Source organism: Lepisma saccharinum, chromosome 6, assembly GCF_977018435.1.
Source record: "Lepisma saccharinum chromosome 6, izLepSacc3.1, whole genome shotgun sequence".
NCBI lineage: Eukaryota > Metazoa > Arthropoda > Insecta > Zygentoma > Lepismatidae > Lepisma > Lepisma saccharinum.
Genome location: NC_139234.1, coordinates 26616049 through 26842397, shown reverse-complemented (window position 1 = coordinate 26842397; position 226349 = coordinate 26616049). Strand labels below are relative to the sequence as shown.

General features: G+C 38.2%; 1 protein-coding gene across 1 annotated transcript; it reads right to left on the bottom strand.

Annotated features, from left to right (window-relative positions):
- Window positions 1–9076: 9076 nt before the first annotated feature.
- Window positions 9077–213392, bottom strand: LOC145989028 (uncharacterized). Its single transcript, XM_083124326.1, has 6 exons — window positions 213361–213392; window positions 206888–206936; window positions 84459–84509; window positions 31774–32554; window positions 15132–15256; window positions 9077–12623 (listed from the first exon to the last, which is right to left on the bottom strand). Exons 1-6 carry the CDS (start codon window positions 213390–213392, stop codon window positions 12507–12509), a joined length of 1155 nt encoding a protein of 384 aa, XP_082980452.1. The 3' UTR covers window positions 9077–12506.
- Between the last annotated feature and the right edge of the window lie 12957 nt (window positions 213393–226349).

The following is a 226349-nucleotide window of genomic DNA, read 5'->3' as shown; positions in this document are numbered from 1 at the left end:
CAGCACGGAGAAAAGCCAGCGACCAGCTAGCGCGGGAACCGGGACAGGTTGTAACAAACGCGGTATAATTGGAACACACTTTGGGAACCACTGTCTAAATGTATTGATGATGATGATGTTGAGAATTTGAGGACTATGAAGGTTAGATGCTGGAAAAGCCAAAGAGAAAGCCAAGGTTCACAAAAAGTACCAGTGTTAAGCCAATGTAAGCATGTCCAGTCTTAGTAAAATTACTAAAACTGTCCTACATAGTTCTTGGAAGCGAACGGCGAATTATCTCTAACGTAAGTTATCACAACACTTGGCAGGATTTATGGCACCTTAAAATAATATTTATTGCATAGGCGGAGGATATCATGTATTGCGTTTATAATTAGGGTATATAACCGATATAAATTATAGGTTTATTACCAGTATGTAAGAACTAAATGACGTGTATTGACATTTGGGTTTAGATACTGGTAGTAATCTCACTAATCTTATGGAATAAAAGGTTGCTGTTATGCCATCATAGCATTTGTTATTGCATGTCCGAAAGTTATGTTCTTAGCGACAGGAACGAATCAATAATAAAAAGAGGAAAAGGAAGATTTACTTTATCGCAAGTAACATGCAGAGGCTTTGTGTATGTGTGTCATATCCTAGTTAATATTTAACCACAGAATAAGCTGGTGCAAGTAGCGGTTTATGTCAATAAAAATCTGAGTATTATGAAATTAGAATAAGCAATGTGTTCGAATTGTGAGTTTCTAGCTCATATTGTTTTATTGTAGGATAGACAAACTGGTGTGTGTGTGTGTCACTAGTTTAATTGAGACAATATGATGAATCAATTGAACACTAACAAACCCCATGCCTTTCACATTATTTGAACTCGCAAGTTTTGTCTTCACGGCGTTACAATGCAAGCTACACACCAACTGGGTGTACAGAATTCTAGTATTCATTCCAAATGTTTAGAAACTGCAATAACTATACAAGATAAAAGTTGGTGTGAAGAAAGGTTAACTCATTAATACCATTTCTATTTTGGTTAATGTGCGTCACTTTTCTTCATCACGATGACGAGGATGAATAAACTGATGAAATGGATGATAGGACATACACAAATCCATACGTGATGAAAAGGTTTTCTCGGGCTATCGACCAGGTGAGCTGTGGAAAAGTTTCCAAACGTTCGAGAGCTAACGTCACTCTCATCTTCAGGGTCACTTCTATAAGTGGAACCACCAAGCAAAACAACCTGCGCAGACCCGCGACTCCTGTGCACCGTACTCCCGCGAGGAGGAGAGTGGACCATGCTTCCTTATGGCCCGAGCTGAACGGAAGAAGAGAAAGCTGCGCGGCGACTTTTCGTCTAAGGTTTTTTTCCTTGTGGTCGCTCTATACCCTCAAGATAAGAGTGACATTAGCTCTCGAAAGCTTGGAATCTCTTCCACCTGGTCGATAACCTGAGAAAATCTTTCATCATTCATCGCCAGGAAAGCTTCAAGACTTACAACAAATCTATACCTTTCCCTAGGTTCGAACCTGGGCACACTGGCTGAGTAGAATGCTATTCTAACCACTCCGCCACACAGCGACATCTAATATACAAGGTTGGACAAATTATGGAAACACCTGGTAAAAGCTTGACTTCCTGATCTAACACAGTGGAGGACCATCCTGGTCATCCTAAATTTGCCTTGGAATGGACAAATATACGTTCTGGACGGAGGTAATGTCCAAACAACTAGACCTAATACAAGCTGCTGACAATTCGCCGAACATACTGGTTCATCGCACTGTATTAAAAATTTACAAAAAGTAGTTCCGAACGAAATTAGGCAACAATAAATGTCACTGTTTTCCACAAAATATCCCTTCAAGTATTATTTTCTTCACGTTCCTGCTGGTGAGATTACTGTTTCCTTGTAGTGTCTCATCCAAATATTTTGTAACTATCTCAAACAAGTAAGCTTGGTTCCCATGATAAAAACAAATCTTGGAAAATACACACACGCTGCAATATGTCACATAAGCAATCGTGTGCAGTGAATGCCTGCTTTCCTTTTTTTTTTAAATAAAAGTTTATGGAACCTTTAAAAACATTCCTTGCGTTCAGTGACGTCGGCAGCTTCAGAGGCAAGTGGTTATCAATGTGACACTTGAATTGTCTCACGTACTCGAATTTTACGCTAGTGGAAAAGTTGCTTTACCCTTGATCGTCGAAATGCTCTTGAACCGGAAGTTCTGAAAGAGATTTGGCCTTCTGTCGTAAAAACTGTAGTCGTAAAAGCTCCTACAACAGAATTCAGCATGCTGCTTTGCTCTCAGGCCTAAAGTAGTCAAATGAACGTTGTACCGGATCTCGTATGGTTATTTTATTTCCTTTCATTAATTTAAGGATAATCCGAGCCAAGAGTTTGTGTTTGCAGTTGGATGTTGACTGAAGCAAACTTTTTCGAGTCATCTCTTATGAAGAAATGCAATGCGGAAAGGAGAAAGTGGAAACAAATCAGGAAGAAAAAGATACTGCTCTTGCACTGTGATGCAAAAACAAGTTAGAGCTTCAATTACTGGCCAATCGTGAATGCGCCATGAGTACTAATCAGAAACTCGCAAGTTGTTATTTTATTCGTTGGTGAAATATTCTTCAACATGGTGGATAACGTTCGTTTATTTTGCAATCAACTTTTATGATATGTGTATATCAAATTTAGTCTTTCTTGGTATTTGTTAGAACTTTGAAGAATCATTATGTATAATTTGTGGACTTGTTAAGCGGTGACGTTACTAGCAGCCTATGTCCCGGATGTGGATATCTTTCCAAACATAACTTTGAACCGGCTTGCTCCTATCTTTTTGAATTGAAAATGTATCGGAAATGAATAATAATAATACATTTCTTTATTAAGAGGGCGAGGTTCAGCCTATAGGTTGGTCTGCCACCTAACCCTTGTCAATGTAATGTTACATGTAGTGACTTCATACCTTGAATATATGACGCAACTCGGGCATTCTTCCATTAACAGTAAATATTCTACTTTACCTATGAAACTTACGAGGTTGTTTATGCATGCGATGTTTGCAGGCAATGCATTCCATGCTTTAGGAGCCGAAAAGGAGAAAGATGATTTGTAGGCAGTGGTTGAATGATGGGATAAATCGAAATTGTTCCGCTTGCGGGTAGCATATTCATGGATAACCCTACTAGAGTCGACGAGCGATATGACAGCGGCTGACCTTGACAAGTCCGCGCAGAGAGAGAGGGAGATACATTTCCGCTGTTGCCACCTACTCATTATTCGGGGTTCTCGCCAGCTCTTTCAAAATAAAAAACAATGGCTTACATTCGAACAATTGTAAATTGCCGCTGCACGGCTATTATTGCAACAATCGATACCAATCCTGCACGAGTATTACCAGAAAGCTTTAGACAATCGTATTGTGCTGTACATTAAACGTGTAGAATCTTGAAAGTAAGTGAAAGAAATTAAATATTTTATTGACCATTATTGTATAGAGAAAAAGTTCTCTTGCGAGCCGATTTTTATGAAATTAGATTTGAAATAACTTCCAGTCAGAAAGTTACAAAGAAAACTCCAAATTTTAACTTCGTATAATATTTACAGCGATATGTTATTTGGTTACTGAAAAAACGAGAGAAGAACTTGATTCATTCTTTCGCGGCACAAAGCCTGTAGCAGCTGAACCCGCATGACAAACTATAAGACGAGCACCTTTTCCTAATGGCACCTTTAACCCACCAGAACCATCACTCATTCTCCAGCAGCTCGTCTTCGTGTGATTCTGGTTGACCCAGGTTTCATCTAAATAGTATATATTTGCAGTACCAGCTTTCCTGATTTCGTGCATGGTTCTGAGGAACATCACTCTCGCAGCTACAACATCACCCCTCTCCATTAAAAATTTCCTCCCGTCGTTGCCTTTCCTATATCCGAACCCCATGTTTTTTTCAAAATGTTTAAGACTGACCACGTACTGCCTGCAAACCCAATAGCTTCCTTCAATTTAACCCTAAGTTTCACTGCAGTAGGAAATTTGCCATTTCCGTACATATCAAATATAATATTACGCAATACCCCCTTATTAAAATCGTCCAAGTGCGTAACATTCTTTCGCCGATTACGACGTTTGCTAGGCGAACGAAAAGAAACCGACCCTGTATCACCAATCGACGACCTGGCTTCCTTCGCAATCGTCTGAACTGTACGCAGACCTATCCCACATGCAGCCGCTGTACGCCCCTGACATTTGGCAACACTGCTCCCTGACGAACACGAGGCACTGTCTGCACTGCGAGATTCACTTTGGAAGAACTGATACACTTTGTACACCATATCTCGCGCTTGTTTGTGTAGAACACGACTCTTAGGTGTTTCTGTAGCCATCTTGCACACGTATATTGACAAATTTTTGTGGTCACACTGAAGAAACACGAACAGTCACAACGAAAACCAAACCGATTCTTGCCGCTCGAAAAACAAAAGAACGACATCGCGCGTTTTCCACGGCAGTCTGTACTTCCTCCTTTTGCTACTGCGCATCGAGGCTTGTTCAAGGTCAGCCGCTTTCATATAGCATTTTTTCGAACAGATACTGCGGTTTGCCTTCTGCTAATGTACCGCGGACGATACAGAAATAGTGCAGTTTCCTTCTGTTTACCATAGTAAGAACCTGATTCATATTTAAGATCGGAAGAATATGATCGGATGTTTTTAGTTGAAAAATGTATCTGAAGCACGCATTTTGTACCATTTGTATTTTTTACTGAGCTTTTGCGAGAGTTGAGGGCCGTAAACATTATCACAATAGTCAAAGAATGGGTAGATTAATGCTTGGATGAGTCTTAGCTTGCATTCAACAGGGAGGAAGTCACGGAAACGATTTAGACTTCTGCTTTCATACATTGCGTCTTTACATGTTCTGACCAGTCCATTGTTTCGTCAAAGACCAGACCAAGATTTTTGGCAGTATTATTCCTGACAATAGACAAATTGTTTATTTTGAGATTGTTAATGTTTTTCATTAAGGACCTGCTACGTCCCGCGTAGCGGTGCACTTCACAAGTACACTTACCTTATAAGCTCAGCAGAGCATGCTGGATAATCCCAGGGTTCGGGTTGAGATACTGCGTTCCTTCCCCTTGGATCCACAGGTGAAGTCCAATGACAACCCACGACGTTGTCCTCTTGATGCACGTATCCACAAGTACGAAATACACTTTCGAAATAAAGAAAAACGGCAATATGTTCAACTTTACGTTTATTATAGACACGCACGTATATCATGTAAGACTAAAAATTACAATTCAAATACTTTTGAACGGTACAGCACGAGATGCGTAAGCCTATCTTTCCCGTAACGCGAAGCACCTCTTGCTACTTCAAATCTCTCCGCGCGACTACTAACCGTTTTTCTGGAAGGCGAAAACACCTCCTCAGTTACACAGTGTTACCAGACACAATAACCTTTTAATACTAGGAATTTGATAAAAGCAAACAGTAATATATTAGAAATGTACAGTAATCTGGCACAGTGAATTTAGGTATGTGGTGGCAACAATGCAATGAAAAGCGCGTGATCTTCTCACACCACAAGAGTTTAAATAAATCAACAATGGCTTTCAAAATATAAGAGAAACGAACGGCGTTTGCCAGAAACATGAAACAACAAATAGATATAAGGAATTTAACTCAGAAATTATTAACTTAGGCTTCACTAACTTGATTAAAATGAAACTTACAACAATCTTTAGAATATTTAGAAGCAAATCAAACGATTAATGTTGAAACTATGTAAATTGCTTAAATTTGCCGCTATTCATACTTGTATATATGTGTATTGATTATAAAGGCGGCCATATTTATGAATATATATATATGAATTATTAACTGTATAATACTAATAATAATAATATAAAATATAATAATAATAATATAAAACCACGAAGTAATGGAAAACTCGGGGTCATTACAGACCTTAAATAATTAGATCCAATGATCATGAAAGGGGTTTTTCCGGATTGATTTTAAGACCGTTAGATCCACACCAGTTATTGACGATGTTAAGTCGGAGTTCAGTGACCGCAGGTTATGTTCCAATGAAGCGTGATGACCTGAAAAGTTGAATGGGTATCATCTGTGTAAAAATGTGGAGTGAAGAATTTTATAGCTTACTGCAAATCTGTAGTATAAAGGGTAAACAGGAGGGGCCTACACTCTGTAAAGAAAAAATAGCTCGTATATGGTTTTCACAAGATTATGAAGGGAATTAAAACAAATAGAAAATCAGGATTTGTCCACCATATCTGTGAAGGAGCGTTCTCGAATGCATTAGTAAACTGTAGAACGAGTAGGGGTGCTGAAGCGTTGCAAGGGAGCGGATAGGAGGGAGTGAGAAGAGGCAGGAGGCATCGTCGGTCGTGTTCGTTCGATAGAAAACCTCTTGTCGCCTCTCTCACTCCGTCCTATCATCGCAGAAGAAACGGGAGGTGGTTTTGCGAAAACGATAACATTTATCTCCAACACCACCAGTTCTTTTCTATTTTCATTTATTTTTTATGTTGCAATGCAAGAGGCTCCGTCTGGTGCTAGCTACTCTGTTGCTTTTGAGGTGCATTGTGCAGGCGGGAAGTTTGCATCGCACGAAGCACTCATCGGCCTCCATGCAACAGAGTAGTACCAGAGGGAGACTCTTGCATTGAAACAAAAAAATAAATGAAAATAGAAGAGAACTGGGGGTGTTGGTTAATGAATCTTGTGAAAACCATATCCGAGAAAGTGTTGCTATTTTTTCTTTACAGAGTGTAGTATCAATCCCTGTAGCACACCTGCTTTTAGCATTATAGGCTGAGATACGTGAGATGGTGATTTATGCAATATGACCCTTTGACGCGTTAGACAGATATGATCGAAATCAGCTTAAAGTTGTACGAGAAAATTTGTAATATTTAATTTTAGCTAATAATAAATCATGCTGCACCGTGTCAAAGGCCTTACTGAGCAAGGTTATTAGAAGTATAGGTTGGGCCAATCCGTTGTTTACTCGTAATGACGAAACGACGGTAAGAGGTGAATTTATCCATGAAATGAATTGCAAATCTATGCGCTAGTGTTGCACTATGCACATAGGAAACCATGCCAGAAACTGAACACACGAAATCGAGTACACAAATGAGCATTTCCACCCATTTACATTTTGTGGCTTCAGACAAATTGAAAATAAATATAAATAGGTACTTATTGTTATGCGGGACAGAATATTTTTGATCGGAACGGGAATTTTTTTTAAATCCCGACATTCGGGACGGGAAATTTTCGCAATTTCTCGACTAGTCGGAAAATCTCAAACTCTCATTTTCACCTTAACTGATTTTCTTTGCATTTCTGGAATGAAAACTAACAATTTCCGATAAGTTCCACACACTTGCAATGTAGAAAATGTCAAGAATTGATACCGTTTTAAAATGACCATTCGGTATTTCCCGACTGCTCGGGATCCAGAAATTTAGGGAAGTCATTTGCTCAAGTCGTGATAGGGACGGCATTTTTCTTTCCTATCCCGGTCCCGACTTTCCGAGATACCGCACACCACTTGTTATTATTATTTATTTTAGTTCAGCACAAGATACATCTTCCAAGTACGTTGAACATAATATATACGTTATATACGTTTTTCAAAAGGATTCTTCGGTCACCGAGCTTTGGATTCGTGTGGAAACGCTAACGTGAATCATGCTAATGCTAGAATCTGCAGTGCGCATTTCCGCCCAGAAGATTATGTACGTAATCTGAAAAGTCAACTTTTAGGATTACATCGAAGAAAGATCCTTAAGCAAGATACCTTCGACTCCTTATTATGAGCAGGAATGTAGGGAGTATAATCCTGGTAAATACTTCGCCTACCATTTCTTTGCCATTGGTGTACAATTCACTCTCGCTTTTTCCCTACATATTCACATAAAGCAATAAAAATACAAACTGCTAACTTTTCATTCCATTTTGGTTATTTATTAAACGGTACGTGTTTGTATTTATATTTGATAAATTTACTTTGCTCTTCCGGCCATTTAAGTCAATTGAGATTATGAAGAAGTGATAAAATAGATAAATGGCCAATCACAGTTCCCCTTACTTACAAGAGCGACCACAAGAAAAAGAACCTTCCTCCTCTTCCGTTCAACTCGGACTATAAGAGAGCATGCTCCACTCTCCCCCTCCCCTCCACACTGGAGTACGGTGCACAGGAGTCGCGAGTCTGCGCAGGTTTCTTTGCTTGTGGTTCCACTATAATAGTAATATAAAATTGTACACTCACCTCACTTAGTTCTCCGGCAGTTTGTTTCTTTATACATCATATTTGGAGAAGATACAATTCAATCTATAGTTGTACGTACACTGTATATAACACACCTTATTACTGACTTCCTTGACCCTGGATGTACAGGGTCAAGGAAAACAAAGAAATGAGCATAATTTCCTCTACGGTGAAGATGTTGTACCTAAACAAAGAAAAACAAAAAAAACCTCAAATTATGAATTCGACAATGTAAATTGATGAGATTTAGTAAATCATTTGATGAAGTGAACCAATTCTGAGTGGACTAATCGCAAAGGACATAATCAGCTCAGATCCTATTACTTCTTCATGGTATGTGACGTAAAGTTCCCGCCCAACCGTTTATATTTATATAAATGTCTGCATATGTCTATAAAAATAAGCGGGCATTACAGGCCGCAAATGTCGGCATCTCCGTCAGCGCCGCCCGCCACGCTTCTCCCGATCTCTCGGCTGCAGATCGAAATGAACGCACGGTATATGTGTATATATATACTTATATGAGAAATTTAGGTCCAGAAAATGCCTTGCCCTTCCAAAGTTGGCTCCAAAGGAAGCGGCTTACACAAAGAAATCCCGTTGCCCAGATCAGGACATCTCGAAACCTGCATTGGCGAGACTGTGAGTCGACCACTCAACAATTCGGCCACAAAAAATATTACAAGTATAACTGAAAATATCAATACTGAAATACATTTTTCTTGGGTATACAAAATGATTATGAAACAACATATCTTATTAATAATTATTTAATAATATTGTTAACTTTTTTTACACGAACTACTTACTACAGCCACTGCATAAGAAAATGCACTATATCTATTTTACAACTAACAGTTACATTAAGGAAGATGTTGTCAGAAAAATAATCATCTGTAAGTAGAAGCTTTTTTTTATATAAAAAAAGATTTTTAACTTCTTAATACTGCTATTTACATATCCTTGCAAGCATATCGCATAAATTATTATAACAACTCCAGGACACTCGTACTAAAATGGAGTACAATTAGCTTAAGTTAAATTTACAGGCATAATCAGCATGTATCCAAAGAAGAAAGTACAAGAATTTATATTTTTATAGAGTATAAAATGTGGAGATAGAGATACGCATGGAAGCACAAGAGTACAGTCACGCACATAGATGTACAGTGTTGCTCTAAACCAGTTTTAATACTCGTTAAAAATATGCTTTAAAGTTTTTCACTGCGGTGTATGGAACTATAAAGGCACATTGCAGCCACTAATGGACACTATGTCATTACAACGTAGATTCATTTCTTTCCCACTGAACACTATGCACTGCCATTCAACATGCTTCATATCGTTTCCTTCACTATTAAGGAAGACAAAGCTATGAGTGGCATATTATATCATAGTGACAACATACTTCTTTCTAAACTCATGTTTATCTAAGAGTTGTATTGGCCCCGTCTAGTTCGCTGCAGATCTACCTGAACTCAGCAACTTTGGCTAGAAACTGCAAACGCGGTGTGAGCCATAAAATAAAGAAGAAGAAGATCTAGACGTGGTCGTTAAAAGACTAATGGATTTCCTTCTGCGATTGTGTCAATAGCTTGCCAGTTTTAAGAGATAGAGAAACAATAATGATCGAATTTGATCTAAGAGATGTACAGTGTGAGATACACGTATTGTATTTTTCTCTTGTAATGTGTTTTTAAGGAATGGATTTTTACATATTCTTACATATAAACATGGTGATTGACAATTTGCTTGGTAACATTTGTCCATCCAACTCTAAGTTATGTAGCGACATGTCCGTTAACATACATATGAGGAACGGTACCTATTTGTTAACATGCTTCACTGGATAGGAACTCTAGCTTTAGAAATTGGGTCTTTTAGTTGCTTGCGAGGGTCGAGGAGAAATACAGATTCTTGGATTCTTAATTACAATCTAAAGATTTTACAAAGGTAACTACAGAAACAATTCATATTTACACATTTATCAACTCGATAACATAAACAGTTAGCTTTTCCTATGCAGATATTCAGTTATGATTAATTAATTAATTGTTACAGCTTCATATTCTAACCTGGCTAACAAAGAACAGGTCTGAAACACGGAATCAAAAATATACTTTTACATGAACAACAACAGTGGAAAATAGACAAAAAGTATTTCAACTACATTTTTACCATGCTACATGAACACCGAAAGTAAAATAAAACACAACAATGCAAGTAATTTTGCATTATTACATGTCTGGATCACACTCATGTGTATAATAGTACCTGTGCCATAAATATACACCACAACTAATAAAACCAATATGATTTCTTTTAGCAATTACATCAAATAATCGTGTATAAATTTACCCTAAACTCATCACCTTTACTTCTAATTTTCATTATCAATTATCGAGATCAGTAATAAAAATGGCAACAATAAATTTTATCACAGATTCTACTTGTCATTTCGGCACTGACTACCTAAAAATAATTTTACAGCTCATTAAGTTCTTATTATTTTGACCAGTTCCATTTCAGCAAAAATCACATCTATTCTAGTTGGCATTATTAACTCAATGTGCAGGTACTTTACAATATTAATTGTCTTTTACATTAATCACTAATGAAATTACACAATTAGGTAATCAACAAACAATAATTGGGAAAATTCACAAAACTGCAGAAGGAGAGGTGTAATATGTTGGAAGTGCGTACCAACTCAACATTAACTTCTAAAATGGTACATGTTAGATTTTAAAGACGGTTCACAGTACATAAAAGGACAGAAAATTTCTAAACTCGTATATCTCACTAGCTGATTTTTTATCTACCCTGATTAGGTGATTGAAGGCCATAGGGTTAAAATTTAAAGTTGTTGCTAAACCTCTGGAGCGCAAACGTCTGATCTCCGACCCATTAAACAGAGAGGACTTCTACTTCATCTGTGAACTTACGTTCAGTTTCATGCATAGATGTATTACGCAACCTGAGCTCTTTCAAATGTGTACTGTGTTGTGTTCCGTCAAGTTTCGACTTAAGCTATATGTTTATTCTGATGTCCTTCAACTTTTCACATGCGGAACGAGTAGATTTTGTAGAGGCTCTTCGCAGAAAACTAAAATCTGTCCCCATCTTTTCCATGATCATTTAATAATTAAGAGATTTGTATCGGCAGTGCGCAACAATCTCACTGTAAATCAACCCAGAAATTAAAGTGGACGCCCAGATATTTATCAAATGTTGGATTAAGGTGTTTTATTTTCGCCAGTTCAAACTCTAGACTTCAGTTATGCAAACACCTCTCAATTCTTGATACAGTAGGCTGTTTCTATATCTAAGAGTTCCTTTTTGTGGGAAGGGAACACAAGTGTATATTGATGATACTGCAAGCAAACACAAAGGTGGAATTTATACAGATGAATCCGTCAGTATAATAATGGAAAGAGACTGGATGACGTCACGTGAACGTGATGGAAACACTTGAATTTTCTGAAGAATAATAGTGTTATTATTATAATACTTTTATGCCATTAAGTTCCAACATTTGCGTTGGTTTCTATTTAATTATCTTTAAAAAGATATCATTTAAAAACCTTGGAATTGTTATGTGCCAATTTACAAGAGCCTCCGAGGTACATCACACGAGACAAACACAAAAAGTGTCTTAGGGGCCCCCCACATGTTTGTAATTCACCTCGATAATCAGCAAGTTGTGAATATGAAGGAAAAAGAGAGAGAAAAGTCCGAAATATTCCTCATTGGGATAAAAGTTGAATTACGATTTTTTTCTACATGCACCTCCCTACCGTTATCACTGATACAAATGTAGTTTTTTCGTAATGAATAAATACTGTTGTTAACGAATTCAAATTTAGAATTATAAACACACATCAGAAAAAATTCCAAAACGGAAAATAGAAGTATGGTTGCTATATGTGTATAATGGACATTTTGCTATTTCTATTCCTATGCAGCTTAATAAAGCAACAGTGGCACATATTACAATTATTAAAAATTGCACTGTCTTTGTCACAAAGCGAACTACTTTGTAAAAATTAAGTCTATCATAAAATAAATTACTGCTATAAAGCATCCAGTGACAGTTGTCCTGTGTTGATTTAATTTATATTTATACTTATCACTGATCATATTTCCTTTCACATAAAGTTCTCGTCTTTTTTTCGCCGCAGAAATTACACCTCACGGAGCGTGTTAAGAGCAGTTCTTTCGCCAGCACTGTCTTGTTCCTCGCTTGAACACCAGGTGTCTCTGGCTTCTTCAAGCAAAGTCTCTTCTTGCGGCGTTTTCTCCTGCAAAGTTGAGAGAAACAGGGTTATAAATGCTGTTACTTACTAGTTACTGAAAAATTAAATAAAGAATTACAATTTCTTTACTATTTGAGCATATAAACAGTGAAAAAACACTTGACTTATCACAAACTTCTGGATAGTAGGATCGATCTACTGGAATGGAGTGATATAAAGACTGCGTCACGTGCTGCGAAGTCAGGGGTGCCAGATTCGAACTTTGTCCCATCATCCATTGCATCTGTTCATCTTCATCCTCAGAGTCGCGATTAATCCAAGAGGTAGAAAATGGAAAATAATTCACAACAATTACGCTAGACTTACAACATACCCACAGTCACTTCGAGAATACATTACATCTACCTGAATAAGGTATTTCATAGTATACATAACAAATCATCTCCATTGTATCATAGGATTAAGCTCCGCTCTGAGTTCAGCACCCGAAACACCAGATCGTTTGTAACCCTATTGAGATAATAATAAAAATAGTCAAACTGAAGTATAACTCCCATTAAAATTAAAAATTAACTGATTACCCGGCGTTGCCCGGGTATTTATTTATCCAAATCTTGTATTAGACAGGAAAATAATTAATTGTAACTATAGTGTAAAATGTAACTAATTTTGAATGTGATCGTGAATGTCACCAATTAGCTTACCGACTCCGAAAACTATTGATTCGGCACTAATCTAAGTCATTCGTGGCATTTTATTTTTCACCCCCTCTCACCCCCCATGCCGATAGGTGATAAACTTGGAGTTGAACCACATTGGGAGTGTCACGAAAACTATGGATTCCATTCGCAACACAGCCTGAATGTTAGACAACACGAGAAACACTATGGTTGTGCAGATTGCATAGAGTCACGGATGTCTGTTATTGCGGAATTTAATTATTTTTACATGTCTCCCCCTTCCCACCCCAGCCCTAGAGGTTTCAGGGGTGTCTTACCCCCACAGTATTTCTTTCCAGCTTGCAAGTGATACGCGTACCAAGTTTGGTTGAAATCGCTCCACGCGTTCGAGAGTTATTGCTGAACAAACAAACATACCTATACACACATATATACATCCATTTTTATATATATAAAGAGATTATCAACTTGTCACGAAGTTTGTTTTGAGAGATACTCAGACTCAAATGTGCCTCCACGAAGGATCAAACTTGAGATCCCTAGATTACAGGCGGCCACGTAACCACTACAACATATGAGAGCCGAAGTATCGACTTGAATAATAGTACATTTTTGGAAAAAAAGTATATCAAGGGTAGAGAAGATAAACTGCATGCTATCATAAAAGAAAGGAAGTTAAACACACAATTTCAGTCTACATCAATGGACAATACAGTAAAACCTCGTTAATCCGGACGCCGATAAGCCGGACTTCGCTTAATCCGGACAGGCAAAAGGAAAAATAATAAAAAAAGAAGCAGAATGCAATGTTTTTAATGTGGCTAGAAGTCAACAAGAGAACTTTCCAAAGAAAAGGCAGTCAACCACTGATGAAATTCTGTTTCCCGCAGACTTTGTACTGTACTGTATAGTGTATTTAGGCCTATGCCATTTAAATACACCATAATAAACGTGTTTTGTTGCTATAAACGGAGTTTTAATGCACTTTCTAGTGTTCTTTTAAGTTATTTCAGTTAATCCGGACTTTCGTTAAACCGGTCAACTTATCCCCCACATTAGTCCGGATTAACGAGGCTTTACTGTATATTCAAATGCATGCAATATTTGTTGTATACATAGAAACATATAAACAAAATTCAGGAGTCGTAAAATAACGAAAGAACTTTATAGATTCTTAATTGATAACGTCAGGCCATATGCTGCTGCCATCGCAAATAAAAAATTAATGGACTTTGATTGGGATGTTTTACTTCACTCGCCCTATTCTCCTGACTTTGCCCCTACAGACTACCACCTGCTTTTCGCGTTGCAGAATTCCTTCTCTCGGAAAATCCTTGATTATGTGGAGGCTATGAAAACTGTCTTATAACAGTTCTTCGACTTCGAACCTCAGGAATTTTATCGGTGCGGAATTAATCTCCTACCAGCAACATGTCAAGAGGTTATCGATTGCGATGGCAATTGTGCACAATCCTAGGTGAGTTACAGTTTGTGTTGTTTGCACTTCTATCTGCACACCAAAAACTAGTAGAACTTTTGCACTTACCTAATATAATATTAGTGTATACACGCTTATATCGTGCAATCTAATAACTAAAAGGTCCACCATCATTTCATCGCAAAGATGGACTAAGATCCACAAAGCGTTGTGACTTTTGAATCTCTCACCAGGTGGCTCTAGCCAACGTCAAGTTGATGCGCACAAGATGCATGTGCAATATCGGAAGTATACCGTCCAATTCGCCATATTCCTTACGGCACATCAGCATTAACTGATTTCGCTAGCGAACGTGATGTCATCCCTTACCTCAACGATAATGGCGTTACCGAAGTGCTTTTATGTAGGATAGTAATGTAAACATTTTATATTTACCTTCTCTTCCACAAGGCACGTCTTCATTCGACGGGCGAAGAACCAAATTCCTCCAATAGTAATGACTAGCAGGAACATTTGAAGGCCAACTATGGAAATCACTTCCCACGTTACTCCGGCGGTACCTGAAAGAAAAATACGTTAATAGGCTTTTTTGTATACATTGGGTGGTGGAAAAACAACTTCAACAACTGTTGGATGCTAGTAGATATCATAAAGACAAGTAACTTTTCCTCATTATCACTACCTCGAAAGCGCTTAGTTTCTACATTACAAGCGCTGAAAATCTAACCTGTGTGTATGCAACCCAACACAGCGAATGATTGCTCTAACGCAACTTCTAGTCTGACGTGGCAGGGTTGTCAGTCACTACAAGACTTGAAAACAACAACTTCGGAGCTTTTCTTGAACAAAATATTAATGATAACTTGTGATGTAAGAAGACAGCATATTTACAAACTTGCCAAGGCAGAGAATTTCCAATAATTGCAAACTGAAATTGAAGACTGTACATTCTACAATGACCCCATCATGTTTCGAGTGTCATACAATATCAATAATTACAAGAGCCACGTGTGACAGATGTTTATGAAATCGACGAACGAACAAATGCAAACATACTGTTCACCGTCTCGTTTCGAACACGCTGATTGTAATGTTACAGCAATTTGAAACCCCCTTAATGGGAAAAAAAATAATGGTAACGGGTATTGCCACAAAATGAAAAACGACGCTAATTTACACAAACTATTAACTCCCAAACTATGAAACATACCACCTCCTTCGGTCAGAGCACTACATCACCTTAAATGACCTGGCAGATGCGGTATCAGCAGCTGAGTTGCGAAGATCAGCAAGGTTGCAGAACCAGACACGTCTCCGATCACCAGACCAACCGACACCGGACCAGTGACACAAAACCTTTCGCTAAACAATCTAAACCCCCCTTTCCATTCAAGCCATCCTGATACATCCCAGGCAACCCCCTGTTCCCTGAAGTTCCCAGGACTGTACTTAGGCTACAGCAGTACTACCAATTCCTTATCCACTAAAACTTCACTCCCTATCCTTACCCAATCAAGGCTGTCCCGTAGTCCCTTTCCGGAACAATAACCTACCTAACCATAAACAAAAAGGAAGAAAGAGAAATCTCACATTTCACGCCTCATGTAAATCAAGCCTGTACTGGTTACCAGAACAGACTTGGTACTTGATTACAAAAAAAAAAGTATTGTAACAAACATATTGTAAACCATATTAAGAGTTAATAAATAAAAAGTTGATAAAAATAAACGGGGGAACCGTACAACATTCGCGGGACAGACGTCCTGGTCTAAACTTAAGACACCAGGACAATAAGCGCACACCCCCGAATGTATTTATTTCAAAATTATAACTAGGTATGTTAGTACAATTGCTAATCGAGTCTGTCATATAATACGGGAAGAAACCCCTTAATGGAAAGAAAATAATATTAAGGGCTATTGTCATAAATGAAAAACGACGTTAATTTACACATTATCAAACCCCTAATTAAGAATTCAAACCAAATTATTGAAATGCTGAGCTGTATGGGAACTCGGAATGTACGATGGCAAAATCCAAGATAACACAAAACTCTGCAGAGGATTCTTCGTGTGCCGTTTCAGTAACCGAGTATCCTTAGTGATTGACACATGATCTCACTACCGAAGGTTTCGGATATGAGTTCCGGCTGGACAATTTCAAGGATAATTCCTTGTGCATTTGCATTTTCCTCATATTACGCCACTCTTCTGCCTCTTCAGGCAAATCCAACCACGAGGACTAATAAGGCAGTAATTGTAAAAGTAGTCATTAACTTTGTTACTGGTTATCTGTAAAACGTAACTGAATTAAAGTTCCTCGTTTCAAAAAATATATAGTTACAGTTATCGTTATCCGAAACTTAACTGTTTCTATTTACTTTCAAGTAATGGAGTACATGTTGAGTTGCTACAAGTCTAACATCGGACAAGACTTCACCAGACACATTGGAATACCAAATTGAAATCCCAAGTCTTAAATGTGTCCGAATGAAACAGACATACATCTGGGTGCCGACTATCAAATCATCTCACGTTGAAGAAGCTCGGTTGCCACGGAAACGTTGACGTCATAATAGCTGGGTAGTTAAATGTCAAACAAAACAGACCCATCGGGTGGGACCTTAATTAGAATGGAAAGCAAACTTCCAAAATGCGGAAAATTAGATTAGTCTTTAACGGGCGCTGCCGTAATTTCTCCTGTTAATTTTGCATCCGAGTCGGTCTCTCTCGTTTTCTTGGAGGGAAAAATAATTGGAAAGTGTTTATCTTTCGCAAAATAACCGCCAAGTAGAAAGACTGAGCTGTAATTATTTTTGTTTCATTTACGAAATAGTTTCTGCCTCATTTTAAGGTTTTCTTGAACGTTTCATTTTCTCATCTCTCTCTTCTCTTTCGAACAAGATGTTAACCCAACGAGTTAGAATATATGCATAGAAGGGTGGAAGCGTCTTCTAACTGAAGGAAATATTGTTTACGCCGGAAGTAACCAAAAACTTATAACAGAGCATATACACTGAGCTTGGAATAAGGCAAATACACATATAACTGTGTTGCAGCGAAGATCGATGGTATCTAAAGTTTGTTTACGGTCCACTTTTTATGTTCAGATAGGCTAATCGGGATTGGAACTACAGGTTAACGTGGGATCCAAACCACTGTGCAATCTGCTCCCACCGGAATTCGAAGCCGGAACTCCTTGATTACAATGCGACCGTTACCACGATGCTATCAGAAGGTGAATTTTTGTGATATCCGAATCGGATTGGAAATATTATATTGGTGTAATAGGTCGATTTTCTATCTACACTACTCGGTTTTATACTACAACACGATAAGAGCTTCGGAATGTTAATTTGACTATTATATTTGCAAATTATTGTGATAAAGTGAATATATACCGTGCAATGCAAATTTTCGGTGAATTCCGAGTCCTTTCGCTTCAAACGCTATATTTCCTTGGTGTGGGATCTTTTTCTCTTTTTTTCTTTTCAGGCTTGTACGAAAATCAAAATTTTGCTTCATGTTTGAATTGAATATTTAACCTAGTGTCTTGACATAAGATCTGCCCAAACGTGAACAAAATGACGAGTACGTTCAATGTTCCATGAAAGTGAAATCTGAAGAACGAAATGTGCTTCTGTTCGTGTGAAAATTCTTCAGGTTTTACCCCCAAGGTGAATACATACAGATGGGTACCACCAGGCGCAGCATTTTTTTCGAATTAAAAAGCGGTATCTCTGGAATGTCTTTTTAATTGCTGGTTATCAAGAGGCAATTGAAACTAAATACACCTGTGAGAAATGTATTGCATAACACTGTTAAAACTTATAAAATTACTAGCTTTTAAATACAATGTAGTAAATAGCGTTACACGTAATTACTTGTTTAAAGGATATAATTCTAAGCTTACTGTGTTGCAGACATGCAGTTCATTAGTTTTATTTTATTTCGATTTCTAGTTCTTGGCATGTACTTGCAAAAAAAAGACTAACGTGTATAAGATTGTTATTCATCTTTCGATGTATAGAACTTAGTGCTTTCACACAGTAGCGGCTTCTTCCTATTCGCACGTGCACACCCAAATAAATCTGTAATGCAATAATTTCTTATTATACGTACTTATTCACTGGATACTATCTCCTTCAAAACATCAAACGTTTCCACAAGTCGCCGTGTGCTCGTCTGTTGAATTATCTATAACCAATAACATCGCTCTTCTCATGATCGACGGAAAATTCACAGATATTCCATTAATATTTTTTTTATATTTTTCATGAAAAAAACTCTCCCATAGCCGCATTTTCAGTTAAAGGTGCTCATAACGTGGGTTGCCAACACATTTAGCATCATTTTGTACGCAAGAAAGGGAGCAAGTATTTGAGAGCGGTGATAAAATATCTCTTCTGGACGCGAGGCTCAAGTGCACACCCATAAAGTCAGACCACCAGCCGCCACTGCTTTCACATACTCATGGAACCAGGGCGAGCAACCGGAATATGCGCCAGCTTGTACGGATCCAGATCCACTGTTATATTTGCATATCTGGACTGGGAGCAGTGGCGCTAGTGTCGCTTGCTTAAAGAAATTGGAAGAATGTGTAGTTCGCGTATTTTCCAATGCGCAGATATCGTGACGCTGCAGTAAAAGGGCGCTAATTCAAATCTTCAGCTTTTCGGAAGCAACCAGCAGTGTACGCACATCGTTGTCACATGCATTGCTAGAAATAGGCCTGTTAAAATTTGAATTGAAAGACACATTCATAGTAATGCAGGAAAATGCTTCCAAAACATATATACTTCGTATCAACTTACGAAGTTTAGAAGTGAATCTTTTAATAGATAAGAAAGAAGAGATTATTATTTTCTTTTTAACTTTTCTTACTTTGAGTCCCTTTTTTCTTGCACGTTTGGCTGGCTAATCGCGACGATGAAAATGAATGGTATGTAGATTACATTGATCAAGGAACACTTAAAGTGGCCATGGCAAGGCCGGGGCTGGTTTTTGGAACTTTCGGGTGCGAGAGAGAACAGAAAATATTGTCTCGATTCTCGAGGTAAGTATACGTACAATCTCCCGCAATATAAGTGAGACACGTACGATACTCAATTCCTAGCAATGTGTTATGTGTGCTGCCTAAGTCTACGGCGATCAGCGAACTTGCTATTGAAGCTCGGCCGCCGCCATCCAGTTATGCAAGACGCATAACACATTGAAAGGAACCGAGTATTTCAAGATTTAGGTTTCTCCCTTTTATTCAGGTTACTGTATATGCAAGTTAAACTTAGATGTGAATGTTTCGAGAATGAGAAAGAAGAAAAAGAGAGACTAGGAAAAAGAAACAAAGTTGAGAGAGAATTAAAGAGAGAGGAAATAACAAGAAAAAAAGCAAATTTGAAAATTACAGCGATAATTAGAGAAGGGAGCAAGCAATTGACGTGTGTGTGTTTGAAAAGAGAGAGAGATAAATAATAAAGAGATAAATAAATTGGAACATGAAAAGAACAAAGATTAAGAAAATTAAAAACAGCAAGAGAAAATAAACTATTTCGAGTGAAAAAGCAAAAAGATTGTCAAAGCCTAGACACTGTTTCACTGTCGTTTTATTGCTTCGTATTGATCCTCGTATTGCGCATGGAAAAAAGTACTTGGTAGTGGACAGTTTGCCTTTCCAAGCCGACTGTACGTGCTTGAGGAATCACAATTGTCAGTTGGTATACTTTTTCACTATTGCTTTGCAACACTGCAGAGGCTCTTTCACGATGCCTCTCATTGCTACTCCTTGCAAACCCACAAGCACTGCAGGAAAATTTACTTTTCACGCCGAAAAATCTTGGAGGTAAAAAAAAAAGATCCAGCTTGCCTTACAAAAATATTGACCAAGGATAAGCAAAGTGAAGACTCAAACAACTAAAGATTTCTTTCTCAGTTCAGACATTAAATAATCCAGGCCTGGACAAATACCGACCGAAACAATTATGTCAGTTTGCAAAAGATGGATTTTTGAACTTGTACTGAAGCATGAAAGAGCTCTTTACTTTGCAATCAAAACTCTTGTCGAAGAGTGTCCTCTTGCACAAAAAGCGAGTACCGCAAGGGGAGGGAGTTAGAAGCACAGAAAGTTCGAATGAAGTCAAATGTTTTATATATTTGAGGCTGTAGATTGGGAGAACTTTAGAATAATCTTGCCATAACTTCTACTTCAAACTTTATCTTCATTCTCTGTGTGTACAAGGGCAAAACAGAGAAAGAGGACGCTTCTTATAAACCTATACAACCCGAGAGCGTAGTTAATTTGAACACGAAAAAAAGCTTACGTAATTGACTCGGGGCACTTTAAATCGAGTACACCAACTCGACACACTCCATGGAAAGACACAATGTTACTTTTTACTCTCAATTTCTTACCTTCCCGCGCTTGCATATTATAATTTATCGGTCAGCGCTTCTAGGCCTGGGAAAGCTCTTGTGTAGTTCACACGTTGTTGTATATGTAACGAGTACTGAGAAATTACTCTAGGGGGCACTGAAGCACGCATGTTTCACAGGAAACGTGGATCTTCCTCCCCTTGTACAGTTTTTCTAAACTTCATAAAACCGGACACAGCTCACAGCTCCATTGACCTAGACCTTCACACAGAGAGACCTTTTCGCTGACCACTGGCCAGTAACAGGAAGGGCGTAGGGAGCAAGAACAATCATGCTTCATCCTGGCCGTAATTCTTTAGCTCTTCTTTTTGCTGTATTCCCTGCTATCGCTTCTTCCTTTGGCTCTGGGCAATCGGAAACACCCCCAGCGGAAGATACCTGCAACAGCTTGCAAACGGAGCCATCTACGCGTGCAAAGATGGTTTGGTGAAAAAATTCGCAAGGAGTTGAAAGAAAATCTTCTGCTAAATTTCCACCAGCTTCTTGAGCAAGGATGTAAAGTACAGTCGAATGCGAGATTTCACAATTGAAACTGTGCTAGCATCGGTACACTGTCAGGGATTTAGGTGTTTTACTGAACAAGGTACGTGGGATCCATGAGTATTACCGTGCAAATTGTCCATTACTATTTTCATTAATTTTTTCCTTACATCCTATGTGTTTTTATGCGATGGATTTTTATGTATGCTGGTGCCGAAGTTATCAACATCTTGTTTTGAGTTTTCTTTTAATTCTTGAAGCTCTTATTGGGTCAAATAAAGAGCACGAACATGGTGATGGACAATTTGCACGATAATACTCATGGATCCCACTGTACTAGATTTTAAAGATCATGTTTACGAAATTGGGAAAAACAATTGTGCGATTTGGTTTTACTAATAAATGGTTCCAGTCACACACTTTGTTACTGGTAATTAATTACCAATATAGGAATAAAACTACGAAGTTTTACATGAAACAAAACCATGAATAATACGATCCAGAATGTGCAGAGAACATTCACATAATTCCTTTACTGCAAATTCAGACTTTTTAGAGTGTGTTACGAATACCATAATATATTAGAAAAGCATGTTAGAAAGTAGGAACTCATGATTAAAAATGTATTTCTAAATTATCGAGTGCACAATAAGACATTCTATAACTTTTACCTAAGGTTACACACCTATTATAGGAGCTCAACATTATACGGTATGAACCAACAACACACTATTTGATTGTATGTACAATAGGTATTTAAATTTTCATTTAACTCAATACAATGATTATGTGAAGGTTCTAAGTGTTGGCATTGTTATTTTTAAGCGTGGGGTTTTGTGTAACTTTTAATTATCTTACCTTTAAATAAAACGTAATAATCTTACAGGCTCCTTTCAGCAGTTAAATAAATTTAAATTGCTAAATTGTACATGACTGTACAGTGGGATCCATGAGTATTACCGTGCAAATTGTCCATGACTATTTTCATTAAAATTTATCTTACATCCTATATGTTTTTAAGCGATGGATTTTTATGTATGCTGGTGCAGAAGTTGTCACCAGCTTGTTTTGAGTTTTCTTTTAATTCTTGAAGCTCTTATTAGGTCAAATAAAGTGGATAAACATGGTGATGGACAATTTGCAGGGTAATACTCATAGATCCCACTGTACAATTACTGACAAAGAAAAGAAATGTAGTTTTGTTGTTGTGTGTGCAAGATCAATAAAGATGGCTCAACAAAGTTTGTTATTGAACCACTTTAAGCAAGAGATTAGCTAGTAGAGATTGGGATTCAAGTTTGTGAGATTAGAACTTCTGAAATGAACCCTAGTAGTGGGAGTCGAGTATGGAATCCATCGATTGCAAAGCAATAGCGACAAACAACATCACCTACTAAAAAAATACATCTACTCAGGACTTAACATATAGTGTTAGAAGTTAGGTACCCTATCGCCTCAAACAAAACATGACAAAAAAGAAGTGGGAGCGCATACAAGATTATTTTTTCTTGAAAGGAAAACGGTGTCTTAATATGTACTTTGACGTAATAGTCTCTCAACTCCATTATTTTCTCATTATCCAAACACAGAGACCTCACGCGTACTAACTCGGTGAAAACGGGTTGAACGCTCTACTGATGCAACACTAATGCCTCTCAAAAATATCTCGTTTCGAAAAACAATGCTCGAACATTAGATGTTTAGATTGGAAATCCTGTTGGAGTATTAAGGAAAATCATGAATATATTTAGATATTTCTAATAGTTTTGTGATACGGTTAGCCAATTGTGTCTCATATATTCTATCCCATACACTAATTTAACCTAAACTTGACAACAGGGTGTGGACTTCACAGGAAGATTTTACTGTCTCTCTAGGAGGGGTCCACATAAGCCTTTTCCCCCCTTCAGAATTGAGGGGAAAAACATTTTTGAAAAATTTGTTGCCAAGACAGGCCAAGAAAGTTCTATTTCAAGACCACTATGTAGAATTTTGAATGTAAATATGAGTACCCTAGAAAATGTAAGGCCACGGAAAAACAATCTTATGAAAATATAAAGTAGTGTAACGTGAAGTGGGAACGTGCTGAAATTCGAATGATGCCATGTTTGCAGGTAACCATAAATTAAATTGTAAGGGAAAAAGAGAGAGAGAAGCGTAAAAAGAAATAAAATAAGTGATTGAGTGAGAGAAAGAAAAAAAGAGTAATGAAAGAAGACAAGAAGACGAGAGAGGGAGAAAAGGTAGGTGAAACGAAATGATTGATAAGAAAAGGAGTAAGAATGATAAGATTCTAAGCCTGGAAAAGGGAAGGCGAAAATCTAGTAAAGAAAATGCAATAAGGAGAAAAAAACACGAAAAGGATGAGTGACACCAATGAAAGAAAGAAGGAAGAGTCAAGTGACCATCTCCGACTTGACCCTTCTGGTGAGCGCCCAATAATATTGATTAATCTGGTATATTTTACTTCGCTTTTCAGCAACTTTTGGATAATCGTGAAGATTAAGACATAATGAAGGAACACTCACAAACAACACTCATGCCCAGGACGAGATTCAAACCCGTCGTAGCGCGCTGTGCTAACCACTCCGCCATGGGGTGGGGCGGGGGGCTGCTACGCCCAATGATATAGAGCAGTGGTTCTCAAACTGTGGTACGCGTACCACCAGGGGTACATGAATGACTTGAAAGAGGTACGCGATCAGAGAAATGTCGAGGATACCCACACGACAACATTTCTGCTGCAGATGCATAGAGCATACTTCATTGCATTAACACTCAACAAGAAAATAAGGCTTTATTTTGTCACTGACACTTATCCTTTCTTCATAGGTTTTGAAATAAAATACTAATTAGAAATCTATAATAGACTAAATTTGGAGCCGAATCTCGGCTTGAGAGTTTCAAGCGCACAACTAGACACCAAGAAACTGTGTCAGGCTATGCAAGCACACTCTTCTCACTAGAAACTCTGAGGATTTACAATTAGAACTCCAAAATTGTGCTTGACTGTTTGTTCACAAACTTAATTTTGTTCATTACTTTTTCTTTCAATAACTTTTGGAAAATATATGAAAATGAATGTGTTTTGTATACTTCTTAGCATACATGTGTTCCACATTTCTAATTCTTTAATTAATCATAAAGGTTGTAAACGTAGAAACGGCCAATAAAATAATAAACATAGGACTTTAATGCTAATTTGTCTACCATCTTTCCACATACAGCCCGAATGCCACGAATCAGGCAGGAAAAAAAATAAAAATAAAAAAAATCCCTCAAACCTACTAGTCGGAGAAATCCTATGGGGGGAGGGGGTACATTAGACGTTTAGTTACGACTAAAGGGTACAATGAGAAAAAGTTTGAGAACCGCTGATATACGCGTACCATTTGCAATGTAAATACGAAGAATCACACAGAGAGCAACTACTTTTCAGTGAAGAGAACTAATTTCAAAAGAAGAAGCATTTCATATTTGGAAACAAGTTACTGCACTCGGGCACCATCATATTTTAAGCGGGAGGAACAGGTATATACTGATAAACAGTGGCGGCGACTGAGTGCTGAAACTGGGGGGAAGAAAAGTTTACTTTCTCTAGGTAGACGAGGCTTACCATTAAGAGGCAAAAACTGGAGGGTCTACTGCACCTTAATCTCCTAATCGCCGCAACTGCTGATAAATTTGGGTGGAACTATAAATGTAAGTTTCTTTACCTGTTTAAATTTTCCTCTTCCTGCCTTTTCTCCATCTTTTACTTTCTTGGCTTGCTATCATATCTCTCCTTTTGTGTTATGTCCTTGTCTGTCTCTCTCTCTCGCACACCTTATTTCATTCTCGTTTCACACTCTTCCAGTCTTCCTAGAGCCTCCAAACTATTTTCTATTCTTCCGTACTCTATTTCTCTTTCACGTCTTATTTTCTGTTCTAGATTCCCTCTTTTGCCGCTTCCACGTTTCTGTTCGTATTTTCTTTCTTTTTTGGTCTCCCTGTTTCTACTTGCAATACATTGTTCTCAACTACTCAGTTTCAATAACTCCCTTCCTTCTCTCTCTTCATCTCTAACATAGCAATCGACTGGTGTTCCACACAAGATACTTAACGATTACTTAATACATTTAAAGATCGTCAGCGAGATCAAGTCTAGGTAATGAAAAATTCAAACATTTCTAGTATCAACAATATGCAGAAGAAAATGTACACAAGTGCAGTCAAATATATAATTATGGAAGAATACCTTTTTAAAATCGTAAATATTTATTTCTTGAATTTGCTAGGGCGGGCCTGTTAGATATGTGTGATGTAGACTCTGAACAAGAACATATTTAGGGGGGACGGTCCAGGGGTCCAGAAAGATTTACCAAGTACAAAAATTAAATAATGAAAATAATGGAATAATAAAATTAAATAATGAAAATATAATTGTTGTTTAATCGAGAGCTATTTATTTCCCTCCAAACTTATTGGAACAAAAGGATTATATTGTGATCATACGACTTTAAATGACAGTAAGTTAGAAGATTTATGCAAGATTTATTACTACTTGCAATGTAACATTCATAAAATATTACCATGAACTTTACTTTTCGTCAACTGTATCTAATATCCTTTTTTGATATTCAATAGATTTTCAATCCTTTATCCATTTGACACTAATTTCCTTGCCAGGGCAGTTCCTTTTTTATAAAGTTTGCCGACCTATACTACACGTAAGCTAGATAATGAATAAAGAATATCATTATTCTTATACCGTCCATCTGCCTATTCCTGTAATAAAAATATTATTTATTATTATTTTGAGACACTTGGTTCGAACCCCCCCCCCCCCCCCGATACGTGCCTGACTCTGAACACAAGAAGATCATCGCAATTTTCTACAATTCTAGAACGGTTGTTTGGCCTAAATTAAGTCTACGCATATGCGGTTAATTAGATACATAAAGGTGCATCACAATATCAAAGGCTTCCATATGACAACATCTATAGTTCTCGTTTAATATCCCGGAAGGATCCCACTTGACTTTCAACTGTACCTGTCAAACGACATCGACATTTAGGTACTAGTCTATCTGGAGATTTGATGTATACAGAATGTTTATGCAAAAAGCAATGAAACAGACTTATCAGATTAAACTTCGACAGAAGAAAAAACTAGAGTTGACGACCTTGAAGATTTGCATAAACCGACTTGTCATACTGAATTTATGCATGCCTTGGACGTTATCAGATGAGCAACGTATCAGACGTGAGCAACCTTTGATATTGTGGTCAAATATGATCAATATCTCTGAATATAGTCCAGCCTCTAAAACAGGACAAAAAACTCTCCAGTAGCTCATATTTTCGGTAGCTGAAGGCTTCGATTACGAACACTGATTATGTTTACTAAGAATATGTCAGATGAAATGACATAACAACGTAAAGCTGCCAGGAGTACAGTTAGTAATTATGTATTAATATTGCATACAATGAATGTCAAAATTTGCATAGAATGCTATTTAAGAGGATTTATGCGGCAATCAGTTGACCGTGGTGAGGAGGTCAGTGACTTTTTCTCCCCTGGACTCTTAAAATATTCCTCAGAGGCCATTAGCTTCTTGGAAGGAAGACCACTCGCTGAGAGCTCGTCGAGGGCGTGGTTCTCTAACGACTTCCCAGACACGGGTGGCAACCCTTTTCTTTGGTGGTCGGCCACTGTGGGTTTTGGGAAGGTAGAGGATAAGTAAAAATTGATAACGTTAGGGTATTATCCAGAATTTTTAATTTGGGGGATGGTTCATATGGCCATAAATTAGACCCCAGGAAGAAATCCTACAGTTTGGAGGGGAGTGTTAGGAAGGCGTTGGAAAGGGTGTGGAGAAATCTTACACCTGACAATGTACATACCTGTTCAAATGAAGGAGAATCTGTCAATTAATAACGCAGTCAGCAGAAGGGTTAATAAGGTTCAGAAGGGTTAATAGGATTCAGTAGGGTTAATAGAATTCAGTGTCAATTTTTGTTATTTTACGTCACTTTTCTGCTAAACGCGACGATTATGAATCATTATTAGATGAAATTCATGCAAGGACACTCGCAAAGAACACCATGTCCAGGCCGTGACTCGAACCCGGGAACTTGCTTTTGAATGATGCCATATTCAAAAACGATACTCTAACTGGAGGTACACATGCGCAGTTTGAAGTTGGATTCGAACCACTGCAAAATATGCCTCCAACTTATTCTAGAACGCTTTTACCTTTCCTCACGACAAGGTTACGTGTCAAATAAATTCTCATATTCACATTGTTTCATGTGGGTGTAAGGGTAGGGAAATGTGGAGTACATGAAGTAATATGACTCGTCATGATTATAATTACACTATACGATATTATGGAAATGTTAGGGGGCTGTGCTGGGAAATCATGATTATATCTGTTTTTTATTAAGAGAAAAGAAAATGTTTCATTTATCTAGCACATTTAAATCTCTACATATGTGTATTAATAATTAACTGGAAGAGTGCAATTCAAGGACATTCGACAGTGAAGTTGGGAATATTTTCTGCAAGCAGCCTTTACGGTTGTACAGTATACAGTGACCAACAATAATAATGGGAAACTTAAATTCTGAAATACGCGCATTACGTGTTTTGCCTAAAGCCGGTTTTAGACGAAAGCATTTCCATTAACATTTTTGCTAGCATAAATGCTATGTAAATGCTTCCAAAAATCTTATAACAGATCGTACTTTACACCAAAGCATTTTATGGAACATTTCCGTTATCTGTTGCAATTACAATGTATAATACATGCAGCACGACAGGTACGTCGAGTTACACCGTCTATGGTGAGTGCACGATATTTACAATTGAAAAGCTAAAATATTCTTCCATACGTGTACAGTAAAAGTTGTAAAGTATGTATTTAATCAGCGCAATTCTTCTCTACCTAACACAATTTAATACGAAGCGATATTCCTCTCGATTGAATAGTTATCGTCGTTTAAAAGTGTGAAGTGATACGTTGTTTACATCTCACGCGGCCGCCATTACAACTGCACTCGTGACCTAGAGGCCGCTTCTCATTGGTTACGCTACGAAAAATGCTACGGACCGAGCCTATCCTTGAGAAATGCCATGAAATATGCCATGGCATCTGAAATGCCATAACATTTCTCACTTTACACGGTGGATTTTTGGTCATGGCATAAACGTTAAAGAAAATGTTTTCGTCTAAAGCGGGCCTAACTCTGCGGTGATAAGCTGATTTTAATAGCAAATGTTCAATGTCAACTTCTACCATCGCCGTAGAGTTAGGCAACACACATAACGGCTTGCAGGGAAGCGAGTATTTCAGGATCTAGGTGTCGCCATTTTTATTGAGGGTGACTGTACATTAGGGTGGAACGATTTTTTTTTTAAAAAAAAAAAATCTAATGGTGCGGAAAAGTTGCCATTTGATTTAAAAACGACAGAAATAAATTTTGATGCTAATCGGAACATGTCTTGAGTACGATAAAGTATCATAAATTTGAATTTTTTTTTTCTCTATATCAACCTTTCTCTCCAGTTTCTTATATGCGCTATAAAAGTCCAAATCAAAAAGTTCGTACTTTTTATGCCTTTTATTAATAGAACAAACGTTTTTTGGGGGTTTTAAATGTAATATTTTAATAATAATTTTTCTTATCCTCACCATAAATTTAAAACCACCAAAAACGTTTGTTCAATTAATAAAAAGGCATAAAAAGTACGAACTTTTTGATTTGGGCTTTTATAGCGCAAATAAGAAACTGGAGAAAAAGGTTGAAATAGAGGAAAAAAAAATCAAATTTATGAAACTTTATCGTACTCAAGACATGTTCCGATTACCATCAAAATTTCTGTCGTTTTTACATCAAATGGCAACTTTTCCGCACTATTAGAATTTCTTTTCCTTCCACTCTACTGTACATACTTCCCCGTTCCTTTTACAGATGTTAGGTCGCTACATCTGAAAGGCTAATATAAAAGTTCGTGGATTGATTGATTGAATTGTCATTCCTAATCGCTACAAAAGTGAAAGATAATAGTTTTGTCTTTCACATTGGCGTTTGTAAGATTGAGGTAAGCTTGCCGACTGAGTTTTCAACTTTGGCGACTATCTTCAATTCATTAGCAGCCAATTGGCAGCTGAATGTTAAGTTCCACTTTCGAGCACTGCTGCACATCCAGTCTGCTATGACCCCTCCCATTCCCGTTTCCCAAATCCATCCAGACACGGGTGGCAACCCTTATCTTTGGTGGTCGGCCACTGTGGGTTTTGGGAAGGTAGAGGATAAAGTAAAAATTGATAACGTTACGGGATTATCCAGAAGCCAACAACTGGGATTATTTTCAGAGTTTGCGAAGTATCGTGGAGCAACTGGAACGCTAATCTACTTGAATATGAACGCGTGACTTAGCTATTCCTCGCGCATGCAGGCCTCTACGGGATGACCTGGTTCCATCAGCAACTGTGTTGTCTTCCAATTCATACATTATACTGATAAAACAATGTAACAAATACATGCATAAAACATGACGTCACATGACATTCCAGTCCATCGTTATCTCCCGACCTCACCAAACCTCTTCCCTACCTAATTAGTTGATGATTAGATGTAACTGATGAAAGAACAAACACTGGAACATCCGCAACCGGCAATTGAGTCCAGAATATTCATAAGTGAGTTAGGTAACCTAGCACTTAGTCATTGAGGCAGTGTTATCTTTAATATTTCAAAAAAAAAATGTTCATTCTTACAGCCTTACAAGTAGTAAGACTACAGAAACAACTTCTGATTTTCTTCTGCTTGTAACAAGAAAGGCGGAAAACACAATATATACTAAATTTCTATGAAACTTTGCTATTTTGGACAGTAGTATGAGTTGGCAACAATGTGCCATCACTTTTAATTGTCAAAATGATGCAAAAAGCTGCCACCTAGGAGCCTGTTTGTTTCGCTTACTTGTTAGTGACAAGAACTTACTGCAGTGATAAACATCCTCTGGGCTGCATGTTACAAGTGACTAGAAAATCCACTCGGCTCTTAAACAAATGATTCCCTAGGCTTGACTGAGCGTAAAGAAGCTGTGGCGTCACAGAAGCCTTTCTTCCGCACTAGCGCATGACCTTTCATAGATCAAAGAACAAGATTTGTTTTTCAAGGGAGCAGAATTCGACCTCTGTCGCCATTTCATCAAAAGATGTGGTACAGACCACGAGCAATGTTTAGGTTCCCTATCCCTCTTTTGCGAGTTGCTTTGAGGTTGCACACTGATGAAAATCGAATTGGGACAGAGAGGCTTTTGTATCCTTAGCGTGGCAGAGAATTCTGTTGAAAGAGAATGTAAAAGAGGTGGTCGAATGAGCATAGGATGGACTTTGCTGTTGGGCATGTTGTAGTACAATTATTAACACTTGCCTAAGCTCTCAGATTTTTTATTTGTATTGACTGAAAAGCTAATTTGTATTGTCTGAAAATCTGTCATGTAGATAACCGGACTATTGATGGATTTCTCATTCTTCTCCTCCTCTAGTGATGACGCCAGTGGCGGCGATTGGGTGGGATTGGGGTGGGGGGTTTGGAGCAACGATAGCTGAGGCGGGCCTAAGGAGGTTGGTGTGAGTCATAATTCCCCCGTTAACCAGTATTCTTAAAAAAAGAAAGTCATAGGCAGGAAAAGATGACAAAATGAGGGCTGACTACTAAAAAAATATACCCCCCCCCCCTCCATGGCAGGCCACTCAGTCCATGCTGCGAACTGGCACTGATGGAGACTCGCGTTAGCAGTCGTTTGAATACCACATCAAATCGTGGGCACGTAAGCCTATTAAACTATTGCCAACATCTAGATTACAACCAAACCAAACGTAGATTCACGTGAATGCTCTAGACCAAATTCTGAGCATATATATATACTTTTCCTTTTTTTTTAGAATTTGGAATACCATAGCGGTTTTTCGAAAGGGGACAAAATTACGAAATGGCATCTCGGGCGCCGGCCGAATACGTATCCATCCGAGCCTTAAAATGTCTTCATGAACTGTGTCTCTCTACAGAACGACCACATCGTCTACTGATATATCTAATCGATTCTGGCAACTTCTGAAAAAAGTACCTTGTGCTACTTTTGTTATGGATAAACTATAGCTACAGACACTTACCTCTGCTCCCATCATCTCCAAGATACTTTGGGCTATAGTATCCGGAAGACTTTGCAACATCTTTCAGAGGGTTTTTGGAACTATGAGGAACAGCCATCACAACACTGCGATTAGAAATCCGCCCACTGGAGTTCGTTTTCCTTTCTGGTGCTTCGGCAGCATGAGAACTGGCTACACTGTCTCTCTCAATGTCACCGACATTGCCTGCAAGTCTCTGAAGTTCTGCAGCGTCCTGCACTTGATATTTGGCACTAGAGTTCGCGTTAGTGTCTGGCACTACTGCACCAGAAGGGAGCAGGGATTTGGCCTGTTCCTCGAACGACTTTGTACTTTCAACACGATGGCTTGAACTTAGTATTAGAGACCGCGACGCTGGGGACGCCGGACCCGTAGCGGCGGCATCTGGCACTTCTAGGAGGTTGAGTAGCAATGAAGAAGGCACACTGGTGATTTTGGCAGGGCCCAACATGGCGGGCACGAAGTTCGAGCACTTCCTAAGGTAGTCCTCATTGTGGGGACCCTCGTACGTGTGGCACGAGTCACATATGGTGTCCGAGCTCGGCGTGCACGAGTGGGCCTCGTAGAGACCTTCGCCGCAGCGGGAGCACAGCCAGCAAGGGTTCTGGTAGGAGTGGTGTGGTGAGTACCACCCGGGCGGACACTTCTCGCACACGGTGTCGTTGGACGGCGTGCAATGAACCTGGACGCCGTAGCCGGGAGGACATTTCGAACATCTGAATTTCCGGTGGTTGTGTCGCAGTCGATGTCGGCCATGTAGGCTCTGCAAAGAAAGAAGACACTATTTAATCACATGGGTTTACAAGAACTTCCAAATACACACTCAACCGCCTACTTGCGCTGCTAAGATTCACATATAAGAAAACAAATAAACAGGCACATGGGAAGTATTTTGTGAAGTTAATTTTACATTTAATACACACAGAACCCAAAATGTGCCAATTGACAAAGATATGCTGATAAATTTTTATGCTGCACTTCGGATGCATCGAAATACACAGAGAAACGCATGAAAGGGTACTTTCATTAGCTGTTGTTCCGTGAGATGCACTAAAAATGCATAAGTTGAGAAGATCGGACAAGATCACTTCAAAGAAACCAAAATTATACGTCTGCATCAACTGATGCAGAAAAACTCAATATGCTGACCAAGGCAGAATTATTTTATTATAAAACATAAACTAAACGTAACGTTTCAACCTTCTAGCAAGGTCTTCTTCAGACTCTGCACCAAGTACAAATGTAACAAGGTACAAAACAGGGCGATATGTTTATATAACGTCCTGTTTTGTACCTTGTTACATTTGTACCACATATCGTCCTGTTTGTACCTTGTTACATTTGTACTTGGTGCAGAGTCTGAAAAAGCCCTTGCTAGAAGGTTGAAACGTTACGTTTAGTTTATGTTTTATAATAAAATAAATTTCTGCCTTGGTCAGCATATTGAGTTTTTCATATAATGGAAACAAGGCTTAATGGTGTTACAACTGATGCAAAAGTACATCATTGCGTCCTCGCTGTTGACGGCCGAGTGATATGAAGGAATATATAATCTGTGTTATAAGGAAGCATTTAATTTTCCAACCAAACTAAAGGGCCGATATCAATTGTGTAATTGTATAATGTTAGAGATATATTTATAAACGTAGGAACTTGATCAGATAAACTTATTAGATAAATAGGGTAAAGTTAATTATTTTATTATATACGTAGTTTTGATGGCACTTTTTCAGTAAAAACTGATAATCTTACATAATTGTGTCTCGTTTGTGCTGCAATTTTACCTTTTCTTCATTCTGTAACACTGACAAGCAGTAGTAATTCGTTCGTGATTACTTTTTGTTTATTTGTATATCTGAATAATTTTGGTGTATATGAAACCTCAATCATCTAATGACAAGGGTTAGACAGTGGCTGGGCCTGACCTGCTAATAAAGATTATTATTATTATTATTATTATTGTCTTTCAGAAGCACCTCCCCTCCCTGAAGACTTCTTTCTGACTTCCGAGATATCCCACCACAGAAATCGAACTCGAATACCCTTCGTGGTAGACACGAATGCATTATTGTGCACTGTTTAAGTTCGAACGGCAATGAGATATGTATATACTGTACGTATGCGAGAGAAAATTTGAATTGAACAACTTTTGACACGTGGAAAGATTAAATGTTTTCGTTTCTTTTATTATTGGTTCTCTCTGATCGACTGGGAAAATTTAAAGAGGAAGAAAATTGAGAGTTCCAGATCTTTCGAAAACAAAACTCTGGGAGAAACAATCATAGGGAAGGTTTGATGTACGAAATTACGCACACACACACACATTTGTACAACTGTAGTCAATCTGTATGATAACAGAAACAGAAGTGGGGAAAATTTCATTCGCAGTTTCATGAAATTTACGCTTACTCTACATTGCCTCTGAACACTTGACGCAGATTCCATTCAAAGTAAAGATGAAAGGTGTGCACCTTCTTTTTTTTTAATTTCTCCATGACAGAACTCTCGTTTCGCTACGAAAACGATCAGATAACAAACGTCGACCCAACTCGCTTGGTTTTTCGACATCTATCTTTTTATCTTCCAGATAGACAGTTCTGATATGACTGCTACTGGAATTTCATCTCTGGTTTTGTATATTAACGTGGGAAACCACGGCGTGATCAGCACAAATTTAAATGCGACGAAGATTTCTTTTTTATTTCGGAAATTTAAGTTTTTCCCTCGTTAGCTCACAGCGCCTCCCTTTGTACGACGGAAGACGCAGGAAGTATATCACCCATAATTCTTACCAGGCTTATTGTGAGCACTGTTGCCAACCGCTTGCAAATAAACATTAGATCAACGTCTTAAACGTACAGTGAGATCCATGAGTATTGCCGTGCAAATTGTCTATCACCATGTTCGTGCACTTTATTTGACCCAATAAGAGCTTCAAGAATTAAACGAAAACTCAAAACAAGCTGCAGACAACTTCTGCACCAGCATACATAAAAATCCATCGCTTAAAAACACATAGGATACAAGAGAAAAATAATTATAAATAATACTCATGGATCCCACTGTACAATCAAAGACTTAGACTTTCGTAAAGTTCTCAAAAGGAATTTAATTGTGCAGCACCATACCTCACATTCATTTTTGTAAAATAAAAATATAGATACTCGAAATGTGGAGGAAAATCGTACATAATTGGTTAACCTGAACACTTGAACGAAAATATAGTAATGTAGTTATTATATTGCGGTTTGCAGTAACACATTCACCGGATATGAGAGTATATAATCTGTGATCTTGCAGGAGCGATAGTAATCTGTGCAAGCACACATGGTTGGATGGACTTTCACTTTCAGAGGCCTCATTAGACGTTGTGAGCTTAAAATATATTACGGTATGAAGCATGATATGTATGGAACCTTTCCTTATCATTCTATAAATTCAATCATTAAAATGAATGAGTTAAGTAAATGCCGGTAATGCTTCGGCTAGAGTTATCTAAGACATGTCGAGATTAGAATGAAAGCAGTCATACTTGTTGCATCTGTTGACATCATTATACTTGTAATTCCCCAAAATTGGTAGGTAGGTCTTTGCTTTTCGAGTTATATCTAGCCCTTGCACACACGTATCTTGCTCTTACAAACCACAATATGCTCCAAGGAGCTATCAACTCCAAGGGGGGATAATTCTAGTAAAGGTAAAGGTAAAGTGTTCCCCTGTGCATAGCACCACGCCATGAAGGCGTATAGGGGGGTAACGCCCCACACTTTCTTGATCCGGTCGTGAGTGGGGGTGATGTGATCAGCATCACGCCCCTGACCGCCTTTACCCCCCAGGGTTTCCCCCAGGTACCCATGTTATTCGACGCTGGGTAGGCGCCGGGGCCGCTTCCACCGTTAGAAAAGTTCCCGGATTTGAACCGGCCGGGGATCGAACCCGGGACCTTGAGTATGGTAGTCAGACGCGTTACCGACTGATCCACCGCGGCCACTAGTGCAAAATCTATCCCTTGTATTAGAGTTTAGTAATGGATAGTGGACCCCAGACTCATTCTAAACTTGAAGTTAATTTTTTATTCACTATCTTAATAAAAAAAATGAATTCTATTTGAATTTTTCAATTATTTTGCTAGCTGTTAGTCAGGTAATGGTTTGCATAGGTATATCCTATATGCTCTACTCATACAGTCAGACTAATACTGCAAATAAAACAAAATACATGTACGAGGATTAGCGTTACTAATTTTCATTTTTTTTTAGAAGAATCGAGTTGTTCTGTACAAAAGTACCATTTTCAAATACAGAAATCACGAAATCACAGTCCCGATTGGATGTAACAATAACAAAAATTTAGTGAGGCAATTTTAGTGTGTTAAAAATAGAAATCCTATTATTATTATTATTATTATTATTTTATCTATCACTAGCACCATTGTGAATAGTGAATATAGATAACATCATCTATGTAGCTTGGTTTCCTACATGTCACCTCCTCACTCTAAACAGTAATTCGGATTCGAAACGTAGCACAAATACATACGTTACATCATCATCTCTTTCCACCACATTCGCTAGCCTAATGGAACGCTTGTGCAGCATTTGTACCCAGAATCACTGGTTTATGAGTTAACATTATCATCTTAGGCTATATTTTAGGCGTGGTTTGGCACTTTTCTGCTACTCAGATTTGGCAACATTGATTACGAGCCTCCACTTGTCCTGTAAGAAAAAAGTAATGTCGTTAACTCGCAATTAAAAGTTACAGGATCAAAGCAAGCGGAAGCATGGGACTGATATTAAAATTAGCTTCTTTACGCACGCACGCATTTACTTGCTCATTCAAAGGCAGCACTCGCATCAGATGTTACGCACAGGATTAAAATCATTTGAATCGCACAGGGAAATGCGTTTTGTGGGTAATCATGAGTTGGAATTAAAGTTCAAACTTCGAGGTTATTGTCAGTACTGCAATGAGATTAAAGGGTTACATCTGATATATGTATGTTAGCATTAAAACCTAATTTTAGGTAAAATTGGTTGCAATTAAACATCATATATTTATGGAATAACCGTGTGTGAAATTAGTTTTAACAATAATTTCAGACCTACATTTAATGTTATTTTTTCTAAATACTACATTTGGTTTGGGCATATGTGATTTTCAAAAAGTACAAATGGAAGCTATTTTTGGCTGTAGTTAACAATGTATCTAAACAGAGTGATTTCATACGAGTAAAAATAACCAAATCGATTTTCATCGTCTACTTAAGGCTAAAAAAAATATTAAACGTGAAAGAGTTAAAACCGTTTTAATGTAACGTTTCTTAGTTAACCCTACACACCAACATAGAGGAGGGTGGGGCAAGTGAGACAGGTTGGGCAAGTGCGTTGACCCTGGCTGAAGTGTAGACCACGATAGGAAAATACCCCGCGAGAAGCTAGTTGGTGTCATGGCACCTGGATAGGCTGTGTGTGAAGCAGTTGTACGCTCGCATGAAAATTGAGGATTTTATAGGTATGTATTTGTTTTCGGTGCTATCGTTATAAGGATTATGGTACGTACATACAGAAGCCTGCATTACATATCACCAATACATTTTAACATTCGTAATATATATTATTGCACAATATATCTCTTTACGAACCTTATGCTGACATATGGTGAATGTAGTATTATTAGACTCGTATACAGGGGTCGAGTATATAAAACATGTGGGGTGGGGTAAAACTGGTCACACTTGCTCCAGGTTCACTGATTCACTAGTAGGTTATTTTACATTGCTTTACTACCGTTAGGTTAATCTCGACGACAATGCCTCCATGTGTATTGGGCAGTATGCGTGTTACATCAAGTTCACATATATCACTACTTGACACGAGAAAGGATGTCAATATTGCGGCAATTTTGGGGGATGCCCATTTATTCTTTTGCCAGGGTTGCTGTGGGAAGCAGTGTTGCCACAATCTGGGGGGACAATTTCCCTTTCTAAGGATCAAAATTTCCCTTTTTGGACCATTTTTTCCCTTCACCTATAATAATAATAACTGGCAGCAGACCCAGTAGCAGTAATAATAATAATAATAATAATAATAATTATTATTATTATTATTATTATTATTATTATTATTATTGGTGGTGATAGTAGTAGTAGTCCATGTTCGTATGAATAAAAAATGTTCAACAATTTTTTTCACATGTCAGCTCATTGCTTCCTGGCCAGGCCAGATGTCAGGTTTAAATCGTGGAAAGGAATCCATTAAATCGTTAATGGTCATCATCTCATCCAAAGATGCAGAAAAGCAACGTACAATACACTTAACAAAAATACAGTGTGTCCGAAAAGTCACGCAACCCGGTGTTTACGACCGTATAACGGAATAGCAAAACGGATTGAGAAGAAACGCTTTCTGCCAAGAGAATGCCCTGTATATTGGGAAAATTTAGAGAGACAAACATATGTAAGAACATGCATGTTTTAATAACAAATAAGCAAAGTGTTGCCAAAGGCGGAAAAAAAATATTTGCAAATCGTGTATATTGATGCACAGAACTCACTGAGGTAAATTATTGCAACATTTCACAATACCAACGAACAATTTGGATGGCCATCTAATGAATTTGACAGAAAAAGAACTTTGGCGAAGTTTCAAAAACATTGCAGAAGGGAATAAATGGGCTGTTTCAAAAATCGATGTTTTCACAATATTACGACGGACACTGGCAACACTGTTGGTGTCACGTGTCACTAATAGACGTGTTTCATCTCAGGCTATCACACTAAGGCACTTTTAACGACAAAGGAGAAAGTTGGTTATTCCCGAACATATGCAATAAATTACATACACCTTACAACCCTGAAATGTGGTTTCAATTGGATAGGTATGTCAACAGCCAGAATTTCCAGGCATTGGTCGACAGAAAACCCTCATCAGTTGCATGAACTACCCTTGCACTCTCCGAAAATTGGTGTATGGTGTGGAATATCGCGACGTCGTATTGTAGGACCGTTATTCTTTGAGACAACAGTGGATACTGCTGTGTACGAGGATCTCATAATGCAATTCGTTGCTCTCCTGGAAGAAGACGAACGTGATGTTTGGCTACAACAAGATGGAGCAACTTGCCATACATCTGATGAATCTCTTCGTATGCTGAGAGAATTTTTTGGTGATCGTCTAATATCCAAGGATTTATGGCCCAGTCGCTCGCCCGATTTAACATGTGGAGATTTTTTTCTGTGGGGTTACTTAAAGGGGAAAGTATACCAAACGGGACCCAGAACATTGGAGGAGCTGAAACGAAACATTACACAGGAAATTAATAATATCGGTGCTGCAAACCTCAGGAAGGTATCTGAGAACATGATCAAGCGAACCAACTTATGTATCCAAGAAAATGGTGGACACTTCGAACATTTGCTTTAATTTGTAGTGATACCCACATTTCAGGGTTACAAGGTGTATGTAATTTATTGCATATGTTCGAGAATAACCAACTTTCTCCTTTGTCCTTAAAAGTGCCTTAGTGTGATAGCCTGAGATGAAACACGTCTATTAGTGACACGTGACACCAACAGTGTTGCCAGTGTCCGTCGTAATATTGTGAAAACATCGATTTTTGGAACAGCCCATTTATTCCCTTCTGCAATGTTTTTGAAACTTCGCCAAAGTTCTTTTTCTGTCAAATTCATTAGATGGCCATCCAAATTGTTCGTTGGTATTGTGAAATGTTGCAATAATTTACCTCAGTGAGTTCTGTGCATCAATATACACGATTTGCAAATATTTTTTTTCCGCCTTTGGCAACACTTTGCTTATTTGTTATTAAAACATGCATGTTCTTACATATGTTTGTCTCTCTAAATTTTCCCAATATACAGGGCATTCTCTTGGCAGAAAGCGTTTCTTCTCATTCCGTTTCGCTATTCCGTTATACGGTCGTAAACACCGGGTTGCGTGACTTTTCGGACACTCTGTATAAATAGATTCAAAGAACCAGCAATAAGAAAGAACACCAAATAAAAAAATAATTAATAAAATAATATGGATATGCAACTGTAAACTAAACTGCAATATTGTAAAGTAAGATGTCTTAAAATTTCCCTTAAATTGTGGTATTTTTAATCGAAATTCCATTTTCCCTTTTGGCTAAAAATTCGGTAAGAATTTCCCTGCAAAAGGGAAATTTTCCTTCATGTGGCAACACTGGTGGGAAGGACTATGCGGAACTCCCTTCTCCTCCGCAGTTAAATTCACATCGATTTAGGGTTTTATATCTTGTAATGAAAATCCAATATCGCTTATTTACAGTTGTCGTGATGGTAAAAACTTATATTCCTGTGCCTTCATTCAGATATGGTTAGTCTCTGCGTCCGAAAGACAGAGCCTGGACAACCCTCATCTCAGGAATAAATCGAGGCACTGTTGGAAGGGTACAAAATATGGGAAGGTTTGAACCCACATTCACAGCTGAAATGGTAAAGGGGTTATGTGACCACTTGCTGTCCTTGGAAAACTGGACAAGGCAATTTTGTGCATGATAGTTGTCGATAAAATCAGCTTCCCATAAGGGTTACCTGACAGTTATGTTTCCATTAATCTGGACACATGATTTAAGAAATTTAGGACTTTGTCTGGTGAAAGTTATTTGCCAAGTTTCAGTGTTCAATTTCTGTATCTGGCTAATCTCATTTGCGTCCCCCGATGGGGCAAGTACGTCCACATGCAGACTTGATTTATTTAATTTTATAACAAAGTAGTTTTATTTTTTTGTGTTTGAACTAGATAAAAATGTTTATAACTGTTCTACGTGTAGCCTGGTAAAACTGTTTCTTCTCAAATAAACGACATGCACACTATAACCTTTCTTTCCTTAATTAAGGGGTCTCACTTGCCCCAATCCCCCCTACTAGCTTAAACTGAACTGTTGTATGTTGGCCTATGCTACTTTCGGCACTGCAAAATAACTAAATAGCCTATATTTATGTATGTACTTCCGACTAAACCACGAATTGAATTAAGGTAGCATTATAAATTAAATCGCAATTTCCTAACTATGAAGAGGGTCCTAACAGGAAGTTAACCTACGAACCGTGACGTAAAAAAAAAGAGTCACATGGTGCAGGCTGTCAAAGGATAATAATTGTATTTGACACAAGAAGATTATGTTTCGCAAAGGGCAGATGATCAGAGGTTGGAAGTAGGATGGTGCAGGTGGCTGGTGGATGTATATGGGTAGATTATTTCTCATACATCACATCACCTGTCCCTTGCGTGGAAAGGGTGGAAGGAATGTAAATATCCTGGATCGTGGTAAGCGACAGCTGCTGATGTATCATCTGCTCTTGATGATCATTTGTGTAGCATGGCATGTGCTCCGGTCCACAAGCGATCATAGTGTAGCAACTGTGCATGATTTGGATCCAGCTTTCATTTTTTCCCTCGGACATCGAAGTCTCCTGTACTGGAATTATTATTTAGCGAAGGTGGTTCAGCAAATGGATTTTCAAGGACACATATTATTGTAGATGTGATGAAATTAAGGCGATAGCTTTAAATTTACAGTTGCTGAACGCACGGGGAAGTTTCTTTAATAAGTTAATTTTAGTGGTGAATCCGTTATTGAGTGTTCGGAAACATGGACCTAACTTTAGTGGCGGGTGGGGATAGGGGGGGAGACGAACTTGAGGTTTAACTTTTGGGGGCACAGTAGAACTTGGGGGGGGGGGGGAATTTTTTATGTCCCATATGTATAGCAAAACGATAGTTTTGTAGCATCTATCTTTCACTTAAGGCTATCCAAGGGTAATTAAAAAAAATTAATGCACAATAGAAAATTATCCTCATAAAACTTAAAATTATGTTGTCATATTATTTATATTGATATTATGCCAATAATGAAGAAAATATGCCAATATCAAGCTCAAACTGACCTCAATTTACTAGAATAGTGTTAATTTCATGGACACAACTACTTCCTAAAGAAATCATGATTATTAAGACAGCATATTTCAAAATTACCACGCATAGAAAGGGACCTTCTAGTACACCAGAGCATAATAGGCATGATGAATGCAAAATGTCCTGTTGATCCTCATATGATTCTTTCACACAAAAATGCAATGAAACTGGAGTAAAGTACTTGATACGCCTGACACCGTTAATTATAATGCTGAGAGTGATGATTTTCTTTAATTTTAAATAAAATCCTAGCATCAGTTCAATAAGAAATATGGGTCCTTCCGACACCCCTGTGTAACAGGATTGAATATGGACTATGGCATGGTTTATATTACACCGGCATAGACTGAATAATTACTGCAAAATGTCCAAGTTTGGAACCATTTAATAAGGGTTTGACTCATATAAGAACTTAATATACCTATTGCTTTCTTACATAACTCGTAGTGAATGCCGATACTAAAATAATCATGTTTTATTTCAAATGACAATAATTCATGGGTTGAACTGAAATATAAAACAACAATCCATCAAACCACTTACCAGATCATACAGTGACAACTTTCATTACCCGGCAGAATCTATGAGTCACGATGTAGATATTACAAGCAGGAATTATCCAATTAAAGGAAAGAAAATGTCGTGTTCGAGGCGCACATTGAGACTATAATAGATGTTACGTGGAGAACGAGACAAGACAAAATCATTAACGCCATCTGCAATGTGAAATATCAAGACGAATGTGCTTTACGAGATTATCTTCGCTGAATGTATTTTACCTACAACAGAAACGAGTCCGTCACACTAAGGAAGTACAAGACTAGATAGAGCGGCGGAAAGCCTGAAACCGATTGCCTTTTGTTTAGGTGAATTGAATATGGCGTCTTACCTATCTGCTTCTGCTGGGAAGTCGGTCTCATGCATAGCTTTCCATGGAAACCTCTGCATATTACAAATTTTGGAGCCATCTTGCAAACGGAAAAGCTAAATTATAAATATGAATGCTGATGGAGTGATGAAATTACGAATACGCTGCAACCTATCCAGATGACGCAGTTCCTTTCTCGCCAATAGATGGTTCCTTCCTTTCGATAATCACTCAATTGTACAACCGTGAAACCGCTACAGCTACTCTAGATACGTCTACCTCATTGACTCAACTTGATGCTCCAATCTTGGGATTCTCTCGCGCCATTATGGTGGACTAAGTGAACATAGAAATAAGTATTGTTTGATGCACGAAAATTCTGCATCTAACGTGACGTAACAGCTCGCAAAAGTCAGCCCCAAACAGAGCATATAATTTTTAATGCAATGTGTGCTATTCAGCGTGCATATAATGGCTGTTTTTCTACATGTCCAAAACAACATTTCGTATAATTCCAAGTTGTAAAAGTTAATGTCTCAAAATTTCAAGGCTAAACACCTTATGGTAACAATACCATACACGCACGATAAGGAGAAATACGTGGCACTTCGTATCAGGTCCATGTCGTAAGATTTAATTCTTTAATTCTATCGCAGCATTTAGTGATTTTTCTTCCAAGCAGTAGGTACCACTGAGCATTAGAAATGATGCTCACAACAATGGCACGAGGTGTGACAGACCTTTCACCTGCCTTTGCATAGGGGAGGATCCAATGATGATATCTTCGTCAAATTAAGCTGAGCCGCTCTGATCAATAGTGGAAGTGTTAACATTAACGCAACGGGAATCATTTATTTCGTTTGGTCGTCGCACACGCCTGGGAAAATTCGACGAACCACCCGCTGCCACTGCAAGCATCCGCATAATGTTACCGCGATATTGAATCAGTCGAGCGGAAAGGAAGACCATAACATGCATGCAGTGGCGGCGTTTGGGTTCCAAAACCAGGCCGGCGAAGATGCCAAAACTGGGTGGGGCAAAGACAGTATATTTCCCTTTATATATAAGATTTAGCATAGTGCGGGGGCAATAGTGTCGGGGGGCAACTGCCATCCCGTAATCGCCGCCACTGCATGCATACAATCATGTAATTGCTCTAAAACTGAAATATGTAACAAAAGAACGAACGAATTTCCTGTATTTTGACCAGGGTGGAGAAAATCATGATTTTTATTTTAAGAAATCATTTCCGTTGTGTTTTTTTAAAATTTAAATCCGATTTTTCTTTATTTGAATCGATTTTTTATTCTTTTTTTTTTTAAAAAAAAACGTGCTTAAAATTGCTTGCATGGTTTTTGGCAGAAATACTTTTTCTAGTAAATGTCCCTGTAAAATATTTGAACAGTTTGATTAAAGCAACTACAAAATATACGTAAACATACATTTTTGTGTTTCTGATACTGAAACTACCACGGAAATGTTTGTTGAGTTTGTTAATGAAACTAATAATAATTTCAGTAACTTTTTTCTGCAGTAAACTAAAACATTCTTCTCGATGTACTCTATAATTGTAACTTAAAATATTAACTTAAATATTTTTATAGTCTTTGTACCTGAATTTTGGAGATTTTTTTTAATGATAGTTCGAAAAATATCAGATGCCATGTTTATTTACAGTATAATAATATTGTCACTATTTATGGTTTAACATGATTAGTATTTTGTATATTTTTCTACACAAAATGTTTGCAATTTTTGCCCATAAAATTATTGAATTTTAAATCAAGAGAAATCCTGTGTTTACATTTCTTTCCGTATGAGCTTCACACCATCAGTACGTATATTTTATTTACTCTATTTTCCTATCTTAGAACCTAATAATCACCATTAAATGATTACGAGAGTAATGTACTTTCACCAAAAGTAATTCTGATATCTACAAAATCCTTATGTACATTATTCTATAAATTTTTTATGTAGAGTGATTTAAATCAACCTGATTTAAATCAAACCACCCTGATTTTGACTCTATGTTAAGTTTGCCAAAGTTCGGCCTATTTCAACCTCGTAGTATGTAATGTATTAATCTGCATTTGGCAAGTACTGACCTATGCAGCAGTTATTTAGGGTGTGCAGCTACAACTCCCTAAACAGGGTAGACTATGACAATTAGTATAAAATTTTTATGTGAGAAACCAGCACATTTTTAGTTTGATTACAATAAGTCTAAGGACTTCGTATAAAAACAATTGAGCTTGTGAGCAATATCTTAGACAGCAAGCATTTCCTTCCACATATTCATTGGCACCTTTACATTCCTCAAAGGGAAGATTTTCTTGTAAATTACAAGTTTACAACAGTTTACTGCGGATATGATCAATGTACGAGTATCTCAAATTCCAATTAATTGCTATAAAAAGGTTTTACAAACATGTTTTAGAATAGGGTACAATATGCGGTACAATTTGACTGTAGCAGACCTTCGTGGCGGAGTATTATCACAACGAGATACGACACCAGGGTTCCCCGGTTCGAAACCCAGTATGGGCATGGGTCCCTTCATCAATTTCATCATATCATCACTCATCCCCATCTTCGCAAATTAGCCAAAGGGGGACAAAAAGCGAAGTAAAATAAAGTAAATCAATCAATCATTTTCATGTTTTATTTTATCTTCCTTCTATTTCTTGATCTTTTGTTTTTCTTCTATCTCTCGGAGTCTTGTTTTTCTTCCATCCATTTCTTGGACTTTTGTTTATCTTCCTTCTATTTCTTGGACTTTTATTTATCTTCCTTCTATTTCTCGGACTTTTGATTTTCTTCCTTCTATTTCTCGGACTTTTGATTTTCTTCCTTCTATTTCTCGGACTTTTGTTCTTCTTCCTTCTATTTCTCGGACTCTTGTTTATCTTCCTTATATTTCTCGGACTCTTTTTTTTCTTCCTTCTATTTCTCGGAGTTTTGTTTTTCTTCCTTCTAGGACTTTTGTTTATCTTCCTTCTATTTCTTGGACTTTTGTTTTTCTTCCATCTATTTCTTGGACTTTTGATTATCTTCCTTCTATTTCTTGGACTTTTGTTTTTCTTCCTTCTATTTCTCGGACTCTTGGTTTTTCTTCCTTCTATTTCTCGGACTCTTGTTTTTCTTCCTTCTATTTCTCGGACTCTTGTTTTTCTTCCTTCTATTTCTCGGACTTTTGTTTTTATTCCTTCTAGGACTTTTGTTTATCTTCCTTCTATTTCTTGGACTTTTGTTTTTCTTCTATCTCTCGGACTCTTGTTTTTCTGCCTTCTGTTTCATATACTTTTGTTTATCTTCCTTCTATTTCTCGGACTCTTGTTTTTCTTCCTTCTATTTCTTGGACTTTTGTTTATCTTTCTTCTATTTCTCGGACTCTTGTTTTTCTTCCTTCTATTTCTCGGACTTTTGTGTTTCTTCCTTTTTGGACTTTTGTTTATCTTCCTTCTATTTCTTGGACTTTTGTTTTTTCTTCCTTCTATTTCTCGGAATCTTGTTTTTCTTCCTTCTATTTCTCGGACTCTTGTTTTTCTTCCTTCTATTTCTCGGACTTTTGTTTTTATTCCTTCTAGGACTTTTGTTTATCTTCCTTCTATTTCTCGGACTTTTGATTTTCTTCCTTCTATTTCTCGGACTTTTGTTCTTCTTCCTTCTATTTCTCGGACTCTTGTTTATCTTCCTTATATTTCTCGGACTCTTTTTTTTCTTCCTTCTATTTCTCGGAGTTTTGTTTTTCTTCCTTCTAGGACTTTTGTTTATCTTCCTTCTATTTCTTGGACTTTTGTTTTTCTTCCATCTATTTCTTGGACTTTTGATTATCTTCCTTCTATTTCTTGGACTTTTGTTTTTCTTCCTTCTATTTCTCGGACTCTTGGTTTTTCTTCCTTCTATTTCTCGGACTCTTGTTTTTCTTCCTTCTATTTCTCGGACTCTTGTTTTTCTTCCTTCTATTTCTCGGACTTTTGTTTTTATTCCTTCTAGGACTTTTGTTTATCTTCCTTCTATTTCTTGGACTTTTGTTTTTCTTCCATCTATTTCTTGGACTTTTGATTATCTTCCTTCTATTTCTTGGACTTTTGTTTATCTTCCTTCTATTTCTCGGACTTTTGTTTTTCTTCCTTCTAGGAATTTTGTTTATCTTCCTTCTATTTCTTGGACTTTTGTTTTTCTTCTATCTCTCGGACTCTTGTTTTTCTGCCTTCTGTTTCATATACTTTTGTTTATCTTCCTTCTATTTCTCGGACTCTTGTTTTTCTTCCTTCTATTTCTTGGACTTTTGTTTATCTTTCTTCTATTTCTCGGACTCTTGTTTTTCTTCCTTCTATTTCTCGGACTTTTGTGTTTCTTCCTTTTTGGACTTTTGTTTATCTTCCTTCTATTTCTTGGACTTTTGTTTTTTCTTCCTTCTATTTCTCGGAATCTTGTTTTTCTGCCTTCTATTTTTTGGACTTTTGTTTCTCTTCCTTCTATTTCTTGGACTTTTGTTTTTCTTCCTTCTATTTCTCTGTTCTGTTCTATTTCGATGTTATTGGGTATAGATAATTCAACATTCGATAATTCAACAAACGAGCACACGACGACTTGTGCGAAGTGAACGTATCTCAGCGGCAGGGGCTGGTAAAGCGAAGCCGATGGTTCGTGGGAACGTTTGATGTTTTGAAGGAGATAGTGTCCAGTGAATAAGTATACGTAGTAAAATTGATTGCATTACAGATTTATTTGGGTGTGCACGTGCGAATAGGCAGAAGCCGCTGCTGGCTATATGTCCAGCTTTAACGTTTCCTCAAACTTGTGAACGAGTTGTGTGTTGTTACAATGCGACAGTTCACAGGACATTCTCTCCCCATTTTACACCAGTCCCTGGTTGAAAAGGAGGGGAAAGAAACTGAATTCGGGACAAGCAAGTGGAAGGGTAAATGTTTTCTTTGAAGAGGGAAAGAAGAAATCACAAAACACATCTCTTGGCGCTATCACTGTGCGTGAACCAAAATACCGCCCATTCTAAAATGGCTTATGCTTTAAGAATATTCCCTTTTGTGGGTCAATGAATGTTATCCAAAGTAAACAGTAATAAATGAAGCACGCTTGGCGTGAAGTTAATTACCGAAGTGCGACCGCCGAGATAGGAACTCTGCTTCGGTGGGTTTTCTTCCGTTGCCCTCTTTTTCTTTCTACTTGTTTTATAATACCTTTTTCGCGTAAACAGTGAAGGGATGAATGACATGGAATTACATGGACAAAGAACCAAGTAGGTTGGACGAGAAAACAGCCATTTTTGGAAAGAAAAAATTAAGTTCAAATAAGTTATGAAAAGTATTAAATTAAACTGTGAATCTACATAAGAATTCTAATATATATATATATATATATATATATATATATATATATATATATATATATATAATTCCTACATAGTACAGGGTGTCTGACACGCGACAACCCTGAGATGGCTGATTCTAGTGAGAAATTTATCAGCGATGTCCTTGCATAGAACGAATCTTCTTCAGTTCACCCAACCTTCAATGTATTGTTACCTGAGGTACGTATTACCTCTACAAATGACAGAGTTTGTGAATATATACATCCCCTATATGCCTTCATAACATGTTGCAGTGTGTGCTTTGATTGATTGATTGATTGAGTTGGTGTTTTAAGTCCACTTTATGCACAGCAAGGCTAATCGGGACTGCACCTACAGCCTAAAGTGGGATCCGAATCACTATGCGCCTCCACCGGGAATCGTACCCGTGCAGAATGTGCATATGTGTTTACATACATTTGAGTGTGAGGTGAGTGCGAGAGTAGTATACAAATGACTGTCCACTTTAGTTTCAGAGTTTGTCGCGGCCTTTCTCTTCTTGGTTGGACTGCAGTGGCAATTTTGAGCTTGAGCTGAATGGTTGCATACATTCAGGATAAAAGTAAGTCTTTTTCGAGGGTTCGTAGCATCGAAACGAGGCGTCGGTGGTGACATGACGTATAGCTTATGCCTACAATATATCTGTAGGGTCGAGAAGAAACCGAGGCTCGACCAAGTCTCATCTATCCCTATCTCGGTTGGAATTTGTCTTCCAGGGAAGTGAGAATCTTGCATTATAGAACGACACAAGTGTAGGCATTCTCCCACACGATGCTTGACCTTTTGCGATTCCATGAAGCAAGGGGGCCGTGCCGACGGAGTTATCCAACTGCCACAACAAATTGCTCGCCTAACAATGAGAAAGAGGAGCAGGTGGCGAAGGCTTCCAAGAACCTTCGTTTGGCGGAAGTTACGCTCCGTTAAGTTTACGGAGATTTACAACTCGAAAACTCCCCCTTCCCCTTTCAGAGATATTGTACACCGATAATTAGACGTGTTTTATTTATCGAAATTACGGTAGCAACTTTCTTCTGCTATTGAAATTCAATTGCAAAAATATTTTTCTTACATATAGGTATGTCTGGTCTGTTGAGGGGCAAAGTCCCTGCCAAGCGGTTTTTTTTGTTGGGTGACGCGGGGTCAGCGCATCGAGTCCCATCGCCGCTGTTTTCTGGCTTTCGAGATCGGAGTCCGCTACTTCTTCTTTACAAGTAGCTCCTCAGTTGTCCTCACGATTCTGGGCCAACTTCAACACTGAAATCTTCTAGCTCGCACTGAACCAGACACCGCTCGCAACAAAGGCGTTTGGAGTTTGGCTACGCGGGAGCTTCTATGCATGTGTGTGTGCATACATAAGTATTCAAGGACGCCTATTTTGTGATGTCCGCTGGACCAATATTCGTTCCATATTACATTCGCCGACCAACGTGGTGGAGTGGTTAGAAGAGCGCGTCACGTCGCAAGGAGTCTATGGGTCAAATTCCGGCCTGGACATGGGTATTCTTTGTGAATGTCTCTTCATCAATTTCATCATATCACTCATCCTCAGCGCCGCGATTACCTAAAGTTGCAGAAAAGCGACGCTAAGTGTTTTTAAGTCCACTTTGTGAACAGATAGGGTAATCAAGACTGGATTATAGTGTATAGTGGGATTCGAACCACTATGTGCTTCCACCGGGTATCGAACCCGGGATCCTTTGATTACAAGGCGACGACGTTATCACTATATATTCGTTTATGATACATACTTACTTTTCATTACAATGGAGAATATATTTGTTGCAAAGTTATCGACAATGTTCGACTCTTTAACTGAAATATTTATCGTTAGTCAATATTTCCATCGTTACACCTTTAGAGAAGCAGCGTCCGACTGGTAATCTGGCAGTTCTGGCATAAGGTTCGGTCCAAAATAGGTACATTTGGGACGGTCCTTCCACATGTAGACTAATACATTTACCATTTTTTTCTGTATTTCGACAAAAAGTGGTTATAAAAGTGAAGATAACTCGAGCAGAATTGGAACCTTGAGTTACATTTGAGTGAAACCGGTCAAAGCGTTTTTACCTGTAAAACTTCGGAAAATTCACTTTGCGCGGTGGATATTCTTCCAATTTTACGGCAGGAAAACCATTCCTTCGCTGTGTAACAACTGGAGCGAAGAGAGAATAAACATTGCACAGAGGAAACTGCAAATTCTTCCTGATTCTCTTCCCACTACTTTTCCCGATGAAAGAGACGATCAGAAAAAGGCACGCAGGACCGAACAAAGGCCCTGTTCACGCATGTTCACTCCACCGTGACATTCCATTGTGAGTTCCCTCCCCCACCCCCTTTTCAAAGCAAAAAATCTATTTCCTACTCCATTTACTGCTGATGCATTTGGGAAGTGTTGGTTAAAGCCGGAGACAGAGGTATGTCCTCCCGTTTATATCTGCTTATTTATGTTCCGTGACTTATACACGTGAGAATGTGTCCACACAATGCTGCTGTCTTTTTATGGTGATGCCTCTATGGGAACGCCTGTCCTGCGTATCCGTTTAAAAATGTCCACCGTCAAGGAAAAGGAACATTTCTGCTTCTAGGGACAGAGACGACATGAGGTTGCTGGTTCGATTCCAGGCGAAGTCCCATCCATGAACAGTTGTTCGTATTCAACATTAAACTGTAAGTCCAATCCCGCTTAGCCTATTTAAGCATAAGTTGACGAAAGCTAGGGTGAGATTTCTTTTCGTTACATCTCTGGCTGTACTGCATTGGCAGCTTGGAAGCGAGTCGCAACTCCCGAAGCCCAGCAATCAAGAAGCGATCCGCTGACGTCCCCTCAGGCCAACACCTATTACTAAAACTCTAGCTCATGCTCTCCGCTATGGTTAGGCTCGCCAGCTACATTCGTTCATTTAGCTGAAGATGTTCCAAAAGTAATGTTACACTACAGTTTCTTTCACGAAGCGAACAGAGCCGAAATAAAGAGAGGGAAGCTGGAATTTTGAATGGGAGCTTATGCAAGTATTACTTTTTCACTTACTCTATGAACGTGTTTACACATGAACGGAATGAAAGGTTAAAGAGGAACTGGCCGTTACAACAAATTCCAAAACATTAAGTTAAAGACCAAACTTTTACTCTCTCCGTGACATTCAAAACACCTACTACATTAATGCTATTTTTAAATATTCTTTATCTACCTTAATAATCGACTTGGACATACGATTACAACTGCAATGCGAGAAGAAATCCGTAACCTAGAGCTCGACATCTTGTTTTGCTTTCAATACTCGCACATCTTTTGACGGAAGTGAAATAAATCAGCAAGCACTTAAGTAAAATTGTACCTCAACAAACTTTGTACAATCTCGTCTCGTCTAATGAATGAAGAAGCTTGTCTTGTTCGAGTTACAAAAACTATCAAGCTAATAAGAAATCTGGCGAGTCGAAAGAACTGAATTATCAACTTGATTCTATGTATATATTCTCATTTTCATGTTCCATTCAACAATTAAACCTAATAGATTACCCAAATCGCTAGAGATGCAGAGGTATAATTTCGTGGACTGAAACAACTACCTTAGTAATTACCTCGCTACGACATAAATAACAAGTATATCAGTTTTCAGGTGGAATAAAAAGTCTACAACCGACCCTTTGACACCTCAGAAGAAAACAAGTCTACAAATTTGTCTTTTGGGTGACCGAAAGACATGAGAAATAGCAAATTCGTATTCTTGACCCATCCATTTGCCTGTATCATTAATTGAAAGAATGATTACTCAATAACTATTGCAGACAAAGGCAAACTTTGGTGCACCGATAGGCTTACAATATACAAGTTTACTATGATGTGAGGAAACCTGAGATTGACCAGCTGATTGACGAGGAGTGGAGAGGTGTGTGGTTAACACATTTTTTCCTCCGCTGTTCCCAAGTCTTGTCAGGACATCGACGTTGAAAGGGTGTTCGATGAAGAGTTCACTTTTTCACGGAAGTTCAGAAAAGGGGGAGGGGGCAGCTGAAACACAGAAATGTAGGAACACCGAAAACCTAACCCAGAGCTATGTTCCCCTGTCCATCTATTGGGAGTAGTAGGGAAGGTATTTGGGTATATTGGTATCTTTTCCAGGAAAAAACACTTACTTTTGAGTTCGGCCTAAACTTTACTTGACAAGTGAAATATCAATTTGCGAATTTTTTATTAGATCTGGTTACACAGTCAAGGAAACACCAACTTCTTTCTTATGAACATTTACATGAAAGATAAATACAGACGAGCTAACAAAAAGCATAATAATAATGAGTGAAGTTCCTTTATCTTCACATTGAGTCAGTTTGACATTGACAGTGAAAGGGCATTATACTATACAACTGACTCTGTTCTTGGAACTGGAGTCTGATGGCCAATAATTACAAGTCCCATAATGCACTTTGTGTGAGACAACAACCGATGAAGCACTTTTAATGGCATACATTAGGCTGTGCATTGGCGTGAGTAATGTATGAATACATGGAAAAATCGTGGAATTGCTGCTGATAATGCAATGCGATTTTTTAGCTGAATATTATGAGCGAAATGCACGTTGAAGAATTAGGTCTAATCTCTTCACTGAATCTTTGCTAAATGCAATTAGCACACTAATTGCATTTTTACAACTCTATTGTGCTAATGTATAAGAGCTAAAACCGAATAGGAATTGACAACTTCAGTTTCTTGCAATAAATACAGTAATAATTACTTGGCGGGGCACATGGTTTATCCTTTTACTCATAGATACGTTAAGGAAGATTGTAGAATTCCATTGCTTCAACGTGAATTTCTTATTTTAAGTTTTCACTGCATCAGGTATGCTGTAACGCCACTGAAATACTCTAGATTACGTGTTCTTACCATTTTTAGGTAGTTACTATGCACATATCTGCTTTGACAACACAACAGTCAGATATCACAGGACGAGTGGTTGTCAACACCGTTCTTTAAACAACCAGCTATTCAAATTATAATCATTACATTTTCCAGCAGTAGGTCCCTTATTAAAACAGGAAATAATATTTTTTCGATGATCACTACTACACCCACTCGAACGAAACGACATCATTTTAAAAGATGACTAGGTGAAATGTACGATTAATACTTTTTTGTTGTTGTTGTTGTTGTGAAAAACTCCGATTTCCCAAGGCGGAGAAGTAACCACAAAACAGGAATTCGCATTTTTTCCATGCCCTGGAATTGTTTTCAACTAGATATCGCCGAGACATCAAAGTCAACGAATAACTGAAAAGTCGAAACGGCGTCATTACTGTTGGGTAGCAGGGGTCGTTGCTCTTCGGGAGTGAAGGTAAGCGGGGCAAAGGCTACGTAGATGTAATGAAGATAAAGCAAAGGTTCTGTAGATTTGTTAACTCTGACTTGCACCATTTGCATTGCTTGCTGGTCTTAGGACGGACGTAAAAATGGCGACTTGAAGAGAAACCTACCCTGTGAGTATTTCACAACAGTGTCTCGCACGTGAAAATCTCCATGCCGGTGGTTATTGCTGAAATATGCAAATGAACCTAACAGTAACAATGGGCTGTACATTAAGTCCTTCTTGTTTTTCATGTTTTTCTCTCCGTTTCCCCCCATCTTTTACCTTTTTTCTACTCGGCCAGCTTTCCCACGTGCAATTAGTAGATCACTTGAGCACAATACTAATCGTAATATGGTACGTATTACACAATGGAGATACCTTATTTTTTTGCAAGGTAAGCGGAATGTTAACAGCGATGAGTCCATTATTTTGTTGGTCCTGACTGATCATGCTATTGTTCAATACATCACGAGTTTGAAACTTCGAGCAAATTGTGGGAAAAGCAGAGTGTGGGTTAGTGATGGATTTTTAGTAAAATTATGAAAAATCCCGTTCGTTTTACAGTGATTGAAAATGCAACTAATTCTTTTACCCAAAATAGTCAAAACCTTGACGGTGTATAAAATACGACAACTGTACTATATACATTATGCGATACATCTTACATACTTACTAATTACAATTGCAGAGTAATTGGGACAAGCAAGTATACAAATATTTTTTTATGTAGTTGATATCCAGTGGTATGCTCGAAAGACTGCAAGATATAAAATTTATATTGATTTCTCACACAAATATGTTTCCCATACATTTTTAAAATATCTTATAATTATTTTACATAGCAATAATATTTAAAATTGTGTTTAGTAATCTTTGGTAACTGTTAGTTTTACGGCAGCCTTTATGATATGGTAAAGTACGAAGCAATACATGCTTCATGACAAAGTTATGGTTGAAGTCCACTTTGTGCACAAATAGGCTAATCGGGATTGGACCAACAGTTTAAAATGGGTCCCGAGCCACTAATGTGATTCCCCTGGATTACAAGGCGAATGCGTTTTATCAACACACCATCGGAGAGATCGCATGCTTCTTGAACAAGTTTACAAGTTTGAAGATGTAATGGAAGCATTTGAGTTATGCAAATGTTACTGATATAGTGTTATTGGGAGAAGGGGGAAGGGTTGTAAATCATTCCTGGCAGAAATGAAAAGTTACCTTTGTCCTGGCTAGATATGGGTGGAAATTCTTGCACTCTTCTCAAACCTCTGGAGACAAATAACTGGAAATACAATGCCATTTGTTAGAGGAAATTCGAGGCGAATCCCTGCATACGTATTTCTGCTAGCAGGCAGCGTTGGTTTGTGTAAGTTCCACTCGAGTATTTCCGACACACTTTTGCCCGTCGCTATGACGCTAAAGGGTGGGAAAACGAAGTAATTACACCAATTTAATATTTTGAAATCCTATTTAGATATTACAAAACATTGTAAATAAACTTGTGACGCAAGGATGTTCACCATACGTTATTTTGTTTGTAATTGGTGAAGATTTCAATCACAATTTACATTTTACACTCATTCCTTACGGAGTTTTGCTTGTTTATTTCTGCTGGGTAAGACTCAATTTGTTTCACGTGCATAGGGTACTTGTGAAAGTTTGATATAAGTCCACATGATCCACATACAGGCTAAGAGGGACTGGACCTACGCCATCACACACGGATTCTACACGATGGACAAATTGACTGGTAATATTTACGCATCGCACTGTGTCGAGTGCGAGGAACGTTCACCTCGACATTGGCGTGCCTCGCTTCCATTTCGTAACGCCTTGCTCACAAAATGCTGCAATGAAGGCTACGATATGTTGATGAATAACGGAAAAATAACAACTCAAAAGCCTCCTCAGCAAATTATTATGGTTGCTCGCATTGCGGTTATCGCGGACGAAATCAAACGCTGTTTCCGTTCGCTCTTCTTTGCTTGCCATTCGTTGTTTTCACTTTTACACGAAGGCTTTTCGTTTCGTTCATTCATTTTCTTCCTGCCCGCATAAAGCCGTTGTAATTAGTTTGGCCATAGCTGGCTTAGAGTTCGACCATTAGGAAATTTGTTTCACTGAGATTTCAAAATAAGGAGACCCCTTTCGGAGACGACACTACTACAAATGCACACTTTCGAGAATGTCCTAAAGGCGTAACGAAAGCAAGTCATAACATGACTATAGATCGCGACTCCGGAAAATATAATCAGTCAAATCCCTGGTGATTGGTTAAGAATTGTATAATCTCTGGAACAGGGTTGCCAACGATAGAGGCCTTGAGATTTTCGAAGTTATGTTGTCAACTATAGTGAATTATCCAACATGCAGGGATATGCTGATATCGAACATATAGTAAAATTTGCTTATAAAACGTTTGCAATAACATATTATACACACGAACATTACTTGTACAGTCACAGACACTTCTGGGTTGTAACAACTCCATTAATTTCAATGGGATTATTACAATCCAGAAGTGTCCGTGACTGTACGACTTTAACTTCACTATTAACGTAACATTGCAATTTACACATCGATGATTCACCACCAGATTATTCTAATATTGTCCTGTGACGTTGTTTTGACACGTCTTACAATTATTCAAACAGAATTGCTCATTTTCATTACATTATGCTCTAAAAGGATTAACTATTCATGCTCGATCTTCCGTCACACTCGAGTGATTATATTTTGAGTTTTCCAAACACGAATATGGTGTATGGAGTTAGTAATCTATGTGAACAAAGTCTTGTACTAATTTTATATCATTCCTGACCCCTTAACTAGGAAATTAAATTGTTTTGTTTCTTCCTACGCGTTTATCCAGCAATGGATACAATGGATCAGGACGTGATGATGGTATATACAGCAGGATGTTTACAAGAAAAAACACAACTTATTTTAAAAGTTAAAAAATAAGATGTTGAAGTGATTAAGACACATACATGTTTCTTTTACAAATTTATGAAAATTTTATGAATGCCTTCTCATAAAAAGTAGTATTATCTCAATCTATAAAAATACATTTTCTTTTAACTTCGTTTTGGCCATTTTTATGTAATAACCTTTTTCGTGTTTAACATATTGAAGAAACAAGCTACCAACTTTGGTTACGGCATGCGGTGCTAACTGTTACACCACGTCTGTACATGGGTGCATGAAGTCACCATTTTCATGTTTATCTTTCTTCTCGCTTATTTTACAATCTCTCGCCCACCTTCGCATGTCGAAACGCATGGTAGACCTCGATCTCATGTGTGATAGTTTCGTACACCTGTCTGGACTGCCATTGTTACATTGTACCTTCGCTGATCGTATTATCCTTTACAGAGTCGAAGCATGTGCTCTATGAAGAAATGTTTAACTTTTGTACGGAATACATGCACGGCATGATCCTCTATGTCAACTCATTACCGTTGTGATTCCGAAGAATACTTAAATTCCAACCATGCATATTTGGCAACAAGACAAAGTCTGCCAGAATATATTTTTCAAGTTCACTTTACGAATAGGTAAGCTAATCGAGACTTGATCTACAATTTAAAGTGGTATCCAAACCTTTTGCCAACAAGAGAACGTTGCTACATCAGCACATTTTATTTGAAAATCAAGTTTTATACTGCCGAAAAAACATGCCGTTACAACGCTCATTAAAGTTTGTTACTTTCTTTTAACTTTTCCACCTATTCAGTTGACCACTTGATATTTTTTTTTCTATCTTTTTTTTTTTTTTTACGTAAGTGTACAATTGGAAGCATAACTTCTACCAAGAAAATCGTTCATCACCTGTGCTTATTTTATTTGGTTTACGCAATGAGAGACTCAAGAATTGAAACAAAACGCCATACAGGCTGCTGACAACATTTGCGCCAGTATACGTAAATATCTACTCCTAAAATCACCTAGGATGCAAGAGATATAGTAATGAAAATAGTCATGGACTATTGCCGAGCAATACTTGCGGGTTCCACTGTACGATGTCATGGTTCATATAAATTCATAGTCAAGCTAAGGACTCCACCAATTGTTGAACGCTGAACCTGGGAGAGTCTCACATCCATCACACTTGGTGCTTCCAAGTATACGGGACAAACGTCCCCTAGCTCCACCCTACAAGAGGTCCGCTGATAATGTGTTTGTAGAATAGATCTCCCACCTTAAAAACACTTTTCAATTTCCCCCCACAGGTTTCGATGGAAGGGGATTGTCCCAACGTATCAGGTAGAAATCCTTCAGGAGGGATCTCACCCATGAGAGGTACAGGTAAGCCCTTAGCCCTTTGTGAAGGGCAATGGGGTAACGGTTGTGCCCCTTGCGGACTGTTCGCAATCTACGAGCCTTTCATTGTTCCAAATCTGAGTACAACGTTCAGCATCCTGGCCGTGGGAATCAGACGTATGAAAGCTTGAAACGTTTCTGAAACCGGAAGTAGAATAATAACATGTGAATTTCAACATATTTTGAAACCGTCAGTTCGAATTATAAAAGAACATTCACTGAGCAGTATCCAACTAACGGTTGAATAATATTTGCGAATTACTCAAAGTATCTCCAGAGTTATTTTATTGTACATATTTATGAAACAAAAGTCATGAAGTCCTCCATATATACAGTGCTATCAAAATATCTCGGATTTGTATGTAATTACGTATTCTATTCCTTTCTAGATACATACTTTGAACTGGAAAATGTCAACGTTTTATATAACTGACATGATTTTGCATAAGTTTTATGTTACATATTTTTACATATTTGCCAGGATATTACATATTTTACATATTTGCTAATTTACTTTACGTAAAACAATATATTTCGGTATTTTTTTCTTATCTTGATCCTTTTTCCTGTTTTCGATATCTGAAACATGATGAAGAAAATTTGTACCTCATATGATGTCATATTTTCGAATCAATGAGATGCATAGTGCTTACGGTCACCTAAAATTGACTGCAAATTCGAAAGACAAGCTGAAGACCAAAAAATACGGAAACTATCGAAATATGCTGAAGTTCCCCCCTCTTTTCTGTTTATATATTTTCGTTTCGTTTTTAGGTTTAGGCAAAGAACATATAAACTTGGCATCGGTGGACAAGAAAGCTACTTTCCTGTACGTACCGAGTTATACAATAAGTAGGTGCCCTTCACTTGTACAAAAAGTACAAAAGTAGCTATGTATTTTCATCCGATTGTTCTTTCTGGGGATGCTTCTTTTTACAATTTGTTTCGAAAGTTACAAAGAGCTCTCTTTTATATTTACATATTATACACTAATTTGCGATGTGAAAAGTAATTAATAGTTGACAAAATTGGTTTCATAAATATCTACTCGTTGCTGTGTTTCTTGACTATAAATTTGCCTAAAAATTATGTTGAATATGTTTAAATAAAATAAATATCTAGCAGAATTCTTGAAATTCCTTGGATACTCGATTGTTATTAATATTACATATTCTTTGATACTACATATTTAGTTACATATCCTTTTGATAATACATATTTAGGTACATATGTTATCAATTGTTGTTACATATTTATGTACATATTTTGTACTTTGATATTACGTGTACATAAAAATCCGAGGTCTAGCTATCACCATTCGTGCAAGGGCAAAACATATACCACAAATAAGTGTATATATATATTTATCTGTGCATATACCAAGGATAAAAATGTTCAAGAGCAACACGAATTTTCATTCCGTCCAATTGTTTTGTACATTGATGCGCACTATTTGCAAGTAGTAACAAAGACTGATACACTTCACTCAAAACGAAAAGGTTACGTGGTTCAAACTTTAACTTTGTAGGGAGTACCCTTAAGAAAGTGTAAAAATGTGTGAAGAAACATTTAATGTTGGTTCGTTAAAAAGAGAAAGTGAACTTATCAATTATCATAATAACAGAAGCAAGACGCAAGTTCAAGGTCTGAGCTTTACACGATTCAACCATGACTGATAAAAGCGTACCGCAGGAAAATAAAATCCATAAATCAGGAACAGTAACTATGGGCGTGTGGGGGTGAATTTTTCTCCCTTTTGATGTGGTAGCGTAGCATGACGAAGAACACTGCTGTGCGTTCGAGGCAGTTAAATGCTTCCCAAAGATTAAGCAAGAATGATCTAACACTAACGCACAATATCTTTGGACTTGTAAAGTACATTGAAATCGCTCGGGATTTCCTAAATGAATTTAAGAAAGGTCCACCTAAGTGTATCGATGTAATGTACTTATTTGAGAGGGGTTAGCGTTTGATGTTTACGATTGTCAATTTACTGGGTTAACTTTGAACCACCGAAAATAATATACATAGTCCCACAGTTACTGCATCAATTATAGCGTGAGAGTTACCGGATAGTTAATTTCTTTATTGCAACGAAAAGAATAGACGTCTGAACTAAACGATGGAAGTTTCCTTGATAACCGTAGCTCGTGACGACGGTGGGAGAGAGAGACAATTCGCCTGGATATGTATGCGTCTCAGTATACGAATGAGGAGAAACAATTCCTAGAGATCACAAGAAGATTGACTACAGACACTTGTAACAAATAGTGTAAGCATAACGTTTGGCGCAAGACCTTATAATAGCTTACTATTCCTCAGCATCTAATGAACGATAAGAAACATCAACTGAACGAGCCCCAAGAGGTTTTCTAGAAACACACGACATTTGAGCACTTGTACTAATACTTTATAATCTTGAATGATACTGCTGACAAAAGAGAAATTTCAAAATAAGTTGTATGAAACACCAAATTCAACACCAGCCGAATTAATGGATATTAGTATTAAGCAAGTAAGAGTCGCTTTAATCGACTGACCTGTCATCTGGCGGAGCGTTCCAAGTAAGAGACTTTATGCCGCCAAATAGCTTTGAGATTTCAATCCATAATACATACAACCTGTCAATCGCAATAATCATTCGTGTTGTTTTTTGCATTGACGATGCAAACATGGACAATTTACATAGCATCATTTATGTTACTAGAACATTGGGGAATGTGTGCTTGATGATCCTTCATGGCCGGTAAATTACTAACAAAAAAAATCACTTCCTTTAGTCCCGCGGCTACAAAATGGCTATCTAGTTCAACCACAGAGCTTCGTCGTGTCGTCTGCTTCGGACACCTTGCTTGTCTTTGTTTTAAAAATACACCAGGCTATCAGAGTGCAGATGTTTTGTAGCTTTTTGCATCTGCTGGATGGACGGAGAAAGCCTTGTTCATCTTTCAACGTTCTTGTCCTCTGGGACGATCAGTCCTCCCAGCTGGTGAACGAGATCTGCCGGTGTGCAACTGTTGCTCGCACGCGACCCGGCACACGGGCAATCCAGGCCAGTGACAATATGCAGCAGGTGGATGAAGTGCATGTTGTATTCGACATCAGCGTTGCCAGAAACTCAGTTCGGCAGACAAAATATTTCTTTTTCTTTTCTGATCCAACAATTTTCCCTCCAATGAAGGAAGGAATGACAAGGAAAAAACAGTCAGGATTAAAGAAAAAATCATTTCGTTTGAAGTTATTTGATTTTGATAAACGAGAGTGACGTTTTAAAAACAAACTTGTTTTTGTTCGATAATACCATGAAATTGTTCAATGTCTTTATTAATGCTTTTGTATGAAGTTCAAATTGATAATTATGTAGCCTATGCTTTGATGATTCAAAGGAATAATGACAAGTAGTAGGCACGCATCTGGAAATCTATTTATGAAAGTGTCCTTACCGACTAGCAATGGAGTAAAACGATTGTGTCATTTGTAAAATTATATTAATAATTATCACATACCTATTTAGCTAATATATTATTTTAGTATTTTTATAATGCAAAAAAGTGTGCGGGAGATAAGTGTGGAACTCCTCTTAGAATAGGGATATTTCACATCATGTGGCAACACTGTCTCTCACTAGATTTGAAAGTGAATGCTACTTGATGCTACAGCTCTTACACGACCATCAACATACATGATCCCAGCCAGGTCAGTCCTTTTTTTTTCGCTGGAAACTGCACCGATATTTCCTAACATCTGCTGCAGGAGCAGAGACGGGCCCTGCTGCTGCCAGGGGGAAGTTTTTCTACGTCTATGTCTGGGGAAACTAGAAGAGCAAAACGCAACCTGCACATCGTGCAGATGCCGTCGAGGCATATCCTCCATCTGGACATATGACTAAGGTATTTTCCTACTGGCGGCTGCTTTTCCGAGAAAAGGTTTCTCCTGTCCTACAGCCATGAAAATCCCTTCAATGTGAAGCCATTTACACGTGCTAAATTCAGTCTGTAGTACCTTTGCCACTCATTCTGGAATTCCTTACAATTTTCACTTCAAAGGACAATTATATTTCCCAACACCTTACATTTTTTTTTAATATTCTGTGTATTTGAGATTCAACGAATCTACAATGACTGTAGGAGTAAATGGCGCATCTTGATGCTTAAAATTGGATTACTGATTTTTGTTATTTAGAGTCGCTTTCCTTCCACTTTTGGCTAATCGCGACGATGAGGATGAGTGATGTGAATGGTGAGATTGACGAAAGGACTCACAAAGGAAGAACATCCATGCACAGGCTGGGATTCGAACTGTGTTAATCAAACCAAGGAGGCAGACTAGAAATTAGACCGTTCTACTTTAACGTCTAAAATTAAGGATCGTCTTCAATGATCATCCCCACGTAAAATGTTTCGCCACTAAGTTTGGAAATAGCGGTAACCGTAACAGAGTTACTCTTTAAACGAGTAACTGTAGCTTTCAACCTATCGTGATGGGCAATTTGCCTATTGCGGGAGAATGCAGATAATTGTGATAATTGATTGTGCTGTTAACATCATTGTATTTATTAGAATAGACACCTTGGTATCTAACCCGTCACTATAAGAACTAATTTTGATCATTTAGTGTGAACTAGGGTATTTGGTTTCAACATTAAACTGTATGCATAGATTACCCACGATGTCAGTCAGCCAAACTGGAACGTTTGTCTCCAGAACACTTACAGGCAACTAGGACACCGAAGGGCAAAATAAATGGTATACAAATTGTCCGTCACAATTTTTTTCCAATCTGTTGTTAAAAATATTATGATCATAAATTGAAATAAACACGTCAATAAGCAGAGGATAACATCTCCTTCGCATCAACAGAATTCCATTATTTAAAACAACACAGGATGTAGAATAGGAAAGAATGAAAATAGCGATGGACAATGCCTATTATCATCTTTGCCGTTGGCTGTATAGTACGGGTTCCATTAGCATTATCGTGCAAATTGCCCATCACCATGTTCGTGCACTTTATTTGACCTAATAAGAACTTAAAGAATTAAAAGAAAACTCAAAACAAGCTGCAGACAACTTCTGCACCAGCATACATAAAAATCCATCGCTTAAAAACACATAGCATGCAAGAGGAAAACTAATGAAAATAGTCATGGACAATTTGCACGGTAATACTCATGGATCTCACTGTACCAGACAGCATATTTTGCTTCCGCTTGGGAGGGGAGAAAAGATGCGCATACACAAGTATAACTTCTTTCACTTCATGATAACTGCTTTAATTTTTATTGTTTGCATTTACAACACCTTCAATAATAAGAGAACATTACGTAGGTCATGTTAGAATTACCCTGGCCCGTGGATATCAAGCGAATAGTTACGGTGATGGGCAAATTGCACTCACTATGTTTGTGGATGATCGTGCAAGGGCAAGACACTTAATCTCAACGACGAATCGCCATTCCCACGACTGCAGAACAAAGCTTAAGTTGAGTCACTATACTCATTCCACTTTCACGAAAGCATTCGGAATGTTAATATATGATGTCAAAATGTTAATCTTATCCAAGCGGCGCTCACTTATCAAGTGGTTTCAACTTCTGTCGCTGAGAACAAAAAAGACTTCCGCTTATGTACACGTGGAAAACTTCGTCTGGGATAAAACACTCTTTCAACTCCATCATCTCTTAATGAGTTGGCAAACATGCATTTGGAACGAGCACACTTTCGTTTAATAGAAGTGGGAAAAGACCGTCGAAAAACGTTGAAGATCTTCTTTACAAGATAACTGTGGAGGATAAAAAGCTCCAAATTTCAGGTTTTAAAGCAGCTTGTCAAACATGCACCTCAGAATATGAGATACTGCAACATGATTCGCACCGTTGCCAACTTGGTTATTTTAGAACCAGTTTTTAGTAGTTTTGAACTTAGCTCTCGAACACAAAATGCACACAAGGCATAGTTAAACAAGTATAAAATGGATCTCTGAACATAGACTTTCTTTATGTTGTTTACAATGTACACATCACATTAAATTATTACTATTTTACTATTTGTTGGGTTACAAGCAGTGATGTGCCGTAGACTATAAGTTTACGTCTACATGCGTTGTCTACACGTAATCTACGCGTAGATTACATTGGGTTGTAGTTTACATAGACTACGTAGACAATCTAAAGTGCATTAAAATTAATTTTCAAGGGTTTCATGAAAGGAAAGTGACATTTTCAACTATATTGGTTCCTAACGAAATAAAAAGAATCCTATTTACAACAAATTTCTCTTCTCATCTATTATCAACTATGGAAGAAGATAAATAGTATGCAAAAAACAACAACAGATGGCAGTCGTGAGGCAAAAGTGGTATTTTCCCCATAAAACACTAGAATATTTCCTATATTAGGTTTTTTCCATAGGTGAGAAATTGTTCGAATTTGGAAGAAAGAGTATGATTCTTCTCACACATCAGCAACTGATACGCAGTATAATTTTCTTCTAATTCCACGGCGCCCTTTGCTAAGTTATCACCTTTCGCCATGTTGTTTACATAGATTACGTAATCTACGTATATAAAATAGTCTACGTGTAGAATGTAGACTATCGTTGTTTACGCGTAGACGCACATCACTGGTTACAAGTTAAACTTTTCACCACTTATTTCTGTATGCTACAAGAACCTCAATCAATACCGTTCAAATGCAGTTCCCGGGGCTGTTAGAAAAAATGGGGAATATTGCTCTTTTTGTTCGTCATTGTTGAAGTGACTTATTTCACTCGCTCGTAATACCAGCCTAGTCCTTTAAAGTATCTAGCCGCTATTTCTGATCAAAGGTTCTAACTTTAGGGCATTTATCGTGATTGTAAAATGTATGACTTGCCACCTTTAAGAAGACTAAATTGCCAAGTTTTAGACCAAGTGATGCCATTGAGTTTCGTTTTTAAGCATCAAATATCAGGATCGGGTCAAGATAAAATTTCAACCCGAGTGTGGAGGATTTTGCGCCCCCCCCCCCCCCCCCACTGTCCACCCTTCCACCAGCCGCACTTTCTATTCCGGTCCATTTATTTTCCACCTTCCTTCAACAATAACATAATACTGTTTTAGTGACGCTAAATAACAGCCTTATTTTTTTACATACTTTTAGTGTTACTGTTATAGAACGCGTTTATTGTTAATACCTACATAATTACATCAAAATAAGATAAATATCAGCTAATAATTGCTACATGTTTTGCAATATACAGGGTGGTCCATAAGTATGGAAACACGCGTCTAAAACATTGACGAGACGGTGAAACAGGAATAAAACAGGATCCAAACATGACATAGGGAAGATGGGACACCGGATAAGGTTATGGGACCAGAATGGCGGGTATCTTAAAATCCCCATCTTAGATTCACCTTCAGTATTTTAAATGGGAAGGTTGGCATGCGATATATGAAAATGGGCTGGAATTTCAAGATCAACACATTTCTATGATTAATTTTTTGTGTAACTTTAATTTTAAACCTGTTTACGACCTAACATTATTGGTATTAGCTCTGAAGGGCATTTGTTTGAACACAATTTCTTAGTTCAAGGTGACTTGCGAGACCATGAAATTAAAGCTAGAAGAACATGTCGAGATTGTCTTGATGATGTCTGGTGGGCGATCCTGTCATGCTGTTGCAGACCATTTCAACCAACGTCACCCTGACAAGAAACTGATTACACACAGCGCTGTGCTGTGGCAAAGTCGATGACTAAATTTCAGGAAACCGACACAGTTGCAGATAAACCGATAGATGTTCCTCCTTCCCTGGGTCTGTTCTATTCCTGTTTCACTGTCCGTTAATGTTTTAGACGGATGTTTCCGTACTTATGGACCACCCTGTACTTATTAATGAATTCTTGTCTACACAAATCCAACACTATTTAAAACAAATAGTTACGCTTATATAACCAGAAATATGGTTCTTGCGCCCCTGCCAAAAATGTAGCCTGTGCAATTTTGTAAATAATCGTTCGTTACTGAGGGCATTTGGAATGACTCCGTTCAACATGAAGGGCAGCTGGATGCCTGGCAGGCGATAGCTAGTCAAGGATAAACAGTGTGGGATTGACGGCAGGTAATTTACTAACCAGGAAGAACAGCGGGGTCGTTATCTGAAGACAGCGACATTATAGCTGCTCTGTTTTCCCCAAGAGCCGCCAAAAGCTTCCTCAATCCCGACTCCATTAGGCTCCCTTCGACTGCCTCTGCTCCTTGAAATGTTCCAATTCTTCACGATGGATCAGCAAGAGGTCTCGACCGAAATAGAAGCTTTTAGACTGTCGCAACCTAAAACACTGTAGCAGGTTTCGCTTGTCACAAAGTTCGCCGTAACTGCATATAACCAGATTTGAAATTATGTGTGTTCGAAAATAAATGCTCACGGTTGTTGATGTAAATCTAGGGTATATCAACGACGCCTTGTAATCAAGGGGTCCTGGGTTCGATAACCGGTGAAGGTACATAGGGGTTCGGATCCAACTTTAAATTGTAGGTCCAGTCCAGATTAGGTTTTCTGTGCATAAAGAGAACTTAAAAATAAACGCAAAGAAATCTGTATTTGTAGAGGTATGTGGGGGAATTCCCCAGCCATTCTGGTTACTTTCATAGGGCATAAACTAAAATTAAATGTGTAGCGTGGCAAGGGTGTTGATGAGGATCATGTCCTTCCTTTGGCCCAAAATTCTGTAAGAAGAAAATGGTCGCATGCATTAAAAAGATAGCAAAATAAAGGTCTGGCATACCCTTGAGACATTTGAAACTTGTGGATTGTGGCGTTATTTTTACTTTTTTTATGTTTCACTTAGCCCCATTGAAAGGCCCTTCACTTTAGGAAGCACCATAAAACTTTTCACAGACTACAGTGAGTTCTCTCAGAGGTAGTAAAATAAGAAATACAAAAAACGATTCTAATCCTACACGTAATATAGCTCTGTAGTTTACTAAAATAACGAGATTTATATCACAATTCACAATTGAACCATTCATATTTTTTTTACAAAACTCTCAAATTAAACTTTTCCTTATCAGATTAATATATACAGGTAGCTCCATTTCAGCACCAAATACAATGATTGGCTTAATATGAATATTCAGTAAGGTACACATCAACTATGACAATCCCTTTTAAAGCAATAAAAAGTACACATTAAGGGAAAGAGGGACAATTTTGCACCAGTTGTGCTTTTTTCTTTTCAATATCGTCGGAATGGACAGTGGTACGAAGAAAAACCCTTGACTATACAAAATAGTATGAATTTATCTCCATGTTGCAAGAGGAAGCGGTTTTTTAATGTGATTATTAAGCTAGACAAGATGTTTGAAAAATATGACCAATAAGTATTTCGAGTGCCATGTATTCCTTATGGGAAATGAACTTCAACTACAAGTTACGGTTAATCAAATGGGAGTTTCGACTTTTCCGAAATAGTGGTGAACGTGTCCTTTTTCCGTCAGTGAATGTTTGATAATCCCGAGAGAACGAATAAAATAATGCTCCCATAAGCGTAATGCAATTCTCCTTGCCTCCTACGGCCATCCTGGCCGTGTTGGCAAACCTGATGCACATAAAAGAGCTAAATTTCACCTTAAATGGAGCTAAGGTTGACCTTCAAGGAGCTAGATTAACGAAGGCTGGATAAAGTGCTCCCTAGGGTAATTTTAGGTGTCAGAGGGTTGGGGGTGATGCTATTACCGTTAACATTAAAGTGATGACAATTCATTCTTAGTTTTCACCGTCTAGATCTGGCGGCATCACCAATCTCAATAATCCACTGATGGTCGTATGAAATCTAAAATAAAGGATTCCCGGATAAAAATATAATATATTATATAGTCACGGCGCTACATAAAAGTAGCCGGAGTGGTAAGAGGGGGGGGGGGGCGACGCAGCCAATATAACAATATCACGTCACTTGCAAAAGTTGGTGTATGTGAGCCGGAGCCAGTGATGGCATCATAGTGGGGCAGGGGGCGGGTGCCACAGTTCACAACCAAACGAGTGCACGGAAGAGCCAAATCTGGCACGAAAAGAGCTAAGCTGACAACAGTGCTCCCCAGCCGCCTCAGAGAGGACGACCTCGGGAAAATTGTCACTTTTCGTCTTAAGCAATTATTAAAGATCTTACATAATTCTTGCTGGTCGTCACAGAATGTGCGACTTTTGCATTGATTTTAAATAGCAGTACCCGCCTATGACGCAATTCACATTTTTGTACAGCATTTTTGTCCAATGTGTAGTTAGACAGACATTATTCGATATTTTTTAAAGTATTTACTTCGTGTAATTGGTCATTAATTCTACTTAATGAAAATGACAACTTTTCTAACTAATTTTACTAAGCATTACAATGCATCTATAATTTTGCAATTTGCAATATAGTGCAAAACTACACTGTTTAAATTACACAACTACTAAATTCGTTGACTGTACGTACGTCCTTGCATCAAAGCAGCTACTACACGTCCACTGGAAGGCCGTCGCAGTAGAAGTTAAACTGCGTCAGAGGCGCAATGGGCTTCCGAATGAAGCCCCGAAAGGGCAACACCCGATAGGAAAAGGCTTAACGTCAGAGTACGAGGCTGATTGCTTTCAGAGAGAAATTGGATCAACGAAGGACAAATTCCGGAAGAAACAGTGACTGGCTTGCTAAGGTGGAAGAATAGAGTAGTATTCTGTGCATCCCTTTCTTACAGAGTTGAACATCACTGACAAAGCTGCCTTGCAAGACAAAGGACATATTTGAACTTTATTATACGCCGCTTTCCCCTCTCTTTAGGCTAATCGCGACGATGAAGATGAATTATGATGTGATGAAGGGATACTCAAATAGGAACACTTCCCGCCACTAAAGTTGCCGGGTTCGAGTCCCGGCCTGGGCATGACTGACCCTTCTATCAATTTCATCTAATGACTCATTCTCATCGTTGCGATTAGCAAAAAGTGAAATAAACGACGTAAAATAAGAAACACTCACGGCAAAACTTGGACTCGAACACAGTTCGCTTGCAAGATCGTCCCACGGAGGAAGTTGCAATTAGTATATTCTCTGGAACCCTAGAACTTTCTCTGCTCAAGTGTACATTTTTTTTAAAAAAAAGATCTTCGACACAGAAGAATAGATATCTTGAGTCCAATAATTCTGTGTTCGTAAACACTTGACCAAACCTCGACACCGAAGGACCAAAAAAATACAAGAAAGGATACACACCTTAAGGCATCGTTTCTCAACCTATGGGGCGCGACCCACTGCTGGGTCCCGAGAGGGCGTTTGGTGGGTCGTGAAGTCGGGCTCGAAAATTGATTTACTGTGTCTTAAAAACCTATTACATTAAAATTACTACGATATATTGTCTTAACAATTTATATTCAACCCGTGTTGTACGTATCCTAGTCTAAACTCTACATTTCTGTTATTGGTGCTCTACCATTGCTTTTTACGGGCATCTCTCAATTTCAGAATATGTGTTTAGTTAGATGTTAGACTAGAATAAATTAGTTTTCTAAAGTACATATTTACGTTCCTAGAATGAAGTATGTGCAATTTGTTTAAGCAAGCGTAAAAGAGGACTTCTTAAAGTACTCGGTGTTAACAAAAATATGATTATAAACTGGGTGCACACCCCTGCAAGTAATTCTGCCGGCGCCCATGCTTTGGGTCCCATGAAGTGTAATATTCTTCAAGGTGGGTTCCGGACTGTAAAAAGGTTGAGAACCACTCCCTTAAGGTGATCTTATAGCCCGGCGAAAAACAGAATTTTCCTCGTCAAGTCTTTGTAAGCTTACAGGCTTCGGCCACTATTACCTTCAGAACCAGTTGACAGAGCATTTTCAAATTCTGCTTGAGCACTGAGGAAATGCATTTCTAGAGAATCACTTTATGATGTTTTCATTTTCAACGATCCAAGTTATGTCGTAGCAAAAGACTTATTAGTTCTCTGTTTAATGTATCTACATGTTTCGTTTCAACCAATGTTATTCTGTCATTGTACAACACGGCCTGTATGGTCAAAGAAGATTTCTAGTGTTATCACACGTTTAGGTATGATAATTTTCTGTGCGGGTTGGCAACTCCGCAAAAATAAGCAGGTTGGTAACGATGGGAAAAATAGGACATTTCTTTGGGTTATAAATAAAATGACATTAATGTAAGTCCAAGTTTGTGTTATTTCAAGTCTTTTTGTGAGTAATCTTGTGATTACTGTTTCTAATCTGTTATAAATAGCAGAGCTGAAATTTAATTGAAAGATTTTTCTCTGCAAGGCTTGTGTAATTTAAGTATCTCAGTGGAAGCATCTTTTAAACGTGTTGAGACACGTATGTTAACTTGTTTCTAGTTAAATCAATTACTGTTAAAGAACCTTAATTATGCGGTATTAAGACTGTTACTTATACCCAACAAGCCCTGGGTGTAAAAGAGTTCCATACCCGGAGACGTAACACATTTACTTCATCCACGTTCCGAGTATTAATTAATTAATTTTACTCTTGAAATAGCATATAGCTCTAGCTCACCTCCTGCTCACCCAAATAGCCTACTTCAGAAATTTTGAGGATACATTTAGAGTAGAGAAAGAATATCAAACAGGTTAAAGAGAGACAGTGAGAGAATGGTAGAAAGAGAAATCAGTTGAGAGGAAGGTATAGAGAAATACAGGAAGAAAGAAGGACAAAGGGATAGAAACGGAAAGTTGGTGAAAAGGGAAGAAGAAAGATAAAAGGAGGAAAGCAGGGAGGGAAGAAAGAAAAGGATTTAAAAGGCAAAGAAAAAGAGAAAGACAATAAAATAAAGAGAAAAGTAGGAAGCACAAAAAAGGGGGAAATAAAAAGGAAGAAGAAAGAGGAAAGCAGGAAGAGAAGAAAAATAAGGAATTAAAAGCCAGAGAAAAAGAGAAAGAAAAGAAAATACGAGAGATAGAAAATAAAGAGAAAAGTAAGAAAGACAATAGAAGGGAGAATGAAAAAAGAATACAAAAGGAGATAGAGAAAGAAGTAAGAAAGATAAACGAAGAGATAGAAACATATTAGTGGCCACGACGACCGACACTGAGTCCCCCATTTCATCCACCCTAGAGCGCAACTCCCAGAACTTCTCGAGGCGACCACTTCAAGCACGAAGATGTCCCCGCAAATGCCGACTCTTGTCGGAAAGAACGTGCGTGATAATGCCCGAGACACTGCCGACGTGTAAACACAAAGCAAAGGGGGCGTTGCCGTGCCATTGTCTTCTGAAGGGTTGCTCAAAGTGCAGATAAAAAGCCCCGCGCGATCACGACTTTCGGTGACGCCTTAGCAAAAATCGTCGTGATACGAAGTCACGATATTTCATGAACAATCTTCAGGTTCCACGGACCTTCAAATGTGACCACTTGACTGGGCTGTTCGAATCCTACAGAATCGACACGTGCTTCTCTTCAACTCAATGTAATGCATTTGAAATGTATTGTTCAGAACTAAGCAGTATTGAGAACATCCGAACCTGTAGAAAATAATTCTCAACCACTCCTTGTTCTTTAAAGAAAACTTGAACAGTTTGTAAACTGAATTTCTCTAAAAAAGTGTTTAAAGAAAATAGTGTTTTAAGGGTTCAGTCCGTATAAATTTAAATAATATCTTTTAGCAAAAGTTTTTTTATTCGAGAAATATTAATGCCTTAAACGAACATTATTCTCTTAAAATTTTATAAAAAGTGATCTTCTGCAAAACTAGAGTCCGAGAGAAAGAAGGAAGAAAAGCAAAAGTTCGAAGAGTCAGAAGGAAGAAAAACAAAGGACGTTGAAATAGAAGGAAGAAAAACAAAAGACAGAACAATAAAAGTCCAAGAAATAGAAGGAAGAAAAACAAAAGATCAAGAAATAGAAGAAAGATAAAATAAAACAAGACAATGAATTAGTATTTAAAAATAAATAATTAACAAGAAAGGGAGTAAACAAGAATGGTTACCATGGCAAAAATTGAGAAAGATGATACAAGAAAACAAAGGGAGAAACAATCTAAGTACCTAGAAAAGGACCAGACGTCATTTGAAAATATTTCTTCCATCTTTGAGTCCACCCGAAGGAAATTCTTTGGCGATGCCACTGCTGACACAGGCCCAAGACGTGCCGAAGGAAACTAAGAAACTTCAGAAACAGCAGGAACGAAGGCAAACGAGTCAATAAAACAAGATAAACATTATTTGGTTTGAATTTTGTTATTTAGCGTCGCATTTCTTCCAGTTTTGGCTAATCCCGATGATGAGGATGAGTGATGGTATCATGAAATTGACGAAGAAACACTCACAAATACCACCCACACCCAGAGGCGCCGAAACCGGAGGGCCCGGGCCCCTCAGTTCTCGTTTGGGCCCCCTATAACGAGCCCAATGTATAACTTTCAACACGATTTCGTTTTGTAACAAAATATTATTTGTGTGATGAAAATTTTATAAATTATTTAAGGGCACTGTGGTAAATTACGCAGGATTCTCCTCTGAAATGGGTACTTTACTCTTATCTCAGTATACTTCATTTTCCAAATACACAGTTAGTGAAAACATATGGTATATTAAGATTATGTGCGAGAATAGAGGAAGAAGCATGAAAATACTGTAGTCCTCGTGTTCTTGAGTGAGTCAATCCATCGAAAAATAGGTGCATTTGTTTTCCACACGAATGTAAGCCACTTTTAACTTCCATTGTTGATTTATCGGTTGACGGAAATAAATTCTACGGGGGAAAACATTGAAGTTAACAAAGCAAGGCTAGCAGAATCTAAGATTAGCAGGGCAAGAGGATACTTAGGCTCTGCCCGAAAGGTACAAAGTACGTACTTGAAGTATGGTCTTGGCGGAAGTGACGTCACCTAGTACAGTTAGAAAGCGCCAAGAACAGAAGTACGTAAGTGCACAGCTCGCAGTACAGATGAGAGCTGACTAGGGCCGTGTCCGGATTGGCAAGTGCTCCCTCCCGTTCTCTCCCGTTGCTCTCGCGTGCCGTCGAAGTGACGTTCAAGTCGTCCGAATCTACATGTCCCCTTGTAGTACGGTTGTCACTTTTCCCGCTAGGTGTCAGTCCGAACTTCACCCACCGCGCTCTGGGGCGCAGGCGCATCGCACGGAAGCAGAAGGCAGACGCCAAACAAACATGACAATGATTTCCACCTATTTACTACTCATATTAAAAATGTAACACGCTATTTCATCATTTACAATTTTTCTACACTTAGTATTATTGATAAAATGTTAAAGTAAAACTGAGTTTTACATCCTCTAATCAGTATATGTTGCCTGTACAAAGTGAAAGTTAGAATATGGCTGCCAAGCGCAGCGTCACAGCGAGTTCAAGCGTGCATCTGTCGCGCCTCTCTGCTCTTCCCTCCGACTCCACGTCTGCCGCGAATTCGGACAACGGAGTTTGGCTGAGTGCCCGGATGGAACGGTGCTCTAGGTGACATCTGCTGCCGATTCGGACGCGGCCTAGGTCACGTGATTTCCACACTCGTTGTTCATTTGTTTAAAATCACGAAGGTAGAGAGCCAGCAGGTTAAATATACGTTATGGGCGAGCACGTTGTTGGTTAAAGTTCTTATAATGTGTATAAATGTATGTGTACGAACATTTGAAAATGCTATGTGATTTCTATGGTGAAAAACAAGTGTTTTAAACGCGATGAAAACAGCGAGTCCTCAGTTTGATCTTCTGATCGTATTTGGCGCTGCAGTCAAAGTGCAATTCGAAAAACTTTCACTTCCAGTCCACGACTTGAAGACAGCACTGCAAGACCATTCTCGGACGATGCTCGCTTCAAGTACGGTCTTGTAAGTTTCGGACACGGCCTGAAGATGGTATTAGTTTTCAGGTATTTCTTGTATTTTATTTTCCAGACTGCCAAGGTGCACCTGCAAGGGGGAGTTACACAGAGGTACAATTGTTATCCTTGATGTCAAATTTTGTACAAATAAAAATACGTTTCATAAAATGTTCTTGCTCCCTTCGCTCGCAATGCCTCCTTTCCTTGTTATTTTCTTAGTCTCATCAAGTTCAGAGCCCTACCAAAGGCTCTGTGCGCCGAACAATCTTTATGAAAAAAGTTGTAAAAGAGAGAAAGCCATGGCGCCCTATTAATTCAATATTGTTTTTAGATTGCAATAATTTGGATCTAAGAATTTTTTACTCGCTTCGCTTGCAATATCATTGTTTTCTACTACTATTAATAATAATAATATTCGCACGTTAATCCTGGCATTTACCACTGTTTTATTTATTCAGGATTAGTATTTCTTTACTTATATCTGTAAACATACTTACATGTGCTACTTCGTACTGCATAACTGTGGCTAATGTTGCATTTTTATACAATGCGTAACCAACGTTAAAAAAAACCTGTGTCTGTATATGTGTGAGTATGTGTGCAGATATTAAACTCCCATAAAGGATTGTGCGAAAAAGTACAATATGTAAACAGAATATGATAATCAAATTCTCAATCAAAAGTTACATGTTTGGTTTGAGTTGGTGTTTTAAGTCCACTTTATGCACAGTAAGGCTAATCGGGACTGGACCTACGGTTTAAAGTGGGATCCGAACCACTGTGCCATGTACCTCCACCGGGTATCGAACCAGGGATAAGGCGACGAAGAAAAGTTACATGTAAAGTATTATGTTACATAATTATATATAATGATTTTTTGTCCAGCTCATCAAGTTTGATGTACTTTACATGCAAATTTTTGTTGTCAGAGCTAGTAATAGTAATTACAATTTTTCAAAGGTTAACTCAAATGTGCGTACTCTTAGGTCTCTACCATTGTTTATATTTTTAAAAAACTTGCTCCCCCCCACACACAAACGGAAAGAAATAGGTCTTTATGCTTTGCTTAGGTTTGCCCAACCAAATATCTGAAGAAATGGGCACCTATGTCTACACCCAGGCCGGAATACGGAAATACTATAAACGTTTATTCATATAAGGTAAAGAGTATTCTGCTCATCTGGAATAACTTGAAGTACATTCAATAGAGTCGCTGATCAAACAACTTGCAAGGTGATCGGAAAGAGTCAGCACAATTGAGTAGCGGAAGACTCCTCTTTTACAAAGGACCTCATCCTGAGGATGGGCGGGGCGAAAGAAAGAGAATTTTCGGCATGAAATTCGCTGATTCACTCTTCCGTGGTTCACTGAAGACTGTCGCAAGGTTGGGGGAAGTTAATGAACCCTTGTTGATTTTTCCTGTACACGTGGAAAACAAAAACAATCATCCCATCCCAGGATGACCACGTTGGTAAAATCTTCCTATTCTCCATCCTCTGGAAGAAGGAAGTTACTGTAAACAAAGCCAGCGGTTTTGAGAAATAGTTCATTTTCTTGTGTTGTTATTTTGCTCACGAAGACATAGGTCGTAGCTGTATTGCTCATAATACAAGGTCTCACAGCATATGCCAGGAAATCCGCTCTCTGTTTAGTGCACTAAATGCGCCACATTATTATTATAAGGGAGTTACCGAGATGGACTTCCAAGAAAATCGAGTCGAGAACGAGTCCAAGTCCTTTGAGACTTGTCGACACGAGAACGATAGCGAGACGGACCTTTGTAACATTGATACAATGTCCGAGACCGTCGTTCTCCTACGAGACTTTTGTATGATACTGAAAAATTTGCCTAATCCAAATTTGCTTTACTGTACTTCAGACATACCAAGAGTACTTCTTCGACCTTCAGCGCAGACGAATCCAAGTCCATTAATACTGGTTTGGACAAACACTTGACCAATCTTCATCAACATCAGGAAGACGCAAAAACCAAAACGATTTCCGTGAAGATCCTCCTCCAAGTTTCTCCAAGGACAGGACAGCAATACCAGCCTACCAATTGCAGCTGGACACAAAGATATGTCTACGCCTCCTCCCAAGCCACCCACACATCGGGATCACCCTATACGACGATGGATGCTTCTGGGGTAAGTAAAAAAAAGGAAAAGCAAACGAGCTTGTCCACTGATGTTTCGTCATAGTCGACGCAAAAAAATGCCAAACTCACAGGAAATTCACACTCTGTACACGTTCATCTTTCCATGGACACAGAGTCCTTCCGTCACGAAGACTGCCCACGATTATGTGACGAACATGAAGTGGCCACAATTATTCTTGCAGTGGAATGTGTACAACCGCTTTTTGTTGGTACAACAAATATGGCGGTTGTAAATGTGCTTACGATGTTTAGAAAGAGAGGGATTCGATAAATGATCCCGAGGAGGCTTCTACACTGAATGAAGATGATTAGAACACTCGAAGAACTTAGAGGGATTCAAAAAGTATTACAAACTTATTCCTCGACAAAAAATGAATCTGGATAATTAGTGCACAATGTTGACACAATAGTAAATGAACAGTAGATAGTATTAGAATCTTAAAAACATTAATTAAAGCAATTCAAATCTAAGTATATATAACACAGATGTTAACCTGACCTACGCACTTGACTAAACTAATCTAACATAACTTTCCATCTTTCTTAAAGCATTCCAACCTAACCTGACACTCTAAGGTTGTACATAGAGCAAAAGAGTACCGTGGTGGATTAATTGTCTTCAAAATTTTTGCGACTTTGACCATACCAGGATTTTGTACACACTCACATAGGAAGTTGCAAAACAAGATTCGCTTGGAGCAAGTGTTGAACAGATAGAATGAATATGTTATGGGTGAGGCAGATTCCACTTCATAACTGACATTTCTGCACCTGTCCCTGTCCAGTTTCGTGAATCTTGAGGCAGGTGCAGATACCAAGTCCACCCAGATGTAAGGTGATTGCACCATTTATTGGCGCAGGAGCGAGGGACTACAGTACCCATCTTTAAGGCGTCCGTTCATCCAAACTGCATCATCTATATCTCTGCTTGAATCATTTCATAGATGCCATAAACTACACCTCGCAGAATTTCATTCTAGTAACGCAAAGCCACACATTATCAAAGAACGAGAAACACATACCACATTCTCGTACTGAGTTTGGATAAGTTGATCTGCGATTTTAGGTAAATTTTGGGGCAAATACATATTTTTACAAGAAACAACTGTCCGATTACAACCTCCCGAGAAACAGCTTATAAACAGAAGATAACTAAGTAAAGTTACAAACCATGTACGGACAACAAAGTTAGTAATAAGGTGTGCTTTATACAGCGTATATTGACACACTTGTAGGCAAGGTAACTTGTAGGTTTACTGCAAATATGCTGTAAAGAAACAAACTACCGGAGTACTTAGTGAGGTGAGTGTATAAGAGCCACTTTCCGGAAAGGAGCAAAGCTTTTCAATATTAACAAATTAACATACAATAAGAATTAGTAAGTTATTATTAAATCTAAAACATGGCACTAACATTGCTATTTATAATAAACATAACAATAAAGAGTATATACTGTAATTACATCCAGAAAATGTATTAGCCTTATAAACACATTAAAGTGAACACTCTTCTTATTGAACACGACTTGCTTATTATAGTCATAATTAATCGGATTTTACAGCTTTTTTTTTTCTTCAAAATACTGATTTTGAAGATGGAGTTTTTGAATAAAATAGAAATTTCAGAGGAGTAAATTTAAAAAACAGAAATGGGAAATCAGAAGGGAGGTGGAAAATTTGGAACATTCAAGTTTGAGTATTCAACACTTAAATCTGAAAAACTCAACTCCTCAATTTGATTTGATCAAATTTCGATGTTACTAACTATGTATAAGAAGTTGAAGGAAGTTTAACTCGATATTATTTTCATGCTAGAACGCTGTTTTCATGATATATTAAAGCTTTAGGAGGCAACACACACTGAAAGATCAAGACTTTAATTAAAAACTACTAAGACTGCAGTTAAATAGGCAGGAAATTGAGTTGTTCTTTTGCTTGATCTTGGAAGCCTTAGCCAATACTCACGTCTTAAAAGAACAAGAAGCAGATAACGAAAGCATATTATCCGTTCTACATGTATGTTTATCTGCTGGGAATCTTTTGGTTTCTTTTTAACCTTCTAGGTGCATGCTGGGAATGGCTTATTTTTGCTTGATTTAATCACTTCTGCAACAGGTTGCTCGGGAAAATTCAAACATCGGACGCACCTGGAATCTTTGAAATGCATGTCACAACAGTGGCAGATGTTTAATAATAAAGACGATGCAATTAACATTCGTTCCTTGCTTCTCGCACTTCAGAGATTATATGATTACTGTAAGCCAAAATTTGGAAAGTAAATCGGATAGCCTTACATAATTTATTTTCTCACATCATTGTGTATGGAGTCTAGTCACAATAAGAATGTCTAAAGTAGTGTAAAGGAGTACACTAACCAATTACAGAAACTATACGAAGACGTGTGTTCGAGTGTAGAGGTACAGGATGTGGCCGTTCAACACGGAACTTCACATTGTGTAGAGGACAAAAAAAATGAACAATTTTTCTTGCTGACTTGTTGGGGTTTCGTTTCGATGCCGTACAAGCCCTCAAATACGTTTTGACCCTGTACGTCTGCAAATTAGTCAGCACACATTCAGCGTTGCCACTGATATTTATTTTTCTGATCGACAATGTACTAAAAGCTTTAGAACACAATGAACAAATAGTCGAGCGTTTTTGTCTTTGGATAAAACTTGCAAAAATAAAATTTAAAAAATATTAATTCTTATGATAAAGAAAATATGTAACGTGTGTATGATGACTTCTCAGCAGGTATGATGCTGCATCCCAAGGTACAGCGAGCCGGCTCCCGTGGCGGAGTGGTTTGCACATCGCGCTAGGACGCTAGGGTTCCCGGCTACGAATCCCGGCCTGGGCAAGGATGTTTGCGAGTTTCATCACGCCATCACTCATCCCAATCTTTGTAAATTAGCCAAATTTGGCACAAAAAGCAAATCAATCAACCAAGGTGTAGTGGTAACGGTGTCGCCTTGTAATCAAGGAAGACTCGTGTAGATTGTTAGAGGCGCATTGCATAGTGGTTCGGATCTTACTTTAAATCGAGGGTTCTTTCCCGATTAGCTCCACTGTGCGTAAAGTGGACTTGAAACAAACTTGAATAAGTACGTTTTCGAACTGAAAAAATAAGCCACCGGCAACCCGCCTTGATGTCCTGCACATGTTTCGAAAATGCATCGATTTTGCACAGTTGACACTGTCATTGTTACCAGGTAAACTTATTTCAATTCCTCTTACATAAAATCTACTGGATCTCTCCGATGACGAAGTGGTAACGCTGTTGTCTTGTAATCGCGAGGTCCGGGGTTCGATCTCCATGGAAGTGGAAGCACATTACACATAGATTCGATCACATTTTAAATTATGGATCCAGTACTATCTGAACAGAACTTGAACTTTAAACAAATACTGACTGACTTTGTATTAAGTATTGCATAATACTCTATATGGATGATACCGAGACGAGAAAGCTCTTTGAAAATGAAGACGAGAAGGAAAGCAGGCCCTCTCAGGTTTGTCGAGACGAGAGGAGATACTCGGTCTCGTTCCAGACTTTTATATGATTTTTTAAATAAATTACCCAAACCAACCTTACTTTACTATAAATAAATAAAAATCCGATTCAGACATTTCAAGCACATATATACCTGATTATACATTGTTATGTCATATACTTTGTTTACAGTAGCAAAGTTGATCAATTTGTGGCAACAGCGAACCTTGTTAAGCATGGTTGCATAGATTCAGGATCAAATGTCATGTTTCGAGTGTTCGTAGTGTCGAAACGAGGCGTCAAGCAGAATAACATTAACACCCTTGTCACTTTGTGTGGTGACACCCTGTACGTGATGCTTGTGGTATCTTTTCCGACACGAGACTTACACTTGCCTTCCGAGTCCGAGACGAGAACGATAACACGTCCTCAAAAACGAGACGAGACTGTGCCGAAGTCTCATCTCGCCTCAATATATTATTCCTAGTGCTACATTGCTGAACATTGAGCAACGTATGCGTCAGAACTTAATGCAATTAATCAAACTTCCCCAGGATTGTATATAAGAAAACTGCACTGGTTTAGTTCAAGTGCAATTTGCATGTAATAAATCTAGATTCAGAAAAAGATACTCAAACAATGAATAGTATGCGTAGGAAAAACTAAAGACGAGCCACAAGTGTCCTGGGAATTTCTTCTTCCCCTTTCCAATAAAACAATCAGAATCCATCGCCTCTTCGAGGGTGAGAAAGGAGAAAGCTTTTCACACCTCTAGATAACTTCTGGCTCTTTGTGTTGCGTGTGTACGCAAGCATGCCAGCGTAATTACGTCATTTGTAGCAGAGCTTCTGTTGGTAAACGAGAAACAAAAAAGAAGTATATAAAAAGTTAGAGAAAAGAAAATTCCCGGCGAAAATCTTACAAGTAGTGTGTTTCGACAAATTTCGAACTGATATCGGACCTGACCTAAAGGAATTCCACTTTGGTGAAGGAAACATATCTACAGTAAAACCTCGTTAATCCGGACAGGCAAAAAAAAAAAGCAGAATGCAAGGTTTTTAAATGTGGCTAGAAGTCAACAAGAGAACTTCCCAAATAAAAGGCAGTCAACCACTGATGAAATTCTGTTTCTCGCACTTTGTATTGTACTGTATAGTGTATTTAGGCCTATGCCCTTTAAATACACTATAATAAACGTGTTTTGTTGCTATAAACGGAGTTTTAATGCACTTTCTACTGTTCTTTTAGGTTATTTCAGTTAATCCGGACTTTCGTTAAACCGGTCAACTTATACTCCCATTAGTCCGGATTTACGAGGTTTTACTGTATTTTAATGAACCTTGTTTCTAAATTTTATACTAGCATATTAGTGTAAGTCAATAACGAACAGCAGTAGATATATATTTTAACAAATCTAGGTGAGGATTTGAAAAAAAATTGTAAAAATATAACTAACCATTTGATATAACTTGGCCTAAAGCTATAACTAACCTCAAAATGTTGTTTAGCCACGGGCTTCGTTGTTATTGTTGGCCTCTTCAGCTAGGAAGCCAGATGTTCACGTTCAAACCAAAGCTAAGGCATTGAGGTAGCTATAATAATGTTTTTTCCCTTATCCATTTCTTCAGTTCATCATCATTCATTCTCATCATTGTGATTAACCCAAGGGGAAAAAGTGACTTAAAAACTGGAGTAGAAAGAAAGAAAGGAGCTATTACGTTAACAAAAGAGAAAATTTAACCGTTAAAACATTGAAAGTTCTATGGGCTTTCTTCATGGTGAATTACATTAAATTTCTGAAGAATAAGTACAATAACAAACTATAAACACGTCCATCGTGGTGTAGGGTCAATTACCTCAGGATGTGCACATTTGAATACAGATAAACAAAAATCAAGGAAGTCTCCGATTCCCACCTGGTCCTTCTTGTAGTATGCAAATCCCAAAGTGTAATTGGTTTGACACTAGCGACAAACATGGCGCTCGCGCCTCAAGAATAAGCAGGTGTTGCGCAGATGAGGGGTCTCGAAGAAAATGCACACGTCTTTGGAGCGTTGTCGACGGAAGTCTTCTACAGCAGCTGCCACAGACGATGCTAGGTCCGTCTTGAAGAAGTAGGGAACGTATTCTTTTACTTTGGGTTACCTGCTGCGATGCCTTTGAGTACAACATCCAAACAACGCACATTGCGCTGGCCAGGAGCAGATGTGTGGACAAAAAGAAATCCTTGAGGTAAAGCATACCCACGTGCCTCTTTCTTCAGTTCTTTCTTTAAGCGATTCTTTATCTTCAAATACCCCCCCCCCTTCCTACTTGGAAAAGCTTACTTAGGTTTCATACAATGAGTAATTCCAGTGGCGTTATGTAACTGTAACAAAATGGGTCAATTTTAGGATAAGTGGAATTTCCTATTGAAGATGTCAAAATGTCCCTTTCGATACTTTTTTTTTTTTTTTTTACAAAACAACGGTAATAACTTTAGTAACAAAGCATTTCCAAGCAATCCCCCCACTTCTTTGTTGCTACATTTTCTTCTTGAAATCGTAACGAGTACCAAAAAAAAAATGTTTATCTTAAATACGTGCATACTTATTACATTGCTTCTAGTTGGATTCAAACACAAAACTTAAATGTAAAACTTACAATAACACTGCACCATTCCATTCCTACGAACAGAAACAGCACACAACAATAAAAACGTCTCTCCCTCATTGAAGTTGTGACGTAATTCTACCAGAAATCACGTTTTCCTGACGACCACTGAATAAGCATGAATGAGAATGATTCAACCTTATTCTGTAAATCTTGGATGTCTACGTATTGAAATCACGAATTGTCCCGCACCGGAGTCTATGCAAGAGACATGCTGAGTGGATGACTAAACAAAGGATCAATTTGTGGTAGGTAATTCGAGAAACCTTCGTTGTAACACTTCAATTTCACAGCCAGATGATCTTTCTGATGGGGTCGGGATGAATGCAAATTGTAATGGGCGTGGTGATACTAATGCATGCAGTGAATGGTGTCGACAGGGTTATTGTTTCGTGCAGATGCTATAATTTGCTGCTGTAAGCATAAAAATGTTGATTTGAATGTTACGGAAATGTAATTTGACGGTTGCAATAACACCTGTCGGGACCACGAACCATCCAGGAATCAAAGCTTGTGCCGAAGGAATGAAGTTCGACTAGTATACGATTCAGACTGTGAAATGTATATATGGACTGTGGTTGCATGACATTGCTTTTACTTCTTGCTAGGGATGTCACCAAGACTGATACGGTCTTGTCCAAAACAAGGCTAGAACGAGAACACTCTTCAAAACGAGACCGAATCTTAGTATGTAACACTCTCAGTTTCATGTGATGAAAACACATACACAAACCAAACATACACACAGAGATCAAATTTACTTTACGACTATGACACTTCTTCAGACATACTATGCGGGTATCTACATTATTAAGAGTTAAGTCATGTATTTTATTTATATTAATTACAATTAATCATTTAATGGAAATCATGACCCTGTGCTGCGCAGTTGCATATATTATGGATAAAATCCAGCTTTCGAAGGCTTGCAGCGTCGAAACGAACCTTTATCAGAAAGACGTTATTGAGAAATGTCAGTTCCCTTGATGCGTTGTGAGTGTTCTGTGGTAATCCGCTAACATGTTTAAACTATATATTTCAAGGCTTAACACGAGAACGAGACGAGACAGGCATTTACAATTCAGGACGAAACCGATACTCTCGTCTTGATATCATCTCTCCATTCAGAACTATCGTCTCGCACCCACCAGCTTGATTTAGGCCACGAAACTGTTTTCTGTTCACCCGACTGAAGATCAAGTTGAAAGGCCGCCGGTTTGGCACGATTGAGAATCTAAACACGTGAAGTGCCGGACACCCTCACAAAACGACTTCCAGAATAAATTTTTAAAATGTAGAATCGCTAGGATCGGTGTGTAGATGCGGAAGTCAACTACTGCGAGGGTGATGACGGCTAGTAGGGCCAGGGTGAGTTTTTGAGCAGATGGTAGCACCAGTCCAGAAAAATTTGGACACCAACTCGTATATCTATCATTCCATGGAATTGAAAGAATAGAATTAATTACAATACCTCGTCGACTTTTGCATCGTAAATACCGTAACGGCGCTAGCAATATTTTAAGTACCTTGCATTACAAACATCACAATAGCAGAGTATTTTGTTCAAGTGAACATCCGCCAACTAACGACCGACGCGCCGCAGGAGACGCGAGCACCATCTGGTGGTGCAGAGTATAAATATACGAGCTGTGAAACGGAAGGTACCTAATAAAGAAGCATAGCGCCGTAATTTTTTTTCAAATCAACAACTCCTCCTCCGTCATGGTTCTCTAGAATACACAGTACTTTCTCATGTATATAAAACCCATCCTCCTTTTCATTTATATAAATTTCCACGTCCCTGTTTTTTGTCATTCCATCTGTTTCTTCATGGATGGTGTGTAGGCATAGGACGTGTGGACGAGTAGAAGAGTCCAACCGAATTTCAACAATTTGATGTATCCTCTAATTATATACGTCAGGGGATATTCTGTGCATGACATATGGCAACTGTGATATAGTGTGTCAGGAAGTATGTGAACTGTTTACGAAACTAATCGGACATTTTACAAGTAAATGGCTTTGCATAGGGAATGCTACAGTTTCAATTATATTCTGAATACAAATATATATATATATATATATACATATATATATATATATATATATATTGCTATTATTAATCAGACTGAAGTAAAATAAAATATTTTCTAAACGTTTTGAACGTGTGAATTGCAATCACCATAAAATACTTGTTTTTTACATTGTTAAGGTTTTATTTATATTATCAATATGTCAATGTTTATGCGTTTATTTACGAAAAACCATGGATTAATTATTGCATGATTTCACAGTTTATCTTTCTCATAATATTTTTTGGTGAAAAATAGGTACAGATAACAAATGATGGCATAAGCCTACTCATGATTAAGATTACGTACAATGAAGAAGCTGTATCTATATTCTAAGTTATAACTAAATCATCCAAACACTTTGAACCAATGTCCGAATTCTTTTATTTCGTTTGTACATTACATAATTAATACAAAATGTACATGACCATAACCCCCCCTTCCTAAGATAAGGTTTTTGAGCCACATCCCATGTGATAATTACGATCGTTGATAAATCAAATGGCGTGGTACGTTATTCACATTCCGAAAGGGAGAATAGGCTATGTAAACAAGTTTTGATTCTAATCTGTGTAAAATTTGTTACCTTTCTATTTCGTAAACACTTACCCTTTTTTGAAAGAAGACCGTCAACTTCACCCCACACTTATGGACACTTACCTACAAGAGAAGAAACAAGGATTAATTAGAAAGAGATAGTTAATTAAGTTTAAAATGTGGACACGACTGGCTCACCGGACAAGATACCGGTACGCCCTCTGGTCATGGTGCTCTGTCTCGCCAAAAATATGAATACACCCTGGTCATATAAGATCAGCCTACTGGTTCGAAGTATAATCACTAAATAGCACGCCTAAGTTTTAGACATTTCTTTCTTCCTTAAATTAATCTGCTGTTAACATTAATATTACGCTCCAAAAATTAAAGCTTGTATTCTTCGTTCTAAAGATAAACTTATCTATTATTTTATACCTTTTTAAACATCGTAATTTAACCATAAATTAACTGAGAAAATTATAATACATTATTAACAGATGAAACCCTTCTCCATGCATTGATGAGAGTTCTGAGGCATTATACATTGCAGGAAGCCGATTAGTCGACCAGTAGCTACATATTCAGGAGTAGGAAAAGGCATCAGTAACATAATTCCATTTGAAAGTAATTGCTAGATGCCTGAGCTTGCCCAGAGCAAAATTAACTCTACAGCTAATGTTGTTGTAAGATCCTATCTGAAGTTGTCGCATGTAATGTAATGCAACGTAATCTAGCGTACCTAGAACATATATATGCAATTTGTAATTGTATTCTGCACTAACGTTATTGGCAATGGAAGTTATAAAGCCGATCGTTTCGAGGACACTAGTAAGCAAAGCAAACTGGACAGTAAACATTCAGTTTTATGAAATATAATGCTGTAATATCCTGTCCTGGGACATATACCCCCCCCCCCTGAAATCGCTTCACAATTACTATGCATTTGCTCCTATACCCTAGGAGCAGAGGGCATATTAAATATAGGCTACGTGATGGTACAAAACTTAAGCGGTCGGGTTCATTTCCAGTGGAGCGATTCTTGTAGACACTTTCCACATCTTAGTTACAGTTTGATTTCATTTAGCTTTGCGCAGAGAGGAAAGAGTGTATTGTTTTATTTACACAATTCTCTGCACATCGGACGATATTTATATCGGATCTTTTCTTTAAGAAAAAGTTTGGCTCCAACCACGTTATTTTCTCCCGCCAGTTCAAGCATGTTCTGCACTGTTGCTAAAGATAAACTACCAATGTAAGGAACATAATGGGGGAACAAATGTATGAATAAAATGCATACTCAATTACCTTTAATCAATTAGAGCCACGTTGATAGCTAATGATAATTAATAAACAACAGGGAGAGTCGAGAAAGAACGTAGTTTTGCTCTGTTATGAAAGAAAAACACAAACTTCCAACCTCTCGCCTCATAGTTAGGAACCGACCAATCTGAGCTCAGTATGAAACTTGTGGCTGAAATTAATGACCATTGAATGGACGAAGAAGAGAGGCACAATGGATCTGATACGATCACCCTTTCAAGTCTTCAGAACAGGATGTTTAGAACGAAACTGGCACGATGTCGGTAATGAGTATGAGAACTGAAAACTCAAGCTTATTAGGGGGTGCAAGTAAGCTTATCTGAACATCTTAAATAAATTATGACAAACACTCTTATCCCGTTTCTTCAAATCTCCCCCTGGGCCAAAGCTTCGGGTTTGCTAAAAAATCTCCTTCACTTTCAAAGACGTTAAACGTCAAGACTACAACATGTAGTCTGTGCAGTGAGTGTACAAATGAAAGTTGACTACAGCCACCTGGCGGAACGTTCGAAACTTCTCTGCCGTTATATGTTGCAATCTGCCATACACGAACTGCAAAGGGAGAAAATTTTAATCGACCAAATATAAACTTAATAAATATGAGTCATTTAATCGACTGCAATGCCATCTGACTTACTATTCGAAACAGTGATCTTTAATCTTCCGATAGGGTCCAGTGAAGCATGGATCACAAGGAACGATAATGTCTTTGGTAGCAGAAATCTAAACGTCCTTCCTTATTCACTTCGGTCTGATAAGAAAAAAACTGCGGTTCATTAATGAAGTTTCTTTGCTTTCAGATAAGCATCAACGTTGTGATTTGACCCACCCTCTTATTTCCAGCGTAAATCATTAATAATCGTTGCTTTAAGTGCCAGAGGCAAGAGATATATCTATGGTCGGGAGGTTTAATTTGTAACTATGAAGACCATCTTAATAAAAATAACTTGGTCTATTCGATTCAGGCATTGAACTTTGATTCTTATTCTGTTGCTACGCTCGTGTTTGTGAAGGTTCAGCTCACCCCGCCCCCCCCACGAAATACCTTCGAAATAATAATACTAATAATGAAGTATGAAAAATTAATTACCGGTAGTTACAGCTTGTTTTAACAAAGCCTATTGTGAAAACTAGAGTTAAGTCGTGTATCTCGTAGTTAAAACTAGTTTCAATTACCTTAACTAAATAGAGACTAATTTCTACTAATCACACTCCATTTCAAACTATTTAAAAGTATCTTCTCTTATCCCAAGAACGATGAAAATATTTGTCTAGGATTTTATTTAGAAAATAACATGTTGGTTCTGCTAGGTTAGGCTTCAATTGGAATGCGGCTAGGTTAGGCTTCAATTGGAATGCGGCCAGTTAAAATAGTTTCAATGTCATGTTATGTTAGTTAAAATAAGTTTTAAGTAGAAACTCGACTTAATTATTTCACTAGTAAAAACTAGATTTCACTAAAAGCATTACTGTCATAGTACTAAACACTAAAAAATGTAAATAATTCCAGTAGTTTCTTTACTGAATTAAGAAACACAGAGAATATGAGCTAAATTCCCATCGTGGAAATCCTTATGAGAGAGAGGTAAAAAATAGACCGTTAGCCACGAAACCCTTTCGTTTTTATTGCACTGTTAAATCGAATTACGTCATAATAAATCACTCAACCAAACGCCGGCTTCCAGCTGTAACAATGTTCATCGACTGACAGGTACTACAACTGTTTCCTTGCTCACTCTGTTTCCAACAGAAGCAGCAGCTCTCATGCTAGTCTACTCGAAACGAAACCTCTTTGGCGATTATATATTCCCAACTAGCCACCTTCCCCCCACACACCCTTCAAAGATTTTCCGTAACTAAACCATTTAGTAAATAACTTGACAATATGGATGACCAACGTTAAGGCTTTTCTCGCTACTTGAATTACACAACTTGAAATACTGAATACAACAATATCCAGCATATATCATGTAGATATAAATTTTGGCAAGCCGGTTTTTACAGTATCCCACGCTAGAGGAATGTCCAGTCCTAGGAAACATAAAAGTCATTTGACACAACGAATTATTCTTAAAATGCAAAGGGAAATTTGGGACACTTATTAATAACATTCAAAAGACGAGGATTATATTGATACTGGATTCATATATTTCACTGAATCTTCAACTGTATACGTAAAGAGAATACGAATATAGACAAACAGTCTGTACTGCTGTTCGAGCCACATGTGATAAGCTTGACAATGAATTGAGTAGTATACATAATGATTCATTAGACAGTTAAGAGGAAGTGTGAAAAAAGCTAACACATTATGAGGCAGTAATTATAAGAAATGGCAATCAATGCTTGTTGTTCTATCATTATCTGTATTGTAACATCATTGGCATACTAAATACTTAACGTCACGAGTGAACCTTGAATATTGTTAAAGAAATGAGAAAATAATGGGGACATGTTAAAAGGAAAACCTTAAAGTATCATTAATTTCAACCTTAAAGTGCTCAATTCCAGCTATTTAAATAAGGAGAGAGCAGTTTTATTCACCATCTGCCATGCTGTGTTAATTAGATACAAGATACACTTCTGTTTCCTGTTTAAATGAATAAATATTGACAGGATAACATATAATTTCCTCATTAACAAATTGTTACAACTTGTTTTAGAAGGTTTCAAGTATTTTAATTACATAGAAAAACTATGCGAGTCATTTAAGATTTTTGACATCCAGATCTTATGAAATCAATTCAGTATTACTAAAACTGTACACACATAAGGTAATGGGAACGAACAAGTCAGTGGAGTAGCTTAGGGGCCACACAGTGTTCTCTCTCTACGTTCCTGAAATGTTGTATAATTCCAGAAATTTAACAGATAGTGTTGCTTATATATGTGCAAAAAAATCGATTTAAGAAACAGAAATCTGGTTTTCAGACGAAGTCTGTGATAACATGCAGACAGGACATTTAAATTAAATGCAAGAAATCAGTACTATTACAGACTATGATACGCTGAAAGCCATCAACCAATCAGAAATGAATGACTCGAGGTAATAACCAGGCAGAAAAAATCGAAACCTATATGTAGAAAGAATACAAAAAACGAACTGGATTCAACATACACGAGAAAGATAATGAACTGTTCTCAGAGTTGCAATGCATCTATCTTTTAAGAAGAACCAGATGCAAATCATTGGTTTACAGCATCTGACCAGCTGTCTGAATTTGACCTTCTATTCAAGGAAACTTGTTCCTGAGTGTTTTCCCTTGTTCCATAGACTGTGCATCAATCAGATCCTGATGGCAGTTCCGTCTCAAGAGAAAGTAGCACAACGTTGATTAATGAGTAATAAAATAAAAGGAAAGAAGCTGATACACTTCTATAAAACACTTCACAAATGTAAATCATAGTTACTTCAGTTACAAGTTTCAAGTGTAACAAGAGACTTAGTTGAAAAATGACTGACACACCCATGTATTTCACTTTGATCATCTTCATTATTTTCTCGACGACCAAAACTGTGCCAAAGTTTTAAATCTCGGGAATTGGCGTGTGTTCTATATTGGTTACTTCTATCTTTAGAAATATGGAAACCTAAGGATTCTATTTCCAACATACTTTACATAGCATTATTATTCAATATACTTATTTTACGGTATGGATCCTTCCAAGATCAAGTGACACAAACCATTAATGCATTCAGAAATTATATAGCGATAAAACTCTTCACTGACCTTCATAGTCAAAGTTCTATTAGTTATTTATAATCGTATTCAACTTCAAGGTTGGGAAATGATTTAAAAATACTCCTAGGTACTCAAAGCAGTTATGATCAATTTTTGTGTGGTTTTGTATTTGAGGCTATATGGGGTAGGATTTGTACACAATCTAGAGACCAGAAAGTTTAACCTGGTTCGACTCCCGCCAAGAAATATATGTATATTAGTGTTTTTAAGGGCAAGAATCACATCCTCTATTTCTTGATGCAGCAGTAATCACGTGCTCATTCGAATAGATGTAACAATAACAACACTGTGCTTTGGCCAAAGTAACATTCTTTATGTGAGAAATTCTGCATCTACAAACAGCTTGGGCACCCATCCATTCCTCTAACCAATAAATTCACTTCTCTGACGAGAACAAAAGCTCTAATGACATGTAATAACGAATGGCAACGCTCACAATACTCCCTTCGTTATCTACTCAACGTCAGACGACCACACGGAGTTCATGCTCTGTCTTATAATCAACACTAAATTGTACACCACGATACACCTATTAAACAGTCCCTTTTAGTTTCCCTTAATTGCGTTTTTTCCCACGAATCATCTCGGTAGTTACAGTCTGGTGTGTTTCCGGGTCACCCCCTTTTTCTTTTTAGTTTTTGTTTTTGAATTTAAAACAAGAGCCCATGCTTAATATATCAAAGTTCCCACCGGCGAGCCTATTCCACGAAAATGTTCTTTCTCCGGAACGGATTCGGGAGCGAGTGGGTCCAAGAAAAGTTCAACGGAAGCTTCCTATGTAAATTTTAAGAAGGACGCTCCGATAACGAAACGTGCACAAAAGGATAAGGGGGATTGCTTAGAATAATTTACAGCTTGGGTGAGCTTAGGTCAGATGTATGAGTGGACCACACACTGAACTAAGTCGATTGATTTATTTGGTGTGACTGTTTCCTGTCTTCCAATGTTGAACTTTTATGGAGTCAACACTATAGATGATGGAAGTAGTTAAGTTAGTCTGTGCAGTAGTTAGTAAATTGGGTACTAAGGGCACTTAGCCATTTTACACTCAAACCCCAAGGATAAAAACTACACAAAAAAAATAAACGTTTTTAAGGAAAGGGTCAACGCGATTTAAACACCCCCCACCCATTGACGTACAGTAAACATTTTGCATTTGCAGCAATTGCACAATCAAATCAATAATTGGTTGTAACTATATAAGATGGCGGATTATGAAAATTTCACTCATGGTCCAGGAAGAGATGGACATGTTATATATATTCAGTTCCAGAGACTTTCTTCATAATCCAACCATATACATTTCATGTGATTAATTATTTTTCCACAATATGTATTGATTATTAGAACATTAAATTCAATAATGACATAAATAATTTGTAAAAAATCTAACTGTAACATAAAAATTTGATTGATTGATATGGTGTTTTAAATCCACTTTATGCACAGTAAGGCTAATCAAGACTGGAGCTACAGTTTAAAGTAGAATCCGAACCACCATGTGCCTCCACGGGTATCGAACTGTAACATAAAAGTAAATAGGATATTGGCATGGATAATGTAGTGTGCGTTTTGTTGCTTACGAGAATGCATTCAATGGTTGTCAAATTAGCCATACTTATAACTAGGGAAAGGATTTTCAGGTGCAAAATTATGGTCGGGAAAGGGTAAGAAAAGGTTCTGAAAATGTTTTAAGAAAGGTGCAAAAAAGGTGCTGATAAAATAAATGCTTTTATTCAATGTTCTCTTTTTCTGCGCGGACCGCATAGAGAACTGTGATTCTGTCGAATGGGTTTTGTTAAAGTTTGTGTTTTCTCTCGCGGGTTTTGCTGCATTATCTTGCGAACTATTGGCGCTGCAATACCATTTTTTAGCTCTCGTTCTGCTCTACAAAATGAGACTATAGGATTTTATGTATCTGCTCAAGAAGAGTGAAAATCAATCATTTATTTATCTGTCCAATTTTTTAACAAAAGATGAAAGAAAAGGAAGGAAAAAGGTGCTGAAGCATCAAAGACGAGGTAAAAAGGGGATACATGTGCTAATCTCACGAAAAGGTACAAAAGGGTGCAACAAAGTGTGTTTATTTTACTTGATTTCATGTCGTAAAATATATATCTCAAACGATCGGCATGAAAACAGCTATATTTTTGGAAAGGTACTGCACCTTAAAATCCACTCCTACTTATAACCAAAACATTTCAGAGCTATACTGGTCCATAAAGCAGCAATGGAATCAATGTTCACTCCACCCGTTTCACGGCGCTAGTGTAGCTTTCGAGACGTAAAGGATCTCATCTCTGTTATATAATCTGTGGCATCAAGCATTTCTGCCACAACTGTTGAGAGTTCTTGAATATACACGAATATTCGGACACACTAGACTTATCCAAGTCTTCTTAGCCCATATTAGACGATTAGATTATTACTGATCGTAAAATGTGTTGTTTAAATTTTATCTTATCTACCTTAATGACAGTATCAGTTGTATTTTGACTTTATGATGATTTCGTGAATATTTACAAGATCTTTTTTTATCATCTGAAAACACTACAGGAAACATGTCAAAGTAGATTCCCTCCTGTGTAAGTCTTGTTCGCAATTTCAGCTTCAGAGAATCACAGTGATGGTAGGTGTGTGTGACAAGTTACCTTATGGAAGCAAAGATGGTATCACACTTAAGAAAATCTTACTTGTATTGCCAGCAAAGAAGAAACATTGAACATTTTAGGTCACTTGATATAATTTAACCGCTAGTATTAAGAAAACTTTTCTACAAACATCGCTTGGTGCAGCAAACATCTTACTTCCCATCCATTTGTTGCAGTTAGCGTCAAGCATGGCAACCTTTGAGAGCGAAACGCGTTTCCTGCTTGCTTGTTTAATTTCCGCAAGTTCAAATGACCACGACGGGAGATAACGTCTATCAACCTAATCAAATTAGCATTGCGCAGGCATGGCTAATATTTGCTTTTTCCACTTGACCTCTAATTAATTCTTGGGCTGTGAAACATTTTTTTATTTTATGGCGAACAACTGCGGCATCTTTGGTTGTTCGTTTCTAATCACAAATGGACAACGGAAAGGATAATATCTGTTTGTGGACTACCAAAGAATTTCTTAAGGAGATTTTTATGACTTATTTTTTGGTGTTTAGTGTGCTACAGTAAGGCTAATCGGGACTGGACCTACAGTTTAAAGTGGGATCCGAACAACTGTGTGTCTCCACCGGGTATAGAAACCCAGGACCCCTTGATTACAAGGCGACGACGCTACTACTGCGCTTAGACACATGTATACCCACATTAACTCTCTCCGAAGGTTCGAGTTCTACTTATACAGGGTGTATTTTTTTTTCTTTTTAAGTTATTGGGGTCTCCTTGATGGTGTAGTGGTAATGAGGTCACCTTGTAATCACTGGGTATCGGATTCGATACTCGATTGAGGCACACAGTGGTTCTAGTGGAGATCTAGTTCCGATTAGCCTCTCTGTGCATAAAGTGAATCCATTCTCTACAAGGATAGCAACGACGAAAATGCCATGATGACAATGGAAATGTGACAAATGCACTGACTGAGACAGCTTTGTTCGAAAGTGAAATTCGCACCCATCTTGCCATCGCAAGCGTGACGATTCGTGTGACGTAAAAACAAATCAACCCTGCTCCTTTCCTCCCCCGCTGGTTACGCCTCGAAGACCTCGAGAGGGAATAATCGCCATCTCGAATTACGATCTTCCATTTCAACGTGCGCCGTTAGGAAGTGACGTCTCCTGGCGGAAAAAAATCAAGTTGAAGCTCAAAGCAGCGAGCATTTCAGGGGTGAGTGAGTACTCTTTTCACCACTCACTGGGCTCGCCCCTTCTGCAGCAGGAGCTCCACCGCAATTTGACCTCCATTGCCAGAGGGGATGAAGTTTTTCCGGCAGGCAGGAATCTCATAGAGGGTTGGATAAGGCTGTGATAACACGTGAAAGGGAACAAGTCTCTCTTCATACAAAAGTTTTGGCCGAAATTAAAATGCGAACGTCAAAATACTGGCAAGTTTTAACAATCAGCTAAGAGTACTCAATTGATAGGCATAACTACAGGGTGTAAAAAAAAACCTTTTCTTTATTGTAGTTTGCTCATTGTAAGTCCATTTCCCTATCTCTTTAGGCCAATGATGACCATTAAAAGTTATCTCCTGTGCACTGCAAAGTATTCAAGTTTGTAGTAGACCACTATTTAATTGATATTTTAAATACGTATATGACTGAATGTGCCTATTATCTCCTGTTCCGTCAAGTATTCAATTTTGTACAAATGTTTGCCAGTCCGGACGATAGTTCGGACTTCTTAGAATCAGTAATGTGCGTACTGATTGCCATTCACATTTTGCATCATATAGGCCTCCGCTAGAATTACTTGAACGTAAATATTGCGCACTTGAATCAACCGTCCGTTAAGTGGCGCCTCCACAGACGAAAAACAAAAGTAACAATTTCAAGAATTCGACAAGAAAGGTCTCAATAATTTATATTGCCGAGGTGAATTTTTTTGTTGAATGAGTGACGTTAGTGGAGGTTAATAAAGATTATAATTATATTCCTCAGAAAGATTTTCATTCAAGTGTGAAAAAGATTAAGTGCTCACCTGAATTGTTGCGTTTAATTCGTATCGTGCTTTGTTGTTCGTCCTTCCGTTCGGCTAGTTCCGATGCAGTAGATTGCTTTGGTACCAATCAGTTTCGCGGGCACTTCTTTAGCGCTTTCTTTCGCAGTTGCTTGACAACCCTTCGCAGGGTCTACACGGACAATGCCATAGTGCCAACTTCAAAAGTAATATTAAATTTTCCGTCTTGTCGCTGAAACCTCTTTTGTTCTCGGGCGATTCGTGAAGCACAAGGCGTTCCCGAGCAATACATCAATCTTATCATCTGCCGTCAGAGGAAAAGAACAGTAAGTACCAACAGCAGAAACCCCCCTGGGAGCAAGCTTTTCAGAATGTCGTCACGTTTTCATCTTTGGCCCCTCGTCGAGAGGGAAACAATCTTCCTCCAAACAGGCATTTCCATATCACCAGGGGCCGTTTCTGTTGGAGCACCGTGAATAATGTCTAATGAGACTCGTGACCTCACGTTTCTCCAATAAAATGACATTTCGAGGGAGGAACAATGCCCTGTGCCCTTGCATTTCAAAACAACAGGATTTCAGAGAGGTCATTGGAATACCTCTCCTATGTTTGCTTGTCCGAGAATGCAAGGTATAAGAAAGGACAATTCTTCTGTCTTCGTGTTTAGTCAGTTGTAAGCATTTTGCATCGCACATCTACTAATGGAATATTTTTTTGTTTCGAATAATTCTTTACCAGCCTTTCAAAGTACTGCGTTATTACATTTTTATCATAATAGCTAGAAAGAAATTAGGTTACTTCCCCCTAATATAAGGTTAGCTCTGCGAAGAAGTAATACAAGAAGAGAAGGTAAATTTGTTAACTTTGTTTTGTTAGTTTCCTGTGGACGAAGGGGTAACGGAAATTTCATTGTAGTAATCTTGATCAAGCAGCGGAATTAACAACGTTGTCTCCAGATTGTAAGAGAAGGGATAATACTTGCCAACTACAATTATAGATACTACATGGATAACTTATAAGCAGTGCTCGAAGTGAGGGGGTAGGGTATCCCTCAGCTAACAAAATTTTTGCAAAGTATATTTCCAGCTGCTTCGTTGTCACCATGTTTATCAATAGGAGCATCCGCCACACTTACTCCTGCCTCACGAAGATCTTTCGCCCTACGTAGCACTGCAGATCTGTCTTTGTAATGAGCGAACCTTGCGATTAATGGCCGCGGCTTAGTTTTGTCCCTTCTCGTACCCAGCCTGTGCACCCGTTCGAATATCCTGTCTTCTGCGGCCGTTTCTACCTTGTCACCCAATACTCTCTTCAGCGCTGCTTCAGAGTCCTCCCAGGTTTCATGTTCACTTTCCGGCACGTTGTAGAACACTAGATTTGATCTTCTGGACTGGTTCTCCAGAGCATCCACTTTCGCTTCAAGTTCATGCACTTTATCAAATAACCACTCAGTTTGCCTATTCGCCACTGCTAACGACTCCTCCAGCTCCCTATTTTTGTTCATGAGAATTTGCATATTTTCTCCCAGTTTCTGAATCTCTCCCTTGAGACTCTCCTGCCCTGTTTCCACCAAAGAATAAAGTTCATCCAGCGATCTTGGTCCTGGGTTGGGTTCTACCCCTTCCCGTAGAAGTAGCACCAACACCACCACACCGTATGCGAAGAAGCCGTTCATCTCGGGTTCCTTTTCTTTCAGCCTCCTCTTTCCTCCTCTGAAGCCGCACCTCCCGATTCGTACCCGCCATGTGACGAGATCTGGGGCAGCAAGTGGGGAAATACCTGGGGGAAGTAAGAGAACGGCGGGGGAAAGCTATTAGAGAAGGCAACGAAATGAGTGATCATGCTCCATACGAGCCATCTTTATAGTGTAAGTGTGTGTAGTGTGTGTAAAGCAAAATGTATGCGTGTTTTGGTGAGAGTGCAGGAAAAGAGAAGTGAGGAGAAAGACTGGAAGAAGAACTGTCGAGGGAGGGGAAGAATGTGTATATAGGGAACAAAGTAAGAGACAGCTTAAACGAAAACTAAATGTAACAAAATAGTGTAGAAAAATCAAAAATATGTAGTGCGTACAGCCTATGGCTCGCACAAAAAGAAAATAAATCTAATCTAATAGGAGCATCCTCCAGCTAACCTCCACTTCAGGTGCTGCTTGTAAGTGGCAGTGGCGGCGATTGGCTTCCAAAACCGGAGGGGGTGGGGGGGGGGGCAAGGTGCCAAAACTAGGGGGCAAAGACAGTTTATTTCCCTTTGCAGATAAGGTTTATCATAATGCGGGGTTAAAAGTGACAAGTGTGGGGCAACTGCCCCCTCGCTCCCCTAACCACCGCCACTGGTAAGTGGTAAAATTAGCCACTTTGGTCGACAAGTGCAGTGTTCCTTCCACGATCATCACCAAAAGGTTTGCATGCCGAGTCCCAACCTGGGTATAGTTTTTTTTGTCTCTCCTTATCAATTCATCTAATAATTAGAGACAGGATTTTTTAGGGAAAAATGTTCCTCTAAAAAGGACAAAAAAGGGCAAATTATTGCAAAAAAAAAATTAAAAAAGAACCAGTTTTTTTGCACTCCACTAAAAATTCTATTTAAAATGAAAGCGCAATATATATTGTGCTTTCATTTAAAATAATATTTTTGGTGGAGTGCAAAAATAAACTATAGTCCTTTTTCATTTAATTTTTTTTGAAGATAGAGTACCATCCGTTTCGATGAAATGTTCCTTGCAACAGCTTACCGCATCCCATAGCTTCCTACCACTTGTACCTGGCGTCGCCATTTCACAGACACTCAATGCTGTCGTCACTGTCACACAGCTAAGTCAAAACTATTCTAAAAAAAACTCACAATATAAGTCTAAATCTAGCAGATAAGTACACTTTCAACCCAACAGGCGTGCTGCTTACAATGCATTTGTTGCTGCATAAGCCCAGATTTCATTGTTTCAACAATCGCTGCAACGTACTCCTAAACACTCATGGAGGGAAGGTAAGGTAGGCGGCGCTTGTTCTTCTTTTCCTCTAAGCTGCACCAAATAGACAATTGTTGAACGTCTAGTTTATGGAAAATACCTACAGTCGTACAAAATATTTGATATCTTGTCAATAAAGATACCAAGGAAGATGTTTTTTTTTTAAAAAAAAAGGGGGGAAAGGGAAATGTAGGCTGAAAAGGTAATCAATAAAGGGATCAGAAAGGAAAATGTTTTTAAAAAGGGAAAAAAAGGGAATATGGGCTGAAAAAGGAAAAAAAGGGAAGTCAAAACCATGTAATCTTATTGGTGGAAGATAATTATCAACACTGTTATTTATTCCATGATCCGTGTTGAAAAATAAAAAAAGGACTTCCCTTTAAAATCCGGTCTCTACTAATCATCATTCATTCTCATAGTCGCGATTAGCCTAGAAGGCAAGAAAGTAACGTAAAATACAAAAATGTGGTAACATTTACAGCAACAAGCAATAGTTCTTTGTATACTAATTTCAGATTTGTTGTTTGCACATCACGGGGTAGCAGTTTGACTAAGAGAAAGTTGCCTCATCTTGTTGATTGCTAAATTCACAAGATATGCTCTTTAATCCATTTGTTGCAAAACAAAAATATATAGTGTTAAATTTGTTTTGGCTTTTAGCAATGTTCACTTAGTGCTTTTATTTTGGAGGGGGGAGGGGGATCTTGTCAAGCGGACCGTGTTTGGAAGTCAGAAAGTTTCTCGAACTGATCTTGAAATGAGCATGTTCCAATTGCACTAACTTCGAAAATTCGTATTACTTCGACTCATCTTACGGAGTGGAAAATAAAATATGAATTCATGAACCCAACAAGGTGGACGAAAACATGCCAGTTGCTTCTTTCGAAGCCACCTTGTGCTCTGAAAGAAGCTCCGTGACACCTGTTGCTCTCCCACCAACCCCCCTTTCTGGCTCCCAACCTTTGCACATGTAACCCCCGGCCCACTTCCGGCTCGTAGATTAGGTTGGTCGTTGCACATCTGTCCTCGGTTTTTTCTTTTTTTTTTTTAAAGCCTCAGTATACGAATCATGGAATATACAAACTTCAAACTTGCTGGTCTGTCGGTTGTGGAACCTTCAACGGTTGTTAAACCAAATATTACTTTTATGGTAATGCGATCGCACATCCTGGGCGAAGGGTTCTTCAACCGAAAGGGTGCATAAGCCTATCCACGAAAGGAACTGGACTTTCATTGCACAGACAATGACTTATAAATATTTCTTAAGTTAAATCTATCATCCTAAATCGTAGAACAACGACATAAATACATAAAAGAAACTGCTGTAAAACAATTTCAATCGTAGTAAAACAAAACTTATTAAAAAAATATTGATTGGACAGCTAGCGTTTTCTCCTGCATATGTTTCCCCCCTCTTGGAAGCCATCTGACGGTGGGTAGTCAATTCAATTGACAAGTGCAACTGACACTGGTGAAAGTACACGATAATAGAAGCAAAAAAGTCTCAGTAAACATGGGTCTGCAAACGAGCAGTTTTCGAGATAATTGCGAACGTGTGGTTACAAGCCGCCACTGACTTCATTGTCTGTAAACGTCGTCCTAGTTGGTAAAATACCAATAATACAGTATGAAAAATCAGGAGATCTCATTGTTTTATTGAACGTTGTACTTACTTTAACAAGGAATACAGCACTATTTTAGTATGTTCTACGTTACAATTACTGTACACTCGAACCTGTTAAAGGAGGTGGTCAAAGTGTCGTCCTTCCATCTGGATGCAATACTGTACGTGATTCCCTGTTTGATTACAACGCCACCTGTAGAAAATGTTCTGTTTTGTAAACAAAGATCAAACCTCAGACCGCGCAAGGAGTAAAGCACTCGTTGATTACAAAATGCAATCAATGACGGTTTGTAACCACACATTCGCACACATTATTAGCATTTTAACAACTAGAACGACGTTTACAAACAATGAAGTCAGTGGCGGCTTGTAATCACACATTCGGAATTATTTCGAAAACGGCTCGTTTGCAGACCCATGTTTACTGAGACTTTTTTTGCTTCTATTATCGTGTACTTTCACCTGTCTCAGTTTGCGCTATTACTTATGAGACACCCTGTATAGATAGAGACCTCAGCACTATCGTAACTAACATGCTCTGCGCCACCCGCAACGGTGCGCCCGTACTCGTTTATAAAAAAGAGCTTTCTGAAATATTAATTCACGCCTACAAATGTCAAAATACATGCATGTAATTCGAATCACTGTAAAAACTGGTACGAAAGGTTAAGACAATAGACAAACTGTAAAAAATATTATTAAAATTGTGTATGAAAATACACTGTTACTACAAAAATGACAATATTGTTAAATGCCCATTACCAGTCCTCTGCGTTTTTTGATGGAAGCAAATTTTTGTACTAGTTTGATCATGTGCACGTTTTCGAGCCCGATAGCTTTCGATTCTTGACAGCGCCAGTCCACTCAATCTCAGTCTTGTCGTTGTGCTTTTCAAGTATTTTTTTTTTTTTTGTCAATTTTAGCTTGGGAAAAGACTTCTCATCTGATGAAGGCGTCACAGGTAGGGTCAAATACAGCATATAAGCAGTGCATACGTCAGGAATGCTACTGGTCAGAATTTTGTTTTCTATCAGGAGGAATTCTGCAAGTTCGCTGATGTTTGACATGTTTCTTCTTTTCATTTCAGTTGACACTACATTCCGAAAACAAACAATTTCTGTAACTATAGTGCAAGATACATCTTTTTTCATATTTCTCCAGAAATTAGGACCGGATCCCACTGTCCAACCGCGGGGGTTGCAGGGGTATTATTTACGCCCCTGTACCTCAGCCCATTACTCAAGGTTTCACTGGTCCCATGTTGTAAAACAAAATACAGTAAAGTAGGGTAACTTCGGTGAATAACGCCAGGCGGGAAACAACGCCATTTCAAAGTTTCAACTCTGAAAGCATGGACGCATGTAAAGTTAAGGGATGACTCAACGTTTTGCGATAAACATTGGTGCCTGGTAGCATTGCTGATAAGAACGGTTGCCATTGTCGAGCCTTCGTTTAAGAGAAACACTTTGAACAGTGTAGACGTTTGAGTTGCGTTTCGAGGAAAAAGGGTCCACATTTTCATCGCGCCGACAAAGATGAGTGTTTTTCTATTGTAGGATTAGATTTTAAATGTTAACAATGTTGTACGTACACAATACGTTTATTACGTAAGAGAATTATGTGTGTACGGTTTTCATGGTCGGTGTCGTAAGTTTAGAACAGTTGGTTAAACTGCAATCTGTTGTTTCGGGAAATAACGCCATCATCGTGTCGGGGAATAAGGCCACTCAATTTAAACTCAAATTTAAGGAAATGTTGATTTCGAAAATAGGTTTATCCTTGCTGAGTTACTTTCGAGGCGTACAGATATTTATTCTCGGTTAATTTCCTCTTTCAGATGGCGAGGAAATGTAGAAATATACAGGTCAAATGGTCAGTAGATGACTTTAGGCTAGCTATGGAAGCCGTCAAACAAGGAATGAAGATAGCATGTGCTGCACGTTTGTTCCAAATTCCTCGCAGAACTTTGAGGGACTTGGTATAGCGAAAAGACAAAAAAAGACATGCTTTTTCTAATAACTTACTACAGTAATTATTTTTCCTAGTACAGTTTAGTAAATAAAATGTGAATGTTTTATTTGTAATTAAGATAATGTGAATATTTTACTTGTAATTAAGAGCATGGCGTTATTACCCGACAGGTCTGGAAATAACGCCATTTTGCATTAACACAGAATTTCATATTTTATTGCTTTCATTATAACAGTGCAATCAATATTTTATTATTACACAATAGAGGAAAGTTCATTCTCCTAAACATGTAAGTTTCATGTTCCTAACAATAAAAATGTATGAGTTATAGAACAAAATGACCAATTGGTGGCGTTATTCACCGAAGTTACCCTAATTACATTCTTTCTTTAACAGGAATTCTGAATCTAACACACCAGACTGATCGCTATCACATATAATGTAAGACGAATCAAATAAATGTAAATTCTTACGAATTGTGTGCACGTCATGGACTAACTGTAAGACCTGCCTACCCAAGGAAGGACCTACTAATTGCCCAAGGTTTCTTTAAGTGAACTTTTCCTTCCACCCTCTTGGAGGTGGTCATGAGTTCCTCATTCACCTACTCAGATAGCAGTGGCACATCCACACTATTATTAAATAAGGCAGTTTAAAACAAAGATTTGATGTCAGTTGTAGATATCACTAGATGGCAGCTTACCTAAAAGAAAGTTTTCTTCTTAGTTGATTGTTCAATTTAGCACATTTACAATATTTATGCAAAGATGTTAGGTTTATTTTGTTTTGACTTTTAGCAATTTTAAACAGATACTTGGATAACCTGTATCCACCTTTTCTTATTCTCCTATCCTTACTTATCTATCTAACCGGATACAGCTAAAAATAGAACACTTTCGTTAAAACATGAAATGTACGAGTGGAAGAATACCACTGAAGCGTGTAATAAGAAAAATATTAATATTCTGCCTTCGTAATAAGAACACGCAGCAGTATGCATAAAACATTTTAAAAAATAGGGTTACTTGATTTAGATGAAAATTTTAACGGTTGTTCAGTGAGCCTACACGATGAATGCCTATTAGTGACGGTCTATGAATTTTTTCCTTGCATTTTCTAACGAAAGCCAAGGAGTGTGGCGACTTGGTAATATCAATATACTATTTGAAAATATAGGGAGATATATTCATAGTAACCCATGGAAACTATCATACTAAGCGACAGCTTAAGTGAATCGGAGGAGTGTCTAATTCAGAAAGTCTTGCTCCACTGGACTGCTAGGTCTGTGGAAGTTTAGCATCACAAGGAATTGCTAACATGAACCAGCACGAACAACATACTTGAAGAAGGAAGATATCACGCGAAGATGTTTCAGTGGACGGGTTTAGCTCTTCACACTGGTTGGTTTTGCCCTGTCTACGATGGGGTCGGAGTGTGGGGTGAGTAAAGCAGGACTGGAAGTAAAACAAGAGCTTCTTTTACACGCAAGAAACCGAACATGGACGTGGAAGCGCTGAGTAAGATGTTGACGTGGAGAACATATGTTGAAAGGGGTAGTGTAAAGATACAATGAGGCTAACAGACCCATTGTAAAGATTAAATACGGAAAGATCTGAATTTTCGTTAAGTAGACTGTTCCTCAGCGAATTGTGTATAGGTATGCGATTCCCTGCACGTTTACCATCAGTAACTGTGTTGCGACATGACAAAAATACATGGAAACAATGCTCACTTCACAGCATCGGTGCATCGGTACGGTCAGGTATACTTATAAAGCACACTTAAATTCCGACAACTTGAACCCTATTCTGAAAGAGAACCTTACACTGTTCTTTACATTGATATTTGTGCACCTAATTGTACAGACAGGAGAATACTACTGTTGTCATAGAAACAGTAATACACATCCTAAAATTCAAATCATACGATTTTAGGATCTTGTTTAAAATTCAAATTATAGCCATTAGCCACAGTGTCATAACTAACTCGCGATGTACATTTTTGATTAACATAATTATATTAGTTAAGTACATAATTAGGAAATGCCAGCCTTTTTGGCGGAATAGTAAGTGTGACGCGCTACGAAACCAGAGGTCTCAGGTTCAAACCATCATTGTGCTTGTCCTTTAATCCATTTCATCAGTTCGTCATTCATTCCTATCGTACGATCAACCATATGGGAAAAAAAAGCCACGTAAACTAGCCGATATAGAAAGAGAGAAAAGTATTTTAAATACAAGAGCATTTACCTAGGAACAAACGCCCTCCAAGTGACCTCTCGTATCCTACGATGCCCTAGAAAAAGCCGTAAAGCAGATAGCGTAAAGGAAGTGGGTCAAGCCACTCTGTGGACACATATTGTTGAAGGTCAGTTGGCAATTTACGAGCACATACGAGATATGGAAAACACAGTATTAACAGCGAAGACGAAAGTATTTTTTTATCGTCTTCATAATTATTAAAGCAAGTTTTTTTCCTGGTAAAAGAGACCGTAAATGCTAAACAGAGAAATGCCAAGGGCAACTGAAGAACTTTTTTATTTCTTAATTTACTTATCATTGTCGGGTGGCGCTGGGCCTAAATTGGTAACTGGATTACAATTTTTTAAAATATCAAATTACCTCATATATAATAATAGCAAAATGTACAATTCTATATGGTATCTGTGATACAAAAAGGAAAGTTTAATATACAAATTTGACAAAAATGGTGCACATAAATTGAAAGCAAGGGTAATATATTAATACTACAATTTATTAAAGAGTATACTTAAATAGTAAGTATTTGCGATTTATATAAATTCAATGGTTCTTACTTTAAAAACAACATCATATTAAACTACAAAGCCGTGTTCATTCAACATCTGAGCATATTAAACAATTGTTAATATTTTGTCTTCAGCTTACAGTTCATAAAGATCCCGAAAAGTTGTGTTTATAGTAACTGAAACGTGTAAATTAAAATTAAAAGTTCCAATTAAGAACATATGGAGGAAATGAATGCTCTTACACTTGGAAAAGTCCTGGCACCTCGAAGGTAATTTATATTAATCTAATCATTCCAACCGAACTCTTGTATCTTGACTGACAAAACTAATAAAACTTAACGTACTGCACCTACCATTTCTAAAATAACTACACATTCAGAAGCCGCTATTGTTGACGTCAGTTTGTATTAACAGGACTAGTTTATAATAAGGATCAACTATGCGTAGGATTTCATAAGAATGGGAGTAGAATTTTAAGCAGAACAGGTCAGAAACTCATCACGATTTCCAGATCATGTTCAAGGACATGTACTCACAATTCCACATAAGATTAATCTGGATAAAAGACACGCGTACTGTTATAGGGAAGTCCGCTGCCCTTCCCTGATGTTCTTAAGCCAAGGAGATGAGAGGCCGATAGTTTTTGTACCATCGCCAACGCAGTGGAATAAATATATAACGTGTTTCCATTTGCCATACTTCCAGGACCAGTATTCTGATTAAGTATCGTTAAAACCTACACGTGCTCATGTCCTTACCTTATTTAACAACCCCGCTCCTCCCATACCAATTGGAAGCTTAGCTTTCACGTCACATAACTATCCTGGATTTCATTTAAGTAAGATTTACGAGGAGCTAATTTCATGGTTGATTTGTTGAGAGATAACTTCAGTACTTTGCTGAACAAAACGGTTCATAAAAATCGGGAGATGATTGGCAGAAATGATTCAGTGTGGTTACTCTACATGAACCAAAGTAAAATTCATTATATACAATTAAGAATTTACCAAGTACTATACAAATGTGGCGGCTGATAATACTCGCTTCCAATACAAGTTGCTGCAACACATCAATAATATATTCTGATAGTCTTACGCGCGTAAATATGAATGCATGTTCATTATGTAACCATTTCCTGACTTGAGGGGGCATGTCTTGTGCAGACTAGACGGTATATTTATACCTATCGCCGATAATATCACTATCAGTTCGCCATGAGAGAATCATTGGTGCAAAAATACTCTATAATTATAAAAAATGTCTACTTTAAACCCCAAACACATACTAATATTGTAACAAGTAGGATATTTAGGAAATATACAGTCGACCTACTGATGTGGAGTTCTTAGTACATAATTACATAATATGTTCCCTTATTTTTTTCTTTTTATTTACAACATACTGAATCACGTGAAGACATTTACTACATATTACTACAAGAAAATGAAGTTCCAAAACTCCACACATAATCTCCATGAAAATGTAGATACATTTCTAATTTGACACACGTAGACACTAATTTTACCATTTTAACATCGTCGCCTTCAAATCAAGGAATTCCGGGTTCGTTACACGGTGGAGGCACCTGGTGGTTCGGATTACACATTAAACTGTAGGCCCAGTCCCGATTAGCCTATCTTTGCATAAAGTGGACTTAAACTTCAAACTAATTTTACCGTTTCCATTTGGCATTACCGAATATTAGCATTTAGTAACATTGTGATTCGCTTCATAGACTTATCTGCCATCTGTCGGAGCGTTCGAACTGGCAGACTTCTTGTGTGGCTCTTCGCCCTGTTCACCAGGCTCTCTGCTACTAGATGTCTGTGGCGCACATTAAATATTCACAAATTCTATTCGCTTTTCTTTCTACTAAGAGCAGTTATGCTCGTCAATCACTACGCCATGTTGTCGTGAAATGAAAACGTTGATCGCCCGTCTTACCTTTTCTGTCTCTCCTTAAAAGTCCTGACAGACATGATACATAAAAGTCAGGGTGTTCACAGTGAGCAGTCCGACCACTGATCGCCCACGCAATAACGGTGAAGACTAATGTACAGCGAACCATCTCTTACTTTACATGCAAAAGCCCACATCACATCTACACCCACGCAAAGCATGTGTCAAGTTCTAAAGCAGTCCTAGTTTATTTATGTTGTTTACATTCAAGAAAGATAGCAATCTCTGGCATGATTCCATGAATCACAACAAACTTACCCAGTTGTACTACATATGAACTCTTAGTAACACAACAAGACATTCACACACATAAACCTGTGCAGTGGAATGCATAGGTATTACAAGGCAAATTGTCCATCGTTAGTTGAAGTCAATTTCTTCTTACAACTTGCATGTTTTTAAGGAATGAATTTGTTATATGCTTGGTCGAAGTTTTGCAGCAATTCCCGAACCTTGCAATGTTTAAAATTTATTTTGCATTCCTCGTACCTTGTCCCTGTTATGGTAATTTCTTGGTATTTCTGAGAGGTTTTTAACACATTTAACAGAATTTTGGCAGTTTTTTATTGAAACGTTTTTCTTACGCATTTTGCTACACACACACAAAACTTTTGCTTCCGGTCAAATGCAAAGACAGATAGAGAGAGAGAGAGAGAGAGAGAGAGAGAAGGGATCTTTTTGGCGGGTGAATAAATATACAGTAGAATCCCATTGAATAATATCAATAAACGCACTGAAATAATATATTTTCTTTAAATGGAGTCCTTAAATATTACATTGTCATCCCTTCAGGCATTCATTTGATAGATGGCTACACTGAGAGAATTTACGATATCTGCCCAGTGATATGTAACAAAGCTACGTTTGTCAAGTTTTGATCAGTGGCGTGCGCGGAAGAATTGATGGGAGGCAGGATGATAGCCCATAATTTGACCTTGGTTCAACTTTCCTAAAGAATAAGAACATGATTGATTAATTGATTGATCTGGTTTATTTTACTTCGCTTTTTGTGGCACTTTTGGCTAATTTGCGAAGATGGGATGAGTGATGAAATTGATGAATGGACACTCACAAACATCCATGCCCAGGCCGGGATTCGAACCAGGAACCCCAGACGTCGTAGCACGATGTGATAACCACTCCGCCACGGGGGGCGGAAATAAGAACATGAGAACCAGAAAATAATAAAAAGGCAGCTCAACACTTCCCCCCCTTAATCACATTCCTGGGAACGCCTTCTGTTCACTGTACATATTTCGATGTACGTATTTGTATTTTTCTCATTTCACGTCGTTTTTAGCTACTTTTAGATAAATCGCAACGATGAGGGTGAAGGATGATTAGACAAAATTGACGAAGAGACTCCAAAAAGGCAAATCGAAAGCGCTACATATTTCCCTCCTAGTGAACAGCCACCAAACCTCTAATATCCATCCGCCATTACTCTATTATCGCTAGTCGATGGACATGGACATTGCGTGTTCTTTCGTACTACAGACAGCACACGGCGACAGAAAACCTAAGTCTACTTCCCCCATTGTATCTTAAGCGAAGCATAACTTTACAAATTCTAGATATTCCCTCATATATCCATATTAGTCCGCCATTTTGCTTTCCTACAAGCAACATTTTTAGCAAAAAACACAATCAATGCAACACCAATTGTTGCCTCTGTTGTCTCACTAGTGCAGCCAACTTCAGGGAGCTATAACCTGAGCTAACCATGCAATCTTGAGCGGGAATCTATTCCCCCTCCTCTCCCCCATTCTACTGCTTCCTTTTTGTTAGTCGGTTGGTTAACTCAGCGTGGTGAAGGCCGGTTTAATGTCGCGTTAACCCTTTCGGTTATTTGTAATGGTCTGGTTTCGTTCCTAATTGTATGAACGTGTCAAGAATCTGTTCTTTGATATGTAAAAACTAGTTAAATTCGTGTTTTTATTCAAAGTGGAGATGGTTTAGATTAATGATATTTATTGCCCCAGTAAAATTTAGCCACATACAGATGTACTATTGAAACGAAATGAAATTAAGAAGTTGATTCCATTAGCACTTTTATCTGGGTCCTGTTCACTGAGGACAAGGCAAGCTTTTCTTCTGTATATTCTTCGAATTGCACTAAACCTTTCAGAGCCTTTGTACAGTCACGGACACTTCTATGTCGTAACAACCCCAATGTGATCACTACAACCTGTAACTGTATAGCGTTCATAAAAAAATAACAGTCAATATCATCGTTTGTTATATTACCATTTTGTTAGTTTCATTGCAAAGCTCGATCTGATCTTATTTTAAACTGAGACAGATTGTTATAACTAATTCGCCTCAGTACCACAAATGTTCCTTCTAGCTATTGTAGATCTTGAGAGCGGGTTCGTTTTGCAGATGAATGTCCTCAGTGCATTCATTGTATCTGAACCACTATGAATGTACTGGAACCAAAAGCTATTGTTCATGATCATTTGTTCGACTTTAAAATTCTTATTTTGTAAACTACTAACAATGTTATGAATATATTGAGGTACAAATATAAGAAATTTTAACTTTTAGACTGAAAACGAAACACAGGAACAACCGCAAGAGGGACTACGTTTCGCAGTTAATCTCTTTCGTGATCAATACACCAGTTCCTGAAGACATGCTACGAAGATAAGTTAATCCCTCCGCCCGCAATGGAATGGTAAAAGCGCCACTAGACCTGTTCATGTGATGTATGGAACTTCTAAACTTTCGTAGCTAGTAAAGCAAACACGTAGAAAGATGACACATAGCCACAAAAGCGCTCTCGTGGCTCAGGTAACATGTCCAAACCATTCTTCTCGTACTTTTTTTTTTTTTCTTTTTCAAACAAGGTTTAGTCCATCGAAGGTCTACTGGTAAGCCACCTGGTTCTTATTTTCCACCAAAGCTGATTTTTATGACCAATCATGCCGGAGAGCCTTGGACGAGGCTGTGTTTTAATGAAGGCCAGATCAGGTTTTGATATTTCAGCTCCTACTGAGGCCTCGGGTCATGAGGTGTCGAGTTTCTCTTCCCACTGTGGATAAAAACTCTTCACAGTACAAGAAGTGTCTTACTTGGAACGCTCCACCAGATGGCACGTCGGTCACTCGATTAAACATAATCGTAGCACTTACTTCATACTACCATCCAGTAATGATTTCAAATTGAATTGCTAAGATTGGTTTCTGCATCAAATAGAAAATTATTTACAGGACAAGATATGAATATGCTTGATGAATAATTAATAACAATTATTTATTTACACAAATATTAAGAGGTAACTGAATATGATACAGAGATAAATGAAAGATGGATTGATTTCATTAATTTATATTGCTTTTCTGCCAATTTTTGGGTAATCGCAACGATAAAGGTGAATGATGATTAAATGATATGGATGAAGAAGTAATCGCGCACACAGACAAATACACACATTGACAGATCATATTTAAAAACAAAAACAGAGAGAATTTTACTGGTTATGGTTTCAGCTACCACAGACAGCCTTGTTTGCCTCTAAAAATTTGCTTTCTAGGGTGCAGCATTACGTGGATCAGGTTGACTGTTGAGTACCTTCTGAAAAGGCCACTCTCTCACTCCATACAAGAGATAAATCAAAGAATGCAAATGTACAATATTTCATCAAAATTAAGTATACTTTGGTCATTATATTGTTCAATAAAGTAATAAATTGATTTAATTATTTATTTCAGTTCAGAATTTATAAGACTGATGTCGCTGATGGTGTACAACTTCAAATTTCATACATGTTGGTTCCCTGCATATTATCCAGACAAGCTAACTGTGGTCACAAGTGGTCAACGCCGCGCTACAAATCCTAGCTTCGAATCCTGGATTAACATTGTGTTTGTCCTGTCACAAATTTACTCAGCTCATCAACCATGATGGCGAATAAACCAACCGGTGGAAAAGCGATGTAAAAATTCGAAACCGATATGAAATATCAGTTTTCTTCAGCGAAATGTGGTTGACTGGTAGGTTTCCCGTAAAGAAAATGGATGAAAATGAAACGGCAGGTGGCTCAAATGAAGGTTGGTACGAACATATTACATGTTTGGGATCGTAGTTTCTTTGGCTTCGTTAAGCATGAAACCGTATTTGCGTGGGAGCCACGAATACATTTTCAGTATACACATATCCACGGAAGGTTTTTTATATATTTTATAGAAATCTCGCTGACTGACTGATGATAGAAATTGTATAGATTGTATGTCTGGAAAGAAGCAATTTGAGCTTTCAGAATCAGACACATTCGATCTTTGTAAGGAATCATCCTAATTCCAAAGGAAGTGCTTGCGTGACCATTATTATATTTACTAAATGTTTAAATATGGAAATCACTTCGATGCACTTGTTCGACTTCATGTATTAACATCATAACAAGTTTCATAATATTGTCATTTCATTTATTTAAAAATCTACAGTTACGAACATCACTTTTATTACTGTTAAATGCCACTTTTATTGCCATTCTCCATCCCTTCCGGCTTCTGGATAAGGCCAACGTCTTTTAATCAAAAGAGACAAGTGGTTCGAATATCTTTTGTAGAAACCTTATACATACATGTATACGACATGTATTTTGTAACATATTTTTGCCATGCATTTAAATTGTATGTAGGCTCACTTATATCATGCACACACACACTCATTCAGACATACCATGTCTAACAAATAGTAGCAGTTATGTTAGGAACTGTTTACAGTGCAGGTTTTTTATGATATCACAATATATCACAATGATAATGATATTCACAATTCACTAGTAACCATAATAGCAAATTATACTTATTATGTACGCTTAGAGTTTACACGAGGATTCAGAACACTCGGAAGGATTCTTGAAATTAGTTTTACCATAGCGTCCACGTTTCGGAATAATAGAACAAAAACTCTTCATTGTGCTCATGGGTAAATATCATGGCAGTGGAAAATAACTACTTGTTTCTGAAATTCCTTTTATGCGTGTACAGCGAGATACTACCTCGTAAGGAAGCCGAGTTTTCCTTGTGCCACGCAACATCAATTTGTAACCGATATAGCCATTATAGAGTCTCGTAATCAAACAACTGTGAAACTACAGCGAAGGACAGCGTTATCTCATTAGGCCATGGAATACAAGCTGTGTTGCATTAGCTGGAATTGCCGGGGAAACGCGTTGTTAATCAGGTACAAGGGGAAGACAGGTGGTAAGAGCGTTTTAGATACGTTGTCAACACTTCCGCGTTTTGTTCAACAAACACACTTTGGATAAATCAATTCTGTTTGCATAAACAGGAAGCGACTTACAACAATAAAGAACATGTTCCCTGTTTTCGAAATACCACACACACCCGAAACTAAAACATTCCACGTTGAGACACAGTCAAGTAAATCGTATACGGTATACAAATAAAAGTAGTGTTGAATCAAAAACAGCATCATCACAGTCACGATTCATGTATTCGGGTGCGTGAATGCACACAGAATGTTCAGTCTGGTATATTTCCTTGACCTGCATAGTGTTTTGTTTCTTAAACGAGCAGTTTTAACCCTTTTCAATATTTATTTCAGTACATTTTTCGTGGTTTCCATAAACCCATAATTTCAGTACTACAAACTAGTGGGAACTAGTTTCAGGATAACAATTTTTCGCAATAAAATGTACACTCCTGAAAACGAGATTTTGAATATACTGATATTTCAGGCAGTGAAAAGGAACTTTAATCTAGTATGTGCTAAGAGATCTAGTTATTCTCGTTGTGTCTAGTCAAATCTCGGCCGTTATTAAGTCTAAAGCTCGATTTTGACTTATATATGTATGCTGCACATACTATAAACAATCGGAAGAATTATTAACATTCATATGTCTTGATATCATCACAACTAATTTGATGATCCTGCCACCTGGTGACAAGAACGAAATGCAGACTGTCGAATTACTGATGACGCTTGACAGGTATGTCCTCTTTGAGTTCCAGGTTATTGGTTTGAGACTTAAAAGGACATCAAAATATTATGGTTTTGAATAAGAACGTAGGTGTTGTGGAAATACGTATTTCAAAGATTTTAGTCTATGCTATTCAAGTTTCAGAAGATAAAATCTATCATATCTTGAAATGCGGATTAGAACATGACAAGACTGCATTATAATTAACCTTGCGTGCATAAAAACGGGGATGTATTTGCGAGACCTGTTCGATTAACAGTAATTAGCAAGAAACTAAAAGTCGTACCCCAGGGAGTGCCTATATGCATCTCCTTTGTTCTGCCATTCCGCCAGTCATTGCAACGAGGGAGTCGCATCTAATACTGTTTTCTTTCTCTCTTCTCACTTGCATAAGCTGCACCACCGACTCACAAAGAGAGCAATGAGAGATCTTCCGGTTTAAGCTATCAAACGTGGGAACACGTGAGCAACTTCACAGCCAGAGCTGTTGTTTTATGGTGCAGAAAGAGTAGAAGCACAGGCTTTCATAGCCAACTTAGCCATAGCCATGAAGCCACGAGTTGATCAATGCGTGTGAATATAGTAATAAGCGAATGCAGTAATAAAAGAAGAATTTGGTCCAATGTCTGTCACTATTTCCTTTTGAGAAATGTACAGAAAACGGGAATTTACTATACAAACAGGTGTTGGAAATCTCTCTATATATAAAAATGAATATATGTGTGTGTGAGTTTGTTCAGCAATAACTCTCGAACGCCTGGAACAATTTCAACCAAACTTGGTACACGTATCACTTGCAATCTGGAAATAATATTTTGGGGTAAGACACCCCTGGTACCCCTAGGGGTGGGGTGGGAAGGGGTGACATGTAAAAATAATCGAGAACCACCGATAGTAAATTCCGCACAGACAGACATCCGTGACACTATGCAATCCGCACAACGATAGTGTTTCTCGGGTTGTCTAACATTCAGGCTGTGTTGCGAATGGAATCCATAGTTTTCGTGACACTCCCAATGAGGTTCAACACCAAGTTGAAATATCGGCATGGGTGGTGAGAAGGGGTGAAAAATAAAATGCGACAAATGACATAGGTTAGTGTCGAATCCATAGTTTTCGGAGTCGCTAAGCTAATTGGGCAACGCCGGGTAATCAGCTATAGTGCAGAAGGCTTTAAAAAGATCGCTTCGCGGGCTTCCAGCAGACAACAATATGGGGGTGTGTCTGCGAGAACCAATCGGGTCCGCGAATGAGCGAGCCCGGTTGCCACAGCTAGCTCGCTGCACCCTTCTGGAAGGGTGAGTGGCCTCTGCCTCTTGCTACCTCGGCCTGTTTGTTCGGCTGAGGAGCAGACGACACGAGAGTATCGGCAATAATGTGAGAGGGACGTCTGCTGTTAGCCCGCGAAACGCTCTTTCTAAGGCCTCCTGCACTATAGTAAGTTATACACATAACTTTGACAAGAAGCACCAGAGCTAGATTGACTGGTTGATTTGGTTTATATTACTTCGCTTTTCTTCCACTTTTGGCAAATCGCGAAGATGAGGATGGGTACTGATATGAAGAAAGTGATGAAGGGACACTCACAAACAACACCCATGCCCAGGACGGGATTCGAACCCGAGATCCATGGCGTCGTGGAGCGATGTGCTAACCACTCCGCCACGGAGGTCGGCACCACAGCTAGAGTTCTATCTCATCTGAAAGGGGGGTGGGGTGGAGAGAGGGTTCAGTGTTGTTTTGTTGCTTTATCGACAGTCCATTTATAAAACACGCCTTGGCCAAATAACTGGTGTTGGTTCCCACTGGAACCAAGAAGACCATAGACATATATCATAAAGTTACCAACCTCCTAATGCTAAACTGTTGCGGCTCTTAAGTTTGTGAATGCAGTACAAAACAAAACCAAATCGTCCCCATGGTAACGAACCTAACTTGATTGGTTCAAGGGCTCTCGTCGCTTGGAGAATAGGCATCGACTTTGAGTTATCTTGCCCAAGAAAAGTAACTGAAGAGTTACTCTTTTTGAAATGTAACGCAGGTACTGTAATAGATATACGTATTTCCAAGAAAGTGTTGCATGTATGAACTGCAAGGCAGTTGTTTATTTATAATAAAGCTCATGTGTTTACATATGGAAATACAGAGTTGCGAAAATTTAGAGTAGCTTCTTATACGGGATAAAAAAAATTAACTGTGTTACAATTAAGTCGTTACTTCTAAACACTGGTAGTATCAGGGTGGTATCTGAAGGAGGGGAATTCCTCCTCCCAATCTGGTTACTACTTTTTGACTAGAAGTTTGTTATCTAGCGTCGCTTTTCTGCCAATTTAGGCTAATCACGATGGTGAGGATGACTGATGAGATGACGAATCTGATGAAGGAACATATATAACAACACCCATGACTAGGCCGGGATTCGAACCCGGGACCTCTACGTCGTAGCGCGCTACTCCAACCTCTCCGCTACAGATACAACAGATACTTCACGAGTAGTTACTGAAATCCCCCCCCTCCCCACCACTGGGAAATTTTCAAATACCGCAATGGGTAGTACAATAATAATAATAATAAAACGCAGATAATCCCCAACACAGGTCTCAGACGGAGCTTCGTTACGACCTCTTGCACCGAGAGCAAGGCTTGTATTTCCGGAAATTCTTGAGTGTTCCGCTCATGCATTTTTGAATGTAATTACCGAATATTCCTCAACGAGGCAGACGCAATTTCCTTGCGAGTACACAAGAGTGCGACCAGTAAAACCAGTTTGCAATATTCGGTAAAAATAATCTTCTACTCCGGTCTTGTTAATTGGATTATTCCTTAGAAGTTATTCACTTAAAGCAAGTCTGCATATAAACTAATGTGGTTGCTCGGCTAAGGTGGGAATGCTGGAAGTAAAATTATTCCGCATATAAACCAGAAGGCCTGAACTGTTAGTAATATTTGTGCTTCAGAATGAAAAAGGTTGTTATTGAAGTCCATTTCTTTTAACGTACCCGGCAATCTTAGGATTCTGAACAGCTAATTGATTGATTGTTTGAATTAGGTTATTTTACGTCGCTTTTTGGTTAATCGCGACGAAGAGGATGAGTGATGGTATGATCAATTTAATGAAGGGACACACGCAAAGAACACTCAAGCCCAATCCTCGGTTCGAACCCGGGACACCTGACGTCGTAGCGGGTTGTGAAAACCGTTCCGCCACACAGCTCGGATAAATATTTCTTGAGCATCTCAGTTTGTAGAGAAGTTTGGTGAGAAATAGAATGATGTTTTAAACACACGTACAAAAAGTTATGAGTAAAAGGGAGACGGAGTTTTGTGCAAAGTACCTGAAGAATGGAATGATACTTACTATAGAAGAAACACAACCGTATGCCTGTTTTAGAAACAATATTATATTATACGTATATGTACAGGGTGTCTCATAAGTAACAGCACAAACTGACACAAGTGAAAGTACACGATAATAGAAGCAAAAAAATCTCAGTTAACATGGTTCTGCAAACGAGCCGTTTTCGAGATAATCGCAAATGTGTGATTACAAGCCGCCACTGACATCATTGTTCGCAAACGTCGTTCTAGTTGTTAAAATGCTAATAATGTGCGAATGCGTGGTTAGAAGCAGTCACTGATTGCATTTTGTAAACACAGAGTGCTTTACTCCTTGCGCGTTCCGAGGTTTGCTCTTTGTTTACAAAACAGAACATTTCCGAGAGTTGGCGTTGTAATCAAACTGGATGGTTACAATCAGCACACAGTTAGAGTAGAATGTTCAATAAAAGCAATGTGGTCCCCAATGACTTTTCATACTGTATTATTAGCATATAACCAACTAGGACGACGTTCATAAACAATGAAGTCAGTGACGGCTTGTAATCACACATTCGCGATTATCTCGAAAACGGCTCGTTTGCAGACCCATGTTTACTGAGATTTTTTAGCTTCTATTATCGTGTACTTTCACCTGCGTCAGTTTGCGCTATTAATTTTGAGACACCCTGTATATATTTATTTCTAAAGTATATAAGTATATATTTTCGAAACGGTATGAAACAACAATAATATTAGTTACACAGACACAGTTTAATGAAAATCACGACCGTGTCAAGATCCCTCCAGAATTATTTTTGTGATCACAGAACTACCACTATTGACGCTTATTGTCCCTGAAACTGAACCCAAATCAAACTTTGCTGAGCCAAGGCTCAGTGAGCAAAGCTTAGACTGAGCGATCACTGCTCACTGATCGCTCAGATACTTGAAGCGACCCTGAAGATCCAGCCGAACGACCGGTTCCTTGGTTGAAGAAAACAACACGAGTTCGACTAATGTTGCACACACGAATGACACGCCGAACAGGTTTTTTTCATGCTCCAGCTTTACGTTTTGTGCAACTCCTGCTTGCCGTGCTAACGACAAACGTGCTAATCTGTTCATAAGCCATGAGGATATTGACATCTGAGAACAGTACTGTTACGAGGGCTGGGCGACATTCTGAAACAACGGTGCGCCCAGAAATTTCGAAAACGGTTTTGGACGGTAATGTTCCTTTTAGAGAAATTTCTAAACATTGTGATGACACAATGAAATTGATGAAGGGACATTCAGAAAGGACATCCATGCTCAGGCCGGGTTAAACCCGAAACCCCTTGCGTCTTAGAGCACTGTGATAACCACTCCGTCACGGAGATAGGTCCTTCTCAGATTAATATCGTTTATAAACACCCGTCTCAAAAACCGAAGTTCGTGGAAAGTCCACTTTATGCACTCATGGTCGAATGAGGACTGTACCTACAGTTTAAAGTGTGATGTGACCCACTGTATGCCTCCACCGGGGACCGAACATCGGACCCCTAATTACAACGAAACAGTATTACCACTGCGCCATGGGAGGCCCTAACCCCCATCTCGAATCTCGCATATATGTATAAAATATGTTACATGTATAGCATCTCACGCAGGAAATGCATTTTATTCTGAATGTATGCAACGACGTTGCACTGGTTCACTTTTTCCCGAACGGAGTAACTTTGCAATTTCGTATATGCCTTATCTTCAAATACTCAGCCGGGCATGTCGCAATAAGTCACGTAAAACATTCGGTTTTCGTGAAATTTGTGAAGTTGTTTACCAAAGTAAACAACTTTCAGTTGGAAAGTTATTAATGAGTATACAATACATACACAAACTATAATAATCTTATTTAAACAATTAAATAATTAAAATAAAATCACGCAATTCTTCATGGTCATAGCAAAGCAATTCTTCTCCCATGCGCGTACATTAAGTTGTACACCCAACGGCAAAAGAAAAAGTAGGATAATTGTCCATGACCTTTTTAATTCGATCTGTTTTGCACAATGTGATGATAATTAATTTTAAAAAAAGTCAATATGCAGAGAATAATACCTGCTTCTAATCAAAAGAATTTCATTTCTTAGAAAATGTAGAGAATGTTGAATAAAAAAGGTAATGAAAATATCGATGGACAATTTGCCTACTCTTATCTTTGCCGTTGACTGTACCATGTATATTTCCGTATGGACTACCATATGAAAATAATTTCCTGGACCGGTTTGTAATTGACAAAGGCGCGCTCACCGGTTTGACAGCTTGGCCGCAGGCACGTAACAATCTGCAACATACATCATAGATTGACTTCTGGGGAGTCGTAAAATTGGTCGTGCACAAGTACATTATAACGCAGGAGGGGCAATAAAAAGGCGTGAGTTATTGCCACGTAGGCTGGAAATTCCAATTTAGTGCCTATCTAATTGCATTTTAATCAAACGCGACCGGCGACATTGTGATGGCGATTCCTGCACTGAGAAATAAAACTAACAGACTTTGTATGTCCGTGTGGCCGTCTAACTTCACAGAGGATCTTCGGATTTGGTACGAGCAGAACAACTCTCTGTATCGAGAAGAAACAGATCTCTCTACAAACCAAGTACAGAACGAATAGAGCGGCGAAGAGCATGAAGTGCTTGATTGATTTGCTATATTTTGTGTAACTTTTGGCTAATTTGCGAAGATGGGGATGAGTGATGATATGATGAATGGAGACTGACAAACATCCATGACCAGGCCGAGATTCGAACCCGGCACTTTTGGCGTCGTATCGCCTCCAATAAGAGGAAACTTCCTAACTTGCATCGCGTGGTTCTTTCACAGTCGAGAGTATGTCAGAACTTTGTATTGGCGCAAATCGCTTCAGCAGCTACTCTAGAACTTCTACCTGATTGCTACAAATCAAAGATCTCGTAAAAAATACAATAATAATTATACTAAAAAGAATCAATAGATGATACTAATGGCTCTTAATGCATTTGACTGAACGCTGTGAACGTACAAATTCAGACTAACATCGTGCTAAAACTTTAGAAGGGGAATCAATACCAGAAATGTAGCGAGGGGATAATTCTGGAGGGGCTTTGACGCATTTTTTTTATCGGTCGATAATCAAACACCTCTTGAGCTCGAATTACATGATAGCAAAATAAGATTGCTTTCATGCATCAAAAGTTCACATGCACAATTTCATTCTGATGCGTCATTTTTAAGGCCAGTTGCAACGGCACCTTTTGTTTAAGGGTAGACGACCTCCGCGGCGGAATGGTTATCACAGTGCGATACTACGCCAGGGGTCCCGGGTTCGAATCACAGCCTGCACATGGGTGTCCTTTGTGAGTTTTCTTTCATCAGTTTCATCATATCGTCACTCATCCTCATCTTTTCGATAAGCCAGAAGTGGCAGAAAAGTGAAGCAGAATTAACCAAATCAATATGTCAACCCATTGTTTAAGGGTAGATAAACCCGCAATACACCATTATTATTAAGGCACTCCAGCTTCATGTATTTAATGTTTTACCCTTTTGAACAATATCTCTCAATTCTTTCCTGTCCTGAATGTTTTTCACTTTCATGACTTTCCAATCTTTTATTGGTTTGGTTTGGTATATTTTACTTCGCATTTTTGCCACTTTTAGCTAATAGCGAATATGATAAGATTGATGAAGGGACACTCACAAGAACCCCATACCGGGATTCGAACCCAGGACCCTCAAATCTTTTATTATTTCATCTTCCCATCGTTTCCTCGGCCTGCCTAACACTTGAATAACACCTTCAGTACCTTAGCGATTTCATGACAACCTGTTTTGTCATTTTATTCAATTTCGCCTTACGTTCTTTAAGAATTGCATCCACCTGATCGCGACGTAGAATAGATTTGCAAAAACAGAAAATATTACTTTATTCAACAATTTAAGCGATATTTGTATCATTACGTCATCTTTCTACACAAGAAAAAGCATGTTACGAAGGCAGTAATATGCAAATTATTTTATCGGAACGTTATGTATGAACACAAGGGCTAAAATATGACACCAGATTTAGTTGAGTCCCATCGTGAAAGCGACAAACCATTTTCCTCTCTCCATTACAAGCGCATTACATGATACGATCATAGTACATGCTTCAGGATTTGTTGTACTTTCGGTTATTAGGGAAAGGATCAAAGGGCACGCCGACGCCTTGTAGCACCGTTGTCAACCATGAAAGGAAACTGTCAAGGTAGCAGAACGCTTTCCTCACCTGTGCGAAGATTTACACCGCTGCGTTCAGGGCTGTAAAATTTTACAGTATCCCCGAAGGTGTGCTTGAAAACATGTTGATAGCTACCACTGGGACCGGCTCTCTCCTGATAATACCCAAGCGTCTTCCGATGACAGTTAGGTCGTTTTCAGAACACTGGAAATGTGCTACCGACCCAGGCGCTATTCTAACAATGCCTTTCAATATGAAGCTACTCCCGACTTACCGAAAGTTTTGTGCTTTTTTCTAAGGTTTGCTACCTGTTCAGTTGTCCTTATGGGGTGAATTTGCAGCAACGACTGTTGTAGGTTGTTGTCAATGCAACAAGTTGTTCGTACCGTCTTGCTGCGGGCAAAAATGTTCCTTTGCAGTTTGATCAGCGTTATATAAATATATTGTAGCGTCCTCTGTCGTTTTGTGCGATGAAGCAGACACCGGTGGACGTCAGTGACAGGGGTCGTAGCCAGATTTTTATCTACAAGTTTTTGTCTTCCAGGAGTCGAGCATGAGAAATGGACTGGGGGCATGCTTTTTACGTTGCCTCCAATATCATCAATTCTTAATTTATCCAGTATAGTACGACATTGCAATAACGCAATGCACCCTTGAGCATGGACCAAAAGGTATTTTCAGTTCTCATTGAGGCTCGTCGCAGTGTTTACCCCAACGGTTGAAAATTCAAGCACATTAGACTGAGAATCAAATATTTCCAAAAACTTTCGCTTTTTTCACTATCTGCGCTAATAACGGAGTTGTCCTATGGTGAGGGACTCCGTGAAAATTATAATTCATATGTTACGTTTACCTCCTAAAATTATACATGCCTATACACAAATTCTGAATACGGTATATTCCTGACTGACCAGAATACTATTTCGGTTGTAAACTAGCGCCATAAAAGGCAATAGTGAGCCAATATAAATAAGACTAAAGTTTAATTTATTTATTTATTAAACACTACAGGCAAATGCCCAGTTACAGTGCTTTGAGGTTAACTGAGTTCAGTTTACATACATATTGACAAAACAAGTAATTAAAAATTGGTAAGAGAAAACAACAAAGACAAGTAGAAAATAACTACGTATAAGACGGAACAGAATAATCATTACATAACAACAATAATACCTATTGGGAATATTATTCCTTACGAATAATTTACATATTAATTAGGTTCTAAAATGAGTTGTTAATCAAAATGAAATATTTAGCTTGGTTTTCTAACACCAATATGGTGAAAACTGAGTTTATGAAAGATTTTCAATTACTTGTTGGTTATTTAGTCGAGAATGCTATATCATCTGAACTTAGCTCACACAAAAAAATACACAAATTTAATCACATGTGATAGCAACATCCGTTCACACTGTTGCACAATTTTTTGTTGCAACCATTGTGGTAGTATGTACTTCATCCACTTACACAACGGATTTGTGGCGTTATAAACAGCGAGAAATTGTTAATGTTATTTCACACGGTAAATGGTAAATACATCTTAAGTATAAGTTACGTCTCGAGTATTAATTATTATTGTCTTTAGTAATCTCGACCATCTACAAACAAGATTTGCTTTTTAATCTCGCATCCTACCCTCAAAAGTATGTTACAAATGTCCACGTACAATGCTCGTTTCTATGAGTACCGAGATGCGAATTAACGGATCCAATGAACAACGTATTCGTCTCTTTTGTCTGGTGCTGTACTTGCGAACAGCTACGAATCAGGATGCAGTGCTGTAACGCATCATGGTCTGGCAGCTTGGCTAAGGTTTTATATTCTTGAGAAAACGACACTTCCCACAGACAGAATGAATTTTAAAAAGAATGTTTACCTCTGTGTCAACAACATGGGGAATTAGTCTGAGTGAAATACGGGTCTTTTACATAATTTTCCGCATGTAAAGCAGATGTAGGTTTCGTATGTCACTCAAGGAACGGAGTGGCACACAGGAATGGCAAGGACCAAACATCACATGTGATTTGTCAGCATAAACGGTAATGTGACAGAGCACAATACATTCGGATTTGTCAGTTTGCTGTCTTCAAACAACGAGTTTTGTCACAACGAACGATTTAGAATAACTGCCGTATAGAGGCTGGTGAAGAGGCAAATTGAAGCTTCGACCGCCATGATATAAGCGCCCGCACGTCAAAGTTCAATAAGAGCCGATGTAGTAAAAGAAAAGAAAGTAATATTTCGGCGGAAACAGATGGACGAATATACTTTATAGTGTGTGTGTGTGTATGTTGTGGTGTTTATATCGAGAGTTGAAATATTATACTGGCGTAAATAAATGGATTGTCTGACCACTTCGTGGTTTTATTGCAACGGTGATAAGATCGTCCAAAATCATTGATCTGGTGGGCCTAAATATAGCATTTATGTAAGATATTGCACATACACATCTACACATGGTGTTCGTAAGGGGGTCTATAGGGCTAGACCCCTCTCCCAATACACACTCTACTCACTTGACAAAGAGGTCGGATACGCGTAAAGATGGTGCAATATTGGACTGATTCTCTAACAATTCATCATTTTGAATTTAGGAAATTGAGACAAGAACGAGACAACCTTCTGTAATATCTGTTCGAGTCTCGTCTCGCTCGAGATCTTAGGTCACGATTCTTATATGCACAGAATACTAAATCCATCATATCCATTTGATGCAACAGAAACACATATATTAATGAACCACAGTGTGATTCTTGGCCTCTGTCAAGCCAGCTTGATGCATTTTGTATGTCTTTTGTAAAGGTAACGCCGCCAAAATGCATCACGTGATGCAGGTGAGTATTTTTTATGCACCTTTTCGCATCTTTCTCGATGATGCTCTTAAAACATTTGGTCTGAGCTACATATTTTATGCATTTTTTTGTTTCAGCCGATGCATTTACTTTTCTATGTATAGGCAGACTCGCCTCAATTAGTACTCCGACAGTTTGATTCTTTATACACCATATTTGCAGAAGATACAATTCAACGTACAAGTGCATCAATATACGCTGTATAAAACAGACCGTATTACTAACTTCGTTGACCCGGTACAGTCACGGACACTTCTGGGTTGTAATTATCCCACTGAAACCCAAAAGTGTCCATGACTGTACCACTCATCGAACTGTACGAAATAAATACCAACTTAAATATGCTTTGCAACACCCCTTCAATTACGAAGATCAAATAGGTTAAATGATTCCATAATGTATGCTACTAACTGCACGAGTCTCACTTAAGAATAGCTTTGCTTATGTGCAAGGGCACGCTAGCTAAAAAAAAATCCCCACACGGGTGATCATTTCAGCGTGATTCCTTTATTAGATTCTACTCCAAATAACTTTTCTTTTATTGCCTGCTCTTCGGAGAATCGTTTTGAGTTTTCACGAGTGGAAAAGAAGGTCACGTTTAAAGATAGAAGTTAGAAAAAAAGTTTATATTAGGATTGCTGTAGGTGCTGCGAGTATATGGGTTTGGCAAAGTCAATCACCTCATTATAATTTCATTTCGGATTGAAACCTGAGTTGAGTAGCCGTTCTTAATGACTCATGGTAATCCAGCTGCCAGCCTGTGTTTGCTCGGGGTCTTGCTTAGTGTAGCCTGTAATGAACCACATTATGGAGCATTCGCGCACGAAATGAAAGAGAAAAGGTGTACAAGAGGAGATAGAGTTTGACTGTTACACCCGTGCACTGCCTTTTGAATGAAATGATCTCTGGCAAGGTTTTCTTTCTTCTGATGAACTTTTTTCTTATCTTGTGTCGCATTCTGCCATTTTTGGCTAATGGATGATCATCAGATGAAATTGACGAAGAGACAAATTAACATTCAAGCCCAAGCCGGGACTCTACTGTCTACACTGCAAAAAGTGTGGTGGTCTTACAAATACTCAGTTGTGAAGTAATAACGCTTCTTTTGGTGTTGTTGCGGTCTCCTGTTACGCCATTGGCTGTCAAGCAACATCAAGAATAGAGGCCTTTAACACTCGATTAGGTGTTACACCAATTAAGGTCGTTATTAAGTTTGTAGGTGGATATCTGATTTTTTAAGCTATAGGTAAGTCATGTACAGTATTTTGTCTATAGGAATTACCATTACTGGCAATTGTGAGCCTGTGCAGCGTGGTTGCATGCACATTTAGGATAACATTTAGTTTTTCCAGGACTCGTAATGCCGAGAAAACAGGTATCAAATGACCTCTAACCTCATTAGTGACCTCTATACGCTATGGAAGTTAGTTCGGTGGCAGGCCATATCTATTGTACATATCGATACTCTAGTGCAAGTCGACACTTACCGTTCGATAGCGAGAAGAAAATTTATAAATCAGTATCAGTATTTGAACTAGGGCGAGAAGAATTCTCTGTAAACAAGGGTCTCCAAACACACATTCGAAATTATATCGAAAACGCTCGTTTGCAGACCCATGTTTACTGAGAGTTTTTTGTTTCTATTATCGTGTACTTTCAACTGCGTCAGTTTGCGCTATTACTTATGATACACCCTGTATGTTTCCAGATATGTGTCTGTAAGTTTTAGGTGTCTCGAGTGGGGGCAATCCCTTCCGCTACTCTCCCCTTTTAAAAACACAATTTATAAGAATACGTCACGAGATTGCAAGTTCTCACAGGGAATATATTTGCACCTAAACGAGTGAATATGGAGGAATCCGTGAACATAAGCTACAGGCTGCTCGAGGATGTTACGTAAATACAGAAAAGCATACGTAAAGCTTCTTGAAACGGATTGACTGGATGCAGCCATCTTCAACAAGAGGCGGAAATGCATCCGAAGACGGAAGTCACCCGGAGCGAATTAGCATGCATTTGTGAAAACCACGTGAGAAGTTCTGAGAGCAAACGCGTGAGATTACCGAGATGCAAGCCCAATTACAACTACAAGCCTCCATTTTGACTGGTGTAACGAGCGTAATTATTTTAACGGAAGCTGCTCTGTGCAGTCTATATTTGTGCAGTTCCCTATTCAAACAAAATCTTCTGCAATAACTTTTCTTTAAATTATCTACGAACTCTACGTTGTGGTGATATGCGAATGCAAGCACTGGAGGTGTACCATGTTGGTTGGCATTATTACAGTGGATCACATTGTTATTTTGTGCTTAAAATCACAAACAAATACAAACAATTATCTGTAGATAAAGATAGAAGTGATGACATCATAGGTTAGGGCAGGGATATTCAAACATTTTGTAGTTGTGGCTCACTTTCGCTGCCAAAATCTGCACGCGCCTCCCTTCAATAATAATAATAGATAAATACACATGTGATGTGGCCGTGAAAGATCAACACAAAATCTCTTCATGCGTTTATTAATGTTGGTACACACACAAGTAATAAAAATATAATGTGTGTGATTAATACAGGTAGTGTACAATTTTTTAATGTTTATAAGCTGGTGTCAACGATATTCATGAGAGAAAAAAGTATTAATGGAGCCTATAAACAGTAAGAAAAGCTGGATACAGACATACAACAATGTTTGAATTTCTTCATTTAAATGTAGTTCTGTTTCTTATAACGACATGCTAAATGTACGAAAGCAACATCTTTAATCTTTCTCTTACAAAGCGATAACTTTCTTTTGAACTTCACACCCTGTCTGATAGGTGGAGAGTTCCCTTGTAAGTAAATTCAGAACATTCAGTTTGTGGAAAATATCAAAAAGATCCTGGACATCTACGTAGATCCTAAAATACTACGTAGTTTCCCTGCATGGCGTTGTGTGTTGCCTACCTCTACGGCGTTGGTAGAAGTTGCTATTAAAATCCATTTATCGCCGTTAAGTTATGCAATACACATAATACCTTGGAGGGAAGCGAGTATTTCAGACCTAGGTGTCGCATCTTTATTGCCGGCGACTGTACATAAACTGTTCTGTTGCAAAACTGCCATTTTTTGTAATGAAATAATTAAGTGTATATCCCTCTCATACATATCATGAGAGAACTTTGAACTTTAAGTACACTTTTCAGGAATCGAAAACGGTAGACAAAAGCGGTTGTGTTCTGTTTTGACAAAATCGTTGTAACTCTGTACTTTTTAAGGGAAAATCACTACATATAATAATAAGTAATATGCACATCTTTAAAATTCGTAATTTGATACTTTTTGAAGGAAGAACGATTCTTGATTATAGCGTCTTATTACTGATTGTAAAGGCTGGTTTACATTGGTCGAGTAAACGGGAAAGTTACTGGCCTGTCTGATCGACTTGACCCTTCTATGGCGAGTAGCTGTTTATACACTTTCTACTCGACTCTAGCAAAGTGGGTGCAGCTGTATCGTGCTCTTTTGACAGAACCCATTGACGTCGTCGGCGATTTTTTTTAAAAAAAGCTCTGAAACGGTTTAAACTTTTTTTTTACGAGAAATGAAAACAATAATGAACGAGGGCATGTCTAGAAAGAAAACTGACTTCCTTGATTTTTCAATTTTCAATCGTTCTTGGTTGTACGTAAAATGTAAATTATTTATTTTTTAATTGAACTTATCCACGCCAAATACATCAAGTCTCATCTCCTGCAAGTGTGGCCTCATTCGCCCGTAGTTTCATTTCTTTGTTACATATAATCGACCCAAATTCCAGCACCAGTTCTAAAAAAAAATACAAGCAAACTCACAACACAGATTCTATACTCTCCTCAGAAAGCGTTTACATTGACCGAGTGCTCTGTCGAGTTTACGAGCGAGCTAAAAGAATCGATGGGGGAGGAAGCAACCTGATCAAGTCGCTGTCCTCCGTGGGCAACCACTCGACTGCCCTGACTACTGGAGCAAGTACTGGCTCCAGTACTCTCCCCAGTTGTTTACACGAGGAGAGTAGCTCGCTCTATTCGCTCCAGCTACTCTACCAATGAAAACCAGGCTTTAAGGAAAGCAGTAAACAGTTTCAACGACAGATAGCCGTGGTACTAGAAAAACAGAATCTGCGAGTAGACCATTCCTGATCGATGTCGTAAATGTTAAAATTTGTTCGTTTAGTTTGCATGCGACATGTCTGTCACTTGTGGTTCAAAAGGGTGTCAGAGCGTAGATTGGTTACAGTTTTCACTGACACGCATCCGGAAATGGTCGGAAATTAGCGTGGATAGATGGCGCAGGTGGTTGCGAAAACAGTCACAGAGTGCAGAATCATCAAAAAGGATTGACTCTTTCTCTAAACTTACGGCAGCTTAGCCCAGAGTTACAAATGGTGAAATATATAGAGGTTTTACTTACCGGGGATTTTTTATTTTAGTTTGGAAATTTCGTATCACGTAGATTTGAAATCAGAAATTTGCAATGAGTTCCACCAAGCGACGTCATCCAAACAAGTTCATTCAAGATCTTGGACGGATTCACCTGTGTGAATCCCATCTTAATTTTCAACATCAAATTCAAGTAGTAAATCGATCTTTCAATCATACACTAAGGATATTTATATGTAAAACAATAATGGGTATTCTAGGAATAAATCCACAGACAAAAGACGTCTTAAAATCTGTTAGGTCTAAAATAAAAGAATGAATCAATAATCGTACCATGCCCAACGTCACATTAGTTATACGAAAATAAAAATACATCTCCTCACTTGCTTTCCTGGACTTAAATGCCCGAGTATCATGGCATAATCTGACATGGAAAATAATGTATGTAAAGCAATATTGTCGCCGATATGTAGCACGGATCTTATTTTACAGTTGTTACATTTCTTTTTAAGCAATGCAGGTCCAGATTTTGCCATCTTTTGATACGTTAATCTTCTGAAAGTATTTTGTATTTGTATTTTTTGTTATTTAGGGTAGCTTTAGTGTTTCTTTTCGCTAATCGCGACGATGAAAATGATGGAATTGCACAGAAAAACAGATTTATTTGAATTAACAAAATAAGTTTGGTTAAGCTTTTTGGTACCCACAAAAAAATGGTAACCTTGACTAAATTTGATAACTTCGACCAAATTATTTGGTCACTAAACCAAAGTAAACTGAAGGAATTTGGGTCTGCAAACAATAATTTGTTTATAGTCTATTAAACAAATGTTTGGTTAAGAGAAACAATTTGTTGGTTATTCCAAACCATCTTTTTTTCCTTTTTTATCCTGCGTGATGAAGGAACAAACGCTAAGATCATCCATACCCAGATCGAGATTCGAACCCGGGAACTTCTGCGGCGAGATCAAAATTTGATCACGCTCGGCCACAGACAGTGGCAGCGATTGGGTTCCAAAACCGGGGGGGGGGGCAATTTGCCAAAACTGAGGGGGCAAAGATGGTATGTTTCCTCTTTGTAGATAAAATTTAGAATAGTGCGGGAGCAAAAGCGGCGAAAAGTGGGGGGCAACTGCCCCCCTCACCCCCCTAATCGCCACCACTGGCCACAGAGTACGTTCATTTTCTGAAATGAAAAACAGATCAATGGCGGTAATGCAGCTTTGTCATCACCTCCCTCCCCCTTACGATTGAAAATGCAACAATATTTCTAAACCCATACTCAGATTTCAACTATTGTATTTCAATGTATGTCGTGAAATATAAATTAGGCTTTCAGCATATTCATTTTCGATATTATACATCGCTTTATTTGCTTATCTATGTCAATGTATCGGATGAACTCACGACTGGCTTGCCAGTGTTGCGTGAAACATTGTTATCAAAGAAGTCTATACGTGCAACAGATTCCACGAAGATTAGTAGCTGGTTAAAATTTAGTGGTATATAATGATTACGGCAATACCATGAAAATGATGAGTGATCAGTGATTGTTCATTGCGACTGCTCCATATCCCAGCCGCCTCGGTGGCCGAACGCGTTGAGCGCCCGACGCACTGGTGACACTGTCTCGCTACCAGGAGTACCAGGTTGGAGTCCTGACCTGGGTAAGGTTGTTCCTATGTGAAGAATCCTCATGTGGGTTTCATGCGATATTTTCTAGATAGCTCTAATAGAAAATGGGCTTATGGAACCACTAATCTAACGGCTAAAACACCTTAGTGGCGGTCCTACTGAACCCCAAGAGCGTCTAGATGATCTTAAGTCTCTTACTGAGCTAGGTAAAGCTTATAAAAAATATAATTAAGCAATGTGTTTCGACTCACACGTACGGGTATATTCTATGAAGAATGAAGATATTCGCTCTTTAACTTTAAAATTTTCGCTAACTAGAACATTATTTTGGCATATTTCGGTCAGACATATTATTATTCAATTTCTCTTCTTTTCGTTCTGTGTTTCTGGGGTATTTTTCAAAAATGTAATAATTCCATAACCTCTCATTTAAATTTTTTCCGTCCGACACCAGGCCGCATGCGTCTCCTTTTCATTAGATGGATAGACTTATTCATTTGATATGCTATTTAGCGTCGCTTTCTTTGCCACTCGCTAATCGCAACGATGATGATGAGTGATGATATGATGAAATTGATGAAGGGACACTCGTAAAGGACCCATGCCCGGGTAGAGATTCGAACCCGGGACTTCCTGGCTTCATATCCCGTTATGCTAACCACTCCACACTTCTGATGAGTAGGTGCGTGCGTTTACTATTTGCGAGAAGAGGCAATACACCAAGTGCGTGCCGGAATATGTCATCAACTGCTTTATTGAAATGTTATGATTTGTGTTACGATTTCAAACCTTCAAAAAGCAAGATGAAAAAAATGGGGGGGGAGGTTGGTAAGAGAATGGGCAACTTTCACGATTAACGATATCAATTACTTTGCCAAATTTGCTTTTACGTACAGATTTTGTACGAAACTACCTTGATTTGTACTAAAATTCAGTTCTAACAAAATTCAGAATAAAAATACAAAATTACTAATCAATTGAACATTCAAAAGCAAGTAACGATACAACACTAAAGTTGAAACTTAACACGTGACCCAACCATTAAACATTCTGGTTCCGTCACTAATGTGTTCAAGTACTTCACCGATGGTGTAGTGGTGACATCGTCACCTTGTGATCAAGGGGTCCCGGATTCGATACCCGGTGCGGGCACATAGTGGATCGAATCCTACTTTACACTATAGTTCCAGTCCCGAGTAGCCTATCTGTGCATAAAGTGAAGAGAGAGGGGATGCGGCGAGAGAAAAATGATTACAAGATTGAATCTCATCCTTGAATTTTAAAACAAATTCGAAACTGCTATGTCCGCAGTAGCAAAACACTATGCCAAATATTGGAATTACGATTTTTCAAGATTTACCACGAAAAAAATGAAGTCAGTTTTCGGTGCAACTAACGTTTTCATTTCTTTAGCCTATAACTCTTACTTCTTACGGGAATTTCACCAATGTTGAAACATCTTACAGAAATATCAGACAAATTTACAGGGGTACACTATACCCCTGTAGTCCTGTACTTTTCTGATTCTGAGTTAATGAACTCCAACATTATTGAAGAATAAATGTGTATGTATGCAAATATGGACTGTCAACTTTTTTCGATTGTACTAATCGAGGTACTGAAATATTGTTTTAATCTCGCGGTAAACAAACACACTATCTTACAGAGGTTATGTTTCTGGTAAGTCGTTACCGAGCTACATGAAAAATTAATTACAACAGAAAGTAAACGTGTTCTTACCTCAAACAATAGTAGAAACAGGAGTCCCACAATTGGCCAGTACTTCATAACACACAAAGTTTTTGTAGCCATTGTTCAATAACACTTACACTGGCATATCTTACTCGCTTATCTGTTGTTCTGAGTTTCCAGTTTGTTCCACCGCACACTCTGTCACTTGCCTACATTATGCACAAGCGCAATTCAAATTCTTGCCAAACAAGGATCAACAGATTGTCAGTTCACTTTACCACAACAGTACATAGTATTTTCTTTAGCGAAATTAAATCAGTACCGGAAAAGTACAATACGAAATCGCCTTGGATTTACGGCACACATCTAAGACACAATGCACCTTTCAAAATGTTAGTTGTTCGTTGCAAGAAATCCTCAAAAAATCTGCATGCCACAAAAAACACATAACACACGGTAAACACAGTTTTATCCCATTCGGTCACATGTTACTTTCGCCACCGTTTACAATAACACATTATGACAGTTCGTATTACTTACATGACACGCTGTTTGGACACGACCTTATACCAATTAGGGCACAGGGTTAGGAAAAAAACTGAATGTCGGAATCGCGACTGTCGTCACTGATTCGGAAAAAAATTAGTTATTAAAAAGGGTGGAAGAACGTAACGTTCCGTCTGGCTGCACCGACGCAGGGAACCTTCGCGGGCGAACTCCACGTATAGGACACGGAGCGCGAGCGCCCAGCACCGTCGCGCTACCTGGTGGCACACGGGGCAAGCACAGCAGCCGTACTGACCGTCGGCCTCAACGTTGTCCCAAGTCCTCCCCAATGTTGCCATCTGCCGTGATGCAAAAGTGACTATTCAAGCGAGACCACTTCAAGGTGCCAACCTGGCAGGAACATAGTAGCATTTATCATCAAATATATATGGTGCTTCAGGAAGATATCCGCTGAACAGTCAGTCAAACGACCTTGATATTAGGCATGTAAATTTTTGTATGTTCTTATTTCAATTTTTTTTATTCTTTTCTGTCACATTTTGACTAATCATGACGACGGTAAAGGTGATATCGATGAAGGACACAGGGTATCTCAGTTCTGGATTCGAACCCGACCAACAAGATTGGTTGATTGATTGATTTGCTTTATTTATCTTCGCCTTTTGTGCTACTTTTAAGCATTCTTCTCCCAGGAACCAATTATTCTCAAAATTTCAGTTCTGGTCATAATATAAAACTGCGAACAGTTAAAATTTTGTACCAATGAAAAAAATACCTTTTCCAGTTCCTTCAACTGAAAAACATATTTTATTAATACAAGTTGCATGATGTTCAAAATGTAAAACATTATATTTTTTTTCAAATCACCCATTGGCGCCGATCGTAAGGCCACAATGTAGAACGTGTCGGCAGAGAGGGGACGTCTGGTAACCCTAGTCACGTTATCTAGAAATATTTCAGCAGAGGCTCTTGCAGTCTAACCTTATGGAACAGACCGGTGTGAGACACATACTGGTTCGGATTCCACTATAAACTGTACGTTTAATCCCGATTGCCCTTCTGCGCATACAGTGGACGCATAACAACAAAAAAAAACCTGAAAATTATTGGACAGAGTAATTGCATCACTCGCAATAACAAGAAAATACTGTTGCCGGCGGCCTTCGTGGCACAGTGGTTAGCACAGCGCACTACAACGCAAAGGGTCACGGGTGTGAATCTCGGTATGGGTGTTTTTCGTGTTTTTCCTCTTTTGTTCTTCCAAATATTCTATTTCTCGTCTTGGGCATGGGCGCTCTTGATGAGTGTCCCTTCATCAATTTCATCATATCATCTACTTTCTTCTTCTCTGCATTAATTTTTTTCATCGGGGAGGAAACCTTCCGCCACCAAAGAGAGAGGGGTCTTTCTTTCTCTTCATTTCTTTTGCATCATTCATCCTCATCTTCGCGATTAGCCAAAAGTAGTAGAAAAGCGAAGTAAAATAAAACAAATCAATCAATGAAGAATGTACTGTTACTAATATTAAGTAGTAATAGTAATTATATAAGTATAAACATAACTACGCTGAGAAGGAAAAGCCAATACAGTGATATAAAGAGAAAAATATTGGCAGGGGAGGTAAATGGTTGCTAAGGGCGGCGAACAAACAGATATTCAATTTCAAGGAACGGCAAAGCAAAACCAAACGAAAACAAAAAAAAAAAAAAAAAAACTGAGAAAGTGTCGGTGTGCTGTCGCACGACATCGGAGCGAAGAAGTTTCTGGATTCGTGTCCCAGTCAGTACATGCTTCTTTCACTGCATTTGTTCCGTATCAAAATTATGCAATAGTGGGAAAAATAAGACTTCAAGTACACGAGCATGTATTTTCCTGTTGCACTTGTAAAGCGGATATTAAAATAGATTCACTCGGGGGAATATGCCCATCGGGGTTAAATGCCCACCCCCTCTAATCTCGCGCAACGTTAATGTTATGCCAACTCTGCGACTCTTGTTTGAAAGCGACATATTGGGGGGGGTCCAGGCTGTCCAGGGGACCCGGACCCCACGAAAGACTTCAAGTACAAAAATTAAATAATGAAAATATGCTTTGTTTAGCATTTGTTGTACAATCGAAGGTAATTTGTTTCAATATATTTCAAGGCAGTAAATATTTAGTTTTTATAATTCCTTTATTTAACATTAATTTGATGTGCGTGTGTGTCTAATAATGTAAGTGTATTGTCTAATAATGGCAATACCAAATATGTTAATCTGAAATTTTAATTTTTGTCAACTGGATCTAACATTATTTCTTCTTATTTAATAAATATTCAATTCTTTATCTGTTTAATTTTCTTGACAGGGCAGTTGTTTTAATACAAATTTTAGCGATCTTAACTAGGCTACACGCTAGAGCTAGATATTGATTTGATTGATTGAGTTTATTTTACTGCGCGTTTTGTGCCTCTTGGCTAATTTGCGAGGATGGGGATGAGTGAAGAAAATTATGAAATTCATGAATGGACATTCACAAATAAACAAGCCCGAGCGGGATTCGAACCTGGGATCCTTGACGTCGCAGCGCGATGCGCTAACAACTCGGCCACAGGGTCCGGCAGCTAGATAATGAATACATGCTTTTATATCTCTATTCGTACACCGTTTTTTTACTTATCAATGCAATAATAGCAATACAGTATGAATTTAATATTTATTAATTATTATTTTAAATTAAACGTTTATATTATTATTATTTCAGAGACACTTGGTTCGGACACCCCCAGAAATAAATTTCTAAATACGTGCCTGATAAAGACCTCCCAATTAACATTTCAATACAATCACGCAAGATAGAACAGTGTTGTCTTTTTTAGAGTGCTGTCGGTTTGGTGGCCGAGCGCGTTAAGTTGTCGACTTTCGATGTCGCCACCTAAGTTCCCGAGCTCGAGTCCCGACTGGGCACGAGTGTTTTTCCTTATCTTCATATAATTATCACTCATCTTTATTGTCACGATCAGGCACAAGTGATAGAAAAGCTGCGCTAAATAATAAAAATACAAATACAAAGTATACCCCAAGGTTCTGGCGTCGGACTCTTGTTGTGTCCTGTCCATGGGGGTTTGTGATTATTCATTCCAGGTGAGTTGTGGAAAAGATTCCAAGCCTTTGAGAGCTAACGTCACTTCCATCTTCAGGGTAGAAGTGACTAAAGATGAGAGTGACGTTAGCTCTCGAAAGCTTGGAATCTTTTCCACAACTCACCTGGTCGATGGCCCAAGATAATCTTTTTATCGTTCGTCGCCAGGAAAGCTTCAAGACTTACTTCAAAACAAATAAATCAATATATTCTGTTGAAGGCAACCATTTTTTTTTTGGAGTGTGAGAGGATAAGGGTTATCAAACATCAGCCATGTATGCTTTCAATATAAATGTGTGTTTCCACAAGTTTAGAATTATTATTATTATTATTGAAAGGTGCAAAATTATAGTCTGGAAAGGGTTCTTTTGTTTTAGCGGGTAAGGGTCTTTTTCTCCCTGCAATTGTATATAATGCGCGCGGACCGCATAGAGAACTGTCGTTCTGCCGAATAGCTATCGTTGAAGTTTGTGTTTTCTCACGCGGGTTTTGCTACATTATCTTGGAAACTATTGGGGCTGCAATACAATTTTATAGCTCTCGTCCTGCTCTACAAAACGAGACTGTAGGATTTTATGTAGCTGCTCAAGAAGAGTGAAAATCAATCATTTATTTTTCTGTCCAGTTTTTTAACAAAACATTAAAGAATAGGAAGAGATAAGGTGCTTAAGCATCAAAGAGAGGGTAACAAATGTGTTAATCTCACGAGAAGGTGCAACAAAACATGTTCATTTTATTTGATTTCATGTCCTAAAATACATATCTCAAAGGATCGGTAAGAAAACAGCTATATTTCTGGAAAGGAGCTGCAACTTAAAATTCATTCCTTCGTTATTATTATTTTCTTTTTGCATATATACTGTAGTCGAAGTTATACAGCGGTATACTCTATGGTTAACCGTACTCATTACCATATGCCTTCTCGCTACAATCAAGGTGGATAAAAATAATTATTTTTATTTAAAAAAACAACATTTTTTTGGATTTTTTATTTAAATCAGATTTTTAAACTTAAATCGATTTTTTCTTTTAAAAAACACGCTTAAATTGGGCACCACGCATATAGATATGTGATTTTTTATAGGAAGCCTTTTTCTTGTAACTGGCCCAGTAAAATATTTGAACAGTTTGATTAAAGTAAATAAAAAATTGTATGTAAATATACATCTTTCTGTTTCTGATACTGTGTATATAAATCTACTATGGAAATGTATGTTGAGACTGTTAATGAAACTATAATAATTTCAGTAACTTTTCTTCCAGTGAAAATATAACATTCTGGATGTACTCTATAATTGTAACTTAAAACATTATTTTACAGTTTTTGTAGCTGAATTTTGGCAATTTTTAATGATAGTTTGCAAAATATCAGTTGCCACATTTATTTACAGTTTAATGATAATGACACTATCGTCGGTTTTACATGATTAGTATTTTGTATATTATTCTACACAAAATATTTGCTATTTTTGCGTATAAAAATAATTGAATTTTAAACCAAGAGAAATGTAAGTGTGTGTACAGTTTACATATTACATTCCCTTTCTTATGAGCTTCACCCCATTAGTATATATATATTGTTGTCACGGTATCCAGTGACATGTGAAACGCAGTTCGATATAAATTATTTTTGTTTATTGATCCATTTAATGTTCAAATATAAAAGTGTGAGGTTTGATTTATTTTGTGGATAAAGTTGTATCCGAGCCAGACGTCGGGAGTTGGGAAACGGGTTTTTCCTGAGTGACAGCCGAACTGTCATTGCGGCCTAGAACATGACATATTTGCACCAACACGGGACGTCGTCGCTGCGGGTGGGCGAACCTATTTTTCACGGATGACCAGGGAAATCAGCTGGAGCCCAAGCCTGCAAGAATCGAGGACGCGCCTGGTGACCGCGCTTCAAGACAATGGACAGAGGTCATTTCCATCTCCTCGGAAACCCAAGCCAAGCCACTTTAGCGTGCTTCTCAAAGGACAAATTCGAAAGTGATATAAAATCAAGAGTACTAAGAGTCGAAGAGACAGTTTTACCCGGATTTCATAGAGAGAGCATCTCCGCGCTACACTCTCGCGTGACTATCGTTTTGCCTCCGTGGACTTTGTTTTCTTACGTACCGTGAGCGAATTGCAGATAGACAGTTACCAGTATGCGCCTTGTTTGGTGAAGCATTACGCGGTGATTTGTTTTTGCCAAGCGTGGACTACATAATAATGGAGGGCTAAAGGAGATAGAGAAGGGAGGCCGTCGCCTTCCCTGACGCTTGCAACAATGCATCGCCATCATCCGGTGAAGCCAGCCACCAGCGCAAAAGACGACGCCAAAGACAACCACTGCCCAAAGCCCGAAGGACGTTTCCAGTTCGACGTTCCAATCGAAGCCCGTTACCAGAGAGAGAGAGAGAGAGAGAGAGAGAGAGAGAGAGAGAGAGAGAGAAAGAGAGAGAAAGAAGGACGACTCCAGATCGACGTCCAATCGAAGCCCGTTACCAGACAGAGATGATTCCAGATCGACGTCCAATTGATGCCCTACACTAGAGAGATTCCGGACAAGCGCGTGACCACGTACACCCGACGCTAGTTACGAGAGGAACACCCGAAGTTCTAAGGAAGTGAAAGGTGCCCAACATCGTCGCAAGCATCCTTCGTCGCGATCGACTTCGGAGAACAATTTCGCCGCAAAGGAACCGTGTGCAAGTCCCGCATCCAGGAGAGATGAATGACCACACGATGTAGCAGAGTCCGGTAGAGTATTCTTCAGATGGTCTATGTCCATGTAAACGTGCATTGTTAGTATCAACACCGTGCTGTTAACGCCGAAGTCTCACTTATTTGCAAAGTGACTCAGGAACCCCGAACCTAACTTCCGTGTCTGATAATTTTTGGTATTGTTATAAAAAAGGGTCATTTCATGTTCAGATGTTCTAATTTAATTGTCTGTATTCAGAGTTAAAAGCTCCATTCCATTACTTTAATTTTTAGTGTAAATTGTCAAAGTGTGCTCCATTTTTGTGTAACCGACCGCCCCGCCGCGCCATTTAATTTGCCAATGGTTGACTGATGAGTCCTTTTTAATTGTGGATAGCGTAATTTATATTGCAAGGTCGTGCGCGTGAAGTAGTATTATTTATTGCATAGTGGTTTTTGATGTAATTTTTGCTCGCGCCGACGATTGATTTGTGTATTTCGGCAGCTGGAGCCGATTAAGTTTTGCATCACTATGTAATGGTGCAGTTGTTCTCATTTGACGAGAGAGGCTTATGTGTATTAACTCCGTCCGAGAAACTTGTTAAATGTCGTGCTTACGACTGGATGCATACGTTCATTCGAATGAAATATTTAACCACGCCGACCCAATTGTTTTAGATAACTGCTTTCCGTGGGCTGGCGCATAATTTAATTTAAAAGAGCACAGGAGCTGGCAGACAAATAACCTAAATTCACATAAAGGTTTAAAACTAAAAAGGAATGATATGTTAATGAGATCCATGATTTGTATCCATACTTCACATGTAAAAATACCTCAGATGTGTGAATGAGAGAGAGTGAATGAGTGAGCGATTGAGAAGGCGATGTAAACAGTTGTTGATTGCAATATATTTTTTGTTGTTACAATATATATTCACATTTTGCCGTTCGTCAGTGTTGTTATTTGATGTTTTTCAGGTATCCGATATTATGCTATTAGTGCGTTACGATTGTTCGAATCTACATATCTAAGGTAAACAAAACAGGGTAATATTTCAAGGTATTTATCTCCGCCTCGCAATAGTACGACAATAAACGACCGTCTCAGTACCGAACTTGAAAACCTGGACCGTAAGAGTCACGACCGGTCTCCCGTATACATAACGACGTTTGGCCCCGTGCCGGGGTATGAATGACACGTCGTTTCGGGGACCGTGAGTGCACTCGTTACATTGTTTCCTTACTTTTCCTTTCTTAGAGCCTAATATACACCATTAAATGATTACAAGATTAATGTACTTTCACAAAAAGTTATTCTGATATCTACGAAATACTTATTTACATTATTCTATAAAATACTTTTTAAAGTGATTTAAAACTGATTTTTTTATTAAAATCACGTGATTTAAATCAATTCACTTTGGTTACAATACGTATGTGTACCATATACTTTCGTATCTTTTATATTTATTCATGTAATTTAGCCATAACTCCAATGAGTTTATTGAGAACTGCCTTTTCTTCTCAAAAGCAAATTAGAAGTTTGACTTTACATAGGTTGAGATTTCGAAGTATCAAAGTAAGTCCCATTCGAAAGTCTCATCAATGCTCTTCTTTCCCTTTTCCGCAACAATTGGCAGCAAAACGCGACAATTAAGGTATTATGTATTAAAGTTTTAAACACAGAGAAAACTGAAAAAATATAATTATAGCTTTTTCTGTTGATTTTTCGGTTTTTCATATACGTATTTTCCAAGTTTTTCATTTTTAGTGTAATCAACAGTTTTATTAAAGTTATTAAAACTACACAAACCGATAATTCGCAAAAGAAATAATAACAAGAAAATAGCTATATTAAATTTCAAAAGTAATATGTACATCGCCTATGAAAATGTTCAACGCACGTTTTGTAGATTTATGTATAATAATTTTAACATGTATCATGTCTATTATGAATGCAGTAATCTACGTAAAAAACTTAAATTATGTAACTTTGAATGTAGAAGAACTATATTCTGTGATCAGTTTATTGAAAATATGTTAGCAGGTGTAATAGGTAGTAAAACAAATCTGGAAAAATTAAAAGTCTGAAAGTATCTCATAATACCAGAAGACATAATATAATTGCAACTACAGTCTTGAAATCCAACACTTGAACGGACAAATTGGTATCGTTAGTACAGGTAAATAATGTATGGAAATGAAATTCCGCAATAATGTAGGCTATTTTAAGAACAATTATGTTTTAACTTTTCTTTTCCTTCTTTTAATTTCTGATGTATGTATTGATTTGAATGTATATTATTACAACCCCGTTTTATGTATCTAACCTTCCTCTGTAAAATAGTTTTATGCATATATGTTAAACACACAGTATTGTACAGGGTGGTCCAAAAAAGGTAACCGAAACATAATAGAACGGTTACCTTTTTATGGGCCACCCTATATAAAGATGTAAAACTGTTCACAACACTTAAATAAATGCATTTCAATTCAATTTCAATATATCTATTGCAATATGCCTTTTTTTTAAGCCTAATTTATCGTCGTCAGCATTCTACCATGAATTACACTTTTTGTAGAAGTTAAATGTTATCATCCATGTAGGCCTACTTAATGGAAGCACAATCCAAAGTTAAGTGTAAGCATGGTCTCTATTTAACGTTTCACGACACAGCGTACACCCTGCGAAACTTTTGGGACTACACCATCGAAGTTTAAAAAATGGTAAGAAATACAGTTAGTTGGAATCACTGAATTGTCACGTGATTTTTTTCTCCCCGTGAAGCTCGAGATCGCAGCAGGCAACGTAGCGTAAACGTAGCCCTTGTGATGAGATGAAATAAGGCATTTCTAAACGGATTCAAGCGATGAAAAAAAGAAGCGCGCAATGATGGGAGTGGGAGAGGTAGAAGAAAAAAAGAATGGAAAATTAAACAACCAATTACTAGAGAGGCAGCCGAAAGTTTAGAGGGAAAAAGGGGGAAGGGAACGGTTGACTTGCTCCCAGGGAAGGAACGAAAAAAACAAAACACCAGAAGCCTAGGAAATGTGTAGAATCACAGAAGAACGCACGCTGCTTTTTCCTACCTCTGACATTTCATAAAGCGTGGATGGACAACAAGTGCGATATATTCACTCCAACGTGATTGTGAATAATCAATCGATATATATATATATATCTGCGCTGTGTGGATTGGTTTCGGAAATAATAAGAGGCTACTGGGCAAGGGAGGGAGAAAGAGAAAGAGAGAGAGAGAGAGGGAAGGAAGAGTTTCTCCTCTTCTGTCTTTCCCGTTTTACTTTCTTTTTCTCATTCCTTCTATCGCTCTCTACGAAAAGAAGAAAGGGAGAGAAAATGAAAAAAGTAGAAAAAGAAATAAATAAGAGAGGAAGAAAGAACGAGAAACAAAGTGAAAGAGAGAAAGAGAGAGAGAGTGAGGGAGACGGGGGAAGGGGCAGGGAAGGAGAGAGAAATATACAAAAGCACCGTTTGGTACCGTCGAAGCATGAAGGTAGTCTGAAGCCCATTACCACAAATTTGCCGCGCAACATGACGCGCGGCATGCGACGCGGCATGTGCCAAGCATTTGTTCAAATGGAAACTGTCTGCAACATGCCGCGGCGCAAGTGACGGGGACAAAATTGCCCCAAACGATTTTGATGCACAACATGCGCCGCGGACAACGGAAACAGCCTGCGGCAAGTTCCTGCGGCACGGGCATGCGCACTACAGTAGAAACAGACGACGCGACTACAATCTCTGGTCCAACAAGATTTAATAACAATTCAAAATCACTTGCAGTTATTCCTACATGATTTTCGTATCCAATTTGAAGACGAAAGTCTCTCATCAATGTTTTTTTTTCACTAGAAAACTTCTAATCCACCATCTAGGTCGTTTTCGCCTCTTTTTTTTAGAAGTTCATGGCACGCGCCTGCCATAACCATAAAACCCGCCATAGCTGTATTGTCCATCCTTACGCAAATTAAATCACCAGTATTGTTGTGGGTGTATTTTGCAGAAGTAGTTTTGAATTGGAAACAGTACACTAAATGAGTCTGGAACTTGTCAGATTGGAAACGTAGCTTTAGAGGTAAAAAAAATATATATATATCAAAATTAAATTAATAAATTAGGAGAGAGGCAGCCTCGATTACACAGAGTCTTTCCAGGTCTCGTGTCGATATTACAGAAGACACTGTTATTCTAGGTCTTCTCTCGATCTGTGTCTCTAGGTTTCGTGTCGATATTACACAGGACTCATCATCACATTTTCAAATTTCTCGGAAAAGAACATACTAGTTCGCTCTTGGATTGCATTTGTTTCGTTCTAGGTTTAGTCTCCATTTAATTTAAGTGTGTGGTAACTTTTGGAGTACAGACACGACGACACAAGCCAAGGAAAGTCCGTAACAAGTCTCCTGGATTTAGCCCTCGGAGAACAGGAAAGGTGTTCGTCCAAACAGGAAAGAAGACAAAAAAAAGGAAGAGAATTTGGCGCGTGCCACTCTTCACAAAAGGCGGTGGAAGGGGAGGGCTACATAGCCCGGGGTTCATCCGTCGGGCATGTGAATACAGATCTCACACGATCACCTGCCCGTGGAGGTCGCGTGGCACACGGCAACCTCTTGTGCGTTGATCTGTTTCTTCTCGGAGGCAAAATGGGGGCAGCTGTATTCGCCGACCGCCATCTGCAGGCCGGTTGACAGAACTCTGCTGGCCCCGGGACGGACAGCCTGGGCGCTGGAATTCCACCCGTCGCAGCTGTATAAGGGACAATCTAATTGCGGTTCTCGGGATTGGTTTTACGGGTGTATCCTTCAGCCGGGCATGTGATTGTGGCGAGAACGGGGAAAGTAAGCGAAATCCCGAAGCAAAAAGGACGGCATCTGCCTCTCGAACAGACGTTACTGAAAACAGGTTTCGTGTTAAGCAGCTACACCTTGTTTTACTATTCTCAGCCCTCAAATGTATCTCTGCAACTCAGGGTGCGAAGGCTTGTTTTTTTTTTTTGGGGGGGGGGATAGGTTGATGAAATTCTTAATTTGCACACGCACAAATACAGTTAACTTTTAAAAATTCGAACTCCAAGGGGACACGAAAAAAAGTTCGAATTATCCAAAGTTCTAATTAACAAAAACGTTACGTCATTAGAGATGGTTTCAAGGGGAATAAACTTCTGTTCGAATTGCCGAGTAATTGGAATTATCCAAGTTCGAATTAAAGAGAGTCTACTGTATACATGAATTATAGTATGATTTACACATTTATTATGTTAATGCATAAAAAAGTAATTTACTAAGCATTTAACAATAAATATTCTTAAATATATTTATAAAGTAGCAAACTAATGCCTTTAGCAACTGGTTAAATTGTCAAATTAAAAGAAAAATACTTGGAATGTTTTTATTACGTATAAGTTTTTGTTTAGTTCTTGCTTGTATCTCTTTTTCACTTTTATTGTTGACATACTGTTATTGGTGTAGATCTGTTTCTGGTCTATTGAGAGAGAGAGAGAGAGAGAGAGAGAGAGAGAGAGAGAGAGAGAGAGAGAGAGAGAGAGAGAGAGCCAGAGCCAGAAAGCATGCAACATTCACAAGCTCACATAGAGACAGACGCTATCCTTTTTTCATTGTTAAGTACGTATATTGCTTAACTTTGTTGTTATAACAAAAACTTTTGGTGTTGGAGATCTTTTAGGACAAGATTCTTGGTGGGGTGAAGTTCCACTGCCCCCCTGTCCCCTACCAGGATATCGCACCCTGCTACAACTAACTTACCCTCTGAGACATGAATACTGTTACGACCTGTTAGATCTTAGTCAGTAGTCTTAGTAACATGCTCTACCCTCCCCCACCCCCGGAACCTTCTCGTTAAAAGCAAATGTTTCGTTTGTAAAATTTTAATTCACGCCTGCATTTGCATTGCAAATATGAAAAATACATATATGTACTTGGAATCAATGTAAAGACTGGTACAAAATAAGACAAACCGCAAAAATTATATAGAAAAATACACTGTTACTAGTGTTGCCCACGAGACGAGACTTTGGCCTGTCTCGTCTCGTGGAAATGCTGTCTCGTCTCGAAAATATTCGTTTGTCTCGGGACACATGATCAATCTCGTCTCGTCTCGAATTTTTAAAAGCCTGTCCCGTCTCGTCCCGTGTGCAACACTAACTGTTACTTCAAAATTAACGATACTGTTAACTGCACATTAAGAGTCCTATCTTCGTTCTTTAACAGAAGAAAATTCTTCTTCAAGTCTAGTTTTCTAACCCGATTGCTTTCGATAAAAGCCTTGTTATTGCACTTCTCATATATTTTTTTAGAGTAAGTAAAAGTGGAAAGGGGGTGGTGGTCAGCATTGCCAGCGCATTTTCTTGCCTGTTTTCTACCCCTTGGTGTTGATGTACGAGTATGTGAACAATTCAGTTTGTGAAAGCTTTCTACTAGTCTTGTGATTCGCCCTCTACTATTCTTGCGATTAACTGTCTATTTGTGAGGATAAATGTTCTGTAGTTTCTAGTTGTAAATTTTTAATGAAAGATTATTGACTCTGATACTAGAACAACTTATTTCAAAATGTAGAAATAAAACTGAGTCACGACCACTGCCCCCTAACCACGCGAGGAAGTTGTGGGGGTGGAAGAGAGAGACATAGATTTGAAGAAAGAGTAGAGAGTACGAAGGAGAACGAAACAATGAAAAAAGAAAAAGGAAGAGATTGAATGATTGATTTGTTTGTTTCTAAGTCCACTATCAAAAAAAGGAATACAGTAAAACCTCGTTAATCCGGATTCCGATAAGCCGGACTTCGCTTAATCCGGACAGGCAAAAGAAAGCAGAGGATGCAGAATGCAAGGTTTTAAATGTGGCTAGAAGTCAACAAGAGAACTTCGCAAAGAAAAGTCAGTCAACCACTGATGATATTCTGTTTCCCGCAGACTTTGTACTGTAGTGTATAGTGTATTTAGGCCTATGCCCTTTAAATACACCATAATAAACGTGTATTGTTGTTATAAACGGAGTTTTAATGCACTTTCTACTGTTCATTTAGGTTATTTCAGTTTATCCGGACTTTCGTTAAACCGGTCAACTTATCCCCCATTAGTCCGGATTAACGAGGTTTTACTGTATATATAGAGTGAAAATTAGAAAGGTAATGGGAGTCAGAAAAGGAGGAAGAAGGAATAACGCAGAAAGAAACGAGATGAACAAAAAGGACAAAGGTAGAAAAATCAGCATGAAAAATAAAGAGAAAGAGATATATGGATAGAGACTAATTTCAGAAGGAAAAAAGAAGTAAAGAAAAAGAGCCAACAGCAGAAATACTGAAATAAAGGAAACGGAAATAGAAAGAATACCATGCTCACCGAAGTTGGGCCTAAACGAAATACAGGCTAAATATAATTTATTGCATATCTGATTTTATGTATATTCATTAAAGACGGAAGCCGGTCAGTACATCGATTGGTTACAGTGTGCAACACACAGCTTACTAGAAATTCTATCGCTTTCTGATGAGAGAAATAAACACGTTTCAATGGCAACCACGCATATGTGTCTCATGCATGCATACATTCACGACAGAAACAACTGAATCTCTTCGTGGAGTCCAATGAATCCTCAACGAAGACTAGGTTACTTGGAATGGTGATGTCTACAACACGCCACGTTGTCGGTGTAGTAGTGCAGCTGACTAGACCAGTCTATCTATGGAGCCTAGCAACAGTGCAAGAGGGTTAACTACAGGTGCTGGGCTGAGATGACGTCAGGGGACCGCTTGTTGATTAGAGTGCGCGTCAAATCTCCTGCATATGGCCTTGAACGACTGAACAGCACCAGCGAATCACGGACGTGCAGCGTTGCCTAGTTCAGAAGCTGTTTCACCTCGCTACTAAATCGTGTACCTGTCGCTCGGATATAAATAGATTATTTCAAGTGTCAGTAGTTCAACAGATGGAAAGATAATGAATTTGCGAGTATGTACGAAAAACAAGCGTGATTGTAGCTTATACCGTTCCCTCTGTAGAAGCAATGTTATTATAAACGTATTTGCATTGTATCCTTTTTGCTCTCCCTTCGTTCCTGTTGCATTCTGATACTTTCCGATTAGCTAAGGGAACAGGGCACGTTCGTTCCCAGTGATGGTAGAAGAAGTTGACGAAGAGGATACCGTCATTGTTCGTTTTTTTTTCCATGTTTTTAGTGGGTGTGTGCAGCATGTCGTTGAGTAAACCAAGTGGTAGTGATGGCGAGAGAAGAGAGAAAAATACAGTGTTGTACGAAGCCAGGCACGACAGGTGATTTTTCAGGTGTACAATTTTTTTTTAAAGAAAAGTGTTCGAGTGACGAACAAAGAAGTAAAATTGACTTTAAGAAGTACCAGGATCTAACAGCTCAAGCGTGTGGTGTGAATCAAGCTACCGTTTCTCGGATATGTTCGGGGGCTAAACAATGTGGATCGGGGCCTGCTCCAATGTTTCAATAACCTAGACTAGAAAGCACATTAACATACCGTAAGAACGACAAATTTAGATGACTTTGAAAAAAGACGTAGTTCGTAGAACAGTCTTTGAAATTTACGATCGTGGCGAATTTTCTACTGCCAAAAAGATAACGTACTCTTTACGGGACAAAATATCTTACAAAGGCTCTACAACTTCCACCTTGAGAATATTGAAAGAATTATGCAGTCCCTAATCAGGTATGTTCTTTTCTCCCATTAAGTTTATTATATGTTATATTATCTAATGTTCCGTGCTCTCCGTGACAAGGCGTTTCGCTCGACCACGCTGTCTCTTTTCCGTGTGAGATTTCGACATGGCACCGCTGCAGTGCTCTGCTATTGGCTATCGCCATATGCAGGAGATTTGACGCGCTCTATAGTAGCTTCGGAAGTCTTGAGTCGCTCTCAAGCTACAAACGCAGAACAGCCAGAAATGTTACGGAAATATTCTCTCTTAATACTAACGTATTTGGGGTTGTGCTTAACCCTCCTCTTTGAGGCATACAATTGCTTTGAGTACACGAACAATACGCTTCCTGCTTTCGGAAATCAAACCTCTTAATCAAAACAAATCGGTAAGGGAACTACAGTGCATGTATGGAAACAGGTGCTAAGTATCACATAGATATCCATCGATGTGGAACGAACAGGAGACTGCGGTTTATGTTGAAAAATTCACAATTTAAAAATCGTAGCGTTTCCTTCTTGTGGGATATTCGGTATTCTTTGTCCTACAGAGTCCCCTCGCCCTTGACATTCGACTCCAACAATACTATTTCCTTCATTAAATCAGCGCGGCACACGCGATAACTGCTAAACTACCAGATGCTAGTACTCATTGGAACACACATCCCTGCACGATTCTCGAACATGTATGTGTTCCTTTGCGTGGCAACTTCCGCACGCAGGTTCTGTAGATTACGTGCATGTAATGGTGCTCATCATACGCAGTTCTTTTGTTTCAACAGACATACTATGCAAGGCCTTGGGTTTAGAACTAATGTTCACTACGAAAAAGAAACATATGTGTTGCACGGATTTGCCTCTGTCGCTTTCATTTCTTCTGTTTGTTTTTCATAGTGGTTTCAAAGTGCGAGTATTTCAGCTCAGTTGAACTTCTTTAAGGATTTGACTAGAAATGGCAGTACCGGGTTCGATTTTTGGTGGAAGCATCCAGAAATTTCGATGCTAACCTATGACAATTGAGGAGCTACTTGGAAAGATGTAGCGGACTCCAGTCCCGAAAGCCAGAAATCAGCGGCGATGGGACTCAAGCTGACCACGTCTGACAAAATGAAAAGCTGTTCGGTAGGTCTTGGCTCTTAGTAGACTGTTGCACCACGGAATTTTGTTAGTTTGTGTGGATCATCTTTATTGGAGATTGTACCGAGACAATGCGAGACTCTGTCTCCTCCAGAAAGTCCAGACGAAACTATAGCGAGAACTAGACCCTTCAAGATTTGCCGAGACAAGCCTGTGTAAAATCAACAAATATGATCTGGGATGATTGCATTAATTGCAAAATGGCAATTATGAGGTTGAGCTGCGTGGTCAGATATATATATAATTCAAGATGATATATACAGTGTGTCCGTAAAGTCATGGTGCACTTTTTACCGGTCACAGGAAAGCAACAAAACAAGATAGAAATGTGAAATCTTCACCAAATAAAAGGAAAACTCTCCAAGTTTCCGTACTATGATGCGCAAGCGTGTGCGCACACAGGTTATGACGCAACACCACGAACTGCACAGCGGCGGATCAGCCCTCGCCCACACCAGTCGAGATGTGGACAGTACAGAGGAAAGTCCAGTGTGTTCTGTGGCTTGCGAAGTTCGAATCCGTGAGCAAAGTGCAACGTGAATATCGTCGCGTGTACAACGAAGCGCCTCTGTACAGTCCACATCTAGACTGGTGTGGGCGAGGGCTGATCCGCTGCTGCGCAGTTCGTGGTGTTGCGTCATCACCTGTGTGCGCACACGCTTGCGCATCATAGTACGGAAACTTGGAGAGTTTTCCTTTTATTTGGTGAAGATTTCACATTTCTATCTTGTTTTGTTGCTTTCCTGTGACCGGTCAAAAGTGCACCATGACTTTACGGACACACTGTATATATTTTTCGAGGGTTCGAAGCGTCGAAACGAGGCATCAAACAGAAAAGCTTCATTAATCACTGTTACGATGCTGTTACGAATACAGTTACTTACCGGACATTTTTGATGTCGAGAGAATTATGGTTCCAATCGGCCTACGCCATCGTATCTCAACTTATGGGACGCGACCCACTGCTGAGTCCCGAGGGGGTGTTCGGTGTGTCGCGAAGTTGGGCTCGATTTTTTTTTACTGCCTTAAAAACCTATTACATTTAAATTACTAAAATATATTGCTTTAACAATTTAAATTCAACCCGTGTTGTACGTAATCTAAACTCTACATTTCTGTTAAAACAGTTATTCTTAAAGCACTTGATGTTAGCAAAAATCTAATTATAAACTGGGTGCACACCCCTACAAGTAATTCTGCCGGCGGCCATGCTTATGGATCACATGAAGTGTAATAGCCTTCAAGCTGGGTCCCGGACTGAAAAAAACTTGGGAACCACTGATCTACTACACTGAAGCATTCTCAGGTTAGAACTGAAGAAATTCAAACTCAGAAGAGATCCGCTTGAAAACCGTTTACTTACTTGAAACTTTATTTACACCTGAGTAACTGGAGCACAAAATATGAGTAAAACAAAATATTCGTTATCCTTTTTCCGTTGGGACATTTTTATACTTTTCTTTGAATAATTTGTACCCCCTCTCATTTGATCACAATAGCATTATCTTTAAAAGAATCACATTAAAATTTTTCCAGTATTTAACAGACAATTCCAAATATTAAAATCATACTAATGTTCATTTAATCATTAACAAGTCTTTGTATAAGAAGGAAAATTATTGCCCACATACCTCTATTAGTGTGACCATGGGCGTGTATGTAGTTCATGTAAGAGGGGGGGTCAACTTCTCGTATGATTAGGGTTGCTAAGTAAAAATCCAAGGCACTGCTGACCGGAAGCTTGTTGGGGAGCGAGCTGCTGCTGGACCCGACAAAGTTGTGTGTATGTAGTCACGAAGTCACGCTACTTAGTATTGACACTTTTTTGTTCACCTTGTGTCAAACAACTGAGAATGTTACGGTGTTTTCCTGGTTTTCCTGGTTTTTAAAAACCAATTTTTTTAAAGAAGACTCGAGGGGAAAAATGATAACTGATTCGACAGTCCCAATGTAGTTTCTTATCGCAGAAATTCCGAAACTTTCAGGAGATTGCAGACTTTTGGTTGGACACATTGAACCCCCCCTAAATACGCCCATGAGTGTGACCATTGAACTGTTATAACTATAGACCTAGGATTTTTAGGTTCTAAAAAGTGTGCTTTTAGGTTCCTAAAATAGGCTCTAAAAATACTAAAATAGGTTCTAAAAATACTAAAATAGGTTCTAAAATCCTAAAATAGGTTCTAAAAATCCTGGAATAGGTTCTAAATATTTTAATTAGACTCGAAAAATCCTGAAGTAGGTTCCAAAAAACTTAAAATGTTACAAAATTCCTGAAAAGCACTGATTAGATAGCTACAATCGTTAAATAAATTCACAAGGACTGTAAGAAATTTTTGTACGTTATGTATCGTTTATATAGTAGTACTATTTATGTATTATAATACTATATTTGTGCTCTTAGCAAAAGTTACTTGTTGATATGATATAGGAATTACTTATGTATAATTTGGTGCACAATATCAGGGTGGCTACTCACTTGGAATTCCTTGAATTCCGAGAATAATACGTGAATTATTGGCTCTGGGAATTATGCGTGAATTTCGGTAAAACATGAAAAAAAAAAAAAAAAAAAGGTAGATGTAGATGTTTTCTATTCCAATTTTTCCTCTGTAGTAGTGAAAAATTGTCCTCCTCCGTAGCCGAGCGGGTTAAGGCGTTCACTCGTCTTGAGATCGTTCGCTGCGGGACGGCGTAGGTTCGAATCCGGTTCTGGTCGGAATTTATTCGGCCTACGTATAGGGCCGGAGGCAACCCACCATCGTGAGGAAATTGGGAAGCTCCGAATGAGTGAGCGGTAACCCGGTCGAGAAGACCTACAACGGCTGGGGGTTCGACGGGCTGACCACCCGTCACCCCAATACTGGTCTAAGATCTCCACGCTACACCAGGTGACGGAGGAACAGTGTGGGAGGGAGACCAGCAGTCGGTAGGTAAGCCAGAGCCCTCACGGGCTGTAGAGCTATGGGTTATTATTATTTATTATTAGTAGTGAAAAATTGCAACCTTTATTAATTCAAATCGCATTAAATTTATACATATTTATAAATGCCCTGAGGCAAGTTTCTCTCAGTATAGCTTTTATTTTTATCGAGGAAGAAAAAGAAAGCTGCATGGAAAATAAAACAGAATTTTCTCAATCCGTTTACACTTTGTTAGTGTCTTTTGCAGAACACTCTATCTGACAGACGGAAGATTATGGCAAAATAAGATATCTTGAAGTTGATTAGGTAAATTTTGGGGTGCATTGGAATCTGTTATATTGTTAATATATTTGTGTGTGTGAGTGGCGAGAGTCTGTCATAGAACTCTGCTTATACCCTTGAATTTCATCATGGTCCTCGTGACCACCCTTGAATCTTTTTTCATGTTATCTACACTCAAACTCCGCCTTTTGTCTGTGAGGATCATTTTATGTGCTGAAAATTATATTTCAACAGAAAAATAGTCAGTGGTGCAAATTTGAATGCTGCTACATTACTTCGCAAGGCGTGAATGTCACAAAAGGACCGAATTGACGCGAAAGTGAGTTATACCACACGGATCAGAACTTTGCACTTTGGACTGTGCAGGCAGTAGAGGCGATTGGGTGCCAAAACTGGGAAGGGAGGGGGCAAGGACAGTTTATCTTCTCTTAGTAGACAAGGCTTAGCATTAAGAGTTCATACTGCGAGGGCAAAAAGTGTAACACTGGCGTCAAATGTCTTGTTTGGAGTTTTGAAAAGCATCATAGACATGGAGGGAGGAAAATGGACAGAAAACATGTTTCAAACACGCCAGTCATTGAATTGTTTCGTCACCAAACCCGGTAAATACCTCTGTGAGATATAAAAATTCTGTAATACCTAAAAAAATATATAAAACCTAAAAAAAGGTTTAATTTAGGCGCATACCCCTAAAATAGGTTCTAACAAGCAAAATAAATTATTTTAGCCACTATAAAACTTAGTCAGTTGTTTCGTTTTTTTATGAAACGCCGATATATCTTGTTATTTATTATTTACCTTCAAAAGAAAGAATAGGTTAAAAACCCAAAATCCGAGGTCTAGTTATAATAATAACATCATGAAGGATATGAAAAGTCGCAATTTAACAGTTTCGTATCATACGTTTCTTTGAATATTTAAATGTTACGCGAATGTAACAACTTGCTCTTCAAGACCGAGACAAACACGAGACTAGTTGTGACTATATGGGTGATGAATATTGCAATTTCAATTCTCATACACCATTCATCCAAGATTCTACTGATGGCATCCGAAGGCATTTGAACTGATCGTTGATTGGTCACTTACAGTCGCCAGTTCTAAATGCGGACATTACAAATTCTCCGTTCATATTCGAACTTCCCTGTATTAGCATCTTGTTTCGGCATTACACCTACATTCACGTGAGGCTGCGTCTGTTTTACCTAAGTGTCCTTAGTACTAAAGTATTAATCAAAAGAAAGTAATCAATGAGACTAGCTCAACTTGCCTGTATTAAGAGTTCTTTTGCATGTACACATAAGACATATTTACCAAAGTTCATTTACAGTTCACTTTATATCCAGATAGTCTAGTCAGGTCTGGATTTGTAGTTTAAAGTGTGATATAAACCCCTCTGCAATATGACTCCAGGGATCAAACCCGGGCTCCGTTGATTACATGGCGACAGTCTTACTACTAGGGCATCGGTAACACACAAGAGTTCCTTCCAAAGAGTCAACTCACTGATCAAACAACCGCCACAAAGAACACGTGACCGTTCTTTGAAAGCGAAAGGTAGTGAACTATCCGAGCATGTTTTTTTTTAAACTCTAAGAGACTCCCGAGCTGAAAAATGAATACACGAGAGAAATACCAAAATTTAGAATATTAAAAAATCCATAAGTTGATGGCATTCAAGTTTTAATCACCAGGAGATAACAAAGAAGAATTTGCTCTCCTATTTTCCCCCATATTTAAATTCGACCTTGGCAACTTGAGGACAAAATTTCGAGTCCCACACTTGGCCCGAAGCTCCGATTACATGATTCGTACGTGTGAGAACTGTTTTTTCCATTGGCTATGCATGACGGCGCAGGGGGTTGCGCAAAAACCTCGGTGCGTGTCCGAAGACAACAGAATATATTAGCTGGGGCGACGGAAAAAAAGAAGAGAAATTAATAAGTTGGCGAAATTAAGTGAAACAACGGGGCAGCGAGAAGTTGGCCGCGAAGGGTGAAGAGACCTATCAGTCCAAGGACACACAACAGTCATTGCTCTCTTCAATGTGTAGTACACCCAACGGCGAAAGAAACAGCAGGCGAATTGTCCACCACCATTTTCATTCGGTCTGTATTACACAATGTGATGACAATGAATTGAAATAATGACGTCTATAAGCAGAAAACAACGGCTGCTTCGAACCAACATAGTTTCATTTCTTAAAACAACACAGGGTGTAAAATGAAAAAATAATGAAAATAGTGGTGGACAATTTGCCTACCATTATCTTTGCCGTTGACAATTCAGTGAGATTATTTTCGTACTGTATGTTGTAGCTTGGGAGCTCTATCCAGCACCTATCGCTAACCCCCTTGCGCAGGCTCTACACTGTTGGTAGGATCGCTCGCCAGCTAGGTATATAGCGCGAGATAATTTCTCTCGCTGTTGCAGATTCGGAGCGAGTCATAACTTCCAAAGCTACCAATCAACAAGTGAGCCACTGGCGCCATCTCTATCCAGCACCTATCGCTAACCCTCTTGCGGAGGCTCTACACTGTTGGTAGGATCGCTCGCCAGCTAGGTATATAGCGCGAGATAATTTCTCTCGCTGTTGCAGATTCGAAGCGAGTCATAACTTCCAAAGCTACCAATCAAAAAGTGAGCCACTGGCGCCATCTCTATCCAGCACCTATCGCTAACCCTCTTGCGCAAACTCTACACTGTTGGCAGGCTCGCTAGCTAGGCTCACGCAGTCAGTTGTTCTGAAAAAAAAAAACTGACTGAAAAGAGACAAGACCAGCTTCGTTCTCCTCTGAAGTAGTCAACTTTATGTTCAGATAGGCTAATCGGAACTGGGCCTACATTTTAAATTTGGATACGACCACAGCGCAATGATTACAAGGCCACAGCGTTACCATAATCCACCTGTGAGGCCTTTCTATACACAACACACAGATCCTATAATAAGTAACCTGATAGTCGCTCCCCGTTTCATAAAGGTGAATAATTCACACAGTAAATCGATTTTGATTTTGCTGAAAGTTTCATATTTACCATACATATGCACTACATTATCGAAAGAGACGAGAAACCGTTACGGAAATTCTCGCTCTCGTGTGGCTTTACACAACCACTTTTCGTTATCATTCTTGATTTCGGCAAGTCTCAAACGGTCTGGTCTACAAATATATTAGATTCGTCCCAAATTCCAGCTCTTTCTTTGGTTGCTGAAACATCCATGCGTTGGTTGGTAACCAAGACTGCCACACATATTGCCTTGGTTGCTAAAAATGCCAGATGCTGCGTTGGTTCACAATATTTTCAGATTCTAAAATTAACGCGTAAACAATGCTAGATCCTGCAATTCCAGCTCAAATTCCATGCAGAATTTTGAATCTTGTGATCCTTGCCAAAATCCTAAATTTATTACCAAAATTGCAAATTCTGAATCCATTCTCAAAATACACAATTTACTTTCAAAATCCTAAATTCTGAATTCCTTGCCAAAATCCATAATTAGCTTCGAAAAATCCCGTCATGAATTCGCTGCCAAAATTAAACTCATTCCCTAAATCCAAAATTCTGAATTCGTCGCAAAAATACAAAATTAGCTTCCAATATCCCAAATCCTGAATTCGATGTCAATTCCTGTGTCCAAAATTTTACACTTATATCCAAAATCCCAAATCCTGAATTGCTTGGTAAATCCGGAATTCGTAAGCAAATCAAGAATTAGTTTCCAAATCTTGCATTCCTTACCTAAATCTTTAATCCTCATTATGAAAGTCTTCCTTAGAGAAAAGTTTTATAATTTGATTAGAACTTCAAAAGATTGCAATCCTTCATTTCTGTAACCTACAGCAGTTATGAAGGTATAGTGCTCTCTCTGTGTATATGTCTGTAAAAGACAAAACATATAAGTCAAGAAACGCTTTGAGATGATACCTCTGTAGAATCTTCCTGTACCTTCGAATGGAAAACAGAGGCAGAGCCGTGGGACTGTTACCGCAAAATTACAGCTTACTTCCTTATTGTGGAAATTCTTCCGCAAGTGGCAATGAACTTGAAACGCTGGTGGCGAAAAAAATCGACAGCAAAATATGAGAAACGCTTCTTCGCAAATTATATGCTAATTGCATGCATTCACTCTGTAGGTCGTTTCAGGAGGATTTCAGTTTGTTTTTTAACTTTGTCAGTCACTTTCTCATAACTGGAAGTATTTTTTGCCGGTGTTGGTAAATTCCAGCACCTAAGCTCTTCGACCCTAGACAAGGTTGAAGCAAGAAAACTTTCAAAGTTTGCAAAAAATAACACCACACAGATTTCGGTTATATTATATTATAGTAAAGTACAATCATGTATCTGTACAACATCAAAACACCATCTGCCCGACAATGTGGCTGAGTGGTTAGCACATCGCGCTGCGACGCCAGGGGTACCGGGTTCGAATCCCGTTCGGGCATGGTTGTTTGTGAATGTCCATTCATCAATTTCATCACTTATCCCCATCTTCGCAAATTAGCCAAGAGACACAAAACGCGAAGTAAAATAAAAATTAATCAATCAATCAATCAATCAAAAACCCATCCTTCTAAACTCATGACACCCACTTGTATTTTTTTCAGAGAAAAAAATAATTTTGTGCTGAATTTCACAAAACAAAACGCTCTGGTGCAAAACAGCCCCTCCAGCGACTTTTTCATTGGCTCATGTGTGGTCAGAGCACCGGGTCGCATCGCCGCTGTAATCTGGCTTTCAACACCGGATCCCTTACTATTGAGGTGAAATTGTAGGGTACGAAGCTTAGAAAAGGAGGTGGGATTGGACCAGCACATCCCCTGCACCCTTCCGGCACCACACATGCATCTCCACGTCTACCGAAAAGACACAAAGTTCTGGAAGCATGTGAGGGAAGTTAACCAACCCCACGCCCTACAATGACTGAGGCCTAGTCTCAACTGAAAAATCATTTTGGCAAACACACTCGCATTATGGGTATAATTGGGGCACATGTGTAGCAGACTGCAATTTATCTGGAGCACACACGCACAGATATAAAACAGAGAAAAAGCATACGGGATGAGAGAGAGAGAGAGAGAGAAAGGAAATAATGCTTCAGCACACATTCGCTTCCTTTGAAAGAACACGTTTGTTGTATTTGGCACGAGGACAATGCGTTTTCTTGAACTGTTTTTCGTCCATTGGCAACTACTTCCTCATTATGCATCGCGATCAAGTCAGTCAACTCGATTGAGTGAATCATAGTTGCAAGCTCTTGTTACATTTTCCACAATCGTCTTTTTTTTAATTCTCACTCATTCATTTAGAGCTGCTTGGAATAAATGTAGAAATTGAGTACAACAATTAATATTTAAAAATGTATTTTTGTTGGAATAACAGCAACAGCTATTTTCCCACAACTCTTAATATATTAGGACATGGTATAACTAACAGAAGATAGGTACAGAAGACAGAATTTTATCCGGAAAGTATTGATGTGAATTTATTTACCGATACCTGCTGATATTTTCCTGGTATTTTGGTCTTTCACAGACTCCGCAAAAATGTCGTGCTACACTTTGCGGAGTCTAATTGTCCTGGAAATTGTGCAAAACTCGAAGTTTCTTTTGATTTTGCACCATTTTTTCGTCAAAAAACTTAATTTTGTGATAATATAACATTTAATTTAGTATTCTGATGTAATGGACAAATGTTTTAAAGCAAAAAACTTGGCAAATTGATGCATATAATCAGAGTCTAATACCTCCACACACATAAATCTATATTTTGAACAAGGGGTGTCAACCTCAAATTGTCAACCTCACTTCCACATAGTACACCCTGGTCAGCATTGTTGCAGACTAAGCGCGTTTGCACACACACCGATAACATCGGCTTCGACCCCTACCGCGATACCGAGTGCACCAAGAAACAACGGAGCTAAATGCAGGCCCGTAGCCAGGCAGGGGCCGGGGGGGGGGGGGCTGAGCCCCCACCCTGGAACTACCGTCAGCCCCCTTGACATTAGGTAAAACTATTGTATGTAATTTGTTTGCAGTGAAGAGTGAATATGTAGACAGCCGATATTATTTTGCTCACAACTTCGGTGAAGGATAAATTCAGGGAGCATGAACAGCAGCTATTACATTCGTTCATCTTATTTATAAGAAGTCTAGTACCGGCAAGTATTTAGGAGATTCTCTTCTCTAAACTTCAAAACGTTCCCTCACAGGGGAGTTTCTTTATCTGTACCTTCGTTGCCCCTGTTGCGACCTCCCATTTATACAGAAATCTGTGACTTTCATGTCACTATGCAAATTCCCTCCGCATCTTCGTCAAAGGCTAACAGCACCCAAGTTTTGGGAACGAAGGGGAGTTTTGTTGTTTCTGCCGGGGAGTGGAATGTACGCTAGGCACTATGATTGAATATTGCCCCTTTTTGTTGTGTGATATCTGTATCATCAAACGTAGTATGGAGTGTGTAGCAAGGGATGATTTCAGTAGCAGCCAATTAACACTTCAAGTGATATTTTAAAAGATATAGAAAAAATGTAGTATTTGTGTGATATTTCTAAACTTTATGTAACTTATTGGCCCTCCTCCTCCAACACACATAATTTATCTTAATTTAACACTGTTAAACTTTTGAAAAATGGAGTTGATTTACAAAGCCCCCCATCATAACCCGTGAGCCCCCATCATAACCCTTGGAGATTGGTGGGAATCCGTGAGAGTATCGGTGGGAATCTGTGAGAGTATCGGTGGGAATCGGTGAGAGTATCGGTGGGAATCGGTGAGAGTATCGGTGGAAATCTGTGAGAGTATCGGTAGGAATCTGTGAGAGTATCGGTGGGAATCTGTGAGAGTATCGGTGGGAATCTGTGAGAGTATCGGTGGGAATCGGTTAGAGTATCGGTGGAAATCTGTGAGAGTATCGGTAGGAATCGGTGAGAGTATCGGTAGGAATCTGTGAGAGTATCGGTGGGAATCTGTGAGAGTATCGGTGGGAATCGGTGAGAGTATCGGTGGGAATCGGTGAGAGTATCGGTGGAAATCTGTGAGAGTATCGGTGGGAATCTGTGAGAGTACCGGTGGGAATCGGTGAGAGTACCGGTGGGAATCTGTGAGAGTATCGGTGGGAATCGGTGAGAGTATCTGTAGGAATCTGTGAGGGTATCGGTGGAAATCGGTGAGGGTATCGGTGGAAATCGGTCAGAGTATCGGTGGGAATCTGTGAGGGTATCGGTAGGAATCGGTGAGTATCAGCGTCGAAAGCCTTAAAAGAAAAGTCATTAAGTACTGTATTAAAAGTTTTTTTTTTTTTTGCGTTCCCTCTAATCCATCTGCCACACTGGTGGCACTCCTTCTAAACTTTATATCGCTTCTCCACCGACGGAGGTAATCGTGTTGTTCTTAATATGCTTGTTACAGTCACTTGGATTCTAGCCTGTCTTCGGAGCACAAGATAACGTCACATCCGGATCCTTTTGTTATGCTCGAAAGATCAATCATAACGGAAGCCTGTTCATATGAATAATCGCTCCAATTGCCAAGACAATGACAGGTTCATTAGAGCAAAGCCATTAAATAGGTCACCAAGAGAACCGCCGCTAGGAATTAACATTGAAAGAACGTGTGCGAGGCCCAAACAATGAATCCCATTTTGCAGTACGTCCGCCTACGCAAGAGTTGCTTCTTGGATGCTGAATAACTGGTACAGAGGGCGCTGACCTCGCCTCTCCTGGGGGACATGTTTTTATAGACGAATAAACCCATCCGTCCAATCTATGGCACGTTAAAAAAAAATGCCACGTCCCGCATTCTAACTTTCACAAAGAGGTACAGGCTATCTGATTATTGTCTGTCCTTTTCGGCAAACCTTATTTTGCATAACAACGTTTAGTAGGCAACAATGCCTCCTTTGGATATGAATGTGGTCAACAATCAACTTCCCACACACAACTGAATGTTGCATGAGAACAATAAAAAAGAATCAAAGATTTTGAGGACAGCGATAGTAGCTGTATTTAGTATTTTTTTTAAAGGAAACAAAGTGTTCCAGTTGAAAATTTTAGAGTTCTTAGAGAATTAATTACCTTGGTTATGAAAGGAAAACAACTTTATATTTATTTATTTTCAAAATAAAGAAAACATTGAAATAATCTCTGCTAATCCAAAAATCTAAGGTTTATTCCCGCAGCAACATACATTGTATGTCGTTCCATATGTCGCGGGAGGCTTAGTCGTCAAGAGGAGGTGATTGCCTTTGCAGACGTTGAGTGGTCGACTCGTGATACCTCCACCAAAGGATTCGAGCTCGAATCCTGTCCTGGGCATGCTCCTGCATGACAATACAAACACTTGGAACTCTATAAAAATAAGAGAGGCGTGTGGAACAACACCTTGCGTTTTGGCAACGCAGGGACAGGATTACAAGGCAAGCAGCTGATTGCATCCTTACTAACTCGCTTAGGATTGAAATATGACAACGCAAGGGGGGTTCTTCCTCTTCTTGGTAAAGCAGTAAATTTTCACCTTGTAAGTATTAATATGTACGTTATATATACTTCTAATTTCCGACGTGATCAATAATGAACTGTCATAATAGTAATTCTCTGATTAACTTTCTATGCCCTATTTATTCTTAACTCTAAATTAAACTGAACGAATATTGAGATATGGTCATCATATTTTGGTTATGACAAGAAAATCATCGTCAATTTAAAACTCAGAGAGGGGGTGGGAAGAATCATACTTGAATCTTGTACTAATGCTCTGTTATATCGGAGGCAACACTGTAATTATAAGATTAAAGTAATTACCGAGAAATACACGATTATATTTTTGATCTGTACGTGTACTGAACAATTTTGTCGAGTTACGACAAAGCACACAACATGTAGATGTACGCAGTTGCGATTACAAACGCACATTTCCTGAAACGTGAGCGACTGCTCATTACGAATGCGTACACATAATTTTACATGCTGCAAGAGTTAATGTTCCCAAGTCGTAAAGGCGTTGTGGACAGCCACACTTGCTAATGCATTTTTTTGGAACTTCTGCAACAGGTCGTTAACTTCATGAGGAAGTGGGAGGAAGCGTACACAGCAGTTGCGCATTTGTAGAACAGCCTGGACTGCTCAGTGAGTGACGAAAGGTGCTTGATTACTTTGCCACCTTACAAATAGCCAGAGCTACTGCTCTCTGGAGCAGAGTTTCTCGACCTTTATAGCTCTCTTGGAGTGGAGTTATGTTCACTGATTTTTTATTTTCACTTTTGGATAATTGCTAAGATGAGGGTGATTGGTAATATGTAGGGAGTAGATTTTTAGGTAAAAACGTATTTTTTCTCTTGCTTCAGAAGTCGACAATATTCGATAGGAGTGCCGGGCTGCGATGTAATCTGCAAAGTCTTATTTTACATAAGAATGCACATAAAACGCATATTTCTAAGGAAATAACTTAAAATTTACATATTTTAGATATTCAAGACAAAATAAAGTTTCCAAATTCTTTGTTAGTGCTGACGTCGTCTCGAGTCTAGAAATATAGGTGTTCCCAAGGTGGCCCACATTACGAAAATCATATTAACACAGCTAACAAATGGCACGGCATTAATGTACCCAGTCGCCCTTTGGTGCACCATGCAGAAAACGAACTGTCTCGAGCTGCCAGCAGCCATTTTATTTAAGTGATTGTGGACCCTGGCGTCCTAGGGACTGTTCAGACCACTCCTCCACGGAGGTCGGTTGTTCGTTCTTACTGTATACAATGCATGTCAACAATCAAATGTTTGACACCAACAATTTACTCTAAGGTGTAGAGGAAACGTGAATAAACATGAATACATATGTTTTCCTAAGCACAAGCATCATTTTCTAAGAGAACTATAAGCCGTGGGCTACCTTGAGAACAGATGTAACGATTTTATAATTATTTTTTTTAAAAGTTACAAGCAATGTTACAAAATATCCATTTGATATCCGTTGCTAATTAGTATAGGAGTTTTCTCTTTTAAGTTAAGACATTTATATCTCATTAGACATTGGTAAATTGCCCTACAAGCTTAACTACGGCCACCTTGGTTCACCTACCTTAGTATAAACAACACATTCAGGTGTCAGCACACAAACTTTCACAGTAGGCCTATAGAAGAAACAACCTTTTCCTAAAGTTTCTCTGTTGACATCTCATTTTGACCCTGCACACTCCCGCAATGTGGCATTTTATCCTGAATAAATGCAACCACGTAGCACAGACTCGCAATTGACACAGAAAAGAAATGTGTCAATCGGTACAAAATATGCTGACTCCAATGTTGCATAAAATGCAAATGATGCACTTTTTGGTGTGGCAAAATACATGCAGAAATACATTAAAGTGTACTGTTAACAGTTGGTGTTTCGTACGATGCACTAAAAATGCATCAATTGAGAAGATGAGACACGATCGCTTCAAAGAAACCGAAACACGTATCATTTGATGCATCAACCTTAATTTGGTCCATTTAGAGTTCTGTGGATACCGGTATGATTTTTCTATAAATCAGGTAGATATTTGCTCAGTATTTATGAAACAGAGGAGCGTTGGAGCGTTGGGGGACAGTTGTCCTCCTCCTCTGCCGATTTTTGTCCCCGCACTGTGTTGTCTTAATACTAAGCCTCGTCTACCAAGACAAATTAAATTATCCTTGTATTTTCAGTTGTGGCACCTAATCGCCGCCACTGAACATGCCAATTTCTAGAACGAGAGTAAGGGAGAATTCACACCGAACAGACAAGCGACATGCGATAAGAGACATGTGTCGCTTGGAAGCGAACCCTCAGTAATCAATTGAACCTTTCGAACCGAAGAGACAGGGCAAGATGCAAGTGTCGCATGCCGCTTATGTGTCTCTCGGACACGTGTGCCGTTTTCTCAATACCATGCATCGTGTCGCCTCAGTTAGTTGTTCTTCATTCCAACGAGCTATTTTTAGACTCTAGAAGAGAGCTCAACCGGAGGCCTTACAACGTCTTTGAGGCTCAAATTTGTTGATATAATAAAGTATCGATATGTACGTACAATGTTTTAAGTTTTAAACACAAAGTTCTTTTCGCTTTATAAATATTTTTGATGCAGTTAGCGGCTGTTGCCTTCAACATTGTGTAAAGAGGCCGTGTTGTCGCCAATTATGACGTGACTGCTTTTATTTGAAAAAGCCAGCATATGGAGGCACTTTAGTCCAAAATAGATCAGTCAATATGGTAAAGTACTCTAATATATTGTTTCTCAACTGCCGGACCGCGACCCGATACCGTGCCCTTGTATCAACTATACTGAGCTGCGAAATGTTCTGCTGAAAGTGGTTGACAGCTATCATAATCCCAATACCATATTTGAGTTGTGAGTTTTCGTTGTTTAAGTCCATTTTATGCACAAATATACTTATCAGGACTCGACCTGCAGTTTAAAGTGGGACCCGCGGCACTATGTGCCTCCACCGGTTATCGACGTTGCCACTTCGTCATCTATATTTTTATATTTGTTAACAATCATACACACGTATTCCAACTATTGTTACTCTTTATGATTATGCTAGAATTTATTTATCAATATTTAATTTCATATGTACATGTTAATTCATGCATAACCTCTTAAATACTGTAAATTTACGAGGAAAATTCTTGGGCTAAGGGCATTAACTTAAAAAAAATACCGGAACATGGTTTCACGAAGGTTGAGAACCATTTCTCTAGTGTTTAGGCATTCGCTTTATTCAGGCTGGAAAGTCTAGGGTATACAGTTTGAGAGCTCAGGTTTCTCATGCACAACATGCCTCGCCCGAATATCAATAACTTGCACAAATTTTACAATGGGATTTAGATGTAACAATGTCTCTTGTTATGTTTTTTTCGGGTGACTAATAAACTGATGCATGCAATTATATCGGTACAATCATGCAAACTGAGCAAAGAAACAAGTGTCGCGTGCATTTTGTCTGTTCGGTGTGAAACACTCCTGTCGCGTGTCTCTTCGGTGTGAATTCTCCCTAAGTCTTGCTCTTTGCTCGATTTTTACAAGGGTGTCTCGAACTCGTACCATTCATATCTAAAGGAAGTCTCTGCTGTCCCACAAGAGGTTTTCAATCGAGCGCAGTCTAGATGTCAGGGCGTCTGACTGCAACATGGGGTACCCGAGTTCGATTCCCGATTTGAGTAATCTCATAATCAGAGATATTCAGTCGATGCCATTGCAAAATCGACTCTGGGGCCTGCCAAGCCTCGCATTAATGGGTACGTCGGTTGTGGGGATAAAGCGTCCGGAACACGCAGATATCTGGAACGTGTGGAACTGAAGAAACGATTTAATAATGCACGTGCTCCATCATTAACTTTGACGTAACAAAAAATCCCCTTACGTATTCAAAATTCTGTACCAATTAGGACAACATCCCCTTCCCCGAAGGGAGAATACCATTAACTTTCCTCGCCGGGTATAAATTTCCATATCAAATCACCATCTCCATCGATAATTAGCACGTGCTAACAGTCAGGTTGAAAAACAATTACCAACTGCCCCTTCTTTGCTTCGAAACAGTCTTGGCATCTGCGTTGTATCAGGTTACTAATGGCTTCCGGGGTCTCTAAACCCGGGCAGGAAGCCAGAGAAATAAAATAATAATAATCCAAAAATAACTTTCTAACTGAAGTCCTAGAAGCGAACAGCGAATGGAAAACTTGTCAAGGAAATTTTCGTAATGCATGATGAGAATAAAAAAAAAATGTGAACCCCTTGCTTCCGGGCAATTTTAACATGCGACACTAGCGCCACTACTTCCAGATCAGCGATACAAAAATGTTGGTGTATCATTAAAATGAATGAATTGTATGTTATTAACTATTTTATGTATTTTTATATATTTCATTCGATTACAGTGTTTGTAGTTATTTTCCGAAAATATATACATAATTTTGGGGGGTTATTCTATTTAAAGTGTTGTACAGGGTGTTCCAAAATTATGTTTACAGTTTTTAAACGTCGCAGAGAAACTACAGTATTATAGATACTATACTGGACTTTTTGTATATGAAGCTGCAATGTCTACGTTGAGTACGTGTGAGCGCGTGTTGCCATTCTGTTCATTTTAGTTCCGTCACAGCCCACCAGACGCTGGGCATTAGTGTACACAGAGGTGAGAAATTTATCTTTGCAGAAACGTAAGAAGTGTCGAATATCCACCCACATCTCCCGATTTAACACCGTTAGATTTCTACCTGTGGGGAACCGTCAAGAACAATGTGTACGCCACAAAGCCACGGACACTACAGGACATGAAACATGCGATTGAGACTATCTGTGCTTTCCTTCCCGTGGAAACTGCTGTTTGTCGATCTGTTCAGCTTTGGAGACGATGTATTGATGCCAATGGCGGTAATTTTGAACATCTACGGTATAAAACTCCAGAAAAAACTTCATACTTTCTGTTATTAGTGCTCTCTGTCAGTGGCGGCGATTAGGGGTGGTGAGGGGTCAGTTGCCCCACACTTTTCGCCACTTTTGCCCCTGCACTATGCTAAACCTTGTCTACAAAGGTAAATATACTATCCTTGCCCCCCCCCAGTTTTGCCACCTTGCCCCACGGTTTTGGAACCGAATCGCCGCCACTGGCTCCTGTTATTAATATTCAAGGATTGTAAACACAATTTTGAAACGCACTGTATATCTGCCATAACATGTCCCAGATAAGATAAAAACTCGTGAATGTTGTGGAATATGTGACGTAGAAATTAGCGGAGTGGCTGGCAATGAGCAGTGCACAAAAAAAGGAACAATATTTGAATCCAGGATGCCTGGAGGGTAGGCAACCGCTTCGTCACATAAATTAACGTTGCCCGTCTTGGAAAATTACACCATTGAGATGTCTATCGGCTTGTTTCGTGTTCCGTCAACTCTGTTGATTAAGTGTTGTTAGTTTCATTTGGTCTCACTGGCGTACGCAGCGGGGGAGCCGATGGGGCTACAGCTTCCTCCAAAATGTTGAGAAATTCAAAATTTTCAAACGGAAGCAGTAAAAAAATCTGAAGAAGCAAAAGTGATAAATGCAAACCACCCCCGACTAGCATATTTGTCTTTGAATAATTTTCAAAACGAAAGGTAATTTCGAAATATTTTATTCTGTATCAAGCTCCCCTTAGAACGCAGCCCCTCCCCCTGGAAACAAAGTCCTGCTTTCGCTAGGGTCTGGTCCCCCATATTTTTCTTACAAAACTACAAGTCTAATCATCACCATCCCCTTTTCCCCCTCGATGATCTCATAGTTACGAGATGATATATTGTATTCTTGTTACGCCGTCCACCCCTGTATCCCCACCAACCTGCACGTGATGGATCTTAGCAATGTTCCTAATGACAGCCGCTTGACTCTTCAAAATGATCGCCGTCTCGTGACGACAGCCACTTCCCGCTCAATCCCTGCCCGACGGACCGAGAAACGGCAAGATGAGCATCTTGGGTGTCGCGTCGCATCGCCTCGCGTCGCCCCGAGCGGTTACGCCTCATGTTTTCCCGCGTCCTTGACATTGCGTATGTCGAGTGAAATAGGTTTCAGAAGAAAGTTGGTGTCATTAAAAAGTAAAAAAGTGCGAGCATTTAAAAACAGGAAACTAAATTTTCGACTTTGGGCACTGAAATTTAAACGTTCATTCCAACGCGCACCACCCCCGATTAGAACGCAAATAGTGGGAAGCGTTTGTGCATCATTTGTGCACAACCGGAAAACAATGAAATTGAATTGGGTGACTGTTTTTGCGTGCACATGTGTGCAAACGTTTGGCCCCATTTTGATGTTTGGGGACTCCTAAATGAACGTGAAATTTGACCCCAGTGGAGATCGATTCAAAGTTTCAGAATTCTTTTTTCGTCCACGGTGAATTCTTGACCGAAACACATGTATTTGTCTTATTTTCTTGCTTGTATTTCTTATTTTGTCCTTTCTCCCTCCACTTTTGGCTAATCGCAAAGATGAGGATGTTAAGATGAAATATGTGATGAGACACTTACAAAGAAAACATCTACATCCAGGACAGGATGAGTGAAAATGAGAATGAACGCCAGACTGAATAGAAAGAGAAAATAGAGAAATGAAGGAGGGAGAGAAGTAACGGGATGGAAGGAGAAGAGAAATAGGAAATAAAGATAGAAATAAATAGAGATAGGAAGTAATGTGGACTTCGTATTTTAGGCTTTTAACCTATTTTTCCTTTACAGGTATGTAAGAAATAATGAGTCATGTCAACGTTTCGTTAAGAAATGCAACAACTGATTAAGTTTTCTAGTGTCTAAAAGAAACTATTTTGCTTGTTAGGGTTTAGAGTCACTCGGGGGAATACGCCCAACTTTTTTTTGGCGGTTTATAGCTTCGCTAAATGAAGGAGTGTCGCAATGAAAAGGATGTCAAATGAAAGCTGCATTTTTTGTTATTGTTACCTATAAATTTTATTACTGTAAGTCTTATAGCAAAAGAACCAGAGAGAAATAAACAGATGAACGTCAAATTGGGCAAATTATCCCTTGTTCAGGGTAAAATGCCCACCCATTAGGGGTAAAATGCCCAATACAAGAAACAATTGTTGTAATACTTGTCATGACATATTTAAAGGAAAATAATACACAGCATTAACTGTGTTTCGTAAACAGAACATCGTTTGTACAGACAAGCATAGCGTTTCTAACAACATTTATTTTGAATTTACCATAGCCTCTTTTACTGTTTACATTTGTGAGAAATTGCATTTCACTTTGGACACATGGACGTGAATTTGATACATATTTCATGCATCTACATACTACAACGAATACACTGGATCCAGTCACATTGTGGTCCTTTCTTATCATAGTAATGTCCATGGGGATATTGTACTTAATTTCTGTGGGCATATCACCTAACAGCTACAAGCAGAAAATTGAATCACTGGGTTGGCAACTCTGAGCACCATGCGGCAGTTTCTCTCTCTTGATCTTTACACCAAATATAATTCAGTTTCTTTCTCTCTTGTTAATATTATTGCACACTGTTAATACAGGAACGTCCAAAAAATTATTACCTCAAAAATTGTCTTCTTACCTCATGAAATTAACCGATTCTTAATTCAGATTCTTCTCACAAGCTCCAAACCTGCTGCGTCGTCTCACCACGGAGGGCGCTTTCAAACAAGAGTCACAGAGTTGCCATAACGGTAACGTTGCGCGAGATACGAGGGGGTGGGCATTTAACCCCGATGGGCATATTCCCCCGAGTAACTCTATGCACGTAAATGAAGCCTCTTTTTTAGGTTTTTATATATTGTTAAAGGTTTTACAGGATTTTTATGTCACACAGAGGCATTTTCTTTGTTTCGTTACGAAACAATTCAATGACGAACGTGTTTGAAACGTACTCTCTGTCGATTTCCCTTCCTCCAAGTCCATGGTGATTTTTGAAAGCACTAAACAAAGCAAAATGTTTGGTGTCACTGTTACCTGTACAGTCCAAAGTGCAAACTTCTGATCTGTGTGGTCTTGCTCACTTTCGCGCCACTTCGGTTCGTTGTGACATTCACTCCTTGCAAACTAACATTTCAGCATTGAAGTTTGCACCACTGACTACGTTTTTGTTGAAAGATTATTCTCAGCATATAAGATTATCCTCACAGACAAAATTGCAAATTTCCAATGGTAAGTTCTGTCATCGTCGTAGGGTTAGGCAACACACATAACGTTATGCAAGATAATGCGTATTTCAGGATATAGGTGTCCCATTTTCATTGATGGTCACTATACCTATCAGTATTTTTCAGGAATTTTGAATCATTTTAATTTTCTTCGAACAACTTCCGGATTTTTGGAGTCTAATTTAAGATTTTTCGAACCTATTTTCGGATTTTTAGAGCCTATTTTAGGAATCTAAAAGCACACTTTTAAGAACCTAAATATCCGAGGTCTAGTGATGAGGAGTGAGAAACAGAGGGAGATGAAGAGAAGTAAACAGAGCGACAATGGAGATAGAGAAATAAAAGAGATGGAAGGAGGAGAGAAAAAGAAAAATAGAGATGGGAAGAAAAAAGGAGGGAGAGGAGATATGAACAACGAAGAGAAAAATAAATAAATAAATAAATAGATGTGACAAGAAAAATAAATTAGAGCGGAGAGAGAGAGAGTGAGAAATTAACGACGGGCGAGTGAGAGATAGGCAAATAAAGCTCCGATTCAGATTACCACGCAACAACTGTGCAAATTCCATCACGTTTTTTTTCACAACCACACGAAACTAATTTGCATACCTAAAGTAAATGTCCACATTTAGGTCGCCATGGAACAGTCGGTAGCCAGTCCGTAACAACAAGAAGACGACAGAACATATGGAGGAATTATTAAGTACGGGCGAAGAAAACGGAAAGAAAATTTAAGAGAGGAGAAGAAGAGTATGTATTCATAGGTTATAACTTATGGGTAGTGGAAAGTTTAAGGGGCGAGAGCTATTGGGGTTAACTTCCCTCCGAAAGTCACGGATCTGAGAATAAAAATAGCGTTCACTTAAAAAAGTCCTTTTAATGTAGTGATATGAATGCTGTAAGACAGTGATTCCTAAAGTGTGAGCCGTGGCAGGCTTATAGGGGAAAAGTTCCAATATTTTCACTGAAATGATATGATTGTTCCAAATATGTGCTTCTTTAGTACTTTTTACATACAAACTGTTTATGAATTTGAAATGTGTGTTTATTTTTTTAACTTAAGGCAAGCAACCTGACCATACTAACTGAGCATTTCAAGTGTTAGATAGGCCTATATTCTGACTTGGGCGCCGCGGAAAAAGTCTTGAAACGAAAAGGTTTGGAAGCCCCTGCTCTGAGATACAACTGCAATGCATTCTAAGGGAGATTTCAGACCGAAGCGACACACGGCACGGTTTTCACACTGAACTGACAAGCGGTGCACCAGTCTGTAGAAAAACATCCACTTTGCATGCGTTTTCAACAGACTGAGAACACACGCACACGGCCCAAACCGAGAGACAGCAAAATGAAATTCTAAATACGCCACTATTAGGCAGGGAAACATTATAAGCTACGGAACGAAACTTAATGTGCTAAAAAAACTAAGAAATATTAATTTTTTTATGTGTTATAAATGTCGAAAATATATGATAAAAACAGGAAAATATGTGACAAAAATAAAAGCCATTTGGTAACAGAAACAAAATATTACATGCATTTTAAACACCTGAATTCAGTTTCTAAATGCTGACCTCTTAGTGAGCTATTTATTGGAAGAGTTGCAGTGGATCATCATAGTTTTTTTTCCAAATTCTCCATTGTAAATCTGTGACGAATATCTCTAAAAAGCATCTTATATTGTGAAAAAGATCGTTCCACGTCACAAGAAACAATTCTTGCATATTTGAAGCACGAAATGCCACTAACGATGAAGTTTTCCAAAGCTTCCTCTTCCTCTACTTCACCTTCCAAAACACGTGCAATTTGGCACAAAGTTTGAAAAACTTGCTTTTCCCCCCCAAAAATTCTGTACATTTAGACATTAGCACTTTTGCGTTAGATCCTGTGGGGGTAATATTTTCCAGCAATAGGATCGTAGGCGAGGCGCCAGAAGTCTACCAGCGAGCGTGTTCAAAGACAAAATAAACCTAACACTTTCGATATGAAAGAGGTGCGGAGAATAAACATTTTTTCTTCGAGGATTTCGAGGTAGCTGAAGTCAATGAGCGACTTTATGTATTTAAAATGAAAATTCGCAAAATATGTATGTACATACGGAAAACTGGAAAATACGTGCTTTTATGTAAAATAAAATTTGCTGTGTTGACATATAAGGCTATGATCAGAATTTTTTGCAAAAACGAGGGTCTTTATCTTATCGCAGAAAAAAAACATTTATTTACCTAAGTTCCGTTCCCTAATTATAACAGTCTGCACGGCATAAGACTAGCCAACCCTTGCATGGGAAACAAGCTCATTAGCAGAAGAGTTTAAGGTAGACCACGTTTCGCAACCACTAAGTTTTGCGGGTCTCACTTGTGCTAGTGTCGTAGAGGCTTGAACATTTTACATTACACTCAATAAATAACTGTTCTACTTCACAGCAAATTATGAAATAACAATAAAGTATAAAGTTCAAAATCACAACAGTGTTCTCTGATGAGTATACTTATTATTTGCACTGAATAAATACATTAATTATGCACCAATTACTATGATTCGAACTATATGCAAAACGTTCTTGTTATCTCCTTCAATTGTTTTTCAACAACTGGTTGCTACGCAACAAAACAGTATGCTATAACATTTCTTTCTTTTTCTTTTACACAAGAAGTGATTTTACATTGTACAATTTGAAAACAGTCACAACATTCTCCCTCCTTCGGAGAAAAATTTTAGAACATCGGTTTTTAAAATTTTTAGATAACATGAAAAACTATAGCCTGGTGCAAATTCTCAGAAATGTGGCTGTAAAAAGTGTAGGAAGCATTTTTGAGGAAAAGCGGACAAACAACATTTTATGAATGTATTTGATGTGCTGATTACGAATATTTTGTTTGCCACTCTCGATTTTGATGTTATGTGCTTCAAATCGCTAAAAAACAAAATGGCGGCCATACGAAATGAGCTCCAAATAACTTTTGAAGGAGCAGAAAGAAAATAATGATCTTGGTGTCAAATATTATGTTTTTGGGTATGCTGAATCCAAATATTATGTTTTCTAATCTGAAACTTTAAGCTATGTGCTCCAAATCGCTAAAAAACAAAATGTCGGCAATACAAAATGAGGTCCTAATATCTTTTGAAGGAGCAGAAACAAATAGTAATCTTGGTGTCAAACATTATGTTTTTGGGTATGCTGAATCCAAATATTATGTTTTCTAATCTGAAATTTTAAGCTGTGTGCTACAAATCGCTAAAAAACAAAATGCTGCCATACGAAATGAGCTCCAAATAACTTTTGAAGGAGCAGAAAGAAAATAGTGATCTTGGTGTCAAACATTGTTGTTGGGTATGCTGAATCCAAATATTTTTTTTTTAATCTGACATTTTTGAAAATTGTTGAAGTTTTTTCCCTCTTTTTTAAACAAAAGAACCACAAAAATTACTAAACCTATAATATTTTTTTCTTTTTTTACTTGATTTCAGAATGATAGAAACATAGAACCATGGATCCACTTATAAATTTGAAAAGACCTGCACCTGTGAGCCATCATCTTAAGATGTTTGTTATCAGTTCCTCCAGAACATTGCTACAAACAAAGGATTTAGCTCCTTCAGATTTTCAAGATACTCTTCTCAAAGCTGAAACACTGGGCCAGGTAAAGCTAGACACCTTCGTGAAGGAAAGGATGATGGCCCCTGGTAGAAGTCACACACAAGTCAAGTTAAGTGATCCTCTACATAAGTCAAATGCAAAGACCTTTAAGTCCCTCTATGAAGCTAAATTGGTAGTAAGTGGCAAGGAAACCATTTTGAAAACTGACAGGAATATTCTCCAGCGCCTCGTAACTGCCTATGAGGCAGGTCGTAATGTGGATCTAAATCGCATTTTGTGTCATGAACTAATGCCAATTCCAAACTCCCTTGCCAACACAAACGGAAGTCTGAGAACAGGAAACAAAACCATTCTAGCTGATGTGATGACCAAGGATGTAATTGTCCACCTGATATATCAATTCCGTCTGCGTCATGCCTTATAATAGATGGTCAAGCATTAATTGTTGCACTTGGAAAGCCTGCAGGAGTTTTCAAACTTTGGCCAACTGGCAGATGTATTTCTTAACCTTGATCTTTCTATGGGAAGAAGCTTTAAGAGGATTGATGTCACCTTTGATCGGTATAACGCAACTTCAATCAAGGCTGGAACATGGGATAGGCACTTGAAACATGCTCATTTAGTAAGGAGAGTAATAAATAGAAAATGGATCCGTGCCAATCCCCAACAAATTCAGTGACTTGCTTGCTAACTCAGAGAATAAAAAAGATTTGGCCTGTTTTCTCTCTAATCATTTGATCAACAATGCTCCTGAAGACAAAATATTTGTGGTTTCCGGTGGATTTCACAAGTAGAATGACGTACGAACAAACAATCGTGATGTGTCTATTGAAGGATTGCAGGCAAACCACGAAGAGGCAGACACGCGCATTGTCCTTCACTGTCTTCATTCTGGTGCTGATAACATTGTTGTCTCAGCACGTGATGCAGATGTATTAGTGCAATTGGTAGCGTTATTTTACAAGATTAGATGTACGAAATTGTGGTTGCGAGCAGGAACATAAAAAAAAAGAAAATACATTCCAGTACATGAAGTCAGGCAGAAGCTTTCATTTACGGATCCTGTCTTGGATACTCTCATCCCATTCCATGCCATAATAGGATGCGACACAGTATCCTAGATTGCTGGGATCAGTAAGTAAACAGCATGGAAAATATTTAACACTAATAATACGTAATGATCTACTAAATCTTGGTGTTGACGAATTGAAACAAGAAACAGCACACAAGGCAGAGAAGTTCATATGCAAGTTGTATGGTGTACCGGATGCAAGCAGCTGTGATGAAGCCAGAGTAAAGCTGTTCAGCAAAGGAAAAACACCACAAGCACTGCCCCCCCCCCCCCCCACTACCGATGCTCTACGATTACATGTAAAACGGGCCCACTATCAAGCCATAGTGTGGAGGCAGTCGGTCATTCCAAAACCTGTGTTACCACCACCTACTATTTTGGGATGGAAAATGGTTGATGGACAGCTCGTTCCGAAACTTCAATCGCTGCCACCAATTCCACAATCCTGCTACGACATTGTCACCTGTGGATGTTTGGGTGGTTGTATATCCGCTACATGTTCCTGCAGGAAAGGCCAGCTTGTATGTACTGCAGCTTGCAAATGTGCAGATACTGGCACTAAGAAGTGCACGAATATCCGTGACTAGAAAAATGTTATAATATTTTTGTAGGCAAAATAAGGTTGAATAAGGATAACGTGCGGATTTATCATACACTGGTACTGTTAATATTTCAATATGGTCTTATGCTTTGAATAATATTATTATTTTGCATCTTTACTTTAGCAATGTTCTATACTTTTTTCTGTATTAAAAACCTACTGTTACACTGTTCTATTCCTAGTTCAAAAGTATGGATACGAAACATTGCATGGATGCACGTAGCTGCCATTTTGTTTTTTTAGCGATTTAGAACAAAGAGCTTAACATTTCAGATTAGAAAACATAATATTTGGATTCAGCATACCCAAAAACATAATGTTTGATACCAAGATCACTATTTTGTTTCTGCTCCTTCAAAATATATTAGGACCTCATTTTGTATTGCCGCCATTTCGTTTTTTAGCGATTTGGAGAACATAGCTTAAAATTTCAGATTACAAAACATAATATTTGGATTCAGCATACCCAAAAACATAATGTTTGACACCAAGATCACTATTTCGTTTCTGCTCCTTCAAACGTTAATAGGAACTAATTTTGTATGGCCGCCATTTTGTTTTTTTAGCGATTTGAAGCATATAACACCAAAATCGAGAGTGGCAAACAAAATATTCGTAATCAGCACATCAAATGCATTCACAAAATGTTGTTTGCCTGCTTTTCCTCAAAAATGCTTCCTACAGTCAGAATTTTCGAAAATTGTCCCAGTCTACTACAAAGAAAACAGACTTTCTCCTGACATACATATCGTCATTAATTAACACAGAAAATATTGAAAACATATCATAATTATTTAAAACATATTAACATTTCTTAATAAAAGGCTGTTGAAATCTTTTGAAATTACTTAAGTTTACATAATTCGTCCTTTCTTTCCTGACTGCAATTGAATTTCTTTAAATTGGATACATTATGTGTTTGTACAGTTCTCTTTCCATCCAACGATAACAATTCACAACAGTTACCATTAATTTCTTTAACTAAATATGGACCAAGCCACAAGTCCATAAATTTGTGTATTCGTTTGCACTCAGCACTGCTTTGTCCATGGTTTTTGACTAATACTATATAATTTCTCTCTATCCTTGTGTATCTATCACTAGTTTCCTTAGGCTTAATTTTATATTTTTCCTTCAAACGAGATTTGGCAATTAAACATTTATATTTCCAAGGAACTGCTTTCAATGTCTCAGGCCAATCAATTTGGTTTAAAACAGGATCTCTTATTTCATAATGCAAAAATAATTCATTTGGAGTGTATCCCGTTACTTCAGATACGGAATTATTTAAAAGTCCTAAAACAAAACGTAAATATTTTGACCAATGTTCATGATTTTTGCTTATGTACAGTCGTAATAATCTAATTAACTCCTTGTTGTATCGTTCAATAGGATTGGCAAACGGAGAATAAACTGAAGTTGTGATATGCCTTATTTTAAATTCTTCCACAAAAGTTTTCCATTCTTGTGACTTGAATTGCGAACCATTATCAGACAGTAGACTATTACATACAGGATAATGATAAAAATATTGCAGTTTAAATTTATTAATTACTTCTCTAGATGTTGCTTTCCTTAAAGGATTTGCCATAAGAAACTTAGACATTACATCTATTACAGTCAATATAAATGTGTAACCTTGAGATTTCGGAAGTGGTCCTATCAAATCAACTGAAATCAAATAATGTGGACTGGTAGAATAAACGTGTAAATCATCCTTTTCATTTTTCAAAACAGCTTGTTTAGTTCTGGCACAAGTTAAACAATTATTCAAATACTGTTTAATACTGAAGTTCATCTTTGGCCAATAATAATTTCTTACATTTACTGAAAACCTTTCTATATCCAAAATGTCCTTGCATATCATGCAGTTTATGTAAGATTTTCGGTATTAATGAAACTGGCACAACTAATCTCCAATTATCTTCAGAAACACATTTTAAAAATAAAATGCTATCTTGGAAAGCATACTGAGTCTTACAAGACTTGGAAAGATTTCCGTTCACTATCTTCTGAATTAAAGCACTACAATATGCGTCACGATGTTGAGACTCCTTCCAGAATTCCAAAGTATCTTCTTCAATAATATCCAATTTTAAGTTATTAATAAACAAGTCGGATAAAGAAATATTTTCTGTAGTAGTATCGGGATATCGACTTAATGTGTCAGCCGCTTGATTGTTTACTCCAGGAACATGGTGGATATCATAATGAAAACCTTGCAGTTTTAAACACCATCTATTTAAACGTGGATTTAAAGTTCTTGCTGACTCCAGCCAAGAAAGAGATTTGTGATCTGTGAACAAATTAATTTTAGTTCCGGCTACATAAATATAAAATTTCTCAAAAGCAAAAATAATTGCTAAACATTCGATTTCATGTGTACTGTAAGATAACTCATTACCACGAAGAACTCTACTTGCATATTGAATAATCCTGGGATTATCTTCTGGCGTCTCTCCATTTTGCCATAAAACATCTCCAATACCTTTCTTTGAACCATCTACATTTATGTTAAAAGGTTTAGAAAAATTAGGCTGTGCTAAAGCTTCTGGAGATATAACCAAATCACGTAACCTTTCAAAAGCTTCTACATGCACTTCCTTCCACGTACAGAGAATATTCGACTTTAGAAGTTCATAAAGTGGATGGGCAACTTCTGCAAATTTATTCACGAATTTTCTTCTCCAGTTAACTAAACCCAAGAATTTTCGAAGTGACCTTTTGTTATTTGGTGTTGGAAAATTTATTATAGCAGAATTCTTGCTACTATCTACCTTAATTTCATTTCCAGAAACAATATGTCCAAGAAAAGCAATTTCTTTAGAAGCAAATTTGCACTTTGAAAATTTGATGGACATATTAACATCTTTCAATTTTTGCAGAACAGCTTCCAGTTGTGTTAAATGCTCCTGCCAAGTTTTACTAAAGATCAAGAGATCGTCTAAATAGCAAACAACAAAGTTGTTGAATTCTCTCGTGAAAATTTTGTTCATCCTGTCTTGAAAAATTGACACAGCAGATCGTATGCCGAAGGGAAGATATCGAAATAAATACTGTCTACCACGATATGAGAAAGCAGTATAAAGATGTGATTCTGGAGTTAATGGGATCTGGAAATAGCCACAGGATAAATCAATAGAAGAGAAATATTTTGATCCCAAAAATCGTTGTAACATTTCATGAATTGGTTCAACTCTAACTTGAGGACTGATAACATGCTTATTCAAATTTCTAAAATCCACTACTGGTCTCCATAAACCACCTTGTTTTGGCACAATGTGTAGAGGATTTAAATATGGGGAAGATTCTTGATATATGATACCCCAACTTTCCCATTTGGCGAGTTCTTCTTCTAAATTCTTTCTCCTAGATATTGGTATAGGATAAGGTGCCGTGGCAATAGGTACGTCACTGTCTAACTGTATCTTATATGGTTCTACCTTGGCATGTCTTGGTTTGTCAGAAAATTGTTCGTGATAATTCCATAAGAGTGAAAATAAATCACGTTTCTGTGAGTCACCGATATCTTCAATTGCAAATACTTTCTCGTAAATATCCCTCTGAGAAGGCATATAATTTGCTTCAATATCTAACATATGTACATATTTTAACATCCTACATGACTGGAATTCATTCTCAGTTATGTCAGTATCATGCTTCACATCAGATACAAGCTTGTCAGATTCAACACTTATCGTACCAGAATCCTTATTATCTAATGTTGTACACACTTGCTTTCCTGATGAAGTTGTTAAACTTATATTCTGATTCCTAAAATCCACAATTGCTTTGTACTTTCGTAAGAAAGGAACACCTAAAATAATGTCTGCATTAAGTTCTTTTAAAATGAAAAATTCCATTGGAAAGTATTCGCTGTCAATCTGAATATTTATCGTCTTACAACCGACAATTTTGCACTTTTTATTTCCAGCAAATCCACATAATCTAATGTCATCCACCTTGTCCAACGTAAGATTACCAATACATGATGATATCTTACACCAAACCTCATAATTCATAACATTTGCTTGGCTACCACAATCTATTATACAAATGATAGGCAATTGACATATAATTCCATGTACAATTGGAACTTCTGTTAAAGGTACAGGAATATCTTCATCGTTAATAACCCAGTCAGGTTCATCCTCAAACCATTCTAACAAAAAATTAATTTGCAAGTTACTTAATGCATTTTCATTCGAAAATTGCATAGCATCACAAACATTAAATAAATCATTTGACTCTTCCTTGTGCCTCTTGTAGGTAGTGCAGAGGGAAAGAGGCTTTTCCGACTGCCACTTTAATTTAAAGTAGACTGCCTTTCCAACTGCTGTTGCCTAGCATCATTAAATTGTAAAGACTGAACACCAGAAGTTGGATTTTGAGTCAAATTAGGATTTACACCAGTATTAGATGTACTCGCCATTATATTACTTTGCATATTGCTGGGCTGATTCCTCATTGTATCACTCACCACTGGCACATCTCGATTTTGTGGTGGACAGTTTTCGTAAACAGAGGGAAACAAAGATCTGTTACTATTATAGTAACCATTCCTAGAAAATCTGTAGTTAGGCTGCCTAAAATTAAGACCATTATCTTGTCTGGAATTCTCATTCGGGATATTTCTATTATTATTACGGTAAAACCTGCCAGTATTGTAAAAATTCCTAGGAAACATCTGATTTCTATTTCGTCGGAAATTTCCAAAATTAGTAGCATTATTTGCATTATATCTTGAACTCATAGATTGGTTTACATTGTCTGAACTATTTTCAACAGAGGCACCCAAATTATCAGAAGGCAGAGTTTGAGTAGAAGAAGAACTAGTACTTCTTGTTTGTCGAATATTTACTTGTCGTACATTTAATCTTTGATGTTCATTCTTCTTAAGACCTTTGTTAGACTTGTCGCAATCTAAATCTTCAGGTAAATGCATAAATCCTTTCCTACTAGTTCTAATAACATCTAATTTACGAAGCATATTTGTAAGCTGATCCATCGTCTGAACACTATGACAAGCGATATTGTTAGCAACATTATCAGGCAACTGGCTCATTATCAATTGTATAACATCAACATCATTCGGATTGTTCACTAAATTACAATATGTTGAATGTGTTTTTAGTGCAAAGGTTTCTAAACTTCCATGTGCATTTTGGTCGTATTTTTGATTCCTTAAAACAGCTAACTGTGACTGTAATATTTCAGGCGAAGCAAACTGTTGAATAAACTTACTTTCGAAATCAGTGTAAGAACAAAAATATCTTTTGTGTGTTCTAAACCAATAAGCTGCTCGATTTGTAAAACAATTCTGAATGCTCTGCAATCGTTTATCAGCAGGCACTCCTATCAGATCTAACGTTGAGTTTAATTGTTCCAATTATTCTCTTGCAGATTGCTTTTCAACTCGACCTGAGAACTTTGGTAATAAAGACAATTCATTTAACTTCAAATGTCTATCTTTCCTCATGTACAAGGGCAAAGAATCAGAGTTCGGTCTTGTATTACAATCTTCTTGAAAATTATGTGCACCATTACAATTTTCTATTCCATTCACAAATGCACTATCATGAATGTTTGGTGACTGTTGATTACCAGCAAAATATGTGCAAGGGTAAGAACGATTAAACCTTTTCCTTCTAGACTCATCGTTATCATTATGAGAATTAAATGCTCTCTGTGTATTATTCATTCTTGAAGCTGTGTTATCAGACCTGTCTGGATGAATTTGAGTATAATTAGTAAAACCGGAACACCAAGTGCAAGGATAGTTTGTGTAATTCAAATTACAATATCCTCCATAACTGCGGAAGTCCTCTGGCCTACCTAACATAGTTGATGTTGTTTCAGGAAATGCGTTATTCGAGGAAACATCAATGTTATTCTCAGTTTGTACTCTGTTTTCGTTTAAAATACAACTAGTTCTGTTCATACAAGAGCAATTAGAATTTTCTTGCGTCTTTCTAGCATTATGTAAACTATATTGTTTGCGATTTTGCTTCCAACTTACATGCTTAAGATGCGGTTCCCTTACATAAAACGTCTTTACTTTAGTAGTATCCGTAGAGTTAATAGAACTTCCATCTGAATCACTCAAACCAGAATCATGATTATGACCAGTTCCAGAATCATGCCTTACATTTCTCGATTGGCGATTTGTAACATTATCAATACCATGAACTTGAGTGTTCGTATTAGAATATTTGTTATGAGAAGTACCTGTAACAGCACAATCAGCACCACCATAATTTACATTAACTGGTTTGTGCATATTATTCTCAATGACATCAACACGTAATGCAAGCTGTCTCAAATTATAATCGTACTGATTAACAATTTCGAAACACTGTGAAACCTTAGAATCGAATGTTTCAAACTGCGAACAACAATCATTAATTCCGCATTTGAGTTTACCTATATTGTCCTTTGCACCTTGCAAAGAACCTTCAATTTCATTTATTTGTTTCTCACGAAGATCTCGTGTACTAAGAATGTCGGATATTTTACAGTCATAATTTTGCATGCTTTCTTGCAACTTCTGGTTTAATTCTGCATTTGAACTTACACACGTTTCTGCTAAAGATTCGATTCTTAGTGCTACATCAGAAGCCAACATGTTTATACGGTTATTAACCTGCTTAAAATCAAAATTCATAAATTCAATTTTAGACTGTAATTCGACATTGGAAGCTTCAGTTTTGGATTTCAACTCTTCGTTAGAAGCTTCAAGCTGATATTTTAATTCTTTGAATCTTCAAGCTGAGATTTTAATTCTTTGTTGGAATCTTTAAGCTGAGATTTTAATTCTTTGTTACAATCTTCAAGCTGAGATTTTAATTCTTTACTAGAATTAACTACCACGAACTGAATGTTCTTGATTGTTTCTAGCAGATCGTTAAAATTAGGACTAATACTCTCTTTGTAAGCTGACAATTCATATGGATTATAACTAGGTTCACAAGATTTACAAAAGTAATTCTCTACCGTTGTAGAATAAATAGACCAATGAACAACTGACAACTTAAGACAAGAAAAGTGAAACCATGAAAGACATTTATAGCACTGAACAAATCTAATGTCAGCTTTCGTATCACCACAACATTCCACCTTGCGAGTACTGGTATCAGTCTTATCATCAGAATTAACTTCTTGGCCTTGAACGTTTGTAAACGTTGCTAGATATGTGCCCTCGTGTTGCATAGCAGTCTTCTTTCTGCTACGAGATTTAGATGAATCTCTGGAAGACATTTTTCATTAACGAAAAAAAAAAAAACTTACACACACTTAAATCCAGGGGGTGCTCGTTGCTATGTGAAGTACGTATGCATTACGTCATCTGGGAGGATCGGGTTTGACGGTGCTCGTTGCTATGTGCAGTAAGTTTGGTGCGGGGTACATTTAGATACTAACACATCGCAAAAATCGGAACAAGCAGGTTGTTGATTTTGTAGCGTTCGATTTATTTTTATTGTATTTTTGTACTTGTTGACTGCAATCATGTCTAATTGTGCTGTAGCAAGCTATGAAAACTATAACCAGAAAACTAAAGGAACTGACATAAAATATCATAGATTTCCAGTCGATAATTGCGTACGTAAATAGTGGATTCGTGCTTGTAGTCGAAATGTAAAAAATGCAAATGTGCAGTGCCAATTATTGTGAAGAAGACTATGTGCGAGATCTAAAAGCAGGATTTCTGTATTTTCCACCAAAGAAGGTGCTGAAGCCAACTGCAGTGCCATCGCTAAAATTACACCCATATTACTTTAGTACCAAATAATCGAGGAAATGGTGTAGTTCTCCTAAACACTTATCTTCACAATATGATTCGCTTGTAGGACGTGTTGATAAGGTTTGCAAAGATGTACGCTACGAAAGATATGCAATAAGGAGACGTGCCCTAAACAAGCTTACAAACAACCTCTATCAACCTGCTTTAACTGAATAAAGAAGTTCAAAATCTACAACGTAACCTAACCCGACAGTACCACAAGAAAAGTCATCAATATCTTGAAAATGTGTTCAACTAGTGCGAAGTACGTAGTGAGCCTAACTGATTTGTTATGTACATTTTATGTAAGTCGGATTTATAATTATTAACAATTTCATTTAACACAGACCGATGTTGATTGTTATTTGTATGTTCACATTATTGTGAAAAACGTTGTCGGAAATGGGCATTTCGAAGTTCGCGTACTAACTTTCACGCTATTCGAAATTAAATTCACTTAGTACATCTTCAATTCGAGTTACATAGCGTTGTATGCACGATGGTAAATATTGCATGAGTGAATATTACACCCATCATTTAAATTTTTGCAACTTTGTTCAATTTTGGTATTTCACAAATATATTGTGAATAATTTTGTACCCTTGTACTCAATATAAACCAATGGATGTTACATTATTTCTTTGTAGTACATTTCTGTCAAAAAGAGCAAGATCTGAGATTAGTGTAATGCAAGTTACTTCGTTAATGTACAAATGTGTGTCGCATATCAGCCTTGGAGTATATTTTCTGGTTATACAACTCAGACACACATGGAAATGGAAATGGAAAATCTGCGGACAAAGTCCTTTAACGAATAATGATTCGTACAGTTGCACGGTCAATCATTGTGAGTTCATGTAACTTTTCTCCTTTATTGTTTAATTAAACTAAGATATTTTCATCGATATTCTCAAAGCGTTTCATTTACCGTGTGATCATAAATCTATTTCTATAGGCTTGAATTAGTAGTTTAAGACATTTAAGTTTGATGTTCCAAGTACTCATCAAGTATTTCGAGTAGGTTAACTTAGTTAAATTAGTACTTGTACACTCTGGCTCGTCTTCTGCACGCGTTTGTATGTAAAGTTCTTAATACGAAAAAAATACTTTTTAGAACTATCTCTAACTAACTCTCTAGCCTTCTTAAACCCGAAGGTTCATGGCTGCAGCAACACAGGCCTTCCATCTGTCCCTATCTTGAGCAAGATCTATATACTCTTTTCCATCCCTACCGATTTCCCTACAACGATAACTTGCAGCCAAATTTGAAGCAGAGAAAATAAAATATCTGCAAATTACAAACTGGAATTGCGTTTTCAAAGTATGAAACTACTATCTTACAAAATATTTCATCATTCTTCCTCCACATAAAACTTTCCAAAAAATTTTTGCATGTGGAACTTTGATCCGTACGTAAATTATTGTACAGTAAATAAATATATGAAGAAGGTTGGAAATTCTTTCGAATTTAGAGTAAGTTTCAGATGCAGAGTAAAATTTTATCTAGATTGTATATTGCTCCTTTCACTTGATAATTTCAAAAATAAATTTACATTATTGAGAATGGTAAAGATTGGATTTTAAGTATATCAGTATAATTTTAATACTTTCTGATGTTATGTAAAATTTGAAATGTTCCTGGAAATGATTGCAACGTTCTGAATGAACAAGAAGGAACTATTCAGTCAGAAAACTAAATATTAGGCTTTTGAACTGCGTTGTGTTATATGTTGTAAATAGATTATAGTACCGGACTACTATCGGATTAAAAATTACGGATATTCAAGTTTGGACTCCAATTCAAAGTTAATCAGTAGAACCACATAAAAACGAGTTACATCAAAATTCAGCTTATTCAATTCTGTGTCAATCTATAGTTACCAATTTATTTTTGACTATGCCTTCTATTTTTATCATCGTGAGAAAAAAATAGGATTATTTTTTAGTTTGGCAAACTATCGCTTTCTTTGAGATTCTATAAATAAAGAACGGGTGTTTTATTATTTATAGATTATATATTATATAATTTATTTATTTATTATCCAAACTCTAATATCCATAATTTATAATCCGATATTACTCCTGTGACGTTCTGTGAGGCCCGTAGTACCTCGGAGGCCTCTGTCGATCTACTTGGCGTAGTGCTTAGCACATCGCGCTTCGACGCCAGGGGTCCCGGATTCGAATCCAATCGGGTAAGACATTGATTTGTCCTTAATGAGAAAATTGAGAATTTAGAAAATGTGATAGTATATGTGAAAACAAATATTGATTGATTGATTTGCTTCATTTTACTTCGCTTCTTGTGCCACTTTTTGCTAATTTGCGAAGATAGGGATGAGTGATGAAATGATGAATGAACACTGACAAACATCCATGCCCAAGCCAGGATTCGAACCCAAACCTCTGACGTTGAAGTGCGATGTGCTAACCACTACGCCAAGGAGACCGGCTTGTGGAAACGAAGAAAGAGATCGAAGGGGGGAGGGACTACCTCTTATGGGTTTTCCTTTCATATTTAAAAAAAGACAGAAAAGCAAAAATAAACCAATCTGTCAATCAATTCTTTCTTTGTAACTCTTTCACTATGCAATTCTTCTTTAGCATGCAACATTTCTTATTAAAATCATAATACGATTTATGAAATGATTAAATCTGAAATTCTAATGAGAACACGGACAACCTTCTTTGTAATATATCGATCAGGTTTCAGAAACATGAATTTTTACAATACTTTTGCACGTGCAATTTTCCCCTCTTTTAAAAGTAGCATGTTTTAATTATGTTACTAGTCATTAAAGGAATACCTCAATACCATCCCGAAGTATGATAATTAATATTTACCCCTCAAAGTAATGAAACACTTTCCCTCTCTGCAACTCGCATAGAAATGATAGCGGCCGTTTGCTTCGGCCAAGCCCTGAACGAACATAACCGAAGGGGCACCGAGCATAACCGATCCTCCCACATGACGTCACGCGCTCGTGCATGATCGGCAATTTCCGGATGGCGCTACCTTATATATTAAGTTACCTTGGAAGTACGTATGCATTACGTCATCTGGGAGGATCGGGTTTGACGGTGTTCGTTGCTATGTGCAGTACGTTTGGTGCGGGGTACATTTAGCTACTAACACGTCGCAAAAATCGGAACAAGCAGGTTATTGATTTTGTCCCATTCGATATATTTTTATTGTATTATTTCTCTTGAAATGAGATTGTTTTGTTCATTCCACCTATAATCATGCCTAATTGTGCAGTAACAAGCTGTGAGAATTATAACCAAAAAAGTAAAGGAAGTGATATAAAATATCATAGATTTGCAGCTGATAATCGTGTAAGTAAATAGTGGATTCGTGCTTGTGATCGAGAACATAATATTAATATTAAAAATGCGAGAGTGTGCAGTGCCCATTTTTGTAAAGAAGACTATGTGCGAGATCTAAGAGCAGAACTTCTGTGTTTGCCAACAAAGAAAGTACTGAAGCCAACTGCAGTGCTATCACTAAAATTACACCATATTACTTCAGTGCAAAATAATAGAGAATGTGGTGTAGCAAATTCTCCTGAACCTTCCTTTTCAAAACATGAATCATTTTTAGGGTATGCTGATAAAGACTGTGGAGATGTACGCTACGAAGGGTGTGAAATAAGGAAACGTTCCTTAAATAAGCTAAATACTATGTCGCCGAAAAAAGAAAAATAGACGTAGGTACAGAAACTGCTAGCAATGTTTCGTTGTTGGAAAACATTATTCATCGCTTACAGAAGAACAACACACGTTTACATAAAGAAATTAATAAATTAAAGATTAAAACAACAAGCTCTTGCACTTGCTTTAACCAAAAAAAACTAAACAAGTTCAAAATCTTCAACATAACCTAACCGACAATGTAACAAGAAAACTCACGAATGTCTTGGGGAAAGTGTTCAGTGACACTCAAATACAATACTTAGTACACGGTAAAACGAAATCCCTATGGACTAAAGATGATATTAGCAAAGCGTTGACTCTTCTTGCCGTTTCAAAAAAATGTTACGTTTATTTGAGAAATGCAGTTGGTATACCTTTACCTGGACTTTCTACGTTAAGAAGATGGGTGTGTCGAATTCATTTCGTTGCCGGCCAGGTATATTAGGTGATGTTTTGCAGTTGATGAAATATGTGTGAACTCTCTCTAATTGTAAATCACATTACACTAATAATTTGTTTAAAAGTTTGTTTTATTTAATTTCGTATTAATTTTGTTCGGGTCTCTGAGTTCCATATTTTCGGAAATTTTACGTAGAGGAGGATGAGGAAGTGGAGTGTAAGATTGACATTTCGTGCTACAAAATTTGTGTTGTAAATAAAACCCCAAACCTTGAAAACGCAAGTCCAGTTTGTAATTTCCATAAAATGTTAATTTTCGATATCAAAGTGAGGTTGTACAAGTTACCGTGCTGATAAGTTACAGTTATGTGAAATTGTTTTGCGTATTAAGAGCTATAATACGTGTACGTGCAAGCGAAGAGCGAAAGTGTACAAATACGAATGCAACACCCTTAACTAGCCGAACCTACTCGAAACTTGATGCTAAGAACACCAAACTTAATTCACCTAACCTACTAATTCAAGCGTACAGGAAGGGATTTACGAACACACAGAAAATTTAGCTCATTGATAATATTAAGCAAAGCCAAAGCGAGATGCAAAGGACAACACGGTAAGCTCGCGTATAGTCAGGAAAATGTTGCCACTATTACTGCATTTTTTTGTTTTGAATTCTATATCATTTATATTCCTTTGCGGTGGACAAGCCAGGTAATGGTAAAAATCAAACAGTAATAATGCCTTTGAGGATAGGGCGTGAGATGTAGAAATTTCATGAAGTCCCTAACATGACAACAGCAATTTATTCTGGCATTCATACAGTCATATAGTACACATGTACCGAAATCTTGTCATGCGATTTTGTGTGTAATGAAGAGATTATCACTCTGCAATCTAAACTTGGGCCAAATTACGAATTCAAAGGACATAATTAATTCTTCAGAGAATAGTTTTTCTATTAACTCTGTCCATTTAATTGATAATCATTAATTAGATTTAACTTGATGTTCACTGACATTAGGTTAATAATGTTGATAATTATATTTCTCCCTTGTACATGTGACATTTAGAACAAGTTAAGATAATATATCTGAAGTATAAATGAAAATATAGCAAATAAGTTACAAGAAATCACAATGAAGGACTATACAAGGGTATGAATCGTTAAATAGTAAAATTTCATTTTTGGACTTTGTCTTGGATTTTCCTATTACATTTCCAAATACATTTTAGACGTCTATAACCAGGAAAAACTATTCTATATGCCAAACTCGTGGCACAAGTATATAGTTCGTGAACTACACCACAAGGAGCTTACTGTTGTAAAGAAAATTTTTCACGAAAGGAGAGTATGACATCCATTGTTTACACTGAGTAGAAAGGTACAAAATCATCCACATTATATTTGTGAAATATTAAATTGAACGAAGTAGTAAAACTTCATTAATGGACATTATATTTATTTCATACAATGCTCAATATCGTGTACATAATGTTATAAAACCGCAATATAGATTTTATGCAAGAAGTGTAATTTCCTTTACTGTCGTTAGAAGGCAATTACGTGACATTTTACTATCTTGTCTTCGCGATTAGGCCAAAGTGGCAGAAAAGCGGAGTGAAACAAATAAACAAAATAAATCTATGAAACGATCATTTTCATTTTAACTATTTCATTCATGCAATTCTTCTTTAGCATGTTAAAATTATAGTATACTATGATTATAGAATGAAGACATGGTAAATGAGAACATGCGCAACTATCTTTGTAACAAATCGATCAGAAAGTTTGAAAAGTATGGATTTTTACAATACGTTTGCGAGTTTTCAATTATGTTACTACTAGTGCCTCCCTGATGGGCAACGTCGTTTCCTTGTAATCAAGGAATCCCGGGTTCCATACCCGGTGGAGGGACATAGTAGTTCGGATCCCACTTTAAAGTAAATCCAGTCCCGATTAGCCTTTCTGTGCAAAAAGTGGACTTGTTGAAACACCAACTCAATCAATCAGTCATGTTACTAATCATTAAAGGAATGCCTTAATACCATCCCGAAGTTTCGATAACTAATAATACCCCCTCCTCAAAGTAATAAAACACTTTCCCTCTCTGAACCTCGCATAGAAATTATAGCGGCCCTTTTCTTCGGCCAAGCCCCGAACGAACATAACCGAAGGGGCACCGAGTATAACCGATCCTCCCATAAGACGTCACGCGCTCGTGCATGATCGGCAATTTTCGGATGGCGCTACCTTATATTAAGTTACCTTGACTTAAATCAATCCCAGACCTACTGAGATTATATTTCACACCATTTATCCGAAGAACTACTTAACTTCAGAGTCCTGTCACACGGTCGCCACTTTTTGCTAGTGTCGTAGAGGCTTGAGCATTTTACATTATACTCAGTAAATAACTGTTCTACTTCACAGCAAATTATGAAATAACAATAATGTATATAGTTCAAAATCACAACACTGTTATCTGATGAGTATACTTATTATTTGCACTGAATAAATACATTAATTATGCACCAATTACTCAGGGGGTGCTCGTTGCTATGTGAAGTACGTATGCATTACGTCATCTGGGAGGATCGGGTTTTACGGTGCTCGTTGCTATGTGCAGTAAGTTTGGTGCGGGGTACATTTAGCCAAGGTAACTTAATATACTATAAGGTAGCGCCATCCGAAAATTGCCGATCATGCACGAACGCGTGACGTCATGTGCGAGGATCGGTTATGCTCGGTGCCCCTTCGGTTATGTTCGTTCGGGGCTTGGCAGAAGCAAACGGCCGCTATCATTTATATGCGAGTTTCAGAGAGGGAAAGTGTTGCATTACTTTGAGGGGTAAATATTAATTATCATACTTCGGGATGGTATTGAGGTATTCCTTTAATGATTAGTAACATAATTAAAACATGCTACTTTTAAAAGGGGGGAAAATTGCACATGCTAAACTATTGTAAAAATTCATTTTTCTGAAACATGATCGATATATTACAAAGAAGGTTGTCCGTGTTCTAATTAGAATTTCAGATTTCATTATTTCATAAATCGTATTATAATTTTAATAAGAAACGTTGCATGATAAAGAAGAATTGCATAGTGAAAGAGTTACAAAGAAAGAATTGATTGACAGATTTGGTTTATTTTTGCTTTTCTGTCTTTTTTTTAAATATGAAAGGAAAACGCATAAGAGGATCTCTTTCTTTGTTTCCACAAGCCGGCCTCCTTGGCGTAGTGGTTAGCACATCGCACTTCAACGCCAGAGATTTGAGTTCGAATCCTGGCTTGGGCATGGATGTTTGTGAGTGTTCATTCATCATTTCATCACTCATCCCTATCTTCGCAAATTAGCCAAAAGTGGCACAAGAAGCAAATCAATCAATCAATATTTGTTTTCACATATACTATCACATTTACTAAATTCTCAATTTTCCCATTAAGGACAAATCAATATCTTGCCCGATTGGATTCGAATCCGGGACCCCTGGCGTCGAAGCGCGATGTGCTAAGCACTACGCCAAGTAGATCGACAGAGGCCTCCGAGGTACTACGGGCTCACAGAACGTCACAGGAGTACTATCGGATTATAAATTATGGATATTAAAGTTTGGATAATAAATAAATAAATTATATAATATATAATCTATAAATAAAAAAACACCCGTTCTTTATTTATAGAATCTCAAAGCGAGCGATAGTTTGCCAAACTAAAAAATAATCCTATCTTGTTCTCACAATAATAAAAATAGAAGGCATAATAAAAAATAAATTGGTAACTATAGATTGACACAGAATTGAATAAGCTGAATTTTGATGTAACTCGTTTTTATGTGGTTCTACTGATTAACTTTTAATTGGAGTCCAAACTTGAATATCCGTAATTTCTAATCCGATAGTAGTCCGGTATAATCTATTTACAACATTTAACACAACGCAGTACAAATGCCTAATATTTAGTTTTCTGACTAAATAGTTCCTTCTTATTCATTCAGAACGTTGCAATCATTTCCAGGAACATTTCAAATTTTACATAACATCAGAAAGTATTAAAATTATACTGATATACTTAAAATCCAATCTTTACCATTCACCATAATGTAACTTTATTTTTGAAGTTATCAAGTGAAAGAAGCAATATACAATCTAGATAAAATTTTACTCTGCATTTGATACTTACTCTAAATTCGAAAGAATTCCCAACCTTCTTCATATATTTATTTACTGTACAATAATTTACGTACGGATCAAAGTTCCACATGCAAAATTTTTTTGAAAAGTTTTATGTGGAGGAAGAATGATGAAATAGTTTGTAAGATAGTAGTTTCAGACTTTGAAAACGCAATTCCAGTTTGTAATTTGCAGATATTTTTAATTTCTCTGGTTCAAATTTGGCTGCAAGTTATCGTTGTCATAGTTCTAAAAAGTATTTTTTCGTATTAAGAACTTTACATACAAACGCGTGCAGAAGATGAGTCAAAGTGTACAAGTACTAATTTAACTAAGTTAACCTACTCGAAATACTTGATGAGTACTAGGAACATCAAACTTAAATGTCTTAACCTACTAATTCAAGCCTATAGAAATAGATTTTTGATCACACGGTAAATGAAACGCTTTGAGAATATCGATGAAAATATCTTAGTTTAATTAAACAATAAAGGAGAAAAGTTACATGAACTCACAATGATTGATCGTGCAAGTGTACGAATTATTATTCGTTAAAGGACTTTGTCCGCAGATTTTCCATTTGAAGATGTACTAAGTGAATTTAATTTCGAATAGCGTGAAAGTTAGTACGCGAACTTCGAAATGCCCATTTCCGACAACGTTTTTCACAATAATGTGAACATACAAATCACAATCAACATCGGTCTGTGTTAAATGAAATTGTTAATAATTATAAATCCGACTTACATAAAATGTACTTAACAAATCAGTTAGGCTCACTACGTACTTCGCACTAGTTGAACACATTTTCAAGATATTGATGACTTCTCTTGTAGTGCTGTCGGTTAGGTTACGTTCTAGATTTTGAACTTTTTTATTTGGTTAAAGCGGTTGAAAGAGGTTGTTTGTAATCTTTAATTTATTTGCTTCATTATGCAGATGTGTATTTCTCCTTTGTAATATATCGAATATGTTTTCCAACAACGAAACATTGCTTGCAGTTTGGGTATTTACCAACGTCTATATATTTTTCACTTTTTTGGCAGCATAGTCTTTAGCCTGTTTAGGGCACGTTTCCTTATTGCGTGTCTTTCGTAGCGTACAGCTCTGCAAACCTTATCAGCACGTCCTACAAGCGAAGCATATTGTGAAGATGAAAACTGCACCATTTCCTCGATTATTTGGTACTAAAGTAATTGGATGTAATTTTAGCGATGGCACTGCAGTTGGCTTCAGCACGTTCTTTGGTGGAAAATACAGAAATTCTGCTTTTAGATCTCGCACATATATAGTCTTCTTCACAATAATTGGCACTGCACAATTGCATTTTTTACATTTCGTCTACAAGCATGAATCCACTGTTTACTTACGCAATTATCGACTGGAAATCTATGATATTTTATGTCAGTTCCTTTAGTTTTCTGGTTATAGTTTTCATAGCTTGCTACAGCACAATTAGACATGATTGCAGTCTACAAGTACAAAAATACAATAAAAATAAATCGAACGCTACAAAATCAACAACCTGCTTGTTCCGATTTTTGCGACGTGTTAGTAGCTAAATGTCAGGGGGTGCTCGTTGCTATGTGAAGTACGTATGCATTACGTCATCTGGGAGGATCGGGTTTTACGGTGATCGTTGCTATGTGCAGTAAGTTTGGTGCGGGGTACATTTAGCTACTAACACGTCGCACGTTAGGTAGTTGTCAACGACGGTTTGTGCTTTGCCGAACCGTGCCGTGGTAGCAGTTTATAATGTTTTTTTCCCTTCATGATAAAGTTAAGTAGTAGTATTTCAATAAATCTTTAACAACGACAACATTTCAACTGTACAGTTGAAATTCTGTTAAGCTAAGAGCTGCACAATGTTTGTTGAAAGTATGAAGTGCAAGTAGAAATCTTTAAGCAAAGGCAAAACCTTGACCTTGAGAACATTATCTTCAAGAAGGATTAAGGAAAGAAAAGGACCAAAACAATGTGTGTCTTGTTGGTGATCACTGATCAGATCCAATTTATCTTCTGCGGACCTATCGAGAAGAATCACATTTCAGAGATCACATTACCTTAGCTTCAAGTATCTCAGTTGACAGCAACCATCGTCAACTGTCGGCTCCCACCCCATAACATCTTATGCCGCCACATGTGTGACATCAAAGAAGGACACTGGGTTGTTCACTGCAACCTTGACCATTGTCGAGGCTTTTCATGGATGTGTGATCCATCTAAGTGGCGGGACAGACGACATGTAGAGATATCAGCACCTACGATCGTTTAGAAATCACTTCAGCCTTGAAAGGAGGAAGGAAAATTTTCAAGAGGAAACTGGGGGAAGGGGGAGAATGTTATGTTAAGAAGTGTTTAGCGCGTTTCCTAAAGAGTCTGCAGGGAAGTCCAACGTTGAAAGTGAATTCCCGACATATAGCGACTCACGTTCCTCATGTTACAAGTGACCCAGATATCAGTGTTGCTAACACCATGAGTATTTCACTACGAGTAGGCATCTCTGGCCACATACTAGGAGAGATGTGGTAAAGTTTTAAAAACCCAGTAGTCAATATTAGTTTTTCCAACGAACAAGCAATTTATCCCACGCAAATACTGCTTTGGTGTCTCTTCATCGACCTGTGCCGATCTTACTTGTAATTATAACGCAAATTACTATGGCAAATTAATTTATACGTGTGAAATATTATATACTCTTAGGCTAAGATGACCCGCTTGCCCCGTCCTCCGGATAACCTTGATCTCACAGCCATCCACCCCCTTGGCATGTTTGAATATAAGTCGTATGGTAGAGTCTGATTATTTTTGGAGCATCCCCAGTATCTAGTGAGCCTACCAACAGGGCAGAGCATGAGCAAGAGCAACGCAGCAATAAGTGTTGCGTTGAGATGACGTCAGTAGCTCACCTGCTGATTGGATGCTTCAAGAGCAGTAACTCGCTCTGCAAATACTTAACATCCAGAGATACTATTATGGAAATAATCTCACTCACCGTAAAGCACTTTTGATTTAGGCGAAATCTTCATGCATTTGTTTCACTTTCAAACTGACAAAAGTCTCGAATGAGACGAAACCGTAGAATATATTCTATCTCGGGAATCTCTGGAGCAAGGCCGCGCATAAGGTACAGAAGGGGGAGAAAGCGAGTGCGCGGAGCGAAGCAGTACACGCTGCTGCAAATGCTGGTAACTGAAGTCGCTTTCTCCCTTTACGCAGTCCCGTTCCCTCGTGCGTGTTCATTGGTCGAGCCCTCTCGAGTCACTACTTGTGCAGAGACTTGCTTTCGTTCTCTCACTCCAGAGATTTCCGGGACAGAGTATAGTAATTTTCAGTCTCGCCTGGACTAATCTCGAAAGGTCTGGCTTCGTTACCATTTTGAAGGATCTGTTTCTCACAACCAGGGTAATTTTCATTCTCAGAGGAAGCCCTTCTTCCTCCTCGGAGTATTAAGCCCCTATCACACGGAACTAGATTCCTAGTTGGAATGCCCTAGTTGGCGCTGAACTAACTTTCTAGGTATCAATCATGGCCGCCTGGCTGACTGCTTGACTGGTTTGGAGGAATAGGACATGTTCTAATTGCTACTTGCTTTCCTCGACTGGATTCTGTGGAACAGCCAATCAGAGCAAAGTTTCGCCATGTGAAGATAATCTGTGAGAGTGCAAAGGAGCGTTTTTGTCTGTGGTTTCCGAGTGTTACTTTAGCAATGTGTAACGTATACAGCATGAAAGGCGCGTTGAGTTACATCATCTATGCTGAGTGCACGGTGTTTACATTTGAAACAACTAGAATATGCTTCCATGCGTGTACAGTAAACGTTGTAAAGTATGTATTTAAGCAGCGCCATTGTTTTGTACCTAATAACGTTTTATACGAAACGTTATTCCTCTCGGTTGAATAGTTATCGGCTTTTAAAAATGTTAAGTGATACATTGTTTCCATCTCACGCGGCCGCCATTACAACTTCCCTCGTATGGGAACAAAAGCCTATCGACAAGTACGCTGATAAGTATCGTGTGAGGCGAAAACAAGCAAATTGATAGCAAGTCCAGCGCCAACTAGGGCATACCTACTGGAAATCCAGTTCCGTGTGATGCGGGCTTTACACGTAACAATTTCCCCTTTGGCTTTCTGACGAGGGATTCCTAATCAGAACGCACAGTGTGCGATAGGGCTAAATCCACGTTCGCCTTCCCAAATGAAAGACTAAATACTATTGAAAAGTAATGTTAACATCACATCCCAAAGAACAATAAGTGTATGAACAACATGATATAATCGTTCAATAACCTTTATTGATGTACTTTTTAGTAGCCAAAGAGTAAAACAAAGTTTAGCACATTAAGCTAACCGAAACTAGATTTAGTGAACACAGGAATGTGCACCACTGGAAATCGAATCTAGGACGTCTTGTTAATACTGCACACAGAACCCAAAACCTGTCAATTGACACATATTTTTTGATTTCAATAACACGTTAACGTGCATAAACTGCAAATGATGCACATTTTAGTGTGTCAAAATACACATTGGAATGTATTAAAGGGTATTTCTATGAGATGAAGTTCGGTGTGATGCACTAAAATGCATCAATTTGGAAGATCAGACAAGATCGTTTCGAAGATAACAAACTTTCACTTTTAATGCATCAATTGACATAGCTAAATGTGTAATTTTCTTATCTTCGAAATTATCTTGTCTGATCTTTCAAATTGATGCATTTTAGTGCATCACAAGGAACTTCATCTCATAAAAATACCCTTTAATATATTCCAATGTGTATTTTGACACATTAAAAGGTACATCATTTGCAGTTTATGCACATTAACGTGTTATTGAAATCAAAATATATGTCAATTGACAAGTTTTTGGGTTCTGTGTGTGCGCCATTAACAATACTAATATTTTAAAATTGTCCCTTACATGTGACATGTAATTAAATTAAATTTAGTGTTAGGTTTAATTAAATATAATTTTAAGAATGAGATTATGAGAATCAATAAAATGACAATTACTTTGACAGCCAACACAGGCGTCTAGGCTTTCCACAGCATATCTGTGGATGACATCATGAATCAAACTTTCTATGGTTTCCTCGTTCTCATCAGTTGACACCATCAAACAAGCTTGAAGCGTATCCTGAGCAATCATATTTCTTAATTTAGCAGTTAACAAAAATATACTTTAAATGCATCCATTATTTTGACATTTAATTTTGAAGAGGACTGAATCAGTGCTTATCACAACAACAGAAAAACAGCAGAAAAAGCACGTTTTAGGTAAAATTTTGCGAAATTTCTTATCTAATGTCCAATGTTGCCAGGTTGCTGAAATTTTCGAGACGGACTCTTTTAATTTCCGAGTTGATTGCCCCCCCTCCACGACCCACCCCTGAATTCATCACTGACTGTACTACCCTGAACCCGAGAACGCAATATGGACACTGGGCTTTATCCACTCGCCAGACGACGACAATGAATAATTATATTCTATTCTCTTTGTAACAACGTCTCTCTTCTACTGCTTCCTTCTTACAATTGCAAAATCACGTGATGACGTGAGTTACGTCAAAAGTGCACAACACACGCCAAGCTATTTTTTCCTCCACACATTTTGTTTCATTATACCTTAGGGACATTGGCGTACAGTGGATAGCAACACTGCATAACAGACACAGTAACAATGCAGAAAGTATCTTCAGATGTACGCTTCTTCCTAGCATTGTTAAACACCCTAATCACTTATCGTGAATAGTATGTATTTTTTCTGTCGTGCGAATTTCTTCCGTTGGCGCTGGCATCGTGAGTACAAGGGCAAGGATTCTGCAGATGCTATCTGAGAAACAACTTCTGCGGACTTCTGGAAATTCCTACATGTCGCGTTCCTTTGTTTGTTTACTTTTTTGTCACTTTTATGTGAATTGTTCCTGAATTGTTAACCTTTTGTTCGTACAGAAATGAAAGGATACACAAGCCAAGTTTGCTTCTTTAATTTGGGGCAAAGTGGAAGCAGAACAGGATTATATATCAACACTTAGCCTATAAAATGTAGAAATTTGCCGAATATTTCTAACTCTCTCGGAAAATTACACAAAAATATTTCTTTCATTTTTGTGGAACCCAAATAAAGAAGTGAAAAATAAGCATCTTGTATCAAATTACTCTTCCTTGGAATCTGGCTAGGATGATGTGTCGTTAATTGGAATCGAACACTCGCCCTCTGTATATAACTTCCTGCAAGGACGCACATTATGCGTGACAACAGATCGCTTTCCAATCAACGTTAGTATTCCACAAGGTTCCTGTTTAGCGTCATTCAGTAGGTAAATAGACGTTTACAGGAATTTTACGACGACGACACAGCTTTCAGTCTATTGCTAGAAACCTAATTCCATGATCGCTTCCCGAAATTCAGATTCTAAGATTTATTACTCGAATTATTATTCGGATTCGGAGCCCCTTGAACGGTTAACAACTGTCAGACAACAGTTGATGCGAACGAAAACTACTAAACTTTGTCATCACTAAGACCTGGATACTTACATAACGAAAATATGCGAAATATGATGCAGAAAAACCACTGAAATATGTACATGCAAACAATCCTAGTACCTATAAAGAAGAGCAGTAACGCCAAGAAATGTTCCGAGTATAGGACAATCAGTTTGACATCACAATCAGCAAAAGTTCTTTTGAGAATCTCAAATAGACGCCTATACTCTAAAATGAACAGAGAAATAGAGGAAGAACAGTTTGGTTTCAGAAAGGGAAGAGGTACGAGAGACGCCATTGGACTACTGAGAACACTTGGAGAATGATCCTGGAAAAAGGTAAGGAAATGTTTGTAGCCTTTGTCGACTTGGAGAAAGGAAAGCCTTTGATAGAGTGAACTGGACAAGACTCTCAGGGATCCTGAAGAATATTGGTGTAGATTGGAAAGAAAGGAGGCTTATCTGCAACCTAATATGAACCTAATTGGAAGAGAGGTACGACAAGGCTGCTGCCTTTATCCTGCATTATTCAACATCTATTTAGAAGAAATAGCCAAAAATTGCTTCCAGAGCAAGGGAGGAGTGGCAGCAGAAGGATGGAAAATATCTTGTATAAGATTTGCAGATGACATGGCTCTGTTGGCAGAAAATGGAAGAACCATAAATGCGATGCTAGCAGAACCCATTGTGAACAGTTCGGGATGAAAATAAATGTGAATGAAATGAAAGCATTGGTGATCGGAAGAAAGCAGAGGAAGGCAAATGTGAGTATCAGAGATAATAGAATCGATCAAGTAGACAGCTTCAAACATCTTGGATGCATCATAAGCAATGAGATGAAATCCAGCCAAGAAATAAAGGTAAGAATAGCGATGGCGAAGGAAGCCTTCAATAGAAAGAAAAATATTTTCTGTGGATCTATGAACAAAGAACTGAGGAAAAGACTAATGAAATGCTTTGTATGGAGTGTAGCTCTATATGGTGCGGAAACATGGACACTGAGGACAAGTGAGAAAAAGCGACTGGAAGCTCTGGAAATGTGGTTATGGAGACGAATGGAACGGGTGAAATGGACAGAAAAAGTTAGAAATGAAACAGTGCTATAAAGATTTGAGGAAAAGAGATTAATGCTGGACTTAATCATGAAGAGAAAATGAAATTGGTTGGGTCACTGGAAGAGAAAAAACTGTATCTTAAGGGATGGTATTGGAATGGTCCAGGGAAAGAAAATCCGGTGAAGAAGAAGATTCCAAATGATTGACGACATCAAAATGAATTGGTCCTACGCTGCTACAAAGCAAGGGCTGAAGATCGAACAGCATGGAGGTTGCAAGGAAAGACCTGCCCCTGGGCAGAAAACAATGAGTGATGAATGAATGAATATGTACACATATTAGAATGTGTAACAGTATGTTTCGTAAGCTCTTGGCATTTCCTTCAGTCTTGTGCAATGGGGATGATCAGGCAAAGCTAATTGTAGGTGGCAGCACGATAGTTGTGTCCTTTCTCTTCAGACAGGAAACTGCTCTCCGTTTTAAATGTGGGGAATTCGATGCTGGACGTGTTGATATCACATTACATTACAAATTTAATTTGATTTTCACCTGAGAGATTATTTAGGAACAAGATACATAAATAATCAATATCCTAAAACCAGGATAAAAAAAAGATCATCCACTGCAGAAAAATATCGGAACTTAAAAAACATTAAAATTTGCACAGTGACGTAAAATTTACATCACTTGCCATTTTCATAATTTAAGTGTTTTATTGTTGTGAGTCCATTGAAGAATATTACATAATAATTCCGAATGATTCTAATTTTATTTTCATAGTTGTTAATAACTATTTTCTGTACATCATATCACACATTTCGATATGGTTAGTAAAAATGATCCTCTGTTTTATATACCTAGGTATATGTTTATCGAGACGAAAACATTTCGTCTTATCTTCTGTTTCACTTCTCGCAACCTCTATTGCGTTCTTATTTTATATTAATATTAATATAAATTATCAATATATTATTAATATTGAAAGTGTTGTAACAAAAAGAGAAGGAATGTACAAGAGGAAAGTGTATGCTTAATACAAAGAAAGCATGTGTTAACATTAAATTAGTTACATGAGCATTGTGTTTGACAATAATATCATGCACATGCGACAATTAATACATTTTTCTGCATTATTTGTGGAGTTTCTCAGATTTTTATACTCGGTGATTTAATTACATATACACGAAACTAAAGAAAACAAAGGGTAGTTTAGGATCTAAATTTTTGTATTGTCGACCCATGGCAGCTGGGAACAAACAAAACGACACCTAATTTAGTGTTTCTGTACATCAACATACGATATTTAATCCGTTCGAGCCACCATGCCGTTGTGTTTTAATATATTAACTCTTAGCTTCACAAGAAGTCATTTTCGGGAACTTACGACTTGCTACATTATTTTAAACTTTAGCGATTTAGACAGTAACGTTCAATAGCCACTTAATCGGACTCCGATGACGGCTCCACATGAAAAATTTTCAGTGAAGAGTCCCATTTTAAGGTTCGGTTGGATTTCTGGGAAATTTCGCTGAAGGGCTGACCAGCAACCATCATTACCAGAGTCAACAAGGATTATTTGCGAAATCAGAAGTGAATTACAGAGTACATACAGGACCTTGATTTTGAGCAGTGTTTGGAAGTAACTAGTTACAAGTAACAGTTACTTTTTTGAGAAAATGTAACTGTAACTAGTTACTTTTTTACGATAGAAGTAACGTTTTAACAGTTACTTTTAAAATTACTTTTACAGTTACTTTGCGACACTTAAATTGCTATGCAAGTGTCGTAAATTATTGACGATTTAGGACTTAAAGTGAGCCGGAATTCAGTTTCTGCTGCGATACAAAAGCCCATTCTTTGATACATTAATTCTTGCAAACAATACAATAGATGAAGAGGAAAAGAGAAAGTTGTTGTACTGAATTTGTGTCCTGTCGTTTGGCAGTTGGTAGGCTCCAGGTGCCAGAAATTTCAAGGTGACAGGTTTATCGATGTTTCATCTTTCGTTTGGTAGACCTGAATTCCAAACTGATATACACACCTCGTAAGAGGGGTGGATTTCCCAGAACCCTGAAGATAAGCTTCTAGGAGGAGAATTCCTTCCTATGACTGACGGTTTACCAGTGTCAGTTGTGTGCTGTGAAGTGTCTCTTGTTTCTATAGTTTGTTCCTCTGTGACCTTATAACTTCCCCCTTCTGTAAGCAGCATCCGATAGTTTTTTCCTTTGCTATAATATCGGATTAAAATGAAAAGGGAAGTACTGAAATATTTCAGTGTTTTTACGAAAGAATTCAACGGTACTGGTGTACTATGTATGAAACTGAAGAAGACGAGAGGCTAGCAAGTGCGCATATGAATGGAAAATAATGTAATTGTCTCCACGTGATTTCATTTATCCAGGGGTATATGCTTATATGCCAGGGGTTCCGGGTTTTAGTTCGGTTCAGACATGGATGTTTGTATTTGTCCCAATGCGAATACAGAAAACAGAGAATATTGACATACGTGAAAATTAAGAAAATGTGAATAACGGGGGTACTACCGCATAGGGGTATTCCTTAAAAAAAAAAAAAAAAAGAAGTCATTACCGTGCCTGACTACCATGCGAGAGACCCGAGTTCGATCCTCGGTGGGGGAGATCCTGGATTTTTTCCCACCTGTTGAAGCGGCTCCGGTGCCCACCCAGCGTCGTATAAAGTGGATGGCTACCTGGAGGAAACTCTGGGGGGGGGGGATGGGGTAAAGGCAGCCAGGGACGTGGTGCTGATCACATCACCCCCAACATCGGCCTAGATCAAGACAGTGTGGGGCCCTAACTTCACACCCACATACGCCTTCATGGCGTTGCGCAAAGCACAGGAGCGCACTTTGTAATAAATATAAATATACGAAGACATATTATGTACCAATAACATAAGCAAAATACATTAAAGTCTTCAAAAAATATTTTATTACAATTAATGGTCGATTTGTGTAATTTGGTTGCAAGAAAATTTTCAGCAGAAAGTAACTGGTGCAAAAGTAAGTTAGTTACTTTTGAAGTACAGGTAACTGTAACTGAGTTACTGTTTTAAATGAGTAACTGTAACTGTTACTTTTTTAAGCAAGTAACTGTAACGTCAACTAGTTACCTTTTTAAAAGTAACTTTCCGACAACTGATTTTGAGCTTCGATTTCCATTGGTTAAAATAAGAATATATAAAGGACCTGCTACAGTCAGATAAAATTTACCTAATTTTGGGAGAAATCATATTTTGAATATTTGTCTAGCAAATATATCTGCACTACTGAGTCAAAACTAGAGAAATGACGAAAATATAGCATGTTTATGTAAAAGTGTATTACATATTTTCCGTTTAGAGTACATAACCCAAATTTTGTAAAATGGAATTTTCAGGCATCCAAACATTGTAAATCACCGACATTTTAAATACTTGGCTACCGGACTTTACTCATCACTCCTAGCGAGCTGCACTGCTATGTGCGGCCGTCAATTGCACTCAAACTAACCATCTGAGTCATGACAATTCCTTTGGGAAGCTACTTTCACGCACCCTGAACGCGTGAAACAGAGAACATCAATCCCGGAGAAGCATCGAAAATGCCAATTTTTCACTCGGAAGGACGTCGACCACTTTAAAGCCAATTCCAAAAACTCATGCCCGGAGCACGAACAATCAAATGCCATCCTCACAATTACACTTGCTCCGTTCCGCAAAATTACACCCTCCCTGCTTGAATTTATTGTCGGACATTTCTCGAGCCTGAACAACCACCATTCTGTGCTAGCCACGGGCGCTTTAAGTCTCTCCTGACATAAAACATCTGCCATATCTCCTGAGCAGCCATAATGGACGCGATGCATCTTCCGAGGAAACCGTGTGAAAGTCCTTGAGAGATGCCGTATCACTGCCAGCGCCCGCATAAAAATAAAAGCGGTGGCCAGAGATGGACACTTGGGAAGGAAAGAAGAATTACCTCGTTCTCACAATTAAAACAGCTCCTGGCAATCTCCCGCTGGCATCATGGCTCCTGTTCTGTTCGACCAAGTGACACAGTCTCATTATGGAAGTGTCATGTCTTCCAGCGATCCTTGAAGACTGCCAGAGAGAGTGATTAATATATGGTTCCTTCCGTCGTCTGGGTTTTTCCTTCATTCGTTTTCTTTCTGTGTTACTGGATTCAAGCAAGTCATTTCTACGCTCCCCACATATATCATACTAGTTTCAGACTTAAGAACAAATCGAACATTCTAACATTCTGTTAATGATATACACCAATCTTCGTTAACTGGGTTGCTTATTTGAAGAATTTACTCAATGAAAATTACTTGGAAAGTAATGCTCAGTTACTTGAGGCAAGCTGCACTGAATTGGCATATACCAAGCGATTTAAACCTAAAACTAGTTCTGGACTTCACGGTCAAACGTGGTCAAACTGTGAGCTATGGTTAGCAGCTGACGAAGTCAAGTTCTACCATAGGATAAGTCAGTCACGTAGAAAGCTCATGTCGAAAACACTATAGTTCAAATCACAAACCCTGACACCTTCTGTAAACAAAACCACCTGCATGCAGAAAGCATTGCAAACTCATAGAAGTAAAATAATCCACACGAAAATCCAGCGTTGTTACAGGATTCATTACGTAAGGTAAAACAATGGCAAATTTGTAGTATGGGATACGCTGCCGCAAATGACGTCTCACTTTAAACCCAATGCTCTGTCCTTTTTTAATTATTGCTTCACCTTTATGGTTAACTCTTTGCACCAGTAATCATTTCCCATAAATTTGGCTTCTTTCTTTGAATATATTTTACTTGCATTTTTTAGACAAAATGATATAACATGGTAATGTATATTTCTAAGGATGATATAGATAGGAGTGTATTTGAAATTTGTTTGTACATTTTATGTAAATTGTATCTTATGTAAATAAAATATATAATGGGCATAAACAGCCATATGCATTGCTGTAAGTCCAATAAATATATTGATGATGATCAAAACAAGACAACAAGTTCGTAAATTTATTGCGGTTGGAAACTTTGACAAGCATCCTAATAACGATTTTTGTTCCGCCAAATATAGTGCACTTCGTAAAATAACTTGGTGACGTGGCAAGGCAAGATAAGTGTAAACATTTTGTAGTAATATAACTTTCAATGAGCTTAGAGATTTGTGTACATAATGATATTTTATAACATTGGTTATTTTCTAAAAATAATCATGTGAACAGCAAGGAAGTAGTGCAACTTAGTAATATTGCCTGACTTAGCCTTAGAAAAATAACATGCCGAGTTCTATGCGTGAGGGAAAGTCTCCGTGTTCTCCGAGCTTGTTTTCAAAACACCAGCCTTTGAAAAGGGGTGAGAAACAGATTCTGCTCAATATTTATGTAACGTTCTGTCAGTGGTATCCTGAGAAACCAGTAAATGAAGTGGTTAAGTTGGTATCCCAGTGCAGTGGTGTGTTAGTGTCTGCAGTTTTAAGGGTTATGAAAGAGAGAATGACCGGGAGAGTAACAATGGGCCCGTTCCGAAAGTCGCACGAGTTTAACGCGTTAAACGAGTTATGGTAACTGTCCGTTCCATAAATGCTTCCGTGCGTTTCGTGAGTTTTATTATGCTGTCCCAAAAGTCGCATTCCGTGCGTTTCGTGCAAGAACGAGATTCACCAAACGCACGGGCCAGGATGCTGGTTTGTTCCGTGAAAATCGTCTGCTCCTTGCAGACAAAGCGCGTGCTGATGGATTCAAACTGCACTAGTTCGGAAAATGTATTATAATTTTAACAGATAGCGATATGAAGCAACATGCACAAGATAAGTATGCCTTGACCGTTCTTAGAATGTGATTAAAATGAGTAACAGTGGCCATAATAGAGTTTATTTTTGCCATAAGGACATTCCTTCCGCTGACGCCATGTGGAAACTTTCTCTAAACAAAACGCTGCGCCTGCGCTTTCGCCTAGTGTGTCCCATAAGTCCGTAAAATAACTGGTTTCACCAGATTCACGAGCCCAGTTATTTTCGTTGAATGCGTTCGTTTCGTTAAGACTTTCGGAACGCACCCATAGTATGCGGCTGCATATTCGTCTGATGTTTTGAGAACGGGTTCTCACATTCAGAGGCTCTTATATAAAATGAATAAGTGCGGCGAACTATGAATGTAACAGCAGATGATTGCGGTCATGGATCAGCTGACGCGGAGTGATACATCGAATCGGTGAGACCGTTTGTTTACAGAAGGTCTCAGGAATGGTGATTTAGACCTTAGCGCCACCAAGCTGATGGTTGGAACAGGCAAAACTAGAGAAGTTTTGACGATTATTTTGCCACAGGTGCTGCCTCTGGGACGTTAAAGGCTAAATATGTATTTTTTTGGAAATTGTACTATCTAAAAAGCCTTTGGGCTGTCTTTGTTCTTGGTGGCTTTGCAAATATTGCTGATATATTCCTCTTTTGTTATAAAGAACCTCTGAACAGAAATTCACTAATATCGAGTGCGCGGCTCTCAGTATGTTTAAAAATATCACATATCTCCAAGATGGCGTCAAATTTCACTGCTCCTGACAGACTTACCTGCATGCACACACCTTGGGTAATCAATAAATTACAAACTCAAGGTACCTTTACAAACTATCTAAATATAAGATGGTGGATGGTGACAGTCTTTAAACACACAACCTTAGCACTGAACATCTGTGTACAGTGGGGGATGCACAAGTATTGCTCGGCAAATTATCCATGACTATTTTCATTAAATTTTATCTTTCCTCCTACGTGTTATAAGGAATAGATTTTTACGTATGTTGGTGCAGAACTTGTCAGCAGCTTATTTGGCGCTTTGTTTTAATTCTTGAAGTTCTCATTGCGGAAAATAAATATAATAAACATGGTGATTGACAATTTGCTTGATAATACGTAGGCATCCCACTTTCCTGATGATCGGCGTTCCCTCGCTATCATATCAATTTTGGATATAGCTGAATCAATTAATTTTAAACATGTGATTTCTTAGTATAAAACACTATAATGTGGCGAGAATCAGCAAATTTCGTGGATGGCGGGAATTTTAAAATAATAAATAGTCTCACAGACATGACAGAAGATCATGTTGTCTGTATCCGTGATACATTTTAGGAGCAGTAAATCTCTCGATTCGTGGCAGAAGGCAAGTCACGTGGCAGCTAGCAGACATGTGTCAAGTGATTACATAAGGATAAGAAAAGTACACAAAGGCAGAGATAGCGGGAGTTGATAAAACACGGCACATGGGAAAAAAGAAGTAGACGAGATTGGAGGTCTCTGGAAACTACCAACGCTCCATCTGCAATTTAGCATCACGCGATGCTGTTGAGTGTGAACATTTCACGATCTCTCACTCGCAACCTGGATATTCCAGACGAATTCGTGCATCGTAGTTCAGTCTCACTTATTGACAACCGCAATATAACAAAAAACAAACCAAGGCAGCTTTTAGACCGAAGTGACAAGCAAAAAGCGACACAAGACACTTGGGAACGTACCAACTGCAACGTTTAACACGGTGGCGGCATGACACACTACATTCGATTGGTGAAGTCCTCAACAACAAACATGTAGTTTGTCGCTTCGGTGTGAGGTCTCTCTAAGGCTACCATATTTACAGAACGAGGAATGAGAATGTATTTGAAACCCTAAATAATAATGAAAAAAAAAAACATTTTAAGGAAGAATATAAGGAGCCAATAGGAAACTGGATAACGGACCGGAAGCAAAATTGCCTGATCGCTACTCAACTCCCCTTGCTGTTGTCGATTTGATTTATTTTACTTCATTTTTCAGCAATTTTTGGCTAATCGCGAAGATGAGGAGGAGTGTTGATATGATGAAATTGGCGAGGGGACATTCACGAAGAATACCCATGTCCAGGCTGGAATTCGAACCCGGGATCCTTAGCGTCGTAGCGCGCTATTCCAACCATACTCCCCTTGCTGCCATTCCTTATTTTGTTCACTGCTGAAGAATCCATGAAAGTGAAACTTCGAATTTGACAACTTTTTAAATTTCTTTTACATTTCATGCTATTAGTATACTGAAATACTCATTTATTCTATTTTGTTATTAAATTTACAGTTTGAAAGTTAGGAGGAAATTTAAGTCTCTCACACACAAAAAGATAAATTAAAAATTGAAAACTCACGCAAGTATTTCTTTTTTGGATTAAGTGGTAACATCGAAACCGCGAAGTTCTCACCTGATTATTGAATTTTTTAAGTTTCTGATGTAACACAATTTTATTTTACTTTGGTTATTCGGTTGGAATGTTATATAACTGAACTTTATATCTGTTTCAAGTGCAAAAAAAATATTAAGCTATTTTTCTTTAACTTCGAAATGAACGATGTCAATTTATAGGAATGGTGTCTGCTGATGGTTCGTAACACCCTTGCGACGTTCATGATGAGAATACGTATCTCTCAGATATTGCCCTGTCTTCATCCTTTTCCTCAAAGAAAAGTGGCAAGAACGCTGAAAGCGAACGCGTTTCCTGCTGTCTGCAGATACAGAGCACGATAAGAAGTCGAGGGGGTCATAAACAAGAAAGTCATCCATTCAAGATGCTTTAAGTCCTGCTTAATGGTTGCTACGTTTTGTTAGATCCTCCGTAACTCGCTCTCGCGCTTTATTGGCCCAAGGTTAGCCATTTTTTATTGCGGTTTCCAGGATCGGATGTTTCTGTGCGCGCTCAAATTAACAGAGATAAGGATCTTAATCCTTTGCATCATCTGGGCTCTCGGCAAAGACAAAAGAATTACCAGCAGGTGGACTCAAGTAGATTGTAAGGAAGTACCCGCAGGTGAAGATTTTTTTCCTTCAGTCTTAACGGAAGCAAATCTTTCTCTGTGTCAAGGTGAAGTTCCACATCTGGCATCACTCTCAAAAGCAAACCACTACAGTTTTCTTGGTAAAAGCTGCCCATCAATTTCAAGAAGTACATTTCCATACAATGTTATGTAACGAAATGATAGGAAATCAAGTGCGAAATGCCAAATGCAATCTTAAACAAGAAATTTAGAGCTTAGACACATTTCTGGAGTCTGAATTACCCTGCGAGTTATGGGATAGAAAATGAACTTTGTACACAAGAAAGCAATGAACAAAACTTGTATAACGATAGCTCAGATATTTTAGAACAAAACTCTGACATATAGGTGGGTCCGTAAGACTATTGGTAAACAGAACAGCGATGATGTCCTTCCATGGTACAGTTCGCTGTTACATGCTTAAGGTAGTAATAATATTAATGGAAGGGCTCAGGAGTAAAACATGGTAAGTGACATTTTGGCCATTTCTGAGTTCATTAAGAAAAAAGGTTATTAGAAGCTAGAATGTAGATAAATTGTTTTCGTGTTGTGTTTACCAATTTCACAGGGCTTCACTGAGTCCAATGCAAATTGTATGACATGACAATTTCACTCGAAGATTGAAGCATGGCACATTTTTCATTGTAACTCAAAAATTACCATGTTTTACACCCGAGCCCTTTAATTGCAACCTGTTAAGTAAGCGGTTAACAAATAATCCATGAGTATTACCGTGCAAATTGTCCATCACCATGTTCATGCACTTTATTTGACCAAATAAGAGCTTCAAGAATTAAAAGATGACTCAAAACAAGCTGTTGAAAACTTCTCCAGCAGCATACATAAAAATCCATCGCTTAAAAACACATAGGATTGTAAGAGAAAAATTAATGAAAATAGTCATGGACAATTTGCACGGTAATACTCATGGATCCCACTGTACTGGGGTGACCCAAAAAATTCTACCTTGGATCGAATCTATTCCACTGACTGGCTTGGTTCTCTGCCTAGGGATCGGGCAAGTTGTCCTGTGGCGAGAAAGGGAGATTTACTGACAGCGCGAGGTGGGCGGGCTCCTTGCCAGCAATCATTTACCTTGGCAATGAAAGGGTATTAAAGATTCCGTTTAGGAGAAGGAGAGGAGCTAGGAACAGAACGGAAAAGGGGTACAAAGGAATTCTGGGAGGGGGTTAACTAACTTCAATCTTCCATATTCTGACAATTCCTCGAAATACATTTCTTGTAGTTTTACCATGTCAACTATGGAAGTTCGACCAAATCGGCAAGATGCGCGACGTTCAGCGTGTGTCATGTGTCTACGGATAGTTTACATGCAATCTATGCATTTTGTTTACTCTGGCATATATACATAATTTCCACAGTCTGTGTAGAAAATATATACTACTGTCAAAATAATGTCAGTTCGTTTCTGATTCCCAAACTCTGAATATAATTTTAAATTACCAGTTTTATTACTTCGTAATCAAAGTGTTTCAGTTAGATTCCCGGCAGGGAGACAGGCATGTTAATTCGGATCTTACTTTAAACTATATTTAGGTATAATCTACATTAGCTTATTCCTTCGTGGTTGTTTTCTCACCAATTAATATTAAACGTAATAATAGTTTTGCTGCTAGGATCCCTCTGCCCTTGATTAAGTAAAATCCAGTGCCATTTTGCACCTCTTATTATTTTTTCACAAAACCTTTCCATGTTATTTCTCGCCAACCAATGGCTATGTACTATCCCTAATTGCCACACCTGCATGCAAACACCCTGGTGTTTGTTCAGAAGCAAAGCCAATCAAAGCTTTCTGTTTACTACTTACGAATAAAAGTCTACATGTGCAAATTGTTCCCAAATCGCAATCTTGTCATGTACGTACCACATCCACAATCAACAACGGCGATTGGTTGTCAAAGCAAGGGGGGGAGCAAGGATAGTTTATTTTTCTTGGCAGACAAGCCTAATATTTAAGATGCCATAGTGCGGGGGTAAAAAGTGACAAAAAGTTGAGTGCAACAGCTTCCCACGCCTCCCAATCGTCGCTACCGTCCACAATCACATTTTATTTAAACAGATTAGTTAAATAAGCTAGCACAGGAGATATCGACTTACCGTTAACATCTTGAAGTTTCAGCTCACGTGGAAACCGAAGTTGAATAAACTGACAAGCTTCCTTAAAAACACTAACATCATGCACACACATTTGAAATACCATCTCCTAAAAATGAACAACATTACTTGGTAACACTGAGAAAGATAACAAAATCGCGAGACCAACAGCAAAGAAATGTGACCATCTGCACTGATAGATTGAATTTGACTGTCAGTTCTGCAGCGTGTTTTAGTCGAACAACTTCCGTTACAACATTGGTGCAAGATGCAACATGTCTGACCGTGCCGTTTACCCCCAGGCTATAAATTTCCGCTCCATATTTCCAGGCATTTCAAAGTTCCGGCTTGCTTGCGTTTTTTATTATCTCGTGTGTGGTATCTTCCCGTTGGATAACGCAAAGAATGGCGCACTTTATACTTCAAATGCGTAGAATTCTGACCCGTTATTAGCATACGCACTCTTTATATTGCCTTCTCATAGGTTGTCAAGAAATATACTGAAAGCAATATTTTGCGAAATCACGATCGCACACAGAGCGTGTAACGCAATAAACACGAAATTCGTGCCACACAATGACATAAGTTGACTCATGTGAATGTAAGATGTCACTACTAGAGTGAAAATATATGTTTGATAAGATGCCCAAGAAACCGAACAATTCGCATTCAGAAAATGATGTCTAGTTTATCCATAGACTTTAATTGGTAATTAAAACTTGAGTAAAGGTTTACTCTATAATCGATATAAAATGAATCTTGAAATTATTACAATGATAATTACGTATTATAAATATTATGTTTTATATATGTACTTACGCTGCTTACGTAAACCAATAACTTGACAAGCTTATTCGCCCGGAAAATGTTCTCGGAACGCCCATTTGTCCCGTATTTAGCTAAAGAAATAACGAATTCATATTTCCTATGATGACTGTTCACTGTTCAGTGGACCAAAGAACGAAATCGTCTGTACTTAACGACAGTGGAAAGCATATTGCAAGTTCTAGTGAATGAGAATAAGTCATGTTCTGAATTTTATAGTAGTGCATTGGAAAAATATGTCCTTTTAAAGGACGCCAAGAGTGTACTCAAATATTAATATAATTTGCCAAAATGTTAAAAATTAGGGATTTACAATGCTTTAAACAGCAATTGATTTTGTAATGTTTAAAAATGTTATAAAAATATTTTAAACTATATCCATGTCTATATAATCTGTATATCCCGTTTTTTTTTATTTTAGAAATCTGGGAACCCTAATGTACGATAGACAACCATTACAAAATTGTACACTATTCAGTACTACCTATTTGTCAATCCGTGATTCTCTTGCAGAACATGGATAAATATAACGTCTCACTTAAAAAAAGTATATATGTAAAACATTTCCATTTCTATTTAAAATATTCGCTACAAACTTATAAGCACATACGCTTGCAGAATTATTCTAACAGCCAGTTCCTCGGCCCCCACAAAACTATTCGGACATATGACAAAAGGAACCAAGCTTTCGAAAAAGAAACAAAAACTATACTTTGCGAGCATGTCATACATTCTTAAAACTTCATATAGATTGTTGTGGGTACTTACCACTGCATTTGTGTGTGTGTGCAACAACCAGATAGGTTCGCCAATTCCTCTGGAAGACTGTTCTTAAGATGTTTAGGGTCCCCACATCATAGCGCCCACACTACCATCTGTGGGTTGAATGCAGAACCGGCCCTAGGAAGAATAAAAATAATTCTTCGTGAACCATTTATTACAAGTTTATAGGACGCTGGCAGCGTCCAAAATGGTTTCTTCTTGGGATTGTATTGACATACTTAAAAATATTCAAACTTACTGAAATTATATTCTAAACAAGGAACCAATCAAAAATAGTTAACATGCACTATTCGTTTAATTATGTAATGAAATCAAGAAATGAAAATATTATTTCATATGAAACAATGTAAATTCAGTAAAACGTCAAAATAAAATGAAAAGTAAACCAGAGAGAATTATGACACCGAATGTAATTGGATATGATTAAAAATTGCATTGGTAGGTAAGATAATAGTTTTGATATTGAGCACATGTGGTTTTGTAATTAAATATCTATAATGTATGCCATTGGAAGGGAAAAGCCACATTAATTTAGAAACTTATAGCCTACTCTTCTCATAATTCTTGGTTTTGACTTTCGACATGTTCCGCTTATTGCTGTTAGCTAATAATACAAAATACATAATCAATTGTGTATTAATTGTAATAATGTTTATATTGTGATTAATGAACAAAAATCGGATTTTTTTTTCAGACCTTTGAAAAAAGAATAGGTTATGGGCCCCGCAGCTACCTTGGGCCCCCACTTGTTGAGTGTGCTTCGTTGGACCACTATTCGATCACCTAATTTTGAAAGCTGTTGCATTTTCGCATTTTATGTACCGTACGTTAGAGACAGATACTAAATAATCTGGATTTCATTTTAGGTGCCTCACATGACGTAGCGTTTATCAAGGTGGGAATCCATTATCTTGGAAAATTCTTGCGTTTGTTAACTTAAAAGACTATTACTCGCTTTTGACTATTATGTTACGTGCTGTTACGGACACAGGTTTCGGCACAAGCAAGAGACCCAACACGCGATTTATTCATGCCCAATTACAAACACTGACAGCTAACAAATTACAGGACTCACGAACAAAGTATTGGGTTATTCTACACTTCTGTGTCTCCCTTAACTCCCTTGCGCAGTTTTCAAAGGGGCAAGTGAATCAGTGTTGCAACATCTCAATGATAAAAATGGGCCAAATCACATCTAAAATAATTTCCAAAGTGCTACGTTCAAAAGTGAGCAACATGTCTACGTGCATTAATGATGATTCTAGGGACATGAACATTTGCATGTAAAAATAAGAAAAATCGAGCATAAAATCTAAAAAATGTGGAATCAAATTCGCAAATAGAAACTACAAAGTTCTTTTTAAAAAAATTGTGCAAGGATCTCACATTTGTACATGTTTGGCAAACTGCAGGTGCGCGTATACATGTAAACTTACACTATTTCCAATTTATCAATGAACTTCCGTCATCTCTTTTCTGCGATGATTCTCGTGCTTATAAAGCGGTCACTATAAGTTGCTCTGTATTTATTGCTTTTGTGCAGTTTATTGTTCTAACCTATTAATATGCTGCCTAGCGGTGGCTCAGTCGGTAACGCGTCTGACTACTATGCTCAAAGTCCCGGGTTCGATCCCCGGCCGGTTCAAATCCGGGAACTTTTCTAACGATGGAAGCGGCCCCGGCGCCCACCCAGCGTCGAATAACATGGGTACCTTGGGGAAACCCTGGGGGGTAAAGGCGGTCAGGGGCGTGATGCTGATCACATCACCCCCACTCACGACCGGATCAAGAAAGTGTGGGGCGTTACCCCACACCCCCTATACGCCTTCATGGCGTCGTGCTAAGCACAGGGGAGCACTTTACCTTTTTTAAGGCATAGGCGTGCCAAAGAGAGGCTAAGGGGGCAGTTGCCTCTCCTAATATATTTCACTTAGCAGTATGTCTACAATTTCGAAAAAACAAAATTCCAAACTGTTCCAGCTTTTCTAGACCAAGAACCAAAATTTTCCAGAATAAAGCTATTAGGCAATTCATACATTTTAACATATGAAGGGCCAGGGGGAAAAACGATGAATGTCGATTTTTCGCCCATTTTGAGATCGCAACGCCATCTGATAGTTCAGAAGCTGTACTATAAGAATGAGAACGGCCTTGGTTGGGAAACGATGAGAAGTGCCTGAAAAACGCATTATTATTTTGGCATATATTAACGTTCTTATGGAAAGAAATACTTTGTTTTTCATTTCCTGGCAAATTGTCTCGTATGAACATTCATCGTTTTTCCCCCTGGCCCTTCATATGTGTAAGAAGGTTAATATATTTTAGCTAACACCAAATTTAAGAATCCAACTTCACTAAGTTTTTAGAATATTCACTTCACAAGTAAAAGTGATAACAGTAGGATTGGCATTTTCTGTAAAAATAAAATTATAAGAATTAAACCACAATCAATACATAATACCTTTGTTAATCTTCTATCTACCAAACACAACCCACATATTGATTAATTGATTGATTGATTTGGCGCTTTAAGTCCACTTTATGCACAGAAAGGCTAATCGGGACTGGACCTACAGTTTAAAGTGGGATCCGAACCACAAGGTGCCTCCACCGGGTATCGAACCCGGGACCCCTTGATTGCAAGGCGACGACGCTACCACTGCGCCATCGGGGAGGCCCCCACAACCCACATATTGCAACAAGAAAATGGAAAATTCCAAATAGCCAATTACTGTAGTAAATTTCTACATAAAAATAGTTCAAAACGAGCCCTTTTCCTACAGTATTCAACATAAAAATTTTACTGTAATACTCAGCATGTCAAACTGAAGTATAGTTTTTTCCACAACCAGGGCCGGATTAAGACGAAATTGGGCCTGATGCGTAAAATTGGTAGCATTAACTTGAAATCTTCGGTGAACAATAAACACAACAACGTTATAGTTACGTTACAGCGCAAAGAATAATAGTAACTGTATAATAAGTAACGCTGTGTCTAGGCGTCCGAAATTGGGGCTCTAAATTTCATTCTAAGATTTATTTTCAGGTTAATATAGCAAAAGAAAACTGTTCAGCTTTCGGAAAATTCTCGTCTGTTTTCATCTGGGCCTAGTTCAGGAATGGGACTAATGCTGCAGCGTCAATAGTTTTCCTTGGTTCAAAAACCTACTTTTAGTGCAGTGCTACAAAATAGTTGATTTTTCCAGAGTCAATTTTCCTGACATTTCCAGAAAGAGTAAAATTCCTGATTTTTTCAGAATTTCCAGGTTTTCAGGACTGGTAGACATCCTGCTTAGAAATTCAGCGGTTAATGAACAGTATTATATTAATAAAAGAAAAAAGATGAAGCATTTTCAAACCGATCAAAGTTCCAAGAAACTAGAGGGGCATTATTCGTTATGTAATGGGATGTGTCAGTGGCACGGTGAAGATGCTTAAAACTCTTGCATCAACTGAAGAATGGGTACGTGCACGCTATCGCATAAAAAGATGAATTGTGACCACATTTTTTTTATATCTTCGTGATATCTATATACAGATATTCACTATAGTGAATACATGGTTCATTCTGCACAGGTTGATTAGTCATATAACCGTGAACGGTAATGGCGTGCTGAAAATTTTGTTTCTGGTCTTTTCTGCACCAGCAGTAGTAGTACTGGTAGGCACTGGCGTACGCAGAGAGGGCTGACGAAGATACAGACCCCTCCGAAATTTTAAAAAATTGCCATCTTTGAAAGTGAAAACTTTTAAATAAACGAAATATCTTATTGTGCATACCGTCCACCTAGAAATCAGGTATGTAACTTTAAAATTCCAGCCCCTCCCGAAAACAAAAAATCGGCGTACGCAAGTGCTGGTAGGTGTATTATTAACATTACTAACGTTCTTTACAACTAAAGTAATTTAGGATTATATCGCCTCAGTTACGCATTACGAATGGTTCTGTAGGGTAAATCCATGTATATTTGAGAATTAGTGAATATTTTCTCTCTTCCTGGAAGGGCAATAAAAAGGCATACATAATTTTAACTTTTCGTGAAATCAGTCACCGCGAATATTTCATGCCCGCGAATTAGGGATTCTGGAATCTAATACATGCGACATAATATTGTGTTTGTTCATCCATGAATTCAAACATGTCATATCAACATAACTTCTTCCTCACAACTACATACCTATCCCAATATTTTGTATCATTTCTTATTTTACGTCACTTTTTCGCCTAATTAATCGCGACGACAAGAATGATGGAAGACGACTCAGAAAAAAAACCAATCAGACTTCCAAGGCATTACAGACGCTCGCATATATTGAAATAAAGTTCAACACGTGATGCATATGGAATAGATTTTTTCTTGAGGAGCCCGAAGAAGCAGTTTGTATTCTCATGTCAGAAATGTGCAATAATACCAGATCCGGACCCAAACGATCAAAGTTGGCAACACTGCACTGAGTTCCTAGCGTAACGTTCAGTTAGGTGATATTTCGTGTTGAGAATGGCTACACAAGATGGCCGCACCCGCGGAAGCACATAGATGCTGCAGAGAATACATATAGCATGCGAGCGGTTTGCGAAGTTGCACGAAAGTTAAACAAATACAATTATGGAAGCTAATCTTGAGCAGCACGCACCACAGTTCGACAGTGCATGGCGGATTACATGATTACCTCCTTATATTGTTCAACAAGGAATATTCCACACATCTAGAAAAAGAAGAAATTATAAGCTTAAGATTTTAGGAAACTTACATGCCTTAAGGTCCAAAATCTTAACGAGTTTATTAGTGTCAGAGACTTTGTTAAACTACAAGAATGCATAATACTGAAAAACAATTACTGCCCGACATATGCAGATATACGAAGCAGAAGATTTAAATTTCTAGAACTTTTAATATGTGCAATAGTATTCTCTCCATACTCACCCTATGTATTTATTATATATATAGGCTTGTTTATGCTGTTCTTGTATTGAGTTTTATATTTAGATATATATGCTAGTCTTGTATTAGGTATGTCTAATATTTGTATGTTTATACTATTCTTGTATTATGTTTTATATTTGTATGTTTATACTATTCTTGTATTATGTTTTATATTTGTACCAATGACGACAACTATTGAATTATTGTAATGCTTAATGATGAATAAACATATTGATATTGAGATGTATAAATGATATATTTTATTGTAATTGCATATCCAGACGATTAGTAATCTGTGCTGCGTTGTAGCATACACATGCAGTATAAAGTCTCGTTTTTCGAGAGTTCTTAACCCGGAAACTAGGTGTCAAAGCAGGAAACATTACTTGGCTTCATGACAGCGAAAATTTGTACGGTAACACATCGTGCATGTTGTTTATACTTATATATTTCGAGGCTCGGGACGAGACCGAGACTTGCTTTTCGAGACACAGATGAGTCGTCTGGTCCACATACCATCCCTAGCGAGTTTCAAAGGAAGAGACAGAAAAATGGAGAGCGAACAACGATACATGACATAATGACAGTGAGGAGAGTGTAACAGAGAATAAAGAGGAATCAAGTGGAGAGAATGTGAGAAAAGAGGGAAAGGAAAAATGGAAGAGAGGAACGAGAGAGAATGAGAGAAAAGAGCAAGAAGAAGAAGAAAGTGGAAGAGGAAGAGGAAAGTGGGGGAGAAACGAGAGAGAATGAGAGAAAAGAAGAAGACTATCCAAGAGGAAGGGGACAGTGGGAGAGAAAAAATGAGAAAGAAACGGACGAAGAGACAGGAAGAGATGAAAACAAACGAAGAAAGATTAAAATAGATAGGAAAAGAAAGAGTAAATAGCAGATTCCAACAGAAAGAGAGGAAGAGTCGGACAGGAAGAAACAGAGAGGGAAAGAGGAAAAGGAAGGAGTGAGAGACATGCAAGAGAAAAAGAAAGAGAAATAGAAGTCAGACAGCTGGGAGGGGACGGAAGAGAGAGGGCAAGAAAAGGAAGACGGAAGTGCAAGAAAGAAAAATTGGAAGATATAGAAGGGGAAAGAGGGAAAAGGAAATGGAAAGGCCAGGGACAGGAAAACAACCAGTTGCAGTGTAGGAAGGAAGTGCTACCAGAGGTTGACAGCCACCATTTTCCATGCTTTTTAAAACTGAAGTCGTTGACGCAGCCCTGGTGACTTTATGTTTGCTCAGCACGCACAGTTGACAAGCGTTGGAAATGTCCAAGAATTTTATGCAAAACGTCAGTTAAATATGCGGGTAGATCCTACTGTACAAAATATTTGAGAATAAAGAAAATAAATAATATGATTCGATATACCTTTTTATTTTTCATATTCGAACAACATTCAATGCACTATTTTCTTTAAACTATTGAGATTTATTGAAAAATTAATTTTCATTGTGGACTTCTACTTTTTTTTCACTTATATTTCTCATTTTCTTTAATGATAATCCTCAAAATATTTTTTCTCTTAAATTTTTCTCACTTCTTCTTGTCCTTTGTGCATCTCTGCATCATTTTTGCGCTATTTCACTCCTTCTTCCTCTTTCTTCTTCCGTAATGACATTCTCATTCTCTTTCTCTTTCTTCTGTTTTTCTGTATTGATTTCCTTTTACTCTCTCACTCCTTTCTATTGTTTCTTCTTTTCCTCTTCGTCCTTTCTCATTTGAATTTTGTTTATTTGACGCCGCTTTATACATGTAAATTCATTGGATCTAGGACTCCTGAATTCTGAAGCGTGTCGCAATAACCGTTCGCCATCGAGATTCGATTCACGTTTGCTACTAGTCAGCTGTTATGCGACGTTACAGTCTAGAGTTTTACAGAATGATCAAATTAAAACGTGGAAGTTTTAAGTGGGACACCCTGTAAATATATCAATTCAGGACGAACTCTCGTTTTTCGTTTGCAAAGCTTCCCATTGAAAAACAAAAGCATGGAGAAAACTGACTTTATGGAAAGTCTTTCGAGAGTGAGAGTGCATTCGATTGTTGCACTGTGATCACTGCACAAAAGCAAAACCGAGATACAAAGCACGATAACACCTCGGAATCAGCTCTGCTTCCTAAGAGTTTACGGCGAGAAAATGTCCGCCGATTTAACTCTTTCGCTCACGGGGAAGGCCGTTACACAATGCCCAAGCTATCTGCCTAATTGCGAACACAATTGTTACAAAGTGCCAGTGGGCTGTGCAATTAGTTTCTGGTATTAACGATCCACGATGAGAACAGCTGGAACAGTTCCTCAGACTTGATGAACTTCTCACAAAGGCAAGACAAAAAAGAAATCTCGAAAAGAATTTACTTTACAAAATCGTCAGTTAGACCTTCATGTCTTTCGTACGAACAACTTGCCTTTACATTTCCTTACTTGTTAAAACGGATGTGGCTCGAATTATTTGTAACGTGTGCGTGTGTCGAAAGGGTTCAAGGTTAATTTCTCAACTCACAGTGTACTATTCAAGTAAAATAATGCCACTATTCACAGACTATCTGCGCTTGTCAACCAACCACATTACCAAAGAACATTACTTCGTGAGATTATTAATAACTAAGTTAAATATTGACAACCTTTAGCAATAAAATTGCTCATACTTGTAAAAATAATCGCGAGAGCCAGATCTCTATTACATAGTGAATAACAGTTAGAAAAAGAAAAGTCTTACTTGTAATTGTGTAAAGTTATAATTCTGAGAGTTGCCCATAATTGAATATTCGTTAAGACTTCAATAAAATTGCATATAGCACTGTATTCTTTCGAATGTGGCCCAGCAAATAAAGGAACTTGTTGCCTAAATACCTTACAAAGTAGTGCAAGGGCAAAATGACAGCTTTCTTGATTTCAGTAATAAATATAATATGTACTGTAGCTACAATATTCTAAACTCTCAAGTAACACGTACGGCCTTATATTAATAATTTGACCAAATACGGAACACAATTTCGAAGTGAAGTTTGATAAACGTCGATTGCAAGACGTGTTGCTGAAAATCTCCATCTGTGAGCTTGGCAGGTTAAAATGGAGTGTGCAACAGTTATCTTTTCGGTATGACGCGTTAGCGATAAGCGTTAATAAGCTGGTGGGCTAATTTTTCTCTTGGAAACATTGCACCATCTGTTAATCTTGACAATGGATTAAGTGCTGCAGCACTGCCATCATCTTTAAACCACTTACATATATCCAAAGTGCAATGAGGGGGTGGTTATTGTATGCTGGCTAACATTATACGCCAGACTTCAGATACGTAATCATCAAGCTTTCGTTATTTTTTTTGTTTGTTTAGTTAGCGATTTCATTACGCCTGTATATATATATATATATATATATATATATATATATATACACACACACACACACACGAGGTGTGGCTAGAATAAAACCGGATTGTTATTGCTGTCGACAAACGGCAAGCGCGTCAAGCTCAAGCGGTGCATGAGTGTATAACGTGATATCCTGCCTATCGACTGTGTGATTGCCCAGGGTGCGCGGCAGTCAGTTCCGCTGTAGCTTGTGGATGAAGTGAACCGTACATCTGTGCTCCGTCGGAAAAATGTTAAGTGTGAAAGTGGAACAGCGTATAAATGTGAAGTTTCTTATGAAACTCGGAAAATCTGCCACAGAAACTTATGGTTTGTTGAAGGAAGTGTACGGAGAAGAGTGTTTATCACGCACGCAAGTGTTTGAGGGTTTTCAAAGGTTTAAACAGGGACGAGAAGTGACCGCGGATGACTCGCGTCCTGGACGGCCTTGCACGTCAAAAACGAAATCAAACATTGCAAATGTCGGTGAACTGATTCGAATTGGCTACCCGAAGGTCAAACTGTCAACCGACATTATTTCATTACGGTGCTGACGACCCTTTGTGAGCGAGTAAGAAGATGACGACCTGATTTGTGGAAAAGCAAGTAATGGATTCTTCATCAGGACAATGGTCCTGTCCACACGGCAATGTCAGTCAAGGCTTTTTTGGCCAAGCATGGGATCCCAGTGTTAGAACATCCACCCTATTCGCCGGATCTCGCTTCGTGCGACTTTTTTTTAATCCCAAAGGTCAAATCAGCACTGAAAGAAACCAGATTTACGACCGTAGGATCTGTGAAAAGAAAAGCGACGGAGATCATGAACATGGTTTCAGAAAATGATTTCCAGCACTGCTTCCAGCAATGGAAGATTCGTATGGAGCGGTGTATCGATACTGCAGGGGAGTACTTTGAAGGGGATAATGTTTGTATTGTACAAAATAACCAATAAAAGATTTTGTAGCAACAGTCCGGTTTCTTTCTAGCCACACCTCGTATATATATCTTAGTGTGTGCAAGTTGCATAACTTATGACTTGACTACCTTAGTTTTAGGTTCTAAAAAATGTACTTTTACGTTCCTAAAATAGGTCCCAAAAATCCTAAAACAGGCTCTAAAAATATTAAATTAGACTAAAAAAATCCTGAAGTTGGTTCCAAAAAACTTTAAATGGTTCAAAGTTCCTGAAAAAATACTAATTATGTAAAATTGTTAAAAACAAAATTTCAAAGGTACCGTGAGAAATTTTAATAATTTATAACAAAATATTCATTTTCTAAACAAATTTTCAAAATTATGCACTAAATATTGCAATACTAATACTCTTGCTGTTACCAAAAAATACTTATCGATATGCTGCACAATACATAACAATCTTTTTCATATTATCCACATCCAAAATCCCGCCTTTTACCTGGGAGGATCATCTTATATGCTGAAAATGATCTTTGAACAGAAACATAGTCAGTGGTGCAAATTTGAATGCTGAAACGTTATATCGTAATGCGTGAATGCTAAAAAGCACCAAAAGTAAGCAAGACCACACGGATCACAAGTTTGCACTTTGGACTGTGCATGCAACAGTGGCACCAGACATTTTGCTTTGTTTAGAGCTTCAAAAAACATTATGGACTTAAGAGGGAGGGAAACAGACAGAGAGTATGTTTCAAACAAGCTAGTCATGGCCGTATTTAGAGGGGGGGTTTCTAGGGTTCAAAACCCCCCCCGAAACTTCTGACATGTTGGATTAATGGAAGTTCAGAAACCAAAATCTGTAACAAATTTTCAATTTTTTTTTCGAAGCATCACAAAAATACAGGAGACAATGTTGAAGCGATCGAGCTAGAATTCTCATACATTTGGAATTCTGAAACTTGAGTGAAACATCGTAACCCACCCGCGACCCCTCCATTATCACTTCTGCTGTCATCTTTCCAGTGTTGCTCCTGCGTCACAAGGAATATAGACTGAAAATTTCCTTATGATTGTCCCGAATTTCCCTTTCCAGCTTTTAAATTCCCCGTCCGATAAAGTCGAAAATCCCCCTTGATAGGAGTTCAAACCTAGGATCTCCAGTTTCGTAGCGCATTACGTTCGCGATTGAGGTTACAATCCATGCACCAGGCTAAGTTTTTAAAAAGAATAACTGGTTCACACTTTTCAAAATTCCAAAAATTTAATTTTAAAGTTAAACAACATCTAAATTTAAATCTAAAATTTCCATCTAACTTTTAAAGCTTTTCTCTTGAAGGTATCTAAAGTTTAATGACGAAGTATAATAATTGTGCATTTCAGTACACACTGTATGAAACGTTAAAAAAAACAAAAAGAAACTTGTGCTGGATATTCACTCATCTGCTGGATTGAGTAAGCCCCCTCAAGAATATAACAATAATATAATAATAATAATTATTAGTATTATTATTATGGAATAAAATTGTTTTATTATTATGAAATTTTAATTATTATTGTACAATTATTGTTATTATTTCTATTATTCAAATTTCTGGCGACGCCCATGGGAACAATTATGAATGAACCCCCCCCCCCGAATTTTTTTCCTGCCTACGGCCATGAAGCTAGTCATTGTATTTCTTCGTTACCAGACAGAACAAATACCTCTGTATGATGTAAAAATCCTGTAAAAACCTAAAAATATATATAAAAACCTTAAAAAAGGTTTGATTTGGGCGCAAAAACCTAAAGTATAGGTTCTAACAAGCAAAATAGGTTACTTTTGGCACTATATTATCATTTGTTGCGTTTTTTGATGAAACGTTGACGTAACTTGTTATTTCTTATTTACCTGCAAAGGAAAATAGGTTAAAAAACTAAAATCCGAGGTGAACTTACGACTTATGTACAGTTTTTGCCATGTCTGGTAATGTTTTGTGTGTGAATGTAGAATATGTGTGTTATTTACAAACCTTATTCAACGTTTTAACCTTTTGTTCACGCCTAGCAAGATGTGCCAGCAGTCACAAGTAGTGGTCTAAGTAGGCAGTGGCCAATGATGCAAAGTTTTGTGGTAATTGGCTTTTTTTTTTCTAAAGGGATAATTTCATTGGAAACCGGTTTTCAATATTTGCTTTCAAAAACAACAACATTAAGAGATTATATTCTTATAATAACTATGTAAACTTAGGCAGTGGTACCATATGGTGTTTTCAAGTTTTTACCATCGCGAAAGGCTGGAGGTCCACGGCAGTAACGTGCCCAGGATTTTCGTAAGGGAGGGTTACGTACACTTCTCTTTGATGATCATGCCTCATTTTGCCATCTTTGACGTTCTTTTTTAGAAATACTGGGCCAAAAAGAAGATTACGACCCCCATCAACCCCCCTTGTACAGTCCCGGGCATTTCTGGGTTGTAATGATTTATTTGAAAGTCAATGGTGTTGTTACAACCCAGAAGTGTCCGTTACTGTACACGGGATCGGAGCTGCAGATGCACTGGAGGAAAATACAAGTAATGAAGTGTAAGCTCGACCATCGTGAGCAGCAGAAAGAAATTTCTTTCCGAATGTACTGTATAGTGTATTGCAGACACTCAAAATAACTATTTGCTGAACTGAAATTATTTTATGCACTAGGTCATAAATAAAAAGACACTATTGGCACATCAAATGACGTCTGCATGTTATTCTGTATTATTCGGCATATTATATACATATGTACATGTCCACTTCCTTCAGGAGAGGGAACAGAGAGAACTTTTCGCCTTCAGAAGTGTCAGTGGCTTCTCCAGAAGAAGAATATCGCCCTGCTCAGTTAGCGACCTTGTGGAAGTAGGGATCCACATGTTCTCGAGCTCCAGCGCGGTGAAGGTTCAGCACCACGCTAGAGCCTCAGAGCTCCTTTAAGCAGACACATTGTCGAAAAGTTTATTTCCTGAAATTACCCATCCCGGGAATCAATGCAGGTCTTCTGCGTACCAGTCAGACGGTCTACTGACTTCTTTTAAAAATCAGTTATATTGCTGACTTCTTTTTCGGTGTTTTTCGATTTTCACGTCCTACCTTCTTGAAACTTCCGAGTTTCGTGCTTTTCTCGGGTAGCCAGAACTACCGTGAAAGGGATTAAGCGCGAAAGTGAAATTTTCGCGTTCAACCCGTTTCCCGGTTGTTCCTTTCGCGCTTGTTCCGGTATTCAATTTTGGTTTCGCGCTTAATTCGTTTCGCGGTTGTTCCTTTCGCGCTTAATCCGGTTTTTAATTTTAGTTTCATTATTAATCCGTTTCGCTGTTGTTGCTTTCGCGCTTATTCGTGTGTTCAATTTTGGTTTCGCGATTAATCTGTTTCGCGGTTTTTCCTTTCGCGGTTATATCATTGCGCGCTTATTCCTTCGCGTTTATTCCCGTTTCGCTTTTGTTCCTTTCGCGTTTAATCCTGTGTTATGTTTCGCGGTTGTGTTCTTTCGCGCTTAGTCAGTTTCGCGCTTAATCTCTTTCGCGGTTATTCCACCGCCCCCTTTTCTCGATAGTTTCTCAATACCAACATCCGGGACTCTTGTATTCGCAAAGTTATGATATCGTTTGGACAATGTCAGTGCTCTCCTTCAGTTCATTCATTTGTAATATTCCAGTGAAAATTATCTTCATCTAGAAATGCAGTAGGAATTAACAGTTGTTGCTATTAGATTGTACCGTGCGTTCATTTCGATCTGCAGCCGAGAGATCGGGAGAAGCGTGGCGGGCGGCGCTGACGGAGATGCCGACATTTGCGGCCTGTAATGCCCGCTTATTTTTATAGACATATGCAGACATTTATATAAATATTGCAAAACGATCACTAACCTGTGTTATAACACGCAAAAGTTCTTCTGTAACTCATCCAAGTTCTGCTCTTATATACACAAAAAAATACGCTTTAGAAACGATGTTAAGAGCCACAGATAATAAAACATTTTAATCATAGTTTTGACCAGTAACGTCCTGCTTAAGTTTATATCCTTGAAAGAGTTTTGTGCCGATGGGGATCGTTTGGAGGTTTTGAATGTGCAACACTGTATCAAGATTACGCTGTAGAAGAAACCGTTAAAAGTCAATAGTGTTCGTGAGCTTCCTTGCAATCCGAAATCTCCGAGCTCGAGTTTTTTGTTCCTTCGCGACTAGATGAAGACATAGTTGTAAATGTAGTGGCGAGCAATGTAAACCAAGAGCGTGTTAATTTCGTACTGTGCGCAAGAGTGTTATTCTTGGTTACTTGCAGTTACTTGTTTGTGTTATTGTAGTGTGTATGTGTGACGTGTCAGTGAGACGATTGGAATGCCAGCCGCAAGATTCACGTTAGAACAAAGATTTTTTTATGTATGACACGTACCTACGTGAAAACAAACTCGTGTCGAGACGTGTGTAGGTAATTTGTACAGAAATTCCCATGCGTTTCAACTCCACACAGAGATACGGTTACACATCTTGTCCTTAAATTACGAGAAACTGTATCGTTAAATTTTAAAACACCTAAGCAAAAACGACGGATTCTAACCGAAGCAAAACTCGATGATATTGGTGCAGCGTTAGAACGTTCTCCAAACAAACCTCTACGCCGTGTTTCACAAGAGGTGGGCGTGTCAAAATCATCGGCACATACAGTCACTAAGCTACTAAAATTAAAACCATACTCTTATAACACAGGTTAGTGCTCGTTTTGCAATATTTATATAAATGTCTGCATATGTCCATAAAAATAAGCGGGCATTTCAGGCCGCAAATGTCGGCATCTCCGTCAGTGCCGCCCGCCACGCTTCTCCCGATCTCTCGGCTGCAGATCGAAATGGACGCACGGTATTTTAACCCTTAACTGCCTATGCTCGGTCCCAGGAATATATGGAGCGAGCGAAAGAAATCAATTCTCTGCGCAAGTACGTAGTGACTCGAGAGCGCTCTACCAATGCACTCGTGCGAGGGAACCGTGGAGGGGAAAAAGGGACTGCAGTTACCAGCAGCGTGTACTGCTTCGCTTCCTCCCCTTTATGCACGACCTTGCTCCATAGATTCCCGGGATAGAGTACAGTATATTCACATTGACGCACCTGCGGTGGAGTATATTGCGACGAAACGCCACTTCAAAAATTTTAATGATAACCACTGCTTTCCGAAGGAACGAAATGTTTTCATTTTTTCACATAATATTTCAGATACTTCCGGGAAGAGCATGTGATCTTTGTTTCACCACGAAAGCTTCCATGCACCCGTATTAACAAAACTACCACTTCAGCGCCATCTGTACGGAGCAGTTTGAACATGACGAAGACCTTATATTTTCTGTTATTTACTTAAATCCCTTCAATCGTAACAAAATTATAAGGTTCACATGTTCTAGTGAATAAAACAATCTTTTATATCGGAAAATTTCTTCCTTACCGAATCTATATTAGTTGTACGGTTATTCAAATAAATTTGGGTCTATGCTTTAGCATGGCTTTAGAACCCCCTTAAGCTAGAAATCTTGGCGGGAATTTTAGTTTATTTTATATCATCGTGGTGCAAGATGTTTCGAACCGTACTGTTTGTGTGTACGTAGAAGAGGGAGTCATGAAAGTGATCTGTGTTGTAGCTACAATTGATTATGTGTAATGTAATTAATAAGTCAGGAAGTTAAGGGTTAAATACGATATGGATATTATCCTTTCAATCTATATACCTGTAAGGAAATTTTTCTGAAGAAATGGGAAATTATTGCATAACGTTTTCATAAATCTGACTTCACTACTGAATTCCTGATGAAATTCTAGCCCAAAACCATACCCCACATGCCCCCTTCCCATTTAAAGAAATGAAGTTGGATCCAAGATGGTGGACGTTGTCATGACATGCACCAAAAAGTTTTCCCCTAGGCTTAACATATTATTACCATGGCCAATTGCTGCAATCTACACTCCCTTTCATTTTATAAGGGGTGCTCAGGGACTTTTGAACAGTGATGTGCCGTACAGTATAAGTTTACGTCTACATGCATTGTCTACACGTAATCTACGCGTAGATTACATTGGGTTGTAGTTTACATAGACTACGTAGACAATCTAAAGTGCATTAAAATTAATTTTCATGGATTTCATGAAAGGAAAGTGACATTTTCAACTATATTGGGACCTAATGAAATGACAAGAATCCTATTTACAATAACATTTCTCTTCTATCATCAACTATGGAAGAAGATAAATAGTATGCAAAGAAAAACAACAGATGGCAGTCGTGAGGTAAAATTAGCCTTTTTCCCATAAAACACTAGAATATTTCCTGTGTTAGGTTTCTTCCTGGGTGAGAAATTGTTCGAATTTGTAAGAAAGTGTATGAAAAGTTCTCCTCACACATCAGCAACCGATAAGCAGTATAATTTTGTTTTACTTCCACGGCGCCTTTTGCTAAGGTGTCACCTTTCGACATGTTGTTTGCATATATTACGCCGTCTACGTGTATAATTGTAGACTATCGTTGTTTACGTGTAAACGCACATCACTGCTTTTGCCTCACCCTGTAGAAGGGAAACTATATGGAAACTATAGAGTAGCTAACAGTCTCGCTCAGCATAATAATAATAATACATTTCTTTATTGAGCGGCCGAGGTTCAGCCTATAGCAGAAATCCACGAACAAACCCTTGATTTTCCCCACGAGAAAATTTATGTTCGTTCTTGAACGACAGTTTGATAAGAATCCAACTTGCAACAATCTATCCGGTTGTGGAGAAACGGAGGAGGGGGAAATGTAAGGAAAATCTGTGACGCTAAAAATCAAGTGATAAAACAATTACATTTTTTTTTATCATTTTTAAGTTCTTCCTGTCCGTCCGACACACAAAACTTGATAATAGCGGTTCCTGGCGGTTATTAGTTAAGCCCCAAAGACCACAAACAACAGAAGTTGCGAGTGAGGTAGGATTACACACACGCACGCACGCACGCATAGAAACGGATAATAGACCTGGTGCGAGAATAGGAAAAGTTAATTAATTAGCCCCAGACCGTTCTCGGAAGGAAATATACAGTGTGTTATCTACTGGCTCTTCAGATTTCTGTTCATGTTTTCATGATGCTAATCAACAATTCACTCCCAATGCTTTTGTCGACAAATAGCTTGCGGGATTATCCTCAATCATAGATATGTTGATTTGAAATAACAACAACAAACAAGCCGGCCCCCGTGACGGAGTGGATAGCACATCGCGCTACTACGCCAGGGGTCCAGGGTTCGAATCCTGGCCTGGGCATGAATGAGTGTCCATTTATCAATTTCATCATATAATCACTCATCCCCATCTTCGCAAATTAGCCAAAAGTGGCACAAAAAAACGAAATAAAATAAAGCAAATCACAAAAAAAAGTTACTGATGAACAAAAATTGGTTGAAATAAGTTTGTTTGCTTCAGTTCATTCAGCTTCTTTCCTCCTCTGTGATAATGAATTAAAATAAAAACGTTAATAAGTACAGAGGTAAACATCTGCTTCGAATCAACAGAATTCTACCCTTTAAACAAGACAGGATGTCGAATAAAACATAATGAGAATAGTGATGGACAATTTGCCTACTATTATCTTTGACGTTGCCTGTACAAGTGTGTGTTTGATGGTGGTGGTGGTGGGCGGGGGGGCTAACTACCTATTGTAGATCCACCAACCACTCTGCCATTATCAACAGTATACAAACTATAGTATTTACCATATTTTGTTTTCACTGAGGGGCCCCAATATTTTGCTTGCACAGAGGCATAGAAAAATGCGCTGTGCCACTGAAAGGTGGACATTACAATGCTGCGTACCATATACATATTTCGTATTTATCATTTTCACCTTCGTTTTAAAAGTTGTTCAAAGACAAAAATTGTAATTATAAGGAGGGTACATTTATCACTTTAGTTTTCCCTGCTTCTTTTCTGCTTTCATTTGAAAATTTTTATTTTCCCAAATTTCGGGGAAAGCTGTAGCCCCTTCACTTACGCCATTGCGTACGCCAATGGTGACAGATGCATTCAAAGCTGTTATTTCTTTACAAATTTACTTGAAAATTTTCCGACACGCTTGATCTAAAGTTGGTTCCCACCTGAAGAAAGAATCTGATTTGACCGCCCTACGTATGTATGATATTGTCGTGGCATCTACACGTCGAGATATACACGAAGTAGGCTGCTTCCACTGACTGACCCTTAGGTATGTATAAACCCAAACATTTGCTCTGTTCTCGGACTTACGTGTTGTCCTGTCTGTAGGTGAAGGCGAGACAGATTAATTTTCATTCAAAAGCTTTTTGAGCTTAAAAAATACGAGCTGACATTGAACCAAAGAGAATGAACACTGGAAGAGTTTACAGCTGTAATGGACAGATGGCGACACACATCGTTCTTGTGACTGCCTCTGCGTGATCTATCGGTGAAAGAGCGAAGTATTTGAAGCATGCTTGAGGATGATATTTTATATAGCAGGGTTCCAACTTTCATGTAGGAAACTTCAAGAACAGATTTCGCAAGAGAAATAACACATTAAACTAATGAATCTTAAAAATGAAACATTGTCTTAGCTTTATATTTATATATATTTTTTACATTATTATACTTACTATCGGTTTCGTAATTGTGACTAAACACTGCACGAATGACCACTGTAAGTTTTGTTTGTTTTCAGTTAAGAACCAGATAAATAACAGCTTACAGTAAAACCTCGTTAATCCGGACTAATGGGGGGATATGTTGACAGGTTTAACGAAAGTCCGGCTTAACTGAAATAACCTAAAAGAACAGTAGAAAGTGCATTATAACTCCGTTTATAGCAACAAAACACGTTTATTGTGGTGTATTTAAAGAGCATAGGCCTAAGTACACTATACACTACAGTACAAAGTCTGTGGGAAACAGAATTTCATCAGTGGTTGACTGCCTTTTATTTGGGAAGTTCTCTTGTTGACTTCTAGCCACATTTAAAACCTTGCATTCTTCCTCCTCTTTTTTTTTTTTTTGCCTGTTCGGATTAAGCAAAGTCCGGCTTATCGGGGTCCGGATTAACGAGCTTTTACTGTATATTACTGTCAAGAATTAAGGCGTAGTCTATTTTCTCATTCAGGGTAAGGAATGCTGGGTTCGAATCCTGCATGGGGTATAAACGTTCCACCATGTTTGTTCTTTCAATCACAATATCCTTATCGTCGCCATTAACATACAGAGTTGCAAGAGCAACATTTCTGTCTATTTTGGTTAATTCCAGTTAGTTTTGGTTACTTCGTTTTCCTACTCTTTTGCTTGATCGCGACAATGAGGATGAATAGTGAACTGGTGGAATAGATGAAGAGAGAACAAAATGCTACATCAATTCCTTGCCCGGATTCGAACGTGAGACCTCTTGCTTGCGAACTAGACGAGGCTATTATCAGTGGCGTAGCGTTATAGTACGCCCGTACGCCCGGCGTTCCCAGATTTAAAACTTCAAAAATGCGTAAATGCTGTGAATATAAAGTAAAACTTGACTATTTCCATATATGTTTGACCTTCATGGCATTATAATGGCTATTTTTCGCGATCCGCTTGCAACGCTCCACTCTCAACACTCGTTCTAGCATCTCTTATCAATGCCTTTCCCGGCCGGACGCCGAGCAGGTTCGGCGTACAGGACTCCTATATTCCTTGCTGCCTTTATGGAGGGAAAGCTTCCATTTCTACAGCACGCGCGTAAATGGGCTCTCTTACGCCAGCGTACGAGAGGTCTACTGTGATTGGTTCATGTGACCCTTCCTGCCTTCTGAAGCAGATGACAGCGGTAGAATTCCTACCTGGTTCTTCGCGCTCATGCAACTCGTGGTATGTGATGCTACAATACGTAATATTGACTGACGTAACTTTACCAATCTCAAATATACTGCTTCTTAATGATCACTGCATTGTATAATTTATCGCACGAACTGCGATGTGCATTAGAAACTAAAAGATCAACACAGTTTTTGTCAAATAAGTTGGTGAAGTTCTCGTGGTAGAAATTCAGCCTGTGGCTGCTTTACCACTTAACCCGCAAAACTATTATTTTTTTTTATTATTATTTTTTCGTTATTATCTAACTGCTTAATATTGTGTCAATGGAAATGTTTACCATTCATTTGAAAACTCTTAACATCAAATTGTCTCTGGACAAAATTATTTTAAAATGTTTATCAGCATTCTCAAGATGTAATAAACAGTGGTCTGAATTACTAAT

Bases quoted from the DNA above. Each gene is read 5' to 3' on its own strand.
- LOC145989028 (XM_083124326.1), bottom strand. From the start codon at position 213,392: ATGATGCAGAGATGCACAAAGGACAAGAAGAA. The intron at 206,937-213,360 runs GTGAGAAAAATT...ACAGTCTTCCAG, and splicing joins TGCACAAAGGACAAGAAGAA to AGGAATTGGCGAACCTATCT. The intron at 32,555-84,458 runs GTAAGTGTTTAC...CTTTCTTTGCAG, and splicing joins CGGTCTTCTTTCAAAAAAGG to AGCCTACATGGCCGACATCG.